Genomic DNA, 238,514 nt, shown 5'->3' with positions numbered 1-238,514 from the left:
AAGCTGTAAAAGAGGACAGAGGGAGGGAGCGGCTGAAGGAGAAATGAACCTATTCAAACAAATGAATTCTAATGAAGCTCCGCAGACAAGACGTTTGGAGTCGCTCAGCGTTGTGAGAGAGAGAGAGAGAGAGGGAGAGCGAGAGAGAAGGCCCGGACTTCCCCACTGGAAAGGACTCAGCCCAAACTCCTGAAAGGGAGGGAGAGAAAAACAAGAGAAGGACCCTGGAGAAAGTGAGCCGGGAGGAAGAATGGTCCAGTAATGAGAGAGGGGAACCAGAGAGAGGGGGGCCTGAGTTCAAGGTTGTATTCAGACGTAAGGATTGTCCCCCTGAAAGACCAAACACAGACTTCCTCAGGGTTTAAGAGCCTCTTTATCAGACCCAGGTCTGTGTGTGTGTGTGTGTGTGTGTGTGAGTGTACACTGGTGGTCTCTAGTTGGGTGGGAGATGGAGGGGGGCACTCATAGCAACATGCTGAATTCAAATTCAAATTGGCTTATTATCAGGCTGGTTGTAACAAAAATATCAGACTTGGGAGGTGTTTTTATGGATAAAAGCTTCAGCTGAGAAGTTGGAGTAAATGTGGTGTGAACACATTTGAGGTGTATTTGTTCTGCAGTAGTCATTACTCTTACTGTATGACACATCTGTTGGATTTCTGTACTCCACAACACCTTTCCACATTGTCTGGGATGCTTTTAAACAGCTTTGGAAGATTTTAGTTGCTTATCATCTTGTAAGAGGTGGTGTCTCTGTGATCACACAGTGGATGTCTTGTTTGAGAGCCAAGGCTTTCAAATGCTCCCAGTCCACAGAAATATTTATTTCTTGAGGGCACTGAAAGCCAACCACTCCCATCAGCTTATTCACTCAGAAACTGTTGAACAGTCACTGTGTTAATTCCTACTTTTTGAAGCAATGTGGACATGCACTATATCTGTGAAGAGAGAGTCCATGCTGTTTTATGTAATGGGGACTTCTGAACACTGCAGACCTGCAGAGCCCTGTCTGTCACATTAGAGGGAAACTTCTCATCAGATTCTAGTGTCCCCTATCGAATGTGTTGCCACTGAAATTAAATCAATCTGCAGTTTGCTGGGGGACCCCCTGACAACACCTCAAGCACTCTGGAGAGACAACTGAGCCTCCGTGTGGGTCCTCCTTGTGCGTCCTCCTTGTGCTATTTGATTTCCCAGCATGCCTTTGCCCCAGTTTCCAATTTCTTGGGAAGTGACAGTGACCTGACAGGATTACCAGACGTCCCCAAAGCACAACTTTTGATTCCTCAAGTGGCTCCTGGCTCCTTTAATACCAACCTCCAACGGAGAGTTTGACTCTAGAGCCAAATAGTTATGCGGGAAAAACCTGGGGTCCAGTTGTTCTCCATTGACTCGCAGTTAATAATGGAATTTGGGCAAGTTGTACAGTGTGTTTGCCAGTGACTATGGAGGCGGGGCAGTTAATGTCCAAGACTCTTCCACCGAAAATAAACCTGCATGAGGGAAGAGAGAGAAGGAGAGAGAAAGGGAGAGGAGGGAGGGAGGAGGAGGAGGAAGGGAAAGAGCCTTTCAACGGGGACAGAAGGGAAAGAGTGTCCGTTTCAATGGAATAAAAACTGCGCAATTTCTTTAAGGACTGCCTGCTCCGGTCGCCGCGGACCCTTCCTCTCTAGGAAATGGATATCAGTTGTGGTTTTTGGATGATTAGGGAATCCGTACCCATTGCAACCCCCGCTGCCTTGGAGGCTACAGGAGCTGGCGATTTTTTTTTTTTTTTTTTTTTTTACCAGATGGTCTTCAGAGGAGGAAACGAGCTGTGCAATCATTTAGAAAGGCGATATGACTGTGCAGAGATGCAAGATCAGTGATGAGTCTGTCCGTCATGCCTTGCCCATGGGCGAACACATCCACATTTTGTGAGCCGGGGCTGTGATCTATCTGCGTGTACAGCGCTCCCCGTGTCGACGTTTGCACCTAAAGGCGTTATGGATGTTGAATGGGGTTTCATGTTTTTTGGGAGAGGGCTTTTTATGGGGCTGCGTCATCCGTGGCTGGGAAAGGAGATGGAGTGCTGTGCAGATTTTTTCACTATTGCACTGTTTTCACGGCGAGAGTCAGCACGGCACCTCCCCAGCACATTTTGGATTACACATACAAGGTAGGCACAGCGCACAGTACGACTCTAGCAGGCATACATGCTGACATGTGAGGCTGTAGAGCCCGTGTTACCTAATTGTGACAGGGCAACCAATGAGGCTCCATTGAAAACAAGCTGAACTACAGTATCCTCATCCTGTGGTAAACCTTAAAGGACGCGATCAGCATTACAGCAGAATAATAATCAGACACTTGCAGAGATTAGCATGACTGTGGCAGGCGATCCTAAGTGTGGTAAAGTCAGGATTTATCAGAGCACAAACACGGCATCTGCGTGGAAACAGAAGGCTGTATCAGTGGGATCTCTTCAAGGGGAAGGTTTGATCGCATTATACGAGCACTAAAACAGCGCAATGGGCTGCACAACTCCAACTTTACATTAATAAGACCGATAAGTTTCCATAATGCAGCTTCATACGTCTGTGTCGCTGACAGCTGTTTTCTCTATTTTCCCCCGAATTGAGACTGAAAGTGGTTTCGGTGATGTCATGTTTTTACGGTAAGGAAGCTGTAGTTTACGGGAAGGTAGGTCTGGAGTCTGTGATGTCGCAATCGCCTTGTGTTCATCTCGGTTACACGTTTCTAAATGCACGAAAAGGCGGCGGAAGGCGTCCGTGGGGGAGATACACTACGCGTGGCTGTGGTATTTTGCAGGTTGTGGGCTTGAACAGCGGCCTATTGAATGAAATGCGACCTCGCTAGTGTCGGAGGAAAGAGTGTCGCATTTTCTTTCTGAAATGTCATGTGGTGAAGTTGTGGCGGGTTCTCTACTATTTCCAGGAAGAGCGTTTGAATTTTCTTCCCTTGGATTTTATTCTGTCTCCACCCCTCTCTCTGCTGCTCCTGCGGCACTGCGGCCATGTTGCCGCTGGGAGGCGTCCCAGGACAGAGAATTGGTCAAACAAGGCTCATAGCTGCGTCCTGGTTCCGCTGCAGACCAGCAGGCCTGGAGCAGGTAGACTTTTGGGGCTCTTAGTGAATCTAAACTCACTAAAGTCTGAACGTAAATACTGCTGCGCAGTAAAACCCCGTTTTACACGTCACTGTCATTAAACAGGGCTTGAGCATGTCGCGCATCTGTCCACATTTAAAAACCGACCAAATTAAGTAAACCTAAATGTCAGTGTGAAGAGTTAGTCCCCTCCATGTTTGCCTGTGCTGTGATGGACTTCTATCCCACAATCCACTGCTACTCTCCAACACAGCTGCAGACAATAATTCCCACTGATTGAGGGCAGGTGTAGGTAGCAGCTCCGGGAGGACAACCCAGGCCCAAAGACTGGAAACACTTTTAGCAGAAATACTTTTTTATTTTGTTGTTGATAATTATTGTAGTTATTTTTTTTTGTAAGTTCCACTTTTCCAAGGCCGCAGGTAGAAGTCTACGGCTCACGTTGTGTCACCTGGTGGGACAAACGGTAACGTGGCTACATTTGTATCCCGCACTCATTGGACAGCCTTGTGGGACAGACGGGGGGCAGCAGCCTCAGTGTGAGCTGAGCGGCTCAGTGCTCCGGACATATTCCCACCTGTGATGCTCAACTATTGTATTTAGATTTTTTGCAACACGTAACTAAGGCCAAAAAAGAAACACACCTTTTAATGCCCACAGCAGGCTAATTGTGGCTTCCCAGTATCACACCACCATGAATTACAGCCCACACATGCACAGTATTATGTTACATGTTACATGTGACAGTAGACTGACAGTAAAGCCCCCCCCCGTGCTTCTCCCCTCACTGTCTGACCTTATGAACATACAGCCTGTTGTGACAATGTGAGCCATTTCTTTCTATTTCCATATGGAGTCATTCCAAAACATGCACTGCACCACTGCATGTACAGTTGGTATATTCCCAAAGACAGGCCCCCTTTTTCCTATTCACGTCTCCGTTTAGTGGCTTGAAATACCATCTGTTACTCTTGTATGATAGAAGTCTATTTTAGGAGGGAAGTCAACAGACTTTTGCCTTGTTTAACATCATCTATGTATCCCAGTGAGGCAGTGTGTCCAGTACTACTCTGAATCGAATGTATGTTTGTGTGTATGTCACATAGTGTATTGTAGGTTTTTTTAGCACAACAAATTTCGTTGCACTACTGGTGCAATGACAATAAAACTTTCTGATTCAGATTTTCTATCAATGCATGTGCACACTAGTGTACAAAGCTGCATTAACTGTACTAATGGCTGAAGTGCTAGAGTGCATGTTCTCCTCTAGATGGCGACATTCGCAGTCAACCCTGCTCTGTGTGTGTCCCTTGTGTAGAACAGCTGCTAATTTCTTAAGGTGCAGTGGTGGAAAGGCAGACTGTGGTCTCAGAATATGTGGTCAAATTTGATTGCCTGAATTCAACTCATTATCAGGTGTTAGTCCTCCACTTGATTACTATTTAAATGTTTAAATCCTCTGTTAAAAAGGTTAATGTCCTCATTGTCCATCCCATGCACAGGGACGGAGTGAGGAACATGCCCAACCACTGTTGTGCTAGGTTTGAAGAACCACCAGCGCCTGACTGAAGCCATAAGTGAAATGTCGTCCCGGGCGTCTGACCTGCTGTAAGCAAGAATGGGCAAACACGAGCACATCCTGTCCAGATGGAACACCGCCTGGGAGTGGAAAACGCTGATGCCTTTCCTTAGTGATGGTGAGCTGGACATAACTGACTAAAGCACGGCTGTCATTCCCTGACACAGCCCTTGACCTTTCTATGTTATTTATTTATTTATTTATAGGAAGTCATTTTGTCAGATAGGATGGAAACGGTTTGGGTTGCTGTACCACTAACTTTTCACCTTTGGGTTCCACGACCTCGTGGCCATCTCATAGCATTTTACTCAGACATAATGGATGCTTTTAATAGAATCCCAGTATATTTTGTCACAGAGCCAACATCACAGTTCACTAACATTTCCAGGTATTTTCCCACAACTGACTATTAATAACAGCAGACTAATCGGACTGATCTTTATCAGACCTGTTGTTTACATACTGTTTTTCCTGCAGGGGAGCCATCTGTGTTTTGCTGCAAGTGCCCTCCTGCCCAGGTAAGACTTTTGCCCTTTTACCCAGACTGACTGACCCGCGGTGACATACGGGATGTGTATGGCTTCACTGTTTGGTCATGTCAGGATGTCTGTCAAGTAGATATATTTGTCTGCTTTCTTTCAGAACAATCGAATGTTTGCTTCAGCTCAAATGCACTGAAATATCCAGCAGCTGGGTTCAGTATATTCATATGCAATCTCTGATACTGTGTGGATCAACGCACAGCTTTTCCCCAAGAGCCATATGAAAATGAAGTCACTGTAGAAGCTCTTCTTCTCTATTTCCATCTCTTTCCGTTTTTCTTTGTTGTTTAAGCAAGGAAACATACTTAAGGGATTTGTCTACTTCAGTTGCCGCCAGTGAAAAGGAAGTTGCAATGATTTTGCGTTAACACTTTTGGTTTTGCCCATTCTGTCAGCTAGTTTTGGAGCCAAAGGTGGTAGAAGGTCATAGAAGCTCCACCTGTGACTCGCCATAGACCTTACATAAATTGAACCAGAGTCATTGTGACTGATGTCGTCTTTCGAAGCCCGAAAGAATCAGTTTGCTACATTCACTGACCCACATTTTCTGTCTGTGCTGGCCTGCTGTTTGCTTGATCAAACATTACGTTTCATGAACCAGTTCGATGTGTTATATTTTTTCTATTTGTGATGCTCTACGTTTGTGCAACTAGTTGTTTCAGTATCATCCCCCTCTGTAAAGGCTCTGTGGTGTTGGATTAAATTGATGATTTATTAGCTATAGATGTCTGAAATGTTTAAAATGTACCTCAGCTTTTGCAGATATGAGTGCTTTTCTCTTTCTGTAGAGGTTTTGCCATAGCTACTAATTGATTGGGCTCAGGGCCAGAGACAAGCACACACTCATACACACACACACTTCAATTTAGCTGTACACATTCGACACCTTTACTTATGTGAATGCACACCTAATTAAACACCAGCTCTGTTTCATTTTTACACACACAGTCCTCAAACACCCCCAACTCCCTTCTCACTCACTGTTTTGATCTCCCTCGTAGGGACAGAGACACACACACACACACACACACACACACACACACACACACACACACACACACACACACACACACACACACACACACACACACACACACACACACACTCTCTGTCTCTCTAATGCTGGCGTCTCCCAGGACCTTGCTGAGTCTCACACACCTGGGGTTTTCCATCACTAAGTCTGCTCAGCTTTATTACACACATTTACAGCTGGCCATGAATCAGATCCATTATACGCATAAATGCACATGCACATATACACACAGTAGACACACTCCATTATGCATGTAGACAAATACACACACACACACACACACACACACACACACACACATACATGTAAAGCACCGTCTGGCTTTTCTGGAGGAGAGGGTTTTAGTCGGCAGTAAGAAGGATTGTTAGAAAAAGACTAAGATGGGCTGTACGTTATACTTACTGTTACATTATGGTCTGTTCTGTAACCAATCTCCACATCGTTTTGTCCAATGCTATTTATAGTTTTAAAATGCTGGTACAGTATAGCTATAATAAATCAAGTAGCCTACTTGTTATACACCATTTATATTGCATATAAACCCTTCTATGGGGACATAAAAAGTGAGCGACTTGTGCATGAAACAAACAGCTTGTGGTCATTTGCTTAGTGACAGTGATACCATGTCTGTTATACTGACTGTTGCGCTGTATGATTGAATGTGTTAATATATTTGTGATAGAGTGCTACTGTACATTTGTCAGCGCTGGCATCACTCAGCATGACAGCCCTATCATTCAGCTTGCATCTGTCTCTGACACACACACACTTGCACACTCTCACCCTTGACATGGCACCTCATGCCACCTTCCCTTTGGCTATGAGTGTCATGGTGTATCTCATCTACTACCACTGCAGCTTGTAGGTCTTTTTGACTACAGAGATACATGGTCATTATGTGCCACAAGGCCAGTACTGTATCCTGGTGGCTACGTAAGATATGCTGCCTATTATGTACCCTGAAGAGTCCAATTCACAACCTTGTTGTGTGGCATTCCCTCTAGCGTTGTTACAGTGCCAGAAAGTCGACTTTTATTGTAATAATAAATCTAAAGCTATGATGATGTCACCATACTTGGCTTGCAGAGCTTGGCAGCACCCTTTACACCAGGGTTTTGATGCTGGCTGGTTGTAAGTGAAATAATTCCATATGCTCCACCTGGGACCAGTTTTGCCAGATGCTTTATTTGGACAGGGGTCTAGTTTAAGACATGGTAGATGAGTGGCATATGTTCAGCTGCGCAATTTTGCATTTCAGAGCAGTAGGAGTCCATAGACTACAATGAGTATACTGTCCTACAGATGTTGACAGAGGGAGTAACAGAACATTTGATTTTAAAAATAGGGATAGTGTTGAAAGCCATGGTAATGACAAAATAACTTGACTTTCAAAAACCAACACAAATGTGAAAATAATGAATAAAGTTGAAGTCAATAGTGAACATTCCAGTTAATTCACCTTTGAGGTATGAGTCGCACTTGACTGGCCCCAGAAATGCAAACACCACAGGTAACATTTAACGTCAACCACTTTGCATTACACCCCCTTTCAAACAAGCAGGTGACAGTTTGTCTCTGTTCATTGCTGGCCATAGGATAGCACATTAGGATCTGTTTTTCCCATCTGCTTTGTCTACATTCTCCTCCTCCTCCTCCTTTTCTTTCCTCGATATGCTCAAATCCATGTGCCATCCACATGTGCCACACACCCTGTGGAGGTAACAAAGGACTTGAGCTTTGAGAACATTCAGTAGTGTTTTAACAGTCATAAGAAAATTCTTATTTATTTCCTCAGTCCCATATTCCATCTGTCACAGGGGTAATAAAGAAGTGCGGATGTTTCAGTTGTCATAAGAGTGATTCCCTCCTTGTCTTCATTGTCACAGTCTCCCTTTATCTGCTGCCGTTACCTGATGAACAGAACACATTTCTGCAGAAGTGTGAGATCGTCTTAGACCCTGAGAACGAAGGATATGGGATAAAGAGAGAGAAAAATGCTTTTGCTTCAAAGGAGAACAGATTTGAAAGGAGAATGTAGAGAGAGATTCAGAAAGAGAGGTGGTTGAGCTGACTCAGGATGCCCGGGGGGAGGACGGCAGGAAGCAGTGGGTGAGGAGGAGGACAGGAAAGAGAGAGAGGCGGAGAGACTCCTCTTCGTCGTTGTCGTCGTCGCCCTCCTCCTCCTCCTCCTCTGTCATCATCAGTGCTGTCATCAAGGGAGGAGTGGCGTAGGGAGGGAAGGAGGAGAGGTGGCGCTGACATCATCCACCTCCTGGAGGTCTGTGAGGGCGCTTTACCACATTCTCCCTGTTAAAGCCTTTAACAGTCACATTTATGCCATCAGAGGGAGTTAAATGAGTTTAAACAACAGCTGGCAGCAGGGTAGAAAATCTCATTCAAGAAATGCTGAGTCCATGTAAAGAAAACGGGTACTGAATAAGAGAAGAGAAAGGCAGAGATGGAAGAACAGACAGACCTAAAGATAAGAGGAATGGGAAGAAGAGATGAAAGAAAGAGGTGTGCAGGGAGAGAGCTCCTTTGCGGTTATATAACTTTTCTGCAAAAGAGGGCAATGGGTTTGTGTGTGTGTGTGCGTGCTTGTTCTCATGTAAGCTCTCTTTGTAGGCTCTGTGTGTGTGTGTGTGTGTGTAGGGGTGACGGAGTTTGCAAAGATGCCCTCATGCCTCCTGTCCTCTGCTGTGCTAGTTTGGCCTGCATTATCCAACTGTAACAGGCCTCTATTGGTATGCTTTGTATTTGTGTGTATGTGTGTGGTGTGTGTGTAACTGTTTTAATAGCACAGCTAAGTATATGCTCTGACGTCTACTATGAGGTGTCTCAGTGTTGATGTGTGCACCTGTGTCTGAAGGCCCCACCATGATTTTGGAGGCAGTTAGAGGAGGTTAGATGGTGCAAGACTAGTGTGAGAGTGTGATAATTTAGGCATGTGGAAGGAATGAGGTGTGTGTGGACTTGTTGAATGTGTGTACTGGTATTAAAAATCATAAAGAGGAGACAGTGGCGTTGCTGTTTAATATGATTCAACAACCGTCTCCTCCAAACAGTCATAGACAGACCTATAACTGGGGAGAGCTGCGATATTGGAAGGTAATCAAAAGTAACGCAGTAACACTGCCAGCGACAGTTAGTATTGATTGTACCATGTCTCTACACTGGGGAAGTAGCGTTGAACAAAGCCTGAAATCATATGATGTACAAAGCCAGTAGTCCACTATCTGACGCCTTTGGGCACTGAGCGTCACCTGATGGTGTTTTTGTTGGTGTGTCCCTGTTTGGCTCTAGTAGACCGCTTTTTACCTCCCCAGTAAAGTTCTTCAGACACATTCTCATTTAATATTCTGACCATGTGGGGAAACTTTGAAATCACATTCAGAGTTGCACAGAAATGGTTGTGTAGTTTGTATCCCACAGAACATTGCAGAGAGAAAAGCAACACTAAGTTTGTATTTCTTCTCAGGCACGCACAGAGTGTGTATGCATGTCTGTGGCCAGGTGGAAGCTGGTTGTGGTCTTTGCACTGTGTTCAAATACATCTTCTAACATATGAGGTGAGGTGACTTGAGGACACACAGCCTGTTGCACTAGTTTATTGAAGGTGGCTTGGTGTGGGAGAGAGGCCTACATTTCCTGAGCCCTTTTTAAAGCTGGATTTGGTATTAACATTAAAATCATGAAGACTAGTCATACAGAGTACGGTGACAATCAAGAGTCACTAAGTAGTTCAAAAATAACAGGATGGGATTTTACCTATTCTGTCTTTGGCCTGTGACAGTCTGAATCCTCCTGTGCTGATGCTGAATATGTGCGTGTTCACTGATCATGGTGACTTCCACGTGATGTAGAAACATGGAGGTCGTGTTGATGCCAAGTTCATAAAGATACATCGTGTGTTGTCTGTCTCTGCCTCTTTCTCTCTCTCTCTCTCTCTCTCTCTCTCTCTCTCTCTCTCTCTCTCTCTCTCTCTCTCTCTCTCTCTCTGTCCAACCTCCACCCAACACGGACCCCGACAGAAAGCCGCCCACATTGAGCCTGGGTCTGTTCGAGGTTTCTTCTTGTTAAAGGGGAGTTTTTCCTGCCACTGTTACTCAATATAATATCTGATGCTGCTCATGTCGGGATTCTTGAATCCTTAAATTTGAATTCCTGAATCGTTGGGTCTCTCTCTTTATTAAAGAGTTTGGTCTAGACCTGCTCTTTATGTAAAGCTGTTATGAATTGGTGCTATATAAATAAATATTGATTGATTGAAACTTTGGGTTGAACTGCACTGCAATTTGCATATTAGCACCCACAAAGTGATGATATTTGATTGGTCTTAAATATCAGGTGATCAGTCGTATTGCCTAGTAGACAAACCAGGTTTCCCACCAGAGATTTGTCTTAGTAAAGAAACATGCAAAGCTGAAGGAAGCACACACGCATTTGTCTGTGTGGACTTCTGTCAGGCTGGTTTTCCTACGCTCTAAGTGTGTCGCCACCTTCCGCCTATGTGTTGTGTTATGGGAGGAAAATGTAGGCGCTGTTGTTGTTGCTGCTCTGAGTCAGAAAGTCAGCTGCAGCAAAGAGGGCACAAGACGTGAACACTATCTGCCTAAAAACGAGGCGTGGCTGAAACGCTTACACAGGCTTTGCTAGACAGTGGATCTGCATTTCTCAAACCAAATCCCTTTCTTGAACAAATCCACTGCCCACCCCCCCTTCAAAGAAGAGACAAAACACTGCAGATAGAAGCTGTCTCGTGTTGTGCTCTCTCACCCTCGGACCCTTCCTCCCCACCATCACTCCCCATCTTTCTACCCCAGCTCCTGTTCTGGCTTTCTGGCTCTCAGGTTTCTCCCCCCATCCCAGCCATCTAACCCCCCCTCCCCCATGCCCCCCCCTTTGACCCTCTGTTACCCTCCCTCACCCTCCCTCACCCAAGGGCAAGCCCACAGCTCCCAGCCCTTTGTGCCTTCCTCCCCCTCCCTTCTCCTGCACCTCTGCCTCCCCCTGCCTTTGTGTGTGAGAGGCCAGCAAAGGGAGAGAGGAGAGGCAGGCTGCAGAGGAGGAGAGAGACACACAGGAGCTAGAAGAGAGGGATCCTATAGATCAGATTTTGTGGAGCTGGAATTCTTTTAAATTTGACTCATTTTAACTTGTGGATTTGCACTTTGAGTGAAGGCTGTGCATTCACCTGGCTGAAGTGTTGTAAATGTTCTTTTGTCCCTGATTCATATTGGTCGGCAATAAACTATGAACATTGATGTGCTGTAGACACAATTCTTGTTCTGACTAGCTCCAATATTTTGCATTGATATGAGTTTCATTGGCCTTACAATGTTGTATAATTTACTATAAATCAACTCATGTCGTTGAAAACTTTAGGAAAAAAGTGGTTTGTAAACTTTTCCATGTAGGGCATTTTCAGTTGTTTTGTTTTGTCCAGCTAAGGCTGATGTTGACAAAACTAGAGAGAGCTGGATAAGCCTGATACAGTCCAAATGTATGTGACAGTGTGAAAGATATTGATGTTCATATTTGATCAGTGTGTTTGATGGCAGCTGATCAGCTGATTATAGGTATCTGGTGTGAAAGACCAAAGTTTTACTCCAGAATAGCTTTTCATAGGTGCTATCTAAAAGTAGCATTAGACAGGTACAGTTCACATGCCACAGAATACCACATACTCTCTTCAAGCAAGAACACGGGTATGCATGGCACACACATTTTCCACATTTGCAGATGGTGTGTACATAGCGCTGACATGTCATATTTAACTTTAAATGCATGCATTCATGTGGTATTTTACGTTCAGCACATGCAAAAAATTGTTCTTACGGCCCTGTGTAGAGCAAACACAGTGTATGCACACACACACACAGTTGATTTGCCTTAATGAACCTATGGATGAGCTGTAGTTAAAGGAATGTACTGTATTTACAGTATATTTATGTGTGTATAACATGTCCAAAGAGGACTCAATAGGGGGCGATATAGAGCAGTAAAAACAAAGCTGAAGTATACTGATACAGCATACTAGGAGCACAGACAGTATAGTGGTACAGTGCCCTGATTCACACTCTACTGTCTGTCCTAAGTGGAAAAACACAGGCTAAGATCATAGTCATTATTCAAGAAGATGTAAATGGAAATACATTTGCAGCAGTATAGGCAGTTAATTTAATGCGTGACCTATTATAGGACGCAATTGTGTATGTGTCCTTATGTATTTCCACCTAATACCTTACATACCTGAGAGCTGTGGATGTTCTGTTATTTTGTGTTTCCATTGTAGTTTGAAACAAAAAAGTTCATTTGAAAAATGAATTTGTCATGTAATGATGACATCAATTATTCGTAATCATCTAAAATCATGTGTCATCTATATGAAAACGTTTAGAACTGATGAACACACCTTCACACAACGCATTGGCCCAGGTTACTGAGTTCAGGCGGGGCAAATGGGCCATTACGTGGCTAAGAGGGTTTTAAGCCAGGCACTGAGGGCATCATTCACCCACTGACCTACCTGTGTGTGTGTGTGTGTGTGTGTGTGTGTGTGTGTGTGTGTGTGTCTGTCTGTCTGTCTGTCTGTCTGTCTGTCTTACAGAGAGAGGGATAGAAGCTGGTGTGTGAATGTACAGATGAATGTGTTAATAAGCTTGTCTCAGTATGTATACATGCATTATGCATTTACTGTCCAAAGAGCCACAGCGCCACACATGCATTTTTAAAACCCAGGAAACACAGAGGTAGGTCACGCTGGGTGCACTTGCATGTGTATGTGCATGCTTATCTGTGAGCGTGTGTGTGAAACTGTGTGTATGTATGTGTGAAATCCACTTGCAAGGGAGTGCATGATCAGTAGGAGAGTATATTCCTGGAAAGCCAGCTGCCACTCCTGTTATCACAGCTAACTCGATTAGAGGAGCCTCTGCCGCCGAGCTTCTGCCCTCTCTGCTCTGAGAGCTGCTACGTGCTCGCACCCCCACACGCACACACACTGAAGAACCTCTACTCTAGATTTAATTGAATCAGCCAAAATAAAGTACATTGAATCTCCATCTAATGCAATGTCGTAACCAATGCACTTAAAGCTTGTACCAATAAAACTCCATGAGTCGCATGTATTGTGTATATGCCCTACAGATGATATAAAAGCTGCCACAGACATATACAAAATCAGCCCACAAAGCTTAATGCAGAGAGAATAAAGTTAAGCCGACTAGCTAGCCAACATGACCATAAAAATATATGTTCATTGTTTGCTTCGCATGAAAAAGACCTCAGTCTTTAGGAATGTTTGCCGTATCTGACTTTAAAATCATTGCACCCAATGTAGCCTCCAAGATGGCATCCTAATATGTACTTTACCAAAACCGCTAATAGAAAACAACACTTTGCTACTGTTGTACCAATTAACCGCAGCAAAGCAGAAATGTCAGTCAGGCAGCCAGCCTTTCATGTGAGGTGCTGACCTTTCCCAGTGATCATGCTAATCATTGATCACTTAGATAAACACAGGCTACCATAAGAGCCCATTATTGTCCCTCCCAAAGCCTTCCTATGGACTGCAGTTATAATTAGGCCCTGGGGTAATTGGCTGACTAATTGCTGTTGGTGGGATACATACATTGCCTATCGTCAAACCTGAGGGGAAGCTCTGCTATTACTTTTAATTACCTGCTGTTAAGTTTGACAGCTAACCCCAAGTGCAGTTTTTAGAGCTGATGGTTGTGTTCTGCCTTGTAGGAGGGGAAGGGGATACTGGATACCAACCTCCAGTGTGGGCACTGCCACAGTGGCCCAGAGGGATCGCTCCTGTACTCACACACACAAACTCCCAGACACAGACACATACACACCATGGGGTCAACAGACCCATGCTGGCTTTTAGGCAGCAGACACATTCATCATGTGTCTGTCCGTAGAGGGGCTGCTATTCATTGTTTCTCCTCCTGCTTATTCTTCAGTAGCTGACCTGTCTTGTGCATTTCTGTACCTCTCCCACTACTTCTCTCTTTGTCTTTCCGCCCCCTCCATCTCTCAGCTCTTGTCTTTATATCTTTGATACTCTCCCTCTCTCACTCGCACCCTTTACATGTCTCGCCTCACTGAGAGAACAAAGAGGACATAGCTAGTTACCTTGTCTGTGTCTGTCTGCCTGCATGTTCTTTTGAAATGTCTGAAGTGTGAGGTTAAGGACTCATCCCAGTGAGCTAGTTTCTCCAGTGACACAGAAATCACTTGATCACTTGAGTTATCAGTGTTTTATGGATTATAGAGCGCTAAGAAGCCAGAACACACACTTGCTAATGTAGCCTGTCGTAGGCCCTCAGTTGATATCAGCTCCTGTAATAACATCTCATTAGAAAAGAGCTGTGCAGTGGATATGCAAGTAAGATTAGGAGTTACTTTGCACAAAATTGTTCTCAGAGTACCAGTTGCACTGAACGTTTAAACAGAAAAGACCTCCGATTGAAGCTGTTTATTTTCATCTATCCATCTTCTAAAGTCACGTATTCCTTTTTTCTTTATACTGTATTTTACATGCACTAACCAAAGGCACCCACTGTGTGTTCTGAACCCTCACAGGGCTTATGTTCACATACTATTAATTGTTCTACTTTTTGTTGTTTGTTTGGACTTTTATTATGTAAGCAGTGGCCACTTGTCACACGTGTGTGTGTGTGTGTGTGTGTGTGTGTGTGTGTGTGTGTGTGTGTGTGTGTGTGTGTGTGTGTGTGTGTGTGTGTGTGTGTGTGTGTGTGTGTGTGTGTGTGTGTGTGTGTGTGTGTGTGTGTGTGTGTGTGTGTGTGTGTGCGTGCGTGTGTTTGTGTGTGTGTAGGGCAACTTTTGCCAGAGCAGCTTTTAAAGAAAAACTACCTGAGGCCCTTTTCAAACATGACACCAACATATAAACTTGCTATAGTTTACAGAGTAAATGTACATGTGTGTTTCCCTTCCATCCCTGAGAGTGAATGTGATGGAAGACTGTGGTGATTGTTTACTTTGTTGAGAGGATGCAGCCTGACAGATGGACAAACACAGAGTGAGACAGTGTGTTTCTTCTCCTCATTATGAGTGTCTGTACTGTACTGATCCAAGCACTTCCTGTGTTGGACGAACTCTTATTCCAGCTCCCCAGTCTTCTTCATTGTGTGTAACACTTCAGCACATGCAGTTACACATTCACAGGTGTGGAGACGCAGCACAGTTAGCTGTTGGAGTTGCCATGTGAGTTTTGTTTATATCTCTGCTGCTTTCAGACTAATTGCTTCAGCCTGAGTTTATTAAGGGCTGATCAACATTGTATTGTATGTACAGTATGGGTACAGTATTGTGTATTATAGTGTAGTATTATAGTATAGTATTATAGTGTGTGTGTGTGTGTGTGTGTGTGTGTGTGTGTGTGTGTGTGTGTGTGTGTGTGTGTACATGTGCACACATTTATACACTATACAGGCCATATCCAGGGCCAAGAGCAGGGTTGTGTTGCCATGGTGAAAATGAAATCCAAAATGCAGAGTTGCAAGGAAACCCCTGATTGGCTGAGGAGCCATGCAAGGGATTGTGATGCATGCTGTCAGCTGGCCAATGGGATGCAGGCTGAGCCAGGGCTGTTGCTAAGGGGAGTAGCTTGGAACAGAGTCAGCTGGGTTTTCTCTCTCTCTCTCTCTCTCTCCTCTCTCTCTGCATCTCCCAGTTAGTTTCTGGCTCGCTTGTCCGTTCTCTCCTGCTGCTCGCTCTGCCTTTGCCCTCATTGACTCCTTCTCCCCCTCCTTCCTGTCTCCCCATAGCTCTCCCTTCTACATTTTTTTTGCACTTCCACACGTGCAAAAGGGGAAAGAGCACATGTTGAAAAATTCACTGAATATTTCATGCAGCTTGTTGTGTGGGGCTGGGGCCGTATCCAAAGAAGCCCTGCACACCAGTGGTGTGTATGTGTATTTGCCTGCATGCATGGAAGTTTGCATGTTTGTGTGTTTTTATTGTGTGTATTTTCTTAGTATGTGCATCAGTGTGGGCTTTTGTTTACATCCGTGTGTGTTTTTGTTCATGCTTATTTTGTGTTCATGTGCTGGGCTCTTGTACACTTATACAGTCTGTTACCTCTCAGTGTTTGTATCTTTCTTGTTTCTTTTAAGTGTGCGTGAAGGGGTAGGTTTTTATGTGTGTTTAATGTCGGGGAGCTCTCCAGGGAGTTGGGGCTCTCCAGCTGAAGAGGGGTGTGTTTGAACACGAGCCAGGTAGTGTTGGGTACGCGCCTGGCGTCACGTAGGGCTGAGCCCCCTTCACCACCACCGCCTCCCCTCCTCTCTCTCAGTGCACCATATCCAACTGCTTATTGGCTATTACCACTATTCACCTGACACCCTATATCTGTACCCTGCTGACATAATTACTAAATCCCTACAACAAGTTAAAGGTTTGGGAGGTAACTTTTATGAAAATAGCTTTTCTTCTCATATTTGCTGAAACTCTCCCTATATCCTGGTAAGAGAGAGAGAGAAGAAATCTGGTTCATTTAGCTCCTCCTAGTGCTCCTAATGACATTTACAAGACTCTACCGCACCTGAACAAAAACAACCAATCAGAGCCAGGAGCAGACAGCTTCCCTCCCCCACTCATGCTCTCACTCAGTCAAGCTCAATATCTTCAGCAGTGGCTTCAGGGGGAGCTTTGCAAAACGAATGTAAATAAGCTGCTAATTTACAGGCTTACATCTTTATTTCTGTTGTGGCTAATGTGACTGCCAAAGTTAGTGAAGTAAACAAGTCAATAAGTCAAGCAAACACATGCAGCATGCTGACGATTGAATGACAAGGACAGAGATGGGGCCGGTAAAAGGGTAAAAGGGCCGAACGACTGGTTCTTTTTTGACGGTCTACCAATGTGGTGGCCCACCAAGATTTCTTCTGGTGGGCCAGATGGCCATTACACCACCGATATGGAGCCTTTGTTACTGTACTGTTAGGAAACCCTGTAATTTTACTGTTATCACAAAGTAATATCTAAATGCATATGTAATGAAGGGAGGGCCAAGTATGTAGCTAAATCATATAACAATGTAGACTATAGGCTTTCTTGTATGCCATTTGTGTGCATACTAGCCTGCATGTGCATGACAGTCAAATGGTTCCCTTATTGATTCCTGATCAATTTTCGGTGTGTTTTTTAAAACATAGTGTCTGTTATCATCTTCGAAACCTCTCTGCAAGATATTTCCCCTCGGTAACAGACATGCTGCTCGGTAGGGAGGCAGTAGCACTGATGTTACAGCATATTGCTTATGTTTCCACTGTTAACTTTTCTGCACAGCTTCTTACTTCAGGGCTAAGACAGTAGCATTACATTGTTCTCGGGAAGCTGCAACTGTCCTGGAGCTCTGAGGCAATTTGGCTTCATAAATGAAAATGTCTTGCCTTGACACCACTGTAATGAATGTTTTGCTGTTTAATCTCCCACCTACTGAACATAAAATGAATTAAAGAAGTCTGAATTGGACGTCACTTCGTTTGGCTCCCATGCCTTTGTGTGCGTTAATGACACACATTGTGCACAGCAGTAGGCTGAGGTTTTGCGTGTGCATCCACTCATAAGAATGTGGGTTAGCATCAGTCACAGAGTCATCATCAATTATTCATTTATGACTGAGTTGCTGGATGAGTTGTCAACTGTCTGACTTTATTTGTGCAGGGACATCACAAGTGGAGTTTAATATCTTGATCAAGCCAAATGAATGAGGAGCTGTGAGGTGTAGTACTGAGTCATGTCATGCTCGTGGTAGTCAATGATCAAACTTTGCCAAGAGGCAGCAGCAACACAAAGAATGACCTTTTTGTTCATTTTTGGAAAGGCAGGAATATTGTACGTCACCCTGCAAGTGGGCAGAAGGAGAAACAAAGCATCCGCTCTCTACACATTTTTCTGTCTCTCCCCCTCCAGTTTCCTTCCTCCTTCCACACTTCCTGTTTCCTGGCTCTCATCCTCTCTTTGTTCGGCTTTCTCTCTCACGGGTAATTTTTTTTTCTCCTTCCGCTGTCATTTATTTTTTTGTACGTGTATGTGTACGTGTGTGTGTGTGTGTGCGTGTGTGTACGCGCGCGTGTGTGTGTGCGTGTGCGCGAGAGTGTAATGATCTATTGTGCCGACGGCTGCCAGGGGAATCACTGAAGTGAGGCTTCCTACTTATGAATCAAACTACACTAATAGAGCATGGCTGGCTTTGAGATGACATAACACACACACACACACACACCGTGACCGTCCCATAGCCCCAAATCATTCATTCACAATAATCCTCCCAATCAGTTATTCAGAATGAGAGATGGAGGGAGAGGAGGCATGAGTGAAACATTGGGAGGGAGAGGGTGGCACTCACTCACGTCATGTGAAAACAAAGTAATTACAGGCATTATTAGTCGTGTTAGCTGTGTGTATATGTGTCAGCGCGCACGCACACGTGCTAAGACAAGATCAAAAGCAGGAGCCCCAGCTGGGGCTGGAGCTGAGCTCTTAGCTCTCCCACTGGTTTCATTTGGGTTATCCCCATGGTCATTTTATTGATACAATGTGAGTGTGTGTGTGTATATGCTTCCTCTATGCAAGAAGTACTCATCAAAAGTAATCAGGAATGGGACCATTTAGGCATTAACACAGGTCTGTTCAAGAGCACACTTGCACACATGCACATGTTTTCCACCTCTGTAACAATGGAAAACATTATACACATGTGCATGGGCACTCACACTCAGAAAGTTTCCTAGTGTGCACTTGTGCAGTCTGTGGGACTTATTGGAAGAGAATTAAGCAGTCAGCCTCTGTGCAGTGGTTTAAAAATAGAAATATCACACACACACACACACACACACACACACACGCTCTGCTTGCAGCTCAGAGATAGGAGAAGGGAAAAGCATCTGAGTAGTCCAGTCATTTTCCCCTTTTTTTCTGTTTCTTTTTCCTCCTCGGCCTCATTTGTCCTTATCTGTCCCTCTGCCTGCTGTACACGCTGTGTCAGACAGACAGCAGAGACGGAAGAGCAAAGAAGAAGTAAGAGTGAGGACTGATCAAGAAAGAGAGAGAAGTGTTAAAATGAAAGTGAGTATCCATGGGCATCGGCCATGCCAAGTTTTCATCACTGCAGCGCCACGTGCATGTGTTTGGCTCATAGGCACATGCAGATGTGTGTGTGTTTGATGTTGTTCAGTGTGTTGGTGGGTGCGCTCAAGCAGCAAAGTCTGCACATATTGAAATGTCTGTGGTAGACAGCGACAGTGAGATTTTGGATGATGGAATTTCAGTAATCTCCGTCTCTGCTTCACAGGCTAAGACTCAGATGGAGGCAGGAAAAGCAAAAGGCTCACTAGGAAGGAAAAACTGAAAGAGTTAAATGTTGAGTGTGAGGGTCGAGCAGGTGTCATGGCGAATAACAGAAAACACTGCTACTGCCAATATTTATCTGTTTACACAGAAAAGTTCCCTTCACCGCTCTGCATGTCTGTCCATCTCCTCTGTATGTGTATGTGTTTATCTGTGTGTGTTGTCCGTGCAGCACAGTGACCGTTTATTATCCCTCTGATCACTGCTGACTGCCTCTCCACAGAGAAAGAGACAAAGAGAGAGGTGGAGGAGTGATGAAGAAGTAGAAATTTGTCAGAGAGAGAGGAGATGATTATGCAATTTAAGATAATACTTGCCTTGAGGAGAAGATGGGGACCTAGAGGGAGAAAAAGACCGAAGACAGCAACACAGATTAATTTTCTTTCTTTATTCCTTCACCTGCATTCTTTCCATTTCTTCTTCCCTTGCTCTCCATCTTTTATGGAGTTATTTTTATCTCAGACTTTCTGCCTGGCTGTCTGTGAAAATGTGTAGCTATATTTTATAATGATGGTGGAGGTGGTAACTCTGCTCTTTTTCCCAAATGAGTGTCAGTAAAGGGAGAAACTCTAAGTTCAAATGCAGGCAGATAAAACGGGATGAAATACTCTTTGATGTACCGCTGAAAATATTTGTTACAAGTTGAACTGCGCATGAGTGAGACAACTTAAGAAGTAAAAGCTACTCTTAAGTGAAAAGTGTTTCTGTGACATCTAAGTTGTTGAGATGTGATGTTACGGGTCAATGAATATCAACCTCCATCTTATTCACACAGCCACCGACATCTGATTTAAACGGTTTTACTGATGACAGAAGTGAAGTCAGTCTTTTGAGAAAAACAAAAACGGATCTAGGAGCAAGCAAAGCTGGAGAGGCTGTCATGTCCAACTCATTGTTGGTCAGATTAGAGCACATGCTTGCATTAAGCGATAAATCCTGAGGTTCAAAGTTCATTCTTGACTTAGCCTGTAGAGACAGCAGTCTCACCACAAGCTATTGATCACATCACTTGTAAGACAAGCTTCCCATTCCCTGGGCAAACTCCATCTGCTGATGAAAAGCAAGTGATATGATTGAAAGCTCAAGAACAGCCATCAAATGGGTCTTGATTCTCAACTCAGCTGGTTGAGGAACCAGAAAAACAGTCATTCAATGTTCATATAGGAGACGTGCATCAATGAAGGCCTGCTGAGTATGTGTTCATCCAATGTCAGACACGTTCACAGGAGGCAGCTGTCACAGGTTAGCTTCAGGTTTGCACCATTAGCATGAAGACTAGTCTGCACATCAAGTTGAGTTTCAGTTTCATTTCTGCCTCTTAGTTCACCCTCTCATGCTCACCCACACAAGCACGTTCTTTCTTTCTCTCTCTCTTTTCAAGAGCTTAGTAACATGTTAGCATCATGAAATTAAGTTTCCATCCTTAATGTAGACACCTCGTCACAAAAGCATGCCAGTATCCGACCGCTGCTCTATAAAGGTCTATGCTTTACCCCAAAAATGTCACCATTCTCAGAAATTTCTCCTGCTGTAACAATAAACAGCAACTGTTGGGTCATAAATCAATTCAAACATGCCTCGACATTAAATTAATGTTCTGTCCTCACTTCTATATATTGTTTCTGCATTAACAAGCATCACTACATAGCTTAATGATTTAAATTCAAACAGTCACCAAAAATTATTTGTCTCGATCTGTTTTGCTATTATATCCACCTAAATGGTTGTTTCCTCCAGCTACATTCATCTGACTCTTAGAGAGGGAGAGAGACTTTCTCGTAACAATGTGAGAGACAAGACAAAACAAACTTTTCATCAAATGGACTCATCAAAGTTTCCTTTGCAGTTTCTTGTAATCACACACTGTCACACGGAAATACAGAGACATGTTACAGTAGAGAACGGACATGTAGGCTGGATCAAAGGTGTATTTCTTTGTAATGATGGCACACACATAAACAACATTAAATTCTTGTTAAAGGAAGTGGGCGTTGTCGTTAAAGTGGGGTTAAGGCGTCTGAGAAATACAGTAGGAAGCAGCAGGTGTTTCTCAGCTTCAGCTCAGTGCTAACCTGTCTTTGAAATACTTTCCATTCATCTCAAGGTTGTGAGCACTTGTGGCTGAAACCACATTTTATTTTTTGTGCAATAATCATGTGTTTTGTGTAACAGTTCAACAGAACCAGCTTCTGTCTCTTCCAACCCTCCACTTTTTCAATCCCTCCATGTCTCTGTCACTGGGATTTGACCTCTTGGCCACCGGCCTCATCAATAAGGGGCTCATTTGGGGGAGGGGCAGTGTCAGGGGTGTGTGTGTGTGTGTGTGTGTGTGTGTGTGTGTGTGTGTGTGTGTGTGTGTGTGTGTGTGTGTGTGTGTGTGTGCACGCGCACGCCTACGCCTCTATGTTTGTGTGTGTGTGACCCCAATGGGGGCCCCGAGCCATAGTTCGATTGAGAGAGGGTTAGACAAGCAGGGAGGGGTCGTATGGGCCCCCCACCTTCCGCCATCTTAGGTTTCTCTCTATTGACTGCTGTGGCTGCTTCAGATCCCAAGTCTCCTGTAGTGTGTGTGTGTGTGTGTGTGTGTGTGTGTGTGTGTGTGTGTGTGCAGTGTCTGTATCTCCTGTCCTTTCTCCTCATGAGTCTCGCAGGTGGACAAAACAATCACTCATTCTCATCTCTCTTGCTCCCTTTTATACAAATCTGTGCCTGTGTACGTCCCCCTTCCTGCCTCTGCTCTCTCATCCTTTTATTCTGTCCCACTCTCCCTGTCTTCCTCCCTTCCTCTGGTCAGGTGAGAGGGAGGTGAGGAGGAGGAGGAGGAGTATTAGCCTCGCTGTCTGGAGCCAGTGGTAACCTTATATCTGAACAGAGAGAGACAGAGAGAGGAAGGGTTGCTAGTAACTTGAGCTTTAGTGATTGTACATTCAACACAGAGGTCATTTTTGTAGACACTGGATATGAGTAAACACACACCGACACACACTCACAGCCTCCACCCTGTGCCAAAATATATGTGTACATCACACAAGAGCACATATAAAAAGCATATTTTCTTCCCCCACTCAGTGATGTAATTCCAATGCAATGTCGCCGTGGCGATTGTCCTCTTCCATCCTCCGGAAATGGAGGCTCTGAGGTTCGTGGCTGATTGGCTTGTCCAGGCAGCTGGAAAATGGAGTTTAGTCAGCTTTGTGCCCTCGGGCTGCTCCATGCTCTGACACACACACACACACACATACAGTACACATACTCAACACAGATAGATTAGCTGGAGGAAGGATGAGAGAAAGGGAAATGGAAAGATTCATAACAAGCTGTAGAAAGAAACAAAGCAAATAGTTCTGTTAAATGCTTTTATGACTGCGATGGATTATGTACTATCACATGTTTTCAAAACGATACATCTTTTCAGTTTGGTTTGAGTGGATGAAACTATGTTTTTGGAGGGTTTGTACACAGCTTTGGTAATGTCCCTTACGAGCAGCCATACCAATAAAGTGACTTAATTAATTAGAAACAGGAGAGAGAGAGAGAGAGAGAGAGAGAGAGAGAGAGAGAGAGAGAGAGAGAGAGAGAGAGGGAGAATATCCTTTGATTTTGGACTGTTGTCAGTTAGAAATATATCACCTGGAAAAATTGGAAGTTTTTTTTTTACTACTTTGTGAAATTTTGCTAACCATTATTGGGAAAAATAATCTATAGATGAAGTGAGGATTAAAATAAGGGCTTGTTGCAGCCCTTATACACTGGAGGTTTTGATCACTAGTTGCACCATGAAGCAAAGTTTTGATGAATGTTTTGTTTCTGTTTGTTTGAGTACATGGGTGATGCAGTACACGGTTTACACTATTCCACTGACAGCGAGTGATGGTAGCACTCCAACAAAAATGTGGGAATAACAGCAAAAGCCCTGAAACAATAAATGTAAATACAACTGTGTTTGAATTTGAATTTGACTTTCCTGAACACGACAGAACTTAGTAGGGAATAATCACCTGTAATTTAAATATTTCAGTTGTGATATTGCGCTGTAGAGCCTGTGTCTGTATAATAAGCTCATGTTAGTCTGCAGACAGGTTTGGAGCCCCGCAGCCACCGCACGCTGCCAAGGTGAACGAGTCCTCACCAGGCCGAGGGGACCAGATGTGTCAAGTGGTTGAGCTGGGGACACAATGGGCCCCCCGAGGCTTGTTGAAGTGCCTTGGGGGGGCCTGGACTTCGGGTCCCCCCTCAACCCCCTGTCCCTCTGAGGACGGGCTTTTCCTGGGCAGCGTGGCACAGTGTGTGGCCTGGCCCTGGGCCAGAGCAGCCAGCCTGCCTGCCTCTGCCAGCCTCCCTCCCTCCCCTGAGACCCAAGACAAAGCTGGGACACGGCCAGACACTCCAAGCTCTCTGTTTATCTCTCCATCATTCCCCTCCACTCTCTACACTCTTTATTTTTCTGCTCAATCATTAGGGGTCATTGTGTCCCTTTTTTCTTTCACATTTGTTTCTGTATCACACCATCCTATCGCTTTTCTCTGTGTACACATGTTCTTTTTCTTTCCCTTTTGTTCTTGTTTGTTTCTCTACAAATTCATGTTATACGTGTCCTTCATCTCTAGGTCCTGTTCTGACCGCTCATACTCTCTTGTGTCATCTCACACACACAAAGTCAGGGTTCCCTACATGCATATACACACGCACACGCACACACACACACACACACACACACACACACCCACACCCACACACAGGCAAACTTTCACCCTTCTACACACACATAACTTAACACACACAGGTTTACAGGTATAGGCCATCCAGCTATGCAAAGGCGCACACACACAAACTCTCCCCCACACAACTTCCATCTCTCTTTATATGCACACACATCCGATTCACCACCACCCCCAAAAAACACACACGAACACAGATGTACTATTGCAGTTTTCCCATATAAACACACATATAGCCCAACTCAACACATCCCCTTCCCACACCCACACATACACCCCCTCCCTCTCTCTGTGGTGTGTGTGCTACAGTGCGTCTGTCATCCTGTCGCTGTGTGTGGGCTCCACATCAAACCAGCTGCCTAACCAATAAAGGCTAGCGCTAGCCACCAGGCTCAGACCAGCTAGCATGCATCATTCACTGAGGGTGTGTGAGTCTGTGTGTGTGTGTGTGTGTGTGTGTGCTCCGTCCTCCACAACCACCCACGGTGCTGCTGCTAACAACTCTGGCTCACTGCAGTACTTTCTGGGGAGATGAGTGGTTCTTTCTCACTCTGCCTCTCTGTCTCTTTGTCGCTCTCCCCTCATATCACACTCATTTTCAACTTTCATTTATTTGCTCTCACTTCTTTGGGCCCTTTGACTTTCTCTCCCTGCCTCTTTCTTCGACGCTGACCTTTTTTTTTCATCCTCCATTTGTTTACTCTTATTTTCCTCTTCCCATAACTTTCTAATTACCACTCTGTCTGTCACCCTGCCAGTTTCGTAGTGACTCCGAACCACAAACTTCACACCTCACATGAAAGAACAATATACACACGAGACGGGGTGCAAAACGTATTCTATATACGAGTGTAGACATACCCACAGTCAATCCTTACTTTTCAAGATTCTGAAGAATTCGATTTTTTTTTATTTCACATGCTCCTTCAGTCTAAGACTCTCCTCTATTCTATTGAGCCCCTCTGCTCAGGCCACTGACAGTTACAACTGGTTTAAAATTATTATTGGCTTGGTGTTTTTCACTTTAAACCTTTAACATCCTCCCATTTGGCAGCACTATATTTTTAAGGTTTTAGTTTTAGACTCTGCGTTCTACCCAATTATTTTTTAGACAGGAGTTACTTTTGAAAATTATGTTCAGTGGTAATCGGGGAGGAGTGAGTGGGGGGGTTTCCTCTGACAATAGCGTAACATTCTGATCGGCGGTGTGAGAGAGAGGAAAATAAGCAGGGTTTGAACTACACTTTACACTAATGCTTCCATCACTTTTTCTGTGTAGAACCAAATGCATCGCCACAAATGCCTTTTAGGAGAAACTGCCCATATGTGTGTGCCATTATCACCATTTCAACAATTGGCACAACCCTCTCAATGATGACAGGTTTGCCATCAAATGTGGCGGCTCTGGACAGCTGAAACACTACTGCCCACATGTTGGTAGGTGGTGATAAAAACTATAGTGAAAGTGGAAACATGGAAAATGGCAGAAAATTAAGTCACTTAAAGTTAATGAGTGTGCCTCAGTGAGTGTGAGTTATACTTTGTCACGTCTCATGTTCACTAAGACACACAAAGGTATGGTCACATACTCACTCCTGCATAAATGGGGGCATCACAACTGTCGCTAAGCCTGCATTCCGCACTGTGAACTGATGTGGCCTCCCGCTCCTCACCCTCACCTCTCACCCTCGCTCGCCCCCTCTAACCCTCACACCACCACTCCCAGTTAACCCTGAAACCAGCTTCTTCAACAGCCTTTCTTTTTTGTTTCGTTTGTTTTAACCATTTTGATAATATTGGCTGCATAATAAAGCACACTAAACACCAGCCACACATAAGTCAGTCTAACTTTGCTACTGTGCAAGATGCATGCCATAGAATGCCTGCTGATCAGTATTTAGCACATTAACGCACTGCCCTACAGCTTCATGGTGTGCTGGTGTAAAATTAGGTTATAGTTAAATGAATTGAATTATATGGTTCAGTATTACAGGCTTCAGTTGGATTCTGTTGATGCAAATGTGGGGTGTCACATTACACGATTCTGACTTGTGACATACTTGGGATCACTTTCTGTCCCTTCAGGTCAGTCTTTCTTTACAAAGCTGACAGAGACAGCGCTTGGGATCAGTTTTTAAGTTCCTCTAAAGACAAAGGAGAGAGTTACTCCGGGGCAGATAATGGGTCTTTCTATCTCTTTTTTTTAGTTTTTTTTGTTTCTGTCTCTCAGAGAAGGCCATGCTGACCTGTCGTGCACTGACTGTTGCAGTGTTTGTGTGCGTGCATGTGCGCTACTGGAGTGAGAAGTGTGTGTGTGTGTGTGTGTGTGTGTGTGTGTGTACAGGGGAGATAATCTTTTTAATTCTATGCAGTGTTTGAAGTTCTCCTTTGGTCGGCTCCAAACTTTAACATCAAACGCTCAGGTCACCCACCCTCCCTTCATCTCTGCGTCTTCCTCCTCCCATCACCCCTCCTCCCTCTCCCTCTGTGATCTGGTGAGACTAGCACAGGAGTGTCCTGCAGATAAAGTGGGGGCAAGTGAGATTAGACATACTGACGCCCCTACACACACACACACACACACACACACTCACACACACTCACACACACACTCTCACACACACACACACACACACACACAACAAGAAAAGACACAGCCAAATAAGTGCTTGTGCAATGAGTTGAGGCAATGACATTATGGAGCTGTATGCGTTCAAAACAATGTGTGTGTAAGCAGCTGGTACAGCCAGTTGTTTCATCATCACTCTGTAACCATGTCTGACACACAGGGCTATTTTTACCCCACAGTCAGACCCTGCAACCCACTAGATGACTCACATGTCACTATGAGCCAAACCACACACACATAACCTGAAGATTTCCACTAAGATGCGTATGGTGGTGAAAAAGTAAAAGTGTGTGTGTGTGTGTGTGTGTGTGTGTCAGTCATGTGCCTCTCAGGCAGAGGCTGAACAGCTGCATGTGGTTTGTGTATGTGACAACGGCTGGTCTCTCTTTTTTTCTCTTCCTCCCCTCCTGTCTGGCTGGACTCATGGTGAGTCTTCCTCCTCATTCACCAGCTATCAAAGCACTGACCAAATGACAAACACACGCACATAATTCCACATTCACATGCACATACTACTTCTTTTGTGTCTTGGTCTTAGAGGAGCCAGATACGAAGTTGCACATGTTTATGTGTGTTTGTGTGTGTATTTGCTGTTGTGTCTTTTAGCATTGTATGTGTGTTTGTGTGCGTGCTCCTTTGTGGTTGTAGGTTTTGTTCCAAGGTGTTTCGTAACTGTACACATGTTTCTGTACTGGTGGGTGTGCAGCATGTCTGTGTACTGTACGGGACTGTAAGTAAAGTTTTGTGTGTGTGTGTGTGTGTGTGTGTGTGTGTGTGTGTGTGTGTGTGTGTGTCTCCTGGTTACAGCGCTCACTGTTTTGTCTAAACCTCCAGTCTTTTCTCTTTTGGCATGCTGACTCAGCTGATCTGGTGCATTTAATAGGGTGTGTGTTGCAGATCCGGCAGCGTTTAATAGGGTCTGTGGGCTCTCTGGGCTCAGATTCATGGCCCAGTCAGCCAACAAGTCTCTGAACACAGTGTCTGTGTGCGTGCGTGTGTACTGTGATACCTTTTAACGCAAGTCATTACAGTATATGTGTTGGCAGAGGTGTCCTACAAAAGTATTTACTGTATATGTGGTCCTTCTATAGGTGGACCGTGTGTGTGTGTGTGTGTGTGTGTGTGTGCAATAATGTATTGACCTTGTCTCTCATTGCCAGTTCCCAGAAGGTTGATGAATAAATAAAGGCGTGACGCCTCCCCAGCAAGCCTTTCTCTGCTGCTAGCAAGACAGAATGACATCCCACGCGCGCACACACACACACACACACACACACACACACACACACACAGCTATCTCCCACTCTGTTTGCCATGCTATATTTGCACAGTGAAATAATGTTGGTTCCCTGCGATACTCTGACCCAGAATTCTACCTTTTTCTGCTTCTGCATTCATGTACATTTCTAGAAATAGGTATGTTTGTGTGGGGGGGTGGGAGGGTGGGTGCAGGACAGCAAACAATGCATCTTCCTGGTTCCCTGACCTATCCTGGTGGCCCCTATGCTTTGAGCTTGTTTTGAGTTTCATAGCTTCGTTGGTTTAGTTTCCAAACCGTATCCAAAGCTCCTGGTGCAGGTTTTAGTTCAGAGTTTGATACTGTACAGATCACAAGATCTGAACACTGTACAGGGCGTGTGTACTTTTTTCTCTCCTTGAGTCTCTTTGCATCCACTCACTTTTATCTGTATCAATTCTTGTACTGTTATCTACTGTTACTCTATCTACAGTAAACATCTATGTAAAGAAACCACAATGTGGGTTTGAGCATATCTTTATCAAAAAATTACTTTTAGCATATAAATTACTTTTTGAAGTTTGACCTATTTTTCCAGAACTGTACCAAAGTGTGTAAGAAGTGCTCCCTTACGCTCTTTGTCATATACAGGCACACATACAGAGCAGTGTGGTGGGAGTGGTCACTAAGATGAAACACCAGACCACTGATGAGGTCATGATGGTTAGAGCTCTGTGGGGTCAAAAGTCAGGCCAGATAGTCAGGCCTCTGCATGCGCCCAAAGCAGGTGTCCTAACAACCAGGCCAAGCAGGGGGAGGTGAAGTTCCACACGGGAAGAAACAAAGTAGAAATAGTCCAGCACACATTCTCTCTCACACACAAACTTAGAATCATTAAGCAATCCATGCTCCACCATTGTGAACACAGCTGTGGGACTTTCCTTCCCAGTCTAATTTAGTACTTTTGCATCACTTGTTCATCTCCACCTACTGAATTTCATCGCATTCCATCTTTTAATTAATACAACAAAAAGCATCATTTGCTGAACAACATCATCCACTATGTATTCATATAGTCACATGCAGTGGTAGAAATGGCCATGTTTGGGAACCAGTTGCAGGGGCATAAAGCACAAAGCAGTGTGCTGCCTCAAACTGTCAAGACTTCTACACAACTGCGCACAAACCTGTCTTTTGTAAACTTGCGAGCTACAGTACGTAGACTTCAGACTTTGTTCACAGCTTCCAGCACACCTGTAAACACTAGCAATGACAACGCTGACAAGGAAATGCTACTCTGGGGACTATACTGGATTTGTGGTGTATTCAAGATCTATCAATTACACATGCTTCATGAACAAACGTTAGAAACAGTATAAAACATATGCGATCTACCCCGTAAATAATACTGAATAGATTTTTTTAAATCAACTGCTTTCCTGTGCGTTCCCACCCATTTCCACACCTGGTCACATGACATACCGTGATGCACTAAGTGACAAAACTGGCTAAATGGCACATTTGGATGCAACCCTCTGTGCTTTCTATTTAACTAACTAATTAGTTTCTGTTTAAAACCCGATTTTTACATTACATTCCCTTTTTAAACCATGGAGCGTTACACTTCTTTCCAGATACTCTGTACTAAAGCATTTCTTTGCCTCTGCAATGACTTAAGTTATGGCATGATCTATGTACCCGTAATATGTGTGATAGACAGTCCGGTCATTGACTGGTCATGTTTTGTTTTTTCCCCTTTGTCTGGACTAGGAGTAAGACACTGCCACAGTTCTCATTAAGAGCACTATAACTCATAATAATGGCTGCCATGAACCTAAGTGAGCTGCAGCTGTATTAGCTGCAGGTGGTAGGTCATTCTTGTCTCAAGTATTTCTAACACCTATTCATATCCATAATTAAATCACATACATCCTAACAAAGACATTCACTACTTTAGTTGTTTCATCCAATTTATCTACACCTTTACTATCACATGGATTACGTGGGATTGAAAAGTTTTACAATGACATTCCTCCTAAGGTGTCTCGTAATTACACTTGACACCTACAATTGTTAAAGTTGTTTATGTTTTTCAGCTGAATTTTTATACATCTCTGCTTTAAGTGTGTATTTTCTTTGACACTTTAATTTCCTCCGGGGAACTTTCACATGGTATTCATAAAAAGATGTTCTTTTTCCAATTTAAAGAGAAAGTTACCACATGTAGTACATAGCAAGCAGACAACTTTGATGTGAGTTTACAGGTTTAAGGTCACTATCATTTAAACAAGCAATAAATGTTTTCATGCCCTGTCTGTGTCCCTCTCTCTCTCTCTCTCTCACACACACACACACACACACAATGGCTTGTCCCTTTTGAGGTCAGGGTTGCAGACATCAAAGCCAATCAGACAGTGTAGTTGGTAACTAATTTCAGACATGCACTTTACTCCGGAGATATGCCAGCAATTTTACATGCTCACGTCCTGTTTGAGTCCTTTCTCAATCTCACTGTGGGACGTGATATAATTTCCATAACACTGCTATTGGGCTCAAGTCGGAATAAAATGCAATTACGAAAGGGTTCCAGCACAAATAAGGTTATATACACACATTTGCTTGATCATCTTGTTCCAACAAGACAACATTTTGATGATTTAATTATAATTTCTTATGCACAGGGAAAAACTATTAAATATTAAACAATCAAATATCACAGATAAGCCAGTTTTAGATTGTAGAGGAGATATTGTTTTCTTGCTGTGAAGGAGGAGAGGCTTTGGCAATGGCTTCAAGTGATATTTATGGTGCACTGCACAAGCACTATCAAGTTTTGATATCTCCCTTTCTGTCCAGACTAGAGTCTAAATTGTTAAAATCACAAGGAGTATTTTTAGTATTTTTGTCGTGCTGTTGGGATTTGAGATTTGAAATGGTACCTTCACTCTACTTGCAGCTCGACATGTGGTCTGTTATGTCTAACACTCTCTGTCTCATGCCTACTCACTGATCTTCTTTGTCATGAGTATAGTTTCACTCCAGTCTTTTCTTTACTGGTTTGTTAAGCGGTAGAATGTGGGAATAGTCAGTCCTTTTTCAGTCCTGTTTCCTCCATACCGCACCCAGACCAACACACCTGTATAGTATCCACACACAGAGGCAACAGAAAGTGTTGCTACACATTCACTTTTTAGACTGTGTTAAAATTCTCTAATACAGTAGTTCTAAATGAGGAATTGAGTGGGAAAATGTGCAGAGTGAAATCTAAGAGGAAAACAAATCCAAGTTAGTAAGACATCATGACAATGGGGGACTAAAGTGACGGAGTAGATTGAAGAAGAGACAGAGAGAGGAGCTGACGCAGAGATGAGAGCATATGGATGGGGGAGAGAGAAAGAGAACTAATTAAAGAAAGTAGAGTTTTAGTTGGGTGTTGATTCCACAAGGAATAATGGTCCCAGGTGTGTGAGATGAGGGGAAACGGAGGAGATGAGGGAAGGGGAAGGAAACTAGGCCCCCATACACCATATGTTCTCCATCTTCCCCCTTTCTCCTCGCTCTCTTTCATTCCCTTTCATTTCAGGCGTTGCACTGGCTGACTGAGAAAAGCTGATCCTGGGTTGCCATTCTCCTACACTTCTCCCTAACCATTCTGTCAGCTATCGCTGTGTACTGCAGGTTAAGTAAGGTGACAGTGGGATCGAGTGGGCGGCAATGTGGAGACTGAGTGATTGTGAGACTGTTTGCATATGCTTTTGTATGCATTTCAGAGAGGCTCAATAGCTTCCATGATGTCCTCACAATCTAAGGTGTGTTTATTGGGGATTTCTATTTGCTGTCCCCTATGTAGATATGGATTTCAGTATTGCACATTGCAGTTTGTCATTGCTAAACTTGCCCTTTATTTACATGACTTTGGATGGATTTCTCTGTGTGCATTTGGTAGGACTGCAGCTTTATTAAAGTAGAGATTTGGTCATTAAAGGTTTTATTGGCGTACCACTTTGCAGGTTTTACTTTGTCATACAGATGTGTGAGTGCAGTGCAAGTCCACGTATACTAGTGTTTCATTCCTTGACCACAGTACAGGAACAGTCCAAGGGTTTAAAATGACATGTCATCTAAAAATAGCAGCTAGACTCACTCACCCTTCCCTCAACACAGTCCCACTTTAGCTGGATAACCTTCCCCCCCTTGTTACGGATCTCTCCACCCCGTCATGAAATGCAAGTTGCTCCCACTGTACATTCCACTCAGAGGAATGAGCCAACTCCCCTGTAAATTAGAGAGTGGGGGTCTAGTCATTGTTTTCTGCCAAACAAAGGCAGTTAACAAATAGGAATGGAGCAACCTCCAACTGGTGGTTATTTGTGCTTACCGGCTAAGGCCGTGGACAGAGCCTGCTGCTGCTGCGTCACCAGGTTAGAGTGCCTCAAGGCTCCGTCCTGGGGCCCCACTTTGGTCTTATTTTTTTTTCCCTCTCTCAGTTGTGACTGTATGCATGTGCATCTATGTGTGTGCCCATGTGTGGGCCCTCAGGCTGTTGTCAGGCAGATCACGGGAGCTGTTGCAAGCTAGCCCGGCTGTCTGTTTCTACCTACATGCCCCTGTTCCCTAAAGGAGGAGAAAGAAAGGAGGGAGACGGGATGGGGGGGGGGGGGTTACAACACAGGGATGGAGCGAACGCATTCCTCGACGTGCACAAAACATGTCCGTAGGGGGAACTGCAAGCCCAGCAAGATTCACAGACTTCCAACTTCTTAAAACAAGACCTCCTCTCCCCTCCCCACTCTTGTCCTCCTCCTTCCCCTCCTCCCCCTCTCCTTGGTCCTGGAGTGGTTTTAAACGGAGGGATAATCTGTGGAGGAATTCCAAAAGGCAGGAATCCAGAGATTATCCAAAGAGGAAAATGGTAGATGATGGAATATTTAAGGATTTACCTGAAATGATTGCTTGGGTCTTACATTTGGGGTTTGAATTTGTGACAGCATGACAAATTTCAGTTCGCAAACAAGGTGATAAAAATAAACTAAACAATATGACATCATCCTAAACAGGACGTGCTGTCACCTTTTATACAGCCATCAGTATATACAGTTACAGTACATACTGCTGGCCTGTACTGTCCTGCTGCAGTGAACTGCTACTACAAAATACATGTTCTCAATTCAAACAGAATAGTTTTATTTAGAGTTTTATTTATTTTAGAGTTTTGGGCTCTAAGAAATTGTGATGAGGATTTTGTTTTAACATTTTCAGACAATTTTTTACATGAATCGATAATAGAAAATAAGCCTCAAAGCCCTAGTGAAACTCAAACTAAATGTATTCCTCCCAAAAAACACTAACTCTACACTCACATTAAAATGTTTTAATGTTTCGTATAGTTACATTATTTTTCTAGTATGCTGTGTGTCCATATTGCTGCAACATTCCCACAATCCCTCTGGACTTAACCTGACCCCCATGTATATGGCATAAATATAGGCTGGCAGCAGTGTGGTGTTTAAATGCTGTCACACTATCTGTGTGTGGTTGTGTTATTGTAAACAAGCTGCATCTTTGAGGCTTAGCTCCTCCTGTCCTACTTAACTGCTCGATAAACAGGCTTTAGCTTTAATTATGGTGATGTCTGATATTGCGACTTCTTACATCATGCTGGTATCTTGTTTATGTGTTTTGTCTGGCCATGTGTTATTTTTGTGTGCCTGTCAAATGTGTGTGTGTGTGTGTTTTAGATGTCTGATGATAAAATGATGGTGGGTGTATGTCTTGTCTGGTAGCTATAATCACTACCACTCTGTGTGGTTGGTCAGTGCATCATTTGCCTTAGTATCTGTGTGTGTGTGAGAGAGTCTATTTTCATATGTACAAGGAGAATTACATCAGATATTGTGTATTTTTAAATGCCTTTGCATATTTTCTGCCATATTGTCTCCCTGTCTTTATTGATTAGTATTTTGACTTTCTGTGTGTGTTGTCACTCATTTAAAAATGGAGCATCGACTGCTCTTTTCAAGTACTCCCACTACATCGGCTTTGGGGTGATTTTAGTTGTGAGACTTTATTTGTACTTTTCCAATTTCTACCACTCCATACTTACCTACTATAATTTACAGGGAAATGCTCTATGTTTTGCTCCATCATTTGACAGCTATAATTACTAGTTAACTAGTTTCAGAATCAAATTTCAAATATAGAATATCATACAAGAGGTTTATGATAAACATTTAAAATACAACACATTGTTAAAGTTTAAATCAGTGGTTTAAACCACTTTTGAACTTTTCAGGTATGTCTCATTTAAATAACTGTTTGAGGCAGAAAGATAAAATGATCTGATGTTTCACAAAACAGAAAAATTCTGTCCAAAATCCTAGACGATGATACACCTTTGTGTGGCAGAACTTGGTTTGCTTTTCTTTTCTGCTGCTTTAATCATCTCATGACTTCTTACATTTATCTTGCAACCCTTTGTAGGGACCCACATGACTACCTGACCTGTATATAAAGTAGAAGTAATGCCATAATTAAAAATGTAATGTGCTAATAATATATCAGTTACAGGATGACACGACGACCTTTACTCTGAAGTACATTTTGCTGATAATACTCGCATACTTCCACTGAAGCTGGATTATAAATATGGGTCTTTTACTGGTAATGTGGTGTATTTTACAATGTATTGATACTTTTATGAAAGTAAATGATCTGAACTTTTGACCAAGCTGTGAACGTTCAAGCCTGTACAGGGGCATGCAATAATAGAGCTGGCTGGCTGTTTTAAAGCACAACTCCCTAAAATATTTGCTAATGCCACTGATGAATGTTGTGTGTATGATTTCATATATCTGTGGCATGCTTGCTTTTCAGGTAGAAGAAATATCTGGCCCACCCAGTGACAGTCAGTACACACCCAGAATACACTCAGCAGTGGCAGGTAAGAGGAACAATCAAGTCTGTGTGTGTGTGTGTGTGTGTGTGTGTGTGTGTGTGTGTGTGTGTGTGTGTGTGTGTGTGTGTGTGTGTGTGTGTGTGTGTGTGTGTGTGTGTGTGTGTGTGTGTGTGTGTGTGTGTGTGTGTGTGTGTGTGTGTGTGTGTGTGTGTGTGTTACTAGCCTAATAGATTATCGATGCACTGCTGGCTTGGTTGGCTACAGCAGACAGTGGAAATGGGTCTGGACTCCCCTGAGGAAACAAGATATCCAAGATATCTCCAATACACACACAGCTAACACACACATACAGTAGCCACCAACACAGGCACATTGTGACTTCATAGAAAAAAGCTCTCATGTGCAGGACTTTAAAGCACATTTTGCACACTCTCTCTCTCTCTCTCTCTCTCTCTCTCTCTCTCTCTCTCTCTCTCTCTCTCTCTCTCTCTCTCTCTCTCTCTCTCTCTCTCTCTCTCTCTCTCTCTCTCTCTCTCTCTCTCTCTCTCTCTCTCTCTCTCTCACTCACACACACACACACTCACTCACTCACTCACACACACACACACTTAGGTACAATTAGACACACCACACACCTGCTGGGTCTTTAGAGGAAGCTGTGCTCCATTCTGCCTGTATCTGAAGATGAAAGGAGGAGATGAGGAGTGGAGAGACGGGCAGGAGGGAGAGGAGGAGCAGGAGGAGGAGGGATTAGAGGGAAGGAGGAAGAGGAGGTGGAGATGGAGAGACGGGCAGAGAGGTAGAGGACAAAGAGAGCAGATAAAGAGGAAGAGGAGGAGTGGGGATGAAGAGTGATAGCCAACTCTGCACACTCCCACCACTCCTCTTATTCTCTCCCACGTCTCTTTGCGAACAGATGGGTGCAGGTATCAGATGGTGATAACAGCCAAAACGAGAAAAAAGAGAGAGACAGGCGCACACATAGACTGTTGTAACAGATGTAAACACCGGCGGTCACACACACACACACGCTTTCTTTAGAAAATAGATGCAATATTTTGCACCCCTTGTTGCTCTGCCCTCTTATCATATTAGCACATGTGATGACACTGTGTTAGAGTGTTTTGTATATAGTGATCAGGCAGGACGAACAGGTTCTGCAGTCTCACCCCAGCAGTGAATGCACTGTACACACACACACACACACTGCAAAAACTCTCAATTGAGACCCAGTGATGTTCATGTTTTTTTTCCTGGATGGAGAGACGGACACAGGAAGGGAGGGAGAGGCTGCAGGCAGATGATGAATCGGATGAACTGTGGGAAGAAAGATAAGGCAGGATGAAGAAAAAAGAGGATAAGAGATACAGAGAAAAGAAGGCATCAAACTTGCAAGCCCTGTGGGTCTTTGTTCGCAGAGGGTGGAGGGCAAATGGAGGCGTGGTGGAGAATTCAAATGTCTTGGTGTCAGCGGGTTCTCCAGCAATCTGTGCTGAATCCATCGCACATCACAACATACAGCATACAGCTTGTGCTTGGAACTGATGAAATTTGTGTCATGTGGTGTTGCATTTTTAAAGCTACACCAGGGGGTTCTCTGTGTCGGCAACTTCAGATGACACAGAAAAGTTGACAGTTTCACAGAACTTCAGCACCTTGACATATTGTAACAAGGCATCAGTAAACCGACAGCATTTATACCAAACTACACAACCTGATTCTTCTGTGTCAGAATGCACAGCTATGGATATTGTGGATATTGTTTTCATGATTGAAATGTAGCTAATGGATTCAGGAAGAAGATTTTGGTGAGCTACAGTAGCACACTTTTCACGGGGCAATATCATGCCAAAAATCCTCTAAGCTATGAGATGAGCCCAAAAAATCAGCTTGGAAAAGCTCAACTAAGTTTTTAATCTAATTCCATTGATCTTTTCTTTTCCATGGTGATTTCCTTCCTATGACAGCAGAATTTCTTGAAGACAAATAGCAGGAAACTGCAGCATGACTGCCCGCAGGTTGGCTGTATTCTGTGTCAGTGGCACATATGATGTGGCGGTCTGTTGCCATTTAACTTTAGAAATAATGAATCATTTGGAAGACTGCTGCTTTTGTCAATAAGTGGCTATTTCTCCCATAGTGTAGCAAGAAGGAGTGCGTGTGCACCGCTGAGTCTATACATTGTCAGCTCTCTGCCAGTCATGGTGGTCAAATCTACTGCCAACATGGCCTCTGTGCACCCAGTCAAACAAGTTCAGTTTGACTCAAGTTTTTTTTCTGTTTACATCCAGCTGTCAAGTGAATTTTATGCAAACGTTTAAGATATTGCCAAAAAGTAAATTGCAAATGAGGTGTGGTCCATCAGTTGCTTTGAAGTGAATTGAAATAGGCTTCCTGAACGTCAAAACTTAACATGCACTAGAAGGCTGTCTTTCAACAACTTGTCAGTATTGGGTTTCTTCATCTTACAATCCTTTCGATGATCCAAGCCATCCCTTAACTTTTCTGCAATACAATTGAAATATTCATGCCAAAAACAATCCCTATTAGAGCAGTAATTTGACATTTTGGAAATTACATGCATACGCTTTCTTGCTAAGAGTTAGATTTGAAGATCAACACCATCTGTTCAGTGAATATACGGCTACATCCAGCAGCTGGTTACCTTAACCGAACATAAAGAGTGGAAACAGGGAAACAGACATCCTGATGGCTCGTCATCACTGTGACTTTGGAGGGCAACCAGCAGAGATTTCACCTTCATTTTTACAGTTCTTCTTATTTATCTTTTCCCAAGGAACCAAATAAATGTATTTTCCAAAATGTCTAATTACTCCTTAAAGGCTCAAATTATAGTTGTTTAGCCACAGAGACAAGATGTTATGGACAACCATAAGCATACCTCCCAAATCTTGGCAATGGGTTGTGCACCCCTGAACGTCAAACACGCTGCCAACTTCCTGTCTTCCTTCCAGGAGGCAGGTTCAATGTGGGAAAGGAAAAACAGATTAATATTTCGCTCAAAACTCACACAAATATTCGCCTCCTCACTCTGCCTGTCCAATAAAGGCGAAAATGCCAAAAAAAAAGAAATAGATACAAAACAAAGAACAACAGCGACACACTCAGACAGGCATGTTTGCACTCTAACATATTTATTGCATAAATGTATCACTGACCTAAAAGTGCTTCAAGTCAGCACGTAGATTTCAGCTTCTTAATGTCAGTGGATCAACTTCTCTTTCTCCCCATCTCTCTTGAATACGACATGCTGTAGTGAGGAATCAAAAGCGGAGGGGGGAGGATAAGATATTTGATGGTGGGGGGGCAGGAGAGACCGTGCCTAAGCTAGTGTTAATTGAACACAGCTGTACCTCGTTAAACATTAATTGGCAATTAATCAGTTTACACCCATCACACCCCCCTCCCTAGTTGAGTATAACTTGAGTATATCTTTTAAAAGAGAGAGAGAGGGAAGGGAATAGAGCAAATTATTCACAGTAGCACAAGGAAACTCTGTTCTAACTCAGCCTCCCTCTCTCACTCTACTTTTTCTCTCCTCCATCTTCTCACTCTTTCTCTCCCTCTCTGTGCTCCATTCAGCCCATTAATCTACTTTTCTGCCTTTATCTGCGCTTCCTTCCCCTCACCCATCTGTACGGGATGGAGGAGGAGAAAGGAGAGGCTTGGATGCTCCTCCACCAGAAGAACAGGAATATCAGTGAGGAGTGTGTGTGACTATGTCCACGCTTAATGCTGTTAATGTGAAAATGACGTGAATCCATTTCCTGCTTTCCAGTAGGAAAACAGCTTAATCTAGTGTCCTTTGTCAGTTTTACTTTGGTTGTAAAACCGCAAGAGCGTACATCACAGCCGACAAGTAGTGACCAGACGACACCGCTCAGTTGCTCTGTTAAGTTTTTAGCCTCAGCTATGTGTCCCTCTGCTCTCCAGCAGCTGAACCCACAATATAGTTGTTCTCATTCACATATTTTTCTGTTGTCCAACACCTCAATGAGCAGAAATTGGGGATTTAGTCTCAGGAGCGGAATGCTGCCTGCTAACCAGGCTGCTGTCAAACAAGTTATTATTGACACGTGACAAAAACATAGACAGTGTGAGGTCATCACCTGTATCATTTGATTGGCTGTTTATTCAGAATAAGGGATCACAGAAAGTTGTGTACTTAACTTTTCTCCCACATTGTCCCAATCGTGTCTTACCTTGCTTACGTCATCATTCCCCATAACGTGCCAGTGTTGCTTGAACTAGTTCGTACAACATGCTGTCCGACTACGTCTAAAGGTGAAAGCCTCAATAACTTTTCTGACTCAAAGTTGGGGTGTGCCATCATACAGATGGGTGAGAGAATTGTTGAAATACAGACAGCGGCTCTCACTTCAGGACTGTAACACATACAATTGTGTAAAGACTGAAACATGAGCAAACACTTGAAATGTGCATGCTTGTCAGATTGTTGCTTTTAGACCCTTTTAGACCCCCCCCCCCCCAATTCCAGTGTCAAAAAGGTATGGGCAGAGAAGGTTTCAAATGGCGTTGGGCCACTTCAAAAAGCTCTGTTTTAGAGTGTGCAGATAGAGAGCCAAAACTGACAGAAAAAGTGAGCATTGAGGTTTTCTTTTTAGATTTAGTCAGCTAGTGTGGATGTACATTGAGTGCAACCTGTGAATGCTGCTGAAGTTTATATCCAGCGTGTGGCCACAGGCAACTTGTGCTCCCAGTGTTTGAATATATACTGCAGTAAGTCCAGTCTGTCCTGCAGATCCAGTGTGTCAGGCTGCTCTGCCCATTGCTGCTGGCTCTTATATAACAGTACTGATTACAGCAACAAGGATAACCTGCAGTGAACGCACTGACACACATTCTCTCTCTCTCTCTCCCGCCTTCCCTCGATCTGCCACTATCTCTTCATCCCCACTCGCACTTGTTTCCTCTCCCCCAAATCTCAGCTATTTCCATCTCCTCAATTAAACGCTCTCTTAAACGCTTTGTTTCCTTCTGTCTCCTTTCATTATCCGTTGCTACTGCCTCTCTTTTCGCTCTTTTTATCTGTGTCACTTTGGCTGCGTCCCAAAATTCCCAGCTATTACTCACCCTCTCTCCGCTTCTATCTCTTTTTCACTGTTCTCTCTATCAGTCGCCATCTATCTGCCCTCGCCATCTATGTCTCTCTTTCTCTCCCTCTCTCTCCGTCTGGGCTCCGGCTCAAATATTACAAATGCTATCGCATACTGGCTAGGGGCCAAATCAGCAAGGCGATAAATCAATACAGTGAGAGAATTATGTAATGTGCCACCATATTGACTGGCCTTCTCTCCTCCTCCTCCACCCTCCCAAGGTGCTTTCCTCCTCTGCTCCTTGCTCTCTGTCATCAACCAACCTTGTTTTATTTCCCTTTGTGTGCTTTTTGACCTAATTTAACCAGATGAATTGTATTGTATGAAAAGTATTATTTACAGCTTTGGCCTTTGGGTTCATTTTGGATCGAACGCATGTTCTGTACACTGACATGCAGGTTCATACGGAGCACAACAGCTGGCATCAAACAATCAGTGCCTGTTGGAAGTGATAAAGGAATAATTACCAGATAATGAGAAAACATCTTGTGAAAAAATGTCACAGTTTTATTAAACTTTAAGGAAACAGACTTTTGATCTTCGTACATTTAGGCGCTCAGTGTGCACGCTGCTTCATTTGTTCTTGTGGAGTGCTTAATTACAGCACACCCAGAGCCCCAGGCAGTACACAGCAAATGGAACATGGAAAGACAAACTGGTGTACAGTATTATACTCTGGTGGTGCAGCTGGTCTTTGTGAAGTACTTCATAATCTGCAAGATGAGGTTGAGAGTTTAAGTCTGGCCTGGAACTAAGAAGTTGTTTCCCAGTTTTTCTAGGTTTGAATTTTGGCTTTGGTGCGTCTGTCTTTGGTCTGCTGTGTTTGGGACGTTCTGTTTCACTGAAGCACCGGCTTCAGACAGGAGTTGATCCCAGTGGGTGGAGAGCTCACTGCTCCAGGAGGATGCTAGGCAAGACTTGGGTTGGGTGAAACGCTCAGGGCGAATGCTTTGTTAGTCTAAAAACTTTGGTTCTCTCTGCTCTTTTGTCCAGGCCATAGTTGGCTGATTTTCTAATTTCATAGATTTAAGTCCAAACTGTGTCATGCACCACTGTTATGTGCAGGTATTCATCCCAGTTTCCACAGCATTTTAATGATTTCATGAAATAAATTGGGTAAACTTTATCTGGTTGGTTCATGGTTTAATTTCCTCACAGTCACCCTCAGATCAAAACTAAAAGAGGAATCTCTGATACACTTGTGCTAATGCAAACTATGTGCAGACTTCAAGGATCTTCTGGCTCAACTACATGAGATCAAACTAATTAGAAGTGGTAATCATCTGTAAAACATTTCCACTGCAGCTGCTCTCTGATGAAATGTTTTCACTTCAAGCTTTAGAACATGCTATACAGCAGGAGCTGACATAAAATTAACCTCTTTCGGAGGGCAGATACATTCGACAACTGGCACATAATCAGCTGCTGATTTTATGGAAGTTCCTCAGTTTTGCCTTCAGTGTTTTTGTCTTCAGTATTTTTGTCTGTGTCCTCCGTTACCTCTCCATTGTGGTCATGCAGTCTGGAGCCGTGGCTCCTGGTGCCCTGGCTTCTTTATGGAGAGGCGGAGAGAGAGGGGCAGTCTATAGGAGTCAGTGAGTGCAGTAATAGGGCCTATATTTCCTCCAGCCTATGCCCTGGTCAGAGAGTGCAGCAGCTCCATGCTGCTTTTTCCATACTGTCACCCCCCACTCCCAACCCCTCCCCTCTCTTCTCTCTTGGCTTTCCAACTGTACTTTTTCTCTCTCCTCTGGAATTCCATCTTCCTGCACGTGGCCGGCACTCAAGAGGGCATGCTGTGTCTGTGTGTGTCTGTCTGTCTGTGTGAGTGTGTATGTCTGAATGTTAGCTAACATGAAATATCTCCCAGTGAAGAAAAGGAACTCTGAAGTGTGTGTGTGTGTGTGTGTGTGTGTGTGAGAGAGAGAGAGAGACATGCTAACAAGTGTACACTACTTGTTCCACTGTCCCAGCTTAGTTTCTGTGCTCACTGTAAATGCATTTAGTTAAGAGCAATCAAAAGATGACTTGTTAGCAAACATTACGTTAGATTTTCTAAATGTTATCTTGAATAGGTTTGGTGATTTAGTTGTCATATTTTTCATGGTGTACTATAAGTAATATTGATCTGGAAAGCTGTTCCTTAATCCCACAAACAAAGCTATTTCCTTGAGAAGACAAACAAGAAACCACATGCACTGATAAAACAGTGAAAGAAGGGAAAGAATCCATGATGCAATGCAAAAAGAACCTCACAGCATGGGGCTTATTTATGCAGATTTGGCCATTTTATCTTTTATAAATCAAGAAACATGACAACAAACAAACCACATGGTCAGCCAAAATGTAATGTGTTGTAAAAGTAATCAAATCTGGTGTATATGCTTGACAAAACTATGAAAATAAGACCCAAGTTGTAAGTTGTTGTTGATCCTTTTCTAAAAATGCTAAAAATTGACAAAAGTACAGACAGCCGAGTTTACAAAGAGGAAACGGCAGTAAAGCAATCATCTAATCGAATTCATTTAATTAGAGACAGAAATTAGATGTAGTAAATCCAATCAAAACATTAAACGCATGCTAACAGGAGTCAGCGAATACAGGAAGGAGTTACCAGGTGTTCCAGTGGTCATGTTGTTCCAGATCTGCATAGTGAACCTGACATCTATTGTTCTCATTGTGCCACATGTTAGCTGGTTTTTATGCTAAACCCATATCACTGACTTCACACATCTGTTGGTGCAAGAATGCTGGTGTAAGAAATTCACATCTGCGCGCAAAAGAGTTTTAGAACCCTGATCGAAGGTTATCTTCATTGATCTGTTTTTTTAATCATCAGTGTGTGCTGTGTAGGTCAAAGCATGTCTCCATCAGGCTTACATCACACTAATGAAGAAGAGAAATCGAGGTAGAGAGTGAACACAGGCTCCTTCTGCTCTCCAGTCCCATCTGTTTGACACACAGAGGTAGGGAGGGGAAGGATGGAGAGAGAGAGAGGGAGGGAGGCAGGAGAGAGGAAGGGGTGGTAGACGAATGAGAACGAGGCCAGATCAGGCTGAGGGAGGGGTGGGGGGGTGGGGGGTGGGTAGGGGGGAGGTGCTGTTTAGAGAAAGGCAGGGAGTGAAAAAAAAAATCAGAGGGAGGCAGGCTGGGGGGTTGGGCTCCTAGCCTGTGCATGTGTATGTGAGAGAGAGAAAGCAGCAAGCGAATGTGTGTTGTGTATGTCTGAGTGTGTTTGTGCGCGTGTGTGCGCTTGCTCTGTTCCTTTCCTTTCTTTGTTTGACTACCAAGTGGGAAAAAAAGCGAGACAGAATATAGAGAGAGAGGGTGAGCAAGAGAAACACAGACAGAGGAGGAGAAGAAGAGGATCTAAAACGATAGTCACTTTTTTTTTTTAGAGTGAGGGAGAGAAGAAGAAAGACAGACAAAGGATTTCTATTTTGGCCTGTTTCTCAGTTTCTGTTTTTTCAGGTTGTAGAATAAGAGAACATATATCCCAACAACAACGACAACAGCGCTGAATTCTTTTGACAACAGTGTCATATTCAGGAGCAGTGTGTGTTTTGTGTGCTAGCTCGGTACGCGTGTGTGTGTGTGTGTGTGTGTGTGTGTGTGTATGTGTGTGCTGAGGAGGTGGGGGGAGGCAGCCTGTGCAATTTAAAGGGAAAATACAAGGCACACAAAGCTGGGAGCGCAGGCAGGCAGCAGGCAGCAGGAAAGGCAAGGAAAGGAAAGGTAGTGGGAATCTGCTGAGCTGGCTGACGCTTTAACTAACAAACCTTTGGATTTTACTCCACCGAGCCGACCCTGTGTCCTCCTCTGAGCTCAACCTGAGCCCAGCCACGGTAAGACAAGCTTCCTATCGGCAGCTCTCAGCTGTTTCACCGCTACTGCTCTGCAGACAAAAGCAGGAGAAAGTTGCTGTGTGTGTATGTGTGTGTGCAGATGGAGAGGAGCTAAGCTAAAGGCTGAAGCTAAGGCTAAAAGGCGTGAGGAATGCAGCACAAAGGGAGCTTGTGTGCTCCAGCTGGGGCTCTGTGTGTATGTGTGTGTGCCTTTGTGGACGAGCTTGAATGTTTATGTCACAGGGCTTCCCAAACTTTTGCATGTGAAGGATGCCCCGAAATAAACGAGCACTGGACTGCAGAGCCCCTTTTTAGTAAAAGATTTGTCCTGTCTTGGCTGATGATGTACTGAAGGTGGAAAGAGTGAAAGATTAGTAATTGTATATAGTGTCTGCTTGTGCTGTACATGAAAGCAAAAATTCAGAAATTAAAGTAATTGTCATTTTGCTGGGAAACAAAAGCACAGCGCTGCAGGAAGAGTCTTGAAGGTCCCATCATGTTAGTTTAAAAACCAGTGGTTCATGTCAGTGCAGGACGATTTAAATGCCCCTGACGGCTCCGCAGCCAGCTGGCTCACCGGCGCGGAAAACAAAATGCAAAAGTAGTTAATTTTTACATCCCATCTCTTTGTCTCCTCTTTCTTGTCCCTTTTCGCTCCTTCATCCTCCTCTCTCATGTCTTTTCTCTCTCTTTCATCATCGGCTCTTGCTCTTTGCTGATTTAAATGCCAGTTTGCACAAAAGATTTCTCTCTTTCTCTCTCCTCGTCTCCCTTTTCTCTCCTTTTCTTTTTTCCACCACTACCTCTCCTCTGTCTTTATCTCTCCATCCTGAAGTAGACAGGTGACTGTATTGAACATGGGTCTTGTGACTTTGCTGCCTAAGCATTAATTTGTGAATGCCTGTCTTATCTGCACACACACACACACACACACAGATGCCGGCTCTATTAGCTTCTTGCACACAGTTAAACACACACAAACACACAGAGCTCTCTACTACAAAACGTGTCATCCTGTCCAATGTGTTGTGGTGTGGGGGCTTTCAGCTTGTTCTTGTCAGTGATCTGGTCTGCAGTCAGCACCCATTTTGTAAATGCGTGTTTGTGTGTGTCACCGATGTATAAAGAGCAAATAGGAGCCGGCGTTTTGTGTGCATGTGTGTATGTGTGGACATGCTCCTCCCTGCGCGAGTGTGTGAGAAACACAACACTTGTGCTGGCGTCTGCCTGGAGCTAATATTGGTGTCAGTATGGGGCTATGAATGCGTGTGTGTGTGGGGGGGTGTGTGTGTGTCGGTCCCTGTCCTAATTACATCCATGCCCCCCTCGTGTTTGAACCAATACAAACATTCCTAGAATAAAAGCCTCACTAGAAAGACCTCTCACGCGTACTACTGTAAACTGATCCCTACAGTGCTCCTCCACACACACACACACACACACACACACACACGTGAGCACCCGGCCTGCACATGCGCACACACACACTTCCACACACAAGGCAAACTCACTGTTACTATTCCATTTGCCGCCCCCACCCTTCCTGTTTCCCCCAGGGAATTTCCTCCTGTCTCTCTTTTCATTAGTTCATTACCAGCGGAAGTAGAGCATCCTCTACTCTCTGACATTTCTCTTTTCGTTTTTCTTGCCTTTCTTTTTTTATGCCTCCACCACTTCCTGTCCAGCTGCAATTATCCAATAGTGGCGTGCCAGGCGCGGTTCAGCCGGGGTCGCCTGCTGTGGGCTGGAATACATCATAGCTGCTCGCTCACTACCTGACATAGCCTTGCCCGATTAGGAAATACTGTACACAGGACACAGCCAGCGCTAATGCTGCGCTAATCTGTTTACACTGTGCTGCTGGTTCCCATGAATACAGGGAATGGTGTATTACAGCAGAGTATGATATAGTATGATATATTACATTACCGTAGGATGGAATTGATTATGCCAGAATGGATTACCTTTTTGTAGAGTTCTGTATGATTGATCAAATAGGCAATGCAATAGGTATGGCTATAGATGGATGGATAGATGGATAGATAGATACTTTATCCATCCCCTAGGGGAAATACAGGTATCCATATGACTAAAATGCACTTTTATTATGTTCTGAATGGAAAATTATATCCTGTAATAAGCAGTTGTACAGTATAGTAAGATGAGCAACATGTGGTATTCTATTACAATGGAATTAGATCTTTTATTGTGAAGTTTGTAAGTCTTTGTATTTTGGTGTTACGCCTAATAATTGATGTCTGATGCATAGTGGTGTCTCAGGTGGGGTATATGAATGCATAAATAGATCTATACACTTTCAAAATACATGTTTGTAAAGTTTGAAAACAACTTCATTGTTTTGAAGGTTTATAGTAGTAACGGTGAGCCTCTTTGCATCGTCCATGTTTTAAAAAATCAATTTCTGTGTTTCTTACAAAAAATCCTTTCTTCTCAGTAGATAACAAAATGATATAGACACAGAAAACACAAAATATACCGGTAGTTACAATACAGGCTTAAAACAAAAGGGCTGTGTGTTTAGTTAGACACAAAGTGATATAGCATAACAGCTTCTATAATGCAAGACAGATTCCATTACTTTCCATTATGGCTGTTGTTTTCTTCTCTGTAGGCTACAGTTTTGCATAGTCATTAGTTGGGGGAGGGGTGACCCAGGCCAGCTGTGAGTGAATGTGTGTGTTTTGCCAATGCAGATAAAATATGGGGATGTGGCCCGTGATGACAGTTGATTCTGGAACTGTCTGTGTAGCAACAAGCCATTTCCTGCACTAAGAGCCATTAGGACGCCACCCAAACCTCCCACCCCCGTCTGTCACCCACCATGCTCCTATGTTCCTCTGCAGATGTGCACACACACACAAACACACGTAGAGAGGAGGTTGGGGGGTGTTTTTGTGATTGAATTTGTGTGTGCATGTGTGCTGCTCTCCTCTTTACCCCTCCTCAGCCCTGGGGCAGTCCCCCCACGGCTGAAGGGGGGAGATTGTGCATTCATTGGAATGGAGGCTGAGATGGCGGGGGGGGGGGGGGGGGGTAGGGAGGGTGATTGAGTGTGCTGCCTGGAGAAGAAAAGGGAGACAGAAAGAAGAGAGAGGAAAGAGGAGAGGGGGAGGGGAGGGCTGCCTTGTGTTTAAAAACGGGGAAAAGGGGGAGGAGAAGGAGAGGAGCAGACAGGCAGGAGAGGAGGTGCAGGGGTGGAGGTGAGGGGAGGCTGACTGGCTGGCTGGCGCCGTGGCTGGGTTGTGTCTGTGGAGACGGGGGCTGGAGCTGGGCTAGAAACAGCTCGTGTTCAAGTCATAATTTGAGACACTTTGATGTAGATAAACGTCTGTCTGTTACTGTGTATTTCTGACTGATAGAATGTTCTATTACTTCAACCTGTGGCCACTTTTTCTGCAGGTCTGAACTTTGTGGTGTCCATGATACCACATCAAAGTGGTAAACAGTGATAGACAACAAAGATACTTTCTTAAAGGCCTTTGCTGATATGTGGTCATTACTTTTCATGTTTCGCCATGTTTTTTCATCTCCATGTGTTTTCCGTTATTGGCAGGTAATACTGATTTATTTATTTAGTTTTCCATCAGAGTTCAAAGCCTACCACACAGTTCTTTCCTTATCACTTCACATCACTCCTTCTGCAGTGGAGGGATAAATGTAAAGGCTTTAGGAGAGCAGTTAAAAGTTCAGTGAGTGTTATGCAGTATCATTTGTTATTAGAGTGGACATGTATCTACATTCAGATTTGGAAGTTATTACTTTAAACAGGGTGTGTTTAAATCAAATGCAGGGTACAATGTGTGGCTGAGTATAGAGTGATTCATTTTAGATTTGTGCTGGGCAGTGTTGGTTTGTGTTAAAGATATGTAACAAACGTCAAGAATGTATTTAGATTGGAAGCAAACAAGCATTGGCAAACTGTGTATTTAGTGGGTGGTACCAGCTGGACTTGTATTGTCTCCAAAAGATTTCCAAGGTGTTATGCGGTGTATTAAATGCTGCATGTACACAATACATTGGTGCAACTGCTGACAGCTTTCTCCTTGCACAACAGTCAGCTGTTCAGAGAGCATATTTGCCAGGATGTGTGCCAATTCCTCCAGGATCCAGGATCTGTTGCTAAGCATGCATTACTGTGGCACATATATCCATACACACACACACACACACACACACACACACACACACATATACACATATACACATACACATAGACAGACAGACAGGCACTACAGTGGTTGTGGTGCTGTGGTTAAAGGTTCTGAAGCTTTATCTATGACAACACTAGTTTTATATTCAAAAGCACAGTTCGTTAAGGCACAGAGGAATAAGGCTTACATGGTTAATTCAATTATGTGGGGTCAAAGGGCTCAGGCAGATTAGCCATGGCCTTGGAGCTAATATCCACCATAGAAACTAGCCTGTGTAGGTAGCTGTATATGATTAGATGAGAGTAAAACAAAGCGAGCGACAAAGACCTGATGAAAGACACAGTAAGGCCAAGGCAGTCTGGTGGAAGGTCAGGTCCACGTGCTACAGCCTGGCCCCCTTACTTCTTCAGGCTGGTCCGTAACTGAGCTGCTGTCAGAGAGATGCACTAGAGAAAGAAGAATAAAATGAGAGAGATGAAAAAGGAGTGGAGGTGAAAGATATCTGGGAGAGTGAAAGAAAAACAGACATGCTGAGACATTTTGAATGCACCCTCTCTCTCTCACACACACAGACACACACACACACACAGGACTATTGGCTGAGGTAGTATGCTGAATATGCACATGGCTTCTTTGTGTGATGGAGACGGGCTGGGGTTTGTTGATTTAAGGTAATGGCTTCCAGTTGTCTCAGTGAGGAGACGGCCATGTCACTACTACTGGAGATAGACAGGGGAATGGCAGGCTGAGTGAAGATGAAATACACACTCACACAACTGAACACACAGAGATTTTGTGATGGGGTTCTTGCATTGGCCTCTGTGCTGCAGAGCTTGACTGACACAGGTAGGTGTGTGTGTGAGTGTGTCTGAACACACAATGCTGCATGGCTGATTGTATCCCTTCTGGGCAAAGGTCAGTGGTGGAACTGTGTGTGTGAGTTTATATCGTCTCTTGTTTAATGTGTCAAGTGTGCTCACTGTGTAATGAAGGGTGCAGAGTTCTTTATAGCTCACGATGAAAAGGAGAGAAGAAGAAAGAGACGTGTTGGAAGGAGGGTTAAACTAGAAAGAGTTTTGAGCGTTGAAACCTATCAGGTCTTTGCTTGTGTGTGATTTAAGCTGGACATCGTGTCTTTCCTCCTATTTCTGCACCAGGCACGTCTTTATTTCCCCATCAATGATGCATGGATATCCCTGAGATAAAGGAATGTATTTTTTACATTTAGCAGCTGCTAAATACCCAAAATGTAAACCACAAAAAAATAGAATGTATAATATAACCACATGCAAACACATGACAATTGGCCCATGGTCTGTGTTTTTACTTCTCTCTGTAATTGTGCACGCAACAAATGTGCAGGCTCTTTGAAGGTTTCTGGTCTCTGTGCTGTCCTCCTTTTCGTTTTCTCTGCATTTGTTTATTTGTGGTGTTTCTCATCAAGTAATGTGGCCGTGCCCAGCCTCTGATTGTGTGTGCACGGGAAGCTGTTTCTGTGTTCATGTCTGCATGGGAGTTTAGAGAATGTGAGTGTTTGTGCTTATGCTTCTTCAAGTGAATGAAAAGGTGAATCTCTTTCACAGCCTCCGTCAGGGAGCTGGGTTGGATCGCAGGTATGTGCTTGGCATCTGCAGTTAAGGATGCAAGACTGAAGCACAGCCTTCGGTCCTGCTTTGTCTCACTGGTCTCACTTGTTTGACTCGCTTAATGTGAGTCTGCCTACTCCACAGCTGCACACATGAAGACTTGTTGGCCAGCAATAGGTCACTTGCACATTCAGCAGAAGTCCAGCAACATGGGCATCCCACTGGACTCAGAAGCATCCTAGATGTTCAACTTTCTTCACCATCCAATCATTTTCTTTGGTTTCTGCCATTTTTTGCATACACCACAGCATATCCAGCACACCTGTCTTGTATGAACTGGGACTGCACCGTGGGGGTTGATTCTCCCTTTCACAATTTTTTCATCTGATTTGATGAAAGTGGCTTAATTGGAGGTTTAATGTTTATTTTTTTTCAGATGTCATCAGATCATTGAGACTCAATATTGTTACACCAATATGATTGGAAACCAACTCTTGCCATGCATAGCCATGTGTTCAGTATGTTAAGAGTCCCTCTAGTTTCTGTACTTCTTTATGCAGAAGTACTTTCCAAGACTAAATCAATGCACATAACAAATGCATGCAAACAGCTGATGGGCATACAGAGAGATAAAACAACACACATAAGTTAAACTCTACATGTGACGGTAATAATCAGGTTAGTCACACACACACACACACACATCAACCTTGACATAAGTGACCCCACAGTGACCCCAGTCGATCCAGCTGATTGACTTAGTAATGCATTAACCAATTATGTTTCTAAGGAAATGGAGGGTTAATAAAAGGAGAGGAAGAGGAAGGTGTGTGTGTGTGTGTGTGTGTGTGTGTGTGTGTGTGCCTACTTTCACTCTTCCTCTTCCACCCTGTGTTTCCTCTACTCCTCTTTCCTCTCTGTCCCCTCTTACCTATCTTCCTCTATTCCTCCTGGTCCTCCACCTCTTTTTGCTTTTCCTTCCTGTTCTCTCCCTCCTCTTTACCTTTTTCATTCCTTTTTTCCCAATCTGCCACCTCCTCTTTGCTCTTCTCCCTTTTCTTGTGTTGTCTCCTGTGTGTTACATCTCCCGTGTCTTTAGCCCAGTTCCACCCTGAACCTTGACCCCTCTCACTTGTGTAACTTCTATGATAACAGTGCTTTGTGCACGCGCGTGTGTCCCACAATATCTTTCACTCCACTTGCTCTGAATTCCTGAGTCACACGTCACAGCTGAGCTACACAGGAGGGGACTTATTTTGTAAAATCCCAATTCAAATTTGGCCCTTTTTACCAGCTACATTTTCTGTTTCATGTAATTCTGCTGCTTTCTGTTTGAGTGTGTTTTGGCAGATTCTCTTCAGTCATGCATTTTTAGAAATGGCAGGTGTGCATTCAGTGTGTGTATAAAACAGTATGAGAAATCAAAGCTGTGTCTGTCTTGGAGTGTTTACGAGGATATCTGTGTCTCTGCATGAGTGTGTCTGGAGGGCAGCGGGTGCACTGTGACCTTTATGGGTCTGTGTGTGTTTGCCCTCAGACTGGTAACATGATCTGTCTCGAGGCTTCGAGCCCTCCATCCCTCCTCTGTCTGTCTGCACCCAGCCTCTCCGTTCTTCCCTCCTATATCCCCTATCCATTCACAGCCTTCTCTCCTTTCTGTCTCCCCCTTTTCCTGTCTTTCACACTCCTCTCCCTAATCCTGTCATCCTTTCTTCCAACTAACCTAAAACTTGTCAATCCGTACCCACCAAAATCTAGAAATACATCTGTCCCAGACCTCAGCCTTTGGGCTCTCTGCATCTGCTTCTCTCTCTGTCACACTCTCTGTCACACACACATACTGTGATCAGATGGCTTTGATTGCAGAGATCAGAGAAGAGAGAAGTAGATGGGTGTGTGTGTGTTTGGTGGGGGGTCACTGTTGGTGTTGTAATTGATTTTCTCTGTTTCCTTTGTTTGACTAGTGTTAGATGTCTGGGATCGCTCTGCAAGCTGCCTATACTGTACTGCACTGATACGATACGGTATAGATTAAGTGTGTGTGCTGGGTGGGGCAGGGCGACAGAGGAGGTCATGAGACAGGCTGACTCTCTCCCACAGATTTCTGTCACTAATGTATAGAATTACAAGCTTCACAGTGTGTGAACTCCACATCCTCCAACATAGAGGCATAGAAAATCAACAAAAAGGAAAAACTATGAACATAAATATATATACCCAAGTCTATGTATTGTAGTGGCTGCTTTGGGAGTTGAGACGCCTTTAATAAGACACTCATCAGCCATAGGCCGACATGTGTAGGTGGATTTAATATATTGGAGCAGTATTGTGGTTCTAATGAGTGTTGCTGCCCAAACTGGAGTCCTCCACCCTACCACCGCCCACAGCTACAAAATCTTCTCTCAGAAATCTTTCTGTGTTCTCTCTTGTAGGTTTTAGGCTCAGACCAACTCTTCTGAGTCTTTTATTCAAAGTTTCCAATCAAACTGGAGCTCTAAACACGGGGCTGAGTGTGCACTGTGTGCTGTTTGGCCAGTGTGTTTGCAGTTTCCAGGGGCTGTGTGTGTGTGTGTGTCCTGTACTCTGTTGCCATATGGCAGCTGTATCAGCCCACCGAGTAAACACAGCTGGCTGCCTCCCGTGGCTGCATGGGTGAACAGCAGTCTGCCCGCAGATACAAAAAGCCCTAATAGGAGGATCACATTCACCACTAGTACATCAATATGGCTATTGGGCACATTGGGACTCATGGTGGGTTATTTGTAAGGCACATTAGTGTTGACATTGCAGCTTGATATCCTGACTATCAGAGATGTTAAGTTGGTGATTATTAAGTCTTTTAGCGGCTACTCGCGTTACATTGCTGCAGGCAGTTGTAACTTTTTAGAAATATTATCATGACATTTTCGGTGAATATTCCAATCTGAACATAACACTTAAAATGTATTCCCTCTAATGAAAAAACAAAGTATATCCCATGAAACAGGAATTCATTGTCATAGTTTAGACATTTCGATCATGCTGTTTGAGGTTAAAACCTTTCTTGTATGTTTGGTTTCACACAGAACATGTGCAGATACCATAGTTTGGTGCTATTCATATGGTGGGCTGATAAAGGTATTTATCAAGGAGTAATGCTTATGGTCGCCTGAACCAGAAACACAAAGAGGGAGATAAAGCAGAGAGGAGAGGGCAGGTACTGAACATTGCACATCATAAATAATGTCAGAAACACTGGTGCATGCTAGCCAGTGCTCAGGGTAGCGTGAAATCTGCTCTCGCCCCCTCCGTTCTTATCTTCCCTCCCCATCTCACTCCCTCTCTCACTCTTTGTGTGTGTGTGTGTGTGTGTGTGTGTGTGTGTGTGTGTGTGCGGGCGCCCACACACACAGGGTAATTGAGGTGTGTGACCTTGCTGTAGGCCTGGCAGGTGTGAAGGGAGGGATGGAGGGAAGCAGGGGATGAGATGAATGTGGGGGGAGAGAGGGGGATGGATGGATGGATGGATGGATGGAAGGCTCTGCTGTTATATTGGCAGACTGTTAACCTGCCTGCATGCATATATGTATGGTAATGTTTGCCATTCTGTAGTGAAAAGAAATACAAGTGATTGTGTGTGTGGGTGGAAGCACATTCTTCTGCTGTAAGGTCTTCTGCGCATACAACTTGGAAATGAGATAGTGTGTGTGTGTGTGTGTGTGTGTGGGTGTATGTGTTATGGAGCAGACGAGATGGCATATATAATTTTCTATATGCTGCACTAAGTGCAGTTTCGACGTGAAATGGTTGTTTGTAGTGTTTTCAAACATCATTGTCCAAATAGTAATGTGTCTGTATAATTACTATAAAGCAGCCCTTATGTCACATCATTACTATTACTACATTTAAGACTACTATTCCTATACACCCTGTGTAGATGTGGATGAATGTTGTTTCCTCCTGCCACTCTGTCCCTTCTTGGTGTTTACTGAAGTTTTACAGAAAATGTTTTCTCATATCAGATCAGCCTATAAAAACTATTCCCCTCACAGTGTGACCAGGGGAGGTTCTCCATATGTAGCATGTGAGCAAGTAAGAATCAAACGAGTCCCACATTAATGAAGTTAATGTTAAATGATGGAACAAATCTGTGGGTTCCCTGTGAGAGTAGGAGGGTGAGTGCTCATGGTGGTCTTTAATTGAGGTTTCAACAGCAAAAACAGTTTTACAATTCATCAGTGATGCAGCCTGTGAAGGAACAGTTCTTCCCTGCTATCGTAACATTTTGAACTCACCTGTCTTATTTGCAGTCATTTATGTCTGACTGACTAAAAACCGTCACTTTAGCAGACAACGGATGGATGATGATGCATTATCAAATGTTCCATGTCTGAAAAGGGCTTTTTTACTCCTTCCTCTGTCAGCTATTACAACGTCAAGCTTAATCTCCACCTGCACAGTGCCCTCCTCCTTATTTGTACTGTAAAGCAATGCAGCAGATATTAGTAAAATATGACCTAGTGACACACATTTGAATGTCAGATGGTAACATTCAGTAATAGTAGTGATACTCAAGCATTTCAGAGCTAATACTGGTAACTAAGGTAAGTATCTTACTGGTAAGTAAGATTGGGCAATCAAAGGTACAGACATGAAAAAATGAAATGCACATACATGGAATAAGATGGCTAAAAGAATGAAATGAATAAAGAAAAGAGATTATTAGAACTGTTTTTTTTTTCAGGTTTTTTGAAGTTTCAAAGTGGAGGGACTCTGACTTCAAAGTGCTTTCATACTTAACGAGGCACACAAGGTTCTGTTCATACTAACCTGAGAATCTACATACATAGACGTGTTTGACACGTACAGCCAGCGAATTTGTAGATGTGGACAACCTGCAGACATGAGCAGTTGGCTTGTGAACCTTTGCAGATGCCGAAAAGTATTTTTCAACCTTAAACTGAGATTTAGCAGCAGTCATGAGAGTCTGTACTAAAGTGACCATTGAGGAGAGGCCAGGACAGGGTCATGTGATCTCATCTGCTTGAATTTAAGTGTAGCAGCTGTGTTTTGTGCCAGGTGTGCAGTCATTATGATACATTTTCTACAATGATGAACTAATGTTACATGGAGCTCCTTTAGCATGAAAAGACACTTAATGCATCTCCGCACTGAGCAAACCACCGTCTTCTTCACAGAACAGTGTGGAAACAGAGTAGAGAGGCAGTGAGCTCCCACACACCCATCCCCCTCTTCTTCTTCTCCTCCTCCTCTATAGCGCTATACCCTCCCATCCCCCCCTCTGCTCTCTGCACAGTAGCATAGTGCATCTGTGTCATGTCACTGGGTTCTGGCGTCCCGGAGTAACCCCCCCCCACCCTCCCATACCAGTGCAATCTCTCTCTCCTCCTCTCTCTCTCTCTTCCTGTCCTTGTGTGGCTCAGACTGTCATTCCCGATCACTTCATCTTCTCTCCATCCACCTCATCCCTCACTCCTGTCTGCTCTCTCCTGAGGAAGTCTTCCCCCTCTCGCCAGTCTCTGTCACACTCTCTTTCTATACTTAATGTCACTCTTTTAATACCTCTGTCTCTCTCAACCCAGCATGCACCACAGACATAAATACACATCATTTCTCTCTCTCTCTCTCTCTCCCTCTCTCCTTCCCACTCTGTCATGAAGCGTACACAAACATAAAACTGTCTCGGTGCATACATTAATAGATCCAAGCTCCTTAGCTGGCTGCTGCATGCATAATCTATCTGCTCATACAGACTGTGAACAGTGCACTGAGCAGCGTGTGTTTGAGGCTGTAGGCTCCTCCCTCCTCAGAGGCAGACGGACAGGTGTGGACCAGATTGAGTTCCGCCTCATTTCCTCTGCCCTGTGCAGCTGGTCAAGGACACACATTTACACACGCACAAAAACACACACTCAGGCATGTCTTCGACACATGGTTATGCACACATGCACACGCACACACACTTCAAATACAAGGACAGAGACATGCGTACTGCACACACCTCAAATAGAGACACAAGATGTAGAAGGATCAAATGCTGCATTAGCATAAACTGGATGTGTGTGTATGCTGAGTATTCATAAGGCTGTCTGCACTTGAATTCCTATAGAAGAGGATTACAGAAACGATTACAACACGATTGGCAGAATATTTCCATGGCGACGCTGACAGATTTGGAAATGGTAGAAATCCTGCCCCAACATAAAGTCACTTAAGGCCCACCCACTGCATGTTATATTCATACTGTACCTGACACACACTCGTAACGCTACACTCACCATTACCAACATTTATAGCTTTTGTTAGTTATATTTGACGTGACAGAGCACATATTGGCCGTCCATTTTTCATGCAGGTTTCAAATGTATCAACAACCGGACGGACATTATGGTCATGGCACACACTCCTGAACACACACTGCACTCCCTGCTGACATCAGCAGCTCTCGTGTTGATGTAAGGCTCAGTTCTATAAGTCTCAGGAGAGCTGGTCATTGGCCATCAAAAGAATTTTACCGTTCCAAGCATTTTTCCCTACTTTAATTTGCAATTTTCATTTCAGGCATTTAGCTGATTTAAAGTGCAACAGTAGATTGAGAGTGAGATCCAGCTCCTTTCATCACCAATATTACAATGAGTGAAAACAAAAGAGTGCAAAGAATATTAAAACGAATGGCCTTGTTTCCACTGAGACTTTGTCCAATACAAAAGAATGAGGTAAAAAAGGCAAAGGCGAAAGATTAGGATCATTAGGTCACATTTCTTTCCAGTGTGGATAGAATGAATCTCCAGATTACCTGAAGTCAGGTTAGAGTGTCTTCGCCTCTCTTATGTTCTTCTGGTTAGGTATGGTGAAATAGAGGATGTGAAATGTTTCTCATATACACTGACATAGATTTCAGCAGAGCCTCTCTCTGTTTTGTTCTCCTCTGCTTTCTATCTCCTCGCTTCACTTAGTGTCTTTGTTATGGTGTTTCCACCTTGATAGATATTACACACTACAGTGCCAGTTAAAGTTGGGAGGGGCTCACCACCCCCCCCCCCACACACACACACACACACACACACACCCTCCATTGTCTGTAGTATCTGTGTATTCTAACTGTGTGTGTTGTGTATGTGTGTGTGTGCCCGTCTGCTGTGGCGCCTACAGACTGCAGGAAATGTGGGGTCACAGTGTCTGGAGGGCATCCAGACAGCCTCCCTCCCCTTTAAATGTCCAGACTCTGATACTTTGCCTTTAAGAATGCTGCCTATAGATGGGGAGTCACCATACTGACACACAGGAGGAGGAGGGGGGTATGTATACATTATGGACTTGTATGCTTACTTGCTGGTGAAAGTGATTGAGTGCTTGTCATATTGTGCGTGTACATATGTGAGTGAGTGTGTGCAAGTCTTTATGTGTGTGTGCGTGTGTGTGTGTGTGGTCCTGTGAAGACGGTATGAGCCACCATGTGGGGATCACATGTGCCACAGCAGATAAAGGAGCCTTTGTGCACATCCAGAAGATGCAGCTCGAGCTACACACGCACATACACACACGCACGTTGCGCACCCAAACACACTCACAATGTATATACACACACACATAAACCCATACGGATACACTCTACTGCTCCACCATTCTCTCACTTGTGCTTTCAAACACACCTTCATTGTCAAACTCGAAGTGTGGCTGGTTGCAATTTTCAGCCTTTCTACATTAGGTATGAAATCTTTGTCGTTTGAAGTGAACACACACAGTGGTGAGATTACAAAGGCCTGAGTCAGTCTTTTTGGTATGTGACGGTTAACTTAAATGGCATTGTGCAACTGGATAGTACAGTTTAGCACCTCTGCACTGGTATGTGGGCTTGGTAGGGCTTGTCTGTCCACTCTTAGAGCTGCCTCTCACACACACACACACAAAGCCCAAGAGACAGTAGAGAGCAACTGAGCTAATGCCTACGGCATTAAACACACCTTCCTCATAAACATTTCCAATTCCCTGTTCATATTGCACACTGTCACACATGTACTCACACACACACGTTTCTTAAAGGGTGAGGAAAGTGCTGTTGACATGTCTCATTATCAGAGTCCTACCACTTAACACCCTCAACAAAAAGATCACCTTCTTTTCTTCTTCCAAAAAAGTTTACTTTGTTTAGCTTGTATGAAGGGGGTGCCTCAGGCTATGTTTCTCAGACTGTGTGTGTGAGAAGCGGGTTAAGGCATGCCGGCTGCCTGCTTCTCTTCATTCTAATGTTGTTGTTGTTTTTGAGCTACCAGCAGCGTTTCTGCATGCACACTCCTTAGTGTTCTTAGACAGCTGTTGTGCTACTGATGACAGTGTTACTTTACTGTGTAACATGCATGTTGTGAACTTGAGTGATCCCCACAACCAGTGTCTCTTCAAGTGTGTTGTATTAGAGAAATGGTGAGAGCTGGTTACATTTAATGCCAAAGTCACGATTCCACCATTTTTGTGTTTTAAAGATGAGAAATATTATAATCTACACTGCCAGATGTGCTTTTCAGATGTTCTTTGCTGGCAGTTAAATAAAGAGGGTCCAATGTCTAAAGTGCATGAACATGCTCAGTGAATTTCATGCAAGTATACCATAATGGTTTATTCTGTAAAAACTGGTCAAGGTTCTGACAGTCCCTCTGTACAAATGGAAATAGGTATTCAAGTATCCCATTGCTGTGCTATTCATGCTTAGCAAACATCCCAGTGTTTGTGTTCAGCTCAGTGTTCTGCACTCAGGTGCGTTAGATGCTGTTTTTAGGGATGGAGTTTGATGGCAAAGCCATGTTTAATTTTGGAGGACTGACGTCACAAGACTGTGCCCGCATCCACTTCTGTGGCTCTGCCTGCTGTCCACAGCTGTAACAGACGTGGGCTGCTTGGCTGCTGTAGTTAGTGTGTGTGTGAGAGAGAGACGGAGAGGGAGAGACAGACGGACAGAAGACAGTGAGGGTAAAAACAGCTCATGACAAGTGTTAAAAAGGGTTATATTCATCAAATACTCATTTACACGTGCTTGCACAAACATCACACACACACACACACACACAACCATACTGCTCACAGGTCTTGGTTTGGCAGCAGCCACAGCTGGGCTGCTTTCATTAGCGTCTGTCTAGACACGATTTATTACCAACTGTTCATTCTTGTCTTCTCTCCTTCTGTCTCGCTGTCTTCTTATTTGTTGGCTGCTGAATTTGCAAATGGTCTTGGCGTGCGTGTGTGTGTGGCTTTAGTTGATGTGTCTGTCTGTCACCCTCCACCTCTTTAAGTGGGTGTCACTTTCCTGACAGTCCCCAAAGCGGAAGTCTGTCTGTCTGTTTTGTGTATGTGGGAGTCAGAGTGGGAGTGATGGTTTGTGAGCCAGGCGTGGTTTTGACCATGACCTTTTACTGAAGCCATGTGGCAGAAGTTCACCGATAGAAACAGCTCCAACCACAGTCAACCTGACACTCCTCCTCAGTGTCTGTAGCTGTGCCAGCTCTGACCTCGCAAACACACGCATGTTTACAGTCAAATGAGACAGAAAACAGACTTTCTGCCTCCCTCATGCATGCACACAAAAATAACATTTTCCACCCAGCTTGAGTGGTGTCACATTTGATATTGCCCATGTAGTTTGTAAAATAGCAACAGATCAGATCAGAGCAAAAACACATGAGCTTAATATCTCTGTATCTCCTGTAGTTCATGGAATTTGTAAAACCACCGCCGCCTGTCAGTCAAACAACTTGAACAACAGTACACTCTTACATCTGCCCACATCCTGATCTCACACGCAAGTTCAGGATTTGGTGCAACAGCATTCCAACAAGATCCGAATTTGTTCACAAAACAATGTGTTCTCGCTCATGAGGAGCTCCTAGATGTGGGCGTGCTGATGAGCGCTCATGCCATAGTATCCGCTCTCCGGCTGCTGACTTTGCTAAAGTTTCATTTAAGGATTTACCCTGTCCTGAGTGTCCCACACAACAGCAAGCAGAGCAGACAAGCAGCAGTGGCACACCGAGACACACAGGCAGACAGTGAATGTAGACTCAAAGACACCAAAGGAGAACTGTGTGTGTGTGTGCGTGTGTGCATGTGTGTGCGCACACAGGTATGAAGCTTGCTGCCCTAACTTGAAGAGACCTACTGAATCACCTGTGACTAAGGGCTGGAGCAGCCCAAGCATGGCTACTCTACTCACGCCATGCAAGCTCACACATGCTGACGAGATGTGTGTTTGCAATCAGGTGAATCTGTTGAAGCTGGTTTTACTGCACACAAGGTCAGTATGTACAGCACAGCAATAAGACAGGGCAGATGTCAGATTGTGCACAAATATGCACTTGCAGTCGGTCAGAAGTGTGTGCGCTTGTGCTTTACAGCATGTTTGGCAGTGAAAATACCAAAAAAAGATCATCTTAAAAATATACATAAAAGAATTATTATGACTACAAATTGTATTCAAATTGTGTATTCACAAATCAATCTGCAGTAAGTGCGACAGAGTGAGGGGGTTGTGCTGCTCTCCGTCACAACTGTAACACATTCAGGTGTGCTTTTGTTTCAGTTGTTAGACAACAGCATTGAAAAATGAGGAGCAGGTGAGCAGTAAGTCCATGTTCTGACAAACGTTTGCACAATATGGAATAATGTAGCCCCCTCATTCAATTATTATCTAGCAACTCACTACATTAGCCAATCAGATACATTTAAGCACCCATTTCTGATTATTATGCAGCATAACTGCTTATTTCTGCTGTTGGCCTTGTGACTGTCATGGCGTCGTCCATTCAAACTGCACTTCCTGGGTCATATTTGGTCCTTTTGCTGTACCTTCAGCAGCATATGTCTAAAAGCCCAGTGCCATTTTCGGTCAGAATGCCAGGCTGGAAAACTCTGCACAACACAAACACTAAATTGTGTTTCTCTCTGTCAAACCAGACCTGCTCTGTTTTCACTCTTTCCTTATCTCTCTCAACCTACCTTGGTTTTTCCTCCTTTTTCGTCTTTTGTCTGGCTCAAGGCCTTTAGTCTTCCTCCTCCACCTCCTCTCATCACTCTCTAGCTCTAAATCTCTGATCTCCACCTCTGCGCAGGGTCTTTGTTGCTCCACCTCTCAACATCTCCCTTTGACATTAACCAGCATAGAGAGAGAGAGGCACCCACTGGTTAACCTTTACATAAACACCACTGTCTATATCTGTCAATCTCTCACTCAGTCAGCCTCTCATTATTTCTCTCATGTTCTCTCTCACATAGTCTCTGATAGTACATACATAGTCTGAATTTGTCTCCAACAATTGTGATGAAAGTGATGAAATTACTTAACAGTGTATTTCATTACCCTTTTCTGTTCTTGTATGTCTCTTATGCCATACCACACTTTCTCCTTCCCCCTCTCAAGGTCTCTCTCTCTTTCACTGTCTCTTTAGCTTCTCCCTCTTCCTCCCCCCTCTGCCCACAGTCCTGATATCGATCAAGGTCAAATGATTATGTCAAAGCTTGTGACATTTATTCGATGTGTCCTGAAAGAATATATTCTACCCTTGGACCAATTCAGCCTCCAACACACACACTTGCTGTCTTTGGCATGCCTTTTTTTAAGGTGGCCCTGCTCACCCACATTCTCCATCACCCACCTATGTAAACACACACAGCCAGGCCACCTTTACAGTGTGGCCAGCTGTGGCCCTTTAGGGTGTGTGACCTTTGGCCTTGAGTTCAAAGGTTTGGGGCCTTAACCACCAGGCTGTAAGATCAGTGAAGGCTGAGCCAGCTTTATCTGCCTCATATTGACACAACTGTCTCTCTCTCTCTCTCGCTCTCTCTCTCTCTCACTCACTCACTCACTCACTCACTCACTCACTCACTCACTCACTCACTCACACACACACACACACACACACACACACACACATGAACACAAGCTGCCTTAGGCTAGGCATATTGTGTTGGTTCTGTGTGCACAGGCTCAATAGAGGAACATATGGAAGCTGCCATGTGTGGGCGTGCGTTATGTTGCAGCCCAGTAGGTAGAATATCAGAACGAGACAAAGAAAGACAGGAGAGGAAGAAAATAGAAGAATGACAGAGGAAAGATGAGAGGAATGAAAGAGAGCGAAGTTTTAGGCTTGCACCAACATCAAAGTCACCAATAAAGTTTATGTTTCTCACGAAGGCAAATTGGACTCATTGTCTTTCTGTGTTGAGGTCGAAGGTCACATAGATGTTAGAGGAGGGAAGAGCGGACAGGTTGTGTGAAGTGTGAGGAGGAGGAGACTGAGAAAGGTGGTGACATTTAGGTTGTGTCTGGTGTCAACCACAACCATTTATTAAAAGGGCACATTATGTGTAGGTGAGTGTGTAAGAGAGAAAGTGTGCGTGTGACAATTTGTTCCTCTCTTTCTCTGTTTCTGCGGCGTGTGTGTGGTGTGTTTGTGTGCAACCATCTCATTTTAGTGTTTGAGCACCATAGCAGGTGCTGTGTGTTCTCAGGGTGCAAGCGGAGGTGTGTGTGTTTTTATGTGTGTGTGTGATGAGGGTTGGGAGGTGCAGCAGAGTGCCACCTGTTCTCAGTCATGTGGCCCAGCTTTGACACTGTGAATCACTGAACAGGCGGCACATGAGGAACACACACACACACACACACACACACACACACACACACACACACAGATGGCCACAGCACTGGTCCATGCCCTGCTGTGCATTCTGGCTAACACACACACACACAGTTTCATAAGCCACACTGAGTGACATATCGACAACATCATGACCACAGAACAGTCAGAAAACGTCAAGCATGCATGATGAAACAAGCAGATGGAATAAAAAATGAGCACTGGCTGTCTTGTGCAGGCAGAGCAAGGTGTTGATCTTTGAACCCCTGATTGAAGTAAGATATATTGCTGACCACTGTTTCAACTTGCACTAAAATGTTAAAGGTGTGTTTGACCTAGTTTTGACAAAAAAAGGAAAATAGAAACACCTCACACACCTCACTGCAGAACAACTCTAAACCACAGATTTCTGGCAAACCTCAGAATGGTTGAATATTGTTACTCAACTGAGTCTTAATGGATACACTTAACTTTATGTGGACTTTAGTGTGTGTGTGTGAGTGTGTGTGTGTGTGTGTGTGTGTGTGTGTGTGTGCGTGCGTAATGTAGTAATGCAACAAGTGTCCTTTTGAAGTTATATCTTGCTCCTCCCTGCTGCTGTTTTTGACAATGTTCAACCTCCAGACTCACCTTTGTCCCTCCATGCTGTGCTTTCAGGAGGTGGAACGTATCATGGTGGCCTGCTGAAAGAGACAGACTACATTACCCATGGTCACCAGGTAAGGCTCTCTTTTCACTTACAGTTAACAATTTCTTCTCCTCTGATTTCATCTTGCTTACTCTGTTCCTATCTTACTGTCATTTCTTTCAACCACAAACACACAACAGCATGCCTACACATGTGCTAATTATATGCTTTTGTAATCAGTTCTTACTTCAAAGTACTTTTACAAGTGTTTTTTTCAATTGTTTTCTCCACCTCCTGTATTTAGTATTTAATAAGAGGTAATACCCAAGCACATTGAGCATATAAATGTAACACAGTATGTGTACACACTCACACACAAGCTCCATTGTACATTATGTAGGTTAGACAGACAGAAGACCAGGATGAGATGTGTCAAAAGAGAGTGAGAAAGACAGGAGTATGAGTAATGCACACATTCATTGGTTTAGAAGGCATTGGGTTGTGAAATCATGGGTGTGAGTGGTCCTTATTCTTTTGATTAATGTGTGTGTGTGTGTGTGTGTGTGTGTGTGTGTGTGTGTGTGTGTCTTTAAGTCCCCAAAGAGTTGTGTACTTTATGTTCTCTGAGTCAGATATCAAACTTTAACTCTTGGTACTTCAAAGCCACATTAGAGTATAAAAAGGTAAATTAGTTGCTTGCTCTTTCTCTTAGTAACCAGTGTTGAAGCAAAACAGCGTGTGTGCTAAATTTTCCTGCTAACTTTTCCAAATGCTGAATGCCAGAACAAGCCATGTGTCACATTACTGTTACTGTTTTAGTGGAATTACAATATATCCTGGATATTCTTGAATTTGAGTGTAATTCATTAATCCAGGTTTACTTTTGCAAGTGCACATGTCCTTGAAATAATACTCTGTGTTCTAAAGAGCCAGTGCAATGGAAGTGCCACAATTTAACCCGTTTACAATTTTAACCATGTACTGTGATATCACCAGCAGGCAGTAGTCATTAGTGATATATACGCAGCAGTTCCATGTAGATCAAAGCAGTTATTTTACACTATATTTCATGTCAATTTTGCCAATTTCCCACACAAAACTTCCAGACCTAGTCCATATCATTTGTTGCCTGTTTAAACTAAACATACAGGGTTTTTCCCTAGTGGAGGGCGTAGTCATGCCGTGAACGGCCACGGTGTGAGTGTTCCTCAGCTGCACCACATAGTAAGGTAAAGTTGTTTACCTTGATGGCATGGCTGACATGTGCGAGTCACACACCACAGTAAGAGCCTGCCGTCTGTAACTGTTTGTATTTCTCCCTGCAGTATAGAAATTGGTTCACTGTCCACATAACGGATCAATTGTACTTTCATTTCAGAATAGCATGGCCAATGAAGCTCACTAACTCAGTGATAAACACATTGCATCACCTATAATCTCTTCACAATAAAAGCATCCCACTGGTTTTCCAGTGGAAAGCCTTTAATGTGAAGTATAGACACACATGAGTTTAGTCACCGAGGACACAGCTATGGGGAGGAGGCCGTCACGGGTTGGCTGGGGTCTGCCCCTAATGCCAAGCAGGACCACAGTGGTGTGGCGTGGCTATCGCCTGCTGTGAGACACTGGTGGAAACACATGACCTCATGACTAGGTTTGGCACAGCATGGCTAAAGCTGACAAAACCAGGCAAATGGAAAAACCCTAACAGTGTATACTAAATTCTTAGCATGTTGCACCAAAGCCAATTATCTACCAACCAGGGATGCATGATTTTTGTGTCCATGATTTCACCTTTTAAAGAAGAAAATGTATTCCTTGAGTTATCCCAGCTTTTTAAGCTCCTCTTAATGGAGTTTACTTTTTCACATGTATAACTTTGGGATAGTGAGTATATTAAGCAGGGCTGGAGTGCTTAGCTTATCATAGAGCTACAGTCAGGATTAGCCAGTTGTTTGAGAAACTAGTGGGAAAGCCTGGCTCCCTGTTGGCCCCTCTCTCCTTGAATATGGGCCCTAATTATCAGGGCTGTAGCGCTCCGTTCAGCCGGCTACATGGCTGCTATATGTGGGTGTGCTAAGCCAGTCTGTCTGTCTGACTGCCTGTGTGGCTCTCTGTCTCCTCACGGTGTGACTGTGTGTGAGTATGTGCGTGGAGGTGATTATTATCGTGTCTGTCGAACTCTCAGTGTACCCAAAAGGCTGACTCATGGTATGCCACATATACACACACTCTTACACACAGTCCCACACACAAAATCCTACATATCAGAGGCTGAGAAGTACCATCTGTACCAGGGACAGTCTCCTACGACTGCAGAGCACACTCACTCACATGTATACTTTCTTTCTTCTACTGCTGCTGTCTGGACCTCATCAGTATTACATGCTATTTAATTTAACACATTGGAAGTGAAGACATTTTTGGAAAGTGAGGACATTTTGGCCAGTCCCCCACGACTTCACATTAAGACTTGGTTTTAAGGTTCAGGTTAAAATTAGGTTTAGGTTAGAGGCTGGGGAATGCATTATGTCAGTGAAGGTCCTCACAAGTATAGGAGTACAAGATTGTGTTAGTGTGTGTGGCTGGTATGACAAGAATTTTGGGGCTCGTACCCATGGGAGAGTTACTAAATATATATATATTTGGAGTGTGAGAACTGAGCCGTCCTTGTCCTCGATCTCTTTAATTACACGTACAGAAAGTTACACACACACACACACAGACACACACGCACACACACGCCTGCCTCCTCTCAACACGCATGAATACAGGATTGCTAGCCATGCATAAGAACTGTAAGAACTTAAACACACTGTGCTTCACAAATCTTTTCCCTTTATTGTCCCTTCCTGCCACACACACACACACACACACACACACACACACACACACACACACACACACACACACACACACACACACACACACACACACACACATATATTTGGGACCCCCGGGACAGACTGTAATGCCTTGGCTTCCCTTGTTGTGGAAGAGGAAGGATGGGAATTGAGTTCAGACATGCATTTAATATTCTTAGACTCTTATTATACACAGTACTGTAGATCTATGAGAGGAAGCTGTGTTTTTGTGTGTGTGTTTGGGGGTGGGGGGAGGGGGACAGTGTGTGTGGTACACTGTAGTCCCACCCATACCCACATCAATCAACAGTCCTCTTCCTGTTCACTTTTGAGGGCTAATGGCCTCCCACTGCACTCTTTACAGTGCAATCACACACATATACATTGACACACAAAAATCCAAGCAGCCACACACTTGAGACCCTAGTGGGAGTCATAGGAAGATATGGGGTAATAATCACACACACTGGAAGGAATACGAGAATACAATACGACCTCAGATCAAGCACAAAACTAAAATGGAGAACATAACTTTACATGCGCCAGCAAAAAAAAGCAGCGTGAGTAGCATAACGTTTTGCATAAACAGTACTGTCGGTCTGTTTCAGTGCAGAAACAGACTGGACAACATACACACCAGTGAGAAGCAGATGATATATGGTTTAAATACAGAATGCACAAGTCTACAACTCCATGATAGGTAATTAAGGACTGCAGCAGTTCAGGGTGTAATGGCTTCCAGATGACGCTGTAAAAAGTCTTTTCAGCTGACTTGATGTATTATGATATACATTCTGATTATAACATTAAGGGTGCAGGGTTTTTTTTGAGTATATAATTACATCATCTGGAATTTCATTGCCTTAACTTTTTTTTTGGGGGGGGGGTGTTGGACAACTTCCATCTATTTAGAGAGAATTTTACTACATGTTGACGTGCTCAGACGTTATAAGCTGTTACAAGCTTGTGTTCCACGGTCACTCTTAGAAATGAAAGGGGCCTCTTGATTTTTCACCTGTGCAGGCACACTAGCAGCTGCAAATGCTTCCATTTTGGCCAGAACACTTCCATCACACACTCTCTGTATGGCCCTGTATGAACTGTATCTGTCCAAAGTGGCAGCTGATTTCTTCACACAGCCTTTAACAAACGAAAACAAAACATCCATATACAAGCACACTGCCTCACAGTATCATAAAGATCCCCACTGTGCTGCGTCGCCCCTCTTTCTCAACACAAAACACATTATTGAACATTCATTGTCACTTGACAAAAGCCTCTAGATCCACCCTGGTGGTACATACCGCACATGCCATGCACTTACTTCATCTGGGGTTTGAATCTAGCACACACACACACATCTCTTGTCACTCTTCACTGCATACTAATAGAGGTAGAAATGCCTTCAGTCATCTGAAAATATACTGTGAGTAGCCTGCTGTGATATGAGAGAGAACAGACAGTGAGAGACTGATAGCATCACTGATTGTACAGAGAGAGCTTTCATAATGTTCGGGTTTTGTTGTTTATGTTAGCTTATTTTAGAATTGTTATGGCCATACAAAAACTGCATGTGTGTATCCTTATGTCATCGTCTCAGCATCATCCGTGACACACTCCCATCCTCCCTGCAGTGGCTAATTTTGCCTCTCTTGTCTTGCTGAGGCGGTGCTTTCTAAATATAATGTCTACACGTGTGTGTGTGTGTGTGTGTGTGTGTGTGTGTGTGTGTGTGTGTGTGTAACACATAGTGTTAGTTGTACAAATGTGGCTCTTTGGCGTTATTACAGAGTACAGGATGGTTACTTTGGCGAGGAATAGCTGGAACAAATGTTTCCGGCCTTGGAGAGCCCCATTTGTGTTGTGTTTACCTCACACAGGATGTTAGCTGGCTGCCTCAGAGCACATAGCATATAATTCTCATATTTCTGTGTGCACAGTCATGAGAAAGAAGACGTAAGATATTTAAGTCACCTACTGGACAGGAACAAGAAATTCATTAGCTTTATAACTCAGGCTTTAGTTATAGTCCTAGCCATGTCCACTGTGTTGTGATGATAAATGATACATTGGTTAGATCTCATTCAGCCCTTAAAGACCTGACAGAATGCATCTATCTATCCATCTGTCTGTCTTACACTGTATACATACTCTGCACTGTGTAAGACTGTGCACTTCACACAGTTGATATAGTAGACATATTATAACATAGAACACAGGGCAGTACGTGAGCCCTGGGATAAGACTGCACACACAGTAAACATGTGTACCTCTCTATAATAAGACGCCAAATGGCTGAGAAGCTGTAACCAATGCCTTTATTAGTGGCTAATGAATAATGTATTAATGCTACATAGATGATTATAAGCTATTTATGAGAGCAGTTTTTGGGTGACCTGGCAGCTTGTGTAAATCCCATTTGACTCTCTGAAAAAGGTTCCAGAGGATCTGGACCAAATTCACTCCGTGTTCACATAAACAGTTTAATAAGCATTTATTATTAAAGACCAGCAAAGGGGTTGTTCTGAAAAATGGCTTATAACAGATCTATATATATCATTGATAAATGCCACTATATTTTTGATAAAGCTATTTGTTACATTCCTTAGATATCTTATCAAAGGTGCCAGTTTATAACGTGTTACCTAAATATGTAGCAGACCTGAAACTGTAACTCCCAGCTTGGTTTAGGACACTGTTTCACATTGAAGTCTAAATATAGGAGCATGGTTTATTGTTCTTCATTAATGAATACTAAGGTGTGTGTGTGTGTGTGTGTGTGTGTGTGTGTGTGTGTGTGTGCTATATTATTAGCCCATACAAAGATCAAATCTACAGTGTGGGTTATAAATTCAGTTTGCTGTAGAATATGTATCCTGTGTAGCAGGTACCAGCTCCTATTTATAATCCTCTGAATCTAATCCTTCCTGTGGTAATATGGCGTCAGGGGGTAATACTCTCCCTCGTTTAAAAATAGACGGTCTCGCGGAAATGTGCCGTGGCGCTGTTCGCCGAGTCCAGCTCTCGGTCACGAGTCCGTCTCAGACGCACTCCGGTGTGCGAAGGGATGAGAAGGTGCGGGTGGCGGAAGGAGCCGCTGCGGAGGGACAGGAGGAGCGGCTCCGGTACCGCGCGCTGTCAGGGAATTCCGGAGCCGTGCGGTGACGTCACGTGGGCGCGCGCCCCTGTATGCGCGTGTTGGTTGCGCGTGGTTCTGTCCCTTTAAAACGGAGCTGAGCGCAACACGATCCCTGCCCGGCGTCTGAGAGAGGAGCGCAGGACCAGAGGAGCCCGACACGGAGAGACACTGTCGCTGCACGGCGAAGGCGGCCATCAGACGGAGTAATAATCAGAGGAGAAAGAGGAAGGAGCCCACCGGGGCCAACAGACCGGCTCTCCGGCCGTCAGCGGCTCAGGTTTCACGGTTGTTTCGAGGGGAAGCGACGGAGACTAACAGGGATTACAGGCTGTAGCTGCTCCGCTCAGCCGGCTGGTCGGGAATTTCTCTGCAGACTCAAACTTGCGGATATAAAGACCATAAAGACTAAAGACTACTGTGGACCTCAAGGACCCGGAGACACGTTTCTATTTGGACATAATTTCACCCCTGGAGGGTCCGTTTGAAACACTTGAACGAACGGTGAGTGCAGGAGCTGCTGTGTGGACTGTGAGCATGTAGAAGTCCAGTGGGCTGTGTTTTGGTTGTAAGCAGGCAACTTAGCGGCCACGAAAAAGTCCGTTTTAACACCAAACTCCTCAGAGAGCCGGCGGATCTCACCAGTAGATCCACTGCAGCCTGTTCTTGTGTGTTTGGCGGATTAAAATAGACGATTCGGGACAGCACTGAGGGATTTATTGTAATAGATTGAAGCGGAAGCCTTGGTCGTGTGTAATCGATGAGGTGGGGGAATTTCGCTGTGTTTTTGTCAACCACAGGTGACTCTCCAGTCCCACGCGCGCGTTTCAATTCGGCGAATTGTTTTCCTCAAATCCACGACTGATCATCTTTACCGGACATGTTTAATCACCCGGTGCATCGGAGGAGTTACTGTAAACTGGCTTTGGTGTGAATTTGGGGTTCATGGGCTTTTTGTGTCAACCCCCCCAACTTTTGGAGGTCTGTCCCTGGGAAAACCATCCCCTGCTTGTTTCAGTGGAGAATATAAATAGGCGGTAATGACTTGGCCAGAGTACAAAGTAGTCGCCCTAATACATGTATTCATGAAATGGTGAAAATGACCTAATCCTCGTACAGCTTTGGGACACCCCAGGTCCTAGTTTTGTCATTGTTGTCCTGAAAACTCTCGATCATCATGGCTAGAAAAGGGAAGGAGACCTAGAGGACAGGGAGAGAAAATTGCCTGTGTAAGGAGATCTCACGCCATTGTGTGTGTGTGTGTGTGTGTGTGTAGGAGTGGGTGGCTCTGCAGGAGTAGGGGTGGGGGGTGAGCAGGATCACTGAGGTCGGCAGCCGTATAAAGTGAATGGATAGCTGCCACCCCCATCACCCCCAGTCAATCCTTACGCACACAAAGAGTCGGATTGAAAGGAAGTGATTTGCATCACCTCCCGTATTGGGGGGAGGGGCGGTGTTTCGGAGCGGTCCTTTAGGTCTGGGTGTCAGGGGTGTTTGCTGCACTGAAGACTGACCACTCAGTGCTGTTTGGTCAACGTGATCTGTTATCTAATTATCACATGTACAGGGAACACTAGTCCCGACTGACTTTTTGACTTTGAAACGCATTTCTTGTACTCTTATCTGGGTCCATGCGCTCCGTGACGTGGATAAAAGCCACAGGAGTCAGCTGGGTTCACTCGTGGCAGTGCCCACACCTTCACACACCAGGCTGTGGCGCATGTGTATGACACCGCGAAGAGTCCAAAGTGAATGAAGTTAAATTCCAGTCAGTCCAGAGGTTTGACGATGTGGTGATGTCTTATTGGAACATAATCAATGACTGTTGGTATTGATGATTATTGCCTCGTCACTCAAAGCCGTTAAACGATATCTGCTCCTTTTCAGTGGTCGTCGGACAGGCAGAGTCTGTGGCTGGGGGGCTTATTTGTCACTTTATGGACCGCAATAAACGAGCCGAGATCAGGAAGAGCGGAGTGTGCTGGCATGGGGTCGCGAAGAAAACAAAAAAGAAAGCCTTTGAAGGTTCACTTCCGATCAATCAGATCGATTGGCCTGGAAACCAGCGACGCGTTTTGTCCCTGCGTTTGATGTAGGGGGTTATAAAAAGCTGAAGCTGCAAATCGCTCCACACACACTCGGCCGGGCGGCTGTGTATTACCTCGGCTCTCCCCCGCCCCCTTTGTCCCATGATCTCAGCAGGAGCGCGTGTGTATGAGTGTGTGAATGAAGACTCGCCGCCCATTTTTACTACGAGTGTGACGAGCGTGGAGGAATATTGAAGTGATACACACACGCGCGTCCAGGAGGGAGGGAGGGAGAGATGACGGTGGAAATAACGCTGCTAACTCAACAAAAGTGAGTGAGTCACTCTCACAACTAAGCACAAGAGGAGTGTGTGTGTCAGGACAACTTCCCACACCCAGCCCTCCTCTACATGTAACTTGATGGGGGTGTAACAGGGTGTCCTAAACAAATGAAGGATTACTTTGATCTAATTAAGAATTTTCCTTTTTGTGTGTGGCCTGCATGGGAAGTGGGTCAGTAGGCTGGCTTAAAGTGCTTACTCATCTGATACTTCTATGGTTGCAGGTGATGAAACAAGCTGTGTGTGTGTGTGTGTGTGTGTGTGTGTGTGTGTGTGTGTGTTTTGGCTGTGTGACAGTCCATCAGGTTTTGGGGGATTCTCCTGTCTCTTGCCTGTTAAAGAAAACCGATGCAACCAAGTGTGTGTGTGTGAAAGGGAAGCAGGAGGGGGAAGTGACTGGGTGTCATGATGAATCGTCTGTCTGTGTGACACTATTTTGTTGCAGCCTTTCTGGTAAAGGGTGTCGCTTCTCCTCTAGAGAGCAACACAAAACGAAAGCAAGGGGATTGGAGAAGTGCAGGACAACATCTGCCCTGCTGACAGTTTCTCAAACACTCCCCACACACCCCAACAGGTCAGGCGTTAAAACACAAGTTCTTCTACACGTTAGCTGGCACCATCTTTGTAAACCAGCTAAGGAATGTCCCGTCACTTCATGTCAGCAGAAACACTGAACATTTAAAGGGCCAATATCATAGCTAATCTAATCCCCTCCCATGTATAAGACAGGCATGAAGTGCACTAGTTTATATAGTACAGAACTCATTGCGTTCCAGCTGGGCCTAGTGCTGATTGGCTGCCCTCGGTGCTGCAGTGCAATGCCTGTCAGTTTATGTAGTCTCCTGCAGAGCATGCAAACACTTTAGCTCACCAAGCTTGTCCAGACAGCAGGATAAAGGTTTTAGAGTTTGGTCGGGGCCAAAACCTCAGTCAACCAAGTGTGGAATTCACCATGCTGCATGAGACTGCCTGCTGTGGATCCTGGTCTCTGTAAATGATTCCACAAAAAAAAAAAAACAGGAATCTGTCAACTTCTGTAGGGTTCATCATGTGTAAAGAGTTACTTTTTAGGCATTTTAACTCTATTAGGAATTATACAAAGGTCAAAGACAAGACAGATGGTGAAAAGAGCAAGACAGAGAAAATATTCACGCTGTAGAATATGATGTGATTAAGCTTTAATTGGGAGAAAATTGAGTAATTGCAGCAGAAGTAATATAATTCAGATTATTGTAAGTAAAATTTAAAGCGAGCAATAAAAAAGCACAAAAATAGAGTGTAAACAAAAGAGGGCATCTACATGTGTATGCACATTTAAAAGCTTTAAGCTTTGAAATATGGAGAAGCAGTTTGGGTTACACTAATCACTAACATGTATGGATGAAGTCATGGTCCTTATTTCTCACTAGTGTCTCTGGACCAGCAGGACTCTGCTACACTGCCAACCAACCATGAGGCTTAGACATCCATAGTTATAAATATTGGTCATACATGCAGCTGTGGTTTCGCTCCAGGTTCTGTTATGGTGTGTGTTGGACCTGAGAACAGTAAGGAAAAACGGATCAGTATAATCTAGTCCAGAAGTTGAGGAGTGAACTTAATGAAATCTTTTACAGGAGCAGGCAGGCCACAAGCCAAGCAAATAGACTAATGTCAAACATGGCAGCATTTAGAACAAAGAATGAACAATGATATTAGAGGAAAGAAGAGTATTGGCTGAAGATTGAATCCATCCTGTGTGAATAGGGCTGTGTTTGGGAGTAACGGGGTGTTTACGTCCTGCTTGCCTGTTCAGCTGAGTGAGAGAAAAAGGGAAAGTTTCCCTTCTGAGTTCTGTTCCTCTCTGTTATCTCTGGCTCTCTGCCATTGATGATGATGCCACTGTGGAAGGCGGGTGTGTAAACCTACACACTGTGTGTGTGTGTGTGTGTGTGTGTGTGTGTGTGAGAGTGACTCATACACAAAGCTACACACACTATCACACCTTGGAAAGAATTTTCTTTCTTCCTTTTACCTCCCCTCACCTCCTGTGACTACTTTTACCCACCTCAACCACGCTAGCAAAATAAATTATGCCTTAACCAGCGAGTAGGCCCATGTGCATCATGGGAGATTTATAGAAAAAGCCTAAAAGATCATCGGTATTTTAGGAATCTGTAAACAGGCCTTGGATTCTCTGGACTAAATGAACAAGCTGCACCGTCATAACAAAGACGGTCAGTATGCGTCACAGCTGTTCTGATAAAGTCCAATTGATGGGTGCCTGGTTCCACCCACTGTAAGAACAGCGCTGCACCGGTCATCTGTACGCATGCTGTCATTAGCTCTGATGCATACAGGACTCACACACATGTCCATGTTTTTGTGTTATTTGCACACACAGACTGTTAATGAGACATCATGTTGTGAGTCAAGGGAGGAAGAGGTAGAGGATGGTGTGTGAGGTCAGTCTGCCCTGTGTCTCAGTCAACATGTTGATCAGTAAAGACCTCATAAACCCTCTTCCTCTCTGCGTCTGTCTCTGCCTCTCTAGCTTAGTTTAATAACTGTAGTAAAGACGCGGTAGGTTCCCCTGGCAACTGTTACCAAGGGAGCAGAGTCTCTTGTCTTGTTCGGTGCATTTCTGAGCTAGTCTGAGTGTGTGTGTGTGTGTGTGTGTGTGTGTGTGTGTGTGTCTGCATTAGTCCTGGATGTGGAATAGAAGCACCAGCAGAGACACAGAGCAGTATGAAGGAGGGGGATTTTGCAGTTCAAATTCTGAGGCTGTTTTTCCTAGGAAAGGAAACTGTGTGATATTCTGTTTTGTCCTGAACCTCTCATACATTGGTTATTGAAAATAATCCTCCGGTGAAGCAGAAAGAAAAGTGTGGGGGCTTTTGAGGTTGCTCAAGTGTGGAAATTGAGAGTGAAATGATCAAATCATTGTCGGTTGTCAATGAGACGCCCATGTCCTCTCAGATTTCCGGTTTGTCTGGATTTGTGCACCGGTTTCCTTTCTTTAGAGTCACAAGCCAGGTGTTGAGTCATTCTTTTTTTCTGTCTCACACACACACACACACACACCTCTAGTCAGATGGCAACATGCATCAAAGTGTAATGACTGTTGAGAAACCCAGACTAAGGTTTCCTCTAACACAGTTTCTGTGAAAATGAAGTTGGGATCACAGGTGACTGAGAGGACTTACTCGGCATACACACAACCATATCATCTCATACATTTGTCATTCACTTTTACCAGAAGCTAAAAAGAGAGGAAACCAGGCTTTTCACTGAACCCCCAGGACCAGAGCCAAGTAAATGGCTTTTTAAGTCATTTGACTGTCTTGTTTTTGTTGACGAGGCCTGTGTGAGTCATGAGTTGGACACACGTGCCGTTCACACAAGATGACTATGTGTCTGAGGTGTATTTTAGGAACCATGACTGAAAAGAACCAGATTTGTTTCACATCTACAGAAATTAGTTAGTCACATATGATCACTTTCATCGACTGAAACTGAAGCACACGTACAGTTCATATCTTTTCAACAGGAAGCCTCAGCCTTCAAACTTCTCCCCAAGGTCTCTCTCTGTCTTTCACACACATACACACACACACACACACACACACACACACACACACACTACCACCCCTCAGGGAGGCCTACTTCCTGGGGTTGTGACGACAGCTTCCTCTCCCCTCTGAGCTCCATTACCCTTCTCTTTAACGTCATACACATGTGCCTCTGATCTGTGTGTGTGTGTGTGTGTGTATGCGAGAAAGAAGAAGAGATGCACCAAACTAACACAGTTGTGTGTTGTCAGTCACAGGCCCAGATGTCCGGGTGGTGAGTGCAGGAGACAAAAGGGGCCTCATGTTTTCATGTTTTCCTACCCTCCCCCCTTCCTCTTCCTCCCACATGTTCTGTTTCTTTTTCCACAAACGGATGAAAATGTAGGCTAACTGTTTCTTTTTGTCAGCGGGACACAGAGGGCCCGGAAATCAAAGTTTTTATCTTTTAAATGCTTTGCAGCCAAAGCAGTTCTTTAGAATAATGGAAAAAGATGGAAAAAGAGGTGGTGACAAGCCAACAAGCTCACTGACAGGCTGACCACCAACAGCCAAAATGAAACAGTTTGGTCGGTGGTTACTGTCAACTTGACGCTTCTCACTGATGTTTCAAAATCTACTGAATGTTGAAATAAGAAGCATTGAGAACTTTTCAGAGGTTAAGAGTGAATATTTCGGTTCTTCCTCTCACTGTGCCTCGTAGCCTGTCTGTCATGGCCTGAATGTAGAGCAGATGTGAGGGAGTGCACATATAAGCCAGGAGGAGACAAACTAAGACAAATACGGGCTTTTATCTGGCCTGTTATGGCTGGCTGGTGTGCTGCCGCTGCTGAGCGTAGACGGCCTGGGTGTAACTGGGTGATAGGTTAGGTCAGCACTCTGGATGCTAGCAGGAGATAATGGCCCATCACGGGGGTCAGATGCTTCTGTGTTTGTGTGCAGGAGCACCGTTTGCCTGCTGTGTCCCCGGCTGACCCACACTGCCTGTGTGTGCAGGCAGTGATTTTCTGTGCGTGTGAGGATGTAGACGTGATGCAGTTATCCCGCATCACGGTCTTGGAACGGCATGCACTGACGTTTGCACGCACAAACAAATAAATAAACACACATACATGCACACACGCACAGGGAGCCTGGCAACGAGGTGGGGGAGGACGGATGCCGGGGCTGGCTGTTTCTCTGTGGGGGTGTGTTAGAGAGAGAGAGAGAGAGAGAGAGAGAGAGAGAGAGATGTATGGTGTTTCCTTCAAAACACGATCTCTATCTGGGACTGATTATGTAATGGCCAAATGGAGTAGAGAGGGCGAGGGAGGACAGAACAAGACAGAGAAGGGGGGGGCAGAACCATGCATGGCCTTTCCGTCATCCTCGGCCAGAAACTCATTGCTGCCAGAACTTTTCCCTTGCTCTATTTTCTGTTATCAGCCACTTCTCCCAGCCTTATCTGGTCTCTCCTTAACAGACAGGCTCCACAGTGACTTTACTGTGACAGTAACACTCTCCAGCTTCCTGCCATCACAGCCTCAAGCTTTTAGTTTTCATCCTCTGTGCTTGTTCATAGGGTCACTCCACCACTCTGTGTAAACCATCTTTTTACCCGTCCATCTCTTGCTTTTCCCCCATGAAATATTGAATAACATGCTGCAAAAAAGTCACATCTCCAGCTCAATAAATCATTCATCTTGTACTGAATGCTTAATCGTAAAATTGTATTACAGCAAGTAGGAAACTCTGCCACCAGGATGAAGGAAGTCTACTTTTGTAAAGGCTTTTCAGGTGTCACAATGCAGGAAAGAAAAATGTATTTCTTACTGCCTCACCTTGTATCTCTCCTGTCCATTTTCCTCTCATGGCCACAGTTGTCTGGCTGGGGACCAGAGCAGGCCAGTGGTAGGCAGGGAAGGGTGAAAACATTAAGGCTACAGCACAGAAACAGACGTCATCTGAACATCTTAATTTCAGCCATTTGTTCTCCACAGCTCATGTCAGTGACTAAGCAGGCTTCCCTTCGCACGGTCACAAGCTCGTAACTTTGGTTTGTGTGTCACGTGGGATTACAGTGGATTTATTTATTTTGTTTGATGCCACAGAGAATTCAACAGAGCTCCTGTATTTTCCCTCTAGCCTTTTGGTTGGTGAGGTTGGCGACATTTGGCACAGCTCTGTGTCTTTGACTAAGCTTCCTGCTTAGCCCCTCCTCCCAGCTGATGGCCGGGTTTGGCAGGACTAAAACTAACGCATGTAACTACGACATTGACGGCGATGACAGGAACAGCTCTTTGATGTCTGGTGTGGATGGGGGGATTTTACTTGAACAAGATGTGCCGTGGGGGAATTTCTGATGTGCCTTGTCACCTGTTTGCCAATAACTGATAAATATATCAGCTGTGTAGATTTTCACTGAGGAGACTACAGAGGACAGTAGAGTCACTTACTCAGCTGTATAGGGAGAGACCACAGCTTCTTGTGGTCAAATTGAGGTAAAAGTGAAAGCAAATAGCAATCACTCTTTAACACCTGCATGTTCAGAGTGCCACTGAAGCAGAATAATTGTTTTATTGGTCAGTTTGTAACTTTTCTGATTCCTCAGCACAGCTGTCTGAAGTCTGAGTGAAAGCGATCAACATATTCGTAAATTTTTCCTCATCTCTTCATTTCAAATTGTGGTTTGGTAGTTTGATTCTTCTCTCGGCCCCGCCCCCCACCCCTTCAGCTCGTCATCACATCCTGTTTGTCTATCTAAACACACATACACACACATGCATAGTCAGCCATGCAGCACACTGCGTAGGAAGCAGAAATGACATCACGAAGTCCGAGAAATTCCCACTGTTGTCACATCTGTGACGGAAGCAGAAACAGCCCCCAGTCACCTGACTGTAAGAGGTGTCCCAGGAGGGCGGAGTCTAGGCCCAGCGGTTTGGGGTAAGCCCTCTTCCAAGGTGCTGAGTCATTGGGGTTCCCCCGAAAAATTAAATACGCAACACAGTTACTCGCTCACGCTTTTCGCAGTACAAATACAGCACTGATCATTGACTCATAGCTGGTATAACCACATTTCATCACTTCGGTATCATCTGATAGAACCTGAGCTGGTATGTAACACTGTCTGCCGTCTGTGTACACGATCTGGTTTCAGAGTACTGAGTTTCTCACACTGTGCTGGTAGAGTGGCTGTGAGCAATGTGATAGCCAGGATAGCAACTGGAATAGACGGGCGTTTGGTCACAACAGACATAAACACACACCCTCCATAAAAGTGGTAATTACAACCTCGCCACTGTGTCCCCGTGTGCACTCACCAGTCACCACTGTGTCTCTTGCTAGATGTTTTCTTTATATCACTTCTTCATTTTTCTAATTTGAAAAACGTGCACCCTGTCACACTCTGTTTCCCCCTCCCTTTCTCCATGTCATGTGTTTTATTTTACTATGTTTTCCCAGCACTACTCTCTCACGTGTGATAGTTGACAGGGCCTGCCCGGCTCTTCCTGTTAGAGCGTGATCAGCCCCGTTTGTGTGTCTGCACGCCTGTTAAGCTGCACCGTCGGTCACACCATTGTGTTTGTGTGACAAGAGAGAGCGAGAGTGGGTGAACAAGAGCCCCCTTTGCTTCCATTGTGTTGGCCTCCCTGCTGACTTACCCCTTCGCCTTCGAGTCACCCTCCACACTGCTCTGAAACCAGGCGCCACCTCAGAAATGTGGAAACCCAGAGGGGTGAGAGTAGTGACGATTCGCTGTCTAGAAAGTCAGAAAAGAGAAGCAGTGGGACAAAGAGGCTGTCAGCTCACTTTGAAAGCAAAGACCACCCTGGGCCCTGAATCATATCATATGCTTTGAGGCTTTAGGTTTATGACAGTTTTGATCATAACTCTCAGTATCATGTTAAGTGTGGCTTCATGTTGTTTTTCTGACAGCTTGACATGAATGTTTTTGTCTTCTCTATCTTTCAGGGTTCCAGAGACCCCAGAGAGATGATTGACAGCCGAAGCTGAGACTTAACACAACCGTGAATCAATAACTTGGTGCTACTCTAAAAGGTACACTCAGCATGAGTGTGTTTGTATCAGTTTGTCTCCAGTCATGTTGTGCGCAGTCTCGACAGTTAACACTAGCCTATCTTCACATAGCAGCAGAGTCTGGTGGCTGATGATCTCTTTGAGGTGGGAGGGGCAGCAGGGGGCATAGAGAGCGTGGTGTGTGTGTCACTGTATAGCACCCACCAACAAGCTAAAAGTGTGCAGAGATTGAAATATCCCCTACTGGGCTTAAAATAGATACAGAGATCCATAGTTGGTGGGAGGAAGAAAGGAAGAGAAGAGGAAGAGGTGGGAGGAAGGACTGGTTATGACCAGAGCTAATCTAGGAAAACGTGCGAGTGCGGTGCTGAGCCAGAGAGATGAATCAGAACCTGCACATACATGTCTGTTACTCTTCAACCAATGCATCATACTGTGCATTACTTGCTTCAAAATGTTATCATTGCGTGTCTTGAACATTTTGAGCTGCATTGAACATCTTATTTCTTCCATGTTGCATTACCACACTGGTGGAAATATACTTGTCTGGTGGTCTTGTAGTTTTTAGATTGGTGAGAAGTAATCGGGGGACTGGGGCAGGATATTGCTTTTTTTCAGATAACTAAGCTTCAATCTGATATTTAACAGAGATGACACAAAAATGTGGATTTCCAGTGATTTTATTTGTTATATCTTCAGTGTGAGACTGTGTTAGTGAACATGGGTTTTTAACACCAGTACTGAATGTGTAGGTGCGAATACATCCCTCTCAGGTTTTGTCAGGGATCTCTTTTGTTGTATTTTTTGAATCGAGGTACTTTGAAACACAGACTGTCTTTGTATCTTGACACCTTCTGTTTTGTGTGTGTGTGTGTCCGGTTATTTAGAAAACAGCCAGGGGAGGGAGTTATCTCCTAGCTTCTTTCATGCGTTTTCCCCTCAACTGCTTTCCTTTGTGTCGTGTGTGTGTGTGGGAAGGTGTGTGGGCGTTTTCATGGCACCGTTCCTACTCTCCACTCCACTCCACCTCCCTCCATCCCTCTTCTCCATCTCCATCTTTCCTCCTTAATCTATCCTTCCATCCTGTTCAGACCGTCTGTCGCTGCTGCCCCCCTCTCCCTCTCCATCACGCCTGCCGTAATGAGATTAAACCATAGTGTATCCACCACATGCACACACACTTTATACACACACCCCTCAGAGCACTCCAGCACACACACACAATCATTCACTTAGGGGAGCACACTATTCTCTCACATGCACTAAATCAGCGCAAGCCTGACACGGCCATGCAGCTTCCACACTTGGCATTGCCTCCAACACCACACACTCTCTCACACTCACACACACTTGGCATGTTACCAAGGCCTCTCACTCTCAGTCTTTCCCTCTGTCTCTTGTTATCAGGAGGCCCATGGTAAGGATTACAGCAACCCCAGGTCTGTCCTCATAGGTGAGCTCCCCACTGAGCCATATGGGCCTCAGTAATCATCCAATTCTGTACCGCCTGGTTGACTGGCGCCTCCTACAGGCTGACTGACTCATGGCTGGCAGCCACAGACAAAGACATCCACCATGATTTGAGACATGAAGTTAATTCAAGTTATGCTAATGTTGCTTTGAGGGGTTGTCCTAAATAGAGCATGAACAGAGGATATTTCAAGGGTGAGAATTAGATGGAAATCAAGGGTTTAATTCAGATCGCCTCTGCAGTCACAGTGAGCTCTCCCCTGCCCTATATTCTGTTTACACCCTCCGCTCTCTGCTGGCAAGCTCTCCAACTCGCACACATACACCATCTAGCCTATATAATAGACAGCCCACTGGCATTGATTGACTTTTCAGTGTGTCTCTGTCACACTTGTTCATATAGTGGCTCTCCTGTTCTTCTGTCTGTCTCTTTCTGTCCCTCTCTCGCTCTGCAGCCAATAGGCTTTTGGGTTTTTGGTGCTAAAGCCAGAGGAGTCTGACGGTACAGATATTCTCAGTGTTGGAGTGAGGCCCTCTCTGTGCTGCAGTGGAGGGCTTGACGGACACAGCTAGTCTGGTGAGTACAAGCTCTTATTCACTTCAATGACATTTAATGAGTGACATTGTGCTCTAACTGTATGTAACTGTACAGTGCATATTGCTGTGATATTACCTTGGCGTAAGTCAGTACCATTAAGTTTATAGAAATGTGGCAGTACATGAAATTAAATCAATGCATTTCAAATGAATCTATATTTATCTAAGAGGGGAAATAAGACATTTTACAAGTCATTGCATTTTTTAATCAGAATCCCTAAGCTATAGTCTAGAATTTTGATGGGCTAACTAGTAATTATAGTGCAACAGATTTTTAAGGCAATCTGTCAAACCCTGGTGTTTGGTGCATAATCATAAGTCTGCCATTTGAACACAAATCCACCATGGATACCATCATATTAAAAAGATCACAGTACGTTATATCAATAGCATTTTCTATATGCAAAGATAATCACCTGAAGCTCTTCATTAAATATCACATTTTTAAATCAAATACATTAGTATGTAACTTTTCACTATGCCCTTTGTCCACTTGGGTTTTTTTGAATGTAAGTAAACTGCATGGCGGTATTCCTAACGTCCACAGGCTGGATGCATCACGCAGTAGAGCAGTTTGGCGGGCGTGGCACACGGGATTCCTTCCCTCTGGATGGACTCAACCGGGGACCATGGGCTCCCGTGGGCAGCCGCGCCTGGCAGCCACCTGCCAGGTCTGTAGCCATGGCAACACATGCACACAAACATTTACCTCTATTGTTAACTTAAACTAAGGTTAGCCTGTAATTAGAGCTTTGAAGTTTTGGGTTTTTATAGCAGAGCTGAAGTAAAAGCTCCAATGTATTTTCCAACCTTGGTGTTAAAACTGCTAAGGAAAATGATCTGACTGAGGTGTGTGTTCTGTCTCTATTTCTCACAGGTGTGCACCTGGAATGAACCAGCACCAGCTTCTTCCCCATCTACCTCCTGGTCCTATGGGCGGACTGAACCATCCCAGTAAATTCTTTAGTAATGGGTAAGTCATGCACAAAATCATCATAAAACTACATTTAGAAAGCAGAGGGTAATTAATTGACAGAAATAGACATGATGAAGCAAGCTTGTATTGTTATCTATATCTTTAGTTTGTTTCTTGTATTGTTTAACCTCTGTGTCTTTTTGGCTGTCCAGGCCCATGCGAGGAGTTGAGAAGCTTGAGCTGCCACAGCCAATGTTACCAGGTCTGCAGAGGGAACAGCCAAGGCCGCCTCCTCATCACCTTCATCCTCCACCTCCTCACAGAGCGTGGGAGCAACTTGGTCAGCTTTATGAATCCCACCTCCCTCCTCAAGGACATCCTATCGTGCCCCTGCCCAATGAGCACTCACTTCGTCTCCATAATGGAGGCTATGCAGGCAGCGGTGGGCCTCCCCCCAACCCGCATCATCCCCCCTGCAGACCAAATCAACTGCTGAAGGTGAGTAAAATGCAACTGAGGTTGTGGCAGGTTCACCATAGTTTAACAGTTTGTCATATATGAAATATATGACTCTTTTCACTCACAGTTTCTGTGTTGTCTTTGCTGTCTGCTTTAGTTTGGGGGTCCTCAGGAGCAGCATGTTCCCCGGGCTCCACCACTGCTGGGAGACGAGATGTGGGCTCAGGTGCACCAGGTAGGATGCCTTTTAATTGGCTGTGATCATGTTTCATCATCCATATAGACACAGAACAAGTCCCTGTTGTGGCTGCCATTTCTGCTGCAACCATACAGATGAAAGCCACATTCCTTTCAAAGCCACTGGCCGAGTTTTTCAGCAAATATTTGAACTGGTTGTATTCATCTGCTACAGCACCGATCCTGTAATTTTTCTGTTCACAGCAGAGGGGCTACCCAGGGAAGATGCTTGGGGGTCAGCTGAAGAGGCCCGGTCCTCCATTGGGAGAGCACTCTGTTATCCAGCACACTCCTCCGCCATCATTGCACCCGTCCTCCCGCCCGGCTGCCGAGGACTGTCCTAGCCCCAGCAAGAGGAAAAAGAGTTCAGATCAGGTATCAGATAGGAACAAACAAATAGTCGGCTGACCTCAGTCCTAGATATTTCGTCTTTCTTGTTGGTCAGATCTTTGAGTGGTAAATATTGTAATGTTCCACTTCCTGTGCAGGTATCCCATCCTGGGCTGCAGCGTTTCCCAGGCCCTGGCCAGTCTTTGTTATCTCAGCAACAGTCTTCGGTCCACCACCCCCCTCCAAAACCCGCTTTCTGGAACCCTCTTCACAAGAACAACACACCCTGGCAGCTCCAGACTTCTGACCGCAAGAACGCACCATCACAGGTGTTCCAGGTCCGAACAGTAAGAATATATGTGGTACCAGTGGTTAATATTTTGCCATTGACTGCAGTCAATGGGAAAACTTTTATTGGATTGAATGGTGCCATAAAGATGACTTGATTGTATTAGCTGTCTGAACCTGTCCAAGTATTATTGACTGTGCTGTAAATAATTTAATCTCCTCTCTTGCTTGTCCTACATTGTTGAACAGGAAACCAACAAACAAGGAATGGGCAGCTACACGCAAAAGTCCTCTCCTGCCTCTTCTACCCCTTCAAACGTCTCCCCTCTACCAAACTCCTCACCGGGAAGCTACAACCAGGGATGTGCTCCTCGGCTCCAGAAAGATGCATTCCAACCTCAGGCTGTTAGCCAGCAGTCCCCTCACTCCTCCTACCCCAGCTCCAAACTAGGGCTACCCCCACCCTGCCAGGCCATGGAGCCTCGTGGTTCTCACAGCCAGAGAGGCCCTCTCATTGGGGGCCAAGGTGGCAGCCAAGCTACCTCTCACACGGCATCTACGCAAACCAGGGGAGACAGAGATCAACACCTACATGCCCAGTCATCACCAGCAAACCCTGCAACCAGCAACAGCAGCAGCAGTGTGCCTTACAGCCACTTCCAGCCTCACCCAGGGCTGGGGCATCGGGGCCTCCCTCCTCCTCCTCCACCACCTCCTCCTGCCAGCAGCACCTCAGTACCTCAGCAACAGCAAAGTGGGCCCCATGACACCTGGAGATACCAGAGCAGGCCCAGCAGTCACTCTCTAGTGAGTACAAGTCATTCTTGCAGTAGCTTCATACCTGTTTGATCTCCTGCACTTAAGAGTGTTGAGGTCATTTCATGTAATGCAGCAGTCTGAAATAAGACTTTCAGTTCAACTGTTAACCCAGCTGCAGTTGCATAGATTGTGATGATGATTAAAATAAAAGTTATGTATGTGTCTCCTCAGGAGTCAGGCATCTACAGGCCTCCAGGGCTGCTACCTCAGCGCCGGCAGAGCCACAATCAGGTCGTGGAGAGTCGGGTCCCAGGTCCCTCCCAGCATCACCATCATGTCAGTCCTCCTCTGCCCCCAACCAACTCCACTCGAACACCTGTCATCACCCCCAATCATCCCATATCCCAGACGTCCTGCTCCATCAGCAGCTATAGAAACGTTAGCAGCTCTGGAGGTGAAGGTGTCTCCACATTGTCCACATCACTCCCTGCTGGGTGCCCTGTGAACAATAGCAGCAGTAATACCAGTTGGCAGAGAGGAATGGAGCCAGTACTACAAACCTCCACCAGCAGCGTCACTAGCCCCGCCTCTCAGCTGGATGCTCTGCTGAAGCCAGGATGTCAGAGAGGCCAAACTGCCACTGCCAACCAGCCTCAGCAGCAGGGGCGGCCAACCACACAGCAACGGGGACCCACCAAGTCCCAGCCCGTCAAGGGAAAGACGTCATACTATGCTCAGGCTGAACTGGAGCAACCTCCTACATTTTCCTCATCATCATCTTTGTTCTCCTCAGGGCACCAGAGAGCAGGAGACAGTGTGATTACAAGCAGAGTTGCAAATCATCGACCTAGCGCTCTTACCACATACTGCTCAGCCCCTCTCTCCACTGTCACCTCTGCCCCTCAGCCATCCAATCCAGCCCTCTCCTCCAGACTGGGTCATCAGTCAGACTCCGCTTCAACAAAGGCGTACTCTCAGCCCCAGATTCGTCCACCAGCTCCCACCGCTGTTCCTCAGTCCATCGAAGAGGCTCTAGACAAGCTTGATGCAGAGCTAGAGGGTCACATGCAGGCTGAAGAAAGGAGGAAGAAGGACAGAGAGGAGCAAGAAAGAAAAATGAGAGAACAGGAGAGGCAGAACAAAGAATGGGATATGAGACAAAAGCGGGATGAGGAAAGGAAGAGGAGAGAGCTGGAAAAGGAAGAGGAGAGGAAAAAGAGAGAACTCGACAGACAGGAGGAGGAAAGGAGAAAGAGAGAATGGGAGAGGCTGGAGCAGGAGAGAAAGAGGAGGCAAGAAGAGGACAGGAAGCGGAGAGAAGTGGAGAAGCTGGAGGAGGAGAGGAAAAGGAGAGAATGGGAGAGGCAGGAAGAGGAGAGGAAAAAGAGAGAATTGGAGAAGAAGGAGCGAGAAAGGAAGAGGAGAGAGTGGGACAGGCAAGAGGAGGAGAGGAAGAAGAGAGAAGCAGAGAGGCAGGAACAGGAGAGGAAGAAAAGAGAGGCAGACAGGCAGGAGCAGGAGAGGAAGAAGAGAGAACTGGAGAGTCTGGAAGAAGAAAAGAAAAAACAAAGAGAGTTGGAGAGGAAAGGGGAGCAAAGAAAGAGGGTGGAGCGGAAAAGGGAGGAGGAAGTATGCAGTGCTAAAGGCAAAGAGCAGACTGCTATCGAAAATCTGGAGAGACTACTCTCCGGCAACACTTCTCCAACACCCCCACCACCTCGCCTCTCTTCTGCTTCTGCACCTCCTTCAGGTCTATCGCCCCCCAATGCCCAAGCTTCACCCTCCTATCCCTGGCTGAGCCGTGGTGGCATACCCCCCTGTCCTCCGGGACAGACACCCTCCACCACTACTCCTGTAGAAAGGCTGCGGCCGCCCCCTCTTACACCGCAGACTGAATATGCCAGAGAAAAGCAGAGGCAGAGGGAGATGTGGAGCAACAATGGCGGAACGACTTTCAGTCCCTCATCAACACACAATACCTCAAGGATGAACCAGTCTGTATACCCCAACAAGCCCCCAGCAATGCAAGCAGCACCCAACCAATCCAAAGACTCAGCCAGGGAGAGAGACGGCAGCCAACATTCTCTTCCTACCCTGGCACTTAGAGAGCCCCCTAAACTGTATCAGGCTTTTCCCAGAGAAAATCTTCCACCACCACCTTTATCCTCCAGCTCCATGAGGGGAATCCTCAACAAGCAGGTGACAGGAAGTGGTTTGGAAAAGGCCAGCATCTGTGACTCTGACGCTCAGTTTGAGGAAGAGCCTTCTGAGTTGTCCACACTGCTCCCTGATGGTCTGGCTAACATAATGGCCATGCTTGATGAATCCATCAAAAAGGAAGAGGAGATGTATAACAGTGAAAAGACTGGGTCCACTGGTCTTCTTGACAACTTTTCTCCAAGTGTCCAGCCCATCAAGAGCTACCTGTGTGCCCCAGACCTCATTCCAGCAACAAAGCATCAGCCCAACCAGGAGGACTTTGGATCCAATCCTCATGCTAGCCCTCCTGTGCTCAGCCGCCAAGGCTCTCTGGCATCCCCTTGCAGCCGAACATCATCCCTCAATGAGGAGGATGAAGACTACCTTAAATCTTCTTCCAATGTCCCCCTTAACCCTAAACAGTCAATGGACATGGTTTTGGGAATAGGCAACACCAATTACCGCCACAGTGACCTGGCTAAACTATATGGCCTCCCCGAGCAGACTAAAAGTGAGGCTGATGAGGAGGAGGATGAAGAAGAGTCTGAGACCCCATCTTGTTCTCCACCACCTCAAAGACCCCACCTCCACCAAACAGGTGTAAACAGCATGTTCAAGTCTTTAGCAACAGTCCTAGAGAGCCAGAAGTATGCTTACCGTGGTGGGCCTTTTGGGAGACCTCCTCCATCAGCACTGGTTGGGGTCAAATATTCTTCCTCACTGTCACTGGGTCCCGATATCTGCCGCCAGCAGCAAGGCTATTCTCCCACATCAGATTCAACCAATCCACCATTCAGTCCAGCTATCCCACCTCTGAAGTCCTCTCCTCCTCCGCTAGAGGACAAGAAACTGAAAATAGAGGATGCTGATGTCTGGAGAGATGATGGGGAAAAAATAGAGGAAAGAATGAACTCTAGCAAAAAGTTGGGTATTCCTCCCATGAATCCCAAGGTGATCAAGGAGGAGCCACTGCTGACAACCATCTCTGAGTCTTCCCTGGCAGAGTTGGGCAAGAGCTGTGAAGTCATGCTTAGGCGACAGTCTCTTCTTAACAAGAACTCACCTGATAAACCCGATGGCCACAGCAAAGTTGAGGACAGACACAAACATGAGAAAGTCAAAGAACACAGAGAGAAAGATAGAAGCAAGGACAGAGAGCGGGAGAAAGAGAAGAAGAGGAAGCACGGTCACAGCCACAGTAGCAGCAGGAAGCATGAAGACAGGAAAGAAAAGAAGAAGCACAGAGAAAAGAATGAGGAAATGGCTTTTTCTTCCTCTTCATCTTCTACTCATTCCAGCTCCAGCCACAAGCGGCACAAGGATGGCAAAAGCCATAAGGAGAAGAAGGATCGCACAATTCTTGGTGACCTCAACCTCCAGAGCAAGGAGGGGTTTGACAAGAATCGGGGGCATTATGACGCAGATAAAAAAAAACGGAAGGATGCATCAGGTGCCACCTCCACCAGTGAAGGAGAGCATGCAGAATGGACGTCACGGAGCTCTGCAGACAGAGCCTCTGAGCACAAAACAGGCTCTGAATCCGGCTCGTCGTTAGGTTCAACTGACTTCTTAAAACTGAAGGCGCTGTCAGATGGGCCACCCAAGGAGCTGAAGATTCGCCTCATCAAAGTGGAGAGCGGGGACAGGGAGACATTCATTGCCTCTGAGGTGGAGGAAAAGAGGATCCCACTGGAAGAAATCAGCATCAAGAACACTGCCAGTGAAATCATCAGGTCGTGCAAGTAAGTGCACTGTGGAGGAAGAATATCATATGAAATTTCACAAGGCCTTTTTTTGCATTCTTTCATCATAAAATTGGCACATTTTTATACATGTCAAATATTGCTATAATCAACGTGGAAGCAATCAGAATTGTAGTTCTAATTGTGGTCATTAGAATGAGTAGTGTGTATGTGTTGAGCAAAGTCAAAAAAAAAAAAAATCACTCCAGGCAGAGTTTGTCAATACACTAAGAGAAACCTCTGTTTTGTACTGTCATGTTGCATCAAATCATGTCTTTTTTTCTGTTGTAGGTCGGCCAGAGTGAAAGGGAAGTTCAGAGAATCTTTCTTGCTCCCCGCATTCTCTGTCAAGCCCATCATGACCACAGAGGAACCCATTCCAAGGGAGAAGCTGAACCCCCCTACACCCAGCATCTATGTACGTCACTATGTCACACTACATTTGATATGTATGGGAACATTTTATGTTATTATACATGGTAGGAATTAAAGCAAACAGCCACAAGTATAATCACACATCAACAAACTTAAATGTTTAATCTGAAAATGCACACAAAAGCACAAAGTTGGCCTAATGTGTAGCTAGAATATGCCCCTCCTGCGGAGAGTCATTGTCCATGAAGAGTTGACGAGTTGAAACACAACTAACAGGCTTTTTCATCTCTGCAGTTGGAGAGTAAGAGGGATGCCTTCTCACCTGTGCTACTGCAGTTCTGTACAGACCCCAAGAATCCTGTTACTGTCATCAGAGGCCTGGCTGGATCTCTACGACTCAGTAAGTTTACACTTACTGTTTCACATTACAAGTATTCACATGAAGATTTAGTGGTATGCTCTTCCAATACTTCTGGATAAAATAAATTGTGAACTTAAAACCCTAGTTTAGACTACAGCACAGTGATGATGCAAGTATTTTAGGGGTTAGATGCTTGTCAAACCTGGTCCAGGGGAACCACTGTCCTGAATGTTTCACATTTCCCTGTTCCACCACACTCTAGCTCTGCAGAAGCTATAATCATGCATTTATTAATGCCCCCCCCTCATTGTCTTTAGACCTGGGACTGTTTTCTACCAAGTCACTGGTAGAAGCCAATGCAGAGCAGGCAGTGGAGGTTAGGACTCAGGTGCAGCAGCCTGCTGATGAGAACTGGGATGCCACTGGGACGGGTCAGACATGGCCCTGTGAGAGCAGCCGCTCCCATACCACCATCGCCAAGTATGCGCAGTACCAGGCCTCCAGCTTCCAAGAGAGTCTGCAGGTTAATATGTTCTCACACACTGTATGTCTCAGTTTAATACGTCAGTGTCAGGACGTCCATGTCGCTGCAATCCAGCAGATAAACAAGTTGTGATTTTTGTCTGCAGGAGGAGAAAGGCAGTGATGAGGAGGACGACGAGGACGAGGAGAGGAAGCCCTCCAACAGTTCTGATACTCCAAGCAAAGACAGCTCTAAAGAAAGCAGGTAAGAATAGTGTTAAAAGAGCAAAACATTTCTGAAAACACTGAAGTGCTTTGCAATTTGTATTAATGCTTTGTTGTTCTCACATTCCTCAGTAATGAGCAGAAACCAGTGGGGAAGATAATTAAATTTGGTACCAACATTGACCTTTCAGATCCTAAGAGGTGAGCAACTTCAACGTATCATACTCAGAACTCTGCAGCCAAATACCTTCTCAATTATGAAACCTAATACTTGAAAGCCACTTTAAGTTTTTCCACAACTTATATTGCCATCTAGTGGTCAAATCTGCAGCATGATAATAGAAAAGGCTCCCCTTTACTCCCATCTCTTTACACATTATCACTGCAGCCAGCCTCATATATTACTACCCTGCTGTCTCTGCCCAGGTGGAAGCCCCAGCTTCAGGAGTTGCAGAAGCTGCCTGCATTTATGCGTGTAGCATCCAGTGGGAACATGCTGAGCCACGTTGGACACACCATTCTAGGCATGAACACTGTCCAGCTCTACATGAAGGTTCCAGGGAGCCGAACCCCAGGTAAAGGACACAGACACTCCTTTACTGTTAGTAGAACAATAATATGAAAGACAAGTTACTATTTGGATGAAGATCTGTTGAACTCTAAATAAAACAACAATTGTGCATGTCTTCTATTCAACAGGTCATCAGGAGAACAATAACTTTTGCTCAGTGAACATCAACATTGGCCCTGGAGACTGCGAGTGGTTCTCTGTCCATGAGAACTATTGGCAAGCCATCAGTGACTTCTGTGAAAAGTGAGTAAACTGATCCGAGAATGCAAGCTGACATCACTGTATGTTTTTACACATGTATAATTGCCATTATACCAATATTAAATGCTAGTAGGAGTGCAATGATTTATTTAAATTGCTAAGCCCCACACATTTCTAATGCAGTTTTCCTCCTCTGTCCTCAGGCACGGAGTGGACTACCTGACAGGGTCCTGGTGGCCAGTGTTGGAGGACCTCTACAACGCCAACATCCCTGTGTACCGTTTCATCCAGAGGCCCGGAGACTTGGTGTGGATCAATGCTGGAACTGTTCACTGGGTCCAGGCTGTTGGCTGGTGCAACAACATTGCCTGGAACGTGGGGCCTCTCAATGGTAAAGAGTGCTTTAAAAATGTAACAAATGCAACAGTAATAATATTTTGTAAGCCAGTGTTAGTTACATATTTGTTTCATGTGTGTCTGCAGCTTACCAGTACCAGCTGGCCCTGGAGCGGTTTGAGTGGAATGAAGTAAAGAAGGTCAAATCCATCGTCCCCATGATTCACGTGTCCTGGAACGTGGCCCGCACTGTTAAGGTCACCGACCAAGACACCTACAAAATGATTAAGTGAGCACAGACAAACTGCACTTGACTGCCATTTTCATCAGTTACACCTGGCTGAAACTAACAGTTAATTTTTAGTTACATTCTTTTTCTACTGTAGTGTGTTTGGTGCGAATTGTAGTGCATTCTACTGAAAGTATATTTACTGTATATCGAAAAAACAGCACTTCAGCCTCCACATATGAACATAATAGGATAATAAGTAGTATTTTATTGCAGGGCTCTTCTGTTAGATTGCATTTGTAAGGCTACATACAGAGAAATGGTATATAGTTTAAACATTTGGTGTTAACATTGTATTGATGGTCACCTTACCTTTCTGCTAGACACTGCTTGCTACAGTCCATGAAGCACATCCAGGTCCTGCGGGACCAACTGGTGGCTGAAGGCAAGAAGATTTCCTACCAGAGTCGGGTCAAGGACGAGCCGGCGTACTACTGCAACGAGTGTGATGTGAGTAGCTGTCACTCTAACCATGAAACTCGCATACATAAACTCAGTTGCCACTTTAGTGGGTGCGCCTAAAATAAACATGTGTTGACGGTCAACAAGTTCACTGCGTGTAGGCTTGAAAGATGGCTGTGAAAAAGCTTGTGCCTCAGAGGACATCAGTAGTTAAAATATGTTCTCACATATGTCCATGAAGTCTAACCATTCCTGCAGCACAATCAGCTTCCTCACTGTGTTCCAAACATTCACAAGCCCGTTCCTTAGGTTTCCCTCGCTAAAATAATGCAGTTTAATATACCAACGGTGCAAAGATCCAACCTTCATCAAGGTCACAAAGTTCTGACTTTGCTGAATGAGTCAATTAAATTTAACTGTCATTTTGGAGGCTGTGGTTTGTGGTGTTTACTCTTTGATATAAAAGGGTGGACAAAATAATAGCAACACCTCTGTATAGTGTAATGCAATCCAACACCACCACCCAGGTAAGATTCAAGGTTGCTCTAGTTCAGTGTACATATTAAACTAATTTTCTTGCGGTAGTTGCAAAAGGCCAATCAGTCTAGTACCAAACATGGGCATATATTTAGCTCATTCTTTTTCATCATGAAGCTGGGTCCTTCTTAAGAACAGGCAATGACTGACTGATAGTAAAACCACACATACGTGGTAATTATCTGTAGTCAAAAGCATGTCTTAATGATTTATGTTGAATGTTACAGGTGGAGGTGTTCAATTTGTTGTTTGTGACAAGTGAGAGCAACAGCAGGAAGACGTATGTGGTTCACTGTGAGGACTGTGCACGTCAGCGTAGCCCCAACCTGACCAACGTAGTGGTGCTGGAGCAGTACCGCATAGAGGAGCTCATGAGCGCATATGACTCCTTCAGCCTGGTGAGCACACACACGTACCTCTGTTTCATGTATTTATCTTCCAGAATTTGGATCCTTCCTGTCCTGAAATAGAAAAAACTGACAATGAAACTTTTTTTTTTCCCCAAGCCAACTACATCTCTGATTGTCTGTTTTTGTCTCACCAGTCGACCTCCTCCCGGTGACAGAGCTCCCTTGCTGCGTCTCCTCAGCCATAACCAAAACTCCTGCAAGCCAGGACAAAAGACACAGTTTCACTTTGGTTTTCAACTTGCCCTTTCATTATTTAAGATCATTTTTGCTACTACTACTGCTAATACTTGCCGACCAGCCAGTTGAATACGTTTACTCATCATTACTGTTTACAAAAAGAAATACCAAGCCGCCAATGACATACCAGTTTACTCTCAGATGGTGCTTTCAGCCAGAAACCCTGGCAACAGTGAAGTTGAGAACCAGGGGGCAGTTGGTGCTGCCACTGAACAAACTGTAGAGGAGAGTTGATGGCTTCAATGGTGTGTTTCTGTCAAGAGAACTTTTTTCTGTTGTCTCAAGTACTGAAATTTGTACATGCTGTCTGCAGTTTTTGTGGGGTGCTGTCTTTTTTAAAATAATTTATTGTTTTTGTTTTTTCTAAACTAGATCAGCCTAGATATATACCACATTGGCCTTGTATTTAGAAAAGAGAAAATGAAAAATACTAATAATAGAGATATGAACATTTTTCTAAAGCATTAAGAATTTTAAAAAAATACAAATGTTTGGAATGCTTCAAAACATACGGGTTTTAATAACTTTGGTTGTTTTGGGGGGGATTTCATTTTGTCTTTCAGATTCTTGTATGTGTTGTAAATCTTGTTTGTATGAATTATACTATTTCATTTGGAGATTAATATTCAGTTGACACTCATCAGGTCCTTTTGTTCATTTCTTTCATCTCTGTATGAACTCTTTAAAAAAAACAAAGGAAAAAAAATCATTGTCATCTGGTGTTTGTGTGTTGTACCTCTGATTGTTTTGTTCCAATATGCAGACTTAGTATTTCCTGGATTTTTTTTTGGCATTGTACTTTTAATTTAAAATGTTTCTTCTATTTATTGGATATCAATGTTCTCCCTTTTTTAGTAGGGTTGTACAAGTTTGCGATTTTTTTTCTTTATTTTTTATAGTGACCGATTGCTCTGTAAGAACTGAAATGTGGGGGTTGTGTGTCCATGGGAGTGGAGGCTGCTGTTTCTCTGGTGCTTGCCTCTCACAACTCCTGCCTTTTTCCCCTGATATATATTAAATGATATCTTTATCTTGAATATAACGCCACCTTTCCTGTAGACGATAGGCACACTGCTCACGTAGAGAAGATGACTAATGGAATGCTGTGTTTGTATGCTCATTAAGGAAAAAACAAAACTACTTTTTCCAAAGTGTTTTGAGAAATGGAATTTTTTTTAATTATGTAGGGGGCTTTTAGACAAGATTTTAATGATTTTATGATATTATCTGTTGAATATGATAACGGGATAGATGGTGCTAAATGTTCTCTTTGAACAACCTTTTTTCTGTTTGTCTTCTTAAAATGAGAATTCTATTTTTCCTGTTGCAATATTACCTTACCCCTTTCCTTCTCTTTGTGGTCATTTATTTATAACTGCACTGTTTAGAGAATTCACACAGACATACTTGCAGACACACACACCAAACTGAGCCAGACATGTCTTAAACACTTGTGAATTTGTGTGACATTACTATGACTATTAATAATAAACGCTTTTTGATAAATCCATAAGTGAGTAGGATCTGCCTGTTTCTTTTTCAACTGATGTCACCACAGTCTGCCAATAGCACATGAATAATTAAGATGCACCTCTAGAGTCAAGTGTTGCAAATGAGACACCAATGAAACAATGTAAGAGGACCGTTTACCACGTTATAAACAGTTTAGCAAAATCTGCTAGTTAAATTTCTATCAGCAATCAATGGCTCTGTATGTCAGTGGGACTGAAATAGGCTCCATACAACTTCAACTTTTCAACTCCTGCGTTTGCTCCATTTGTTCCTAAAGGACTCATTCTTTTCACTCCATATCCCACCTTTGGTAGCCAACTCACTACCATCAAATGTGTCACAGCTTGCCTTAAATCCATTTACACTCCACTCCTACAATAACAAGTCATATCCGTCAGCTGTGACAAATGTTTGGCACAGCTTTGTCACTCACGTCCTCAGCTTGAGCTTGCTATTGTTAGATATGCGTGTGAAAAAAAATAAGGCCGAAGTCGACAGAAAAAGTTTCCATTTAGACATCAGAATCCAGTAAGGAAGGAGACTGCTTGCAGCAAACCTTCACAGATAGAGCAGGAAACGGCAGGGAACAGTAACACACTGGCCAGACCTCAGTTTCCTCAATGATTCAATAGGGAGTCAAACAACACTTTTAAACTTTAAACACACAAGAAAAACACACTGCTCCATCTCACTGTATAAACTATGTTGCCCAACACAACCTCCTCCTTATTTTGCTTTTGCCATGTTGCAAAATCTATCACGTCCAGAAAAGAGAGAAAGAAACTTAGGTCATAGGTGCATAGTTCCTCTACATTCTGCGCCTGGAGGGATGTAAAAAATAGAGATGGTTACAATCATTAGTAGAAAGTTACAAGAAGCCTCAACGCTGTAGATTGTTGCTCTTACAGCAAAGTTTGACACGTGACCACACAACAGCTGAATGAAAGCTGCTCATTTGTCAAGAAGCGGCACATCAGAGAAAGCCATGCAGTCATAATGACACAGACTATTGTTTAAAACTCTAAGATAGCATCTCCATTGTCTTAAAAGTTCCAGTGAAAAGCGAATTATTTCACATTTATTAAACAAATGATTTCTGTGGCTTTAGATATAAACGTAGCTCGTCAGTATTTATATTTAGTGACATTCAATGTCTGTCAAAACAAAGTACTTGACTGGTCTGAAGCCAAATGCCATAATCCGAAATGTCTAAAATACTGTGGGCTTCATCAGAGGCTGCCTTGAAAGCTGCATCTGAGCCTGACTGTATGAAGTTCAGTGTTGCCTGACAAAGTGAGACAGTGCTGGCAGGTCACAGAGTCTTCAGGTCAGGTCAGAGGCCGCAGCGCCGGCAAAGGGACACAGCTTTACTGGACACACTGCAGGAAATCCTGCCTCAACCGCACAGGAAGACCACGTCCGTCCATCCATCTGTCCAGTCAGGTGATGAGGATCACAGGATGAACGCTCTTCCCTCCACAAAGACAAAATACTTCAGCAGTCCAATCACCACTACATGGTGTAATCATGATGGACAAAACTTTGAAGTTTGTTTATGCTGCTCTTGTTGAGCATGAGGGGAAAGATTATGTGGTAACTATTTCATCTGCGATGACAGGTTCCCCAAAGGAGAGCTTATGTGAACTCTGACAGTAGTGACATAACAGCAACACCAAATCAGAGGCTGCACTGAACAACAATGATAACGATCATCTCATGAAAGACAAGTCCATATACACCATCGCGCTGCAGAATACCGGCATTTTAGACCTGTATCTTCTACATTCACCGGATCTGCATGGGAACCAAAGACGGGCTGGAAGTAAACAAACACTGCAGGCTCAAAGCAGAGGGAAAAGGGCAGAAAATCAGGATCAGACAAGACTAATTAACTAGCTTCTGCTCTGATCTTTTCTTATCATTTAACTGATTACTGCCTTCCTTGATATCTTTGTTCTTCTTACTTTATCCTCCTTTTCTAATCCTTCATTCCAGAGAATTCAAGCTTCTGTCTACATCACATCTCCTGATAGTGCAAACATTTTATCATCCATTGTAAACAGTGCAGAGTGACGTCTCTTGCTTGGCTTCACAGCATTTCATATCTTTATATCATGGTACTGTGGCAAAACCCTCTGCTGCTCACCTTTCTTCACCCAGGGTTTATCCTCTGCTAGAATTAACGTAAATTTGAACCTCAAAATTTACACAATAGTACATTTCTTAGGCTCCACAGACAGAAATTTGTTATGCAGTGGTTTGCTCACTTCATTAATGTGTAGACTACAAACATTTTCAGCAGGATCATCTTGTTTAGTCTTAATCAACTAATTAATTTCAACCCAAAACCACAGGACTTGACAAAGCTAAACCTTAAGCTTCGAAACTTAATTCTAACAATGGGATGTTTTTAGAGCAGCAAGGTGACGAAGCGTTTAGAGAACATGTCCGCCAAGAGAAGCTAAAAGATCCCTACAGTGGGTTATTAGTTTAGGCATCCTGCAAAATCCGCTGGCTGATGAGCCTTTTTCACAGCAGACATTTTGACTTGTCCTAGTATTTTTCATACAGGTGTTGTTAACATTAACGATGAGCCAAGCACAGACAAGGCCAGCACCCTGAAACTAAAGCAGCTAAATGGAATTCAGCCATCATTCATTTGATCATCTACTCCTGGGCTTTTCCTTCTGTGACAAAACAAATTGTCCTCTGTGAAAAAGGCCAATTCTCCTTCACTCTGAGAGCATGCTTTAGTTTCAGCTTTTTCAATTCTCTAGCATTGGTTAACTTTTTTAAATATATATTTTTCAGTAGATTAATGGAAGCTGAACCTCAGTATTTCATAAATATACAAGCAAGCAAAACCTAAATGTACACTACAGATCTGTACTCCCACTGATGCACATGATTCATATTACTTTACAGCATATAACAGGAAGAGGGAGCTGTTCTTCCAAAGCAAACATATAAGGTTTCACACAGATGGTGAAGTTTAAGTGTGTCACTTATCACCATTTTCCTGTTATTCTAGCTGCTGACAAATGGATGAAGCAGCAGAGCACCACAGCGCTCACAGATACCATGAACATCTCTTATGAGAAAGAGGCTAAAGACAAGCTTCAATCCTGATTTTGTTCATGCTAATTAAACCTGAACATCATGAATACAACAATCTCAACTTAGCTGATATTGAAAATATTGAAATAATAAATCCTTATTAGAGAAAAAAAACATTCATAGATAAGTTTGTAGGAAGACAATCCAAGTGAGGCTTTTTCATTTGGTCAGACAGGGCATCTTGAACTCTCCTCCTTACATAGCTGAACTGAACAACGGTAAGTTTGCTGTATAAATGAACGCTGTTCCAGTGCGTTAAACACTTCAGCAGCACTTTTGGACTCTCATACAACCAAACATAAAAATTTATATGTTCAGCTCTGTGGTACCTCTTCACTACTACTCTTAACATACAAGTCTGTCTGTGCCACCCTTCCCCCTCATTTTCTGCTCTCCTGAACCTCAACTTATCAGGCAAGCCGCCTCACTCTGACCCCCAACACCCAGCCCCCACTGCAACAGGGACAGGGTGAAGGGGGGTGTAACATGTCCTGGATATGAGAGGTGGAATGCATGTGCTGAGAGGAGATGTTGGAGAAAGGAAGGGGGGCTGATAAGCCTGGTGGGTGGAGAGAGAGAGTGGGATGGATGCAGGGCGAGCAGAAGGAGGGAGGGAAGGAGAGACAGCGCTGTGGATTCAGTCGGGGGTGGGGGGTAAATAGGAGGGCGGACAGATAAAAGTTTGACATACTTAAGACAAAGACCACAGAAAGTGAGTAGAGTTGTTTTCAGCAGCTGAGAAGAGAGCGTCTCTGCGTTCCTGCCTCATCACAACAGCACAGGAATTTGATGTTGCATGTGGAAAAGAAAAAGAAACTCTGGGACATAATCAGCTCCACTGACAACTCTGGATAGTGGAGAGAAGAAACAGCAGGAGAGCAGAGCTGCAGGAAGCCAACATACCACCACTAGACAGATAAGGCTTTAGGAGGGAACCTCCAAAAACACACCAAAAGCTATTTCAACTTCACGCAGGGAGGGAAAGTGCAAACCTGTTTCTAGAACGGGTCAGGATTGGAGGGATAGAGAAAAACTAGAAGGGCTCTGTGAGGAGAGACTGACTGGACCAAAGTGGTTTTGAGAAGAAGTGAGAAAAGCAGCAACAATCTGGAGGGCGAACAGCAAGAGGTCCACCTTGCTCCCCAGCACAATGTAAGTACAAGAGCAGCTGGACCACTCAGACACACTTAAATCCTATTATGATTCCATCACTGATGTGTCCTTATACTCCTGCTTACAGTGACAGTGAGAGTTACAGGAACGTATCTACTACTGTTGTTCAATGTAAAGAGACAGGAGCCCTGAGAAACATAGCATTAATTACTTCAGCAGCTTTGTTCCAGACAATAGAATAATAGAACAATAGAAAATCTCTCTGCAGCATCCAACCTTGATGACACTATAAAAACTAGCGAAGCATCTATGATTTAGAATCAATCAAGATGATGTTCTAGGTGCCAACATGAAACCATGTGGCAGCTGCTTTAACTTCATTGCACAATATTTCCTGATTTAGAAATCCTTCATTTGGGACAAACAATGCCATGACTTGTTATTCACAGAAATGATACTCAAACAATATTAAGAACAGTGAGTAAAATGGGTGGAGTGCCTGAATGTATTTTCAGTAAGGGGCACAATGAGTCACCTCACACATGCCTGTATGCATATACACTTTCCTGCCAGTCCTTCCTGCGTGACCTTCAACCCTAAAACAGCACTTGAGACAACAATAGGAGACAGACGTGGAAAATAAACAACGCTGAAGCAGCCAGAATCGTAAATAATGTCTTCCGCTGTCAATTCTGATATTCCGTCAATGTGAAACAGAAGCAGGATCGGAGGTGTTCTTACTGATATCCACTAAATTTCAGTTTCAGGTAAACATTTGCCCTATAGATACCAAAACGAGGCTAAGAGTGTTTCTGTGCAGAGACACTATATGGGGTTGCTAGCTGATCTAACAGACAGTAACCCTCATAGGGCTGGATGAAGCAGCCGTTTCACTAGACCCTTGGAGGGGATTGGTTCTGCTTGGGCCAGCTGAGCAACGTCCACAGGACAGAGAACATAGAGAGAGCTAGGCTCCACATTGGCAAAGGCGTTCAGCTGTTTCAGCAGCAGTAGCTTTTGCCTACACAAGTAATGCTTTAAAATATCACCCACCACAACCACTAAGACAGGTGTAGTCCCCTGTTGGCCCCTAAAACTTCAGTAATTTATTCTGGCATCTCAGCGCCTCTTGTTGTCACATGTAAACATCTTAAGCAAGCAAATTACTGAGATTTACCACCATTGGAATATAACAAGCATTCATACAGGATTCCTTAAAGCAAAATATCTTCAAATTAGTAGTAAGGATTGCATATGTAAAAGTACTTATTGGGGGGACTAAAAAGGAAAGACTGACAGGTTGACATTATGTCATTAGCTTTATGGCAGCTGACCTGGTCCTATTACTCAGACATGTCCCCTGTCTGGCTAGGGCATCACAGTCTCATGACCTGTGAGCGGTGAGGATATCCTGAACCAGACACAGCTGCGTACTGCATACAATGTGTCCCAATGCCAAATACACGCAAACTAAAGGAGCTTGGATCACAGCAGACCTTACATGGAGGACTTTGTTTCACAACTTCAAAATATGAACTTTGAAAGACTGTTGACGCCAACACCTCTTATATGAAACTATTAAACATGCTATGCTTTGACATTACTAATTGTCAGGCTGATAACTTATTTGAGAGCAAAAACATCTGATAAACATTTTACTTTAAAACGAACATTTGTTGATAAGCAGCACTATTATTTCTGGCCAAAGTGTACAGTGCTGTGCAGGACATTTTGCAGTTAAAACAAAGATTTTAATGTATAAACTGTACAGTAAATGTACTGAGGTGGCACAATGTCAGCATCATATTATGTTAAGTGCAACAGCTACTGCATCTGAACTTCTGTCTTTAATACTATCTCTATTTAACTCACATGCTTGACAACACATATAAACACAAACACACGTGCAGACAACACCCACTTTTACACAAACAGACTTTGATGCCAGTTAACCTTCATCTCTCTGCTACACAAACCACATATAGCAATTATGGGCCCTTTTCCTTCTGGCCAATCAGCTCTCTGATAATCATCACCGCACAGACGGCATCACACAACGGTAGCTTCCTGACAGATAAAACCTCCGCTTTGAAGAGTGGACTTTGGTGCCATAGTTACATAATACTTTTGAACCGAATCAGACTCCGGGACTCATCCAGTCCTTTATGATGGGTTTCCCACAAATGTAGTCTCCACACACACTAATGACCAACATTTTCTAAACACCTGCAGTAGCACATACAATTCTCTCCAAGTCACTGATTCTGCTCACATTACTGTTTCCACCTCAAACTGTTAAGTTTATTTTTCTGCCCACAGTTCACTATGAGTATGACTGGTACTTTAGAGAAGGGGGCCCACCACCAGGCCTTGGACCTGTCCGAAGAACTGCCGCCTCACCACCACCATCACCACATCAACCACCATCATCTTCACCACTCCAACTCCCTGGCCTCCACCACCGCTGTGGGTGGGGGCAGAGAAACACCTTCACGTGTGGTCGTACCTCCTCCGTATTCTGCAGCTGAGAGCGGCGGTGGGGGCAGTGATGCTCCTTTGGAGCTGCGGGGGTCCCTGGACTGCTGGGCCTGCTCGGTGCTGGTGACGGCTCAGAACCTGGTTATTGCAACGATCAACGCCTGCCTCGCTGGACTGGTGTTTGGGACCATCCTGACGCCAGCCATAGTCATGGTGGTGTTTGGCTTCCTCTGCCACTCTACAGTAAGACCAGGGGACATGGGCAAAGGGTGGATGAGGAAGTGTGAGCATGATGAAGGATTTTGATTTACATTTGAGCATAGCCAGTGACCAGTCACACTCTAAGAGCCTAACTGGCTAATTACTCAGAGCATAGCATGATTGTTCACTTGTTTTGCTAGTTCGCTAGTTTCCAGTTCCAGACTTACTTTACTCAACACGAGCATACAGACATTTGGAGCCAACTACTGTGCAGAAATCAGATACAATTTAAAGTTTAATTATTAAAGTATTAAGCCATCATACACATAATTCACCTCTAATATTTACTCAGAGAATATCGCCATGCCCTCATTTGATCTCAACGTCCAACAGACATTTGTGCTTGCATTTTAGTACTAAATGTTTACACATCTAATGCTGCATTTGCTGCATCTAATCAAAAGATGAGTGGAGGGAGATGGCTACATCCATGTTTTTATGAAACATCCAGAAGACCTAATCTCATAACTTTGATCCAGAGGTTTGAAATGATTATGCCTGGGGCTCAGGGTTGGGTTTGGCTCCATCAGTGATGAGAGGTTTTATAATCAGATAAGTTTGAGGTTTCCTCAGATGTTGAGGAGATGGGTGAACTGGAAGGGGGAGAGGGGCCGGGAGTCTAGGGAGCCAGACGTCAAAGCACAAAAGTTGACGACTGCCTCATAGCTAGTTGTGGATTAAAGGACACGTGGGAACAGACAAATATGAAAATGCCCAGAATATGATGAGAACAACTGAAAATATAAGATAAGACTCAAACTAAAACAGTCGAGCTGATCTGTTAGTCAGTAAGAACTATCCTAGGCTACGCCAAAAAGCCATCATGGTTCACAGAGTTTTAATGCATACCAATGGCATTTCTGTGGGCCAACGACCTCCTTAATGACCAGAGAGACCAGGATTCTCTCTGTTCTCCTGCTCTCTCACAATTAGACCTCATGTGACAGCAGCTTAGAGAGGGATTAACCAGGACCTGGGAGGATAGAGAGAGGGGGAGACATGAAAAAAGAAAGGGGTGAGAAGTAGAAAAAGACAGGTGGGAAACATTATGTATATTTTTTAAATATTTGAGGGTATTCTGTTTGCAAAAGTCTTCCAGAAACACACCCAACATAATATTTCACATGAGCAAAAACAAGCCCTCCATTTCTACTTTCAACCTAGCTTAGATCTGGAACCATACAGGAGGCCTCTGAGTAAAAACAAACATGGGCATACTTGTGAGTCTTATCTGTTACTGCTCCAACCCTCAAAGCTTGACTGGACCCTCCTTTACCCTTTACTTTTTTTTTTTTTTAACCATGTACTGTAGTTTAAATCATCCCTATCACTTGCTCACGCTTTGCCTCCCAACTTAATGTTTGCCTTCCATCTCTAGCTGGCATTTCTCTCCGGCCAACTACATTTATCAGGATCACATCACTATATTTTCAATTTAATTCAATTTCAGATTTTACTGAACTGCTTTTCATTATGTAACTACTAAAATAATACAATTATCCCCTAAAAGGTCAATGAACCAAACAACAACTCTGTCCTTCTTGAAGTGTCTTTTTGGTGATAAGTGATTTTTTTACAGATAAAATGTTAACTTTGTTATGTATGATGTACCTTTCCAGTGGAGCTATTACCTTGTCACCATGCCCTCTACCACAATAATTACTGTTCTCCCCCTGGGCTCCTCAGCCCTGCAGACCTTCTGTCCTCCCTGCACTTTCCTTATGCACTCAAATGTTCACTTCATCCTTCATGGGATGATAAGGATGATTCAGGCCTGCTGTCTCTCCCACACTCAAGCCTGGACCCTCCTACCTTCTCTCCCACTCTCCCTGCACTTTTACACACAGTGTCTACTAATCTGCGAGTCAGAGGTTCAAAGGTTTCACAGTAGTTTCTACTGAGATTTGTTATTTTTGTCAAAATTAAAAATTCATTCATTGATTCAGTTAATGTGTGTGTATGAGTGTGAGAGAGTGTTATACCAACGAGTGTCCGTCTTCACCTCGTACACACATACCACATGGAGCACATCATCTGCTGTCCTTATCTGTTCTTTTCTGCACTTGACATAACTGGTGTTCTACGTGTTCAAACACAACTTTTAACACTGAATAAACCAAATGCTGCCCAATCTGTGGTGCAACTCCAGGCCCATTCTAAAACATCTGCCTGACATTTGGATATCTCAGGCATTAGATGTACAGGACAAATACCGTGTCTAATCTGCATTACTGCTGCATATTTTACAAAGACATCTCATACAGCACAGCTGTATCATTGTTACATCATCATCTACTGGACACTGCTGAAGAGTCTTAGACAACACAGGCCTTTTCAGTTGCCGGACCAGCTGCCCCCTGACCTGTGGCCTTTGCTCTCAGAATGAATAAACACAAGACCATACTACATTCACATCCCAAAACAGGACTGTGACTGGATAGAATCCAGTTTGATACTCTGACGGCAGGAAGATGATTGGGGAAAGAGTAGTACTTGTTATTACAATTACTACTCTGGAGGTGGGCTTGAGCAAGGCCAAGGAGTTGCTCCAGAGGAGCTGCTTAGTGGACAACTGGGGTTATAGTTACATTAAACAACGTCCAGGTGTGAATGTGTGTGAATGTGTTGATTCCTGAAAATGCATTCCTCTGGCCAAAGAAGGGTTTAAAAACTGTAGACAGGGTGAGCATCAAACTCACCTCAACAAAACTGAACTGCTGTCCTCCTCTCGTCTCCCCAGGTCCGCCCTCATGGGACGACCCCGTACTGCTCAGACCTGCTAACTGACGGAGGCTGTGTGGCTCTGCTGGTGGTGGGCTTCCTTTTGGTCACCCCTCTGCTGGTCCTGGCGTTGGCTGCATACTGCCGCCTGGCACGACACCTCCAGCTGGGCCTGTGCTTCATCCCGTACAGCCGTGCCGTGTACAAGAACCTGCCCGCCACCCAGCACCGTGGCCTGGGCACCGGCTGCTGTGGGGGCCGAGATGGAGCCGATGGTAGTGGGAAAGGAAAGGTCTGGGTGTGAGTAAAAGGGGGGGGGGGGGGGGGGGGACCATTAGATGAAAAGTATGAAGGGAACTGAACAAGAGGGTGGAGGGCTGTATGGGATGACTAAGAAAAGGCAGTGGATGCAAGGAACAGCAAAGTGTATACCACAGAATGGAGGAAGTCATAAAATGGCATCCTGGGGGACAAGTTACATTGTTATGAATACTGACTAATGACTAATGAATAATTACTCCCTGTGCCTTAACGTCAGAGCAACATTACTGCTCGTTCAGAGAAAGCGGAACATGGTGTACAAAGGAGTTTTGCTAGTTGGTATTGTTCCATTTGACAAACTTCCACTTGTTACTGGAATTTTTACCACTTTTGTAATTTTCCAGTTAAAAAAAATGGCGCCTTTAAGCAGGACTACAAATACAGCATGTATTCTCCAGGCGAAATAATTAATAAAAAAAATGGTCAAATGAATATTATCTCATGTAATCGAGTCAGTAAATCCAGAATGACTGATTAAGACTGGTGTTGAACAAAGAGCAAATTGGTTATACTTAAATTGTCATCATAAAAAATAAAGCTTCTAATCAGACTTTGCTGAATTAATCGTGGGGAATAGGAAAACATTTATTTTTACTATGAAACATGTTTGTCTAATGTAGTTTCCTGTTAAATTGTTGCAAACTGTGACTTTCTCATGTAGCTTCGTTTTTATAAATAAAGTTTTTGGATTCAGCGTGAGTCATGTCTGTCCTGTTTTGGCATGACGTGGGTGGCTAGTGTCTACTACTGGGGAAAGTAAGGGATTATGTAAGGTTGTTCCTATTTAGAGAGCGAACATGTGAATGTACACACAGTTCAAAAACACTTCCGTGTGCAACGGGACTTTTCCGTGGAAACTCTCACTATTGTTAGAACATGTCTCTTGAGAAATCAGGTCTGAAGTATGATCACAGTGGAATTTGTAAAATGCAGGTAGGTAAAGGAGAGCAGGTAGGTAAAGGAGAGCAGGTAGGTAAAGGAGAGCAGGTAGGGAAAGGAGAGCAGGTAGGTAAAGGAGAGCAGGTAGGGGAAGGGGTTGTGACAAGGCGGACAAAACCTCGACTGTGGTCTGCTTGACAGTGTGTAGCTAATGTCTCCCCCCAGCGGTGGAGGAGTGGAACAACACAAGACAAAAAACACTGCTTGTAAAATCATACATGTATCATAATTAGTAATAAGTAATATACTGCATATATGTTGCATATAAAATGAAATGGGGATATTTTGTCGAAACCGTTTTGGCTTGTGACCACATGCAAACGTAATAATAACTATTTGCAGGCATTCACAGGATGCACATGTCTACCTGTTGTGAAAGACTAATTTTTCCTTCTCGGACTGATTGATCTGAATATGTTTTTTAAGTTTTGAGAAGGTAAATGTGTGTACATACATGTGTATGAAGAAGAAGTGGCAAAAACTCCTTTATTCAAAGTATTTGTGTAATGACGTCATTCCTTCCTGTTCCTTGTATTTTTTTGGTATACTTTGTCATTAAGAAAAGGGACAGGTTGACACATGCACTGAAAAGAGTTAAGTCCATACTGTGTGCATACTAACTTCCACACCAAGTGCTCAAGCTGTAAAGACAAATACACCTTGAGGTGAACTTTTTTTTCTGTAAACAGTGTCACAGCTCTTGTCAATCGGATATAAATGTCTTTTTACCCTGTCATATCTTTAGTGTCATAAAGTGAAATGTCTAACTATGACTATTAATAACTACAGTTCCAATAACGTTACCAAAACATTTCTTCTACTCTGTCCCGCTTTTATTTCAGCTGCTCCACTGTTAACAAATGACCTAATGAGTTTTGGCGCCATCTGGTGGAAAATAACATTGGTGTCGTACTTTGGGAGGAACAGGCGGTTTAAATGATAATATGACAGTTACCTCAAAAAAAAAAGTCACATTTTATCACCCTCAAGTGCAACTGTGTCGGTACAAAACGGTTTAAAACAAGTTCGTTTTTAAAAGCTACATAAACTTCATATCTTTTATCCTGTCGGCAAACTCACCTGGGATGAAGAAAGTTGATGGCCGCCGTTGACGACATGACAGCCGGTCCGCTAAAGGTTTGTCCTCCAGCAGGAAACGATGTGTTCCACATAAATACAGTCCAGGCTCCAGCACCTTTCCTAATATAAAGAGTAATACTGCCTGTGTTGAGCACAGGCATCATCAACATCAGGTCACATCAGACATCAGGGAAAAACTAATTAGCTGAGGGAGCGCACGTGCGCCGTGCAGGATTCGGAGGTTAAAGGACAAGTACACATTTTCTGCAGCCATGACACGTCTGTGTGTTGCTTTGGAAATATTATGGGTCTGTTGATAAAAACATGGTCAAGAGAGGATGACAAAGACTAACTCTACAGTGTATTTAGAGTGATGAACAGAAAATTAGAGCTGATAAAGTCTCTGATTGGTTAGGATCTATGAGTAACATGCCTGCAGTTTTATTGACAGCACTGCTGGATGAAGAGCATGCACTGGCATGAGTTTATGCATGTGATTGAATATGTTTTCAAGTGTTTAAATCAGCCAGCATGTGAATTCTGTGTCCTCCCAATGATCAAAGCCACCAGAAACACCACTGCAGAGCCAGTGAAAACCTGAAAATCAGCCCTGCAAGGCTGAAGGGCCAGTGGGAAAACCTTGTGAAAATTAAAGGCTCACTGCAGTTGCAAAAGATGCCTAAAGCTGGGGTTTGAAGGAGGAGGAAACTGACTGGGGGGGGGGGGGTCACATCAGTCACACTGCCGCTCCACGTTGTGCTTTCTAATCGTTGGCTGCACGTTTAGCCAGGTAATTACCTGTTAAGCCTCTCTGATGGAAGGAGGTCAAGAGGAGAAGGAAAAACAGAAAAGGCAGGATAGAGTGCAGCCATCACAGTGCTGGAGGAGGACGAGAGGAGCTGTGCTGCTCTACTTGTTTTCTTTTCTCATCATTTAGGAGAGGGAATCAAGGTAAGAAACATGCAGAGTTTTGATATCTAAGATGATGGAGATAGCTGGGAAATCAAAGGTGACATGACTACACTGTAACTAGCACATGCAGAGTGAATGTTATGTTCCTGTCTATCCACAGCATGTCCAAGGCAGAAGAGAGGACGCTCTCCACTTCGTCTATCGACTCAGCCTCAACAGACGGGTACGGTTAGATTCATGCTTAATTTCTGTTTTCTGTGTGACAGACAATCCAGTTTTAGCAAAGCCTCAGTCTAATCTTCAGTTGGCCTTCCACCAAATACAACGAAAGGGGAAAAAACGGTCTGCTAAGGTTCTGCTGATATGCACTGAATGGTTGGGAAAAGTTTTCACTGTATAATCCAGGTGTTGACATGGAAGGAATGCATTTGCTCTTTTTGCTATTTATTGTTTGATTTTTCCACGTTGTAGCAAAAATGGCACCCCCAAGGATTCCCCTGCAACTTCAGTCTCTGAATCACCCAAGAAATCTTCAAAGAAATCCAAAAAATCCACTGAGAGTATGAACAAAGTCTACAACTCTGTGCTCAACAGTGTTTTCGGGGCGGTAAGTAGCTGACACCCACACTTTGGGATTTAAATGTACTGTGTAGTTGCACTGGATGTGGCCATCCTTGGCTACCTCACCTCTGCTGCTGTCCTGTGACCTTTGACCTGTGCTGCAACGCACTGTTGAATCAGTTGAAGCTAAAGCTGAACTGTGATTTCTCTTTTTTACCTTCAACACCAGTTCCCTCATTCTTTCCCCATTTACAACACACAACCCAGCTGCTCACCACCAGCTTCTTCAACTCAGACATCAGAGTGAGAAGTGAGGAGGAAGTCTGACAGCATTCTTACAGTTTAGTTCCTGATCTTTCTCGAGCTGCTGTCACTAAGCCTGGTGTGTGTCTGTAGTATTAGTGGCTCATGAGTTGAGGCTTACTGCCTCACTTCGTTAGGGTTATCCACATGAAGAGCAAACACCTGGTGGATCACCTTAAAAAATACTGACCTTTTTTATTACACATTAGTATTGCTCTAAATGTTATGAATCTTTGACATTTAAAGCAGTTCAGTTGTTTTCAAATTAAAAAAACATTTCAAGATACTCAGTAGTTTTTAGTATTAGTATTGGAAAGTGTACAATGATCTTCTAAATTACAAAAATACATTCATATCTCCACGTGTGTTTCATTACTGTTTCTGCAGGAGAGAGAATTAGCTCAGGCTGAGTTGGACGGTAAGTGTCGCTGCCACAGCTCAATCTCTAAGCCTAAAACCCTGAGTAAAATACTGTATCACACATGGACATTACAATGCATGTCAGAAACAGATTTTTCTTCTAATATTGTAATTGAAGAACACACACTTACATTCAGTAACAAAGTCTTCATGGATTGTAAAAGTTGACATTTTGGTTGTTACAGTAAATTTGTCCCTTTTGGGTTTTTAAATTTGTAAATCTGCAGCAGTGGTATAATCCTCGAGTATTTTGCCCTGATACACCACTTGTGGAACTCTTCGTGATCCCGGACCTTTCTTAACAGAGCTGCAAGAAGCCTTCAAAGAGTTTGACTACGATCAAGATGGATACCTGAACTACAAAGATGTGGCTGAGTGCATGAGGACCATGGGATACATGCCCACTGAAATGGAGCTGCTGGAGATAGTACAACAAATCAAGATGAGAAGTGAGCTGATGACAAAAAATATACAATATATTAAGAAATATACAGAATACAAACACACAGTGGCTATGAAATATTCATTATGCATCAATTTTGAATAGTTTATTTTTCAAAATAAATAATAATGATAATAAATGAAGGATGTGAATGCCACTGAGCCCGTTTTCCCTTTGCTGGCTACTCATGTCTCTGCTCTCCACAGTGGGCGGGTTAATGGATTTTGAGGACTTTATTGAACTGATGGGACCCAGGATGATGGGAGAGACTGCTGACATGCTGGGACTCAAAGAGCTCCAATCAGCCTTTGTACAGGTCAGTCAGCCATTAGTAAAACAGTCCACGAAGTTACTACATTAGAAGAGAGAAAAGGTTATATAACATGAGCTGATTATTAATTGGATAAATTATAACAAATAAACAAACATCCTCCTGCGTTGTCTACACTTTGATTTTAAAAGTTTGACCTCGATGGAGATGGAAAGATCAACCAGGAAGAGATGAAGGAGGCGATCAAGACGCTGCTGGGGGAGAAGCTGAAGAAAGGAGAACTGGAGGAGATCTTAAAGGAGCTGGACATAAATGCAGACGGAAACATTGATTTTGAAGGTGAGAACAAGACGATACAAAGAATCTTTCACATTTTCTGCATGTGCACTAGGCTCTAAACACCACGGGCCCTTTGCTGTTAAGTCAGATGAACTCAGCACTGACTCCACTCTGTTTTGTCTTCTCTCTCCTCCTCTTCAGAGTTTGTGATGATGCTGTCCATTCGCTAGCTGCTGAAAAGACTGACAACAAGGACACTCAATCGTCTAAATTATTCCACACATAGTTAATACAACTACGACCAGACACTGAGAAGTTGGTACTGTTTGTAATGTAGGTATAGACATAATGTGTGCCTGTGCTAACTGTAAAAATGATGTATGGCATCAACTGGATGCTGTAAAGAAAGAGTTATTTTGGTAGATTCATGAACTTAATGCAGTAAAATAATATGTAAATAAAATTGAAATGTTTTGCTATTTTAATAAAAATGATGTGCATTTTCTAAACTTGACTTTCACTTAAACAACATGACACTACTGTAATATAATACAGTATAATAAGTAACTGAATGGACTGATCACATTCAAACCTCTCAAACAGACTTTATTCCAAAAACAAGTCTTTTATTACCTCCAGGTCAAACAAAATGAAAATGATAATGTCAATGTCTTCTAGATAATATAAGTTAAATATAAATTAAGTTTATTGTCAATTGTTAACAACAATGCAGCTTTGAGCTTTGTCAGGTCTACTGTCTTTAGTATTACAGAAGCATTTGCAAAAACCACGGTGTAGGGGTGCAAGTCACATTTCAGAATAAAATCCCACATCGGGCCCATGTTTGATGGTGGCACTGGAACCATCCAGAAGCAGAACTTATCTTCTATTTGAAAATCTGAAAGCTTAACACCACTGGTAACTTAATCTGCTTATTATTATAACATCAAACTATATGCGCACACAATTCAGAAAGATCTGCAACATGCAGCACATGTAATTTGCTGAAATGAAAGTCTCGTTGTAAGACAAGAAAAACTCCTGAAAAGCATAAAGTCACACTGGAATCAGTGTTTCACAGGAGGAGAAGAGATGGACGAGGCACTGCTGTCACAGGAGTCGGGGAGTGGGCTTTAACGCACAGTCAGAATTTTATCTGTTGTTTTTCTTCTCAAAACAAACTTGATAAAGTCACATTATTTGTTCACAGTTGCAACAATATAACTTTGCTGTTTTTTGTCAGCCTTCAGTTCATCCTCAAGCTGTAAAAACAACATATGTCACATTAAATATATCATTCCTCACAGACCCCATTAACTTCTGTGGCAGACTGTGTCAGCATGTATGTGCTAAAAGCTGTCATAAAATGACACTCACCAAGAACGTAGATATTGCACTCTGTCTTTGAGTTAAAGTAAATTTTGTCTCAAACCTGAAAATCATGAATGGGCAAAACAAAGGCTCTTAGCTTCATGACGTCCGCCTCCCATGACTCACTGTCTCGTCTGTTTCTTCTCCTCTTGGGGGGAATGTTTTGCTCTAACTTTTGTAAACTTTAAGACGATCAGAAATACCATCCAAAAAGCAGGGTTTTTTTGTAAACAAATGCATATAAGTCTTCCCAGCGTGAGAGAACTTCCTAATTTTAACATTTTGTGCGCTTTGCATGGTGCTCACATTGGCAGGGTTGAGGGTAATGAGGCGTCCCCAGGATGACACACACTAAAACTGGATGCACTCACGGTGCTGTAAGGGAAGATGCTTTGGATTAAAGCCCATACCAAAAGGTATCAGAATGCACGTTGTATCATTTCCACAGCTTTGTGAGACTTTTACAGATTTGTTACTGTATGCTGAAGGTAGGTTTTGAGTATTTGTGGCAAGGTTGGACAGACATCATGCATGGGTGTAATGTCCACTGCAGTCACTCAAAATCACATCACAACATCCTTCGATGTACAGCCCAAAACACAACAAGCAAGTGGCTACATCACCTACTGCCTCCTGCCTTTCTGTCAATGCCAGTCTCTACATGCTATCAAACCTTTCAGTTTCCCTTCTTCTTGCAACTTCTCCTTCACCTTTTCACTCCTTTCTTCTTTCTGTCCCCCTAAATGGTAGATAGATAAAGATGGATAAGCTTCTCCTATTTTGTCTATCCACAACTCACAGTGTCTTCATTGATCAACAGGATGACTGCTTGGCTAGTAAGACTCGTCGATGATCTTCTGTTGTCTACAGCTCATTGGTCAGCTCGTCAGCAAATTCAGCCATGATGTCATGCACCCAGATGTCCTTCTCTTCCTGCGAAGTGTCGACCAGGAAGACCGTCAGCTTCCTATCCCAGGGGTTAGTGGCTTCCTGTATGGCCTCCAGCTGAGCCACAAGTGGTTTCTTCTCCACGTGGTTCCTGAAAACGATGGAAGCTTCCTCCGACCACTGCCTCTGCTTCAGTCCTACAGGGAGACAGGTATGAGGGTTAAGCTCACTTTAGTGTTAATAATGCAATGTTAGCATTTAATGCCGCATTAAAGAAAGAGGTTGGGATTTGTGAAAGAAGCACTTCCTTTACATAAGTAAAACAGAGCAATACAACAATGTAAAATACTCCATTACAGAAGTATAAGTAGAAGTGATAAGTAGAGACATTTTATCAGCAAAATGAACTTCAAATATCAAATGTAAATGTTCTAATTATGCAGAAAAATAGCCTGTGACTGGTCCATTATAGTTGGTTGAAGCAGAGCTAATTCTATTTTTTATGAACCACTCAGAATAAGACATGCCTAATATTTTAAAAGCTCATCATATGTCTTCTATATAAAATATTAATATGTGAGGAAATGTTTGTATTATTATTATTATTATTATTATTATTATTATTATTATTATCTTCTGCTAATAAAAGAAGACACTGTTTTAGCAGACCTCATTCATATGGTAGAGAATTCCAGAGAGTTGAATAATAGTACCTCAGGTGAAGTGTAACTAAGTATAGTTACACTTCACCTGAGGAGTTTGGACAGGAGCAGCCACCAGACTGTATAATGTCCACTCTACTCACCGGCCAGCTGAGCAGTGATTCCCTGGAACGGCAGCTGTCTGAACTCTTTGATCAGAGGTCTGAGCTGAGTGCAGCTGACTAGCTCATGTTTACCGTAGTCCAACTCATAGACCGACACCAAACCATTGGTCAGAACTCCCTTCACTAACACACGATGCCAGCTGAGAGAAAAGGAGGAGGAAGAGTGGATATATTTAGGCAGGGCACAGTTGCTTCCATTTGGCCTGTTATTGAATTTTCACAACAATTTTCTTCCTTTGAGCCACAACTGTCAGTGTTTAAAAGAGTATCCAGACTGGTCAGGGTCTTAAGAATAAGACTGACTTTATTTATCCTGGAGGAAATTGTTGACAACATAATTTGATGAAAACAGTGAGCACAACTGGAGAGTTGTGCTCACTGTTTTCATAGAATGAAACAACATATTATTATTGCTTAACTCACTTGTTCTCCACTTTAGCAGCGTATATCTGATTCTTCTCTATGTTGAGCGGTTTCTCCTCAGTTTTATTGTAGTAAAGAATCATCTCTCCCATCAACACCACCAGTTTGTACATATCTCTCCAGGGCTGCAGCACAAAGTGGCCTGGATGGCACGCCACGGATACATAGACGTCCACATTGTTTCCTGAGAAAAACACGTGAGCATGTGAATTTCGAGGCTACTGAACGGCACTAATACATACATGGTTGATTCCGTGCCTTGTAATATTTTTGTCTTTAATAACTGAGGTTTCCACTACCTTCATTACCTGCTGGGGGCAGCTCTAGTTGTGGTGGCAGCTGAAGAGAGGGTGAGGGGGATGATGGTGTCTCTGGTGGGCTCGTGGTGGTGGCGTTGCCCCCTCCAACCCCTCTGGGTCCTGATAGAGCCCTCCTGAGATGAGGCTTGGCTGGGACAGAAGTTGATGTTGGACTCCCGTTTGTTGAGTCACTGGTGCTGGAAGTCTTGGTGGATGAAGTGAGTGTGGAGATTTTGGCAGGGCTGTAAAATGATATTAACAAACATGCAAATTTAGTCTAAAAGGTAACACTTTTAAATCCTAACTTTAGCTAGGTATTGAAAGAGTAATACAGGTGAGTATAACAGCAGAAACCTGTGGCTCGTCAGGAAAACATCTGGTTGCTGTTTGAAGAGGTCAGACTGGGCCATCTCATGGTTGAGGCTGCGAGCCGGGTCGTGGAAGTTCTTGTCAGTGAAAAGGTGGACATAGATGCAGCGCTTGGTTTCGTCTACCTTGGCGACCTTGGGGGGAGTGTGGAAGTGAATGTGGAGGTTCGTGAAGAAGAAAAACAGAAGGAGGGATGATGTAGCAAGGTTGTATATTTAGATGTAGAGAAGGACAGGCAGCAGTTTACCTTCATGCTACAGTCTGTGGTGTTGAGCACTTTCTCTCGAAGCCATTGGACAGCATCTGGAGTCCATGATCCAACACTGACAGCCAGGTCTGCTAGACAGCACTTCACAGCCTAAACACAGGTTGGTGGATGTCATTTTCACAGATTATCCTAACAGTAACAGAAACATAAATCCACTTTGAAAGATTCTACTTCAAAAGGCATAGATGCTGACCTGCGGCGGGATGGCCATGAGGTCACGGAGGAAAGATGGTGGGATCTCTCTGAGCTCAAAAACCTCTACAGAAGCCTGGACACCCACATCAATGAACAGGATGTCCAGCACTCTGCTGCCGTGAAGGTTGGTGATCTAAGGACAGGAACACAGACAGTGAAAGCTCTTATGTTTTCAGCTGAAAAGATGTCAACAAATCATTATTATCATTATAAGTAGGACCTATTATGTATTATGGTGCCCGGGGAGGAGTTATAGATTTATGAGAAAAAAACTTGATGGCCGATTAAATAACACTTTGCAGTCTGATTATTCAAGTTTTTTCTTTTAATATAACCAACTCCCCCAGCTTTAATGACAATGGCCCTAATACCATCATGTAGTGGACTGCCACTGCGAACAAAATCTACAAAATAGCTTTCAATTGATATACAGAGGTATGGACTATGTAATGGCTGTCTTTCTGTCAGTTTCAAATCGTGGCTGTCAGGGGAAGTTCACCTACTGTACCCTCTATTGTGCAGTTGTGACTTTATCCTATTTGTCAGGCCAACATCAATCACACATGGATTTTTTAAATAATTCACAGTGTGAGCACAGTGCCATCTTACCTCTACACGGGACCATTTGCCTTTGTAGCGAGCTAGACATCCTTTCCCACAGAAAGGTCTGGATACCAGGAACTCTGAAGTTACCTGGGACAGAAAGAAGAATCATCAAGAAACCATTACTGTCCTGTTGTTGTTCAATCTGACTCCACTTCCTCTGGTTTGGTGAGGTTACAAAGTGTAACTGCTGCTTTATGACTGCAATAAAATGATACTATAAAAGCTCACAGAAACATTTCACAGGTCCACCCAGTCTGCTGCAGATGTACACTGCAATGAGATTAGGACTTTAGATCTGTACTTACTTGAAACGGAAAGGGCATGATGTTTAATAGAATGAAGTATTAAAGTATACTTTAGAATTATGAGCCATTAATTTAATCCTAAAAGAGTTATGTTACCTTTCCACTTCTACATTTATTACAACAGCTGATTGAGGACAAAGATACCAACACCAGCAGAGGGAGGTGCTCTAACAGACAATATACATGTTGCTGCTCTTTATTATGGGCTACCATAACCCTCCGAACCCTCCTTCTGACTAGAAAAACAAAACCAGACCATCCGGTTTGTTCCACTTTATGGTGATCATTCGTATGAAGAGTGTAATGAAATTTGCATGTATAAACAGTGAAGTCTGCATGCTTGATGTTTTCAGACACACTGTCTCTAGACTGATGCAAGATTGCATGAAGTCTCTCGCCTCAGTAAAATACATTACCAGACTCCACACTGTGCTTACACAAACACTGACGTAAAGTGTTACTGAGCTGCATCTATGAGCTTTGGAGGACAGCAGTGGCACACCTAGAAAAAGCACCAGCTCCTCTGTGCTGCCAACAGATTAAGTAGCTTGCCAATGTCTTAACTCCAGATTATCAGCCTAATCTCAATCTGTCCACAACTCCGCTTGAAAGAAGCAACGCAGCACAAACACATTCACAAAAGGCTTTGAAGACGGATGTGTGCGTCTACTCTGTTTGCTGTGCTTTTGGTCAGATGATCATTTCAGGAGACACATGAGCACATCACAAGGAAGGTATATATTTTCCTCTTCTCATTTCCACTCAGGAGTATGCATCACATGTGTGTGCACCCTATTTAGAAATAGTGAGCCTGTATTAATAAACACGCATATGCTGCTCAATGGCTGCACTGATTGAACTTAATAGAGGGAAGCATGTAAAGATAAGACAGAACAGACCACAGACAAGGAAATGAAATGGGCTGTCAAGTGTTTGAAGACTGGAATAAGTATAGAGGTGTAGCTCCAGACCAAGAGTGGGCCTACAGATCTGTAATGAAATAAACAACCTAAATTGGACTACAGTGTTTGTTTCATATAGATTTTGTAGGGGAGTTGTCACCTTTCACAACACTCCTCCTCCTACAGTTACAGTAATTCCCTGCCAGTTGTCGTTCTTTACTGAAAAACATCACTGTCAGTGTTGTCCTCATAGCTATGGTTCTATTTGTTAATGTAATTATACTAATTGCACCATCATGATTTTGTTAAAGGATAAGAATGATGACATATTTTTTATATTGTCACTTTATCCCATATCCCAAGTCTGTGGGAATTCCTCTAAAGTATATAGTTTCACTTTCTCTGTAGAGCATACATTCCTTAAACAGGAGTAAATAGTGCATTTGTCTGGGACTACTTTCTGCCATGGATTACTACACAGTTGGTGCTGAAGTGAGTATTTATGGCACCAAGATGACAAATGTAGCACTGAGTCAAAATAAACTAACATGCCTGTGTTCATTGTAACAAATTCATCAGTAACCCAGACAGTGTGGTTCATTTTGATCAATGATGGAGCTCTATGGCACATGTAGCGTGGTGTTAACCTGTGAATGAAAGTATGTCTCTATATTCTCCAGGATTTCATTCAGCTTGGCGAGGCCTCTGGAGGGCAGCTGGCAGTAGATGGTCCCATCTGAGCAGACGCTGCTCACAGTCACGTTCATATAGGCGCTGTTCACCTGAGGAGAGCCAGCCATAAGAGTTCAGTGGGCTGTACAGACACACACACGCACACACACTGATCCAACCACAGGCATATACAAACTCTCCTGTACCTGTAATGGGCTGGCTAGCGTCTTGTCCTGCAGGGCTTTCATGCAGGCGGCATTGATGTTGACATCATCGTCCTGCGATGTATCGTACAAGACCACAAGAGGGGTCTGCCCTCTCTCTAGGATCTCAGCCAATAGGATCCTTCCACTTGCCATTGTCTCAAACTTCTTCAGCACGGCAGGCTCCTGACAGAATGGCTCCAGGCCTGGACACGCACACAAACACACACACACACACACACACACACACACACACACACTTGCATCAATTTTAACTGGAGACCAAAAAATGATGGCATAGGTTGAAATAAGAGGGACAAACAAGAAGGATAAAGCAATTCAAAATTAGAGGACATTTTGCTGATTCACTTCAGACTCACCTGCCAGTTTACACTTGGTCGCCTGGAAAGGCAGTTTGAAAAACTTCTCGTGCAGCTCAAACACTTTGGTTTTGCTGATCACCTCTGAGAAGCCATGATCCACATAGTGCACCTACACAGCCAAATACAAGACAAATGCAAAAAGGGATAATAAATAATATTTCCTCTCATCTCAGGATCCCACAATTCACCTGCTAACATTCCCCATTTTCTAAATAAATGATCCTCTGCCCTAAAGGGCACATTTGATTTTCTCTCTTCTGCAATGTTCTTATTCATTCATCTTGGATCCATCACTTAGCCTTCAATGAGTAGTGTCCTTGGTTATGCCATTGACTTCTCACCTTGACCTTGTCTGTCATGACCTCACAGACTTGCGCCCTCAGAATCTCCTCCTCCTCCTCCGCCCTGACAGCAACAAGTTGGCCCGAGGATGGAGATGACAAAGGAGATGGACTGCTTTTGTCCAGGCCATAAAACTCTCTCATTTCATCCTCCATGGACTCCTGGGCCTGGGAGTAACCCTCACCAATGTACCTGAGAGAGGATGAGAGACAGGCAGTGAGAGATTTATGAACTGTTAATAATCAGATCACCTCTAGTCTTACAGCACATTCACACATACAGCCCTCTCCTACCTGAGTATAACTCCATTGGTGTTGGTGGCCTCCACCACCAGTACAGAGGGGTACTCCTCTTTGGGGATCAGCAGAGGGGGCACTGCCTGGTTGCTGAGCCTCCTCCCCAGCTCCTGCCTCACCCTTAGCTCTTCCTCGCTGGCCGAAGAGTTCCTCCTATTACAGTTCTCATCCTCTCCTCCTCCACTGCTGCTCCTCCTGTACAAGATGGCCCTTTTAGGGTTGTCAGGCATCGGGTAGTCGATGGTGCAGATGTCGGAGAGGAGGTGAAGGTTCTCCAGGACATTCCCAGGCAGTTTGGTCTTGTGAAAATACAATTAAATACAATATTAAAAGTATATACATTTTAGTGCAGCTCCTGAATTCAATAACAACATGCATATGACAGTGTTTCGAAGTGTTACTGACTTTGTAAGTGTCCTGGAAGAGCTTGGGCAGAGCGTGGGCCCACAGGCCATTGGAGTACTTCACCAGAAGCTCCTCCAGTTTCAGCTTCAGGTCGGGGCTGAGGGTGGCAGGGGAAGAGGGAGGGCTGGGGGACGAGGAGGACGAGGGTGGAGACTGAGGAGAGTGAGAACCAGAGCGAGTCAGACGGGTGCTGGGGGGTCTCTGCTGGGCAGGGGAATTCAGGGGTTTATCTGTGGGGGTGTTTGTAGTCGGAACAGGGGCAGAGGTGGAGTTTGAGGGGGAGATGGTGGTGGTCTGTTCCTTGGCGGGGTAGAGAAGCAGCTCTGACGGGTTGCTGCTGCAGGTTTTCTCCACCTAGAAGAATAAATACAAAGGTCTCATCACAAATCATTTTGTAGGCAATATAGATTAAGAACTTTGAACGAAGTTTACATCTTTTGTCTTATAATACTACTAATAATAACTGTAACAAATAACTACAGCAACATACAGTACATATGTGTGTCCAGGTTTCCAGGTCTTTGATGGCCTCAGTGGGCAGGTCCTGTTTGTACAGTTCTCTGTAGATCTGAGGCAGCTTCGACACCCAGAACCCATTACTGTACTTCCCCAGGATTTCCCTGATGCGTCCCTGGACCTGCTGAGGGTTGTAGGGCTTCCCTTTCCCCGAGCCGAGGCTCTCATTCAGATTCAGGGATGCTGGAAGATTGGAGAAGGATGAAAAATGGACCAGAGCTTGTTTTCACGTCCAAATGAGCAAGATAGGTAGACAAGGAGTCTGTGAAGCACAGGTCTCCTCCTCACTGACACTTTACATGCAGGAAGCACAGGCTCTTAAAGCAGCCAGCATCAAACTTTAACAGTCTCTTCTGTCAGTAGGGGCCTGAAATAAAAATGTCTGAAATGTCTGGAGCCTTCAACATATGTGCCTCAAAGCTGTGCTGTTTATTACATTCCAGCGCATTTCCCCAGGCGATACAGACCATCTTCAAACAGGCAACACGAAAACAAACACACTCTCAGTAAAGACTTGTACAGAGGAGAGAGGGTCAGACATAACAACACTGGTAGCTGCTTTAACTTAAAGCTTTTAAAATACAGCTCATGTCTGCAGAGAACCAGTTGAAATGAGGTTGCTGTTTGTTTCCTTTACACATCAAGAAATCACGAAAGACGGACGGGCGTGAAAACTGTCCTTTCCTTTGTCAAGTTTTATATGTCCTCTGGCCATTGTTAGAGCAGCTGGCCAGGATTTGAACTAACTGAAGTAATACAGGTCTTGACAACATTTCTGTTCTTTTAGAGGACAAAAAGCTACACAAAATGTATTTTTAGTGTAACAAAAGGCAGCCTGTCCTACTTACGACCAGTCTGTTGGGAGTTTCTGGAAAGGTGAGCATGCACCTCCTTCTGAAACCGTGACGGGAGGGTCATCCTCTTGTCTGACCTGGACATAAGAGAACAGAGCAATGAATAGGATAACTTTCTATGGGCTTTCTCAGGCCAAGTACAATTTGAGATCTTCAAACAGGACTCTAGTGACATCTCAAAGTCTAACCAGATAACCTGCTTAAGTTCAGTGAAACACAAAGTCTTTTCTGGTTTGTGCTCACAACGACAACCCATTAATCAAGCTGTCTCATTCCCAGTGGACTCTAGAACAATGGGTCGTAAGATACAGCACACTGTATACTACCATGCACAGTGTATATAGCATATCAGAGGCTACCCCTCAGACCTAGCCACAACAAACTGAGAATACATGATAAGATAGCTTTTTGTACACATAGCTCAACTGATTTTAATTTCTGTAATTTCTTCTTGTAGGACTGCTGTTCAGATCAATCACCTCAATGATGCACCACCTTTGTTTGCTTTGTTTAAACCTTTCTCTTGCTTCAGCCTGTCTACCCCATTCCTGTCTCTGTCTCTCTTCAGTCTCACCTCCTGGCTCACCCCGATACACAGCTAATAATGGAAGCAAGCAATCAATAAACAGAGTAAACAGGCTTTTTACTTTGTGACACTAAATGGCTGTGGGAAGGTTTGAAGGACTTTACCAAACATAGATCACAGAACATAATGCCACCAATCTGTGCACTCCACTGACCTAAATTTGTTTTTCTTTGTGGCTGGTGATGAAGACAACTTCCAGCAGGATCAACCATTGCTGATGATTCTCTGAGCTGAGACAAATTCTTATTTTACTTATACTTTATGATTTCCTGAGGGAAACCAATGACCCCAACTGGCTTTATACTGTAATTTTTGTCCAGTAGAAGACATGTTGAGGTGCTCACTGGTGGCAATGGGGAAGTATTTTTCAAATGGAAATGACATTTGTAGTATGCAATAAGAGATATTGCAACTTTGACAGTACAAAATGTAAGACCGTGCAATGTATTGCAATAAGATCAGAGGTGGCGCAATCAGTGCCTGTCAGTTAAAGTTATTCTAAGAGATGAAATCAAAATGCTCAATACTTTTGGTATTCTAAATCCTTAGGGCCAGGATCACAAGGTCTTCAGCAAAGAGACATCAAAGAAGTCCTTAAAGTGCTCAGAAATCATGGAAATTTGAATGTCTACATCTATTTTCATGAAGGCTGAGAGAACTGTATCTGCAGGGGAAGACTGATGTCCAGGCTCTAGATTGTGGTCAGACTGTTTACTGGAGATTATTAGACTGAAGACACTTTTTGTTTTGATATTGTTTCCATTATTGTATATTTCTTGACAAAGGAACCTGTGACTGGAATGAGAGCACCTCTGTTGGAGGATGGTTGTAAGAGTCACCAAGAGCTAGCTGGCTTATCACACAACGTGCTCTCCCCAGGCGAAGGCAGCATTTACAGAACGCCCACAGGACTCTGCCTTCCAGGTGCAGACTAGCCTCTTCCACTCATTTCTCCTGTGTTTTTACTTTAGTGAAGGTACTTAAATCCTATGTGGCTCTTTCATTTTGTTTGCTGAATTTACCACTTGTGCTGCCCTGCATCCCATAGTGCACATGCACACACACACATACACACACACAAATGATGATAACGCTGGCCTGCCAGCCTACTGTCTAATGGAAGATCTAGAGGGATACAGAGAGATGTGCTGATTCACTCTGTGTCGGTTTAGAAGCGTTAATCTACCAGAGAATAGAGCAGGGATTAGAAAGGGCTCACGTCCCCCCTGTTCTGGTCTCGTGTCCCCTGCCAACACACCAGGCTTCCCACCCGGCCGCCCCATTGTGCTGTGGAGGGCCAGCAGCACACTGGACACCCGTGGTTACACTGATAGAGGACTGATGTCAGTTGTTTTCACAGTGGACGGACGCACAGAGCCATGGATGGATAGAAGTGGAAGAACCAGTCAATGAGCTGAATTAATCGTGATTCACTGTTCAAGCAATGCAGATAGATAATATCTAACAATGTTTCTAGATGGCTTCTTCAATAACAATGAATCAGATTTTTAACTCAATCCAGGTCAATGTGAATGTGAAACTCTAAAGCCAATGTCCATTGGAATAAGTATTGATTTTAGAAAAGGTAAAATAGACCTGGGCCAGTTACTGTACCAGCAAGGGGGGGATCAAAGCATAATCATGAGCAATCTACCAATGAATTCACAGTGAGTGCAAGAGAGAGAAGAAGGATGGGTATGAGAACAAAAATGTGAAAATATACCAAACATAGATGAGGAGACAAAGTAAAAAGAGGCAGAAAGGGGGGGAGTGAGGGGAGGAAAGATGCAGACAGAAACAGGCAGAGAGAGAACCAGAATAATCTAGAGAGCACATCACCGGCCGGGTGCTGAATAAGCAGCAGCAGCAGGGAGGCTGTTTGCACTCAGAAACCAACCAGAGTTCAACCAGGCTCCCATTCACCAGCAGCCTATTCTGATTCAGCTCAGACCACACAGGTGGGAGGAGAAGGGGTGGGGGGGTTGGGGGGGTGGGCAGATATAGAGAAAGAGACAGAGAGAAAGCAAGAAAGAATGGAGGACATATAAGATTATCAACGATTTTCATTGATTTGTGGCTGTAGTTTGGACTGGATGGTGGAGAAAATATAAGAAAGTGGTCAAAGATATGTGATGATCTTCACAAAATAACTTTTGGATTTTTGTAATTGTCTTAGACAATTGAAAGTATCCTATGTTGCACTGCAGAGTGAATCTACAGAAAATGTTTTGGCATGAGACCTCACTTTTCTGAGCACGTTAGTCATTTCCACATTCCTCTACTTGGATTTCCTAAGTAGTGTAGACGTCTGGTTGGTGACTTCCACATGTAATTGTGCTATAAAATCCCACAAATATGAAGAGACCAAGCTTCAGCATTGGAGAGTGAGCTGCAGTTGTCTTTTGATACTAAAGTCCTCCAACAAATCTTATTTTGAATGCAAAATCCATATTTTGCATTAGAGTCCTCACAGCATAAAGGACTGTTTTTGTCTGATCTCAAACACCATAAAATCATCTAAAGTGATGTAAGTGAATAATTCCGTTGAGGTTCTCCTAATTAACCCCTAATCATTCTCTTCACTCACTTTTCTGCAGGTGGGTTCCCTTTCCTGTTGGATATGCTCTGATTGGACATTTTGTTCGGATGTGTCCCACTCTTGCCCTCTGACTGGCCATCCCTCATGTCCCTCGCTTGTCTGAAGTCTCCATGTCCCGCCCCTCTGCCGCTGGCTCCTCCTCCTCTACCTCCGCCTCGCCCGCGGTGGTTGGGCTGCCTCAGTGAGGTTTGAGGTTTGGCTACACAGAGAAAGAGAAAGCAAACAAGGGAATTCAATGATGGACTTAAGTACACAGGCACATACACACACACCCTGACTCAGCTAAATGCTAATGCTGAGACATGACAGTGTGTCTGTCTGGAGGGTACAGTGTCACAGATAGTTCAATATCAGTAGATCTGCAACAACATTATAGCACCAATCAGCGATCCAGCAAATACCAACACAAAATCACAAATATGAAATTACATCATTTCAAGAAGTTGAGAAAACTGTCCTCTGCATACATTCTTGGGTGTGGATTAAACCCCCAATGGAATTGTGTAATTAATAGGTGGGGAAGGTCGAGGAAATATGCCTATTTATTTGCTTTCCCAGAATTAGCTGAGAAGATTGATACCACCAGCTTAGCATGAAGACTGAAAGCAGGGGAAACAGGTAGCCTACCACCACCTCTCAAGCTCAGGAATAAACAAACTGGGGAGGAGAGCAAAAACCAGCTGAGACTCCAGGAAATCACTGTACTTTACTTTGTCATCTCCAGCACATAAAGCACTGTACAAACACAACTGGTCATTTTTACATGACTGTTCAAGTACAGATTAAGCAAACCAGGTTTAGCATGTTAATTACTGAACTTTAGGGGTGGTATATGTATTTTTGAATTTTGGGGATAGCTAAGATAGCTGTTACCCCTTGTTTCCATTTTATATGCTGCATTAAATTAAGCTAATCTATGCCTGGTTCAATAGTTAATGACATTAGTCATTAGACATTAGTAGTATTGATCCTCACATCTAACTCTCAGCAACAAAGCGTTGAACAATTTATTTTAATACTTCTTAAATGATCTTCGAAATGTCGTGTTACAGTGGCTGCTGTTGATAGCTGAAGGGAAGTAGAATGTCTCCAAACAGCACAATTGAGAGTGGGGGGGACTAAGAACAGTTAAGGGTGAATGTGTGCAAATATAAATTAAGGCTGCCCACATGCTATAAATTTACACCATCAATAAATACATAATAAAGATTATGTTTATTGCTGATTGTTTTTTCTCAACAATTATCTCTTCAGGTTAAGACTGGTAACATCACTACTAGTGGTGAAAAGTACTTGTGACACATGTAACAAGTAGCAGGATTATTCTAATATGATTACAAAACCCAGTAGCTATAATCCGTGGTGGTCACTGCATGTTCAGTAAAAAGCCTAAAAGTCAGAGTGCTATCATCCCAACACAGCTACGACCAGTCCAGCCTTTCATCACATACAACTTACATCATTCAAGCACAGCATGACATCACATTTCTGCAAAGTGACATCACTGGTATACCTTGTTGTGCATAACCCTTAGTCATTTCCACTCCCACCCTCTCTTGTCTTTTTCACCTCTTCCTCCCACTGCCTCTTCTTTTATCTTCAGTTATTTCTTCACCTCTCTTTTCCTCAGCGAGATCTAGAAGTTTCTCCTGCTTTCTTGTCACCTCTATTCTTACTGAATCTCATTAAATCTTTTCAGTGACAATACAAGCAGCTCCACCAGCCAACGTCTTTAAAAGTCATCAATAGGCAAAATGTATTTCTTATTCTAATAAGATTAGCTCATATATATGCTACTTGTGCCCTGTGGGCTACTGGCAGTCAATCAATTAATAAATCAACCAATTAATTAATCAATAAAACTTCCAGACACACACGTGCACATTATGGAAACTCAGCAGCCACACACACACAGGCAGATACGAGCTTAAATCCATATGCAAAAATAAGCAAGGACAAGCGCACACACGCACACACACACACACACACACTCTCTGAGAGCAGACGCCGCGTCACCTCACCAGCATGGACACACAGTCCCTGGTCTGTCTCTGCCTGAATATCAATATCCTGGTGAGGTGGCGGAGGAGAGAATAAGGGAAAGAGAGAGAGAGATGAGGGGTTGATTTGTGAATCAGCTGCTCTTCGCTCGCAGCTGAGTCTCAGCTGCTATAGGCTGCATCAGCCTCAAATCTCAACACCCCACCTCACTCTCTCCCTCTTTCTCTCTTTCTGACAACCTCCCCTGTCATCTGTCCACCCCCTCCCTCCTTACCATTTCACCATCCCTCCGCTTTTCTTTCCCTCCGACCCTCTCGTTGCCACTCCTCCTCTCTCCTCCCTGCACTACCACCTCCCACTTCCTTCTCTGGCTCTCTGGGAATATTCTGCAGCATCACAGTCTAACGGAGCTGTACAAAGAAATCGGCAAGCATGTTTCTGTGTGTGTGTGTGTGTGTGGTGGGGTCTGTGTGATTGCATGCTTGCATGTGAGCAATGTGTGGTGGTGTTTCTGATTGTGTTATAGAGCAAATAATATCTGAAAAACATGAATAAAGGCTCGTAATTGTGTGCGGATACACAGTAATAGCATATGCAAGATGAAATCTTTGTACACATATAAACCTGATACACCTGTGCAACCCTGAACATTGTGCATCTCTCTGCTTGAGCGTGTGTGTGATATTCTTAGTGCAGGTCTCCAAAGAGCAACAGTTAAAACAGGCCAGTCACAAACTGCTGGGCTGCACCACACAGTGCATTTGCTAATGTTGCATTGTCACAGTACTGATACAGACACACTGGGCACTTTCTAATCTAAGCTCTACCGCACTGTAGCCCCGGCCCCAGGAGGACTCTGGGAAAAGCTTTGGAAATATTCAGGAAATTAAGTGGTTGTTATGCAGCGATAGGTTGATAAATACATATTTTCAGGCTACAGCTTATAGGGATGATGGTCTGATATTATGTTGTGTTAAAATGATAACAAACAGAGTAACCCTGACATTATTTACTCAAAGGAACTGAGGCTCAGGGGGCAGCAAACCAAATCTGTCCTGTCATCATCAATGTACAGACAGGAGAGATTTTACACAGTGAAGATATGCAGTCAACGGCCCGCTGGCCAAATCCAGGTCTTTAGTCATTGCAAAAAGACCTTTCAGTTGACTCTGAGGACATTAACAGAATAGGTTGTTGTAATTTGTCTCTTCTTGTCAGCAGCTACCACAGAGGACACTGGTGTATATATTAACTATAAGTATATATCATTTTATTCCTGGCAGTGTGATGAATGGTTTAAAACAGCATTAATCAAAATGAAATGTATAGAGAATATTAGAAAGAAAAAACAAATTAAAAAAATATATACTTTTTGTGCATTTTTTCCTGGGAGGGGGCCTTGGACTCATGACCTCAGTATTTCTAAAATCCTGCCTACAGCCCTGACTGAGAGTGCAAACAGCCAGCGGAGGTAAGTACTCACAACATGTAGTGAACATGTTGTGAACATGTTGTGAGTACTTACTATAGCAAGTTCTTATGTCCTCTCATGTTCTTTGCAAGTCTGGGGTAGCTTTCCATTCCACCCAAACTAGTTGGCAAATTTTAGAAAAAAATGTGTCACTAAAAAGCACAGCAACACAAAGACTAATCTTATAACCCAACCATACCCCTACTGAAACATTACTGGTTAGCATGTAATTTTTCTTAGATAGTATATATTTATGCTGAGCTCTCATTGCTATGTTGTCAAGCATGTTTTGCATAATGCAGCCAAGAAGTTGTTCATTCACATTTGAGTGCCAGTCCTTTAAACATGCACTATTGTATTCCAGTGTTTGGATTCACACAATGGTCCAACACACACAAGATACCCAACAACAGTGCTATCCACAGAGCTGCCACACTGTTCATGATTCTATCTTTTTAATGTCCATATTTATTTCTACCTCTTAACTGTAGACTACTTCAGCCTGCTGTGGACATTTGAGAACCAAAAGGTTCCACTTTCGAAGATGGTAAATGGTAAAGTCTGTATTTGTATAGCGCCTTTCTAGTAATATCAACCAGTCAAAGCGCTTTTTAGATTTTGCATTAAGATTAGGCATTTGTAATGATTTTAAATTAGCTCTAAGACACGCCATACTAAGGTATACTTCTTACATTAAAGCAGTAACTGCGATCACATTTAATTCAATACCTAACTGATTTAAAGCCACCTTAATACTCATTAAATGTAAGCAAAAACTTCTTTATAATTAGATAGGGCTAAATGTGTATTCTCCTGGAGAGGCTGATAAGACAGAAAGTCTCTAAGATTACAGGTGGCGTGTACAGCTAATGAAACTGAAAAAACTTTAGCTTCCTGTATTGTTAAAGCCATTAGATCCTTAATAGTTGAGTAACAAGCTCAATAAAAATTACTTTTAAGAGAAACAGAAGAAAATAGCTGTGTAAGTGTTAATGCTTGCGAAACGCCCTAAAATAGGCAGAATCTTACCATTGAGGACGAGCGGGGCAGACGGTTTGACTCTCATCTGAGTGTTGACCAGGTGGGGTCGGCCGGTCTTCTTGGAGCTGCGCTGACGAGCCACCACCTTGGCTATATGGGCTGTATCATTGGTGCCTGACGCAAAACACACCATCTGGAGAGAAGACAGACAAATGCTGATATCAACATGAGATTCATCACAGTTATTACCTCCTGAACTCCTAGACCTACCACTTGTGGCTCTTACAGTAACAACCAACTGATAACCAACTTGTCATCAGATCTCCGAAATAAATCTAGACTGAATGCTTTTACGTTATGGGAGATGTTTTGTCCCTGAAATACTAGACACTGGTGTTTTTTGGCAACAGAAAACATTTAGTTAGTTTAGTTTACTTGGCAATGCTCCTTCCTCCTACTGAGCTTTGTTATTTCTGAATATGTGTACACTTCTCACTCAAATCAAGCAACCTGCACCAGCCACACACACATTCACACACACCTCTCCAGAACGGTTGCGCTCGATGCGGACTAAAGAGGGCATGCTGGCTAGCAGCGCGTCCAGCTGATTGTGTCCCATCTGCTTGTGAGGTATCTGGTCCCCGGTCAGCTCCTTGTACTCTGACTGCAGACGGGACAGCGACACTCCACCTTTGTTGGCCTGGAGGACGGCCCGCACCATCTTCTTCACCAGCTCCACGTCAGCCATCTGCAACAAAACAACCAGTTCCATAAATAAGCAAGCAAATGAACAAAAGTGATGCAGAAATAGATTAGGCACAAGATGGGATGGAAACAGCGCCACACTGAACGAACTGAATGAATGAAAACAGACTTGATTACTGTACTGGCAAAGGTATTTCTTCACTCAGAAAAGCATTCAAACAAAAAAGATACAGGAAAACAAAAAGACAAACAATAGAATGAATTCTATAGAACCAACCTGCACTTTAAGAGAAAATATTTTTTTTTGTCAGTTTTGTTTTCCTTTAACCATTTCTGAGAGTGACAGCTGCTGCTGCTGGTGATAATGCAAACCCATTCATTCTGCACATAGATGTAGTTCATCTATGTGCCAGTGGCTGACTGGTTATACAGGTTACAGTAACTGCTGGTTAGATTTCAAAAGCCAACACTGAATTACAATCAGGCTAAAACCCTGATACAGACTAGGCTGATTAGAAATGCTGGTTTAGATTTGTTAAATGGGGACACCAAAACAAGCACATATCCACCACATCTATTCCTAGTTTTCAGTTACAGTTGTTGCTGTGACCCATCAGAGACACTTTGGTAAAGGGTGAAGGGCTTTAAGTTCAAGATATTACTGTTCCGCCCCTGTTGTTACCATATTTTACAGTCTATGATTGTTACATTCCAAAAACTGTTTTCAGCCAAACCAAAACCGTCCTACAGAGGAATTCACAAACCTGTACACACAGCAGGGCCGTTATGATCTCCGTGAAAAGTGCCATAACGACTACTTCTCTGAATTTCAACAAGTATTCGATAGAAACATCCACCGTGGAGCCACAACACTGTGGTTTTAATAATACATGAACACACAGTAACCGCCCTCTCTCATGGTAACATTGTTGAAATGTCAGAGACAGTCTGGTATTTTCCACTCTACTTAGGCTACACTGCAGGAAGACTCCATCTCATCGACTTAAGTATCAATATTATTTTGTGAGGACATTTCTAAGCAATTTCGACACGTTTTCCTACAAAACCGATACTTCAAACTGAGGAACTTAGACGTTTTGATGTAGGCTACCCCGCACTGAGCCTGAATTGCAGTGTGGTGGAGGAAAATGTGAAGCAAACTGCAGTGGAAACAGGTGAAACGAACATGTCAGAGCAGCAGTGAGGGAGCAGCATTAGATGCCACTTGTTGATATGGCCACTTTGTGCAGCGCAGTCAGCACGGGACAGGGAAGCTATGGGTGACGTAACGCGTCACACTTTAGGATCCACACCCTTCATCGGCACCAAACTATTTGTCAACTGTTTTTTTTTTATTTCTCAATAAAACGGTGCTTGAACGGTCCTGTCAGACTGAATGGCGCCGGTAGAGTGTACCGGACCAGCTGTACGGTCCGCGCAGGCGGCCGGACAGCGTAACATCGAGTTAAATCCTCCATCGGGACAGCTCAAGTTAGCTAGGGGACGTTACCAAAAGACCGGAAACACAAAAATCTCACCTTCATAATAAAACTATAAAGACTCACTGAACGTTGCTTATTAGGCATATTGGTTACACAAGGCATTAATTTGAAAGTCACCACCGGAAGAAAGATGCTGTGTCATAGCTAGCTTAACAGCGTTCAAGCCATCCTAACCGGGAGTGCAGACAGAAACGAAACAAACAAACAAACAAACTTTTAGTGAATGTTATAAAGCCCTGTATATAGAAGTCACTATAGACGCTACAAGAAACTCCTGTACCTTTGCTCTAAACACACAGGGATGGTGAAGTCAGGTCCAGTCGCTGTCAGTGCTGTCACCGCCACAGGGCTGAGCTGCGGCCGGAGCTCTGTCCCCGCTGTGGCTGCCAGCCGGTCCAGGCGCAGCCTCTCCTCCGACACCTGATTGGTCGGCTGTGACGGCCTTCTGGTTAATTACACGTCAATATGCACCCAGGGGCCGCAGCAAAGACCCAGCACCCATCTCCTGTCCAACCCCAGGCAAAGATAAGCGATGATACTTTACCTGCAGTAATGTTTGCCAGTTGTTTTGACCGTTTATCAAAAGGCAACGACAAGTCTGAACCCAAAGTTTTACATATAAACTAGGGACACATCTAATAATTATTCACAATAATGTGAATGATCATCTTATTATTCCATGATGAATAATAAGATGATTATAGATGATTAGATCATAATTACCTATATGCAAGGTGACTTCTTGAAATTGCTCGTTTTGTCCAACAAACAGTACACACCCAAAGATATTCTGTTTATTATGGCACAAAACACAGAAAAGTAGTAAATCTGAGTATCTGGAACAAGAGAAGATTTTTGTTCAAAAAGATCATCCTAGTTCATGCGATTTATTGCATTTTTTTAAACAACTAAAATCAATAAAATAAAACTACTGGCCTCTATTATTCTTAATGTAGTACAAATACAAATAAAAAGATACATACATAAAAAAAAAAAAACATGTATATATTTGTCATATATGTTCTAGTATATAGGCTCTATTTCCCATCTTAAATATATTGTTTTATATTTGGCAAAAAAATAGAATTTATTATGGAATTTATTTGTTTCTTCCCATTGATAATAATAGTTTACATGATGCATTATTTTATTCCACTCTGTAAATTTAACTTCCATTTAATAAGCCAAATGTTGGTTTAAACACCTTATGTAATATCGATAAAACTATTGTATTGTCTTATTTGTAACCCTGCCTCTCTTCAGCTGTCTTACTTCAGACACAGTTTTTGCCCAACAACTACAGATTTTCTTCGGGTCTGTCTGTAAGTTCTGTCACATTGAGAAAACTCAAGAAAGCTCAAGACCATTTCTTTGATCCTGCTTACCTGTATATTTAGTTTAAATGTGCAATTTACAGACATTTTGCGGGAACAGTAATGACAAAGAAGGACAATGAAGGAAATAAAACCCCAGCCTTAGGAGGAAGTTGGCATGACTAAAGAAAAGCTTGTACAGAAAAAGCTCTCTTACCCTGAGTGGGGTAAAACTTTCTGTAAAGACTGGGAGCGGCCGCTGGGGGCGCTAAGTTCCATTTTTCTATTATTTGCAACCTGTCAGTCCGCCGGAAGTGACCTGTCAAAAAACGGAAAAGACTACCGGATTTCCAAGCTAGGTAGCCTAGAAATAACAACAAAGCATCATTGTTTGTCTGCAAGAACACCTCAAGACACTGTATTTAAAGAGAGGAATCTCAGTGTATGCCAGGTAAGCTAACTTACAAAATACAGCTAGTCTATATTAGCTTCTTTACCTTTCTGTCTGACTTTAGCTTGCTTGCTAATCAGCTGAGTTGGCAAGTGTTGACGTTATCGTTAGCTGTCTGTTAAGCTAGGCTAGCTAGGCGTTAACTCTGATTTATAACTAAACCTAGAGGGCAAAGTAAAGCGCAATTTATGTTGTTAAAGGCATTGTGTGTATGGCTGTCAGTATTATTTTGTGGCTCAAGCTAACAACACTGCAGCGTGAGCAGAGTAGCTTTGGTTGTGTGTGATGACTTTGTCCACCTTCCTGTGTCGTAAAACTATTGGGTCCTTTGTACTGCATTGTGTTTTGAGGTGTGGTTTGCTTAAAAATTGTTGTATGACAAGATAAAAATAAATCAGTAAATTAATTTCACATTAGCACTATTTAAATAACAGTACCAAGCGAAGAAATGTTATCAAGCGTTAGCCGCCGTTTGCCTGCTGCAAACTGATTGAATGATTAAACCAACTCAATGTTGACATTTGTTTGTTCGATAAAGATCACACCACATACATTGTCACATACAAGGATGTAATGTATGAAAGAAAGGGGGAAAAACAGCAATTTGTGAGTGTTACGGCTATATAGTTAAAGGCAGTCACTATTGACGTGGGTCCATGTGTTTTTCCTGTGGGAAGACGCAGCTAGATGTTGCCCTCCCTTTCGCAATTCAAATCAGCTGTGACGATTTGTGATGCACAACATAGGACCCCTCCCTGAAATCACAGCCTAGTATTGCCCTCTCCTCTCTCGGGAAAATAGGAAGAGATGTGGAAGTAGACGAAAAATAGCACTTAGCCTTATCTTTGTACCGGAGGTGAAACCAGATTAACTTGCTATTATGGCTTTGAGCAGGCGACATTCTTATACCCCCCGGGTGAGTAACATGGACATTGAAAAATATGTAATTTAGTACACAAGTGTTCATTTTGATTGATTAAGCTAATCAGTAGAAAGTACATTAAGATGGTTAAACCAATAAAATGTTCATGTTTGCGGCACTCACCATACAGTGGATGTAATATTCACCTTGTTGCATATTGGGTCCTCACCAGATAAACGAGTAAGAATATAATTTGGGTGACTGTGGATATCCTGTAGAGAAGATCCAGTTTCTGTCCTTACGTTTAACCCACAGTCAAGCTTTCTTTCCCATTAATCTCAAGTTATGTTTATTCCAAAAAAACTGAAACTAGAAACTGTGTCTCTACTTCTCTGAAAATAACAATCCTGTGTTACAGCTTCTATCACAAGGCTTTGATAAAGCAGCTTTCAGCCCTGTATGAATTCACATGTCCCTACAGCTCTATAAAAGGATTAGACTGTACCACAGTCCTAATTTGTCTTGAATGGGTATCTTTGTGTGAGCAAGGCAGGGATAAGGCTTGTTTATTAGGAAGTCTATTGTGGTCCAGGGCATATGACTTAGTGCATGAGTGTGTTTCTGTGCTTTGTGGCCTTAAGACTATCTTGTCATTGAATATTTTTGATTCATAGGACTGCTCCTAATAGCTGGGGACATTATTGTTGCACATAAAACACTGCTATTTGTTTGTATGGACCCTATTAAAAAGACATTATTTGTCATTACATATCCCTACTAAGCTATGTCTTTCTGACCAAGATTAAGATATTATATATTTTATTTATATATATATATATATATATATATATATATATATATATATATATATATATATATATATATTAAGATACTCTCTCCTTCCTACATTTATCTATCTCGCTTCTTTTCTCTGTATCCCAAATCCCAAATTATCCCCTCCAGCTGACCAGCCCACTGATCAGCAAAATGAGCAGCGGGGGAACAGTGGAGAGTAGTAAGCCTCCAAAGGTAGGTCACGAAAAAGGAAGAAATAAGAAGACAAAGAAACAAATTCAAATCAAGTACTGTATAATGTCTCACCGTCTCTCATCCTCTTGTCTGTGCTCTCCTCCCTCCCAGATCGGCTCTGTGGTGGAGGTGATAGGGAAGGGTCAGCGTGGTACCGTTGCTTATATTGGTGCCACCCTCTTTGCTTCTGGGAAATGGGTGGGCGTCATATTGAATGATGCCAAAGGCAAGAACGATGGCACCGTGCAGGGGAAACGCTACTTCACCTGTGAGGACAACCACGGGATATTTGTCAGACAGTCCCAGGTTAGTGATGCAAAGATGAATATACATCATCCACATGAGGGTAGGATGATGGTGTATATCCTCCTATTACTCTGGTGTAATCATAATTTTTGTGTCCATTTTGCCCAGTTGCCTGACCTTAGTATATGGAAACACTGAGAGAATCATCGAGAACATTTCTAGTGCAACAATCCTTTTTTTTCTCCTGCATTTATTTGTGCTCACGTCCCTGTTTTCTTTCCATGTCCTTGTTGTCCTGATCACAACACTGGTTTCTCTGTCCCTCTGCACAGATCCAGGTGGTGGAAGATGGCTCCAGCGTCACCTCACCGGATACTCCTGAATCAGGCATTGGAAAGATAATTAAACAAAAAGGTGAGTGTGAACACAGCTGTGTTTGATATACATACTTTTAAAACATAGTTACTCAAAGTTAGTAACAATAACAGTAGATAATTATTCATCTGTTTCCTTCAGACATTGCAGAGACTCCCAAAACAACCAAGCAGGTAGGCAACCATTACCCTTACACTTATTTTTTTGTCTTTTTGCTCCAGTTTAGCAATGTTGTGTTGTTCGCATGACTTTGCCTCGAAGATAGTTGGATTTCTGTGGACTTTTATGTATGTAATGTGGATTTAAGAAATATGGCTTGTCTGCATGTTTCAGAGAATTTATGATGATTTCAGTGTGTTGAACAAGACTAACCCGACCATTTTATGTAGTGATGAGTGGAGTGATGACTGTCAACCCTTTCTCTGACTTGTTCTTTGCGGTGTTTTCTTGTCCAGAGGTGCTTTGTATGAGTTCCCCCAATTGTCCTCCTTTTTCATTTTTCTGTACGATACGAATGAGTTTCTGTTTTGCCTCTGAGCTTTTGGGTTGATTTGTCATTTTTGTTTCTCTGAATACCTCTTGCAGACACCTGTGAACATAAAGAAGGTAGAAATATTTAATTTCAACGCATTTGCTTTTGCCTTGGTTGTTGTTAATCACACTAATGTGGCAGCTCATCTTTTGTTTTTAAGTTGTGGACATGTGCACAAGACATATCACTTGTTGACAGATATCGTTTTCAATATATTTTCTCTTGGTTTTCTTCGTCCACGCTCACTGCTCACTTTCTCACTTTAGTCTGGTAAAGACATCCAGCATACACATTTACAGGCCGATATTATGACAGCATTACGGTCATCATGATGGTATCTTTGTCATTCTTGGCCTCATAATTCCTGTGATGTTTTGCCGCTACTTCAACACTGTTGCATGAACCCAAATTTTGTTTTGTTCTTATGGCCTGAGTCATTAAAAATAACAACTCTTTGAAATGGTGTTAAATGGTGCATGCAGCCATCAAAGCTATTAACAGTGGATATGCTTCTTATGCGGTGCTAATCTCTTATCTTCCTTCACTACTGGACGTGTGCGTGCGCGTGTGTGTGCGCGCTTATATCCATGTGTGTGCGTGCACGCGTCCACCCCCCCCTGCAACTCTCCTCCTCCTCCTCCTCCTCCTCTCCTCCAGTCCTCTGCCCGCCGCTCTGCCAAGGTGAGCCCGTCCATAGCAGACAGAGGGGGTCAAACAGCATGAAAACAGAATGATTTAAAATGGCACATAACTCTCCACTGTTTTTGTAATCTCAATATTTTTACTTTTTGAAACCTGACTTGCCTAGGAGGTTATTCTAGGCATGTTGAATCGAGGGCGCAGCTTCAAATGTCTGAAATCTTTCTAAAAGCCACACATTTTTCTGCAGTACAATAAGCAGTGAATCCTTGTCCTCAGACTACAGACGAGGACAACCAGGATTACATCAGTTTGACAATATTGTAGAAAGCAATTTTCCACATTTTTACCTCTGAAGGCCCTCATGCATAGTCAAACAGTCTTTTAAGTGGGACGGTCAACAAGGCAGGTTTTGGTAAATTACATTTGAAAGCATTCACTATAGTAGTAGAGCGGTATGCTGCAGGTGAACCATTTCAGCTGATTTGTATCTGAAGAAATGAAATGGTACCACTTAGAACATAAACAGAGCATAAGTGGTGACAGTTGGTTTAGGTGATAGTATGTGGTAATCTGTGTTAAAGGTACATTTATTAAACAAAAAATGGAAACTTAAAACTGGATGATGAGTTTATGTGCTTCTATCTGTGACTGAAGAGACTGGTTATGTCTTATGATGCAAAGCATTTTCAAGCTTGTTTTCAAAAGCTGGTTGTACTTCTGTGCACTCGTACAAATGTCATACACAGAATCAAAGCAGGATGGTGTCAGCTGACTCACATTACCACAAGGTTTCATTCTGTAATGTCAGCTGAGTTTTACAAATAACCCTTGAGTCTTAAAGCTGCCTCTATGATCACACTGTGGCAGTGGAGCACCCCACGTCGTCTCGCGCCTGCTACCTCCCTCCCCTCCCTCTTGGTACGCCCTGGCCGCACCAGCCTGTCGCGAACGGTACGATGTGTCCCATCAGGGTACCTGTTACTTCACAGCAAGTGGTGATGTGGTTTGTCACTGAGAGCTGTTGATTGGTTGTCCATAGGTGCGGGGCTCCACCAGATAAATGAAGTCAAAATTGTGAGGGACACTGAGAGGTGAAATGTTTGGTCATGGAAGCTACATGAAATAATGGAGGATTGAAATTTTTCTCATAAGCTATCAAGATGAATCCAACGGCACAGAAAATAACACTGCATGCACTCTTCTACTCTGTTCATCAAAGTCCTGTGCTCACTCTGTGAGAAGCTCTTGTTTACATATACTTAACACTACGCCATCTCCCGTTTCTTTCCTCATCTTCTCCCTGTCGGCACTCTCAATGCATCCCTGCGCTGGTCTGCAGACGTCTCGTGAGAGCCTGCCGTCCTCTCTGTCTGGTGATGTGAGTGAGGCGGGCCTGTCCTCCCACCAGGGTGCACTGGGGGCTCCTGTTGTGCCTCAGCCCGGCGGGTCGCCTGCAGCCATGGCAGTCATGGCAGCCTCGGTGACGGCCACTCCAAGCAAGGTGGGTCACTGATTTAATTTGAGCTGACACTAAACCTGTCTCTTCTAATTCTCAAATGGCCATAAAGACCTATAATCAAAATTTAGTGGCACAGTTCATTTTTTCATGTGGAATCCATTAAAATATCACCAGCACAAAGATCCACAGTCCCATCATATTTATCAATTTAATGAGCTTTCATTCCATTTCATCCATGTCATCATTGTCTGATCAGGTGGAACCTGCCATTTCCAAGCAGGTAGAGTTTTCTAATGGCTACATGCATGCTGATGATACCTGGCATGAGTTTACTAACAAACTCATAACCTCAGCACACCTTCTCAGTGCTTAAATATGGTTTTTATAATGTCCTCACTGTGAATTTATAAGGTGATGATGCATGGATTAATTCTGAGACACTGAATGAAATACTCAGTTTCACCATTGTGTTTGGAGGGAATGGATTAATCTTTCTCTTTAATGTTTGCGGTTAGAGGTTATTCTAGTAATTGAGGACGTTATAATTATGTAATTATTAATAAATCAATCTGGGGCAGCACAATTTAAATTCATCATCTTGTTCTGTGTTTTTGGTGGTGGGACATGATCAGTGCTTTTCTTATGTTTGTTTTTACTGCTTTAAAATCAAATAATTTTTTAATTCATCACATTTACACTGGCCCATCATTTTCAGGAGGAGGAATCAATGCGAGCTCAGGTCAAGGACCTGGAGGAGAAGCTGGAAACGCTGAAGATGAAGCGGACGGAGGACAAGGCCAAGCTGAAGGAGCTTGAGAAACACAAGATCCAGCTGGAGCAGCTTCAGGAGTGGAAGACCAAAATGCAGGAGCAGCAGGCTGAGCTGCAGAAACAACTCAAAGAGGCCAAGAGGGTACACAGAAAAATGAAGTGCTAATAATCAGTTTAAGTCCAAATTACAGCATCAGCAGGATATCTATGTCATCATATGACTTTCTAGTTTCCTTTTGTACCTCCTTCCCACAGGAAGCCCGTGAGGCACAGGAGGCCAAGGACCGCTACATGGAAGAGATGTCCGACACGGCAGACGCCATAGAGATGGCTACACTGGACAAAGAGATGGCTGAAGAGCGGGCAGAGTCGCTGCAAGTGGAGGTGGACACAATGAAAGAGAAAGTGGAGGAGCTCTCCATGGACCTGGAGATCCTTAGACATGAGATTTCAGAGAAAGGTCTGTCCTCTACTCACTAATCACTCTCTTGTGTGTCTCCCTGTTTCTCCTTATCATGTCTTTCCTTTTATTTATGTACTGCTCACCCTCACTGTGATGTCTTTCCTTTTGCCCTGCAGGCTCAGATGGAGCTGCCTCAAGTTACCATGTCAAACAGCTGGAGGAGCAGAATAGCAGACTTAAGGAGGCGTTGGTTCGGTCAGTCAAATGTCTAAAAAGCTCCTTTTGGGGGGGAGGGCTAGAATGGAGGTTGGGCAGTTTTAGCTGTCAACATTTTAATTTTCCTTTTTGTCCTCAGGATGCGTGACCTATCTTCTTCAGAGAAGCAGGAGCATGTGAAGCTGCAGAAACAGATGGAGAAGAAGAACTCTGAGCTGGAGACACTGAGGGCTCAGAAGGAAAAACTGCAGCATGAGGTCAAGCAGGCGGAGGCCACCATAGATGAACTGAAGGAGCAGGTAAAGTCAGTGGAGATGGGAGATGATTAGAAAGAGGAAATGTTTTTATGGGTCTCTGATGCTGCTTTCTGGTACTTACACTAAAAGTACTTTTTATTTGCTTGCCATTTCAGAATTTAACTGTACGTATATGCTTGGTTGTGTGCTTACTAGGTGGATGCTGCTCTGGGGTCAGAGGAGATGGTGGAGACCCTGACAGAGAGGAACCTCGACCTGGAGGAGAAAGTCCGAGAGCTGAGAGAAACCGTCACTGATTTGGTCTGCAGCTGCATTCAACAACTGCATTTATCATTCAGTTATTTGAAAGATACAATGGGATATCTTTGCACCAGCACCTCCCTTTCATCCACCTACCACTGACCTCCAATGTGTTCCTGTAACAATAGGAGGCCATCAACGAGATGAACGATGAGCTCCAGGAGAACGCCCGGGAGACTGAAATGGAGCTGAGGGAGCAGCTGGACCTGAGCGCAGGGAAGGTCAGAGAAGCAGACAAAAGGGTGGAGGCTGCCCAGGAGACTGTAGCTGATTACCAGCAGACCATCAGCAAATACAGAGAGCTCACTGCTGGACTACAGGTGGGTGGAGAGGAGGGAAAATACACCAGATGAGGAAGCATTGGGCATAAATTTTGTACAAGTGACTGAATGTGCTTTTTTCCCTTGTGCACCAGGAGGCCAACAGAGAGCTGATCAGCCAGCAGAATGCAAACACTGAACAAGTGCAGCAACCCGCTGAACTGTTTGACTTCAAGATCAAGTTTGCAGAGACCAAGGCTTATGCCAAGGTAGGAAACCTTTGGATATTATCCTGCCAGGAATGATGAGTGGCAGGAGTTACCAGCCTTGCACCTCTGACACCGTTTTTATAATCTGCGTACCTAGGCCATTGAGATGGAGCTGAGGAAAATGGAAGTGGCTCAGTCAAACAGACAGGTATCCCTCCTTACCTCCTTCATGCCTGACTCTTTCCTCCGTCATGGTGGAGATCACGACTGTATTCTGGTCCTCCTGCTCATCCCCAGGCTCATCTGCAAGGTACAAAGTGGACAAATGAGCTCAAGTGTCTTTGTATTGAATCCTGTCACTGATAACTTCATTTGAACTCCTTTTTCTGTGTTTGCTCCTAAAACTAATGCATCTGTATGCATGCATGCCCTTTACCTGGCAGGCTGAGCTGATCAGTAAACAGGCCCAGGAGAAGTTTGACTTGAATGGGAACTTGGCCCAGGGGACGGGGCTCAAAGGGCCGGCGGGAGAACAGCGCAGTTTTGCCTCAGGACTGGTGTATTCCCTCAGCCTGCTGCAGGCCACTCTGCACAAATATGAACAGTAAGTAGTGCAGCTCATGTGTCATAAAGAAAATATAGTGTTAATATGAGAGAATTTTGAAGAACTGTGCATTGGCTATGGACAATAAAAGCAGAATAATAATGATATTTTTTTAAATGTCAGGTTTCTCAAGTATGTTTCTAAACTGTTGCTGTGATGTTGTAAACATGAAGTAGTAACAGCTGCTCTGGTTGTAGGGCTCTGAATACCTGCAGCGTGGAGGTTTTTAAGCGCATGGGAACACTCTACTCTGAAATGAGCTTCCATGAGCGCTCCCTGGATTTTTTCATCGACCTGCTGCATAAAGATCAGCTAGATGAGACTGTTCAGGTGGAACCTCTGACTAAGGCCATCAAGTACTATCAGGTAACAAAGAGCCTATCAGAGTTGTACCTACACACAGGCTCAATCAAACCCAAACCAAAAGTTGACTTGCATTTAAAACTATGGCACCACTTTACAATAAGACTGCCCTTGTAAGGGTTTATCCCCGTCAGCTATCTCAGATATTTGAATACATTGAACTACTGCAAGCATATCTTTATAGTCAGAAAATTTAATTTGATATATCAAATTACCAGATTCATACACTTTGGCAATACTGTTTACCTTGATGGTGATGTGTTTTACCTTTTACAATAAGAATCCCTTTTACCAGTTGTAAATGTTAGTAACTCCTAGTAACTGGATTTGGCCAAATAGTGAGCCAGAGCCAGAGGACGTGAGGATGTACACACACACACAAACACAGTGATAGACATGTAAACAGACCACATGGAAGTTTAAGTAAATATAATCTTAATCTAAAGCTTCTCACTGTCGTTTTACCTTCCAGCAACTGTACAGTGTCCATCTGGCAGATCACACTGAAGACTGCACAGTGCAGCTGGCTGACCACATCAAGGTACTTCAAGCTTCTTCTGCAGTGTCATTTCCTTTATTTCTAAAGATTTTGACAGTTGGACTTCTTGGACCGAGTTAAACGTATTCTGCATTCTGACTAAGGAGAAAAAATGTCCCTGTGAGGAATTTTAGCAAGCAAAGTAAAAGATTAATGAGATTATAGTGGTTTTCTAACTTTCTAATCCATGCCACCCTCTCACCTCCAGTTTACCCAGAGTGCCCTGGACTGTATGGGAGTGGAGGTGGCCCGTCTGCGGGCCTTCTTGGCAGCAGGTCAGGAGAGCTCTAGCTTCACTGTCCTCCTAAAGGACCTGGACACTTCCTGCTCTGACGTCAGACAGTTCTGTAAGAAGATCCGCCGCCGCATGCCTGGAACAGATGTGGTTGGAGTACCGGCTGCTCTCAGTTTTGGACCGCAGGTATGGGACAAGGAAACACACTCAGTGCATGGAACTAGAGCTCAAAGTGGGTTTGACAAGAGCGACTTGGAACACTTCTTTTTTGTCCCACCATACCATTTATGTTTATCCTCTGTTTGGTTTATTGACACATTGTCTAATGATCACTGAGCCACAAATCACACACCAAAGTGGTTGATCTACAGTACATGTGTGACTGACACATCGTGTCTCATCTGGGAGGTGTCGGAGACGCTGACGGAGTGCAGGCGCCAGCAGACTCGCGTGGTGGCGGTGCTGCAGGAGGTGGCTGCAGCTGGAGCTCAGATGGTTGCTTCGCTGGCAGAACAGGAGGGACTCAACACTCTCAAACTGGAGGACACCGCTTGCAAGGCTGTGGAGCAGGTAGTCATCACTCTGAACCATGGCCCGATACTCTTGACACTGAAACAATGGGCCATTAGGCACTGACAACTTCAGTGTCAGGTCTTTTTGTTTGGTTTAAATTTAATCACAGATGCTGTCAGCAGACCGTGGCCAAATATTACTAGCAAAAGAAGTGTACTAAATTGATTACAAGACACTTCCATTTCCAGCATTTCCAAATATGGTCTGATTCAGGGTTTATTTCAGCAATTTTGCAGCTGTTTTATTATATTCTCTAAATCTACTCTCATCTCTCAAAGGTGTACGGCGCTCATGGTCTGAACGGCCCAGAGTGTCTGCGTCAGTCCTGCAGCACCGTCATCAGCACCATGAACAAGATGGCCACGGCCATGCAGGAAGGAGAGTATGATGCTGACAAACCACAGGGCAAGGTATGTGCAAGCTTTCTTTTTTTCTAATGGGTGAATCACATAATTCAGAATTTGAAGTCCAAGCACATTTCTGCTGTTTGTCACTTCTTATCTTTTCCACTTTCCCCCCATGTGACCAGGCTCTTCCGGTCGAGATAAGAGCATCCACCGTCAGGGCTGAGATGACTGATGCTGAGGGTCTGGGAGTCAAGTTAGAAGACAGAGAGACGGTCATCAGGGAGGTCAAGAAGTCCCTCAAGATCAAGGTGACACACTCATCCAGATACCTCCAACAAAAATCTCTGCAGAGCATTAGTCTGCCCCACTGACATGGAAAGAAACAGCAGAGGCAAAATTAGTGTTGCTTTACCTCTGTCCCAGGGTGAGGAGCTGAGTGAGGCCAACGTCCGTCTGAGCCTACTGGAGAAGAAGCTGGACACCTCCACCAAAGATGCAGATGAACGGGTGGAGAAGATTCAGACCAAACTGGACGAGAACCTTGCCCTGCTGAAGAAGAAAGAAAAGTAAGAGCGTTAAAGAGGCAAACAATTAACACATGCTTTTTCTTTTTCACCTTTCACTCACTTGCCCTTCTTATTTTCCTGCCCACTCGCCTTCCTTTCTCCTCATCTTCAGGGAGTTTGAGGAGACGATGGATGCTCTGCAGGCTGACATCGACCAGCTGGAGGCAGAGAAAGCAGAGCTGAAACAGCGCATTAACAGCCAATCCAAGATGACCATTGAAGGCCTGAGAGGAACACCTGCCTCTGGAATCGCCTCCATTGTTCAGGGATCTGCAGGAGGTAAAATACTGTGCTTATTGATACTTTCTGTAAGCAGGTGGAAATGTTGTCATAGTAAGAGAGTGTCTCTCACCATTCTCCTTCCAGCAGGTCTGCCTCCATCCCTGGCAGGACCGCTGCAGGTGGTGGACTCCCCTCTCCTCAGGCAGCAGGTTGAAGCCCAGAGACTGGGCATTAAACACCTCAAGAATGAAAACAACAGACTCAAGGTACACTGGTGCTGGTGTTATCATATTTTGTCATTGTGCAGTCTAAACCCTGGTAATATTGACTCTGAATATATTTGACTCTCAGGCGGAGAAGATTAGAGCCCAGCTGGCCTCTCTGCCTCCACTCTGCCCTCCCAAACTACCACAAGTGTCCAAAGACAGCTGCATGCCACCAGATGGACTAAACACAGGCATCTATCGCAGGACAGACCAACTGCTGGCCACCCTGCTCAAGCTGAGCGCAGAGGTTAAAGTGGTGGATGTCACCGGAAAGACTGCAGGTGTGTGTTTGTCTGCTTTTAGACCCTCCCTTCCTGTGCGTGTACATGTATATACCTGAGTGAACTGGTTCATTTTCTGTCTTCCCTCTCCTGTGTTTCTTCCAGTTAGTGCCAGCGCCCAGCTGCTGGAGCAGACAGCTCGACTGCAGAGCCTCAGTGATGCTCTGGGCAAACTCAAGGTGACAACTTCAGAATCCTATCTGTTCTCATCTTGTCAATAAACTGACAACATAAAACCAAACATTTGGACCCTTTTCTGTTTCAGGGTGAAGTGGCTGAACATGTAGTCTCCCATCAGTCCGGAGCAAAGGCTTCCTCTGACTTCGCCACCTTCCCAGTCTCCTCCTTTGTTAAGGTGAGAGTATACGGTGTATACACACAATCATGATGTCTACACTTGAACTTGAAACGGCACATTGAAACATGTAACATTACATCATGTGTGTTTTCCAGGCCAAGGAAGAGAAGCAGGGAGGAACGGTGTTTGTGGGTCGTGTTGCCATTCCGTGCACCCGCGGACAGGAACAAGTCCACCGTCTTGTCCTGTCACAGCAGCAGCTGCAGCAAGTGCACCGCCTCCTCATGGCCTGAGACACTATGCCATTGGCTCACAGCCATCACATCAACAAAAGCTTTTGTTCTTCTCATTCCAGTTTCCACTTCAACATTCACCTATTTATCCTTTTGCTTTTCTCTATTCTCAGGAAATTGTATCCTAGGTTTGCAAAGTTAACACTATAGCACTAATAAAACTGAGGCACAACAGTGTCTCTATAGATGTAAGACTCAATGGTGTTTGATCATTTTAAGTCCAAATGGATTTGACTCCTGAATGTCACATTATGATGGTGTCGTCTTTGTAACTGTTGAAAAGGGGAAAAACCAGCAACAAGTCATTTTTATTCTATTTACTGATAGCTCCCCCCTTTGTATCTTTTGTATTTGTCCTTCAGACAATAAAAGCAATTCACTTCAGAACATCTTTATCAATGTGTCAATTTTGACTAATGAAATGTTTTGCCTGAATGTCATCAGTAATCAGTTAACAGAAATGAGCTGCTCCAAAGTCACTGCTGCTGATGTTGAGGACAGTTAGAGTAACGGTTTTTGAATTTTAATCTCATTACTATGAGATTAAGATGGCTACACTGATGAGATGGGCTACAATTTGAGAAATCTGCATATAAACATTATACCGTCCTCCAACGTTCCAAAGCTGTTCTACCTGAGTTTTAAGTGAAAACATTGATTACATGCTTACTGCAAACAGATCCAAGGCAGTTTGTTTACCCCCTCTGACTGCATGTATCACAGGAAAATCACTTTGAAATAATTGTTTCAAGCTTAAAATCAAATCTTACCACACTTTATTTGAGAAAAATTAGACAGAGGGATCGTTCATTTTGAAAAGCAACAAGTGGTTAATTTCAAAATGGTCCTCTCTTGGATCAGCTTTAGAACACAGCCCCTCACACATTGTACATGCAGAATTAAAAATGCCTTTAAATGCATTGTACAATCCATTTCTGGTTCAAAAGAACAAACTGATAACTCAATTAAAACAGTATTAATGTACAATATTAGAAAAAAGGACCAATCTAGGTGTATGTATGAGGACATTCACTGAATAAAATACAATCCAAGTGAAGTCAGCAGTTTGGTTACAAGCTGTGATGCAATGTACTAAATAGAAAACACAATAAGTGGAATCTGACCATATGTGACTGTTGTAACCATTCTGCCTCTAGTAGTGGCCATGCTGGGCGTAATGACTGGGTCTGTGATGGGTGTATGGAGCATAGTGGCGTCTGGTGTGCCGGCTCCTCATCACATGCTCATGACAATAGTTGATGTAGGGCTCAGAGTGGTGGGGAGGCCTGTAGAGGTAATCTGCAGAACATAAGGGACATGTGAACACAACACTTTGATGAGCTAGAACACAGGACCCACAGACACCTTGGTCTTAAAAAACAAACATTTCCACTGCAGTGCAGAGTGAAACTTGGCCTGTACGGTCTGATAGGAGGAAAACACATTTATCTTTAATTTGTTTGGTCACAGCCACTTTTATATGAGCATGCCATCATCTTGCACGCTTACCATTTGTAGCCCATCCATGTTTATAATATGCAAGTCTGGAAGCCCAATGCGCCTGTGGCTCAGAGTTCCAGTAGTCAGAAGGAAGGGAATCACAGAAGAACTCCTCCCTGTAGCCAGTGTAATTTCTCTTGGATGGTTGTTGCTCTGTGAAAGGGAGATGAGGGGGAGGCGGCAATGGCAGTTACACACATAAAAAGAAATAAAATCTGTGGCTTTTATGTTTGTCTTTTAAAATGACTTCTTCTGTACAAGAATCTGCATTTCACAGACCCTGTCTGTAGATGTCTTACCCATGTTAGAGAAGTAGTTGGAGGGAGGAGGGCAGTGGTAGGTAGGAGCGCCCTCCATCCGACACATTCCTGAAAAAGCACACACACACACACACACTCAGGTTTACATTTACACGAACATTGTGGTCATTCTCTGAACTGTGGAAACAGTGTGACCATCGTGCTTTCAGGGCCTCTGCAGATTTTAGAGAGCCTGATGTTCAATGTATATGCTGTTCAATTTTAAGATGAACTAAATCCCAAAATAAAACAAAAGTGGAGCAAAAGGCAGGCATTCAGAGAGGAAACATATTGTAACACTGGGAATTAAACTGGCATTTTACATTTATCACCATTGTGACATTAAATAAATAAATAAAGATAAGTGTGAAGCTATAATCAAGAGTTTGGAGCCCTCTGAAAATGACGCTTCCATTCTGCATTTGACCAACTATGGACATCAAGTATATAATTTCACAGGTTGCAATGTTCTAATGTACGGTACATAAATCTTGAAAGGTTGTGTAGTTGTGATTTATTTTACCAATACCTGCTTGCCATTTATTTATCCAGCAACAGAAATAATCAATCATCATCTGATGTCTCACCTGCAGGTTTGGTAGCATTTCCAAAGACTGGCTGCTGAGCAGTAGCCTCTGTATGCTCTGGAAAGAACAAACTTATGTCAACCTCATTTCAGCAATTCCTTTGAAATTCAGTAACAAAAGCCATGAGTGCTTATTTTAGTCAAGAGCAGTCACAGTAATATCTGTATCTGAAGTACAAACCGTGAGGAAAGATGCCACTGTCCCATTACTGTAACTAGTTGTATCTTAGGAATGTGCATTTACTCCTGTGTGTGTGTGTGTTGACCTCACCAACAGCAGTCAGAGGACAGGGCATACTGACACCCCAAGCCTGTGCAGCATGCTGTAACAGCAGAGAGGTGATCCTGCGGTGGACAAGGGCGTTCCAGTGGACTCCATCCTTGGTGCGATGGTGCAGGGAGAAGCGGAACTGGAAGTGGAGGTCCAACACGTCCATCCCATAGGCGTTGGCCAGAGTCCCGCTGTAGAAGTTGGCTTCAATCACATCGTAACGCAGCTGGGGGGCCTTGTGCTTGATCTGGGGTGAAGGTGTGAGAGGACAAAGCTTTTACAGCTGGAGGAGCAGCAGTCTATAAGAGTAGATGCAGATAAATAATCCGCTCACCCTAAAAAAAAAAAAAAAAAAAGTACTGAAAACATAGCTACTACTTGTGATGCAACCCACTCTACTGAGGGACTTGTCTGAACTCCACAGGCATCTGTTCAGATCACAAGAGTCTCCTGTTGAGAAGATGTTAACATCTAGAATGATCTCAGTGTCACTATGAGCTTCCAGGTTTGACTGGGGACATCCTGTATGATTCTGTGGATGGGGACAAATAATAGCAATAAATAATTAATGAATAAAATCAAGCTGACAGGACAGATGGTTCTGAGGGCTATGACACAGCTACTGAGGTTGGCATCGAAGTGGGCTGAACTAATGTACGCCTCAGTAGTGCTTACACCACTGATGTCCTTGTAATAAAAGGTGGAAGAGGAGATATTTCATGCTTGATTGGGAGCAAGTTTGACACACCACCACCAAATATCAAGTTATGATGCAGATGGCTGGCGGCGCTGTACCTCAGGCACCAGGAAACCACCTTTGAGCCTCTCTCCTAAGGGCATGGCTAGGTTCCATACGACCAGAGTCTCCTCAGGCAGAGTCCCACTCAGCTCTTCAAAGAACTTATGTAGGTTCTCCTTGTAGTCATCAGTCCAATTGGAATAGTATCTACAAAAACAGATAGACATACACCAGCTAGACTAGTAACAAACTAGTTAAACTGGGGCTTCATCCAAAGAGTTTCAGTGACACCTTACACCAGCACAGGATCAGGTTAGGAGAACAGCTTACAGTGCTTATTGTAGTTCATGTGCTTTGTTCAAATGACTTAGTGAGCATTGAGCCTTTGGAAAAGCACAGCTGTTTGGAGCAGGACAAAACCAGCTATACAGTTCTAGAGGAGAGTTCACTTTCCCCACACACACCCTCCCTCACACTCACTGTTAGATCTTGGGGCGAAGATGAGACGAACTAAGAAATTAGACCTCAACTATGCCGCTTTTGGGAATGTAAACATGTTTTTTGCCGATCCAAATACACACCTACGGCCCACGAATTTGCCCAGCTACCTGACCACTCATGAGTCAAGTGCAGAATGGAGTACTATTCATGTAAATGCATTTATATCTCCAAGTGCAGCATCTTACAGGACCCACCTTGAAATATCCCAAACGCATGAGTTCACAATGACAATATCTGGTTTTAAGCCCTGGCGGAAGTCTTCTAGGATGCTCTGCATGTAGCGGGAGTAGATGCGTGTCACAAAGTAGAAGCGGACCAGGTAATGGGCGGACTGAAACTGCCGAACCTCCCGGTACTGAGTTCCATTGTGCATTTGGCTAAGACAGCCCCCCTCGACCAGGCAGTCCTGCTCAAAGCTCATCTCACCCTGAAAGGGAAACACATGACCGTTAAGGTAAATGCATTTGAACACAGTGGGTCCTCAGATCCAATATAGAATATCAGCTCTGTCTTCATTAACATGTAAACTCAGTAAATGTCACTTGCCTTGCTCTTCAGTTGACTTGCAGTGAGATATTTCTCCTTTTGCAGCAGCAGAACAATGTCTTTGTACACGGACCGCTGAACTGAGGGTGGGATGCACAGAGACAGTGTGAATGGGGAGCAAACCTGCCTGCCATCTCTTTCAAGAGCAACCAGACGAAACGGAGTTACTCACTGGAGTCTCCCAAGACCACAATGAACCTGTTGTGGAGCAGTTGGTTGGCCTGCTGGTGGCTCACACACTTCATTACCTCCTTCTGTTAATTACAAAGACAAACAGTTGTAGTTTAGTAGAGTCACTGTGGAACTGAAGCCCATTTACTCTGACATACGATGGCTGACATTATGGGCTTTACAAGCGTTTCCCGGAGCAACAAGAATAGCCACCATTACTGACTAATGGCTAAGAATTAATCTGCATCGGTATGCTAATAACATAGCCTTATGCTAAATAATCTTAATTTAAATTAACATAAGGTAACAGATACTTACCATTGTTGAATTTGGGGGCAGACCGTAGAGTAGAAACAGCTGTAGCTAACCATTAACACTAAAAGTCTTAAAATTATCCCGCGGTCGCCGCCTTAAATTTAAAAGCAACCTAGCTAACGTTAGCTAGCCAACTTTATCGGAAATGAATTATCACAATCTGGACGTTTTTTTTTGTTTTTTTTAGTTTCCACGACTTCAAACTGCCGTGTCCTCACTAACCGGGCCCTGGCTCCTCCTTAAAGATGTTTGACGACTCGAATAAGCTAAGATTTACAGCATTTGTTTCGTTTTATAGCTTTAAAATAAACGCTTTCTCTCATTAGCCGAGTCTGCCGTTAATGTGGTCCACTACAGGTGTCTCCAATTTAATGGCGCTTTCACTGACTGTCGGAAAAATCACAGTTTTCCTGCGATCTGAGCCACAGTTAGAAAAATTGTAAATTCAAATGACAAATTCATACATTTTAAAAATCTATGTAAATTCAATACAGTTTTAAACTGGACAGGTTTAACTGTTAAAAAAAAAGACACTAAATTTGCCCAATATTTCGTGTTCTGTTTAAGTAGGCCATAGTCTTAAGGATTTACACTTTAAAATGGAAAATGAAATTACATTTACATGCATGTATATGTTTACATATTCTACACAGTGCAATGTGTCTGTACCCTGTGGCATCAAAATACCTTTATGAGCAAATTATATGTCCAGAAACCAACCAGCTCTGCTACATGGTGGTACAACATGTGTACTTAAGTGTACTTGTATAATTGAAGCAACTGTAGAGATCTTGCATTTTGCATGCAGACCAAGTTTTCCATGTGTCACTTACTTTGTGTTAATTACAACACACAAATTATGGAGCAAACTATTTTTAGATATGGCAGAGACCTCCATCAAATTACCTGAACTTACAAGTTGTCAGTGGTCAAGATCATCATTAGTTTAACAGGGTTCTGGCATGGAGGAGAATACCTTTACTAAAAGGTGTCTCTTGTGCAAAAACTCTAAAAATGATCATTTGAAAAAGTCCAGCCCGTGTAACTGTAGAATTAGATTTAGATATGAATCATATGAGTTTTTGAAGAATAGTACACACGATCTTGTAACACTTTCTTTGAGCGTTTGGTGAGAAACAAATGAGACCCAGGATGCTACAAAGGTCTAATTGGAAAGATTATGTCAATCAGATACATGATAAAGATGTAAAGGATAAACTGGGAGATTAAGAGACATCAAACATATAAATCTATAAGTAAAGAACAGCTTCAAATTCCTTTGAAAGACTGACTCTTTATTTCGTTGCTTTTGAAAATGATGAGCTACAAACAGAGCAAACACCTGTTTCACACAGAACACAACCTCCTCGTTCATCTCATGCTAACGTTTTCAGTCTAAGTCACTGTCATCATCATCATCATCTCTCATTTGTGCCGGATCTTTTTCTTCTTCCTTCTCCTCCTCCTCCTTTTCCTCCTCCTTCTCGTCTTCTTCCTTCTCGTCCTTCTCCTCCTCTTCCTCCTCCTCCTCCTCTTCTTCTTCCTCATCTGTCTCGTCTTCTTTCTTGCTCTCGCTTTTCTGGTGAAACTCCTGGTATATGCCGGTCAAAGCTTTTGCTGCTTCCAGAGACACTTTCAGATATCCTATCGCCTCCTTGTCTTCGTCCACACTCACGACTGGAGCAAACACAGACACAAGGGCAGACAGACTGTAAGAACACTCTGTGTTTCACACATAACCCGACAAAAGGTGTAAAAAGCGTCATCCACTGCCTGAATGTGAAGGAGGGCAACAAGAAACGTTCATAATATTGTACAGAATGATTTTAAGTCTTGGTATTTGTGTATGACACTCCATATAACAAACACAACATAGTTTTCACAAAATCACAAACACTGTAACGCAAATACAACACCCACTGTCTATTTGGCGGTCGATGACATCATTTCCTGTGAGGAGCAGCTCCTGCAGGTCCAGAAAAGCGTGTCCGACATCCACACACTCCTCGTCATCATCCATTGGCTCACTGACCACTGTGAACTTTAACCTTACCATGACACAAAGACATAAAGGCACATATTTTGTGGTTTGGGTGTAGAATGCAGAGACATAAACTGATGTATTCACTCATACTTTAACAGGTAAAATGGCAGAAAAAACACTAATGACCCCACCTGCCCTGGTTGGGATCACTGCCCTCCAACATGGTGTAAAGATACTGTCTGAGTGGAGCCGAGTGGGAACCATCCACATAAATCACTGAGAGAGACCAACAGAGAGATTAGGGGTTTGGAGACGAGGTTTGAAATGAAAACTTACCAGAAACAAGCCGATATGAATCAGAGCTCGCCCACTCTCACCTCGGGTGAAGTTGTAATGAACTTCTTCCCCCTTTACGGGCTTGCGGAGGGACATGGGTGTCTCTGTGGTCTCCATCGGGACCCCCAGCAGCCGATATTCCACATAGACGCGCTGCACTGACTTTTCCATCGCCACATGGGACGACGGTTCAAATGTCAGGGACAGGATCTCCACTCTCAGCTTGTCTCCCTGAATCACAGTGACGTTCTGTTCAGTTCATGAAACGCTGAACTCATGAAGAACGCAGACACCCAGCTGACACATTTCTCTATTTATGTCAGTACCAGATCCACAGATGCACAAGTAACAGCAGAAAGTGAATTCTCTTTCATTCATACATCCTCTCCTGCTCACACATTTACTTCATACATACCTTCCTCATTTTTCGCTTTGGTGGCATGATGATAATGTCACTTTGGGAGGAACTTGACTCTGAATCTTGGGCTTCACCGTCTCCTGCAGCGACTGTAGAATACAAAAAAATAACAATTTGAGAATAATTTAAAGCTCATAGTCTGTATAATAAAGGTTTTGTGGTCAAATGGGTTGTTATATAATCAGTGCATGATTAAAAAAGAATGAGGCTTCAAACTGCCCAAAGAGACTCAAAGCAAGCAGGTGTTTAGGCCTTTTGTGTGTATATGAATAGTTACCACTCTCACTGCTCTCCTCTTCCTCCTCCTCTTCTACCATTGACACCTGATCCGCAGAGGGAAGGTCCTGAGAGAAAGAAACCAGATATGAGCTCATTCACCAGTTGGTGATCAGTTGGTTTCTTCTAATCTGAATTACTCTCGTTTGTCCTTCCACAGCTTTTGACATGTATTTCTATGACTGCTCCAGATGTTGTTTTAAGGCCTGTTTAGAGCGCCAGAACGAGCTCCTACCTGCGTCCTGACATCACTTCCTGGCGAGCTTCTCCTCGACAGTGTGGCAGGTGACTGTCTAGAGGATGTTCCACCTGAAGATCTGAAACAAGATTTAATATTTTTTCATGTCCTAATTTATTTTGAAATGATTTTTGGTAGAGGTGAAAATTAGGACCATGCAAAGAAAGCACAGCTTGATTTGAAATTTCAGAGGGACAAGAATCGTTTCCAACAACTAAAATCTGTTTACATCTGTGGTGATTATTAGCTCTACACAAATCCTTACTTCCTTGATGGCAAATTAGAGGGCGTGGTCAGTCTGGGCTCAGGCGTCAGGTGGCGTGTGCCCTGGTAAAGGTCAGGTGACCTCTTGGTGGATCTCTTCCTGTCTGTAGACTGATGAGAGGCCAGTGGCTTGTGAGAGGTGGGCTGCTGTGGTCGAATATTCTGTGGGCTTTTCTGTTTGACAGGCGTAGGCTGAGGCTGCTGCTGGAAACAGACGAATATACAGGAAAACAAGTATACTTGAGTTTGTATACTTGTCATAAACACATAGTTCAGCAGTGAATTTTTTTGGTTTAAAACCTTACCCAGGCTTTATTCTCTTTCCGCGCCTCTTTGGTTTCTCGTGGCTCAAGTAGCTGAGTCTGTAGTATAGATACAGAAGAACAGTAAGTGTCTTTGAACACACCATACATTTTAGCTTCTGCACATTGATTTCTGAGGGGTTCGTTATCCAAAGCCCTACAATATGATGGTGCATCTTATATGCATACACTTCTTTTTGGAAACAAATATACATATAATAGATGTACAGCTCCTAAACCTCTTGACATATTAGAATGAATGATTTTACCTTCATTCTAGGCTTGGCTATTGGCCTCTGTGACACAGCCTCCTCCCTCCTCCGCTCCTCCCTCTCAGTGCTCTCCATCGCTCTGTCCTGTCGTTCCTGTCTATCCACTGATGGCTGGAGGGGGTACTTCCATTTTATCATGACCCTAGCCATCCCCCGAGGTCTACCAGCTGGATCCCTCAGCACATAGTCACCTGGCAGCACAGAGAGAAACACTGCTGACCAGGTAGTTTGGGTCCAGCCACATTACTTCTTGACCTGAATCTTTTAATATTTTGTAGAATACATATTATCAGGTCGGATATCTAAAGAGGTACAGAGGGAACATGCCATAATTGTGTGAAACTTTCGACATGTGATGTAACTTTGAAAGCGTCCACCTTTATCTAAATGAATGCTTCTTCTAAGAGGGGACACAGATGTAAAAAGGGATTGTTTCACCCACCTCTGATCTCCCTGCCTGTTGCCAGGGCTCGCAGTGGGATGGGGGTCTTGGCCAGATAGGCTGGCGGTATCTGGTCATCACTGTCATCAAACACATACACCCACAAACTGCTGGACCTGGGAAAAAGTGGCATTGAATGTTGTGAATATTTTGCAAACACGGGGATTAATCTAAACAACTAACTACTAACACACTACAACACAATCAAGACAAAAAACTCTTAAAAATGTGAGACGGTTTTGTTTTCTGTTTCCAGACTATAATACCTCAGATAGTGCAACACATCAGTTGTTACTGCTAGTGGGTAGCTGGTGGTATCATTGAACACAGGGTCAGCAGTGTTCTGGACTGTTTGAGAGACGTGTGGCGGCAGGTCGTAGAACCTGTATGTCAGGTAGGCATCAGGATGAAGTCCAGGCCAGCGAGAGCTAAGACCAACACAACGTTCCAACATAACGACCAGCTCATTGGGGATCCCTCCACCGTAGTCATGTAGCTCCTGTGATTTGGGTGAACAGAGCCTTTAATGATATAAATTCTCACTGAATTCTAGAATTTATATGCAGTATGTTCCCTCTTTACACATATTCATCATACATATTGTGTAGTATAGGCTGAGCCGTGCTTATTTACACTGCAGGCATATTATTTCAAAATATGATCTCTTTTACCGCATGACCAGCATCTTGCCAGCCGAGAGAGATGTGCACAGGACTCCTCTGTTTGGCTGCTCTCCTGTCAGCTCCTCTCTCCACCACAGTGTCTACAGGACAGGGCTCTGCAGGATTAAACAGGCGCACCCAGAAATCCACGACACCAACAATTTCACCTGCGGAGCCTTGGAGGGAGACAGACAGATGTTTAGACATGAGTAGGTTCTTACAGTAATTATCATATGAATGGAGATTACCACACACGGAGCATTATGTAATAAACATCATATGCTAACAGAGTGTGTGCAGGAAAAGAAGCATTAACTCCAGTTAATTAACCCAGTTACTTTGTCTTTATATAACATCACCTGTGATATTGACACGTCCATCAATACGCTGCTCTCTCCTTTCCATGGCGCCCATGAGGGACATCTGCCCACTTCCATGTGTCATAAACCTGACCCCTCCCAACGCCTGGTGGAGCTCCAGCCTGACCCTTGACCCCTGACCTCCCAACCGGCCCAGATCCCGGGCTGTTAGAGGGTAGCGGGATGTGAAGCTGTATTTGGGTTGGCTGCCTGACACCAGAGGAGTGGAGTGCACCTCAAAGTTCAAGAGGCTGTAGGTGCAGAAGGTTACAATGTCCTCACCCCTGACCGCTCCTGGACGGATGCTGCCCATAGTACGAAGCCCTGCAGGGGTGAAGGTGGCGGTCTGGAGATGCAAAAAACCCCCAAAAAACAACATGACTTTAAATGAAAAAACATTAAATTCAGGCACAATGTCTGACTCTTTCTGACCTTGAGGTGGATCTCCAACAGTGACTCCCCTGGCCTCAGCTGAGAAAAGGACGTGTCTTCCTCAGTGGGCTCTCCCACCTCCTGGTCCCCAGCTGGCCAGGTGTACTGTATTGGTATGGCTTGTTTGCAGTTCTTGGGGTTGTATGCAAACTCTTTCAACTGAGCTTTAGACAAAAATGAGTTTTTTCCGATATGTTAGCAAATCAATTCCTGCACATCAATTGATCAGTGAAAAACAACACACACATCACTGATTATGAACTGTGCTGGGTTCTCTTGCCTCTGCTGTTAATACAGAAAGTGTTCATACCTTGTAAGGAGTTGATCTGAAGAGCTCTTTTTGATAGAAGTTTGTCTTTCTCTGCCGCCCTGCTCCTGCTCTCCTCCCTCTCGCTCTCCATCCTCTGGTTGACTGTGTTCAACTCGTCCTTTGGGGGAAGACAAATTTGGTTAAAAAGGGACGAGAGGAATTTACAGACAGCTGAGAATGCCATTCACAGGAGTACCAATGCAGATTGCAGTTTGGTGATGTGAACATGTACTTGACGAGTGTGAAGTGTGAATGCGTGTGTACCTGCAGGTCTTTATTGATGCAGTGCTCCAGCTGTAGAAGGTTTCTGGTTTTCTGTAATTCCAGCACAGTCTCAGCATGTGACGCCTGGATGTTCACTAGCTCACGGGGGGAATCTTCCACCTTCCTGTCAGTCAAGAGGAAATGTAGTCCTGCCCTGCTCTCCTGCTGCATCCTAAATGCCTAAAGAGGGAAAGCATGCAACAAGGTTTAGGAGCAATTTATTTAGTCTTTTAAAGCGGGAAAAAAAGTGTGCAAACCTTAATCTGCAAAAGAGTTTCACTGAGCTCCTCAACACTCATGTCAAACTCCTGGAAGAGAAAAGAGAGAGATGATGAAAACTGTGTGAGGAAATGGGCTAAAAACAGGATAACACACCAAAACCAAGCAAGAGACTGATGTGTGAAACAGCTGCTCTGCAGAATATACATTAGTCCTTCATCTCTGACCTTGGTGACAGAGTCCAGCCTTTCCTGCAAAGCAGAAACCTGCTCTTTGTACCGGAGAACCTCCCGTTCCAGATGTTTGTCTCGCGTCTTCACAGGAAACTCTAAACCAAACAACACAGGGCACATAAATGAGTAAACAGGACTGTAAAATGAGGCACACTTTCAGTTTGTTACTGGATAATCTCCTCTCGCTGCTGAGTGAGTGTTTCAGATGTTAGTTAATTCAGAGATAAATAAAACTAACTCCAGATCAGATTTGTTTCTTCTCACTTCCAACATGCTGAGACTCCTACCTCCCTCTCGCTCCCTCTGCTCCGCTGACATCTCTCTCTCTCGTCTGAGTTTCTCGTTCTCCAGCTCCAGCCTGCTTCTCTCCCCTCTCTCTGATTGCAGCATCTCCTCCAGCCTCTGGATGTCCACCCTGTAGATATTTTCTCCCTGTTTGTCCCTCTTCTGCTCCACCTCTCTATGTTTTTCCACCCGGCCATCGTGGCTGCTTTGCACAGATAAGGTTCTAGGACAGAAGAAAAGGTTCAAACTTCCTAGTCAGTGTATTCCATTACAGCTTAGAGATTGTTTTGCATGTCCTGGAACCTGACCTGTCTAGCAGAGTGTCATAGTTTTTCTTTATCAGATCTCTCTCTCCCTCCAGGTCTGATATCCTCTCCTTTAGCTGAAAGACAAAGAATATTTAAAAAGTGACATCATGATACCACTTTGTCTACTTAGTGCGGACTTGCAGGCATAGTTGATGCGGCACCTTGTCCAGGCTCTGTAGGGACAGTGTAGAGGTGGTAAGCCGTCCCTCTAGTGTGAGAGCCTTCTGTCTCTCCTGCTTCAGCTGCTCAGTCAGCTCCTCCACTTTCACCAGAAGAGCTCTCTGACTTTCTCTCAGCGACCTCTGACTCTGGAGTGAAAACATCACACACTCAGAGTTACTATGAATGCTCCTTAATTTCTGAGTAGAGTATCAGACTACTTATTTGAAGTGCTCATCTGGGTTTTTGTGTATCGGGGCATTTACCTCCTCCAGCTGATTCTCATACACCTGGAAGGAAGGGAAAAAGACAAAAAGGAAGATATACCTTTTGAGGAGTAGAATTATGGGACCAGAAGAAATTAATGGTTTATAGAGAAATAAGGTCATCAAACCTCTTGCAGGTTTTTGAACTTCTCCTGGGTGACCCTCAGGGCTGTGCTCTTTTCTGAAAGCTGCTTTTGTAGGCGGATAAGATCCACGTTCTCTCTAATAGTTAATCTGACAGAGAGGCAACGTGTTACAACAGTAGATGAACACAAAAAAATGCAATGTACCCTCCCACCAGGTGCAGTAGTGGCAGTAATATTAGTATAAGTCATATGAATGGTTTTATTTCTGCTGTAGCCACCTGTGTCTGTCAGCCTGCTGCTTCTTCATCTCTTTCACAGTTCCCTCGATCTCCTTTTCTTTCTCTCTCAGTGTGTCTCGGAGTGCTTGGGCAGTCAGCTCCAGCTCGGCAACCCTCACCTGCTCTGTGACACTGGACCTGCTGGGAGGGAGAGATGAGGAGGGGGAGAGCGAGGTCATGGTGGAGTCACAAAGGGGTTTGAGAGTCAGGGTGCATGAATGCCTCACACACTTACAATCGCTCCATCTCTGCCCGGGTGTCTTCCAACGTGCTGGTGTAGCGGGGCGGGGCAGTCTGGGCTGCCCTCCTGACGCCACCCTCCACTTCCATACTTCTAGCTGACAAGAAGAAAAGGGGTAAGGTTACATTTATTTCTAATTTATTTTTCAACATTAGATTTATTCATTATTTTGTTTTTTTCTTCCCACATGCTCCTCCATAGCTACATATCACCTTCTCTCCCTTTCTATATCTCAGCTTATAGACACACACACACACACACACACACGCACCTGATCAACACAGCACCTAACAACTTAAGTCACCTGGCTCTTTTGTGTTCTGGCTAGACTTTTATTAATTGTTCTGTATTTATTTGTTTTCCCCATGTTTTTTTCTGAAAATGCTCTGTCATTTTTCCTGCGATGTAAAAAAGACATGGATGAGGAAGAAGCATCCATTAATGTGCAACATTTTTTACAGACACACCTTTACTGAACTTGTATGGCATACGTCCCCCAAGGTCCATAATGTGCTGCTTGGCAAGGCTGAGTTTGTTTTGTAGCACCCCTTTCTGGCTCTCCAGCATGGCCACACGGGCCTCCAGCTCCTGCATGGTCTCCTCCATGTCCTTCTCCTTCACAGCACTGGAGCCAGGACGGGCCTGACGAAGACGCATCATTCTGGTGGACATCCTGAGGCAAGAAGAAGGAGGTTAAATCAGCGTTATCATCATATATCTCTGTAAGTCACATTCAAGGGCTGCAATAGAGAGGACTGTCTCCGCTATTCTGTGATGCCACAAGGATGTGCACAATCCTGCCCAAACTTGTGGTGCCAGGCACAGTTGTTGGGCTATGTGTCAACGCATCTGTGTTAATGAGCGTTACCTGCGCAGCCTCTGCTCCTGTGTGCGCGTGTGTTGTCGTAGCATACTGTTTTCCTCTTGTAGTCTGAGACATAGGTCCTCCAGGTGCTCTCTGGGAAACCTAAACAGGCGCTGAAGATCTGCTCAAGGCAGAGACAAACAGAGAGAGAGAGATGATAATATAATAAAAATATAACAAAAAAAACACCCTGAATTTGATTAAGTAACAGACACAGAGAAACTCTCATATTCACTTGGGCAAAAAGGATCTCCTCACGAGAGCCCACCTCTCACCAACACAAAACAGCCCGTGGAGTTTAGGGAATAGAGTTTTTGTCATTGTTTTTTTTTTTGTACATATAAGTCAACCTTGCACGTCGACAAATATACATTTGATCTGTAAATAATGCATCACACTTTGCTATCATAACCTGGCTATATATTTTAAATCATTCGGTAAAGACTTTAAGTATTTGGTTATCTTGATTAATTTCTAACTCTGTGCTTTTCTACCATGTCCTTTATTCCTTGATGCTATGAATTGTACCTCTTTCTTTATCTTTTTAGCAAATTCAACTGAACTGAAGGAGAGAGAAAAATAGAGAGAGAGAGAGAGAGAGAGAGAGAGAGAAAGATATAATAGTTTATATATCAGCAGGAAAGGTATTTTTGTATGCTTTGGATTGAAAGTCTGAGGAAGTGAGGTCAAATCTGAAAGGATGACCTTTACCTTTTGTCTTCATGACATGATGCTTCTTCCATGGCTTCACATCACGAAGGGAATCTGGGAAGAACAGCATGAAGGTGACATACAAACAGGTTTCATCAGGACTTAATGGAACTGTTAAAGTACACCCAGATGATGACGTAGGAGTACACAAACAAACCTGGGACAGTTGGCATTAGTCCCCCCCTCACCAGTCCCACATCTCTGACTGGGAGATCCCCAGCGGTCTCATCGACCACTGGCGACATCACTCCTCTCCACTCAGACTCAGTCAATCAGAAAGCTCCAGTCTCTGAAAAGTCACAACAGGTGAGGTTACAAACTAGAATGTGGACTAAAGATGGTTAAATGAGACGTTCTCACGACTGCAGCAGAAAACTCTCCGCTTTCTAGTTTTTACTATTATGTGAATGACCTCAAAGCTCTGCAGACATTGTGTATAATCTGCTCGAGCCCGGAGAAGCTGTCATCCACAACAGTTTTAGCTTCACTATACATTTTGAATGATGGAAAATTAAGGAAAATTCATGAAAATGACTTTTTGTTTTAAGGTCTACATTGCTGCACAATTAGTAACAAACACCGCGAATCTGGTGGGACAGCAGTTTGATAGTCCATGTTGGATAGTGCACATTGCATGTTGATGTCCTACAGTGACAGACATCAACATTTAAAACTGTAATAACAAAATATTTGACTTACCCTTGTCTGTTGGAGGTTTAGCTCTGGTAAAGAACTGTGTGGTGTTCTGGCTGTAGCCTGGTGTTCAGTGTAACCAAAAGGCTCTCTGTACGTGTGTGTGTGTCTCCGCCCTGTTCTTGGATATCAGTTTTAATCCCTCTTCATCCCTCCCTCCTTCCCAACCACTTGTAGCTCTCTGTTTAGAACTAAAGATGTTTTCTCATTGAAATTCTTTCAGGGTGTCATAACACTGTTAAACGATTGCTTACAGTGAATGTGTGTATGCGTGCATGTATTTAATTGAGTGACATACCTGTGAGTGTATGGTATGTGTGTATAATGCCTCTGCCCAAGACTCAACCCTCAGTGGTCCATCTGCCTTGCGGCTAATCCCATCTCTGTGCTAATCTGATTAGCAACCGTCAAATAGTACAATGTAAGACTTGGTCTGAGGTCAGTTTTGTGGTTAGTGTGGAATGACTGAGGATAGTTTATTTTTGGAGTGAGGCAGGTCTAAGACCTGTGGTGTAGGTATTAGCTTTTAAGAGTCATGAGTGAAGGGAAGAAGAAAAAGGAGGAGGAGAAGGAGGAGGAGGAGGAGGAGAGGTAAAAATATCCAACAGATAAAACACTTTAAAGTTTATGCCACGGGGATGGATCGAGACAGCATATTTTGTTCCACTGGTGGCCTCAATTAGAAGTAAAAAACAAGTAAATAAAAAAACACAGCAAAAGTACCCTCTTGGATGCCCCTATGGTAGATAAAACATGATAAAGTGCACTCTACAGTAAAAGTTGTGAAGCAAAACCACAAGTGTTTGAGGTGACTCATGAGACATTTATTATGCAGTAGGTACAGTTTCACTCTAAAAGTACCTATTTGTGATCTGAAATTAAGACCATTTATAATTCCAGATGAATTGTTGGCAGAACAAACCACATTACTGTATTGTTTGCTACTATAGTTACTATAGTTCCAATATTTAGACTTTAACAGAAAAGTGTACTTATGTATATTTGTTCTTTCTGACTGATTCATTTCAGTTTACACACTGCATCGTTACACTGTAGTTAAAATGTCAAGACAGACAGTTTTATGCTCTTTAGAATAAAACACGATCACATGCTGTGAATGGACATCATATCATATTGTAATGTCATCTAAATCCACACCTTCTTTGACCCCACTGACAGGACGGATGATGAGTGGTGATTTATTGCTGCCACTGTCATTCATATCGGGGTTAAAAAAGGGAAACATGGTTTCTGTGAATTGGAAGTGCGTAAAGGAGTAAATGTGTGTCTTGGCCTCTGCATCATAAAACGACACCGTCCCATCCTCGTAATCCAGAAACATCCCAACAACTTGCAGCCTCTGAGAGAGATGCAGCAGCTCTGCCTGTCCTGCACATGCCCGATACTCACTGCCCTTCCTTAAACATATAGTCCAATAACCGTCCTCTGGACTCAGCGTGACCACACCCTTCCTGTTGATCGACTGTCGAGCCACACCCAAATCCCACACTGTTTTGTCTCCCACCTCGACCTCCCAGTAGTGCCTCCCAGTGGTGAAACCCTGTTGTAGCAAGAGAGGCTCAGGTCACCAGGACTGTTCACTGTTCTGTTTCTCAGAGAATTAAACAAAAAGAAACAACATCCCTACAGTGATAAACACATACACACCACATCTTTATTTACCCTAGTGGAGAGGACACATGGCGCCGTGTCAAACCGCTCCGGTATGTTTGCCAGGTTCTGTTCAACATCTCCATCCCAGACCTGTCTCCCATCCTCTGACAGAGCCAGCCAAGGGTTGGCTGTCCTGGGGTCCAGATGAACATCAGCTGGTAGACAGACAGTTTATATGGAACTTTAACTTCATGTAAACTGTTAAAATTGCCTTGTGGATGTTTCAGGCAGAGGCTGCCTGCCATGACTCCTCTTGTTGGGATGTTCTTGTTGTGCTGGTTGCAGTCACCTGCAATTAACCCCATCTGTGTATACTGAAATATTTTGAAATTGCTGGAATATATGCTAAAGCAGAGCATCTTGCCTGAAACATCTCAGTGGCAATATTAAAAGCCTAATCAGAGTGCTGTCCTTGTCTCTATTTTCAGTCACTACATTAAAGACCCATCACCCATTCTTCAAGGCGTAAGTCCAACTTCACCTGCATACTGCAGCATCTTCTCGTGCTCTGCAAGAACATATGATTGAAAAAGAAAACAAATAATACTGATATGTTCAATCAGTGATTATTACATTAAATGTAAGCTGCTGTTTTGTCCCACAATTAAGTGATGCTGACAAACAAACTTTTTAGAGGCTGACCTTGAATGGAAAGTTTCTTCAAAGCCGACTGAAGCTGCTGTTCGGTGTTGGCCACCGCCCTCCTCACTGCCCACAAACATGTGTCTGAGTAGACGGTGATGTCAGAGCAGGCTTTGGTAGATGGAGGACAACTCAGAACTGGAAACCTCTGACACATAATGAGAGAGAAATGGGTTTATGGGTCTCCAACATGTCTGTTTCTGCTGTGGATTTCTCACTGTGTGACAATCAAATATTAAACATCTTGCTGTGAGACGCGTCCTGACCTGCAGAAGATGGAGGTGGTCTTCAGTGAGAGAAAGCTGCTCCATCTCACTTCTCTTCCTCTCCAGCTCAGTGATTTCCAGCTCCAGCTGTGTGATGAACCTCTCCGCCCTCCTCTCCGCTGCTGCCTGCTCCCTCTGGATCATCTCCACCAGCCCAGCCTGACTCTTCTCCATGGAACGAAACAGAGCAGAAAAGACCTCCATGCTTTCCATGATGTCCTTATTTGAGTTTTCCTGGAGCCATTGAACAACAGAAAAAAAAAGAAACGATTGTTCAAAGTCCCCCTCAAAAAATGTGTTCTGCTTATTGTTACTTCACCTGGATGCTTGAGCCTCTCTGTGCAGAATAACATACAGTTTGTCTGTTTTCACATTCATCAGCTAAAAAAGTCCCTCAGCATGCACCTGAAATCTGACTTTAACACATATATGTACAAGCTTAATTCTGTGACATCACAATTAGTGTGGATGTCAATCATGGGCCTGTTTACACTAGTGTGATGCAGAAACCTGAGACCTCCAGGGCACACAGAGTAAGAACAGACATTTGATCTTGTGTCCAGCAGTTTAACTTTTAAATGGTAAAAATATTTGCATATTCATAGATTCTGGATTTTGTTAATGAGGGAGGAGATGTAGATGTAGAGTTTTGACAATGCAAGTGAATTTATTTTTGCTGGGAAAAAAACATCAGACACAAATTGTTACTGAAGAATATATTATATATATATATATATTGTATTTTCATATGTCTAAAAACTATAGAATCCAAGCAGAATAGATATATTAATGTGTGCTTTTCAACGTTTTGGAACTATTACTGTTATAGTACAATTTTTTACTTTAGGTAAAAGGTAAAAGGCTCAAACCTTTTTTTTCATTTTCATATTTTCATGTTATTCATATAGGGAAAGTGTCTACGATCTTATGTCAACTCACTTTGCTGAGCTCCACAGAGTGTTTGATCTCCTCCACTTTCTGCAGTTTGTCCTGGATCATCTGCTCAACATCAGCCTCGATCCTTTTCATCTGAGCCTCAAGATCAGAACAGGAGCTAAAACCAAGACTGAAATCAAAGCCCAGGGGCTTATGATGATGATGAGGAGGAGTTTAGGGCCTCACCTTCTTCTCCTGACTCTCTCGCTCCACAGGGACAGTGTCGTGACAGCGGTGGTCGGTCTCGGTGCACAGCACACACACACACCTCTGGTCGCTCCTGCAGAACAGCTCCAGGAGTCTTTGGTGCCTTTTACACATCCGGTTCTCCAGCGTTGCCACAGGTTCAATCAGCTTGTGAATCTTCAAGGTAGCAACTCTCAGGTGTGGCTCCAGGTGACTCTCACAGTAAGAGGTGAGACACACAAGGCAGGACTTCAGTGCCTTGGTTTGCTTCCTTACACACACATCACAGTATATGGATTTTCCTGCCTTCCACATGGTGTCACTCTGCCTTCTCGCTCGGATCTGCTCCGACATCTCCTTAGCAAAAGAGTTGGCACAAAGCTCTGGACGGGCCTCAAAGACTGTCTCACATTTGGGACAGCTGATGGCGAGGTTGTCATCCCACTGTGATGTGATGCAGGGAAGGCAGAAGCTGTGACCGCAGGGGATGGAAACAGGCTCAGAGAAAACATCCTGACAGATGCAACACTGAAACTGCACCTCTGACAAGAGAACGCTGGGGGAGGCCATGACCTCAGAAATAAAGAAAGAAGATCCAAAGAGTTAAATGATTACAGAGAAATTAATCATTTACATTCTGAGTCACAGAGGAAATGTGTTTGGGTAACACTGATCACCTAAAAAATAAGGACATTTACAAAACCTACAGCGAAGGCTTCAGGTGCATCAGTCTTCACTATCTTTAATGCAGTTACTATCAGTACTTTTAGAATTTCTAGAAATTTCTGAACCTCCTTATCATTGCTTTTAGCAATTCAAAGAAGCATACGGCCAAAGTCCAGCGACATGATCACATGACTCAGCCTCTCGCTCTCTCTGTAAGCTTAGGTTAACACATGAATTGAATACAACCATTAAAAGCCCAAGACTAACATGCAAGCTCCCTTCAATCAAGTGTAATTCATCATTCTGCAAGTGCTGTAACATATCACACTCTCATAATTCACAGAACACCCCATCAGGAGACAAAGACTAGTGGACTGAATTTTAAGTCCCTGTCATATCCCATTTACCTGCCTGGCACAAGATAAAGCACAAGCATCAATGAAGTGATTGTAACTATTTAATCAAAATGCTAACAATTAACTTGTCTTGGTCTTACCTTGTGCTGAATGTGAAACGTGACCTCTGAGGTAGCAAAGGCAAACACTGGCACTGCGGTTGGGAAGCCAAAGTCCTTCCCGTTTCACTGTTACCACTCCCTCTGGGACTTTTTATCCTTCAGCGCTTTTCAACCACCATGTTGTTCCAGGGTGGGAGGAGTAAGGTCCAGATCAGGTGCCTTACCAGGTTTGTCTTGTGTAGTATTTCTTTGTTTTGTATCGTATAATAGTATTGTATTTGTATTGGACTGAGCAACAATACAACAATGCAGTACTTATAATAAAGCCCAATGACATTCATCACTTCACCAGTCTTGGGGTTTTTATTTCAAATGGGCAGAAACATACAAAGTTCACTCGCACACATCATTTTAAGATGATATGATGACTGCTATGTAGTGTATAGTAGTAGTAGTGCCAATTAAAGGTGTCATGCTGTGTAGATGTGGGATATTGAGATGTCATACTTTAAGAAATTCACCAAATAGGTCAGTTTCACTGGAATCTGATGAAACTGATTTCCAAACAATTTTCCCCATTCACCTCAAGAAAAGCAGTTGAAAATGATAAAATTAACTTGGATCCCCATTAGCTGCCACTGGGGTAGGAGCTACTCCTCCTGGGGTCCATACACACAAAAAACATGTAAAATAAGACATATGACACACGTAAAAAATCTCAATTAGAACACCTTGAAAAAAGGCAGCACTACCAAAACAATGTTGTTGTGTTGTAGATTCATTCTGCTCCATTTCATCTCATCCTTCCTTCACAGGTCTCATGTTTCGACAGATTTAAACTTAAGGGCTAAAATATGTGGAGACAATCCGTTTTGTCTGAAGAGCTAGATTAAAAAAAAAAAAAACATACACACACACAAAAAATAACAAAATGTTACTACGAAATTGGAGATTACTGACTTGAAAGTGAACACAAATTAGTTCCTGTAGGACACTGAAAAAATTTACTGAAGCAGCAGTTAGTCTTACCTCCAGCAATGCAGTCCTAATGTCTGAGACTGACAGCTGAGAAAGTGACCTTAACCTTATGTTCATTCCAATGACATAATCTGTTGAACATAAATGCACAACATGTTACATGAAATAATAACCATAATAATATAAATGGATAATGTGTTTTGATATAGCAAAGTATTCAATATCATTTAAGATAGAATATCCATAAATACTGTACTTGCATGATTTTAAACAACTATTATAATAATCAATATATCGTAATTCATGACAAAATTGCTTTAATACAAGTTGATGCAGGAATTGTGCTTATTATGCTCCAGAGCTTCTCCAATTTTCAATTCATTTTAATATTTTGTTTATTCATAAAGTTATAAAGCAGGGATTTATATTTATATTTTTATATAAACATACAGAATAGCAGCCAAGTTTTAGCAACAGTTAGAGTAGATCCAAACACATATCAAATAATGAAAAACAAATATAGGAAACATAAGATCAAAGCAGTAGTGTTGTGATTAGGGGATCAATTAAAATGAAGCTGACGAAAATGCACATATTAATTGGTTACTCAAGGCAAAGACCATGTAATAAATATAACAAATGCATATACTCACGAGGCCCTTTTGTTGAAGGATGCAGAGTCAAACAAGTTTTGGCAAGATGATATTTGTTTACATGGAAAGAAGAATATGTTAGGATGAATTGATATTTTGCAAATAGCTCCTGAAACTCTGATCTGTACATTTGTCTATAATGCATTTAAAATTTAGTTGTACTATATTTAAATTGAAAATAAAATGTGGAACAAAGAAAGGAAGAGCAGTGGATTCCCACAATGCAGGATGGAAATAAATCAGCTTTCATGCACATTTGGTTGAATTTCACCTTCTGCTGCTGCAAAATAATTTTGCTGACACTACCCAACACTCATCATGTAGTGGCAACAACTATATCACAACTAATCAACCATAGGTAGCCATGAAATTATTTCTGTAGAGGAAGCAACAGTGTTATGTCTGGTAAAGTGTAGATTAATGAAGTCAAATATCTTACCAATGACTGCATCAATGGTTACTCCACTGCTTCTGACGCTCTCAAACACAGAGAAGAGAGTGAATGTATATTTAGTTCCAGCAGTGAGAGATGAGACTGTGTGAGTTACTGGTCCATCTCCATCTGGTGCAGTGATGTTTATCTCTATACCATTAAAGTGGAGCACAAAGCTGACATTGTTGTTCACTTTATCCCACTGCAGAGTGATACTGGTCTCATCCTGTCCTGTTAATCTGAAGTTTTCTGTGTTTGGAGGAGCTGAAAAAGTAAAAAGAGCAATGAAAAAAACAAATGAATGAAGGACTATTAGTAAAAGTGTCTGTTCACTTCAGCTGTGCCCACATAAAAAGAAAAAAAACTGTTTGTTCTATCTGACAGAACAAGTGAAAAAAAGTATTTTGTCATTATTACAAATGTTTTTTCTCTGGAGTGAGTTCACAAGTTTTAGACTCACACATAAAACTTCATTTGACAAAATAATCATATTCAACAATAAATGAAAATTCACAACATAACAAGAGTTTAAAAACCTAGAAAATCTGAGTTTAAAAAAGATGTACTGTGTGGACCACAACAGTTCTAATAAAGTAAAAAATGAAGTGTATGTTGTGAATGAGAACATTAATTTGCTGAATATTATGTTGGGCAGATATGTTCTTTTGGTTTTACACTGTTGCAAAGAAAAGCTGATGATGGTCACCAATGGAGATACAGTACATAGGAATTAAGTGACATATCTTACCAGTGACTGCATCAATGGTTACTACACTGCTTGTGAAGCTCTCAAACACAGAGAAGAGAGTGAATGTGTATTGAGTTGCAGCAGTGAGAGATGAGACTGTGTGAGTTACTGGTCCATCTCCAGCTGGTGCAGTGATGTTTATCTCTGTCCCATTAAACTGGAGCACAAAGCTGACATTGTTGTTCACTTTATTCCACTGCAGAGTGATACTGGTCTCATCCTGTCCTGTTGATCTGAAGCTTTCTGTGTTTGGAGGAGCTGAAAAAGGGGAAAGGAGAAGTGCAATGATTTAACCAAGTAGTTCCTCCTGGCTGTTAAAATGTTCAATTTTGCATCCCCATATGAAATACAATGCTTACGATAACAGAAAAAATATGTAATAGGTGTTTGTATTGAAAGATTTATGTTTATGAATCCAAGCGTCACATTGTTTGAAGTAATTTCAGATCAAAAAATATGAATGGCAACTTAAAGTTCTCTCAAATGAGATCTTTCTAGTTGAAAAAAAGTGAGAACACAGTAGTAAATCACATTTTAAATGCGTATTACTCAATGAATGATTATTATAATGATCACATATGTTTGTTTCACAGTAGCAATCAATTGCTATACAGCATAGTAAGAAAGTCAAATATCTTACCAGTGACTGCATCAATGCTTACTCCACTGCTTCTGACGCTCTCAAACACAGAGAGGAGAGTGAATGTGTATTGAGTTGCAGCAGTGAGAGATGAGACTGTGTGAGTTACTGGTCCATCTCCAGCTGGTGCAGTGATGTTTATCTCTGTCCCATTAAACTGGAGCACAAAGCTGACATTGTTGTTCACGTTATTCCACTGCAGAGTGATACTGGTCTCATCCTGTCCTGTTGATCTGAAGCTTTCTGCATTTGGAGGAGCTGAAAAGGGAAAAAGAGCAGTGACTGAGTTTATCAAGTATCTCGTCCTGGCTGTTTAAATGATCCATGAAAGAGAAAATGTTTAACAGGTGTTTGTGAATCCGAGTGTCACATTGTATGAAAAAGTCACAAAGATCACACAGTGTTCAAGAACAGAGATGTACCCAAAACTAAAATATGAATAGCAACTAAAAAATCTCTTAAATTAGATTTGTCAGTAAAAAGTATTTGCTCTGTTAGCAAAAACACAATATTAAGTCAAGAGTAAATGAAGAGGATTCAATGAATGACTGTCATACTCAACAATTATAATGTTGTTTCACCATACTAAAAACTTCCTATAAAGCAAGAAAGTCAAATATCTTACCAGTGACTGCATCAATGGTTACTCCACTGCTTCTGACGCTCTCAAACACAGAGAGGAGAGTGAATGTGTATTGAGTTGCAGCAGTGAGAGATGAGACTGTGTGAGTTACTGGTCCATCTCCAGTTGGTGCAGTGATGTTTATCTCTGTCCCATTAAACTGGAGCACAAAGCTGACATTGTTGTTCACTTTATCCCACTGCAGAGTGATACTGGTCTCATCCTGTCCTGTTGATCTGAAGCTTTCTGCGTTTGGAGGAGCTGAGAAGGAAAAAGAGCAGTGACTGAGTTTATCAAGTATCTCATCCTGGCTGTTTAAATGATCCATTTTGCATCCTCACATAAAACATGTTGCTGACTATGAAATACTAAAAGGCTTAACAGGTCTTTGTACTGAAAGATTTCTTTTTGTGAATCCAAGATTCACATTGTATTCAAAATAACATAGATCACACAGTGTTTGAGAACAAAGATGTACCCAAAACTAAAATAAGAATAGCAACTTTAAGGTCTCTCAAATGAGATCTTTGTGGGTGAAAAACTATTTACATCGTTAGCAAAACCACAGTATTAAGTCAAAGAGTAAATGCAGAGGATTTAATGAGTGATTATTATATTCATTACTTAGATTTTTACTTCACAATAGTTAAAATATCTTACCAGTGACAGCATCAATGCTTACTCCACTGCTTCTGACGCTCTCAAACACAGAGAGGAGAGTGAATGTGCATTGAGTTGCAGCAGTGAGAGATGAGACTGTGTGAGTTACTGGTCCATCTCCAGCTGGTGCAGTGATGTTTATCTCTGTCCCATTAAACTGGAGCACAAAGCTGACATTGTTGTTTACTTTATTCCACTGCAGAGTGATACTGGTCTCATCCTGTCCTGTTGATCTGAAGCTTTCTGCATTTGGAGGAGCTGAGAGAGGAAAAAGAGCAGTGACTGAGTTTATCAAGTATCTCGTCCTGGCTGTTTAAATGATCCATGAAAGAGAAAATGTTTAACAGGTGTTTGTGAATCCGAGTGTCACATTGTATGAAAAAGTCACAAAGATCACACAGTGTTCAAGAACAGAGATGTACCCAAAACTAAAATATGAATAGCAACTAAAAAATCTCTCAAATTAGATTTGTCAGTAAAAAGTATTTGCTCTGTTAGCAAAAACACAATATTAAGTCAAGAGTAAATGAAGAGGATTCAATGAATGACTGTCATACTCAACAATTCTAATGTTGTTTCACCATACTAAAAACTTCCTATAAAGCAAGAAAGTCAAATATCTTACCAGTGACTGTATCAATGGTTACTACACTGCTTCTGACGCTCTCAAACACAGAGAGGAGAGTGAATGTGTATTGAGTTGCAGCAGTGAGAGATGAGACTGTGTGAGTTACTGGTCCATCTCCAGCTGGTGCAGTGATGTTTATCTCTGTCCCATTAAACTGGAGCACAAAGCTGACATTGTTGTTCACTTTATCCCACTGCAGAGTGATACTGGTCTCATTGTGTATTAATATGTAGCTTTCTACGTTTGGAGGAGCTTAAAAAAAGACAAGCGATTAGTGAGAAAATGCATCAACAAAGGACTGTCAGTAAGAATGTCACTGTTCCCTCTGGCTATCAAAGATGGCCTATATTGTATCTCCATGTGAGTAAAAAGGAAAGCTGTTTGTAAGAGAGAGAACAAGTGAAACAGTTCTTTACTAAATATGTTTTTTCCACATCTGGTTGCCCCATTTCATACTCAAATCCATCCTTCCATCCATCCATTATCTATACCGCTCATCTGTCACGGTCGTGGGGAAGCTGGAACAAATCCCAGCTGACTTCAGGTGAGAGGCGGTGTACACCCTGTAGTGGTCGCCCGCCAATCATAGGGCTGACATATAGAGACAGACAACCATTCATCTCACACTCACACCTACGGGCAATTTAGAGTGACCAATTAACCTGCATGTCTTTGGACTGTGGGAGGAAGCTGGAAGTGTATAATGAGAAGTAGCAAATTCATAAAATACCCAGCAAATATGTGTTTTTAGTTTTAGACTGGTGGACTGAGAAACAGATGATGGCAAGCTAAGGATATACAGTACAGTGTGTAGAAATGAAGGGATATCTTACCAGTGACAGCATCAATGCTTACTCCACTGCTTCTGACGCTCTCAAACACAGAGAGGAGAGTGAATGTGTATTGAGTTGCAGCAGTGAGAGATGAGACTGTGTGAGTTACTGGTCCATCTCCAGCTGGTGCAGTGATGTTTATCTCTGTCCCATTAAACTGGAGCACAAAGCTGACATTGTTGTTCACTTTATTCCACTGCAGAGTGATACTGGTCTCATCCTGTCCTGTTGATCTGAAGCTTTCTGCGTTTGGAGGAGCTGAGAAGGAAAAAGAGCAGTGACTGAGTTTATCAAGTATCTCGTCCTGGCTGTTTAAATGATCCATTTTGCATCCTCACATAAAACATGATGCTGACTGTGAAAGAGAAAATGTTCAACAGGTGTTTGTGAATCCGAGTGTCACATTGTATAAAAAAGTCACAAAGATCACACAGTGTTCGAGAACAGAGATGTACCCAAAACTAAAATATGAATAGCAACTAAAAAATCTCTCGAATTAGATTTTTCTCAGTAAAATATATTTTCCCTGTTAGCAAAAACACAATATTAAGTCAAGAGTAAATGAAGAGGATTCAATGAATGACTGTCATACTCAACAATTCTAATGTTGTTTCACCATACTAAAAACTTCCTATAAAGCAAGGAAGTCAAATATCTTACCAGTGACAGCATCAATGGTTACTCCACTGCTTCTGACGCTCTCAAACACAGAGAGGAGAGTGAATGTGTATTGAGTTGCAGCAGTGAGAGATGAGACTGTGTGAGTTACTGGTCCATCTCCATCTGGTGCAGTGATGTTTATCTCTGTCCCATTAAACTGGAGCACAAAGCTGACATTGTTGTTCACTTTATCCCACTGCAGAGTGATACTGGTCTCATCCTGTCCTGTTGATCTGAAGCTTTCTGCGTTTGGAGGAGCTGAAAAAGGGGAAAGGAGAAGTGCAATGATTTAACCAAGTAGTTCCTCCTGGCTGTTAAAATGTTCAATTTTGCATCCCCATATGAAATACAATGCTTACGATAACAGAAAAAATATGTAATAGGTGTTTGTATTGAAAGATTTATGTTTATGAATCCAAGCGTCACATTGTTTGAAGTAATTTCAGATCAAAAAATATGAATGGCAACTTAAAGTTCTCTCAAATGAGATCTTTCTAGTTGAAAAAAAGTGAGAACACAGTAGTAAATCACATTTTAAATGCGTATTACTCAATGAATGATTATTATAATGATCACATATGTTTGTTTCACAGTAGCAATCAATTGCTATACAGCATAGTAAGAAAGTCAAATATCTTACCAGTGACAGCATCAATGCTTACTCCACTGCTTCTGACGCTCTCAAACACAGAGAGGAGAGTGAATGTGTATTGAGTTGCAGCAGTGAGAGATGAGACTGTGTGAGTTACTGGTCCATCTCCAGCTGGTGCAGTGATGTTTATCTCTGTCCCATTAAACTGGAGCACAAAGCTGACATTGTTGTTCACTTTATTCCACTGCAGAGTGATACTGGTCTCATCCTGTCCTGTTGATCTGAAGCTTTCTGCGTTTGGAGGAGCTGAGAAGGAAAAAGAGCAGTGACTGAGTTTATCAAGTATCTCATCCTGGCTGTTTAAATGATCCATTTTGCATCCTCACATAAAACATGATGCTAACTGTGAAAGAGAAAATGTTTAACAGGTGTTTGTGAATCCGAGTGTCACATTGTATGAAAAAGTCACAAAGATCACACAGTGTTCGAGAACAGAGATGTACCCAAAACTAAAATATGAATAGCAACTAAAAAATCTCTCAAATTAGATTTGTCAGTAAAAAGTATTTGCTCTGTTAGCAAAAACACAATATTAAGTCAAGAGTAAATGAAGAGGATTCAATGAATGACTGTCATACTCAACAATTATAATGTTGTTTCACCATACTAAAAACTTCCTATAAAGCAAGAAAGTCAAATTTCTTACCAGTGACTGCATCAATGCTTACTCCACTGCTTCTGACGCTCTCAAACACAGAGAGGAGAGTGAATGTGTATTGAGTTGCAGCAGTGAGAGATGAGACTGTGTGAGTTACTGGTCCATCTCCAGCTGGTGCAGTGATGTTTATCTCTGTCCCATTAAACTGGAGCACAAAGCTGACATTGTTGTTCACTTTATCCCACTGCAGAGTGATACTGGTCTCATCCTGTCCTGTTGATCTGAAGCTTTCTGCGTTTGGAGGAGCTGAAAAGGGAAAAAGAGCAGTGACTGAGTTTATCAAGTATCTCATCCTGGCTGTTTAAATGATCCATTTTGCATCCTCACATAAAACATGTTGCTGACTATGAAATACTAAAAGGCTTAACAGGTCTTTGTACTGAAAGATTTCTTTTTGTGAATCCAAGATTCACATTGTATTCAAAATAACATAGATCACACAGTGTTTGAGAACAAAGATGTACCCAAAACTAAAATAACAATAGCAACTTTAAGGTCTCTCAAATGAGATCTTTGTGGGTGAAAAACTATTTACATCGTTAGCAAAACCACAGTATTAAGTCAAAGAGTAAATGCAGAGGATTTAATGAGTGATTATTATATTCATTACTTAGATTTTTACTTCACAATAGTTAAAATATCTTACCAGTGACAGCATCAATGCTTACTCCACTGCTTCTGACGCTCTCAAACACAGAGAAGAGAGTGAATGTGCATTGAGTTGCAGCAGTGAGAGATGAGACTGTGTGAGTTACTGGTCCATCTCCAGCTGGTGCAGTGATGTTTATCTCTGTCCCATTAAACTGGAGCACAAAGCTGACATTGTTGTTTACTTTATTCCACTGCAGAGTGATACTGGTCTCATCCTGTCCTGTTGATCTGAAGCTTTCTGCATTTGGAGGAGCTGAGAGAGGAAAAAGAGCAGTGACTGAGTTTATCAAGTATCTCGTCCTGGCTGTTTAAATGATCCATGAAAGAGAAAATGTTTAACAGGTGTTTGTGAATCCGAGTGTCACATTGTATGAAAAAGTCACAAAGATCACACAGTGTTCGAGAACAGAGATGTACCCAAAACTAAAATATGAATAGCAACTAAAAAATCTCTCAAATTAGATTTGTCAGTAAAAAGTATTTGCTCTGTTAGCAAAAACACAATATTAAGTCAAGAGTAAATGAAGACGATTCAATGAATGACTGTCATACTCAACAATTATAATGTTGTTTCACCATACTAAAAACTTCCTATAAAGCAAGAAAGTCAAATATCTTACCAGTGACTGCATCAATGCTTACTCCACTGCTTCTGATGCTCTCAAACACAGAGAGGAGAGTGAATGTGTATTGAGTTGCAGCAGTGAGAGATGAGACTGTGTGAGTTACTGGTCCATCTCCAGCTGGTGCAGTGATGTTTATCTCTGTCCCATTAAACTGGAGCACAAAGCTGACATTGTTGTTCACTTTATTCCACTGCAGAGTGATACTGGTCTCATCCTGTCCTGTTGATCTGAAGCTTTCTGCGTTTGGAGGAGCTGAAAAGGGAAAAAGAGCAGTGACTGAGTTTATCAAGTATCTCATCCTGGCTGTTTAAATGATCCATTTTGCATCCTCACATAAAACATGTTGCTGACTATGAAATACTAAAAGGCTTAACAGGTCTTTGTACTGAAAGATTTCTTTTTGTGAATCCAAGATTCACATTGTATTCAAAATAACATAGATCACACAGTGTTTGAGAACAAAGATGTACCCAAAACTAAAATAACAATAGCAACTTTAAGGTCTCTCAAATGAGATCTTTGTGGGTGAAAAACTATTTACATCGTTAGCGAAACCACAGTATTAAGTCAAAGAGTAAATGCAGAGGATTTAATGAGTGATTATTATATTCATTACTTAGATTTTTACTTCACAATAGTTAAAATATCTTACCAGTGACTGCATCAATGCTTACTCCACTGCTTCTGACGCTCTCAAACACAGAGAAGAGAGTGAATGTGTATTGAGTTGCAGCAGTGAGAGATGAGACTGTGTGAGTTACTGGTCCATCTCCAGCTGGTGCAGTGATGTTTATCTCTGTCCCATTAAACTGGAGCACAAAGCTGACATTGTTGTTCACTTTATCCCACTGCAGAGTGATACTGTTCTCATTGTGTGTTAATATGTAGCTTTCTACGTTTGGAGGAGCTTAAAAAAAGACAAGCGATTAGTGAGAAAATGCATCAACAAAGGACTGTCAGTAAGAATGTCACTGTTCCCTCTGGCTATCAAAGATGGCCTACATTGTTTCTCCATGTGAGTAAAAAGGAAAGCTGTTTGTAAGAGACAGAACAAGTGAAACAGTTCTTTACTAAATATGTTTTTTCCACATCTGGTTGCCCCATTTCATACTCAAATCCATCCTTCCATCCATCCATTATCTATACCGCTCATCCGTCACGGTCGTGGGGAAGCTGGAACAAATCCCAGCTGACTTCAGGTGAGAGGCGGTGTACACCCTGTAGTGGTCGCCCGCCAATCATAGGGCTGACATATAGAGACAGACAACCATTCATCTCACACTCACACCTACGGGCAATTTAGAGTGACCAATTAACCTGCATGTCTCTGGACTGTGGGAGGAAGCTGGAAGTGTATAATGAGAAGTAGCAAATTCATAAAATACCCAGCAAATATGTGTTTTTAGTTTTAGACTGGTGGACTGAGAAACAGATGATGGCAAGCTAAGGATATACAGTACAGTGTGTAGAAATGAAGGGATATCTTACCAGTGACAGCATCAATGCTTACTCCACTGCTTCTGACGCTCTCAAACACAGAGAGGAGAGTGAATGTGTATTGAGTTGCAGCAGTGAGAGATGAGACTGTGTGAGTTACTGGTCCATCTCCAGCTGGTGCAGTGATGTTTATCTCTGTCCCATTAAACTGGAGCACAAAGCTGACATTGTTGTTCACTTTATTCCACTGCAGAGTGATACTGGTCTCATCCTGTCCTGTTGATCTGAAGCTTTCTGCGTTTGGAGGAGCTGAGAGAGGAAAAAGAGCAGTGACTGAGTTTATCAAGTATCTCATCCTGGCTGTTTAAATGATCCATTTTGCATCCTCACATAAAACATGTTGCTGACTATGAAATACTAAAAGGCTTAACAGGTCTTTGTACTGAAAGATTTCTTTTTGTGAATCCAAGATTCACATTGTATTCAAAATAACATAGATCACACAGTGTTTGAGAACAAAGATGTACCCAAAACTAAAATAAGAATAGCAACTTTAAGGTCTCTCAAATGAGATCTTTGTGGGTGAAAAACTATTTACATCGTTAGCAAAACCACAGTATTAAGTCAAAGAGTAAATGCAGAGGATTTAATGAGTGATTATTATATTCATTACTTAGATTTTTACTTCACAATAGTTAAAATATCTTACCAGTGACAGCATCAATGCTTACTCCACTGCTTCTGACGCTCTCAAACACAGAGAGGAGAGTGAATGTGTATTGAGTTGCAGCAGTGAGAGATGAGACTGTGTGAGTTACTGGTCCATCTCCAGCTGGTGCAGTGATGTTTATCTCTGTCCCATTAAACTGGAGCACAAAGCTGACATTGTTGTTCACTTTATCCCACTGCAGAGTGATACTGGTCTCATCCTGTCCTGTTGATCTGAAGCTTTCTGCGTTTGGAGGAGCTGAGAAGGAAAAAGAGCAGTGACTGAGTTTATCAAGTATCTCGTCCTGGCTGTTTAAATGATCCATTTTGCATCCTCACATAAAACATGATGCTAACTGTGAAAGAGAAAATGTTTAACAGGTGTTTGTGAATCCGAGTGTCACATTGTATGAAAAAGTCACAAAGATCACACAGTGTTCGAGAACAGAGATGTACCCAAAACTAAAATATGAATAGCAACTAAAAAATCTCTCAAATTAGATTTGTCAGTAAAAAGTATTTGCTCTGTTAGCAAAAACACAATATTAAGTCAAGAGTAAATGAAGAGGATTCAATGAATGACTGTCATACTCAACAATTATAATGTTGTTTCACCATACTAAAAACTTCCTATAAAGCAAGAAAGTCAAATATCTTACCAGTGACTGCATCAATGCTTACTCCACTGCTTCTGATGCTCTCAAACACAGAGAGGAGAGTGAATGTGTATTGAGTTGCAGCAGTGAGAGATGAGACTGTGTGAGTTACTGGTCCATCTCCAGCTGGTGCAGTGATGTTTATCTCTGTCCCATTAAACTGGAGCACAAAGCTGACATTGTTGTTCACTTTATTCCACTGCAGAGTGATACTGGTCTCATCCTGTCCTGTTGATCTGAAGCTTTCTGCGTTTGGAGGAGCTGAGAGAGGAAAAAGAGCAGTGACTGAGTTTATCAAGTATCTCATCCTGGCTGTTTAAATGATCCATTTTGCATCCTCACATAAAACATGATGCTGACTGTGAAAGAGAATATGTTTAACAGGTGTTTGTGAATCCGAGTGTCCCATTGTATAAAAAAGTCACAAAGATCACACAGTGTTCGAGAACAGAGATGTACCCAAAACTAAAATATGAATAGCAACTAAAAAATCTCTCAAATTAGATTTTTCTCAGTAAAATATATTTTCTCTGTTAGCAAAAACACAATATTAAGTCAAGAGTAAATGAAGAGGATTCAATGAATGACTGTCATACTCAACAATTATAATGTTGTTTCACCATACTAAAAACTTCCTATAAAGCAAGAAAGTCAAATATCTTACCAGTGACTATATCAATGGTTACTCCACTGCTTCTGACGCTCTCAAACACAGAGAGGAGAGTGAATGTGTATTGAGTTGCAGCAGTGAGAGATGAGACTGTGTGAGTTACTGGTCCATCTCCAGCTGGTGCAGTGATGTTTATCTCTGTCCCATTAAACTGGAGCACAAAGCTGACATTGTTGTTCACTTTATTCCACTGCAGAGTGATACTGGTCTCATCCTGTCCTGTTGATCTGAAGCTTTCTGCGTTTGGAGGAGCTGAAAAGGGAAAAAGAGCAGTGACTGAGTTTATCAAGTATCTCGTCCTGGCTGTTTAAATGATCCATGAAAGAGAAAATGTTTAACAGGTGTTTGTGAATCCGAGTGTCACATTGTATGAAAAAGTCACAAAGATCACACAGTGTTCGAGAACAGAGATGTACCCAAAACTAAAATATGAATAGCAACTAAAAAATCTCTCAAATTAGATTTTTCTCAGTAAAATATATTTTCTGTTAGCAAAAACACAATATTAAGTCAAGAGTAAATGAAGAGGATTCAATGAATGACTGTCATACTCAACAATTATAATGTTGTTTCACCATACTAAAAACTTCCTATAAAGCAAGAAAGTCAAATATCTTACCAGTGACAGCATCAGTGCTTACTCCACTGCTTCTGATGCTCTCAAACACAGAGAGGAGAGTGAATGTGTATTGAGTTGCAGCAGTGAGAGATGAGACTGTGTGAGTTACTGGTCCATCTCCAGCTGGTGCAGTGATGTTTATCTCTGTCCCATTAAACTGGAGCACAAAGCTGACATTGTTGTTCACTTTATCCCACTGCAGAGTGATACTGTTCTCATTGTGTATTAATATGTAGCTTTCTACGTTTGGAGGAGCTTAAAAAAAGACAAGCGATTAGTGAGAAAATGCATCAACAAAGGACTGTCAGTAAGAATGTCACTGTTCCCTCTGGCTATCAAAGATGGCCTATATTGTATCTCCATGTGAGTAAAAAGGAAAGCTGTTTGTAAGAGACAGAACAAGTGAAACAGTTCTTTACTAAATATGTTTTTTCCACATCTGGTTGCCCCATTTCATACTCAAATCCATCCTTCCATCCATCCATTATCTATACCGCTCATCTGTCACGGTCGTGGGGAAGCTGGAACAAATCCCAGCTGACTTCAGGTGAGAGGCGGTGTACACCCTGTAGTGGTCGCCCGCCAATCATAGGGCTGACATATAGAGACAGACAACCATTCATCTCACACTCACACCTACGGGCAATTTAGAGTGACCAATTAACCTGCATGTCTCTGGACTGTGGGAGGAAGCTGGAAGTGTATAATGAGAAGTAGCAAATTCATAAAATACCCAGCAAATATGTGTTTTTAGTTTTAGACTGGTGGACTGAGAAACAGATGATGGCAAGCTAAGGATATACAGTACAGTGTGTAGAAATGAAGGGATATCTTACCAGTGACAGCATCAATGCTTACTCCACTGCTTCTGACGCTCTCAAACACAGAGAGGAGAGTGAATGTGTATTGAGTTGCAGCAGTGAGAGATGAGACTGTGTGAGTTACTGGTCCATCTCCAGCTGGTGCAGTGATGTTTATCTCTGTCCCATTAAACTGGAGCACAAAGCTGACATTGTTGTTCACTTTATTCCACTGCAGAGTGATACTGGTCTCATCCTGTCCTGTTGATCTGAAGCTTTCTGTGTTTGGAGGAGCTGAGAGAGGAAAAAGAGCAGTGACTGAGTTTATCAAGTATCTCGTCCTGGCTGTTTAAATGATCCATGAAAGAGAAAATGTTTAACAGGTGTTTGTGAATCCGAGTGTCATATTGTATGAAAAAGTCACAAAGATCACACAGTGTTCAAGAACAGAGATGTACCCAAAACTAAAATATGAATAGCAACTAAAAAATCTCTCAAATTAGATTTGTCAGTAAAAAGTATTTGCTCTGTTAGCAAAAACACAATATTAAGTCAAGAGTAAATGAAGAGGATTCAATGAATGACTGTCATACTCAACAATTATAATGTTGTTTCACCATACTAAAAACTTCCTATAAAGCAAGAAAGTCAAATATCTTACCAGTGACTGTATCAATGGTTACTACACTGCTTCTGACGCTCTCAAACACAGAGAGGAGAGTGAATGTGTATTGAGTTGCAGCAGTGAGAGATGAGACTGTGTGAGTTACTGGTCCATCTCCAGCTGGTGCAGTGATGTTTATCTCTGTCCCATTAAACTGGAGCACAAAGCTGACATTGTTGATCACTTTATCCCACTGCAGAGTGATACTGGTCTCATCCTGTCCTGTTGATCTGAAGCTTTCTGCGTTTGGAGGAGCTGAGAGAGGAAAAAGAGCAGTGACTGAGTTTATCAAGTATCTCGTCCTGGCTGTTTAAATGATCCATTTTGCATCCTCACATAAAACATGATGCTGACTGTGAAAGAGAAAATGTTTAACAGGTGCTTGTGAATCCGAGTGTCACATTGTATAAAAAAGTCACAAAGATCACACAGTGTTCAAGAACAGAGATGTACCCAAAACTAAAATATGAATAGCAACTAAAAAATCTCTCAAATTAGATTTTTCTCAGTAAAATATATTTTCTCTGTTAGCAAAAACACAATATTAAGTCAAGAGTAAATGAAGAGGATTCAATGAATGACTGTCATACTCAACAATTATAATGTTGTTTCACCATACTAAAAACTTCCTATAAAGCAAGGAAGTCAAATATCTTACCAGTGACTGCATCAATGCTTACTCCACTGCTTCTGACGCTCTCAAACACAGAGAGGAGAGTGAATGTGTATTGAGTTGCAGCAGTGAGAGATGAGACTGTGTGAGTTACTGGTCCATCTCCAGCTGGTGCAGTGATGTTTATCTCTGTCCCATTAAACTGGAGCACAAAGCTGACATTGTTGTTCACTTTATTCCACTGCAGAGTGATACTGGTCTCATCCTGTCCTGTTGATCTGAAGCTTTCTGCGTTTGGAGGAGCTGAGAGAGGAAAAAGAGCAGTGACTGAGTTTATCAAGTATCTCGTCCTGGCTGTTTAAATGATCCATGAAAGAGAAAATGTTTAACAGGTGTTTGTGAATCCGAGTGTCACATTGTATGAAAAAGTCACAAAGATCACACAGTGTTCAAGAACAGAGATGTACCCAAAACTAAAATATGAATAGCAACTAAAAAATCTCTCAAATTAGATTTGTCAGTAAAAAGTATTTGCTCTGTTAGTAAAAACACAATATTAAGTCAAGAGTAAATGAAGAGGATTCAATGAATGACTGTCATACTCAACAATTATAATGTTGTTTCACCATACTAAAAACTTCCTATAAAGCAAGAAAGTCAAATATCTTACCAGTGACTGCATCAATGCTTACTCCACTGCTTCTGACGCTCTCAAACACAGAGAGGAGAGTGAATGTGTATTGAGTTGCAGCAGTGAGAGATGAGACTGTGTGAGTTACTGGTCCATCTCCAGCTGGTGCAGTGATGTTTATCTCTGTCCCATTAAACTGGAGCACAAAGCTGACATTGTTGTTCACTTTATTCCACTGCAGAGTGATACTGGTCTCATCCTGTCCTGTTGATCTGAAGCTTTCTGCGTTTGGAGGAGCTGAGAAGGAAAAAGAGCAGTGACTGAGTTTATCAAGTATCTCATCCTGGCTGTTTAAATGATCCATTTTGCATCCTCACATAAAACATGTTGCTGACTATGAAATACTAAAAGGCTTAACAGGTCTTTGTACTGAAAGATTTCTTTTTGTGAATCCAAGATTCACATTGTATTCAAAATAACATAGATCACACAGTGTTTGAGAACAAAGATGTACCCAAAACTAAAATAAGAATAGCAACTTTAAGGTCTCTCAAATGAGATCTTTGTGGGTGAAAAACTATTTACATCGTTAGCAAAACCACAGTATTAAGTCAAAGAGTAAATGCAGAGGATTTAATGAGTGATTATTATATTCATTACTTAGATTTTTACTTCACAATAGTTAAAATGTCTTACCAGTGACAGCATCAATGCTTACTCCACTGCTTCTGACGCTCTCAAACACAGAGAGGAGAGTGAATGTGTATTGAGTTGCAGCAGTGAGAGATGAGACTGTGTGAGTTACTGGTCCATCTCCAGCTGGTGCAGTGATGTTTATCTCTGTCCCATTAAACTGGAGCACAAAGCTGACATTGTTGTTCACTTTATTCCACTGCAGAGTGATACTGGTCTCATCCTGTCCTGTTGATCTGAAGCTTTCTGCGTTTGGAGGAGCTGAGAGAGGAAAAAGAGCAGTGACTGAGTTTATCAAGTATCTCGTCCTGGCTGTTTAAATGATCCATTTTGCATCCTCACATAAAACATGATGCTGACTGTGAAAGAGAAAATGTTTAACAGGTGTTTGTGAATCCGAGTGTCACATTGTATAAAAAAGTCACAAAGATCACACAGTGTTCAAGAACAGAGATGTACCCAAAACTAAAATATGAATAGCAACTAAAAAATCTCTCAAATTAGATTTTTCTCAGTAAAATATATTTTCTCTGTTAGCAAAAACACAATATTAAGTCAAGAGTAAATGAAGAGGATTCAATGAATGACTGTCATACTCAACAATTATAATGTTGTTTCACCATACTAAAAACTTCCTATAAAGCAAGGAAGTCAAATATCTTACCAGTGACTGCATCAATGGTTACTCCACTGCTTCTGACGCTCTCAAACACAGAGAGGAGAGTGAATGTGTATTGAGTTGCAGCAGTGAGAGATGAGACTGTGTGAGTTACTGGTCCATCTCCAGCTGGTGCAGTGATGTTTATCTCTGTCCCATTAAACTGGAGCACAAAGCTGACATTGTTGTTCACTTTATTCCACTGCAGAGTGATACTGGTCTCATCCTGTCCTGTTGATCTGAAGCTTTCTGCGTTTGGAGGAGCTGAGAAGGAAAAAGAGCAGTGACTGAGTTTATCAAGTATCTCGTCCTGGCTGTTTAAATGATCCATGAAAGAGAAAATGTTTAACAGGTGTTTGTGAATCCGAGTGTCACATTGTATGAAAAAGTCACAAAGATCACACAGTGTTCAAGAACAGAGATGTACCCAAAACTAAAATATGAATAGCAACTAAAAAATCTCTCAAATTAGATTTGTCAGTAAAAAGTATTTGCTCTGTTAGTAAAAACACAATATTAAGTCAAGAGTAAATGAAGAGGATTCAATGAATGACTGTCATACTCAACAATTATAATGTTGTTTCACCATACTAAAAACTTCCTATAAAGCAAGAAAGTCAAATATCTTACCAGTGACTGCATCAATGCTTACTCCACTGCTTCTGACGCTCTCAAACACAGAGAGGAGAGTGAATGTGTATTGAGTTGCAGCAGTGAGAGATGAGACTGTGTGAGTTACTGGTCCATCTCCAGCTGGTGCAGTGATGTTTATCTCTGTCCCATTAAACTGGAGCACAAAGCTGACATTGTTGTTCACTTTATTCCACTGCAGAGTGATACTGGTCTCATCCTGTCCTGTTGATCTGAAGCTTTCTGCGTTTGGAGGAGCTGAGAGAGGAAAAAGAGCAGTGACTGAGTTTATCAAGTATCTCGTCCTGGCTGTTTAAATGATCCATTTTGCATCCTCACATAAAACATGTTGCTGACTATGAAATACTAAAAGGCTTAACAGGTCTTTGTACTGAAAGATTTCTTTTTGTGAATCCAAGATTCACATTGTATTCAAAATAACATAGATCACACAGTGTTTGAGAACAAAGATGTACCCAAAACTAAAATAAGAATAGCAACTTTAAGGTCTCTCAAATGAGATCTTTGTGGGTGAAAAACTATTTACATCGTTAGCAAAACCACAGTATTAAGTCAAAGAGTAAATGCAGAGGATTTAATGAGTGATTATTATATTCATTACTTAGATTTTTACTTCACAATAGTTAAAATGTCTTACCAGTGACAGCATCAATGCTTACTCCACTGCTTCTGACGCTCTCAAACACAGAGAGGAGAGTGAATGTGTATTGAGTTGCAGCAGTGAGAGATGAGACTGTGTGAGTTACTGGTCCATCTCCAGCTGGTGCAGTGATGTTTATCTCTGTCCCATTAAACTGGAGCACAAAGCTGACATTGTTGTTCACTTTATTCCACTGCAGAGTGATACTGGTCTCATCCTGTCCTGTTGATCTGAAGCTTTCTGCGTTTGGAGGAGCTGAGAGAGGAAAAAGAGCAGTGACTGAGTTTATCAAGTATCTCGTCCTGGCTGTTTAAATGATCCATTTTGCATCCTCACATAAAACATGATGCTGACTGTGAAAGAGAAAATGTTTAACAGGTGTTTGTGAATCCGAGTGTCACATTGTATGAAAAAGTCACAAAGATCACACAGTGTTCGAGAACAGAGATGTACCCAAAACTAAAATATGAATAGCAACTAAAAAATCTCTCAAATTAGATTTTTCTCAGTAAAATATATTTTCTCTGTTAGCAAAAACACAATATTAAGTCAAGAGTAAATGAAGAGGATTCAATGAATGACTGTCATACTCAACAATTATAATGTTGTTTCACCATACTAAAAACTTCCTATAAAGCAAGAAAGTCAAATATCTTACCAGTGACTGTATCAATGGTTACTACACTGCTTCTGACGCTCTCAAACACAGAGAGGAGAGTGAATGTGTATTGAGTTGCAGCAGTGAGAGATGAGACTGTGTGAGTTACTGGTCCATCTCCAGCTGGTGCAGTGATGTTTATCTCTGTCCCATTAAACTGGAGCACAAAGCTGACATTGTTGTTCACTTTATCCCACTGCAGAGTGATACTGGTCTCATTGTGTATTAATATGTAGCTTTCTACGTTTGGAGGAGCTTAAAAAAAGACAAGCGATTAGTGAGAAAATGCATCAACAAAGGACTGTCAGTAAGAATGTCACTGTTCCCTCTGGCTATCAAAGATGGCCTATATTGTATCTCCATGTGAGTAAAAAGGAAAGCTGTTTGTAAGAGACAGAACAAGTGAAACAGTTCTTTACTAAATATGTTTTTTCCATATCTGGTTGCCCCATTTCATACTCAAATCCATCCTTCCATCCATCCATTATCTATACCGCTCATCCGTCACGGTTGTGGGGAAGCTGGAACAAATCCCAGCTGACTTCAGGTGAGAGGCGGTGTACACCCTGTAGTGGTCGCCCGCCAATCATAGGGCTGACATATAGAGACAGACAACCATTCATCTCACACTCACACCTACGGGCAATTTAGAGTGACCAATTAACCTGCATGTCTCTGGACTGTGGGAGGAAGCTGGAAGTGTATAATGAGAAGTAGCAAATTCATAAAATACCCAGCAAATATGTGTTTTTAGTTTTAGACTGGTGGACTGAGAAACAGATGATGGCAAGCTAAGGATATACAGTACAGTGTGTAGAAATGAAGGGATATCTTACCAGTGACAGCATCAATGCTTACTCCACTGCTTCTGACGCTCTCAAACACAGAGAGGAGAGTGAATGTGTATTGAGTTGCAGCAGTGAGAGATGAGACTGTGTGAGTTACTGGTCCATCTCCAGCTGGTGCAGTGATGTTTATCTCTGTCCCATTAAACTGGAGCACAAAGCTGACATTGTTGTTCACTTTATTCCACTGCAGAGTGATACTGGTCTCATCCTGTCCTGTTGATCTGAAGCTTTCTGCGTTTGGAGGAGCTGAGAGAGGAAAAAGAGCAGTGACTGAGTTTATCAAGTATCTCATCCTGGCTGTTTAAATGATCCATTTTGCATCCTCACATAAAACATGTTGCTGACTATGAAATACTAAAAGGCTTAACAGGTCTTTGTACTGAAAGATTTCTTTTTGTGAATCCAAGATTCACATTGTATTCAAAATAACATAGATCACACAGTGTTTGAGAACAAAGATGTACCCAAAACTAAAATAAGAATAGCAACTTTAAGGTCTCTCAAATGAGATCTTTGTGGGTGAAAAACTATTTACATCGTTAGCAAAACCACAGTATTAAGTCAAAGAGTAAATGCAGAGGATTTAATGAGTGATTATTATATTCATTACTTAGATTTTTACTTCACAATAGTTAAAATATCTTACCAGTGACAGCATCAATGCTTACTCCACTGCTTCTGACGCTCTCAAACACAGAGAGGAGAGTGAATGTGTATTGAGTTGCAGCAGTGAGAGATGAGACTGTGTGAGTTACTGGTCCATCTCCAGCTGGTGCAGTGATGTTTATCTCTGTCCCATTAAACTGGAGCACAAAGCTGACATTGTTGTTCACTTTATTCCACTGCAGAGTGATACTGGTCTCATCCTGTCCTGTTGATCTGAAGCTTTCTGCGTTTGGAGGAGCTGAGAGAGGAAAAAGAGCAGTGACTGAGTTTATCAAGTATCTCGTCCTGGCTGTTTAAATGATCCATTTTGCATCCTCACATAAAACATGATGCTAACTGTGAAAGAGAAAATGTTTAACAGGTGTTTGTGAATCCGAGTGTCCCATTGTATAAAAAAGTCACAAAGATCACACAGTGTTCGAGAACAGAGATGTACCCAAAACTAAAATATGAATAGCAACTAAAAAATCTCTCAAATTAGATTTTTCTCAGTAAAATATATTTTCTCTGTTAGCAAAAACACAATATTAAGTCAAGAGTAAATGAAGAGGATTCAATGAATGACTGTCATACTCAACAATTATAATGTTGTTTCACCATACTAAAAACTTCCTATAAAGCAAGAAAGTCAAATATCTTACCAGTGACTGCATCAATGCTTACTCCACTGCTTCTGACGCTCTCAAACACAGAGAGGAGAGTGAATGTGTATTGAGTTGCAGCAGTGAGAGATGAGACTGTGTGAGTTACTGGTCCATCTCCAGTTGGTGCAGTGATGTTTATCTCTGTCCCATTAAACTGGAGCACAAAGCTGACATCATTGTCCACTTTACTCCACTGCAGAGTGATACTGGTCTCATCCTGTCCTGTTGATCTGACGTTTTCTGCATTGGGTGAAACTGACACAAACAGGACAACTGTTTATACTGCTGAGTCACAGATGGTTAATACTGATTTGCCCATTAACCCAAAATGTAAAACCGAGTCAAGTTTCTATATTTTGTGATGTTGAGACTGTCAATCACTTTTATGGTATGTTTTCCTTATTTTGAAACATGCATTTAAATAGCTGAAGTGCACAATTGGAGTATTCATTATATTCTATATATATTTTCAGATATATCATCAACTGCCTTCATCCAACAATAAACCTTCAGCAAAAATATGAAATGAATACTTGTGCTGTAACAGATGAAAGGAAAACTGCGGGAGCAGTCACTGCCTGACCACCGTCCTGTGTTATTGAACGAGGCGGTTACACAGCCCCCCGGGCCAGAGTTTGGTTGCCCATTGGCCCAGTGTCGAAACAGAGAGGTGCTCCCATCAGACCACATTTTTACTCGGTGCAGACCAATCCAGACAAAGTCCGTAGCTGCCAGATTTGTGATGATATCATTTTCTGTCTGATTTCGTATACTGAAACAGTGACATACACACATCAAGGTTGATTATGACCAAAGCACACTGCAACGCACTGTTAGTGATTATTGGGAATTACAATATAGTGTCTTATGTGACAATCTAAAAATTGCATGACGTGATCAACCACATGGAATATGTAGCCATTTAATCAGTACTATTTAAAATCAGTGCAACATAATCACCTTACAATCAAGGTATACTACTGGTACTATATGTCTACTACTAATACTGCTAGTATTCATCCCAGTCGTCATCATTGTATAACTATTAAATGCATACTGTACCTGGCTAGATCGACATAATTCTCCCTGCAGAATCTTTGAGCTTCAGTCCAATTCAGACTTGTACTGACCTTTACAAAGGATGATGTGCCATTTAATGTACCTGGAAATATATGGAAAAAAATCAGGTTGGACTTGTAGACAACAAGTGTGTTTGTTAAAAAAAAGTAGGAAGATCAAAGTATCCAGATTAGGTCATCTCACCTCCACACACATAGAAGAGGCATGATCTGTCTGGAAATGCTATGTAGAGGATCTATTTAGCCCTTTGTTAATCCTCACACTACATGAAAACTCACCATTGTAGCATATGAAAGCACGTTGGACATCACAGTTAGTGTCTCCCCATGTGCCAAAGTATGGACTCCCAGTCAGAAGCTGCACACAGTACTGGTCTCCTCCATTATTGCTGGGCTGTGTAATATACCAGTTTCTAAACTCTGTCTCTCCTTCTCCATAGAAGCTGCTGTCACTCAGAGACCATCTCCAGCTGTTTATCAAATCATCATCATCATAGAGACCTATCCAAGCCGAGCCTGTTCCAAAATATGTTCATTATACAACACAGCTGCAATTAAAAAAATGTTTTCAAGTATTTCATCGACTTAAAATGCAAATGATTTTACCAAACATCACTTGAACTACTCAGAACTTGCCTGTGTAATTCGATGCGGCGCTGCTAACGGCACTGACATCAGCTGTGTTTTCTATGGTGGCCAGGTCAGTGTAGACCTGTCTGCAGAAGCTCTGCGCTTCAGTCCAGTTCAGCGGTGTGCTCTCGAAGTAGTACTGACGAGTTTGACCAGAGGCAACACTTAGCAGTGCTCCTAAAACAAAGCATATTCAGACTTCAGTGAATATGAAGAGGCACTATGCATTTGGTGGCTGGAATTTCCCCCCTTGGGGGATCAATAAAAGTGAATTGAATTGAACAATATTAGTGGGGATTCACAAAGATTCTTTCTTTTGTATTTTGAGACTGTAAGTAATAATAATAAAACTAAACAAAAACAAAGCCTCTTCCTCATTAATGATATTTTAGTATGCTAACTTATCTGCAAGAACTGGAAGCAGCCATTTTTAAGGAGTTAAAAATGTTTTTGTACATAGTTGTTTCCTTTTTTCATAGTTCATAGTTATACACTGTGAAGAAATAGCTCCCTCTCCCTGCCATCTCTGCCATGACATTGACTGGACTGTGCTGTATCATGACTACAGTCCACAGAAACAATGAATGCATCACTGAACCTGAACCAGCCCTGTTGGATTTAATACCTTAACAATTATCCCACTGCAGCTTGAGCCAAATCAGGTTTTAATCTGCCTGAGTAAATCACTGCTCACAACAAGAAAATAACAAAAAGAACCAGTTCAACTCTCACATTGAGAAGATTTAATCGTGGTTAAGCCATGTAAAGCACTTTGTGACTTTTGTTTCAAGAGGTGGTACATAAATCAAGTTTATTACTATTAACTACCAGGTGAAACTGTAAAACAGTTGTGAATGATGTGAATAAATGTGTGTATGACTGGGTGTTTAAACAGTGAAAATAATCACACGAGAGGCACCGACCTGTGAGGACGAAGGTGATCAGCCCATAATCCATGAGTTAAACCTTAGTAAAAATGCATTTGAAATATAACATGTTAATCTATTCCTTCTAAAATGTGTCAACCAGCTCCATTAATCTTTTATATGAAATGCCCCACAGACTTCGATTCAAAATATGGTACAGTTAATGATTCCACTTACCATTATGTCTTTGACTTCTTCCAGCGTAAAAAATACAGAACTTCAAAAGCCCTTGACCCTCAGTAGCTGAGTGCTGCTTGTATGGCAGCTCAGGATTTAATGTTTGATATCTACCAATGCTCAGCTTCTGAGTGTCTCAAGTCTTTAGTAAAGGGTGCACTTAGAGAAGTTCAGTGAAGAAAAACAGACCGACAATGACAGACACAAGCTTGATACAGGAATAAGGAAGTAAGCAGCTTTAATATTCACTGATGCAAAGGAATGCAGTTCTGGTCAAACTGTGTGTATTCTTTGTGACACGCTACTGGTTCTCATGAATTCATGTCACTGGGGGACTTTTTTAAAGCAGATTATTTTTAAAGCAGAATCAAACTGAAGATATTGTGTTAATTCATTTAATTAGTTAATTCACTCTTTGATTATTTTCTTTATTTCAAATGAAAAATTAACATCCAATAACATCTTTATTTTATATACTAAAAAATACTTTTACTACTTTACTACTAATAATACTTTTATTCTACTCTGGTGTTACATGACTGACTTATTTCAACTTAAATTGTTACACCTACACCATCAGTTTCACCAAAATTTCATAAATGTAACAACCTTGAAGCACTCAGTTCAGTGCTATTTCCTCCTTCCCTAAGTCTGTTTTCTTATATTAGTAAAATGACAATTTAGGTAAAGTAAAATCAAAAAATTCTGCATAATGTTTGTTTATGAGAAAGTCTTAGCTCGTGCGAAGTACTGATTAACCTGCTAAGTACCACCCCCTCTCAATGTCATGAGTGCTATGCTAAGAGGAAGCACTTATAAGTCGGGGATTTTCCACATGAGACACTGATGTGTCAAACTTTGCATAGTTATATTTATTAGTCCTCTCCTGGTGGAAGGTATCTTCTTTTTTTAACTTATACTGACTGTGACTCTTTCATTCACAGTCAATCTAGTAACATGAGATCTTCAAATAGTTCAAAGTGACAATCAAATAGTATTTGTACTAGAAATGCACATCCCTCGCAGTTACATTGCCTCCTTATAAATTCAATGTCCACTGTGGATTACTTTTGTGGAAAATATATATATATATATTATTTATATATAACATATAAATCCAAATATACTCTACTACATTCTACAGCGCATCTATGAATCCTAAACAATGTGCCATCAACATCTTATTGTAATATTGTAATGTTTAGTAGCTGCTCTGTATGTATGCTTTAGGGGAACTGTCAGTCTGTCCAGACATAATCAGTATCACCACCACATTCTTCTACTTGGTTACTCGCTCAGGGGCATCTTGTGAGTAGCTGTCATGCTCATGTTCAATTTACTGGATATGCACTTCCATATCCTTGTGAATGTTGACATGATACATACCTGTGTGCATACATGACCTGCCCACATGCTTTTAAATCATCACTTGAGGTGAACTAAAAGGTGTATGCAGTCAAAGGGGAATATTTTAGTCTAATCAGTGGAGTGCACACAATGCACAAGTGCAAATTTCCAAATAGTGAACTACACAGTGAAAACATGCTAACTGCTAACTCAGACCCTGACTACATTTCATTGTTAGCTCTACCCTGATAGTAGCCTGCAGCACTGGCAAAGTCACTAACTATATCTATAGAGATTTAAACAGTGGCCTACTCATTCATAATGATATCACACTAAATACAATATTATACAAGCACATATTACAACATCATTAATATTGCAAGTGTACAATAGGTATGTGTTTTATCTGTATTATACTATATAGCCCAGAAAGTAAAGCACAGTAGTTTAATAGTTTAAGAAACATACAGTTTTAGGCTGACAGTTTTTGAAACAGTCTTCTGGAATATTTTTCTCACTCGCTCACACCTTGCAGGAGCCCAGTGCGCCTGTGCGGACCGGCGACTGGAAGGAGGCAGATGCTGCCTTCAGGGCTATACCGGAAAAATCTGAATAATGTAAAAAAAAAAAAAAAAGACTGAAATGACCAATTTAATTTTTCACACACACTTTTGGCACAAATATCTACAGCTGTATTTATTTCATGAATGAACTATGGTATATGTGTGAAATAATTTTGTATTTATGTACATGAACATGTATGTTGGTTCAGCTCTGCTGTCACAAGGACCGATACAGAAAATCCATAACCCTGTTTAATAACTCACCTCTGGCTGGCAGAGAGCTCTCAGCACCCTCTACCATTTAACATGAACATGTTACTCCTGGTTCTTAAACTTGCACTACAGTTATTATTAACTTGCACTTTGGTTTTACTCAAACGCACATTACATCTGGTACTGTTTATAGTCTATATTACATTTTGTATTTATTTACCTGCAAAACTTGGAACATTTTGTACATTTTTTATTTTGCTTATTTATTTGTTTGTACTCATGGTGGTGGTCACTTAACCTTCTATGCTATTGTAGCACCAGAATTTCCCCCCGGGGATCAATAAGGTACTTCTATCTATCTATCTATCTATCTATCTATCTATCTATCTATCTATTAATGTGCTGTAAGCAACTAACATTTATGGAAAATTGAAGTACTTTTATGTTTGAAAAAGATTTTGACAACAGCCTATTTCCACTTAAAATAGTATGTTGAATGCTAATTTTCACGTTAGCGTAGTTTTCCCTGTAAATGTAAAAGTGTGTGCTATGTTGTGGAAATAAACAGTCTCTCCCTGGCCAGCACTATGGCTGACAATTAGCAACCAGCTCAGCTGGCAGGTATACAGTTACTTTATATCTCTGACTGACTGACTGATTTTATTAACTGAGACTATTTCATTAAAAAATGTTTGCCATTGAGTGTTTACTTAAAAGGTAAAACTAAGGATAAGCCAATGGAGCTCAGCACAAGCTTATTTCGATTGTGGTTGCTATGGGAATGGATCTCGCTAGCTAACGTTAGCTAACACTTTCCAATGTTAAATATTACCGCCAACATATTGGTGACGACTACAACAGAGCTATGGCAGTGAATATTGGACTTACATTCTCCATGTAGACAGAAACACCACTTTGCCATGATGATAATGTAGTTTTGTGTTTGCGGGGTTTGGATTTAATGTTAGCAGGTGGCTAACTGTGACTGTCCTGCCCCCTGCTGGCCACCGTAGGACAACACAGCCTGTCCCATTCAGTGTCAGCCAGGCCGCTGACACACTACACACAATACTGACTCAGCTGAAAGGAATAGAGACACTTTTTTATTCACTTTTATCAGACACACGTATGCTTTTCAAATTCTATTGCTCAACATTTTTGTTTCCTAATAAAGATTTTTTTTAATGTTACCATAGCACAAAGAAATTCTGTGCTTTGGTAATGTGGAAGAATAACAAATGAAAAGGACAGTGTCATGTGTGATTTGGTCTATGTTATAGTGATGCAGCTTACTCGTTTTAATTTTATACATGTGTAAAATCATAACAATTCCCTATTATATTTATTGTTTCATTCTACTTTTTGTCTGGTCACTGACATCGTCTCTTTATTTGCATATTTCATTGTTTCACTCTCCAGTTTTTGTTATTGCTCAGGGATTGTTAAGGGACTTAACTTTGCTTAGATAACTTCAGTGCAATACAATTAAATAGAATTACTCATAGCTTTTTTTTTTTTTTCAATCAGCATGAAATGCTCGAAAGCAAGAGCTTCCGCTGAGCACCTGAACGCAGCACGAGATCTCCGGCAGCGAGAAGGAGAGGAAGAGGAGGAGGTGGAGGCAGACCGAGGAGAAGCATGATGCACAGACTCGGTTTTTAGGCTGACAGACGGGGAGAGCAGCTCGTCTTCCCTCGCTCGTCAGGGGCCGACTGGAGGCGAAGGGAGGCAGCGGGGCGGAGGACAGGATGGAGGAGAAGAGGCAGTTTCTTTGTGGGGTGGTGGAAGGTGAGAGCGGCCGACTTCATCACTGACCTACTGTCAGATCATGTGTTTTTTTTTCTTTCCTCGGGGGGATGATTTCGAGCAGACCACGGTTTGACCCAGATTCCAGCATCCATTTGTCACTTACTATAGGTGAAGGGGTGGTGATGTGTGTATGAGGACTGACGTAGGTGGGATGGAAAGGTCTTTATGAGATGATGAGGTGGTGATCAGCCAGGCTTGAAGTGGAGATCAAAGAGCAGACGTTGAAAAACATTCCTAATGTCTGGTTCAAAGGCTGCAGGAAGGAAAGGAAACTATCTGGATGAGGGCTGGTCGTGATGATGATGATGATGATGATGATGATAGTGATACTAATGATGATGAAATAAAGCAGATGTATTAATACTGGTAGTGGTAATAATGGTGAGGGTGATAATGATGATGTTAGTGATGGTATTGATGGTTGTGACTGGAGAGTGTGAGGATGTTTGTTGGGATGATATGATGGTGATGATGATGATGATGGAGGTGCTGTGACAGAGGGTGTGAGGCTCCATTGATGATGACAGTGATGATGAGACAATGAAAGAAGAGGACAGTTTGAGGGCATCAGTTAAAACATGCAGATGAAGAGTACTGATAATGTTGGAAGTGATGCTGGTGATGATGAAGATAGTGAGGATGATGAAGATAATGATGATAAAGATGCTGATCACAACACTAACATGGGCTGAGAATAATAACAGAGGCTACAGTTACACGACATTGACTAATTCCTGGAGACAACGGTGAAGAAGCAGGAATAGATGACGATAATTGCAAAATAATTGTGTGATACCTGCTTTTCACTTCCCCTCTCATCTCACACACACACACACACACACACACACACAATTATGCTGCAAATATGTATCTGATCATGCTGCAAGTACAGGCCATGAAAATAAAGCAAACTTACTACTTAAAGTTTTGCAGTCATGATACTACACTATGTTGTGATGAGCAGTTACCGTGGAGATGTGTGATTTCACGCAGTCCCAATGCAGACACAAAGGTGGGTTGTGAAACCTGCCAGCAGTTGTGTAAACAGACCTATATTCTGCTAAAACAAAGTGGAAATACATCTATCATCTTTGTAGATAAGGGGCTGTTTTATTGCTGCCACTAAGAAATGTTTTCATTGACTTTGTTCTTAATTAATCTAATAATTAAGTCTATTAAATGTCAGGCAATTGTGTGAAAAACGCACAGAGCCAAAGGTGGCATCTTTAAATGCTTTACTCTGTCCGACCACCTAAATATGTTTGGCCTAAATCATTATTGATTATTGAAATTGTTGCTAATTAATTTTCTGTCCTTTAACTAATTGTTTCAGAGCTGGTCTGTTTGTCCACTGTCTCAACTTTCCAGCTCTATAATTCTCAGCTAATCTGGTTTCGCAGCCCTTTGCCATGTGTTTATTGTGGAAATTCATATTGCAATGACAATGAAAAAATACATATCATTCACTCACACACACACACACACACACACAAACCTGTGTTCTTCAGTCCCATGTGGTGGCATCCAGCAGAGTTAGTAATTGGGTTTGGCTTAGTGGGGAGCGCTCCGCAGGACACACACATGCACAGGTACACATGTCATGCACATGCACACCAAAATCCAAAACACACATTCCCAATTGGCGCACAGGAGAAAGCAGTCTGGAATTTCAGTAAATCCAATTTACTTCACACAATGACCCACTTACTGTACTGTACACACTTATGTGCACACTCACACACACGCACGTGCACGCTCACACACACACACACACACACACACACACACACACATTGCAGACTTATTCAAAAAACACAAAGGAGGGAGAGGGACACTGTAGATGCTCCCATTTCTAAAAATAGAGAATGTGATGGAGAGTGTAGCTGGAGATGAATTATGCCTCTGCCAAACACAGAAGGGATGTGACCAAGTAAGCACTGGAAGAGCTCGCCTTCTTTTCTGTGCCTGTACAGTGCTGTGGCTGTAATGTCCACTAATAGTGCCTTGTAGCTGATAACTGTCCTGTTTGTGATTTATTGCTGCAGAGCAGGGAACTAAGAAGTAGTGCAGAGAACCATATGATATGGTATGATGTGATATATGATATGATATGATATATGATATATGATATATGATATGATATGATATGATATGAATACTACAGTACACCATTAGTAGTCCATATTCAATGATCATATGTCTGTTTGAATATGCGTGTGGGAAATAAACATTTACTGCACATCAACATTCAGTTTCTGAGTGTACACAGTTGCACACAGTTGTTTATTGATTATTAAAAAGGAAAGCTTTTGTCCCCTACAGAACTGATCAGTACTCTAAGTGTGTCACTATGTGAATGACGCTGTATATCTGAAGGTGTGGAGTTATGGCGACACACATGTACTCATTTCTTTTGTTTTCACCTGCAGGTTTCTATGGGAGGCCTTGGTCTATGGATCAGAGGAAAGTTCTCTTCCAGTGGTAAGTATGTCACCACTGCACTGTATGCATGTGAGCATAGCAGTCCATGCATCTAGTTAACCTGGTTAGAGTGGATGCTTTTGTGTTGCTGTTCCTCCTCACATGAAAAGCCTGAGCTCAGGAGTGACTGACCTGACGCCTGTGGGCTAAACCCAGTTTATATGTCAGTTCCAGGCAGACCTGAGAGAAACCACTGATGCAGAATGACTCCACAGCAAAGGGCGGGCTCATCCTCAGTCCTGGCGCTCAGTCATGGATGACGGAGGGGAGGCAGATACTGCATTTGTTACAGTGGAAGGAGAGAGAGAGAGGATCAAAAATGGGATGTGGATCATTTGGTTCCATAGATACTGATTCCAGCCATGCTGGCGGCGTGGCTGTACAGATGGAAATGTTTGTCTGACAGCCAGGTGGTCCACCACTTTGGTCCAGACAAAAAAATCTGATGGATTTCCATAAAATTTTGCTCAGACTTTCATGAACCCCTGGTTTTCCCTCTGACATCACCATGAAGCTCATGCTTTTGTTTTTTGTCAAATATTGATGATGTTGGTGATCCCCAGACTTTTCCTCTGGTGGCAAAATGAGGTTGACATTTCTGATTTTAGGTAAAGTATCCCAACATCTTTTTGGATGGATTGTCATGAAATTTGAAACACGCCACGCTCAGAAGGAATTATTTTTCCATCCAGTGCCATCATCAGGTTTCAAATTTCAATATCTACAATTTCTATTTCTAGGTCAACATTTCTATGAGCTGTACCTTTTATTTAGTGCTAATTACTAATAGATTGTAGCTAGTAATGTTTGCATGCTAACACACTCAACTAAGGTGGACATGGTAAACATTACCTGTACATCGGCATGCTAGCATGCTTAGCAGTTAGCTCAATGCGTGGTCTTTTCATGCTGAAGCTACCTCTAAAGACCACCTCTAAAACCCTTCACTGGTAATGTAAGAGAAGTCTGGCTCTGCTGTCTTGTAATAAAGGATGTTTTTTCATCATATTGCCCAAAAGTACAAATCAGTATATTTATGTGACCCTAGCTGAGGATCTTTTTTTGTCCTCTTAGCTCTTACATAGGGAAGAGCTTGCCGTGTTCATGGCCCTTAATTTAGCAGCAGCATCTTTTTTCCAAGCAGAGACCTTCACACCAGGGAGACGCTCAGCACAACCACACTCCATAGTGTGGAAGTGATACCAGTGTAGTGCCATAACAGGATCCCTTTTGCAGGCATCGGGACAGCATAAAACTGTGGACAAAAGCCATTTAAACCAGATAAAAAATTCAACGTAATCAGATCTTCTCTACTGTACGAGTGCCCTAGGAGCCCCATGATCAGCAGCTCTTTTTTGAGACTGCCACAACAGCTTTCATTAACAGTTCCATGAGAGAAATGCATGCTCTTTCAGCTTGAATGAGCTCGCACTGATCTCCATGACAGTGAAGTACAGCAGAATACTAACAGATCGTTTCCAAGTGCAAACGAAACGCTCTGTCAATGTCATTTAAGGCATTGGCAGCCCATTCATGAAAGTTAAAACATGAACGCACTAATAACGGGTCCACACAGTTAATTCTTGATGACACACTGATCTTACAGATGCGTGTAGCGACAGGAAGGCCTGTTGGGAGCTGTGACACAGTTTTGCAGAGGAGCAGCCAATAGTGGCAGCCGACGGCATCCCTGGAGATTGGTTGTTCCCTCTCCTCTCTGCTCTCCCCTGCTCTTAAATATACGGACCAAATCATTACAGCACACTATATATCTCCCTGTTCATGTTATTATAATAATGATAATAATGCATCCATAAACCTCTACTGATTTTCACTAGACGTATGTTTTATAATGCCTGTAGTCTGTAGTGCTGATGCAGCTATTGGCAAACAACACTGTGTTGTACAGGCTGCGCACATTGCTGCCTAATTAAGAGGGACTATGAGGACAAAAATGACATCCAAAACTTTGCAGCAGTTGAGTGTGTGGGCTCCAGGTTTATTTATAGATGGTCTTTTTAAGACTGGAGTGGAGAGCAGGCAAAATTCACAGAGTGAGCGTTGCATAAGTTTAGCAGAGCAGAGCTGTGGATGTGCTTACAGTATGAGTGCCGCGTGTGCGTCCGATTGTGTGCGTCCGAGGGAGGCAGGTTGCAGCTTTGTGGAGGCGACGTGCATACCATCTGTCCAGGAAATGAGGCAGGGAGTGAGTGAGAGCGCAGTCCGCCCACAAATGACAAGCAAGACAAGAGCTGGTCCACGTCCAAAGATAGAGAGAGAGACCAATGTTCATGTTTTTGTCTATATACGTATGTGATGCAGGTATTGTTTCACCCCTAGTACTACGCTCTATTTATAATTCAGGAGGTCATTTCCTGTAACTGAGGCAGCATGGAGCCCCATGATCGATACAATTAATCTGTTTTCTTGCTCCTTGTTGTTTCTGTTTTTGCCCCTCTGTCCGTCCTTGCCGCTCCCTCCAGGGCACCTACAGCACACGACAAAGCTAAAGCCAAAATTCCTGAATCGTTGGGTCTCTCTCTTAATTAAAGAGTTTGGTCTAGACCTGCTCTTTATGTAAAACGTCTTGAGATAACTGTTATGAATTGGCGCTAAATAAATACTGATTGATTATGGGAAAATGAAGATTTGTGTTTTGTTGCAGATTTCATAGATCTAGCAACGAAATGATTTAAACCTGCACTTCAGTAACATGTCCGTATCTTTCTGTGCCAGGATGCAGAGCTGGGGGTTGAACACCTACCTGTACGGCCCAAAAGATGACCTAAAACACAGACTGTTGTGGAGGGAGGTCTATTCTCCCGAAGAGGAGGGTAAGGACATCACATTCATGGATGTATCCATCCGTCGATCAGTTTGACCATTCATCCACCCATATGTGCATATATGTGCAGGTTTTCCTACTGAGCTATAAATGCACATTTCAAATCACTTAAAGTGGAACATTAAGTGCTTAGAAGGGTCAATTGGGAAGTTTGAAGCAGGAAAACGTGACTTTCATTTTCAAATTCAACATTTTTCCTCTTCCTCTCAGGTCAGTTGCGTACTCTCATAGTGGAGGCCCAGTCGAGAGGCCTGCGGTTTGTCTATGCCCTCTCTCCCGGTCAGGACATCGTCTTCTCTTCAGCCTGCGACCTGACGCTACTCAAACGCAAGCTGAGACAGGTACACGACACAATAAGATAATAAGTGAATACTACAGAAGTGTTACTCTGTGTGGTTTTGAGCCTCCGTTTCATCTCCTCTCTCATCCACAACCTGGTCATTCTGTGCAGGTATCAGACCTGGGTTGCCAGGCGTTTGCAATTCTGTTTGATGACATCGACCACTCCATGTGTCAGGCCGACAGCGAGGCCTTTTCTTCATTCGCTCATGCTCAGGTCACCGTAACCAATGAGATCTATCGTTTCTTGGGGGAACCACCTGTCTTCCTATTCTGCCCCACAGGTAAGAGCGCTAAACTGAGCTGAACTGGAGTATTTTTTGGTCTGTAGAACCTTAGAAAATGTTACATGTAGTTTTTACTGCCGGCCCATGAGGTAGATGTTGAAATGCACCTGTCTTTGTCTCTCCCTGTAGAGTACTGTGGTTCTCTGTGTTCTCCCAGTGTATCAAAGTCTCCCTACCTGCAGACTGTTGGAGAGGACCTGCTTCCCAACATAACAGTCGTGTGGACAGGTGAGACATGTTGGCATATATACAAAACACTGAAATGATGAAGTAATCAATTTAACCAGTTATATTTGAGAAAAATCAGGGATTAAAACAGTCTATTTCACTATTGTGTGTAATATGGCTGTATTCCTGTGTTTTTTAACATTAACGTTATAACAGGATAACGTTATCCTGCAATCTCTTGGTTAATAACAAGATACACACACACACACACACACACACGAACAGACTTGCATTGGCAAAACATTGCTTTGTACACATACGCATGCAAGTAATTGCAGGCAATAATCCACACACAACCTCCTCCAAAGACCAGAAAACTATTTAGGTGCAGATCCTCCCACATGCATTTGGAAGTACAATAGGAACACACACATGCACACACATAAACGCCTACTCTCCTGTTTGAATTGTATTACTTTCCTTCATTTCTCTACCTCAGAAGCTATTGTTTGGTAGCTACTTTATTGTTGGATCATGACAGTTTAAATCAGGGGTGTCCAAACTTTTCACTCCACATACAGAAAAACATACAAAGGGCTGGGCCACTCACTAGAAGTGATATATTGCTAACTTTAATCCACTAGAGGTGAATCAATCAAATGTAGGTAAATTCTGCTTGATAACTGAATATGATTCAAGAAAAAAAACAGCCTTTCCATTAGCGGGCTTTCATTTATTAGTTGTGGTACAAGCTGGTCTTTGCCTTGTAGACTCTTGTTCAGTGTGTTCAGGTGATCAGTGAGATCCACTAAAAATGCCAACCAGAGAGGGTCACTGAGCTCATGAAGAGTCCTTCTCTCTTCAAAACTGGTCCATTTATGATCTCAGGGAATAAAACGCTGCAGCACAGAGCCACGACTTAGCCAGCGCACATGAGAATGGTAGAGCAGCCCCCCCGCCCCCCAGCATCAGCACCAGCATCAGAGAGGGAAGCTTGAAATAGTCTGTGCTAGAGCCCTGGTGCTCGAATCAACAGCCTTACCTCCACCTTCTTGCCCCTCGGCGGACACCGTAGAGGCCCTTCCTTTTCGCTCGCCTGTCCCAGCTGGAGCCCCATCCGTCGTACCTCCACACAGCTCGTCCCATTTAACTCCCATCATGCCAACTGCATCTGGCACAGCTTCAAAAACATCCTCACCCGTCGTGGTGCTCTTTAGACTGCTAACATCAAGCAGCTCCTCCATAATGCAAAAGTGATCGTCATTAGTTATCAGCTGTGCTCTCATCGCACACCACGTCTGAAACTTTCTACACTCACTTGCTCTCTTATGTTTCCTTAATTCTGCAAATTTCTTCCTCTATTACTCTTTTTATAGTGAAGCTGCCTCGTTCGAGACAGTTACTCCACCTAGCGGTGAGACTACAGTAGGCTCTCAAAGCAGACCAGGTGTCAGCATCCATTTTTCATACTTCACATTTTGAGGATTATTTCAGTTTCATCTGATCTGAAGGTTTCAGTCACTACAGTGGTCTGAAAGAGGGCAGACATACATTTTCAAGTGGCCATAGTGAGGTCCTCTGGTCAATATTCAGATATTAATGCCACTTCTTGTGTAAGAGAGCCACAATCACAGGACAGAACAACTAATTAATTTCACACTCTATCAGTTTCTACCTATATTCACTATCTATCTGTTTCTATCAGATTTGGATGTGGTCTGTTTCTAAAACGTTTAGGCTTTCAACCATTTTTCTTCACTCCTGGTCCCACAGGCAGTAAGGTCATCTCCAGGAAACTGTCTGTAGACTGCCTGGCTGAGGTGGAGTCCGTCCTCCAGCGTCCCCCGCTCATCTGGGACAACCTGCACGCTAATGACTATGACTCCAGACGTCTCTTCCTGGGGCCCTTTAAGGGTCGAGAACCTCAGTTGAAGAGCCACCTGAGAGGCCTGTTACTCAACCCCAACTGCGAGTTTGAAGCCAACTACATCCCTCTCCATACACTGGGAAGCTGGTACAGAGCTGGAAAAGAAGAGAGGAAAGGTGAGGCGGTTGGTGGAGGGAAGGGTTAATGAGCGGATGGCAGGAGGGAGGAAAGACCAATGATCAGACAGGAGATGTCCCGAGTTAATAAGCTAATATTGGCTCCGCCAGACCAGAGCCATGGACATGTAGTCCTATTGCTTCCTGGAGAGATATGTCATTAACTGCTGCTTGGCAACCAACACAACTGTAAACATCATGCAGAATTTTGTCTGATATTACTTAACAAGTGAATTAACACGCAGGAATTAAAGCTCCATCTGTTGTCATGGACAAAGCTACTCAATAAACTTTCAGCTATATATATATTTCCCCAATTCACCAATTTTATGAATCTTCATCTACTATCACAGCACAATCGATCTATTCATTGTTAAGAGATCTTCACACATTATATTCCTGATGTTTTATATTATTATGTTGTAAGACTTGTGTTAAAACTGATGGTGGAGCTGTAATAACCCTTGCACCACCTTAATTTGACATTTGTTTCACATTTATTGTGTTTAGTTTGCTGCGACAGTAAAATACATGAAAATACCATCAGAGAAAGAAGGAGAAAACAAGGGAGTTGGATGGAAAAATGTAGGAGAGGGAACCACTGTAGCGTGTGATGTCGTTGTGAATGTGAGTGAGCGGGGAGAGCTAGTGATGGGATGGAGGAATAATTGTGTGGTGTGATGAAGGAAGAAATGAGAAGAGAGGAAGGTCTCTGTGGAGGAGAAACAAGGCGGAGGGCTGGAGGAGAAATGGGCTTTAAGGGAGGGGATGAGAAAAGAGATGAAGGGCAGGCTGAAGCCTGTGATGTGGATGGAAATGGAAGAGGAATTTTAATGATAGCGGGAGGGGGATGGAGTGTTGGTTGAATGAGAAGTAATTACTGGATTCAGTCTTTTAGAGTGAGAGAGATTTACCTTTATGATTCCTAGTGAGGTGCAAAACTGAATGACTGAGTCATGACATAATATTGCAAAACTACAGATGCAAATGTCGTGTCATGTAGTAGTGTTTTAAATGTAGTGTTTGTCCTGTAGAGTAAAAATATATTTTGTTTATTTGTTTATCCACTGACACAAGATAAGTTGTGCTCTGAGAAGTATCTTCTTTTTTAGTCCTCCATAGATATTGCAGATAAAGGAGGAGTTGTGTGTGGGTGGGTTTGCCAACCAAAATATGTCCAACTGGAATCCAAACAGACTGATTATGTAAAGGAAAGTGAGAGTGGTTTTCTGTACTGTGTAATGTATCAATATGAGTAATTTAGCAGGCATAATAACACAGTGTTGTATATGCTCCAGATGAGGAGTGTGAATACTGCCCTGATAGAGCTCTGTCTGCTGCACTACATGATTGGATGGATGAACTCAACCAACCGCTACAAGCAGGTAAAACATTAGGATTTGGTGCTGTGCTTGTGTGTGTGTGTGTTGACATCGGACTCAAACACTTCACTCACTCAGTCATGACATCTTAGTGGGCCAGTGTGGCGGACTGCTAGATTTCTAATTACGCTTCTTTTTCTTTTTCCTTACAGGTCGGCAGAGCACACGAGCAGACCAGCGTTCCTCTGCTCCAACATCTCGCTGCAAAACTCCTGACAGATCCGACTGCCCTTCCACCTTGAGAGGAACCTCTACCGTGGCCAAACTTCCTGTTTTCCCCCTGAACTCCAGCTCACCCCCATCATCACCCACTAAGGTCAAAGGGGACAGGGAGGGGCGCGAGGGGGAGAGGAAGAGGTCAAGCCAGCCTAGTCAGCCTAGTCAACAACATCCAGGATCCAGGCCTGGAGCACCATCAGGCGGAGGCAGGGGGCAGAAGGCCCAGGGTCGGGGACTCTGTGGTGCTAAGGGCCTACTAAGTGAGTCCCAGGTGCGGCTGCTGGTTGGTCTTCATTATCTACCCCACGAGCATGGCCCGTCGGCCCAGAAGCTGCTGCAGGACCTGACCTGGCTGAAAGCAAACTGCCATCTGGTCAGCACGAACAGCAAGAAAGCCCAACCTCAGAAGGTCAGTGTGTGTTCTGTGATCTTGTTGATGATGAAATGTGAAGTATGATGATGAAGGTGAGTGATATGACCAGTTGTACATGGATGTTTGTTCTTAGATTGACGAGTGGCGTGGCCGGGCCTCCAGGGTCCTGTCCCTGTGTGAAGACATAGCACAGCTCCATTGCAGCGTAGTGGGGGGGGCCAACAGGGCAGTGCTCTATGACCTTTACCCATATGTGTGGGACCTGAGGAACACAGCTCTAGTGGCAAAAGCATTCATATGCTGGCTAGGTGAGTGTGTATAGTGGTATAGTATAATGTAGTATAGTATAGAATAGTATAGTGTAATATAGTATTTAGTACTATATTATGTAAGGGATAATGTATAGTGAGTCTTTATTGCATTATTATTAAAATAATATACTATGGCATAGTATATTTTGCTTATAGCATTGTGTAGTACAGTACAGAATAGTATAATGAAGACTACTATAACGTTGTGTAGCAATAGTATGTCATGCTGTAGTATGATATGTTATATGATAGGCAATGTTTTACTAAGTATGTATAGTACACATAGCATAGCATAGTGTATTCTGTGTTACACTGTACCTTACTATGTACTATAATCTAACCCCAGCTGCTCACCTGTCTCTCTCAGATGGACGAGTGTTGAGTGACAGCTCCACCCTGGGCACCTGGAGGAACTGCTTCCACTGTGAGTAGCCATGACGTCTAAACTCTCTGTGTCCTCATCTATGCTTGAAATCATTAACCACAAGTAGTCTCTACTACACAAATCATTCTTATCTAAGGTAAAGACGAGGTAAAATGTTCCACCATCAACCCAACATCCAATCATTATTTCTCTGCACTGGCATAGTGGAGCTCAGCAGTGCAGTGAGGACTGAACCACCAGTGATCCTTCAAATATTTATGCCACCAGCATAAAAACTGAAAAAGAAGCTAATTTCAGCCATCATCTCTTGAGGAGCTGTAATGCTGTAAAACACGGAACCTTTAAGCTGGCATGAATAGTTAAAGCTGATTTAACTGTGTGTTCATTCGTCATTTGCGCTGCTAACTTTCCTGGTATTTCATTGGCCCGAACCGCACGATGTCACCAGACTGACACTTGGGTCTTGTCTGTGATAGGGTGTGGGAAGTCCACAGGGGCGGACCTACTGGGAGTGGAGTCAGAGCCATGGGTGTTCAAAGGGGGTGTGTCTGGAGAGGTGCAGGTAGGGTGTGTGTTTGTGAAGCACTCATTCTCCAGGGAGTTTGAAAATGACTCCTGATGTCTTTTTATTGAGTGTGTGCAATTTTAGATACATGACTTTAAAGTTCAATCCTTTCTTGAACTGCTTGTTATGTGTATGTGTGTGTATGTGCGTTTGTAGATGCTTCTCCCTATAGGCAGCAGCACTGAACTCTTCACTCATCCTCCTCCTCTCTTCCCTACCTCTCGGCTCTACAACATAAGGCCCTACCACAGCAAGGACAAGGTAGGAGAAGTCACACCCAAGCATGCTGTCTTTCACACATAGTACCAACATAATATAGAATGTCAATTATTGTCCAATTATTTGTGTAAACATAGTTGTTATGGAAACCACACTGTTCACCTCTCTGGAAAAACAACTTGGAAACAAACCAAGAAGGAGGAACATTTTTAGGTCATGCAGACACACTTACTGATGGAACATCATGGAAAATTTATGGAATTTTCAGTCAGTGCTACAGTTGGATCCCTATATAGAGAAATGCTGCAAAGTTAAACATAGCATTTGTATTTTATTTCATGTATTCATTCCTTTATTTATTTGATTATTGTAAGAAATTGCATAGCATTGGGAGTCAAAGGTTCCAGAGTATATCGAGGAAAAAGGAATTTAAAAAAGACAGTCATATATTCACAATTCTGTATGCCCAAATTCGTCTCTTCTGGTATTTTCCCAAGTATTGGAACTACTACTAGGACTAAACATAAAAGGATAAAGGTTAAAGGATCACCCGTAGATTTTTAGTTCAACATTTACACAGTGATGTTGGGAAACACATGGCTTTGTAGAGGGGTCATGAAATCATAGCCGTCTCACTAAATGATAATGTTTTTAAATGGTGTCTATTCATTGTGTGTGTGCGTGTGTGTGTGTGTGTGTGTGTGTGTGTGTGTGTGTGTGTTGTAGGTGGAGTTGTATCGGATGGTGCGCCAACTCCACCTGAGGACTCAGGGTGGCCAAGAGTCCAGCACTGCTCACCCAGATATCATAGGGGACAGGTGAGTGCTGGAGACAGACACAGGAGATACACTGTAAAACATGTCCTCAGTGGATATTTATTGTATTAGAATACTGTAGTCACATGTTTTTTAAATCTGTCTTGTCATGTCCATAGATGTCTCGGCCCGTGCCTGGCATTGTGCCCTGAGTACACCTTCATCCTGGAGGATGAGCTGGGTGTGTGTGGCTGTGTGTTGGGCATCTTGGACGTTCGCTCCTTTGCCAAACGATGCCAGGCCAGCTGGCTGCCTGCCATGAGGGACAAATACCCACCCAGGGGGGGCAACACACACCCCAACACACAGGTGAATATATAGCATTCAAGCAGACAATAAGATCAGTAATCACCTTCTTGTTTGTTACAGACACACACACATACACAAAAAGTTATAGACACACCCCGACACGTGACAATGTGGAATAGAAGAAGCCAAGCAATCATTAGATATGCTGCCATTCTGAAGGGCACAGAGGAGGTTACAGACACACACACACACACACACACACACACACACACACACACCCAACACGCAGTACACAAATGTTTAGACATATCGCTACCTGCAGTTACACCATCTGGATCCCTCTGTGACGGATTAATAACTAACTGGGAAGTGGACGGCACACACAGATAAACAAAGCCAATGACAAACAAAAACACACCTGCTACTTTTCTTTCTCCACCTCTCCATGTCACTATGGGGCTCTAGTTTCTGCATCAGCAGTGCACCAAATAAACATGCAGTTGTGTTCCCATGTGCATGAAGTGCAACAGTGACACAGATGTAAACAAGAATAGATATATAGTTACTGTATGTCAGGGGTAAGCATCAGTCATGAGCAAATGATGTCTCCTCATGTTTGATAAGACATACTGAAGGATTTCAGATAAGTACATGATTGTGAAAACAGAGCACTTACATTAGAGCGTCTTTGCTGAAAATGGGAGGAGATGACACACTTGGTTGCAGGGTTCCTGTTGCCCATCGTGACAAACAGTTGAGTGATCTTAGGCAAAGGGCCAAACTGAGCCGGTGGTGAGCAACAGGGACAGTCAGTCGCCGACATATGTGGAGCATTTATCTGCCCACTCTGTGCGTCATGGTGCACACGGACAGTCCACCACACTTTGTGCAGCCACAGGTGTATGAAGGCAGAGAAGGGTTTCCAGTTGAGGGACTTATTGTGAATCCAACTTGAATTGACTGACCAGAGTTAGTAAGTGTCTGTCTGTTCCTGCTGTTCCTGCTGTAGTAGACAATGGGAATATATCACCAGTACTTTATGTAATTAGTTAATGTTATCATTTGATTGTTACTCGTTTCCTCCCCTGTTTAGCTGAACCTGCCTTAAAATGTGTTTGATGGCTTGAAAACCTTCCTGTCAGCAAGTTCTGTTCCAGGAAAAACTGCATCTCAGCATCTCAGACAGTACATTAGACTAATCGCAAAGGCATAGCTGTGGAGACTCTGTTGATGTTACGAAGCATTGAATGCATACTCAAAAAACTTTTGATGAAATCTGAATTCATGATGATGATTTGTCCTCATACTGTCTGTCTGTATGTCTGGGTAGCTTTAAAATATTCTGGTCTCATGGCTTTTTAGAAGGTGCAGTCAGCCAAATATGGCGTTAGCAACATCTAGTGGTAGCTCTTGGAAACTACAACACAGGAATATGCATGGCATTCTTTTCCACGACTGTCAAACAAATATTCACCACCCACCAATCATTTAAGATAAGGACAAAGTAAACCTCCAGGACATAACCTGCCATCAGCAACACACTGTGAGCACGTCCTTGTGTCTGCTGTCCTCTGTGCAGGACTTGATCCAGCTGATGGAGGAGGACCAGGGAGAGTACCCAGACTCTCTCCTCTATCACTTCCCCTCTCAGTTGCGACTGGACGCCCTGCCTGAGCTGGTGGACATCAGCGTCAGCCGCACCCTGCTCACCGCCCTCCTCGCTGCACTCAAGGCCAACGGTAAGGACGGGGTGTGGAGCCACTGTGTGAGTGTGAGTGTCTGTTTTGCTTTAAGCTCAATCAATGGAATAGTGAAAGCTCCATTAACCCTCGCCTCTGAATGAAACGGTGCAATCTGAAGTGTTGTGGAAATTTCAAATACCTCTGTACAGCATGTGAATGGCCTTTCTGGAGGACTCTCATATCAGTATTAGCTTTAGTGGTCACTGGCTCGTGGCCAAACAGAAGAGCAGAGGGGCTGCAGTAGTGACGTAACACCACTTGACATCCTTGAGCAGCGGTCAATTTTCAGGCTGCCTGTAGATGATTTCACACCATCAAAGGACACGTACTCATTTGTAATTTTAATGCCGTAATGTTCTAAAAACACATAATGTACTGTGCATACTGCATGCCTAATATCCCTCTGTTCAGAAAACTACTTTGTCTGTGTGTAACTGTCCGACATGGCGGAACACGGTCCAGTACTGCAGTCACTGTGGGGACATTTCCATCACATTTCCATCCAAAATAAAGTAAATCCTCTGGCCTTCACTTCCTCAGATGGTGGTGGGACATGAAGACTGTTGTGTTTGCAGCCAACAGCAGAACAGCTTGTGTGCTTCGCTGGTACATCTAACTACCACAGATAGTGTTAGTCAGTTAACCAAAATGGTGGATAGCGAGATGGATTCAGGTTTCCAGTGGGTTTTCAGTGGTGGGTCACATGTGGCGTCACAAGCGGAGACAAATTTCTATGTGGCGTCGTCACTCACAAAGAAGAGAGGATGGTCTTTTGTCATAATCTGTGCGTTTTTGTATGCAGCCGGAGACCAAGAATTTAACAGGTGTTTTATGACCATTTCTTCTCTGTGTGTAGGCTCTCAGGGTGTGTTCTGTGAGGTGCAGCCGACCGACCGTCAGAGGCTGGAGTTCTTGACAAAACTGGGCTTCCTGGAGATCCTCAGAGGAGAAGCTAGGAGCAGAGAGGGAGTTGTGCTTGGGAGGCTACTCTGAACATACACACACACACACACACACACACACAATCACTCACATGGTCACACACATACATGCCAAATACACATTAAGACACTTGCACCCACATGGTAGATAGACAGAGGCACCTACACACACACACAGACAGACAGATGTTCGAACAGATGTACAGTACAGCACAGAGAAGGAGAGACGTTCTGTATTTTCTCCGTCAAGAGATAAAAACAGTTTTTAAGGGACAATCCTGGTTTCCTTTGAGTCTGTGTGGCAGTAATGGGGATTAACCCAGAGATTTCTGAGGGATTTACAAAATATGAAATAAGCTTTGAGTTTAAACCTCAGGCAGAGCTGTGCTAATCTTTCTCGGATTCCATCCCTGGCTTAGAATGACAAGATTTAGTTACAAAGAAGTCAACAACAGAATAGTTTGAGATGGGAGCAGAGCAGTAGATCACAGCAGCTACAACGTTCCCCTCTGTGGCACACGTGTCATATATATATGTCATTTCATGGATTTTTTTTTGGTTATAATCAATATTTGACCTAATTTGTTACCAAAAACAGACCTAATATTGGACTTGCATCCACCAGGTGGGCTGAAATATGGCTCCAAATGAAGGATAATGTTGCTCTCATCTATATAAGGCAATAATATGTTAATGTCACAGCCTGTTTCCTAAGTGGCCTCAGAATAGGTTCTTGCAGGTTTAAGTGAAAAGAAACTGAAAACAAAGTGTGCAGTGGGTGTGTGGTCCCTTTAACCACCTGCACCAAAATAGGACGAGAGAAACCAAAGTGTAAAAGCCACCCGTTGTGGTTCACAGGGTTTATGTTCTGGACTATCTCTTTGCCAGACACAGTTGTTTACTGCGTGGTTGCCAGGCAACCAGTGGAGACATTTAGTTAGTCCAGTCTTTGTAGCTTCAAAGTCAACATGCAGACATCAGAGTGACATCAGTTCTCTCATCAAACTGTTAGCAAGACAGCAAACAATGGTGTTTCCCCAAAATGTCAAACTGCTCCTTAAAGTTGACATAAAATAACAATTACATCCAGCACGAATGCTTAGTTTATGGAGGTTGAACTTCCACATATGGTGATAGAATTATAGTCGGCCTTTAGGCCAAAATGCACACGTTTAAAAATGTAAACATTTAAAAGCAACTTTTTGATGCTCATAAATATCATAAATATAAATATATGTATAACTATATTTAGCAGTTAGCTTAACACAATTCCTAGTTTAGCCTCATTATTTCTGCGTAATGTTAATTAATTAATTATTTTGTACTAAAATACCTAGATTTATATTGATTTTTTCCAAAATGTCGTTGATGTTTTCCCAAACCAGTTTTTGTTTGCATCTATTCACTGATTAGACCACATTATTTGCACTGAAAGTCTGAATAAGTTGATGAGGCTCAACATATCTAGTAGTTTATTCTTATTTCTTTTTGCTTAGTATTTGCTAAAATTGCTACCTTTAGTAACATTGAACTTAGTTTTGATCTGCTATGGCCTGTTGTCTTCTTCAGCCACTGCAGCGACATGTATAGGTGGGCGTGTTTTGGAGGAGGCGTGGTTTGACCTCTGCAGCTGCTTTACTTCCTTCACCGCTAAAAAAAATGATAATAATGGGTGTGATTTGAAGGAGCGTGGTTTGTAGGGTCTACAAGGCTGCAGCTGGACCCTACTCTGAAACAATCCCCACCACGTTAAAGCTGCTGCAGTCAATCTCGTGCTCTGCTCCCCCTGCTTTGTTCATAAATGATAATCTTTTCTTAAAAGTTAGGCTGTTGTTTTGTAGCTGGTGTCCTGCTGGTTTAACAGGGTGTGCTAACAGCAGACTGGACCCAGGCACGGCGTCACTGTTTACACTTGCTTAGTTTAGATGAATGTTTACATGCATGAAGAACAAAACATTGTGTGGCTGTTAGCAAAGTAGGATTACATGTATACTGACATGGACACAAACATGCATTTATAAGTTCATGGAAATGCTCTCACATGGTGACATTAATCAGATTTTTTTATTGGACTTATCTCAGCCATTATAGCTATAACGTCTTAGGAGAAAACATAACAACTCAATGCAAGTGCATGCACTCTAAAATTCATCAGAAAAATTATTTATTTATTCAGATTTCTGTGCATGAAAACAATCATGCAGATAAACAAACACACACACACACAAAGACAGACACACACACACTTATCTGAAGTTTACACTGGGTTCAATTGGATGTGATAGATACCTCTCCCTCATGTCATTGTCTGTAAGCATCTCCAGTGAGTATGTTTGGTGTATGTGTGGGTACTTTGTACATGGGGTGTGTGTGTATGTGTGTGTGAGAAAGAGAGAGCGAGTGTGTGCAAACATACCAGTTAAGACACCTGTGTCATTCTGCCTTTATTCTGAACCATACTGAACACAAGCATACAAGCACACACACACACACTGAAAAAAGCACAACAGCACCCACAATCAACTCTTCAACTGAAAGTATGTAGAACTACGAATGTTCATTATTTTGTAACGCAGCTTAAAAGACACAAGTACAGTCTGTGCAAGTATTTATATTTCTACTTTTTCTTTTTTTATTATCATTATTATTATTATTATTATTATGCTTGACCAATCACAGACTCAGAGGCACTTTTGTATGTTTTGTTACCAAACTCATCACCATTGTCTGTGAGGTAGTTTATGGTAAAAGAATTTAGTCCCAGAAAATTAAGTAGAAAACAAGAACCCTTAAAGCACTGAGGTAGAGATGCATGACTTAAAGAACATTTTTAGAAAAGATGTCATTGTTTGTGGCAGAATGTGTCACTTCACCTGTGTAACAAAAAAGAAAATAATCTTTTTAATAATGTTTTAATATCTAGTATTCTTTAATATTTTCTGACATCAGACTCGGGTGTATGGTTTGTGTGTGAATGTGTTCATGTGTGTGTCTGGGAATATAGATGTTGACGGGAAATCTACATGAAAATAATCCACACAGGCAACATGAAGCACTGTGAAAAAAAGACCAATAATGAATCACAGGCAAAGATTTTCACTTTCAATGTAAGAGAATTTGAAATAATAATAATAATAATAATAATAAAGCAAACAGTTGCCTTTAACTTCCTGGCCTAAGCAGCTGAGCGTTTCAGAAACACATTACCTGTTGTCTGTGTGCTCATCGTCTCACTGTCTGCCTGCACTGAGATACATGTACAGTCTGTTTTTACAATGAGTTCCAGTGGAGTGTTGTGTAGTTTGTCTATGCAGGATAACGAGGAGGCTAAAAAAAATTGTTACTGTCGAATTCAGTCTGTGTTTTTTTTTTTTATGATAACAGTTAAACTGTCATTTTAGCAGCGGATGATTTTATTGAACTGACTTGATTTCATGCCTATTAAAAAAGTTTCCTTCCCCTTTAGATTGGCTGTTTCTTTGGCATTGTATTTGTGTGTCATGGGGAGAAGAGACTGGTGCGCAGAACAGAAAGTGGCGGAAAACACAAAACTTCATATTTGTAGAAATGATTGGGTTTGAATACAGAGGCGTGTAAACAACTTTGAGATGGTTCATCAACACTTTCAAAATTTTATTGCTGAACATACATCATCATGTTGTGGACAGTGAGGGCTTCTTCAAAATGTTGAATCTACTTTTTACTTGCCATCCTATGGTGAATTGTGAGTGTATATCCATGTATATCCAAGAAAGTGTTTGAATGAAATGTTTTCAAAAATAGTATATAGGTTTGGTCCAGCTCATCCAACTCAGTACTGATACAGCACTGTGTGTGTGTGTGTGTGTGTGTGTGTGTGTGTGTGTGTGTCCTAGAGTTACACATCTGTACTCTCCCTTTCTGCAGTGTTCCCAGCCTCCCATTGGCTGCGGGAGTGCAGGTTGTGTTCAGGGGCCATGACTTGACCAGTGGGGATGCGGTATGCTGCCAAACTGCTGGTCTGCAGCAACATCAGTGTGACTATCAGGGTAGCTGCCCAGCTGCATGCTGGGAGACCAACCTAGGGATAGAGAGGGTTTGCAATAATGAAAAAGGCAGAGTGAATGAGTCACTTTGAGTATTCTACGCCACAGTTCCTGTTATGTTGAAGAAGGTATAATGGATAAGATGAGAGCTGGATCGTCTGAGGACTTGCATGGATGTTTTCGGGACAGAAGCTAACAAAAAATAACTAAGTGGACTTTCAACTGAATCATTGTAGGTGTAAAAATGGGGGAAAATGTTGAAGGCTTTGCACACATGGCTTGAGGTTTGTGTACTTACAGTTCCCAGCAGGTTTGTCAGAGCGATGTCAGCATATGCAGAGAGGAAGGCTGCGGGCAGAGGAGGAGAGATTAGGCTAAATATATCCTCAACACACTCTGTATCTTTCTCCAGGTTGCTGACGTTTGTACAGTAGCAGGAACATAGTTTTGCTCATGGCAAGAGACACACTAGAAGCTGCAGTTTACCTAATGTGGTAGATTAGTTCTCTGCCAAACTTGTCAGCACTAATGTCCATGGTGCTCCTGCTGCTATTTCACGTGTTGGTGAGATAGATCTATCTATTCATGAATAAAAGCAGAGGAAGACCCAGCCTAAATAGACCAATTAAATCAAGCTTTGAATTGACAAAATGACAGAAATATCAACCTCTTCTCTGCTATTACAACAATTTGGCGAAGAGAAATGCAGAGAAATTGCAAAATGATGTCAAGGAAATGGGTTTAGATAAGTGGAGAGATACACAGAGGGATGTAGGGTAAAAACAGAATGCATGACAGTGAAGAGGAAATAAAGTCCCTGCACAGCATAAGGAGTAGGCTGAATTTAGCTAATATGTCCCATTGACCTGCTGATTATATTTAGTTTGAGCACATTTGCTGATTGTCTGTCGGCATTTACCTCCATAAGAGGACAGGATTGAATATGTGATTGGCTAGAGTTGGCTGGAGTTAAATGTTTTAATGTGTGAGTGTCTTTGGCTTTAAAATCCACACTGTCCTGTTATTCAGTCTGCAAAGATTTAAGCGATGTAACCTAAAAGTACTAAGTGCATGAAATATTTGAATGCAGTAAAGTTCAGAATGAAAAGGCTAAAGAACCAGGTCAGGACTGTAAAAGGCTGTCAGTCTGAGCTGTCCTATTCTGTTATTGTCTCTTTGACATGCCCTCACTGCCGCGGTGTGTTTTAGCACCATGGACAGAGCATATTAAAGCAGCTTGTCTCATTCTGCCCCCCTCCAGTGGCTGCTCACAGCAACGACAAGAGTAATGACACACATTAAATGTATGCAATAAAAGTGAGTTTGACTCACTTGACTCAAAATTATGTTATATCATGATATATGGTTCTTGTTTTTTATCTTATTATTGAAATCCCTAACACTCATTTTGCGTCTTGAGAAATAGACACCAACTTTGTCTGCTGGTGTGTGTGCGTGCATGTGTGTGTGTGCTTTTGTGTCACCGCTGGCAATGGCGAAGAGGTGGGTCCTCCAGCTGAAGGTGAAGAAGAGTCCTCCAACAGCCATGCAGCCCAGAGCTCCATTAAAGCCAGACAAACCTGAGTACAGAGAATCATGACGCACTGCCATGGATAAACCTGCCACACACACACACACACACACACACACACACATAGTGAGACTTCAGTCAAGTCTGATTACAAAAAGCAGTGAGTCACTGCTGTGGGCAGAACTGGGAATCACACAGGCAGAAATACACAACCACACACACACACACACTGATATTTGTGTGTGTTGCTGTACTGAAAGTATCCATGTGGTGGCGCTCCACACATACTGTTGTATCTCTGCCTTCACTTCAAATTTCTGTGCAACCTAAAAAGGAAATATGTTGATTTTGCCTTTCTATTCGCCCTTATGTACGTAGAGGGATATAAAATATGACTATCAGGAACAGCACAGGAAAGGACCTTTCTGTTAATTCCCGCTAAAACATCATTTTAATCACAGGCCTGACAATAATACAATATTCGTTTGGAGTCTTGTGTTTACAGGATATGATGCACCACTCAGGAGGAGCTGAAATGTAACTCGCCTGCTTTGTCTTGTATTTAGGATTTTTCCATTTTGGGTGGTCACGTGATGATGGCGAGCAGGGCTGGGAAGGGGAAGTGCTGACAAAGACCCTGCCTGTCTCCTCTCCAGTGAGTTCCACTAAAATAAATGGTTTTATGTTTCTTAATCCTTTTACTGTAATGAGACTGTACAAGTAATGAGAAGAGGGGACACGGGAGAAAGAGAGAGGTTTGGTGGAGATCAATCACACAGGACTAAGAACCTCTGAGGAGACATTTAAATCACTTAATGTCATGCCATACCCTTTTTTATTTGCAGAATAATAATAAAATGTAATCACATTCCCTAAAATGTAGTAAATAACATTTAGCATGTTTTGTTTTCGTTGGTTTTACATTCTTCTAAGCTGTGGTACTGCTGTGGAGTATTGATTCGGCAGGTGAATGAACACCAGGTCAGTGCCTCCTCTCTGACTCACGTCCACGCTAAACAAACACTCCACTGTGAAGCTGAAGCTACATGCAGACTGCACACGGGGAATGCTGACCCAGATAAATCTAAGCAAGGCCACAGACACTGACCTTTTCTCTGCCGGCCTTCAGCAGCAGCTGCACCCTGTCTTTTAACCCACATGTTCAGGGGGAATAACAATAAAGCTACGACGACATCAGGAGGAGTAAGGCCACCAAGTTCAGCTGCAAAGACAAGCAAGCTCCATTTAGAATCTAAAGCTCCGCATCTGTCTGCTTTTACATATTCTAAACCAGTAAGTACCTTTATTTTTTTCCTGTCTGACTGAAGCTGGTTTCACCTCATGGGTGCCGTCCGAAATGTGCTCTGCTTGAGCTATAACCTCACTCAAGAGTGATGTCACGGTGTACTGGAGTTCTCCTCTACATCACAAGGCTAAAACATCAGATCTGTATGACGTCTTATCTGACCTCATCTGATCTTATCTGGACAAAGTCACACACACAAGATGACACTGGAAGAGAAGTTTAGGATAAAAGTCCCTCAGCTTGAGAGAAGTCAAAGAGACATATGAAGCAGCTAAGCTGATTGAGAACCTCACAGTTGTAACTTACTCTTGCTACGTCCTCTCTCACAAATAATATGTTGTCTCTGATTGAGTTCCCCCTGTGTGCATACTGTATGTTACCAGGGTGGACAAAACATTAGAAACACCCTCTGATGGAGTCCAACACAACACTACGACTACAGTCCTAGAAATGACCAGTTGAACCATCTCTGATCTGACAGTGACTGTGTCAACAAAAACCCAACAACAGAACTCACAAAGACGCTGTGTCTCACAGGGCTGCAGTATTACACTGCATGCTATTATACAGATGTAATGTAAACTGGAAACTCTGTGCAGGTGGACTCAGCATAGTCAGTTAATTGCACTTTTGAGCATCTGTGCTTCTTGCTGCACACCACCAAGGGACAGCAGTGCATCTGTGTGTGTGCGTGTGTGTGTGTGTGTGTGTGTGTAGCCCCACCCAGAGCTGCTGTGGAAAAGAATGAGCTTTAAAACTACTTACCGACTGGTTCATTTATATAAACAGTACTTGTGTTTGTGGGAGCATGAACCCTCCAGCAGAAATGGTATTTTTACCTTCCAGAGGTAATATGATGAAGGAAATACTGTGTGACAGTGCAGGAGAGTGCCCACCGGCAACCCACTACTTGCTCTGGCAGTTATGTATTATTTACACACATGCACGAAGCTAGCTGAATATGCTCCAGGGTGAGTGGGAATTTTCTCAGTAGCCGGGCTGCATTGTCATATGAGCACATTATTTTTAGCATGTTGATTAGAAGAAGCCGTTTAAACCTCTAAAATGCCAAGATAAAAATGCATAAACAAACAAAAGATAAACAACTAAAATTACAACATATTAAGTTATCATGCATGTTGTTAGCTCCACTCTGCATCCTCCCTGTATTAATACAGCCGGATTTACCAAAGACTCCATCTGCAGTAACAGTAAATTTTGGGAGCCCTTCTGTAGATAAATAACCCTCAGGCTGTGCTATGATTGATGGCCTTATTACCGGCTGCAGTTTAAGCAGACTGACCACACCCCAGTACTGCCTCCTCACCGCCTGCCTGTCTGCTGCCTGGGCTACTCTGCCATCCCTCTGTCCACCCTCTCTTTGTTTTTCCTCTGCCACAGCTTCCCTCTCCTGCAGACTGTCTTTAAACGCTCCGACTCCCTCTGCACTCATCTTGCCTCGCCCTCATTCCACACTTCATTTTCCTCTCCATCTTCCTGTTCATTGTCACCATTTTCCCTTTGTTTCTCACTCACTGTGCTCAATCCCGTCCTTGCCTCCTTCATCACACTCCTCTGCTTTCCTTGTTCAAACATGAGGGTGCCATTAAAGACTAATGGTACTGTGGGAGGGAGGCCCCTGAGCATCCTAAAATTTTACTGTGCTTCTACTATGTGTGTGTTTGTGTGTGATCTGGCGTGGTGTGTGTGTGTGTGTGTGTGTGTGTGTGTGTGTGTGTGTGTGTGTGTGTGTGTGTGTGTCACTCCCAGCATGATGTTGTCTATGCTAATAGAATGAGTCAGAGAGCTCTTATCATATCCAATATCTCCTCTCCTCTCCTCTCCTCTCCTCTCCTCTCCTCTCCTCTCCTCTCCTCTCCTCTCCTCTCCTCTCCTCTCCTCTCCTCCTGGATTCAACCACAGTGACTAGCTGCAAATTAAATGGAGGACAGTGCAATAGGTTGGAATGAACAACTAGAGTGAGCTGCACATAATGACTTGTTTTCCAGTGTCAGTGGGTAATGCAGAACTTTGCATTCAGGCCTTTGCGCTTCATTCATCTGGTGAATCCATCATTCTGTGTTTTGATGCCTTCAAGGGGAAAACTGTTTGTGGGATGGGGCTTAATGGATTGCTCTGTATGTGAGCTCATCTGTTAAGACTGTCCAGATATCAGGAGTATGAGCTGTTGAGGGAACGGCCTGTTACTGCCATGCAGTGTATTTGTGTGTGATAAGTTGTTGTCTACCAACATTTCCCCAACTAAGCGCCTTGTTTCAGATGTTGCACAGGCCCGTTTCTACAACCCTCATTCTTGAATTCGTGAATGCTTCCAAGTCTGTGCACTAAGAATTTTCTGTTCATGTTTTATCCTCCAAGGATTAACGACGAAGGAGGAATTTCTTTTCTCTTTCTAAAAGGTAAATCCTTACTGTATAAAACCTCTATGTAATTTATGTTAAGATGGTGACATGTCATTGTTATATTGTTTGAAATGTCCCATTGGACAGGAAGCTCAAACATCCATTGCTCTGAGCTCTGAGTCAAACTGAGTTTGTGAGCAGCCTACATCTGACAACTCGGGTGACGGGGGAGCGCACTGAGAGAGGTAAAACTCTTATCATTTCATTCTGATATTGGAAATTTGTCCTTAACAGTGAAATCGCTTAAAATGTCATTTGGTGTAAAGCCAAAAAGACTATTTAGGGCAAAGCCCCTGCTGACTCTGCACCATGGACAGGGACATTTTTCTGAGTATTTGGGTTTCGGTTATGGTCTGTGGCAATAATTGTCAGTCCCCATTATTGAAAATGCACCTTGCATTTTCAATTACAAGACCAAGAGCCTGCAGCCATGCTAGTGGCTCTGTGAAGCCACATGTCCACTAAGGCACAGGAGTGCTTTGAGCTAAATGCTAATGCCAGCATACTAGCAATGTTAGTATGCAATAGTGATATTTAGGGGGTAATGTTTATCATGGTTATCATGATGTCTGACTGAATGAGCCCAGAGGTCTGCCAAGACTAGACAAGTATTGTAATGTTGTATTATGCCATGTAAAATGGTACAGGTCATAAATAAACATCCTCCTCCTAAACATATTTCCCTCATAAAGGCAGAGGCACACTGGAGGCCCTTTGCTCCATCCTCCATCATCATCACATGAGAGATGGCGGATGTCAGATTCTTACTGTTATGTGTGGTTTCATCATGAACACAAAGCTAGGATTCCACTTCAAAGCTTTATTATGATTATTCTGCTATAACATGAATGCAGCAGGAGGTAGAGACTCTGTCCTACATACAGCCCCTTATCTCCTCCTCTGGAAACCCCTTATGGGACTAGTTTACATCACAATTCTTTGAGGGACAGCTCTAAATATATACTTTCTCAGCCTGACCTATGCCACTGATTCATTCCCACTCATTCTTGCACAGCATTAGGAGTTGATTACTCATAAAAGAGCTGCACAGTGACTCCTCCTGCTTGTCGTCGGGGATCCACACATCTTTAATTGATTATAATGGCAGCAGCAAAGGTTGAAATGAATGAGACAGTGACGGTGGCAATGATACTTAAATCGATAGCCGTTCAGAAGGTGGTAAAATGAAACAACGATTATGGTGATATTCCTAAAATATAATGCTGATGTCAAAGAAAATGAGAGATATAGAGATTTATAATGATGATGATGAAATAATGATAGAAATAATTTAAAAAATGCATTTAGAAGACAAGAGAATGAGGAAACAACATTGTTCATGTGTTGCAGGTTAGTGGTAGTTACCCCTAGTATTATGCATGAAATGTAATAAAACATTATTAGTTTCATACTCCAGGGATGGTTTGAAAGCGGATTATAGAGAAACATACCTGGACAAGCAACACACTGGTTAGATGTATTTTTGCAGTATGGTTGACTTTTACAGTCAGCATTTTGAACGCACCAAAGGATAATGAATGCAGAATGGAACGGGCGATGCAAGTGAAAGGAATGATAAGAGTAGTTTTGAAAGCTGATAAGAAGAAAGGATTAAAGGAGAGAGAGAGAGAGAGAGAGAGAGATCCAGAAAGGAAAAAAGGCCTGTTCACGGAGGGGAGGCAAGACTGAAGAAGAAAGAAAAGCCAGGGGCACAACTTGTTGTCTGAAGAGTTGAAGAGGATGGGGTCAGTTCCACACACACACACTTTCAGACCTCTTGATCATTCATTCTCTTTTGTTGGTTTTCACTTTCCCTATTTCACTCGATGTATGCCCCCCTGCTTCCAGCTCTTATCCCTATATTTTTCTCTCCATCCCCATTTGACACATTCTTTTTTTGTCTCCTGACACTGATCCTTCTTTTCCCCCCTCTGGCTCTCTGTCATGCAGGATTAACTTTTGAATCTGACCTTGTAGCACTTATTCACACTCTTAACTCTCTCACTGTGTGTCGCAGCTTCATTTGTTTCTGTGTGTGGGTGTGTGTGAGTGCATTTACATTTGTTCAGGGCAGCAGGTTCACCAAACTCCATGATGAAAGATGTATCTAACAACAGCAGAAGTCCAAATTCTGCTCATGAAAACAGCAACGAAAGTGATAATAACACGATCTTTCATCACATTCCTCCAAACAAAGTGCCCAACAGCAAAAAACTGTAGCACGAATGAATAGCGCTGTACTAACTGAAGCAGGAAATGTATTGGTGGATTCATGGATCAAACCTGTTGTGAATGTTGCTGTTAAGCTTCTTGTTAGAGAACAGCAACTTGTGCAAAAAGTACTGAAACACTGAACAGTTGGACATGTGCATTCAAAGGTTTAGAGAAGGTCACATTAAGTTCACCTGGAAAGGTTAGAATGCATTTTAGGTTCATCCTGAAATTTCACCCGAAAGCCGAATATCCCTAACTTTTTGTGAGTAGTGTATATGGCCATAGTGTGGCTCCTTCATAAGCTTTCTTTTAGTAATTTGTGGAAAACAAATTAACTCTAAGGTACAGAGGAATAAGCTCTAGTAGGCGTTGCATAGATTGCCTGCCAGTAAATGTAAAGAATATCACAAGCTATGTCATTCAGACATTCAAAGTAACAGTAACAAAATCAATACTTAAAGGAGCTGAATGAAACTTTCATTTTGTGGACAAAAGCAGAGAGATTTCCTGGAATGAAGACTGCATTTGAGCACTTTAGAATCCATAGAAAAATAAGGAAATTTAAGTGTGGGGATTGGATCTAGAGCAGCTCTTGAGCATCCAGCTGGACCAAGCGCCGCAGCTGGTGGTGCTATGACCACAGAAGGAGATAGGAGAGCTGGGATAAGTTGAAGTTAATCATCGCAATTGGACGTGGTGGCAAGCATTCAGAATTACAGAATAGAAACAGCCTACATAATGACAATATTGTTTGCTTATGTAGATCATACAGAGGCATAAGTAATAATCTGAGGCTGTTTCATCACCAGTTAAAACTCCTCATAGTAGGTTTAAACCCAAAAGCAAGGTACAAAGGAGGAGTAAGACTTAATGTAATATTCGTTTGTCCCTTGGACATTATTTAAAAGCTAACAGCAACATTTCAGATACGGGGATAATAAAAGTTTGTCTCTGGTGGAGCCCTGAATTACAAGCATCCAAATGAAAGGATTAAAAACATGGTTTACCATTTCAAGATAAATGAAGGTGGCAAATGACTTAATTGGGGCTAAAATCCAAAAGTGGATAAAGCAAAACTCACTGGAGAAAATGAAGGATGAAGGAAAGCAGAGAGGAAGCACAAATGACAGCAATAGACATGATGTTTGCTATGTTGCTCTTACGCAGCCACCTTCCAGCAGGTAGCTTCCTCTCCGCTCTGTTGCCTCCACTGTCTCATTACAGTCTCTTTTATTACTGTCTTGTCACACAGTGAATCTGATTGCAGCACTGTGTGTGTGTATGTGTGCATTCCCGCCACTGTTAGCATGTGTCCACGGGTTTGTGCGAGTGTGTGCATGTACATGCTCACCCCCACCAAAGTGCTTTTTTTCGTATGACTCATAGCTACAAACACACACATACACACCAAAGTATTTTAGGACACTGTATTGTACTTAACAGATGGAAGCAGGGGGATGAAGTCTTTTAAAGTCCTAGCATTTCTCTTCCTCTCCCTCCCTCTCTCTCCTTCTCTCACTGTCCTCCTCCCCCCCACCCCCCCGCCCCCCCGCCCCCCCCCATCCTCTCTCCCTCTTTCTGTCTCCATGAATTGAGTCACAGTGTGGCAGAGGTAAAAGGCACACACAGCCACAGGCCTGTGTGTTTGTATATAAGCCAGTGGTTATCAGTGCCCTGGCTAATTGCTCTGTGTCTTTCAGAGCTGAACAGCTGCCCACAGGCTGCTGCTGCCTGTCTCACAGTTTCATATTCATACACGCTGATGACATTCTGTCTTATTGCCAGAGGGATTCATAAACCTTACCTGACTTTAACCTTGTTAAAATGTACTGTAATCCAACATTTTCCATGCACAGAGCAATGCCTGCCATCTATTTGAGGGCCTGAGTGATGGTTTAATAAATGGAAGATTCATACTGCTACCTAAGACAGAAGTTAATAATGCATTATGCCATTAGCACAGGTATGATGACTTGTGCAATTATGGCTGCAGAACAGTGTCAGTAACCAAATTATGCAAGTATGGTATTGCTTTTATACTTTTTTTAAAATAGTTGAGTACATATTGCTCCCTGTTTCTCTCAGTAAAATATACTATAACAAATGGCTTGGGTTTAAAACTCTAGTCCTGAGTATGCTTCAAGGTCTAATAACATCCTACCTCTGGATAAAGCAACCAATACATCTTTTGTCAAATCCTTCCTGCGTGGTAAACACAAACGTCCTTCAAACTCTACACCCACACTTTCTATGATGGGGCTTTTCTTATGAATGCTGTTTCTGAGCCCTAGCTGAGATAGCCAAGATGATATCATTAGAGGTTATTTTCTCAGTCTTAACAAAAGCTCCTCCAGAGCCACAGAGGACATTATTACACAACAGATTTTAGTAGCCCTCCCCGTGATTAATTAACTGACATTTATGTTTGAAATTTTAGAGCTTCCTTGACAGTAATGATACCCCAAACAGTGAGATACTGGCACTGAAAATGTATGGCGAAGTATTACTGTGAAACCTAAATCCTGATTAGCTCAACCTACACAGAAAAAAACAATCATAGTGTGGTGTGAGGCCAGGGCTGCGATCTGTGTCAAACTCTTGAAGGAACATGGAAGACACAATCAAAGCTTTTCTGCCTCTAATGTGACAAGGTGCTGGCTGGTATCACATTACCACGTACAGTGTGACCTATAAAAGAGCACAATAACATTCCCACTTCAGTAACCCTCCCAAACAGGCTTGCCAGCAGACTCACCAGCTAACGTTCCAACAGCTGAGCCCAGGAGAGCATGAACGGCCAGCAGGGGGGAGTAGAGCAGGACAGCTCCCAGGATGAGGAGGGAGGGCCCCAGAGCTCCACAGGCAAAGATCTGACCCACACCAAGGGAGATACCACGCATCACCTGGACAAGAGCGCGGCGTTAGAGGGCTTCACACCATGTAGCATGTTCCAAATAAGTATATGTAAAATTATATAAGTTTTATATACAAGCATAAAATTCCAGGAGCAAAAAAAAATTCCACAAAATCAGCCATTCTTTCCTGCGCCCAGTTAAACACACACACACACATTGCTTTGTCAGTGAGAAGTGAAGAGTTTCCATGGCGACGTGATGGGTGCACCTGCCTGTCTGTGATATTTACAAGTCATAAATGGTCTTCAATTATATCACTGCCACACAGCTCTTAGTGCGCTTGTGTACTGTATGTGTGTATGTGAATGTGTCTTTGTGTTTGTGTGCAAAAAGATGAAATACGTTGCCGTGGTGGTGCAGCCATCCTGAGCAGAGTGAAAGCCGAAGACATTAAATATAAATAGGACCGACGTCATCGCCATCTCTGGAGAGAACCAGAGGAAAGATGAGAGGAGGAGGGACGGAAGGAGGAAATGGAGATGGGTGGAGGAAAAGGAAGGAGGAGAGCAGAAAATAAAAAGTGGGAAGAAAAAGGGGGGGGAATAGAAGAGGAGGAGGAAGAAAGAGAGAGGAGAGGTGAATGAGGGGGCGAAGACCAAGAAAAAAAGGATCTTTAATGACTTCACATGGCTGTCCTTGAAAATGTGGTAACATATTCTGCTGTTTACTGTTGAATTATGAGGAAGGAAAGCAAAGGGGATGAAAAACTGATGAAGAAATTAAAAAGAGATGAAGACAGATGAAGAAGTGAGAGAAGGAGGAAGGAGATTTGCATAAAAATGATAGAGAGAGGGGAAGCGGAGAGATAAAAAGAAGGATTTAGAGGTGTCAGACCTTCCAAATAACAAACCAAAGAGAACATCTAACATGTGAAATGAAAGGACTTTTATAAGATGGAGGTAAACAGGAAGGAAAGGATATGGATTGAAAGGATCATAGACTGAAGGAAAGAAACGAAAAAGAGGAAGACTGAAATAGATGAAGAAACAGATAGAGAGATAATAATAATAATCTGAGATGGAGAGGCTGAAGCTCTTGGAGGTAATTACTTGGAATGAGGGACATACTGTGCCACGGGGTGTGATGCTTGTTAATGGAATCGTGTGTAAATCTTGACTCTATATTCAGGACACCTAACAGCGCTGAGAGGGTTTAGACAGCGTAGCTAATCTAGTTTTCACAGTCAGTTTGCAGATCGCCATGTGCAGAAATAATACACGTCTCCTCTCCTGGCTCTCACTGTGCTTCCAAACCACACAAACCAACTGTGTTCTGTGTCAGAGTCACACCAAGAGGCCCCCCTCAGCACATTCAGCATGCTTCAAGAGAGTCTTAATTCTCCTTGGTCACAGTGGAGACAAATAAATGCATATATTCTTTATTTAGTGGAGGTAAATGTGTTATTTTGCCATATAGGGAGTTTGTAAAGTGGAACACTACATTGTCAGTGTTTAGGCTAATGTGCCGAATGAATATAAAGAATTTTACATTGAGCTTTCATGAAGCAAAGCATATAGCACCAGTAGCATTTATTTGGAGTCGTGTTTCTGGTGACAAGACAAACCAATACAAGTCCAATATTCACTTGTCTTGTTTGAGCCATTGTTCGTGCAAGAGGAAAATTTCACTGATTGCTCACTGATTCACTTGTCATTGGTGCAGCTTTACCTGATCTCATTGTGTATCATAATACAGCATTATGTGTTAAACTGCTAAAATACAGAACATGTACAGAGAACATTAATTACATATTCATGGGGTTACTTTTGTGTTAATATGCAATCTAATAGAACAGGTTTGAAAGGACTAAAACTTTCCAAATCCAAAAATGTTTTATGGCAAGTAGAATACATTTGTGATCAAAATGTATTCATGCAAAACCAAAAGTTTTGTTTGCAGCTTTGAGTCCACTGTTGGTAAATGAGGGAGGGAGCTGTGCAGTCCATGGAAAGGACAGAGCACAGCGGATGTTGTCAAGATGTAACTCAGGTCGACTGGCCAATAGAGACACGTCTTATATCTTTTAGCATAAGTCCCACCCACTAAATTGAACTCAACAACAAGCAAAAATTTGGGATTTAAAATGCGTTTGAAAACAAAGGTTTTGGACTTGCATTAATATATTTTTGACAACACATTTATTTTACTTGCAATAAAACATTTTTGGCTGATTTGATTGTTGAACCCATTAGCCATTAGTGCAGTTCGTTGTATTTGCATGTGAGGTTTTGTTGTCCATATAATCAGCACGTGCTGTCAAACTGTCAAAATACTAATGAGTAATCTGTACGCACACTTGTTCCATTTGGAAGAAGACAGAGCTCCTCTGATTCGGATCACATAATCTGTTCCGCCTGTTTCCAAACAAAAGCATGGAGATTAAAATTCAGTTGCTCCTCAAGCTTCAAAATGCCAGCTGGCACACGGAGATCAAAAGCCGACTGCAGCAGCTGGTGAGAGTCTGGATTCTTTTGCCAAAGTTTTGTGAGAAGCAGTTCAAGGCGAGTGTGTTTCATTTAAATTCAGTGGTCAAAGCAAACTATCAGTTTTCTTTACAAGGTAAACTGTGCGACAGCTTGAATTCTAATCAGGTGGACTCTCAGTAGCACAGAAATTCAGGCTTTAAGGTTTTATTTATTGTTGTTGTTGACTCTTTTCTCCCCAGTTATTCAAAATCCTCCAAAACATATCCTCCCTGAGAACTTGACTGACACTCTCAGTCTTTAAAGATGAACTACCACGTCCATCACGAGCTCTGAATGTTCTGCACAGAAACTGAACAAAATAACATAAACACCTTGTCTTGAATGCAACATCCACTGTGAGCTTCAGCCACCAACCACTGTTAATTAAAACTGTTTGAGCTGATAATAATTTCCGAACAAGAGCCTCATCGGTGACTGTTGCTAAGTAACCGGTGAGTCATAGCTGGCTGATCTTATACATATTGTGCTCTTATCAGTTACTGCACTCTGGAGACTCAGCATGGCAGACACACAGACGAGAGTTCTGGCCTCAGCTCAGCTGGGCTTCTGTCTGTTTAAAATCTTCGTCGTGATTGCGGTGACTTCTGATTGTCCCTGTTGAGACTACTAACGTCTTTGTCTGTTTTTGTGATCACGTGACTTGATGGGCTGTCTCTGTTCAAATATCACTGCAAATGTTACTCTGAAGAATGCAAATTTGATAATCTTTCCTTTCCAGTTGAGCAGGGAAAGAGCCACAAAAATAAAAGAGAACTAATAATGAGACTTATTATCATTTATTGTTATAATGTTAACCATTAACCACCAAATCATTTACTACAATTAAGATATGATTTTGATAACAGTTCTTAAGCTGTTAAAGCCATTTGACTGTGATAGTTACTCGTTACTTTACCAATTAAGACTTCACATACAAACAATATAATAAACTTGTTAAATGTAGTTTAAAACTCATATGAGCCATTTTCTACATTGATTATTTCTACTTTTGTAATGTGGAGTACAGTTTGGTAGTAATACTACTAATGCCTAAACAAGAATTTTAATTCAGGGCTTTTACTTGAAATGGAGTATTTTCAACATGCATTGCTTCTTTTATCTAAGTAAACGTCTGCTTACCTTCCTCACCACAGGTATGTTAAAAGCAGGCTAAGTCTTGCTTGAGACAACCAGTTAGCTTGATGTCAAGAAAGTTTTTTTTTTTTTCAAATTAATTAGAATAAATTTCTTTTCAACAATATGTTTAAAAAGATTTTCCTTTTTTACTCACAGCAAAAGATGAAAAAATTAAATAATAGCAGTAATGATTATGAGAATACATTGAACAGTATTGATAATTATGACAGATTCAGCAGGAAATATTCAGTATATTACTCTCCTACCTAATGTTGCAGTGCACTTTGCAGACTTTGAATGGTTTATAGAAAAAATTTAGAATCGACACCTGCAAGTCACTAAGTTAGTGTTAAAAAAGTTTAACTTATTGACCCAGTCGGGTTAATCTGTCTTCATCATGACTTGTAAAGCAATCTCCCAGCTTCTGTATGATTTCTCTCAACCTCTGCACAAACATTTAATTAATTAATGGAGCATCTTACCTCCCCTACAATGAGCCCGGTGCTGTTGGGCTCCAGAGTCCCCGGTAGCGTAGCTGGGTGGTGAGGGAAATAGGGGTTGTCTTGGCCGGTACAAAGGAGGTAGAGGACAATGATGATGTTGAAGGGATACACAGACACAGGCAAGTCCCAGCGGTCCAATACTGAGGAGAGACCACTGAACAGGAAGACACTGAAGATGGGACGTGGAGGGTGAGAGAGAGGATATGATCATGTGTCATGAAAAGGACCTCGTCTCCAGTGGACGGCATACATGCACACTAAATGCAGGGCCCTTCACTGTGTCATCTATCTCTCACATAAGGTACACGGTGGGTGACATGGAGGCACAGCTGACATTGAATTACTTAACACTGGCTTTAGTAGTAAGAGGAGGGCCTCTGGCGTATTGTCTTTAGCTTTCAGGCTGGAAATATATGTAAAAGTCTTGATATATGCAGGTTGATTGAAAATAGAATAAGTGTTCTTTGGTTCCTTTGGTGACTGATTTCTTAAAGTGACTCACAACTGCTGTGGCATAACAATCTGCAAAACTCACAATCGTAAGATGAATCATGTACTTAAAAAGGGCTACAACTAACAATTAAGTTAGTATTGCTTAGTCTGTCAGTTAATTTCTTGGTTGATTATCGTTTTAGAAGGAAATGTGTGTGTGTGTGTGTTGATCTTACCATGCAGCTGACCCCAGGCAGACAGGCAGCAGCAGCCACCAGTACCAGTCTCCTGCCGAGCTGAACACTCCCATCAGCAGAGACACCAACATGCCGTTAAAACCATGGAGACCTCCTGAAACCTCAGCACTACACACACACACACACACACACCCACACACACACACACACACGCATTTTTTTTTAGGACAAAAGAGGACAAAATGTCTGTAATACAGTGGTGTACATTAAGGTCATAAGAAGGTTTTGTGTTTTCATGATCAAAACACACATTAGTGTGAAGCTTTTTATGGGTCCTCATGAAACAAACTGTTCAAGCCTTTTAATGAGCAGAGGCCCTGGGGTGATACTAAATGTATTCAACTTGCCAGACTTAAAGCATTGGAAGCCCCATTTCAGCTGGAGTTATTTTTAAAACCTTAAAACAAGGTTGTGTATTAGCATATCATTCTGTGCGTGGCATAAATATTGGGACAGGAAGTAAAATAATAGCTACTAGGCAGTGGCTGAGGGTGAACACAGGGCCATCAGTCATGGAGCTGTTATTCTCATGAATTTTAAGTAGAATCCTCAACTTTAGTCATGAGGTCAAGCAAATTACAGTCTTGTGCCACAGGGTTGCTTCCAAGCAACAGACAGTTTTTATTGAGGCTTTGATTATTTAAAAGGGACATTTTCCCTGTTCTATTGTGTGGTTATAAATAACCCAGATCATTAAATATCTGCGTACAATCGTGCACTTATTTTGAGCCTCTGTGCTATTTGTGTGTGTGTGTTTCTATATATATTTATGCTATTCCACCTGTCTTGCCCTATGATAACAGCTGTAAACGTAGAGGCCAATACACCCAGGGTTCCGAGGAGACCCTGCCAGGGGGAGGCCCAGTACAGTGCAGCCAGGATCAGAGCACCGCTCAGCGGATTGTTGGCTAGAATCACTCTGGTCACCCCTCTCAGGCCCCACACAGCCAGCTGCAGCACAAACAACTTGTCTGAGGACACAGAGAGCAAACATTTGACACATTCTCCTTCCAAAACCTTTTGGGAAAATAAATATTTCCCACTCATTTTTTCTAAAATGTTACACAAGGCAAACTGCAACACAAAACACGTTTCTCAGTTGGATTTTCATGACGCCAATACAGGGTTTTATAACAGAATCAAGATGGGGGTTTGATAGTGTTATGTTTTATTTTGGAGGAAGAGTGCAGCAACATCCACTGTGGGAGTTGTGTGATGATTTCATCTGCATATCTTAATGGCAGTGTAAGCATTTTAGACTCATTTATTTATGATTACTGCAGTTTAACACATTCCAAGTATTTGAAACTTTGTCTTTTCAAAAAGTTTTATAATTAATCACATCATGAGAACACTTAGACTTGATGAAGTATGCATCTTTCAAGCACATTTTCTAAATGTCATACAATATATTACATTCTATTCTTGGGTTCAGGATTAGAAGTAAGAATATGTTTTGGGGTGTAACTATGTATTCTGAGAGTTTTCCTACCCTGCATGTACTTATCCAAGTGCTCCATGTCCCCAGTACACAACAGCAGACCGTTTAACACACGCCGACTGAGGCTGGCACGGCTCCTGCTGGCACCCTCCATCGCCGCTTTGGTATCCATCCACATCCCTGCAGCTGCTGAACCACGCCACTAAAAATGTGATGGATGTGTTGTAGTAATGTTGGAAAACCTCAGAATTCCACTTGCTTGTTTTTGTTCTCTTCACCCCTCTGCTTGCTCGCCTGTTGCTGCCCTTCCTCCTCAGTCATCCCTTCTTCTCCCCAGTCCCTCTTCCTCCTCCTCTTCCCTCTCCGGTGAGGTTTAAGGGCATGACTTATAAACCAGGAGACCCAATAACATAGTCACTCAGTTTCCAACCGGCCTTGTCACACAAGAGCAAAGTGCAACACCATGACTGGTCAAGGAGAGGAAGATCGGTTCATGCCTTGCTCCTGCTTTATTCCTCCTGCTGTTCTCTGTTTCCCAGCCCAGTGACACCTCTTCACCTATTGTTTGTCCATTTAGGCTACTCATCCACTTTTTTATTGCAGGGTGCACATTAATGTTTGTCTTTCCTTTGTTTGCAAAGCCATTAAAGGACATTGTGTTTCTAAAGGCATAATATATAACCCAACTATCTCTGCTGCTCTGTGCTTTGAGAAAACAAAGCAGGAGAGCAAAATGCTCTTTCTGACTTTCTGTTGACATCAGTTTTAACAAGCACTGCCTCTGCCTTTAACAGATTTGTTCCTTCTGTCTTGCTTCCACTTTAAGAACAGTTTAAGAGCACTCCGAGTACAGAAAAAGTGCGTGTGGGTGTTGTGTGTGTACGCAAAAAGGCAACTCTGCCCGTTGTTGTCACCTTCTCCCAGTTTTGGAGTGACACCTAACTCGCTGAATGCGCTGAATAACAGAGAGATCCTTTGATTTCGCTTCCACTCGGAGAAACCCAAAAAATTTGACTTCCCTGCAGTGTGTGTGTGTGTCTGTGCGCACTTGTACTTGTGTGTGTACACCGTTGGTGCACATCTATTAGTGGACTCAAAGCGCAGCAAGTGAAGGTAATAACAGCACGTCACATACCATCACAGAGAGTCTTTTCGCTCGGTCTGAGCAAGTGCAGCAGGGATTCAAAAAGCTTTGTTTTTGCAGGTGGAAATGGCTGTGCCATTCAAGAACCCCTGACAGCTTGTCTCTCTCACTCTCTCTCTCTCCCTCTCTCTTATTCTCTCACTTCTTCTGTCACTTTTGCTCTATTCATTTTTTATTCACTTCAATAAATACACCCCCACTCCCAACCTTTTCTGCCTCTGCTCCTTGGCTTCTTCCATCAATCACAGAATGTGAAGTTAAGGAAAAGAACTACAGATGGACACAAGGCCCAGAGCAGGCTGTGGTAACAGGAAGAGATGCAGGTCAACATTGGAGGATTACACTTTGACCCACGAATGTGTTCATGGAAAATGTTTAGGCAAAATTCACAGACCATACTGTAGCTAGCTGCAGCCAGTTTTAGTAGCCATGTTTAATGTGTGTCTGTTTCAACACAGGGCAACGGTCACTGAATGCATACATACAGCACACTCAGAGGGTGGAGCCATATGGTGGAGTATATAGTGCAGTGTGCTTGGCCGTATTAATGTGTTGCGAGTGTGTTGTGCAGTAACTGAATACCGTCAGTTTTACTGTTGACTAACTTGCAAACATGCAAGGAAATGCACATATGGGTACTCTGATCTCTCAACATTAAGCAGTAAACTCCTGTGTTTGAATTAAATGAATGTTAAATTCTGACATGTAAACTTACTTCCTCTTTTTAGTACCTTTAAGTAAAGTAAAATCAGCTTATTCCACATTATCTCACAGTGTTGTATATACTCTATTATTTGAAAGTGTCTACACATACGTATTTAGTCCATGTTTATTTTCACAGTCACACGTATATAGCATCGATACCACTGCGGTTATAGCTTAAGCTAGCTAATGCCAACACTGGATAATGCCAAAACTGGTTGATTTTACACACTTTCCCCAAAACATCCATTATTTGCTACCTCAGGAAGGTTTGAGATTTCCACTAGAGCTTATATTTAACTTACATGGGTTTGAGCACAGAATGAAAGTGACTCAGTGGATGGACACAAGAGAAAGACCAATTATACATGTAGTAGGCTCAGAAACATCACTACGAACCTGCCTGGAGATGCTGGGGACTGAACCCAGGACCATGTACATGCAAAGCACACACTTCTCCACTGAGCTACATCCCCACAGAAAACTACCTCCATAGAGCGACAGTGATATTGTGGAGAGATGCAGTGCAGGCTGCCTTGCTCTCAATATACTGCAGCAATATACCAAATAGCATCAGTGTCACATCATCACCAGCAAGTACCAGCAAGTGTTCAGAACTTCAAAGGCACACAATGTTATTTGTGAGCATTAATTTATTAACCTCGGGCAGATTTCAGATAAAGAAAACGAGACAACAGTCAAAACCAATGTGGGTGTTAGGATTAGTTCACAGAAGCTCCCTGAAGCCAATAAAATATCTAATTACTGAACTGGCTGAAAGAATCCAATCTCCAAAGCAAATGAAGCATGAGCCCCCAATGATAACACCACAAATGAAGCTCTGGAATTACAGCCCATCTGGACTTTAGGAAGCAGTTCTCACTCTGTTCATCATAATACTTGGCTTCACAGTTTTCCGAGAAGTCAACACTAAAGAGCTGCTCATCCAATATTTCCTCACTGTGTAAATACTGAATTACTGAGAGTCCACGTGCTGGAGGGCAGGAGAGCAGCACACATGATAACACACACATAAGACACTGATGACATAAGATTACTATGTTATTTAGATGAAAGATTAGAGAGGAGAGAAAAAAAAAAGATTTCCCCCTGTTTCCATGATGATGGCTGTTTGTCTCCTTGTTCTTTCTCAACCCCCCTGTCTCTCTTTATAGAAAACTATATGACACACACGTACACACTCACACCCTGTATTTCATATTGCCACTCTGGGTTAAATTGATACTTGATAATTTAATCAGCTACCCGCAGCACTTTACAGTCAAGGTGAGTTGCTAAACAACATTCTGCCTTCAAAGTTTGACCTACACTCTGACCACCATTAGAGCCAGCAGACACGTCCCGTCTGGAACAGGTCTGGTGTATTACTGGGAGTCTGCAGATAATTCATACAAATCAGAGTTTTCAACAAGTATAGAAAATAACTTAACTCATACCGTTGCCCTCATATTAAACAAGAAAAGTCCAGGGAAAATGTTCAAGAAGCCCTCCACTAAAAAATAGAGGGGATCTTTAAGTGTGGTTGTTATTTGTTTTGTATCAGAGTAGTCCGACAAGGGTCGTCATACATTGTTCATTGTTTTAGCTTTGCATGTTGCATTTGAAATGGGTTTAAGGTGCTGATTTTCAGCTGTACCGTTATTTTGGGGTGTTCACATCAATGCTAGGTTAATACTGTGGGACCTACTGCCACAGTAGTCTTTGTACATCCCTGTTTTAGGATTTGGCCTACAATTACACATGAGGCAACCAAGAACCTTTTGAGGATAAATAGTCAAATATTGTTGACTGATCTACCCTCAGTGCAACTGATTGTGTGTTTATATAACAAGGAGTTCACAAAAAATGTATGCAGTCCACATGCAAGTCCACAGAAATGAGTTTCTAATAGTGATTAAAACAAATTTTTTCGTTCGATTGTGATCTCTGATTTTTGATCCAGTTAAAGGCAGGGTCTGTGGGGATCGAAAGTTAAATTGCAGTCAAACAAGAGAATGTGATGCTTTCATACTGCTTAATTGATGATATTACATGAAATAGTGCACTACAGACAAACCAGCCAGCTAGCTGATGTGCTAAAGGAGGTTTGCAGTGGCTGTGCGGATCCATTTATACTGACCAGTACTTACAGTATATTCTGTTTCTACCCAGACAATAAATGGTAACAGAAATAGACGCACCCTGTCTGGCTGAGCTCAGTTACAGTGAGTGTGTGTGTTGTAGACTTCAAGAACACTCTCACAGCAAAGTATTTGCAACTAAATAGTGTGCTTCATTTATTTTAGCTGATGTTACCTTGATTACTTTTTGTCTCCCTAAATAGGGTATGTAATGGTCTGTATATAAACAATACCGGAACTGAATCTGATGCAGATGTAAACAATGTTAAATTACAACAAAACATAGTCAGCATTTTCACCTCGTAACCATTGTTTTATTTCAAATTCAATATGCTGCAGAGCAGAGCAGAGCCAACACAACACCAAATGGCTCATTATCCTAATACTCTCTGACTGCATTTAAATTAGTCATCCCCTGCCACCTTGACAACTCAACTTCTTGTTGGAAATGCTGACTCTGAACTATGCAAATATATACACACACACAGGGGTGAAAACTAAAGTCAAGCTCTTTTCATGTTCAAACTTGTAGTTGTGGGTTCAACTAGAATATATTTGCATGCTGTATTGTTCCAAAACATTTTTTTTCACACTGCTCATGCTGCATACTGCTCTGTCAGCTCCCACAAGCTTGAGCAGGCAGCGCCCACCAAAGAGCGCATCAGCTCTGCCGTCTCCATAGCACAGTCACCGCTCTAAAGGGGAACCACATTTGCCAAGGAACATGCTAATGTGGTAATCCAACAGACTAACCTGCCAAAATTAACAGCCAATCAACATAAAACAGAACAGCTTCCAAGTCTGAAGTCAGGTTGCAGACAGCTGGTATCCGTTAATCCTTGAGCTTGTGCTGTTAACAGTCCTCGTTAAGAAAGCAGTCAAAGTAAAATAATGTTTCACACACACACACACACACACACACACACACACACACACACATAGGTTTAGCGAAGGGATGAGAGAAAGAATGGTCTTTAATTGTAGTTTGGTGTCTCCAGACATACTGAGGACACATATTTATGTTGAAAAGACATTACTAAGTGCATTTTGCATAATATGCCTACTATTTCTAAAATCAAGCTGTTGGTAAAAATTAGCACCTTGAGGAGTGAGAGCCTATAGATGCTTTTTGATCCACTTTTCCCATAATTTATCAATATGTCCAATCATAATTTTGGTAAAGACCAGCATTTCAATCAACATTGACTTCTATGGCATAAGGGTCATTGCAATTGGCATTTCTTCCTCACAGTCCATTAGAGAGAGCAGTAGGGGGGGTGATGAATGACTGATGGAGGGATCCTTCATGCCGTTCCACTGGAGAGCCCTCTGGGTGATGAGTGGAGCTCTATTCACTATCATGGCTTTCTCACTATTCCTTCAAATCTCTCCTTGCTGTCACCAGTTAAACTCCATCTTCTCACATAGTGTCTCCTCTGAATAGCTGTGATCTGTAAAGCTGAGTCTTCTAGAAATTTTTGTGTAGCTACAACTCCAACTTTTGATTTGCAAGACTGGCAAGAAAAAATTACTAATAGGAAAATTAAATCTGATCCACTCATTTTGACTGAGTACCTCATAAGTCTTAGAATTTCAATTTACTTTCTCATGATTTTGACTTAGTGTTAAAAAAGTAATAAAAAATCACATCGTAATACAACATTTTGACAGGGTGTCCCATAGTTCCACTTATCATTTTATAATTTCACCTTATTGCCTCATTCTTTAACCTCACTCAGAACTTTGATTAAGTAATAAAAAATGAAAGAATTCATTAAAAATAGTGACTTAGTATCTCATAATTTTGACTCAGTGTCTCATAATTTTGACTCACTATTTCACAGGTTTGACTAACTAGCTCAGGATTTAGTTTGAGTTTGATGGCGCATGGGGTTGTTCTGTGTCCTCCTGGAACCATATACATACATGTATGAGTTGTTTTGTCATAGTGATTTGTACATACTGTGATTTTGTTGGTTTGCCCTGTACACAACATCTATTTCCTGGCAGTCGTCCTTAAAGAGGGATCCATCCTCCTGATGTTTCTTCCATTTTTTCCTTAAAAGTTTTTTTTCAAGGGGAGTCTTTCCTCATCTGAATCAAGCGTCTAAGGACAGAGGGTGTTGAACACTATACAGCCCCCCCATGCAAATTATGATTTGTTATATTGGACTATATAAATAAATTAGATTTGACTTGATTCAAGTTATTATCTCATAATTCTCATAGTTTCCATTTGCTTTCTTGTGATTTTGACTAAGTAATAAAAATATTCAATACAAAATTTCATTCAAATTGATATGTTTCATATCCATCCAAAGGCATAGCTCTTTCTATCTTTCTCTCACTCAGTAAATATAACGCAGTTTGGACAGCTATGTGCAGTATTTCAAATATAGCCCTCTCTTACTCTCTATTTTTCCCTCCATGTGTGTTTCCTTGTTTGGGCGTGCAGAAATGACGACCACCAAGCCTGGCCAATCAAATTAATATACGACATGAGAGGAAAGTGGAGGCGGTGAGTGAGTGCTGTGTGTTTGTGACTCACCACCTGAGATGACTGAGCACATCAGTGTGAGGTGCCTATGACTGCATGGATTAGCCTGTTTTTTATATAGCTCTGTTTACCTGCAGTGGCTACGGGGTGGAAGAAATAAAGGGAGCCCCAAACCTTAACCAAAAATTTGATCTAGGTAAAAGTTCTTTTAGGCTGTTGAGTGGTCTGCCTTGTCATTTGTGTGAATACATGATGTTATTATAAAAATTAGCTGTAGTTTCATTTAAAATGCTGTTCCAATACCTTTTTGTGTCTACATGCATTTACTTTAAAGTGTATCTGAGACCTAAAAACATTTACTTTATACAACTATATGCTTGCACATGGCAGCTGGGAGGTACAAAGGAAGTACATAAGTATACGGAAGTTCATTAGCATAAAAACTAAAGTAAGGACACAAAGCACATTTTAGGAAACACAATTACTGGCTTTCTTGCCAGTATTGTCCATTAAATACAAAGCTACAGCTAGCAACCATTTACCTTAGTTTAGCATAAAGACTGGAGACTAGAGGAAACAGCTAGCCTGGCTTCATCTAAAGGTTACAAAAGCTTTCTACCAGCACATCTGGAGCAAGTTCATTCACACTTCATATCTTGTTAGCTCAATCTGTATTAAAAGCAACAATTAAAAACAACACTGGGGTTTAATGGGGTTTATCTGCCAAACTAAACTAAATTAATTTCCCAAACTATTCCCAAGTATTTCACCCAGTTGTCTTAATTTCAACGAGTACTTCACAAAACCCACAGAACTTTTTATTGGACACTCTCTGTGTTTGCTCTGTTTCTGTGTAAAGAGAAAAATCTATCCCAAGTTGGATTTTTATTAACTTGTGGACACTTAAGCCTTGTTTACATTGTGGAGGAATGGCATTCAAGGTTAGAAAAAGGAAATAATCAGAAGTGTGGCCTCATAGAAAAACAAAGTTGACCCTCAGAGAAGTAATCAACTACTCTGTTTGACTTTATCTAGTGCTGAAATGGACCTCCTGCAGCAAAGTTAACATCAGGCTCAACATAAGGCTCCAGTTCACTTCCAAAAGATTAAAATCACAGCAACTAAATTGAACCAGACTCTTTCAGACAGATTTCAGAATAATTTCCACTAATGTGCCCTTGAGCTCACACTTAACTTTGAGATGTAAAGATGAGTCAGCAAGGTGTTTCTCGCTTTAACCTTCACCTCAATATCTCACAGTGGTTTCCATCTCTTTTGACATGTTCTTCAATATTACACCAATCAAAAGTACTCCAGCCTCCCATGTGATACCCATAAATCTTTTGTTTTCCCTTATTTTGTTTCATTTCAAGTTCAAGATTGCTGTTTGAGTGCAGTGGCAGCTGCATATCCTTTGTAATGTTCCTCTATCCTTGTACTGCAGGTACAGCAGCTAATCCCTGACATTTCTCTCTCTATTGAAAGAAGTATAAACAGAGTGGACAGACTCAGGTGTTTTTCCTCCAAATAATTCAATAATACATGTGCTTCAGTGTCTCTGCTGTGAGGAATTAAGACTTTGCTCAGTCCAAGATGTTTATGCTGTATAAAAATTCAATTTTCTGTTGCCTTTCAAAGCTCAAAGTCTCGATATGAAACCCTTGATCTTAAAATAGTATTCTATTGAGTTTATGTCAGCTGTTTGATCTCTGGCTGTGAAAACAGCAGTTTTCTGTGAAAGCTTGACAGGGAGTTTGGGACTCTTTTCCCCAAAAGGCTGTGTGTTCAGATCAGCATTTTATCTTCCTTCCTCAGAGCTGCTGCTGAAAAATAAAGCTGAATGGAAATACATAAATATTCTGAAGCCTGGTTGGAGAGAAATCTAACATATCTCATTTTTGGCTTTTTCTGTCTGTTTTCCTGTATTTCCAACTTGTTTATTTGTTTCACTAGCAATTTAAATCCAACAAGGTCAAATGAGAACAAGTTCTTTCTGCAAAAGCACTTTCAGTCCTTCATTTCAAAACCCATTTGGGAGGTAAACAAGAGAGGGTAGCTGGAGGAACCTGAAGACAGTTTTATTACTGAAGTTTACTGTCAGTGGAAGATGGGATGACAAACAACTACCACACTCAAGATTTACTCAGAAAGGCAGGTGATGCCGTAACACAAGACATGTAATCACACTGCTAAATTGCCAACACAATTAAACTAAAGCCATGGTTCCATCGAAAAGCTCAGGGATGTGGCTGTGTGCTTCTCTAGATAGAAGTGGGGTAGTTAAACAGACATGCCTTTGTTAGTTACTCTTCATCCTTGAAGTCTTTTCTCTTGTAAAGTTTAGAAATACTGTTGAAAAAAAAACTTGCAAGCATAAATCTCATCTTTGTGTTGCTTGTCCAGGGAAGCATCTTATTTGCCTCATCAGTGGAACTTTTAGGTTCCTTCAGCATGTTGTTGTCTGCGTTTCCATGGCAGTTTCAGACCCACGAAAACTCTTGAAAATGTTTTACACGCCATTTTTGCACTTTCTTTCTCTAACTTTATGTTGATGTGTTGAAGCACAAATTAACAAAAAACGATCTGGACTTAAGTGATGTACGGATTGCAGCTATAGCTGCTGACACCACAGTCAGTCCACAGACTGGGCGGTTCAGGTCATAAAAATTAACATTATGATTGCGGATGGGTTATGGATGGTTGAAATAATGCATTATTATTTAGATGTTGTAATAGTCTGCTAGACTGTGTAATTGAGTAATACTTCTGTAATGAGTGTATGAAGTGGCTTACTTTGTTAAGTGCTGCAAGTCCCACCCTGAGGTTCTTTAGAAAAGTCCTGCCTCATGAGTGAGGGTTCCTAGTTCCTATTCCTGTAAATGTGTCTATTGTGGCTCACTGAGGAGCAATGGGCTTATTTGCTCCCACAGACAAAAGCACCCACCAATACTTGATGGCTGGTGAGAACTGCAGTTGAAGTGGGAGGTTGCCACAAGGGGCAACAGTGAGTCCACAATACAAAAATATTGCCCCTCCCATCCTGAAGAAACCTTGGCTGTGTTGGGAATGGCATACTAACATACTGCATATTACCTACTTAAACAGTATGGTCTGCATACTGCCTACTAAATGAATGATTAAGTACGCCAATTCCAACAGACAGTTAATACTAAAGCATGCTCAAGCAATATATCTTCTCTGCAGGATCCTGAGCAGTTCCTGCTTCATGTTCACACAACAATAGTGATGCGCGGATTGCAGTTATATCCGCAGACCGGGTGGGTAGGGTCATAAAACTTTCTGATTGTTCCAGATGGGTTATGGTGGTTGAAAAACACATCAATAATGGGGAAGATAAAAACAACACAAACAATAAGCGCATGTCCACCTGAAGAGAGCTGCTGTGCACATTTACGCACAAAGCACAGCAGCTTAAATTCATTGATTATTTAAATCTCCAGATGCGCAGACAGGATCGATCAGGATCTCATGTTGATTTATGTTCTTCTGCACATGCAAAAGTTCACACACACACAGCCCAGGATCATAGAGAGAGATTGTTTGGAGTAAAGCTGCGTCCATCAGAGTTCCATCAGAACTGTCTAAAACATATATTTCAGAAGCTAAAAATGTATTTATTTTTCCCTTGAGAAGTTTCCTCTGTCCAAGTTTATAACTACAGTGTATAGCTTTGCTGCAGGGACATTATGGCATGCACGGAAACGTTATGAATTACTGAAAGCAGCCTCTTTGATCTCTAATTGTGACAGAAAACATTCAGACATACAAGGAGCAATCAAGAAATCATCTAGAAAGCTCAGGCTGCGCAATGCAATTTAAAAGGATAAAATG

General features: G+C 42.6%; 11 protein-coding genes across 18 annotated transcripts; 5 read left to right on the top strand and 6 right to left on the bottom strand.

The window, feature by feature from the left end:
* The first annotated feature begins 1,690 nt into the window (after positions 1–1,690).
* kdm6ba (lysine (K)-specific demethylase 6B, a) lies at positions 1,691–93,152 on the top strand. Its single transcript, XM_070854314.1, has 26 exons — positions 1,691–2,158; positions 4,612–4,806; positions 5,166–5,206; positions 63,147–63,208; positions 78,988–79,074; positions 80,979–81,100; positions 81,668–81,791; positions 81,998–82,093; positions 82,249–82,534; positions 82,653–82,730; positions 82,937–83,107; positions 83,221–83,400; positions 83,600–84,157; positions 84,341–88,050; positions 88,342–88,468; positions 88,720–88,825; positions 89,104–89,309; positions 89,416–89,513; positions 89,606–89,674; positions 89,900–90,048; positions 90,173–90,287; positions 90,449–90,636; positions 90,729–90,870; positions 91,194–91,320; positions 92,037–92,207; positions 92,354–93,152. The coding sequence occupies exons 7-26, from the start codon at positions 81,673–81,675 to the stop codon at positions 92,369–92,371; spliced, it is 6,714 nt and encodes a 2,237-aa protein (XP_070710415.1). The 5' UTR covers positions 1,691–2,158; positions 4,612–4,806; positions 5,166–5,206; positions 63,147–63,208; positions 78,988–79,074; positions 80,979–81,100; positions 81,668–81,672; the 3' UTR covers positions 92,372–93,152.
* Positions 93,153–97,758: 4,606 nt separating this feature from the next.
* On the top strand, positions 97,759–103,962 carry tmem88b (transmembrane protein 88 b). Its single transcript, XM_070854921.1, has 3 exons — positions 97,759–98,237; positions 100,518–100,919; positions 103,678–103,962. Exons 2-3 carry the CDS (start codon positions 100,524–100,526, stop codon positions 103,960–103,962), a joined length of 681 nt encoding a protein of 226 aa, XP_070711022.1. The 5' UTR covers positions 97,759–98,237; positions 100,518–100,523.
* A 3,109-nt stretch (positions 103,963–107,071) lies between these two features.
* Positions 107,072–109,463, top strand: LOC139222971 (calcium-binding protein 2-like). Its single transcript, XM_070854893.1, has 7 exons — positions 107,072–107,133; positions 107,382–107,517; positions 108,162–108,192; positions 108,500–108,643; positions 108,843–108,952; positions 109,099–109,246; positions 109,388–109,463. Exons 1-7 carry the CDS (start codon positions 107,072–107,074, stop codon positions 109,414–109,416), a joined length of 660 nt encoding a protein of 219 aa, XP_070710994.1. The 3' UTR covers positions 109,417–109,463.
* Positions 109,464–111,295: 1,832 nt separating this feature from the next.
* tdrd7b (tudor domain containing 7 b) lies at positions 111,296–129,525 on the bottom strand. 2 transcript variants are annotated; one of them, XM_070854469.1, is made up of 20 exons: positions 129,435–129,525; positions 127,489–127,695; positions 126,996–127,140; positions 122,483–122,693; positions 119,304–119,386; positions 118,430–118,638; positions 117,940–118,293; positions 117,532–117,833; positions 117,238–117,430; positions 116,894–117,005; positions 116,517–116,719; positions 116,286–116,420; positions 114,435–114,518; positions 113,824–113,958; positions 113,610–113,720; positions 113,348–113,496; positions 112,994–113,235; positions 112,695–112,878; positions 112,251–112,411; positions 111,296–111,642 (listed from the first exon to the last, which is right to left on the bottom strand). In XM_070854469.1, the coding sequence occupies exons 2-20, from the start codon at positions 127,693–127,695 to the stop codon at positions 111,422–111,424; spliced, it is 3,441 nt and encodes a 1,146-aa protein (XP_070710570.1). In that variant the 5' UTR covers positions 129,435–129,525; the 3' UTR covers positions 111,296–111,421. The 2 variants fall into 2 exon arrangements, with proteins under 2 accessions (XP_070710570.1, XP_070710571.1); XM_070854470.1 differs by having other exon boundaries at positions 113,003–113,235.
* A 1,291-nt stretch (positions 129,526–130,816) lies between these two features.
* Positions 130,817–143,466, top strand: LOC139222604 (dynactin subunit 1-like). 6 transcript variants are annotated; one of them, XM_070854417.1, is made up of 31 exons: positions 130,817–130,918; positions 132,744–132,809; positions 132,921–133,115; positions 133,388–133,469; positions 133,572–133,603; positions 134,016–134,036; positions 134,620–134,643; positions 135,944–136,105; positions 136,320–136,343; positions 136,779–136,976; positions 137,090–137,294; positions 137,414–137,492; positions 137,593–137,752; positions 137,906–138,010; positions 138,139–138,330; positions 138,426–138,539; positions 138,637–138,789; positions 138,923–139,083; positions 139,281–139,449; positions 139,919–139,987; positions 140,193–140,405; positions 140,628–140,789; positions 141,071–141,202; positions 141,322–141,447; positions 141,563–141,705; positions 141,818–141,984; positions 142,072–142,193; positions 142,279–142,474; positions 142,580–142,653; positions 142,740–142,829; positions 142,928–143,466. In XM_070854417.1, exons 2-31 carry the CDS (start codon positions 132,768–132,770, stop codon positions 143,063–143,065), a joined length of 3,750 nt encoding a protein of 1,249 aa, XP_070710518.1. In that variant the 5' UTR covers positions 130,817–130,918; positions 132,744–132,767; the 3' UTR covers positions 143,066–143,466. The 6 variants fall into 6 exon arrangements, with proteins under 6 accessions (XP_070710518.1, XP_070710515.1, XP_070710514.1 ...); XM_070854414.1 differs by lacking the exon at positions 130,817–130,918 and adding an exon at positions 131,728–131,834 and having other exon boundaries at positions 142,075–142,193; XM_070854413.1 differs by lacking the exon at positions 130,817–130,918 and adding an exon at positions 131,728–131,834.
* A 644-nt stretch (positions 143,467–144,110) lies between these two features.
* fam113 (family with sequence similarity 113) lies at positions 144,111–147,752 on the bottom strand. The gene is made up of 9 exons (XM_070855235.1): positions 147,680–147,752; positions 147,508–147,587; positions 147,156–147,388; positions 146,517–146,667; positions 145,722–145,968; positions 145,452–145,508; positions 144,865–144,933; positions 144,200–144,364; positions 144,111–144,142 (listed from the first exon to the last, which is right to left on the bottom strand). The coding sequence occupies exons 1-8, from the start codon at positions 147,750–147,752 to the stop codon at positions 144,219–144,221; spliced, it is 1,056 nt and encodes a 351-aa protein (XP_070711336.1). The 3' UTR covers positions 144,111–144,142; positions 144,200–144,218.
* A 1,534-nt stretch (positions 147,753–149,286) lies between these two features.
* rpgrip1 (RPGR interacting protein 1) lies at positions 149,287–158,448 on the bottom strand. Its single transcript, XM_070855234.1, has 30 exons — positions 158,361–158,448; positions 158,204–158,257; positions 157,496–157,613; positions 157,095–157,300; positions 156,622–156,724; positions 156,387–156,527; positions 156,151–156,256; positions 156,023–156,046; positions 155,759–155,905; positions 155,598–155,671; positions 155,292–155,512; positions 154,999–155,099; positions 154,810–154,860; positions 154,553–154,732; positions 154,289–154,406; positions 153,979–154,142; positions 153,547–153,892; positions 153,197–153,363; positions 152,792–153,024; positions 152,526–152,641; positions 152,081–152,274; positions 151,815–151,871; positions 151,511–151,686; positions 151,243–151,324; positions 151,009–151,075; positions 150,729–150,820; positions 150,355–150,544; positions 150,169–150,253; positions 149,914–150,041; positions 149,287–149,670 (listed from the first exon to the last, which is right to left on the bottom strand). Exons 1-30 carry the CDS (start codon positions 158,446–158,448, stop codon positions 149,384–149,386), a joined length of 4,116 nt encoding a protein of 1,371 aa, XP_070711335.1. The 3' UTR covers positions 149,287–149,383.
* A 1,250-nt stretch (positions 158,449–159,698) lies between these two features.
* On the bottom strand, positions 159,699–163,874 carry LOC139222755 (E3 ubiquitin-protein ligase TRIM39-like). Of its 2 annotated transcripts, none has more exons than XM_070854604.1 (8): positions 163,763–163,874; positions 162,601–163,173; positions 162,418–162,513; positions 161,479–161,712; positions 161,213–161,360; positions 161,052–161,078; positions 160,580–160,725; positions 159,699–160,457 (listed from the first exon to the last, which is right to left on the bottom strand). In XM_070854604.1, exons 2-8 carry the CDS (start codon positions 163,168–163,170, stop codon positions 160,026–160,028), a joined length of 1,653 nt encoding a protein of 550 aa, XP_070710705.1. In that variant the 5' UTR covers positions 163,171–163,173; positions 163,763–163,874; the 3' UTR covers positions 159,699–160,025. The 2 variants fall into 2 exon arrangements, with proteins under 2 accessions (XP_070710705.1, XP_070710706.1); XM_070854605.1 differs by having other exon boundaries at positions 162,418–162,507.
* A 1,384-nt stretch (positions 163,875–165,258) lies between these two features.
* On the bottom strand, positions 165,259–188,087 carry LOC139223256 (fibronectin-like). Its single transcript, XM_070855233.1, has 21 exons — positions 188,054–188,087; positions 187,137–187,307; positions 184,100–184,357; positions 182,603–182,860; positions 181,321–181,578; positions 180,003–180,260; positions 179,378–179,635; positions 178,092–178,349; positions 176,631–176,888; positions 175,970–176,227; positions 172,535–172,792; positions 171,877–172,134; positions 171,219–171,476; positions 170,579–170,836; positions 169,919–170,176; positions 168,458–168,715; positions 167,801–168,058; positions 167,176–167,433; positions 166,536–166,793; positions 165,794–166,051; positions 165,259–165,360 (listed from the first exon to the last, which is right to left on the bottom strand). Exons 1-21 carry the CDS (start codon positions 188,085–188,087, stop codon positions 165,305–165,307), a joined length of 4,905 nt encoding a protein of 1,634 aa, XP_070711334.1. The 3' UTR covers positions 165,259–165,304.
* A 3,987-nt stretch (positions 188,088–192,074) lies between these two features.
* On the top strand, positions 192,075–207,581 carry LOC139222869 (protein O-GlcNAcase). Its single transcript, XM_070854764.1, has 17 exons — positions 192,075–192,144; positions 194,595–194,646; positions 197,383–197,480; positions 197,702–197,832; positions 197,943–198,114; positions 198,247–198,345; positions 200,059–200,328; positions 201,627–201,713; positions 201,863–202,338; positions 202,436–202,610; positions 202,981–203,037; positions 203,475–203,560; positions 203,720–203,824; positions 204,509–204,600; positions 204,717–204,906; positions 206,426–206,585; positions 207,445–207,581. The coding sequence occupies exons 1-17, from the start codon at positions 192,105–192,107 to the stop codon at positions 207,579–207,581; spliced, it is 2,427 nt and encodes an 808-aa protein (XP_070710865.1). The 5' UTR covers positions 192,075–192,104.
* Positions 207,582–211,369: 3,788 nt separating this feature from the next.
* LOC139222986 (urea transporter 1) lies at positions 211,370–228,643 on the bottom strand. The gene is made up of 8 exons (XM_070854907.1): positions 228,230–228,643; positions 227,519–227,708; positions 226,717–226,845; positions 226,028–226,217; positions 221,784–221,931; positions 213,039–213,173; positions 211,853–211,902; positions 211,370–211,589 (listed from the first exon to the last, which is right to left on the bottom strand). Exons 1-8 carry the CDS (start codon positions 228,354–228,356, stop codon positions 211,407–211,409), a joined length of 1,152 nt encoding a protein of 383 aa, XP_070711008.1. The 5' UTR covers positions 228,357–228,643; the 3' UTR covers positions 211,370–211,406.
* Positions 228,644–238,514: the final 9,871 nt, after the last annotated feature.

The sequence above is a fragment of the Pempheris klunzingeri genome, chromosome 23 (genome assembly GCF_042242105.1).
Source record: "Pempheris klunzingeri isolate RE-2024b chromosome 23, fPemKlu1.hap1, whole genome shotgun sequence".
NCBI classification, from domain to species: Eukaryota; Metazoa; Chordata; class Actinopteri; order Acropomatiformes; family Pempheridae; genus Pempheris; species Pempheris klunzingeri.
This window is presented reverse-complemented; position numbering and strand designations above follow the sequence as displayed.

What these genes read in the sequence shown, in the direction of transcription:
- tdrd7b (XM_070854469.1), bottom strand. Translation starts at nt 127,695, where the DNA reads ATGGCTGACGTGGAGCTGGTGAAGAAGATGGTGCGGGCCGTCCTCCAG. An exon ending in ACCAATGGAGTTATACTCAG is followed by an intron (nt 117,431 to 117,531) that starts GTAGGAGAGGGC and finishes ATCCTCTCTCAG; the next exon opens with GTACATTGGTGAGGGTTACT. An exon ending in CCACAGACTGTAGCATGAAG is followed by an intron (nt 113,497 to 113,609) that starts GTAAACTGCTGC and finishes ACTCCCCCCAAG; the next exon opens with GTCGCCAAGGTAGACGAAAC.
- kdm6ba (XM_070854314.1), top strand. Translation starts at nt 81,673, where the DNA reads ATGCATCACGCAGTAGAGCAGTTTGGCGGGCGTGGCACACGGGATTCC. An exon ending in GGAAAAAGAGTTCAGATCAG is followed by an intron (nt 83,108 to 83,220) that starts GTATCAGATAGG and finishes CTTCCTGTGCAG; the next exon opens with GTATCCCATCCTGGGCTGCA. An exon ending in CACCATCACAGGTGTTCCAG is followed by an intron (nt 83,401 to 83,599) that starts GTCCGAACAGTA and finishes ATTGTTGAACAG; the next exon opens with GAAACCAACAAACAAGGAAT.
- LOC139222604 (XM_070854413.1), top strand. Translation starts at nt 131,799, where the DNA reads ATGGCTTTGAGCAGGCGACATTCTTATACCCCCCGG. An exon ending in AGACCAAGGCTTATGCCAAG is followed by an intron (nt 138,540 to 138,636) that starts GTAGGAAACCTT and finishes CTGCGTACCTAG; the next exon opens with GCCATTGAGATGGAGCTGAG. An exon ending in CAGTCTCCTCCTTTGTTAAG is followed by an intron (nt 142,830 to 142,927) that starts GTGAGAGTATAC and finishes TGTGTTTTCCAG; the next exon opens with GCCAAGGAAGAGAAGCAGGG.
- LOC139222986 (XM_070854907.1), bottom strand. Translation starts at nt 228,356, where the DNA reads ATGTGGATGGATACCAAAGCGGCGATGGAGGGTGCCAGCAGGAGCCGT. An exon ending in TGCCTGGGGTCAGCTGCATG is followed by an intron (nt 226,218 to 226,716) that starts GTAAGATCAACA and finishes TCCCATCTTCAG; the next exon opens with TGTCTTCCTGTTCAGTGGTC. An exon ending in CCTCTTCGCCATTGCCAGCG is followed by an intron (nt 211,903 to 213,038) that starts GTGACACAAAAG and finishes CTCTGCCCGCAG; the next exon opens with CCTTCCTCTCTGCATATGCT.
- LOC139222755 (XM_070854604.1), bottom strand. Translation starts at nt 163,170, where the DNA reads ATGGCCTCCCCCAGCGTTCTCTTGTCAGAGGTGCAGTTTCAGTGTTGC. An exon ending in GAGAGAGTCAGGAGAAGAAG is followed by an intron (nt 162,514 to 162,600) that starts GTGAGGCCCTAA and finishes TCTGATCTTGAG; the next exon opens with GCTCAGATGAAAAGGATCGA. An exon ending in GAAGATGCTGCAGTATGCAG is followed by an intron (nt 160,726 to 161,051) that starts GTGAAGTTGGAC and finishes TCTGTCTACCAG; the next exon opens with CTGATGTTCATCTGGACCCC.
- tmem88b (XM_070854921.1), top strand. Translation starts at nt 100,524, where the DNA reads ATGAGTATGACTGGTACTTTAGAGAAGGGGGCCCACCACCAGGCCTTG. An exon ending in GCTTCCTCTGCCACTCTACA is followed by an intron (nt 100,920 to 103,677) that starts GTAAGACCAGGG and finishes TCGTCTCCCCAG; the next exon opens with GTCCGCCCTCATGGGACGAC.
- LOC139223256 (XM_070855233.1), bottom strand. Translation starts at nt 188,087, where the DNA reads ATGGATTATGGGCTGATCACCTTCGTCCTCACAG. An exon ending in AAGCATTGATGCTGTCACTG is followed by an intron (nt 181,579 to 182,602) that starts GTAAGACATTTT and finishes TTTCCTTCTCAG; the next exon opens with CTCCTCCAAACGCAGAAAGC. An exon ending in AAGCATTGATGCAGTCACTG is followed by an intron (nt 171,477 to 171,876) that starts GTAAGAAATTTG and finishes TTTCCTTCTCAG; the next exon opens with CTCCTCCAAACGCAGAAAGC.
- fam113 (XM_070855235.1), bottom strand. Translation starts at nt 147,752, where the DNA reads ATGAAGTGTGTGAGCCACCAGCAGGCCAACCAACTGCTCCACAACAGG. An exon ending in TGCGTTTGGGATATTTCAAG is followed by an intron (nt 146,668 to 147,155) that starts GTGGGTCCTGTA and finishes CTGTTTTTGTAG; the next exon opens with ATACTATTCCAATTGGACTG. An exon ending in CTGTCCTCTGACTGCTGTTG is followed by an intron (nt 145,509 to 145,721) that starts GTGAGGTCAACA and finishes TGTTCTTTCCAG; the next exon opens with AGCATACAGAGGCTACTGCT.
- LOC139222971 (XM_070854893.1), top strand. Translation starts at nt 107,072, where the DNA reads ATGTCCAAGGCAGAAGAGAGGACGCTCTCCACTTCGTCTATCGACTCA. An exon ending in ACAACAAATCAAGATGAGAA is followed by an intron (nt 108,644 to 108,842) that starts GTGAGCTGATGA and finishes TGCTCTCCACAG; the next exon opens with TGGGCGGGTTAATGGATTTT. An exon ending in TCCAATCAGCCTTTGTACAG is followed by an intron (nt 108,953 to 109,098) that starts GTCAGTCAGCCA and finishes TGATTTTAAAAG; the next exon opens with TTTGACCTCGATGGAGATGG.
- rpgrip1 (XM_070855234.1), bottom strand. Translation starts at nt 158,448, where the DNA reads ATGTCGCCAGTGGTCGATGAGACCGCTGGGGATCTCCCAGTCAGAGAT. An exon ending in CAGCAGGCTGACAGACACAG is followed by an intron (nt 156,257 to 156,386) that starts GTGGCTACAGCA and finishes CCTCTCTGTCAG; the next exon opens with ATTAACTATTAGAGAGAACG. An exon ending in TCAGATCAACTCCTTACAAG is followed by an intron (nt 154,143 to 154,288) that starts GTATGAACACTT and finishes TTTTGTCTAAAG; the next exon opens with CTCAGTTGAAAGAGTTTGCA.
- LOC139222869 (XM_070854764.1), top strand. Translation starts at nt 192,105, where the DNA reads ATGGAGGAGAAGAGGCAGTTTCTTTGTGGGGTGGTGGAAG. An exon ending in TCTTTGTGGGGTGGTGGAAG is followed by an intron (nt 192,145 to 194,594) that starts GTGAGAGCGGCC and finishes TTTCACCTGCAG; the next exon opens with GTTTCTATGGGAGGCCTTGG. An exon ending in ACACACACCCCAACACACAG is followed by an intron (nt 204,907 to 206,425) that starts GTGAATATATAG and finishes TCCTCTGTGCAG; the next exon opens with GACTTGATCCAGCTGATGGA.